Raw genomic sequence first — 243793 nt, 5'->3', positions numbered from 1 at the left:
TGAACATATATGAAAAATATATGAACAATTTTATATCAACATGTTATTTTCATATTAGATTTAGATCATAGTAATAAATGTTATTTTTAGAGTTAACTTTTTTTTTTAATATAATTCAGCATCTTTTTAAAAATGAATGAACCAGGGGCACCTGGGTGGTTCAGTAGTTAAGCATTCAACTTTGGCTCAGGTCATGATTTCACGGTTTATGGGTTCGAGCCCTGCATCAGGTTCTGTGCTGACAGCTCAGAGCCTGGAGCCTGCTTTGGATTCTGTGTCTCCCTCTCTCTCTCTGTCCCTCCCTTGCTTGTGCTCTCTCTCTCTCAAAAATAAATAAACATTAAAAATAAAATAAAATGAATGAACCACAGTTTTGTGATTAAGAATGGTTTTCTACTCCTTGCTTTGCTATTTTACCAACATTTAATATTAATTTTTTTATTTCCAGATACTGAAATTTGTATGACTTTCAGAGAAAGAAGATATGTTTTCAACATTCAAATATTGTGCAATAGACTATTTATATGAGGTAGAGTGTTACTGGATCACTGACTACTAAGAATTATGATATAAAAAGTGCATTTATTACATGATTATGATAATTTTATAGTAGTCCTTAGATTAATCCTTATTCTAATTACTTTGAGATTTAAAATTTCTTCCCACTTTTTAAAAAAAAAATTTTTTTAATGTTTATTTATTTTTGAGAGAGACAGAGACAGAATGCGAGTGGGTTAGGGGCAAAGAGAGAGGGAGACACAGAAGCAGAAGCAGGCTCCAGGCTCTGAGCTGTCAGCACAGAGCCTGATGCGGGGCTTGAACTCACAAACCGTGAGATCATGACCTGAGCCGAAGTCGGACGCTCAACCAACTGAGCCACCCAGGTGCCCCGCTTCCCACTTTTAATATACCTTTAAAATACCACTTTTGGAAAGAAATTATTGACAATGTAACTGAATTTGAAGCTGTCAGCAGAAGAAAATAGAAACTCTTGGCAAATTTGGTTTCCTTTTATGAACGTTCTTGAGTGATCTTTCTTGAAAAGAATGGAGGGAAAGCAGCCCTAGTTATCTTTATGAGAAAATAACAGTAACAGCGTGTGTTGACCACTTAACTGTGGGACAGATACTTTGCTCTTTTCTTGGATTATGTCATTTGACCATCTAACTAGTCAAAGAGCTAGATGCCAGGATTACATAGGTTTTAGAATTTTACAGGTTAAGAAATTGATGCCTAGAGAACTTAAATAGCTTATACAAAGCTGAGATTTAAGTCCAGCGCATTGTTAAGAAACTAAATGGAATAGTCATCATACGACAATTCATTGTTCTTATGATCTTAATTGACTAGCGATATTTTGATTTTCTTTATAATCTTGACCTCATTACCAGGAAAAGAAATTACTCCAATGTAATTAAAACTGTTAACGTTTTATAGGAAAAAAGAGATATTTGGACATTTTCAAGTTTTATTTTTTTGATAACTGAGGGAGGTAAATGTGTTGTTATAACATATACATGGTAGGGAATCAGAAGTCATTGTTAAACAAATATATTTATAAATATATTGGCCACTTCAAAATTAGTCTGTATTCAAACATCCTCAGAATTTATCCTTGTTTATGGTATCTTAGTTTCTTCCTGGTGGATCGCACTCCATGGTATAGTACAAATATGATACTAATCAATGGCAAATCTTGAAAAAGTTGTAGGATTTTGTAAAGTTCATGAAAACAGTGTTGAGGCACCACTTAAATAACAGGTAAAGCTATTGTCAAATGAAGATCTTGCAATATTAGATTAGTTACAGATAAGAGGAAGACAATCGTTTGAATATTAAAGGAGTCAGAGATGCCTTGGGAATATTTTGCTTAAATATTTTTAAAAAATATCTTCTTTATGATCAAAGGTAAAGTAATGACTAATATCATGCATGTCATATAATATAGCTTATGGGAAAATTCTGACAAAAAAGCAATTATGATTATAAGCTAATTATAAACAACATTTTGTTTAGATATAAAATTTAATTTTTATAACTTTATTTCATTTTTTTTGGACAAAGTATAAATCAAGCTTTTTGGTTTTTTTACAATGCATCTTTGGTCTGCATTTTATTTATTTATTTATTTATTTATTTATTTTTATTTTTTTTTTTATGAAATTTATTGACAAATTGGTTTCCATACAACACCCAGTGCTCATCCCAAAAGGTGCCCTCCTCAATACCCATCACCCACCCTCTCCTCCCTCCCACCCCCCATCAACCCTCAGTTTGTTCTCAGTTTTTAACAGTCTCTTATGCTTTGGCTCTCTCCCATTCTAACCTCTTTTTTTTTTTCCTTCCCCTCCCCCATGGGTTCCTGTTAAGTTTCTCAGGATCCACATAAGAGTGAAACCATATGGTATCTGTCTTTCTCTGTATGGCTTATTTCACTTAGCATCACACTCTCCAGTTCCATCCACGTTGCTACAAAAGGCCATATTTCATTTTTTCTCATTGCCACGTAATATTCCATTGTGTATATAAACCACATCTTCTTTATCCATTCATCAGTTGATGGACATTTAGGCTCTTTCCATAATTTGGCTATTGTTGAGAGTGCTGCTATGAACATTGGGGTACAAGTGGCCCTATGCATCAGTACTCCTGTATCCCTTGGATAAATTCCTAGCAGTGCTATTGCTGGGTCATAGGGTAGGTCTATTTTTAATTTTCTGAGGAACCTCCACACTGCTTTCCAGAGCGGCTGCACCAATTTGCATTCCCACCAACAGTGCAAGAGGGTTCCCGTTTCTCCACATCCTCTCCAGCATCTATAGTCTCCTGATTTGTTCATTTTGGCCACTCTGACTGGCGTGAGGTGATACCTGAGTGTGGTTTTGATTTGTATTTCCCTGATAAGGAGCGACGCTGAACATCTTTTCATGTGCCTGTTGGCCATCCGGATGTCTTCTTTAGAGAAGTGTCTATTCATGTTTTCTGCCCATTTCTTCACTGGGTTATTTGTTTTTCGGGTGTGGAGTTTGGTGAGCTCTTTATAGATTTTGGATACTAGCCCTTTGTTCGATATGTCATTTGCGAATATCTTTTCCCATTCCGTTGGTTGCCTTTTAGTTTTGTTGGCTGTTTCCTTTGCTGTGCAGAAGCTTTTTATCTTCATAAGGTCCCAGTAATTCACTTTTGCTTTTAATTCCCTTGCCTTTGGGGATGTGTCGAGTAAGAGATTGCTACGGCTGAGGTCAGAGAGGTCTTTTCCTGCTTTCTCCTCTAAGGTTTTGATGGTTTTCTGTCTCACATTTAGGTCCTTTATCCATTTTGAGTTTATTTTTGTGAATGGTGTGAGAAAGTGGTCTAGTTTCAACCTTCTGCATGTCGCTGTCCAGTTCTCCCAGCACCATTTGTTAAAGAGGCTGTCTTTTTTCCATTGGATGTTCTTTCCTGCTTTGTCAAAGATGAGTTGGCCATACGTTTGTGGGTCTAGTTCTGGGGTTTCTATTCTATTCCATTGGTCTATGTGTCTGTTTTTGTGCCATGGTCTGCATTTTATTTAAATTACTTTAACTCATCTTTCCATTTAGTTTTGGGTGATCAAGGCCTCTTATTTAATATGTATAACACCTTCAGCAAACTCTTGGGAAGTGATGCAAAAAACTATCATTTGTCCTAATTAAAAGAATAATGAATTCTGTGGGAGGTTGAGAGTCACTGAGGAAAAGCTTCATAGAGGAGATATTGCTTTAGATGGGCCTTGAAAGATAAATAGAATTTTGATAACCTGAGAATAGCAGGGCATTTTTCCAAGGCACACTGTAGACCACAGGGTTGAAGAAATACTTTTTGTTTATTGATATTTTTTTTAAAGATAGAGACATATTTGCTGGTTGTCACAAGTTTAATAATTTGTAGACATAGAAAATCAAATTAAGACAGCTATATTGTACTGCTAAGTGAGAAAAAAGCACATTGCTAAGTGGCATACTGTATAAATGATGTGGTCTCATTTTTGTCCAACATACCACACACACACACACACACACACACACACACTCACACACAAATTTTAGCCTAACCTACTAAGAGAATTTTGTGGAAAATATGCCAAAGTATAACTGATATTGCTAGGGACCTTGACTGTCTCAGTTATGTGTTTCTGTGTTATTTGATATTTTATAATGAGCAGGTATTGCTTTTAAATAAAAATAATATAAATTGAAAAGAATAGAGAATTTTAATATTCTGAACACTGATAGTTAAATCTGATAAACATATTAAAAGATTTTATAATCTTTCTTACATAGAATATAGTTAGAAAGAAGTTTTGCAGAGATGCTTTGTTGCTTCGAGTCCCTTCATGTTTATATCAAGATGGAAATTATTATGCAGGAGTTATTGATAATAAGTATAGGAGGCCATGGATGAGAGGTATGTTTTATTTTTATTTCTCAAAAATCTATTTTAAAAATGATTTTAGAGTTTAGCACAGTAAATTATTAAGAAAATACAGTGCTTTCCTTATAAAATAAAAATGCATTGCATTTATTCATATCAGAATTCCAAGAAGGTTACAAATTAACATTTTTATGACAATTTAGGTGACAAAGTAGGGAATTGGGAAGCTTATACTAGATATGAATAGAACAAATAAAAAATATGTAAGTGATGAAATCTTTAAATATTCTAGCCTTATAAACACTTATTGTATTATATAATAAGGTCTTGCTTAACTGTAGGAGGGCTACTTTAAAATGTAATGATACATTGAATATAAAACTATTTTTTTCTATTTTTTTTAAATTTAATTTACATTCAAGTTAGTTAGCTTATAGTGCAACAGTGATTTTAGGGATAGATTCCTTAATGCCCCTTACCCATTTAGCCCATCCCCCCTCCCAGAACCCCTCCAGTAACCCTCTGTTTGTTCTCCATATATAAGAGTCTCTTATGTATAAACCTACTTTTAAATGTTTGTGTACAAAATGTTATTTTTTGCTCTTATCATGTCATGGATTTAAGAAAGAGGAAGCCTTCCATAGAGGAGTCAAGTCAGTTAACAACATTTATTCAGCATGTATTATGGACCAGGCACTGTTTTTTGGGTGCTAAGGACAGTGGCTAATAAGACAAAAATAATTCCTTCCTTTCGTGGGTTTTCAGACTGGTAAGAAGGATGCAGCAATAAAACAATTAAATATATACACTAATGTCTGGTATTAATAAATGTGTAGAGAAGACACAATAGTGTAATGTGATACGAAATTTGGTAGGGAGCACTATTTCCTAGGATAGTTAGGGAAGGGGGCAAACAGTTGAGTGGAGTTCTGAATGATGAGAGGGCAACAACCATAAAAAGATATGGGAGAGAAGGCTTTCAAGCAAAGGCAAAGTTCCTGACTCAGGAATAAACTTGATGTGTGTAATAACCAGAAAATTAGGCCATTGTGACAAGTTAATTAAAAGGGATATCTGAGAGGTAGGCAGCTTTTGAAAGATGTAAGATGTTGTAGGCTATAATATGGAGTTTATTTGTTTATATTATGGCTAATGTGGTAAATCATTTCCAGTTTTTAAAAAGGGAGTGACATAACCTGATTTATGCTTTAGAAAGATCATTCTGGTTGTTTGGAGTATGGAAAGGCAAGAATAGGGATGGTAGAATCAATCAGAAAGCTGTCATATTGGTTCAGAATCTAGACTGCTTAGTAAATCTACCCTCTATGTAAAAGATGATAGTGTCTTGAACTAGGCTTATAGTAATGGAGGTGCGAGAAGTGTTTGAATTGAGACTATTTTAGAAGTCTAACCAACAGTGAGAGGATTAAAGAAAAAAATAGAACAATAAAGAGTTTCCTCTAGGTTTTTGACCTGAGCAAGTGGGTGGATGGTAGTACTGTTTCCTAAGATAAGGAAAGGCTCGTGGGGAAGCCAAAATGTGGCTGGAGTTAATAGCTCTGCTTTGGCTGGGTCAAAATGCCTATTTAGGCATCTCAGTGAAGGCATCAAGAAGGCAATTGGTTATATTAATCTTGAGCACAGCTAGAGTTTCAGGTTGGAGTAATCATAAATCATATATAGATTATACATAAATTTATGGAACTGGATGAAGTCACTGAAAGCATGAGTATATATAGCGCAGAGAGCCTAGGACAGAGCCTCAGAACATTCCAACAGTTAAAAGGCAAAACTAGATTAGATGACAAGTGAGATAGAAAAGCCAGCTATTGTGGAATTCTAAAAAAAAAAAAAAAAAAGTTTCAAGCAAAATTAAGTGGTCAAAAGTACTGGTTCCTGTTAAAGTATCAAGTAAGATGAAGATAGTGACCATTAGTTTGACTAAATGTAGGTCATCAATGACCTTGGTAAGAGTAGTTTAACTGGAATATTGGTATGGAGGCCTGATTGGAATATGCTGAGCAAGAATGAGAAGTGGGATGTGAGGTGGTAAATATAGGCAAATCTTTTGAAGAATTTTGCTATGAAGTAAAATAGAAAACTGAGGCACTAGCTGAAGGAGAAGTGCAATAAAAAGAGGGTTTTTTTCTTCTCTTTTTTTTTTTTAGATGTGTGATTAAAAAAAATATGTGTCATAAGGAAAGAGACGATAAAATGTTTGTTTGCCAGTGGAAATGATCTTGGTAAAAAGAGAGAAACTAATGATGTAGGAAAGAAAAAGGGTAGCTTAGTAAAGGGGGATAGTATCAAGAGCACAGTTGGAGGAGTTGGTATTATATAGAAGCCAGAATATTTCTTCCATTATGATAGATAGGAAGGCAGGGTTTGTAGGTACTTAGTCCAATGAGATGGTAGAATTGGTGGTAGAAGATGAGGTAGTTCTTCTCTGTATCAGTTTTCTATGTGAAGTCATGGCCATAGACTGAGACTAAGTAGGGGATGAGTATCAAAATTTTGAGAAATGAAAGTGTTACATAATTGTCTTAAAGAATGAGAAAGCCAGTTTGATTAGGAAGGCATACTTTTATCATCTGTTAATGATGGATGCCTATTTGAAATTTATGGTCATGGGTGGCACAGTCAGTTAAGCCTCTGACTCTTGATCTCAGCTCAGGTCATGATCTCACATTTTGTGGGTTTGAGCCCCACATCAGGATCTGTGCTGATGGCTGGGAGCCTGCTTGGGATTTTGTCTATCCTTCTCTCTGCCCCTCCCTTGCTTGTGCGTGCTCTCAATCTCTCTCTCCCTCAAAATAAATAAATGAAAACTTTAAAAACTTAAAAAAAAAGAAATTTTGGTCATAATCTGAAATGAGTTCATTCAGCATGACTGGATGACTTTTTTTCCAATAATTTTTAGCTGTCCTAGTGTGTGTACACAAGGTGGAGAGTGGGGGTTTTCCTGAGTGAATACAAGGGAAAAAGAGGCAAGGGAATCAAGAGTCTTTTAAAGGGAGTAGTTATGGGACTGGCTATCGAGACTAAAGTGTGTAAGAAAGGAAGTGAGGACATGAGGGAGGATGAATATTATAAAAATGGAATGAATCTCAATCAGACTGGAAATAAGAAGAAAAACAGTTTTCATGAAACTGCTTCTCTAAAAGTACAAAAGGAAAAAATTAGTTTATCATTTATTCCTATTTCTTTTCCTCTTTTTAAAAATATCAATAACATTAACAGCCAAAATTTAATGGATATTATTTATTGGATATTATTATTTATTTATTCGATATTATTGGTATGTCAGGAATTGTTCTGATACGTTTATATGTTTCATCCCATTTAATCAACAACACAATGAAAAGGCAATTATTATTATTTCTAATTTGTAGATAAGGACACTAAGATACAAAGCAGTTAAGAGATTTACCCAAGATCATACAGTTAATAAGTAGCAATACATGTATTGAAATCTAGGCAGGATAATTCCAGAATCTGTACTCTATTTTTTTTCTTTTTAAGTTTATTTTTATTTATTTTGAGAGAGAGAGAGCTGGGCAGAGGCAGAGAGAGAGAGGGAGAGAGAGAATCCCAAGCAGGCTGTGCACTGTCAGCACAGAGCCCAGTGGCGGGGCTTGATCCCACAAACTTTGAGATCATGACCTGAACTGAAATCAAGAGTCAGATGCTTAACCAACTGAACCACTCAGGTGCCTCCAGAACCTATACTCTTGACCACTACACTTTCATATATTTTTTTTAATGACATGCAAACTCAGACATTAAGTAATTTGTCTAAAATAATAACTAGTAAGAAGTAACATTGGTGGTAGAATGCAGCTCCTTTGACTCTTAACTTCACTCAGTCACTTCCTCTGACATTAGTATATGACATGATCCTTTTAGGAAACCAAGGGTCGAATTTGAGAGACAAGCTATAGACACCTAAAATTTCAAAATATGGCTGTTGTGATTATGTACCAGAGTGAGTGCTACTGACAATATTATGGCCCTTCGAGGGGAATATATCAGAGTGAGCTGAAATGGTTAATAATAAAAGCTTTATGAGGAATAATACAAGTTGTTGAACAGGAATATCTAGGATGGTAAGGCTGTATGAGCAAAAGAGAGATTGTAAAGATGAGGATGGTATGTGCAGGTGGTATTGTTCTGACTATAGTTGAGGGATTTTTTTGGGGGGTGAGTTGTAATAATGAGAATGATTATTTAAATATCTGGAATCTGGTATAATTTTGGGAAAAATTACATTTGTGAACAAAGAAAGATAACACCATGATATAAAAGATTCATATTTAGCTTCCTTGTATTAAGTGTAAAAGAAAATTCTAGAAGCTAATATTTACCATTCTGCTTTCTAGCTTCAGCTGTTTCAGTGCCGGGAGTGACAGATCTCTCAGTCTTGGATCAATGGAAAGCAAGTCTCTTTGTGGAGGATTTTCTTGAGAAGTATGTGTCCTTAACCTCAATCTCCCTTTACATCTAGGAGATAAACATTAAGTTCTCCAGACACCTGAAGAGAGAAGATCCTTTCCTTTGTACCCTAACAGATTTTATTCTTTTATCTGAAGAAAAAGCCCTAATCTGAACCACAAAGGGGGATTTATACCCTCTTTGAAAAATTTTTTTTTGTTTATTTATTTTGAGAGGGAGAGAGAGAGAGAAAGAGGGATCCCAAGCAGGCTCCTCACTGTGACAGCACAGAGCCCAATATGGGGCTTGAACTCACGAACCATGAGATCATGACTTGAGCCAAAATCAAGAGTCAGTTTCTTAACTGACTGAGCCACCCCTCCACCCTGACTTATACCTTCTTTTTATCTTCTCATTTCACATATTAACTGTTCTCTATGCATTTGTGTTACAAAAGACACATGAAAATAAAGCAAATATGTTATTATGCTTTTAATTAGTAAGGAAACTTCTTATAGAAAATGTCTATAGAACACCTTATATTAAAACCAGTTTTTGGGGGGCACCTGGGTGGCTTAGTTGGTTAAGTGACTGACTCTTGATTTTGGCTCAGGTCATGATCTCACAGTTCATGAGATTGAGCCCTGTGTTGGGCTCTGTGCTGACAGCATGGAGCCTGCTTGGGATTCTCTCTCTCCCTTTCTCTCTGCCCCAACCCTACTCATCCTCTCTCTCTCTCTCTCTTTCTCAAAAAAATAAATAAACTTTAAAAAATAATAAAATAAAGTAAGTCTTTTATCCTATAGTATAATGCAGATTTAAGGCTATTTTCTAACATACTTTGTCAAAACATTACTTAGTTCAGTCGTCAAATATTTATTATATATCATCCTATGTGATGCAAGTCTCTGCTCTCAAAGAACACAAGAAACTAGGGAGTAGAGATTTATAAACTAATTACAATACAATATGGGAAGTATAATGACAGAGGTAGGAACACAGAACATAATATACGGAAGAACATCTAACCCAGTCTACATTATTAATATAGACATAAATTAGAGATTCCAGTGCAAAGGTAAAGAGTTTGTTGCTTTACTTTGTACAAAGAGTGCTGATCAGGGGCACCTGGGTGGCTCAGTTGGTTAAACATTTTTGTTGTTGTTGTTAAGTTAGCAAATATACAGTGTAGTCTTAGCTTCAGGAGCAGATTCCTGTGATTCATCACTTACGTACAACACCCAGTGCTCATCCCAGCATCTGACTCTTGACTTTGGCTCAGGTCACGATCTAATGATTCATGAAATGGAACTCCACATCAGGCTCATTGCTGACAGCGCAAAGCCTGTCTGGGATTCTCTTCCTCTGTCTCTGTCCCTCCCCTGCTCATGTACGTGCATGCATGTGTTTTCTCTCTCTCTCTTTCTCAAAATAAACAAATAAACTTAAAAAAAAAAGAGTGCTGACCTAGGAAGGATATAGTTATTATTCATGTTTTCAGGTTTTTAATAATTTAAGTTGTCCTTAGTTGTGCTGGAAAGAAACAAATTACCTGTTTAAATGTGTCCAGACTCAAAATCCTGAGAAGCCCATTTTTTTTTGAGAGAGAGAGAGAAAGAGTGTGTGAGCTGGGGAAAGAGGCAGAGAGAGAGACAGAGAGAATCCCAAGCAAGCTCCATGCCTAGCATAGAGCCAGACATGGGGTTTGATCCCACAACTCTGGAATCATGACCTGAGCTGAAATCAAGAGTTGGATGTTCAACTGACAGAGCCACCAGGTGCCCCCCAAATACCATTTCTATCATCTAGGAATTTAAAAGTCAGATTAGGAAGATAATATATAAACATTATTTATAATTAAAAATTATAAATTAATTATAACAAAAATTAACCTTGTAAGGATTAAATGATAATATGACTATCATATAGTCTATCACAAGGCCTAAGGCCAACACAAGGTATGTATTGCATGACTAAACTGAGCTGTGAGGAAGCAGGAAGATGTAGTTAAAAGAGCTCTGCTCCATGAAATCCAAAAGATGTGGATTTCAAGTCTTGATTTGAAACGTCAAAGTCAAGTACTACTTACTTTGACAAGTTCTTGTCTCTCTGTGACCCTCATTCTCTTTGTCATTATAATGATGCTGGAGCAGTGCTTCTCAAACTTTAATGTGCATATGAATCACCTGAGGATCTTATTAAAAATGGAGATCCTGATTCAATTGGTCTGTGTTGGGGCCTGAGATTCTGCACTTCTAATGTGCTCCTAGGTGTGCTAATGCTGCTGGCCCAAGAACCTACTTTAAGTAACAAGAAACAAGATGATCTCTAAGATCTCTTCACCCTATGAGTTAGATTGGTAGGGCTGTGCATTTATAAGCAGGAGAGATCAGCTTCACAAAGAAGTAGGAACTGGGCTTGAGCTGGACATTGAAGGAGAAAATAACTAGAGAGAAAGTATTTCAACCAAAGGAAACAGCATATTTGAAAGCATATCAAGAATATACAGTAAGTTCCAATAAAGGCAGTGATCTGGCTACTTTGATTCAAACAAGATTCATGTATGAGAGAAATGGGAGGCCCTGAAAGAATGGACACCTCACCATACCTGACCTTACATTCATTTTGCAGCACCAAGATAGAGTCCATGACAAAGAAGGTGGACCTGTGGCACCACCTAGAATCACATTTACATTTCTTGGCTTCTCTGTAGCTAAACATAGCCATGTGACTAAGTTCTTCCCAATGGAATATTAAGCAAAAGAGGCTTATTCAAGCTCTGGGGAATGTCCTTGAAAGGAAGCAGCCATGTTTTTCTCCTTCACTTTTCTCCTTCCCAATGCTGGAATAGAGATGTAATGACTGCCTACAGCAACCAGCTTGGATTATACTGACAAGAACTAAACGTAGGAGTCAATGAGTGGAACAAAAGGATACTGCATCCCCTCTACCACCACACCACTCTCCCAGCATTTCCATGTGGTCGCTAATCCAGAAGCTCTTTGAACCCCATCTTTTTGGTTTCCTATGAAGGCTTCATTACACACACGTTTGATTAAATTGTAGATCATTGGCGATTGATTCAACCTCCAACCCTTGTCTCCTCCCTGGAGAGCAGAGGGATGGGTCTGAAATTCTAGCCCTCTGATCACATGATTGGTTCTCTGGGCAACAGGCAGTTTTCCAAAAGTCACCTCATTAACATAACCAAATATACCTTTATCACTTTCAATACTTAGGAAATTCCAAAGGCCTTAGGAGTTCCTTGCCATAAATAGAGATGAAGACAAAATACACATTTCTTATTATAAAACACAATATGGGGCACCTGGATGGCTCAGTCGGTTAGGCATCTGACTTCGGCTCAGGTCATGATCTCATGGCTTGTGGGTTCGAACCCCACATCAGGCTCTGTGCTGACAGCTCAGAGCCTGGAGCCTGCTTTGGATTCTGTGTCTCCCTCTCTCTCTGCCCCTCCTCCACTTGTGCTCTGTCTCTCTCTGTCTCTCAAAAATGAATAAATGTAAAAAAAATTTTTTTTAAATAAAACACAATATGACACATACAATATGGGATCTTTTGTGCTGGCTTCTTTCACATAGCAAAATGTTTTCAAGGTTCATCTGTGTTGTAGCATGTATTGACACTTCATTTTTTGGGGGGCCAAATAATATTCCATTGTGTGGACATAGCACATTTTATTTATCCATTTTTAGTTGATAGACATTTAGGTTGTTTTCAGTTTTGGGCAAGTATGAGTAATGCTGCTATCAAGATCTGTGGATGAGTTTTTGTGCATACATATCATTTAATTTCTCTAATAGTGGAATTGCTAGATCACATGGTAACTCAGTGTTTAACTGTTTGAAGAATTGCCAAATTTTTCAAGCAACTGTACCATTTTGCATGTCTACCCACAGTGTATAAAGGTCACAATTTGTTTACATCCTTGCCAACACTTATTGTTTGCTGTCTTTCTGATTATAGCCATCCTAATGGGTGGCTCATTGTATGTCATTGTACTTTGATTTGCATTTCCCTCATGGCTAATGATGTTTAGCATCTTTTTATGTAATTATTGGGCTTTATCTTCTTTGAGAAAATGTTTATTCAAGTTCTTTGCACATTTTTTAGTCGGTTTATATGTCTTTTTATAATTGAATTTTAAGGGTTTGTTATATATTCTAGATACAAGTCTCTTATCAGATACATGATTTATAAATATTTTCTTCTGTGGATTGTCTTTTTGCTTTCTTGATGGTATCCTTTGGAGCGCATTTTTTTTTTATTTTGATGAAGTCCAATCTATCCATTTTTTCTTTTGTCACTTGGGCTTTTGGCATCATATCTGAGAAGGCTTTGCTTAATCCAAATCATGAGGATTTACTCCTCTTTTCTTCTAGGACTTTGCCTGGAATTTTTTTTTTTAAGACACAAATCAGATCATGTTATAACTTACTGACCATATGCCATTGCATGTAGAGTAAAATCCAAAGTTCTTGCCAGATGTTATAATGTCCAACATGATCTTGTCCCTGCCTATGTATCTAACCTTATTCTGTTCCAGTCACCCTGTTCTTTCTGCTTTTCTTAGAATATGCCAACCTTGTTCCCCAGAGTACCCTACGATTATCCAGGTAGCTGTGGAATTATCAGCTCCTCAGCTGGCTGTTCATTAACTACCCTCTCTAAAATATACCTCTTACCAACCCTCTGGCTGTTACTTGAAGTCCTAATATTTTATTCATAACAGTTTTCCCCCACCTGACATTATGTTATTTGTTTGTTTGTTTGTTTATCATCCTACTAATAGGTAAACTTCATGAGGGTAAGAACACTGTTTTGTTTTACCACTCCATTCTCAGTGCCTAAAATGGTGTTAGCACATTATAGACACTCAGTAAATATTTCTTTTAGATTAAGGAATTAGTGAATTGGAGTGGATGAATTTACCCAAGTACCATGATATGGAAAGACAGCAAACACCATCTAGATTGGAAGCCTGGGAAATACCAGTATCTACAGGTTAGGCAGAGGAGGAGACACCAGTGAGCAAAGAATAGATAATATTGGACAAGGAGGTAGGAGGAGATCCAGGAAATACTTTTCTTCATAGAACATTTATATCTAGGGAAAGAGATTTCTCTGGGTTTTCTCAAAACGGTACTACCAAGGATTATTACAAAGTGCTCACCCTACCAGTAATATTTAAAACCAAAAGGATAACTGTGATATAAGTGCTAAACTTAAGTGTATAAAGATTCACATAGGAATCAATGGTCTTATGAGTAATATGGACCTGGGTGAGTTGAAAATTTTTTTCTTGTACCTTGCATTATCTTAAAGAGTAAAGGAGAAACTTTAGAGAATTTTCTGTATGTGATTTGAAGATATGGCATATTCATTTTTCTCCAGTTACATTGGGGAGTTATATTGATTTTGGTTCTCTCAGTCTGTGTAGGGAATCAGTGAGACTAAAATAGTTTAGGATATCAGGGAGAAAAAGGTATATTAGAATATATAGCTAAAAGGTGTATTAGACTGTGTAGCCAATAATATATTTATTTGTTAGAAAATTCATTAAAAAGACCTCTTATAAGGGGGCACCTGGGTGGCTCAGTTGGTTAAGTGTCCAGCTTCAGCTCAGGTCATGATCTCACAGCTTGTGAGTTCAAGCCCTGCATCAGGCTTGCTGCTGTCAGTGCAGATCCTGCTTTGGATCCTCTGTCTGCCCCCCCTCCTTCCTCCCCCAATCATGCTTTCTCTCTCTCTCTTTCTTTCTCTCTCTCTCAAAACTAAATAAACATTATTTTAAAAATCTCTCATAAGTCCAAATATCCCAATGTTACAGACAGTGACAGATATACCTGGATGAATCAGCAAACAGGCAAAGTATGGGCAAAGTCAAGGGAGACAAAAAATGTGCCCAGATTAAGCAACTGCAGGAAGTTGTTAACACTCTAAGCTTGAAGCAGCAAAAGGACTGAGCAGTAATCAACCCAGTAAGAACTGCAGCTAGTTATAGGAGAGGGGCTGTCTGACAAGAGATGTAACCATTGGTAGAAGAATGCAGCCACTTTGAAACTGGCCCAGAAGAGAAGGATTTGGGAAGAAGAATATCCAGACCTCTCTTCCCACCTTTGATCTCCTGCCAATGCTTCCTATTGGCTTCCTATTGGCTGAACCCAACCAGAAGCCAGAGGGCAAGAGAGTTTAGTTTGGTCATGGAGATCAGCTTCCTAGTTTGAAGAACAGAATATAAAATGTTGGATAGTGATATGGAAAAGCAGACATTGAATACCCAACACTATGGCAATTTGGCAATGCATGGCAAATCTGCATACCTTTAACCTCATCATTTCTGTTTTTAGGAAACATTTTGAGAAAACAATTAGGCAAGTGCATAAAGATATTCCTTGCATTATAATAGCAAATGATTACAACAAATTTAAATTGCCAATAATAGGGAACTGTTTGAGTCAATTATGGTTTACCAATACAATAGGATCCTGTTCATGTGTTCAAAAATAAAGTGAGTGTACATTGATTGATATGTAAATGTACTCATATTTTATTGTTTACCAGAAAAGGCAGGTTTCATATGTGCATGAATCCACTTTTGTGTAAAAATATTCAAAAGTAATTTAAAAAGTACACAATTTTTTAAATCTCTTGAGTATTGGGGCTATGGGTAATTTTTCTCTGTGTCTGTTGGAATTTTGTAATTTTACAATGAACATATACTATTTGTTAAATAAAGATGCTTTAAAATGACATACATAAAATCAGTAATTTTATACTGTCATAGAAAAACAATCACAGGAATGGTGACCCAGATTAACTGTGAATTTGAGGAAGTTGTTCCAAGTTCAAACCCAAACTCCCAAAGTGAAGTAGAGGAAACCAGTTTATACACCCATGAGGACTACACTGAAGTCTTTACACTTGTCAGCGGTTTAGAAAAATATCCAGCACTTCAAGCACAGAATGAAGGTAAAACATTTGTTATTTCTATCATTATAAAACATATCTTAGTAACATACAGTTGTTCATTTTGGTGAATTTTTTTAATTGGATTTTTAATTTTTCTATTTTATTAAAGGTATCCACCTGCAAAATTATAATTCCAAGCTTTGCCACATTATGGAAATACTTGTCTTTCATCTTCATCCCCTTTTTGTGAATTTGGTTGTTTTTGGAGTTTATGTGTGCTGGGCCTCAAAATAGCATCAGGGACTTGATCATAGTGTGTTCACATCATATTACTACAATGATATTAGCATCTGTGCAAGGATCTGATGACACAGCAACCTGGTATAACTTTAAAGTAGTAGATTATTAAATGATGGCTGTATTTTATTTTCCAAAATATACTAAAGATTTTCTGTCTCATCTAATTTATGTGAAACTATAATTCAAAGTAGAGATGGAATAGTTGCAGTATTAGATCAGGAAATTCACCTAGTTTTTACAAACTTACCATAAATAATAATTAAAGTACATTTTATCCAAATTATATTTCAAATTTTCATCTTCCTAAAAGGTGTTGAATTCTTCCAACTTGCTGAGAACTACTTTTCTTGTATGTGGAACAGCCTATTCCCTTTTAAAATAAAAAGACTTAAAGTTTAAGGTATGCTATAGCTTGAGCTACAATAACCTAACAGATAAATAATATATAATAATTTGGTCCTTTTACTACTGTTTTTATGCAAATACATAAATTGTGTATAAGATTTTTAATGTTGGCAAACAGGTGTGTGATGATATAGAGTTAAATCCCTCTTATAGTTTGAGATGAAAGAGAGTAAGAAATTTCATTAAAGACTAAACTTGAGAGAATGATGTATTAGGAATAATCTGAATTTGGAGTCAGAGGATTTGATCATAGTCTGAATCTACTCTTAAAAAGTGGTGCAATTTGGGGACGGTTATTAAAAATTATGGTTTTCAATTTTCTTCTATAATTTCTTTTAATTCTTCTAATTTTCTTATAAAAATGTGGGGATTCAGGGGTACCTGGGTGGCTCAGTCGACTGAACACCTTATTCTTGATTTCAGCTCAGGTCATGATTTCAGGGTTGTGAGATAGAGCTGTGTATTTGGCTTCACGCTGAGTGTGGATCCTGCGTAAGATTCTCTCTCTCCCTCTTCCCCTCCTTACTGCTTGTGCACTCTCTGTCTCTAAAAATAAAAAAATAAAATTAAAAAAAATAATAGAAATATAGGGATCAACTAATATATATGTACATGTAAAGAGATGGTGTATAAAAATAACAGATACACAAACATAGCTATTATTATTAATGTGGAAAACCAGAAGCTGTTATTGGCAAACTTCATAATATCTACCATCAACTAGAGTCAGAAGCTTCTTTAACTACTATTCACTGAATGAAAATATGCTTGGGTCGGGTGCCTGAGTGCCTCGGTTAAGTGTCCGACTTTGGCTCAGGTCATGCTCTCATGGTTCATGGGTTTGAGCCCAGTGTTGGGCTCTATGCCAGCTCAGAGTCTGGAGCTGGCTTCAGATTCTGTATCTCCCTCTCTGTCTCTGCCCCTCCCCTGTTTGGGCTGTCTCTCTCTCTCTCTCAAAAATAAGTAAACATTAAAAAAATTTTAAGAAATATGCTTGGGTTTCCTAAATATATATCCTATATTGCCTTTGGGGTCTTATGTCATTAGACATCATTTTATAAATTTACATTTGCAATTTTATTTATTTTCTTTGCAGCTATATTGATTGCTGCCAGATTTATAGATACTTTGGTCTCAATGTTTAAATCAAAAGGAATGCATTATGCTTTGAAATTCAGTTGCTACTGTAAATTCTCTTAAAAGTATGTCATTAATTACTAAATTATAAGTTGATTTCAAAACATATATTTCTTTAAGACAAAAACAGTGGGTAATTTTCTTTTATTGTTTGTTGGTTTGTTGATATGTAGTAATTTTGCTACAACATTCACATGTTATTTGTCAGTAAATGTAATAATTTTATGCATATCCTTTTAGACATCCCAGTAATATATAATCAAATGTAAATGTAGTTTTATTTTTAATTTAATGTAATATAATTTAATTTAAAAATTTCTACGTTTTTATTTAAATTCTAGTTTAATATTGGTTTCAGGAGTAGAATTTGGTGATTCATCATAACAAGTGTCCTCTTTAATACCCATCACCCATTTATCTCATCCCCCATCCACCTCCCTCCATCAACCTTCAGTTTGTTCTCTATTGTTAAGAGTCTCTTATGGTTTGCTTCCCTCTCTCTCTCTTTTCTTTTTCCCTACCCATATGTTCAGCAATTTTGTTTCCTAAATTCCACATGTGAGTGAAATCATATGGTAGCTTTCTCTCTCTGACTTATTTCGCTTAACATAATATCCTCTAGCACCATCCACATCATTGCAAATGGTGAAATTTCATTCTTTCTGATGGCTGAATGATATTCCACTGTATATATAAACCACATCTTCTTTGTCCATTCATCAGTTGATGGACATTTGGGCTCTTTCCATAATTTGTTTTTGATAATGCTGCTATAAACATCAGGGTGTGTGTACCCCTTTCAATCTGTATTTTTGTCTCCTTTAGGTAAATACCTAGTACTGCAATTGCTGAATTATAAGGTAGTTCTATTTTTAACTTTTTGAGGAACCTCCATACTGTTCTCCAGAGTGGCTGCACCTGTTTGCATTCCCACCAACAGTGTAAAAGGGTTCTCCTTTCTCTGCATCCTTGCCAGTATCTGTTGTTTTCTGTATTGTTAATTTTAACCATTTTGATAGGGTGTAAGGTGATATCTCATTGTGGTTTTGATTTGTATTTCCCTGATGATAAGTGATATTGAGCATCTTTTCATGTGTCTGTTAGCCATCTGGATGTCTTCTTTGGAAAAATGTCTATTCATGTCTTCTGCCCATTTCTTAATTGGATTATTTGTTTTTCAGGTGTTGAGTTTGATAAGTTCTCTATAGATTTTGGAGACTCATCCTTTATCAGATATGTCATTTGAAAATATGTTCTCCCATTCTGTAGGCTGGCTTTTAGTTTTGTTGTTTCCTTTGCTGTGCAGAAGATTTTTATCTTGATGAAGTCCCAATAGTTCATTCTTGCTTTTGTTTCCTTTGCCTCTGGTGGCATGTCTAAGAAGAAGTTGCTCCAACCGAGGTCAAAGAGGTTGTTGCCTGTGTTCTCCTCTAGGATTTTGATGATTTCCTGTCTCACATTTAGGTCTTTCATCCATTTGAATTTATTTTTGTGTGTAGTGTAAGAAAGTGGCCCAGTTTCATTCTTCTGCATGTTGCTATCCAGTTTTCCCAACACCATTTTGAAGAGACTGTCTTTTTTCCATTGGATATTCTTTCCTGCTTTGTCAAAGATGAGTTGACCGTATAGTTGTGGGTCTATTTCTGAGTTTTCTATTTTGTTCCATTGATCTATGTGTCTGTTTTTGTGCTGATACCCTACTGTCTTGATTACTGCAGCTTTGTAATATAGCTTGAAGTCTGGAACTGCGATGCCTCCAGGTTTGCTTTTCTTTTTCAGAATTGCTTTGGCATTTGGGGTCTTTGATGGTTCCATACAAATTTTAGGATTGTTTGTTCTAGCACTGTGAAAAATGCTGGTGGTATTTTGATAGAGATTGCATTAAGTGTGTAGATTGCTTTGGGTAGTATAGATATTTTAACAATGTTTTTTCTTCCAGTCCACGAGCATGGAATTCTTTCCCATTTCTTTGTGTCCTCTTCAGTTTCATTCATAAATGTTCTATAGTTTTCAGAGTAAAGATCACTTTATTTTTAATTTTTTAAGAAAGTTGCACATGCATTTAGTTTAGAGAGGCAAATAGTTATTCAAAGTTTATAATAAAAAGCATCAGTCTCTGGCTTCATCAACCACCCATATATTTTTCCAGCTTTATTGAAGTATAATTAATAAATAAAAATTGTAATATATTTAAAGTGTACAATGTGGTAACTTAACATACATATACATTGTGAAAGATTCCCATTCATTGAATTAACACATCCATCACTTCACATATTCACTTTCTTCTTCTTCTTCTTCTTCTTCTTCTTCTTCTTCTTCTTCTTCTTCTTTTTTGGTAAGAACACACTTAGGTTCTATTCTTTTAGCGAATTTCAGTTATACACTACAGTATTATCAATGATAGTTACCATGTTATACATCAGATCCTCACACCTTATTCTGGAAGTTTGTCTGTTTTACCAGTCTCTCCCTATTTCCCCACAGCCCAGCCCCATGGCAACCACCATTCTACTCTCTGTTTTCATGAGTCCTACTTTTTTTTTAGATTCAACATATAAGTCATACCATGCAGTATTTGTTGTTCTCTGCCTTGTTTATTTCACTTAGCAAAATGTCCTTTAATGTTCATTCATATTGCAAATAGCAGGATTTCCTTATTTTTTAAGGTTGAACAATATTTGTGTGTGTGTGTGTGTGTGTGTATAAAACATATTTTCTTTAAAGCACATTTTCTTTATCCATTCATCTATGAACAGACACTTACATGGTTTCCATGCCTTGGCTATCGTGAATAATGCTACAGTGAGAGTGTCTACAGGTATCTCTTTATGACATTGATTTTGTTGGCTGTCTGTTTCTGACTTTACATTTATGTCTTTTTTTTTTTGTCTTATTATGCTGACTAGGACCTCCAGTACATTGTTCAATTCAAGCAGTGATGGTTGCCGTCTTTGTCTTGTTCTTGACAGTAAAGAAGATACTCTAATGTTTCACCATTAAGAATGATGTAAATACCATTTCAGTGGTGAATCATTTACAGTGTTTACATCAGTTTCAATGGTGAAATGTTGACAGAATTTATTGGGCTGAGGAAGCTCTTTCTGTTCTGAGTTTGCTAAGAGCTTTTGATCATGAATGAGGACTGAACTGCGTTTTCTACGTCTATTAAAAAATATCTACATTCTAAATATATAGAATATCCCTTTATTAAAAACTTCCAAATCTATAATCTAAACATAAATCATTTTACTCTTGAGATCATATTTTGTCTGTATTATATTATTTTTAAATATTAACATTGGGAACATTTCAGCACATAGTTATCTTCAAAAGCATGGCTTTTCAAAATAAGTCAGTCAAAGACAAATATCATATGATTTCATTCATATGTGGAATTTAAGATACAAAACAGATGAGCATAAAGGAAGGGAAGCAAAAATGAGATAAAAACAGGGAAGCAAACCATAAAGAGACTCTTAAATACAGAGAACAAACAGGGTTGCTGGAGGGGTGTTAGGTGGGGGGATGAGCTAAATAGGTGATGGGCTTTAAGTGGAGCACTTGTTGGGATGAACACTGGGTGTTCTATGTAAGTGAGAAATCCCTAAATTCTACTCCTGAAATCATTATTGCCCTCTATGTTAACCAACTTGGATTTAAATAATAAAAAAAAGCATGGCTTTTAATGACCCCAGTTTTAAATCTTATGTATGTATCATACATCTCCCAATTTGAGGACACTAATGTTTTTTTTAGTTAAAAAAATTTTTAATGTTTATTTATTTTTGGGAGACTGTGCATGAGCAGGGGAAGGGCAGAGAGAGAGGGAGATGCAGAACCTGAAGCAGGCTCCAGGTTCTGAGCTGTCGGCATACGAGTTGTGAGATCATGACCTGATCTCACTGACCTGAACCAAAGTTGGACACTTAACCGACTGAGCCACCCAGGCACCCCACTAATGTTGTTTTTAATTTCAAATATGTACATGAACGTATGCTTCCATTTCCAATTCTTTCCTTGGAGTGAATTTGTGGAAGTGGAATTATCTGATATATGTATTTCTTTTAGCTATTTGTCCACTAGCATGATATGAGGATACCCTGTTCACAGCAACCTTATCATCATTAGGTATATTACTACTAATATTATGTTAATATATTTTAACCAATGTGATGGACAAAAATTATGTTTTTACTTGTATTTTAAAAATTATTCATGTTTACTGGCCATTTATATATTTTTATTTTGTGAAATGATTCTCACTTTTATCTATTTAAAAAAATTTTTTTTACATTTATTTATTTTTGATAGAGACAGAGCACAAGTGGGGGAGGGGCAGAGAGAGAAGGAGACACAGAATCTGAAGCAGGCTCCAGGCTCCAAGCTGTCAGCACAGAGTCTGATGCGGGGCTCGAACTCACAAACTGCAAGATCATGACCTGAGCTGAAGTCAGACGCTCAACTGACTGAGCCACCCAGGCGCCCCTATCTATTTTTCTATTATATATATTAAATATAAGAATAGAAGATATATTTGTTGAAAGATATATTTAATATATTTAAAATTAACTAGTTTCATTAGTGTTTACTTTTAAGGTTTCTTTCATTGCTTTTATACTTAGAAAATTCTTCCTTAAATTAGATAAATATTTATTCATATTTTCTTTAAGGTTTTCCTTAAGACTTTGGTATATCTTTAAAAGTACAGATATCAGGGTGCCTGATAGTGCAGTTGGTTAAGCATCCAACTTTGGCTTAGGTCATGATCTCATGTCTTGTGGGTTCGGGCCCGTGTTGGGCTCTGTGCTGACAGCTCAGAACCTGGAGCCTGCTTTGGATTCTGTGTCTGCCTCTCTCTCTGCTCCTCCCCCACTCATGCTCTCTTTCTCTCTCACTCAAAAAATGAATAAACATTAAAAATATAAATAAATAAAAGTAAGAATAAAAAATATTTTTTCCAAATGTGTTGGCAGTTGTCTCAGTTTCATTTATGGAATAGTCTTTCCTTTCTCTACTGTTTAGAAATGCCACTTACAAAATATGCTAAATCCTTGCCCACATTAGAATGTTTCTGGATTTTCTATTATATTCTATTGATTTATCTGTAATTGTATCATACAGTTTTAACTATTTAATATATAATTATAACATGTATTAATAGTATATATGTTTTTGCTTTTAAAATTTTTTTCCCTACTCTCATGTCCTTATTCTTCCAGATTTACTTTCAGTAAATCGGTTTTCCACATTCCAAAATAGATCTCTTGACAAATTGAAATGTCATTGGGATTTTTACTTTTTTTTTTTTTTTTTTTACCATAGTTAGTCTTACTAGCCAGGAAAATGGTTTATCTGGGCTTTTATTCAGTTTTTAATGGTCTTCATTAAAGTTTTAGTTTCCTGCATATACTTTCTTGCTCATTTTTGTTATGTTGCTTCTTCAATGTTTGTATACTTGTCACCATTATGAATGAATTTTTCCATTAATTTTTGAGGTTTTTATATGTTTGAAAACCATAGATTTTATTTTTTTTTTTATCAGACACCTAGTGAACTCCTTTATTTGTTTTCATTTAGTTATCTTGGGTTTCCTAGGAAGACACAAGAATCTTCTGCCAAGAATAAACTTGTCTTTCGTGTCAGTAGACCTCTATTTTCTGTTGCTTTTCATAGTTAACTAGCTAAAATTTTGTTTCTTTATAACAATTTAACATTCTTTTACAATAGAAGAAAACAGTCTCCTCATATCCATGTTGGTACATAGAAGAGCTGTAAGAAAGTAAGAACTCCAGGAAATGTTGTATAACCTTAAGACTATAGGAAGTAGTACCCTTCCTAAAACAATTACTGTGTGGTTACAAAGAACATTGGTTATGGTGTGATGCTGCCCTCAAGTGGCTCTTTCAAAAAAGGGTGCTTGGAAAACAGGACTTCATAACTGATAGATGTTTCCATGCACTCACAGAAATACTAGGATGAGCCGTTGGAAGGGAAGATGGCTAGAGGGCCTGTGTTTGGAAGTGCAAGGTGGAGACAGGGATATAAACAAATGCTGTTTGTGGTTTTGCTATGAATATGACTTTGTTAATACTTACAGAATGGATGTATGAATGAACAATCTTAAATGGTCTCACATAGGCCCTATTTAGACATTGAATTGATTGGCTGGCTTTCTTTGGTATATAAAAGAACTATGCCATGAAATTGAGAACTCTTGGCCATGAAATTATTAGGAACTTAACAGGTTCAGTAAGTAATCTCTTAGGAGGCCAGTTTATAGAACAAGTTTTCTTGGCATTTCAAGGTAGCACCAGGCAAAGGGATGTTTCCTGGCTGCCTTCTTAACACCACATATTTATTAAACATATGCATACCAATGATGTAATTGGTTATGGGAGACATCACTCCATGCTATTTGTCTCTCATGCCATTCTAAAAGTACCTAACTGAAAGGCCACTACCCAGAACAAGAGACTGTTGCTCCTCCCTCAGTGGGGCTTTTGCTTTTGAAATTTGGCTTTCTGAGCAGTTTTTCATCTGAACTTAGATTTTCCTTTTCCTCTTTCCACTCAGGATCTCACTGAAGAACAGGAGCAAGTTTTATGTTCTCTCCCTTGTCTCAGAAACTGTTTAAAGTGCTGACACAGTTGGCTAAGATTTTAAAATAACTTGAACATCGTAGGGTGGGGATAGGAGAAATTTATTCCAGCAATTAACTGTTAGCTATAGTATTTCCTAATATATAATATATATAACACTTCTCAAGTAGATCTTGCCATATAACTTTCGTTGTAAAATTGACTATAATTTTCTACTTCTAATTTACAATAGAAACAATTTTTTTTTTTTTTTTATCATTGCAATGATAGGATCTGAGTTGATCTCATTCGTAGGTTTTGTAGACCATCTCCATTCCCTACATCTCAGAATCTCTGGGGATGAATTAGAGACTTTAAGAGGTAAAATGATTCAGGGCACCTGGGTGGCTCAGTTGGTTAAGCTTCCGGCTCTTCATTTCGGCTCAGGTTGTGATTTCTACGGTTTGTGAGATTGAACCCCTCATCAGGCTCTGCGCTGACAGTGTGGAGCCTGCTTGGGATTTCTCTCTCCCTCTCTTTCTGCCCTTCCCCCACTTGCTCTCTATCTCTCCAAGTAAATAAAAAACTAAAAAACAAACAAACAAAAAAGAGGTAAAATGATGCAAAGAAAAGACTAGGTTCAGAAAAAGTCAAATGCTTTTATTTCTTTACAACTTTGCTTAGGCTACCCTGGTTGTTTTGAAGCATAAGGCCGTAAGATATTTTCCTCCCTTGATTAAACTAATCTCTGTTGAAAAATAAAAAATGAAGCATTACAACTCTTTCAGGATGTTTGGTTACTACTCAGTGTGCTAAGTAATACTAAAATCTATTGAGCTTTTACCTATATGCTAATCCTATGCAGCATGCTTTATATGCACAATACAATGAAGAACTAAGGACTTTAAAGTATGTTTGAAAATCCCACCTATATCTAATGGCTGACTGCAGTAACTATCTAGATCCCGTTGTGTAACTTTTAGATTTTTTTCTTATTCCTTTACATTTCTTTTTTTTTTCCAGATTTTTCTATTGATGAAGAAATAATTTTTGTAAATAGCGTGATGTCCTATAAAAGTCAGCTACCAACTTTGCATACTCTGTTGAGTAGGCTAAAACTATATTTGATAAATGACCCCATTTTAGATTTCAAAGGACAGATCTTCACAGAAGCTAATTTCTTCAGGTACTTAATTGTCCAATGTTGATTTTATATATATATATATAATTTTATATATATATAAAATAAAATATATATTTATATTATATTTGGCATTTAAAAGAATTTAAGTTTATTGATTTAATTAAGATAGACCTGTCTTTAAAATTATCAACATTAAATATAAAACTTTTTCTACTTAAGTTTACCGAAATCAAAGAAGTTCATATTATCTCTGTTGCAATTTGTTAACAAAAATACAACTTAAAATGATTGTTGATACTGTCTCAAAAGATTTTATGGGTAATTGTTTTTGTTTTTGTTTTTGTTTTTGTTTTTAATTTACATCCAAGTTAGTTAGCATATAGTGCAACAATGATTTCAGGAGTAGATTCCTTAATGCTCCTTACCCATTTAGCCCATCCTGCCTCCCTCAACCCCTCCAGTAACCCTCAGTTTGTTCTCCATATTTATGAAGCTCTTCTGTTTTGTCTCCCTCCGTGCTTTTATATTATTTTTGTTTCCCTTTCCTTATGTTCATCTGTTCTGTGCCTTAAAGTCCTCATATGAGTGAAGTCATATGATATTTGTCTTTCTCTAATTTTGCTTGGCATAATACCCTCTAGTTCCATCCATGTAGTTGCAAATGGAAAAATTTCAGTCTTTTTGATTGCCAAGTAATACTCCATTGTATATCTATATACCACATCTTCTTTATTCATTCATCCATCGATGGACATTTGGGCTCTTCCCATACTTCGGCTATTGTTGATAGTGCTGCTATAAACATTGGGGTGCATGTGCCCCTTCAAAACAGCATTCTTGTATCCCTTGGATAAATACCTAGTAGTGCAGTTGCTGGGTCACAGGGTAGTTCTATTTTTAATTTTTTGAGGAACCTCCATACTGTTTTCCAGAGTGGCTGCACCAGTTTGCATTCCCACCAGCAATGCCAAAGAGATACTCTCTTTCCACATCCTCGCTAACATCTGTTGCCTGAGTTGTTAATGTTAGCCATTCTGACAGGTGTGAGGTGGTATCTCACTGTGGTTTTGATTTGTATTTCCCTGATGATTTGTATTTGATTTGTATTTCCCTGATGATGAGTGATGTTGAGCATTTTTTCATGTGTCAGTTGGCCATCTGGATGTCTTCTTTGGAGAAGTATCTATTCTTGTCTTTTGCCCATTTCTTCACTGGATTATTTGTTTTTTTGGATGTTGAGTTTGATGAGTTCTTTATAGATTTTGGATACTAACCCTTTATCTGATATGTCGTTTGCAAATATCTTCTCCCATTCCGTCAGCTGCCTTTTAGTTTTGCTGATTGTTTCCTTCGCTGTGCAAAAGCTTTTTATGTATGTGTGTATGTGTGTGTGTATATTTATGTATTTTTGAGAGAAAAAGAGTGTGAGAGGGGGAGAGGCAGAGAGAGAGGGAGACACAGAATCTGAAGCAGGCTCCAGGCTCTGAGCTGTCAGCACAGAGCCTGACGAGGGGCTCGAACCGTGAACCATGAGATCATGACCTGAGCCAAAGTCAGATGCTTAATCTACTGAGCCACTCAGGCGCCCCTGTTTTTTATAATTTTTATTTTTTTAAGGTTTATTCATTTTTCAGAGATAGAGAGACAGAGCATGAGCAGGGGAGGGGCAGAGAGAGAGGGAGACACAGAATCCGAAGCAGGCTCCAGGCTCTGAGCTGTCAGCACAGAGCCCGATGTGGGGCTTGAACTCATGAACCATCAGATCATGACCTGAGCCAAAGTCAGATGCTTAATCTACTGAGCCACTCAGGTGCCCCTATTTTTTATAATTTTTATTTTTTTAAGGTTTATTCATTTTTCAGAGATAGAGAGAGCATGAGCAGGGGAGGGGCAGAGAGAGAGGGAGGCACAGAATCTGAAACAGTCTCCACGCTCTGAGCTGCCAGCACAGAGCCCGATGCAGGGCCCGAACTCACGGACGGCGAGATCATGACCTGAGCTGAAGTGGGACACTCAACCAACTGAGCTACCCAGGCACCCCAGATGTTTTTTTATTTTGATGAGGTCTCAATAGTTCTTTTGCTTTTGTTTCCCTGGCCTCTGAAGAGGTGTTGAGTAAGAAGTTGCTGCAGACAAGGTCAAAGAGATTTTTGCCTGCTTTCTCCTTGAGGATTTTGATGGCTTCCTGTCTTACATTTATGTCTTTCATCCATTTTGAGTTTATTTTTGTGTATGGTGTAAGAAAGTGGCCCAGGTTCATTTTTCTGCATGTCGCTGTCCAGTTTTCCCAGCATCACTTGCTGAAGAGACTGTCTTTATTCCATTCGATATATCTTTCCTCCTTTGTCAAAAATTAGTTGGCCATTCGTTTGTGGGTCCATTTCTGGGTTCTCTATTCTGTCCCATTGATCTGAGTGTCTGTTTTTGTGTCAGTACCATACTGTCTTGATTACAGCTATGTAATACAGTTTGAAGTCCAGGATTGTGATGCCTCGTGCTTTTCTCCTGGTTTTCTTTTTCAAGATTGCTTTGGCTATTCAGGGTCTTTTCTGGTTCCATACAAATTTTAGGATTGGTTGATCTGGCTGTGAAGAATGCTGGTGTTATTTTGATAAGTATTGCATTGAATATGTAGATTGCTTTGGGTGGTATTGACATTTTAACAATATTTGTTCTTCCTATCCAGGAGCATGGAATGTTTTTCCATTTTTTTGTGTCGTCTTCAGTTTCTTTCATAAGCTTTCTATAGTTTTCAGTATATAGATTTTTCACCTCTTTGGTTAGATTTATTCCTAGGTATTTTATGGTTGTAAATATTTTTTTTAATTTTTTAATGTTCATTTATTTTTGAGAGAGAGAGAGAGAGAGAGAGAGAGAGAATGAACACCTGAAGTAGGAAGGAGCAGAGAGAGGGAGACACAGAATCTGAAGTAGGCTCCAGGATCTGAGCTGTCAGCACAGAGCCCGATGCGAGGCTTGAACCCACAGAATGGCGAGATCATGACCTGAACTGAAGTCAGACGCCCAACCGCTGAGCCACCCAGGTGCCCCAAGTTGTAAATATTTTTTAAAGGAGAAAATATTCTGGGCACCTGGGTGGCTCAGTCAGTTAAGCACCCAACTCTTGATTTTTAGCTTAGATCATGATCCCAGGGTCATGGGAACAAGCCCCAAGTTGGGCTCTGTGCTGAGCGTGGAGCCTGGGTAACATTCTCTCTCTCTCTTCCTCTGCCCCTCCCCCACTTGTGTGAGCTTTCTCCCTCTAAAAAAGAAAAATAAAGGTAAAAATATTCTTCATGTGCTCACAAGTCTAGTTGTTATCAATATCTTATCATTGCTTTACCTCAACTCCAGTTTTAATCATTGTGTAGTTGGATTGGCTACATTTAGTATGTACCTTGCTTTTAGTAAACACTAACTTAATGTTTCATTTTTTGTTAAGGGAATCTTTCTCTTTTCAAGGAGATTTGAAAAATTTTGTGAAAGAAGATTTTTACATGGATAAAGAAAACTTTTGTCAGGAAAAACTAGAAGATACAGTAGGTTTAAATGAAACTGTAATACTTGCTTTCAGTAGTATTTTTGTAAAAGTTAGTAAAGCACACTTTTATAAATTTTAATACATTGACCATCTACTACTGTCAAGTTTAAAAAGATTTGGTAATGAGTTGAATATATTAATAGTGGAGTCAAATTTAAGATAATGGTTCTAATCTTTAGCCACACATTGGAATTACTTGGATAGTTTTAATAAAATACTGAAGCCTAGGTCCTACTCAGATATATTCTGATTAAACTCATCTGTTTTGCAGCCCAGGTATAATGAATTTAAAAACCTTCTTAATGATTTTAATAAATATACCTGGTATAAGACATTAGGTGGCCATGTTCTAATTTACAAAATGGAGACAAGCTATAATTGTTGATTTTGATTTATGAGTTAAACACAAAACAGCACACACTATGTAAGAGAAGTGATCTCACTGAAATAATAAGAATAAATATAGTCTGAGACTTCATTTCAGGTGCTGCCAATGGTTAATAAGGAAGATAGCATCTTTCATATTAAAGATCAAGTTTTGGGGCACCTGGGTGGCTGAGTCGGTTAAGTGCCTGACTCTTGATTTCGGCTCAAGTCATGATCTCATGGTTCCTGAGTCTGAGCTCCATAGCAGGCTCTATGCTGACAGCATGGAGTCTGCTTGGGATTCTCACTCCCTCTCTCTCTGCCCCTCCCCTGCTCACTCTCTCTTTCTCTTTCATTCTCAAAATAACTTAAAAAAAAAAAGATCAAATTTCTCAAAAGCACCCCCTCTTTTTTAGTATACAGTTCCAATAGCACACAAAATTGTTATTATGATATTAGTACAAAGAATTTTAGCAATTGAGAGTAAAAACAACTTTTTGCAGCATAGCAAACTCAAAAAACTAGGCCCACATAGATTAGATGCATTTATAAAATTACTTTAAACATTTTTTTGAGACAACTAAAAATATTGTATATTTGGGGCTTAAGACATTCAAAGGAGATAGATATATCCATATCTTAAGGCATTTAAAGGGTTTCCTTACAATTAAAAATTTTAACACACATGGTGAAAATATTAATTCACTTATTATCCCCTTTCTCTAGTCCCCCTCTTCCTCACCCATTAGCTCTGAGAATTATGCACATAGGATCCAGTTCTGTAGGAATGAAAGAGAAGTGTATTTAATGAAGTGCAGTGAAGATCCATTCCATTTCATTTACCCCTTTTACTTCTCCCCAATCACCATCTCTGATCTGCTGCAGTTACTGCTTTTAACGTAGAATTTTTAAAATTTGTTATTAACCCAAAAGAAGATATTTCTGCATCTGGGGATATTGTATATCACTAGTGTGATCAGTAGCCATAAAAGACATTACTCAGAACATTGCTTATAATACATTTTTGGCTAGTATACCTCTGTTTTGTTAAAGTGTTTGCATAACATTAAAATTTTTGAATGTTTAGTTTAAAATTTGGTATACCAATTAGGGGTGCCTGGGTGGCTCAGTTGGTTAAGTGTCCAACTCTTGATTTTGGCTCAGGTCATGATGTCACTGTGAGGTTGAGCCCTGCATTGGGCTCTGAACTGACAGTGCAGAGCCTGCTTGGGATTCTCTCTCTCCCTCTCTCTCTGCCCCTCCTCCACTTATGTGAAGATGCTGTCTCTCAAAATAAATAAATAAACTTTATAAGTAAATAAATAAATCAAATTTGGTACACCAGTTAAAGTTATACAATTATATAAATTTAATATAAATTATATATATCTGTTTATGAATCCAGAAATATTTATCTGGAAAATCTCCCTAAAAACTTGTTTTACATATTATTTCAGCCATCAATTTTGCTCGAGTGTGAATTCTTAATACCTACAAGCCTCAAACAAGAAGTTGATATTCCATCACTCACCAAACTAAAGGAATCGTTAAACTTAATGCCAGAAATAATAAATTATGTAGATGAAAATGAAAAGCTTTTCAAAAGAGGTGAGAATAAATTTAAAAGTATATTACTTGTAAAACTACTTAATAATGTTTGTTGTAAAAAATGTGTTGATTAAACTGTTTTCTGAACCTCCAGATTTTTGAAGTGTCTATAGTTTACATGGTGAAATCTTAGAATTATTGTTGATGAGATTCTTTTCTCATTGTCTTTCTCTTTATATACTTGCAAACTTAAAACCTATCTGAAATTAACCATGTCAAGATAATTACACAAATAAAGCTAAATCACCTATGACTTATTCTAATTTTTTAAAATTGTTTTCTTATAAACAATGACAAAGTACTAACAACTCTTGAGTTGTTGAGTTTAGTTATATAAGGAGAAGCACAGAGTGAGGTTATGACTCATGGAATCAGATGACTGGGAGAATCATAACCTAAAATGTAGATGTTTTTATCCCAGTTAGATTTAGTAAATATTGTTGAATTCTTTCTAATGACAATTTAAGCCCAAATATTTACCTTTTTATTTAATTCCAGTTGAAATCATCAAAGATGTATAATATTACAAAGGAGGAAAGGGAGATTTATGATGTCCATTAAGGACAGGGATGCTTGCCATTAATGGATCACAGACTTAAAGGAATCCTTGCAGACAAGGCTAAATCAAGTGAATTACTGATCAATCTATAAATCAAAGCAAAGGAATGAAAAGTCAGTCTAAGAAAGTTGATCAAATTCATACCAGAACGTGAAAACATAGTAGAGCTTAAAACTGCAGAGTGGCCCGCTGGCTTGTTAGGAGGACAAAATCTATGAATGCTAATGTAAAGGACAAGTGACTTTACTGAAGTGTTACACTCCCAGCCTTCAGTTGGCTCTGATGGTATACTAAGTAAAACAGAGTCATTGCCACAGCGGAATGAGAAAGATTACCAAAAAACTGATGTAATAGTTATGCTGATAGTAAACTTTCTTCCTTTTCAGATCTTACTACCAAGCATGGAATTGGCATTGAGGATATAAAATGTAGCTCCACAGAGATTTTGGCCATTCAAAGCTATGGTGAACCGGAGTACAATCAACCAGGTAGAAATTTTGAATAAATCATTGAGTTTATCAGAGATTACCTCTATGTGATGTAAAAGTACAATACATTCACATATAAGGTCTACTATGAGACAGTTTTCACATTTAAAACTTGATTATTGCAATCCAAGTTGTCATTTTTTTTCTCTTATCTATCCATTTACATTTGTTATGATAATTAACTCTATCCTTCTGGCATCAAAACTGAATAATATAGGGGCTCCTGGGTGGCGCAGTCGGTTAAGCATCCGACTTCAGCCAGGTCACGATCTCGCGGTCTGTGAGTTCGAGCCCCGCGTCAGGCTCTGGGCGGATGGCTCGGAGCCTGGAGCCTGCTTCGGATTCTGTGTCTCCCTCTCTCTCTGGCCTTCCCCCATTCATGCTCTGTCTCTCTCTGTCTCAAAAATAAATAAATTAAAAACAAAAACAAAAAAACAAAAAAAACTGAATAATATACAGAGAGAATTAAAAGATTGAGGAAGAATGGAGGAAATAGCATTAATATTAAGATCAGAAATCTTATAATATTATAGTTCAGTAAATAAAATTTTATATTTTATCTCAGTGTTAGTAATCTTGCTGACCCTTGTTACACTTTTGTAAATTTGACTTTTTAATCACCCAAAACAATCCTATCATTTTTATTATTATTATCCTACCAGATTTGGACTCTGAATCATCTTTTGTTCCACTGTAATGCCAAATTGTGTTGCTTCTTAACTATGTTGATGGTACTGTTATTTAGTTACATTTTGGAAGTTTTATTTATGAAAGTGATAGAAACACACCGACTACTTATGAATAAATGAGTTTCAGTTTCTCAAGCCCACCCTATAAATCTATAACTCTGTGTTGGGCCACCTAGACTCTAGTTTTATTAAGGTAAAGTATTAGTCGCCATTAATACTATTTACTTAACTTCACCAATATTTCGTATGGAGATAAAAGTAGTACTGTCTCTGTAGTACTGACAACATAAGTTTCAGAATTAAAAGCATTATTACATATAAGACTCTTAGAGTTTATTTCATACTATAAACTCAATATAGTTGTCAGTGTATTTTTTTTAAATCACCACTATCACAGTTGAGATACCATGAGATAAATGTGTAAGTCCTTATATGGAAATTTAAAACTATCATTTTGTATTTCAAGTAACCCAAATGTCTTTTTACTAAAAAATTATTTTTGAAAATTTTTATTGTAACAGAATGATCAACATAATAGTTATTTATAAAAAAAGTTCTAAATTATACTTAATTTTATTTAAGGTTAATATAATTTGTTATTTTTTAAACTTTTATGTATTCTAGTCGAGTTAGAAATGCCACTAACTCATCTATGTCAAACAAACCAACATTCTTCCATGACTTCATTAACAGGACTTCAGACATTTCCATTTTCTCCTAGTGAAAAAATGTAAGTAAAGAACTTACTACATTTTACCTATTAAAATGTAAGTAAAGAACTCAAATTGTGGGACACCTGGGTGGCTCAGCTGGTTAAACACCGGATTCTTGATTTCCATTCAGGTCATGGTCTCAAGGTCATGGGACTGAGCTCTGTGTTGGGCTCTGTGCTGAGTGTACAGAGCCCGCTTGGGATTCTCTCTCTCCCTTTCTCTCTGCCTCTCTGCCTCTCTCTCTCTCTCTCTCTCTCTCTCTCTCTCTCTCTCAAACTAAAAATAAATAAACATTAAAAAATATACACGATCTCGCGGTCCGTGAGTTCGAGCCCCGCATCGGGCTCTGGGCTGATGGCTCAGAGCCTGGAGCCTGTTTCCGATTCTGTGTCTCCCTCTCTCTCTGCCCCTCCCCCGTTCATGCTCTGTCTCTCTCTGTCCCAAAAATAAATAAACGTTGGAAAAAAAAATTAAAAAAAAAATATATATATATATATTAGCAGGGTTGGATTCATTCTAAGATGTCTTTCCTTGGCTTCTAGATAACTTCTCTTCTTACGGTCTTTCCTCCATTTGTGTCTGTCCTAATTTCCTAATCTTATAAGGACATCAGTCATATTGGATTAGTAGCCATCTTAACCACCCACCTCATTTTAACTTAATTACCTCTTTAAAGTCCCTGTCTCCAAATACAATCACATTCTGAGGTACTGAGAGTTAAGGCTTCAGTATATGAATTTTGGTCACAATTCAGCCCATAATAAGCAACCAAGAGCCCTGAACTAGAGTCTGATTGCCTGACTGTATTACTTATTAGCTCTGTGACCTTAATTGCTCTGTGCCTCAGTTTCCTTATCTGTAACATTGGGATATTTATAGTATATACCTTTCAGGGTTGTTATGAGGCCTTTTAAGAGATTTTCAAAGCTTTCTGACCAGGAATAGCCAAGGACCACAGGGCAGTGTGGACAGGGGTCCCTCGATAGATTTGGCTGTCAAATTACTCCTCTAGGAGTACTAGGGGTCACATCCCATCTCTAATAGATGACATCCACTGACCTTGTTTACCTGCCAATGTACTATTGGTGTTGGGGGAAGTAGACATGTAGAACCAAGTATTGATCCACAAATCTGTTCAATTCCCCATTGTTTCTGCACAGTATAGTCTGTAATCTCAGAATTGACATTGTAGGGCTGGATCATTGTATTCTAGTTTGAGCCAAAATTGTATAGATAGCTTAATAGCCAGCATTTTTGCCCTCCAGGGGAGCCTTAGATACCTTTGGTTGTTATCTTCTACCATGTGGCATATATGTAACTTATTTTCTAAATTAGATTAATCTGCTATCCTGGAATTGTTGATCCATTCCCCTGCTCTGAGGCTAGTTACAAAACTAGGAGCATAACCAGTAGAGTCCCTTTGTTCCCCACTGTAATCCTGAAACTTAATGAGTGACGAGTCCAAAATAATATATTTTCAGGAAAATTACAAGAAAGTATAAAAATATCTGATGAATTGTTCCCAGAATGGACACTTTGGGAGCTGAGTATTGAGTTTTGAGTTCTTACACTGAGTTTTGAGTTCTTAGCTATGATTGACTGATATATCAGAGAACACTGCTGTTGGGTTACTTGGGAGTAACTCATCCCTAGCTACTCAAGATTTCTATTAATGGTCTCAGGAAGGTGTCACAGCACAAGATGGAGGCGTCTGGTATTGAGGATCCCAATTACCTTGTTTTGGCAAAGAATTGTGTCATTTGGGGGATAAATTGGTGATATACAGAACTCTACAATGAACCAGAACTGCCCATATCAGCTCTAAAAAATAGCATCGAACAAGTACAGAAACTACATATAATTTGTTTAAATACTTTCAGTCCCTTTGCTGAGGTGCAGATATTTATTTGTAGGATGTAAACTGTCTTTTTTAGTGCTCTTTTACTCCATATACCCTAATCCGTCTGTTAAGGCAGATTGGCAATCAGAAACAGAAACTAGCAGAAATTAGTACAATCTTGAATTTCAATCTGATATTAAAAGTATTTACTTGGGGCGCCTGGGTGGCGCAGTCGGTTAAGCGTCCGACTTCAGCCAGGTCACGATCTCGTGGTCCGTGAGTTCGAGCCCCGCGTCAGGCTCTGGGCTGATGGCTCAGAGCCTGGAGCCTGTTTACGATTCTGTGTCTCCCTCTCTCTCTGCCCCTCCCCCGTTCATGCTCTGTCTCTCTCTGTCCCAAAAATAAATAAACGTTGAAAAAAAAAAATTTTAAAGTATTTACTTAACTATAATAAACTCCTTTTAATTACACAAGTTATATATCTAATTGTTATAACTCAAATGTCTAATTAGAATTTATGAAACTTAAGTCTTTCCTATGTTTTATGCTTTCCCTAAAGTTAGAACAAAGAAGGCTTTTTTAAATTAGCCAAATGTTTCCAGTTTTCAAAGAGTTTGTAAGGAGAACATGAACCCACCTAGTCTAGAGAAAATGCAAACAAACTTGGAATGCTTCAAGCTGAGCTCTGTTGTGTTTGGGAGAAAAAAATTTAACCAGAAATATATTTTACTTTTATGTTGTTAAGCTACAGATATCTTTTCTTGTCAGTATTTTTGACTACCTTATCCTCTCCTTTTTAGCTGCTCAAACATAATTCACACACCATGCATGTTATCCATTTAAAGTATAAAATTCAATGGCTTTTACTATATTCACAGTTGTCCAACCATCTAATTCCAGACTTTATCACCTCAAAAAGAAACCCGTATCAATCAGCAGTCATTTCACATTTCCCAGACCTTTACCCTCACCATTAGGCAAGCGCTAATCCACTTTCTGTCTCTACAGACTTGTCTATTCTGGACATTCAATAATTTTTTGTAGTTTACAAAATATAAGTTTTACAATTCTTTTGTTAAATTTACTCCTATTTTGTTGTATTGTAGGTTAAATAGTTTTCTAAATTTCATTGTCAGATTGTTCATTGCAAGTATATAAAAATACAAGTGGTTTTAGTATATTGCTCATGTACTATACCTGCCATCCTGCAGAACTCATTTATTAGTTGTAATAGTTTTATAGTGGACTCTTCAGGATTTTCAACATATAAGATCATGACATCTTGCAAATAAAGTTTTACCACTTCTTCCTTTAAATAAATAAATAAATAAATAAATAAATAAATAAATAGCCTAAAGTTTCTAGGGCCATTTGAAACAACTTAAAGAAGTTGTCTCACCACTGCTACATTCATTAGCAAGAGATAAATCACTTTCATTTGGTTTATGAATATAAAAATCTTAAAATTCCTATATTCAAAAGAGATTTATACCTCAACTGTGAATCTAAAAACAAAGAAAAAAGTTAAAATTAAAAAAACAACAGAAGTAAAAAATAATATGTAATGTTATTGTGCTCTTAACTTGCTTTTATGTCCCCAATTACTTTTATTTCAGAACACATTTTTGCGGAAATAAGCCCAGTTAATAAATATTTTGAGTGATTACCACATGTCAAGCTCTATGCTAGATTTTTAAAAAATTTTTTTCAATGTTTATTTATTTTTGAGAGGTAGAGAGTACGAGCGGGAGAGGGCCAGAGAGAGAGAGATACACACACAGAATCCGAAGCAGGATCCAGGTTCCGAGCTGTCAGCACAGAGTCCGATGTGGGGCTTGAACCCACAAACCGCAAGATCATGAACCTGAGCCAAAGTTGGACACTTATCCAACTAGCCATCCAAGCGCCCTTCTATGCTAGATTTTATGGAGCTAGAAAGAAAAGTCTGTGTAGCATCAGACTTTATTTCCACACTGATTACTGAATTGTGAACATATTTTTATATATGACCAAACAATATATCAAATGCAGACATGTCTTCAGAAAGTTCCATTAAGAGTGAGAATATTTGTTTATATTATGGTCTCCTGATGGACTTAACTTGCTTTCCTTTTGCTTTAAAGTAATTGCTTTACTTTACTTGGCTCAGTTGGTTAAGCGTTCAACTTCAGCTCGGGTCATGATCTCATGGTTTGTGAGTTTGAGCCCTGCATCGATTGGGCTCTGTGCTGATAGCCCAGAGCCCAGAGCCCGAAGCCTGCTTCGGATTCTGTCTCCCTCTCTCTGTCCCTCCTCCACTCATTCTCTCTCTCTCTCAAAAATAAATAAACATTAAAAAATTTTAAATTAATTGCCAATAATCTGAGGTGTCTGGTTTTCAAAGAGATCTTGGTAAGGTTCGAGAATTACCTAGAATCTCACATTTTGCCACCACATGCTAAATTTTTGGATTATGTGGGTAAATTGGATAGCTTGGACATAAAACCTAGCTTTCTACTGCACAGGACTGTCAACTAGCAATACTTATAATTAGCATACTCACATATGTTTTGTATGAACAGAGAAACAGAATACCATCAATCTTTGCCTTGGAGTAAGAGATTTGCAGCCATAGATTAAGGGGTTTATGGATTAATGGTATCTTCCCTATCAAGGCTAGTAACTTCATAGCTACTGATAAACTGTGATATACACTAATTGTCATGCATATTTCTTCCTTTCTCCTCTTAGCACCCTGTAACATGCAAACAGACATAAATCATTCACTCACACACACACCAAGAATGAAGGACCTGAACTAAACTTTAGGACTAAACTTTTACCTTCCTGAGAAGGTAGAAAAGACAGAACTGTTCTTTCATTTCGTAATTCTGACTCTCAGCCAGCAGAGGCTCCAGAATTTGTTTAAAATGGACTTGGGGACAAGCCCATTTTGTAAAAACTTGTGTTAAAGCTACTGTTTTGTATGGAAAACACAGTAATTTTACCTAAATTGTATTTTTATTTGGGGTGGTTTATAAGGTTGGTGATGGCACACTTCATAGTTGGAAGTGTTCCACTGAGGGAGCTAGAGGAAGGAGTAAGTTATAGGCAAGCAGGAGCAATTCAGGTAACACACTGCCACACCTTCCCAGGGGGAGGAAAACCAAGTATTTGAAATTTGGCTTATGGAACTCTCTACTTAGCTTTACACACTTACAGAGTTAATTTTTCACTGCTTTCGAATGTAAAAAATACTTAGAAAAAGAACTTTCTTAAACTTTTCTTATGCAAAAAGCCTCAATATTATCAATGTATTAAGCTTTAACTCTTCTTTTTCAGTAGTTTGCTTACTGCTGAAGAATCGGCTACCAAATACCATATGGTGTGGCAGTTAGAAAGCTCTTTGAAACCATTTTTGCTTACAGGTAAAGATTAATTGACTTTGAATGCTAAACGAAAAGTAAAGGTGAAACCGTATAATCAGTAGAAATGTATTGTCAGTTTTGTTATTTCTTTATTATTGTTACTGTCATTATAAAAATCACAGTTCTAAATTAAGGTTTTGAAATTTTTCATTTTAATTTTGGGTAGATGCTTATAATGCAGATAATAATATTAAGTAGTTGTGCTACTTTGATTCCTCCCTACATTATGATTTGCACTATTTAGTTTAAAGTAATGAGGGAGAAATCTCTGTGCCACAATATATAAGATGATACCCATCATGAAATCTGATCAAATATATCTTCTTGTTTAGGTTCATTATAATAAATTAGAATCTCAAATTTAATTTAATTAATTAAATTCTTCAAAATTAATTTAATTCTTCAAAATTTTATTAAATATATTAATTTAGTAATTACTAAAATGGTCAAAATAATGGTTCTATCTCCTACTAAATATTAGAATAATTTTAACTTCATGATATTTCCATAGATTGAAAAACATCCCTTATGTAACTTCAACTGCTAGAGTATTACAAATATTAGCATCTTGAAGACAAAATACTAGCTATAACTTCAATTTTCACTTTTTTCCCCAATGTGTGAAAATCTATTTCATAAGCAATTTTCAGTGTGGTTCTATTTATTGTGTTTTTCATCTCTTTTTCTCTGTGGACTGTCTCTTTTTGTTGTTTGGTTTGTTATTGTTTTGTAAGTGCCAAGAGCTGAAGAGCCCAATAGTCAATATTCAGTTACAGATTTGAAAAAGATATTTTCTATTGAAGAAGAAAGCCTTGTAGTTGATCCTGTAAACCCAGAGTGGTGGGAAAAAGAAGGACTAAATCTAATGGAGACAGAAACTTTGGAACATCTGAATACATATTTGTGTCATGATGATCTATCTGCTGATGATACTAAAATGGAGATATTTTTGCCTACAAAAATACTTCAATTTGAGTGTAAGTACATAATAGTAAATATCACTTGTATGAATTATTCAGAATGAGAAAATGTTTGATACTGGCTTTCCATTAGGTGATTGGGAAGATATAACTAAAATTCCAGCATTCAGTATTAGTTCTGGCTCTGCCAGAATTTATAACTTTGAGCTTCACAAAGCCCCACTTTCTTCCTTGAAAAAAAATGAAGTTTGACTAGCTCATCCTAAAATCATTTACTGTCCTAAAATTCTGTAGTCTCAGTTTTTAAATTTCTAGCCATTTTCAATTAAAGTGACTTTGTTTCTTTTTATAAGTGATTAATTGCCAGCTCAATGTTTGTCTACATCAGCTTAGACACAAACCAGCACTGTTATTTTTTGATCTGACAGGGGAACTCTGGGTATTCAATAATATGTAGTAACCTGTGTTCAACAATATATAAGCTTCCTTTGTTACCAAAGAGTTTACTCAACATTTTAAGTTACTTATACAATTATACAATTTAAGACAGCAAAAAATGTCTTGTAAGTACCTATCTTTCAAGTATTTTGGTTGCTATATGTGCCACTATAGTAAATGGAGTATTCTTAGTCTGAATTATACTTTTTTGAAGTATTTATGAATTATTTTTAAATCTTTGTGCAATAGTTACTAAATTTAGATCTTAAAGAAGTTGGTAAAGCTCACTTTTAGTTTATTATAGAGTAAATAATATATTTAAAAGTGAATTTTAGAAATTGTGTATATTAGGAGACTGCTCTAAGGAGATAGGAATTGGGGCAAGAATTGTTATCAGCAAAGAGATGTTTCAAAGACAGAAGACAGAGGGCTTTGGTAGAAGGGAGGATAGATAGACTATGTTAAAGAAATGCACACCAGTCTATCCTAAGGCCTAGATGATTACTCAGGGTGGAAGAATAATTTTAAAAGAGATTAAGTCAGATTGCTAGACAAAGAAAAAGGAGAGGAAGATTTTATGGGGTCTTCAAATTTCCAGAATAATGTATTAAATCTATAAGACTAGTAAAGTCTTTATTATGATATGTAACTATTTTGAGGTTAAAATAAAACATATGATTCACCTTGATATCCAATAGAATTATGATGATAGTTTAATTCTGAAGTCTAAAAAGCAGTAATAGTATCAAGAACTCATTACCAAGTTGTCAGGATAGGGCTGGTTAAATAGTAGAGGAAAATATTCAGAAAAGTGAAATGATAAACAGTTCATATTTGCCTACTAAACATACCAGGATATCTCTAGAAAATATCTCAGAGGTTGCAAACTGGTAGCACTCAGGTCCTGGTATTTTATTTAGTTACCAACATTTACAATTTGGAGGGTTACACATAAATGACATGTATTTTGAGATTGTCTTTAAAATTTCAAAGACCAGACCCTTATTCTTATATGGCAACAACTGCCTGGAGCCAATAGCAGCTCATCACTTTAGACAGGCCTATAGCAGCTCACCCACCTCCAATTTGCCACAGTTCCCAGCACTCATAAATTGAGGCCAGGTGTTAATTGGCATTTAGCATTACTTTTGCACTTTTATCTTACATTTAGTGTAATTAAGAGGAAAGTAAAATGTTTCTGATACCAGTATCTCTAATAAAAACAAAAACAAAAATAATTATTGCAAGAAAAAAGTTCTACATTTTGGAAGAAAAGAGTTCAAAATTTAACATCCTAAAGATTATGATTTAGGGGCTCCTGGGTGGCTCAGTCATTTAAGTGGCCAACTTTGGCTCAGGTCATGATCTTGCGGTTTGTGGATTCCAGACTCATATCCGGCTGTGTGCTGACAGCTCAGAGCCTGGAGCCTGCTTCAGATTCTGTGTCTCCCTCTCTCTCTGCCCTGCCCCTGCTTGCTCTCTCTCTCTCTCTCTCTCAAAAATGAGTAAACATTTAAAAAAATTTCAAACATTTAAACACTAAAAAAAGATTATGATTTAAGCATATACTTCCCTCAGTAACATACCTCATTTATCTGGGCCTATAGGCATTTAAGCTTTTTTGCAAATAAATTTTACAAGATATAATATACATATAATAAAATGTACCCATTCTAACTGTACAGTCTTATGGATTTTGACAAATGTGCATACCAATGAAACTACCACCACAATGAAGATATAGACTATTTCTATCACCCAAAAAGTTCCCCGTGCTCCTTTGCATTCTGTAGTTCCCACCCCTCTCTTCTTCTAACCTTCACCCCTGACCCCAGGTAACCACTGGTCTACCTTCTGTCACTATGTATTAGTTTTCTGTATTCTAGAATTTCATTTATGGAATCATATAGTAACTCCCTTGTGTTTGGCTTCTTCCACTCAGCATAACATTTTTGAGATTCATTTACAATGCTGTGTGTATTGCTATTCACTTCTTGTTACTGAAGAATTTTTCATATGGATGTACCCCAGTTTGTTTATCCACTCTCCTCGATTTATTTCCCAGGTTTTTATAGGGAAAGTTAGGAATAAAACTTCTATGAATCTTCTTATTGAAGTCTTTTTGTGAATATATGTTATCATTTCTCTTGAATGAATACCTATGAGTACAATTACTGGGTCTTATGGTAGGTGTATATTTAACTTCATAAGAAACTAGTAAATTGTTTTCCACCGTGTTTGCAAGATTGTGCATTCACATTAGCAATGTGTGAGAGTTCTAGTTATTCTATATCCTTGCCAACAGTTGGTATTGACAGTCTTTAATTTCAGCCATTCTAATGGGTGTGTTGTAGTATCTCATTGTGCTTTTAATTTGTATTTTCCTGATGACTAATGATGATGAACATCAGTTAACATGGTCATTGATCATTTGTATATCTTGCTTTAAAAAATATATTATAGGGGCTTCTAGGTGGCTCAGTCAGTTGGGTATTCAACTCTTGGTTTTGGCTCAGGTCATGATCTCGTGGTTCATGGGTTCGATCCCTGCATTGGACTCTGCTGACAATGCAAACCCTGCTTGGGATTCTCTCTCTCTCCCTCTCTCTGCACCTCCCCTGCTCACTCGCTCGCTCTCTCTCTCTCTTTCAAAATAAGTAAGTAAACATTAAAAAATATATTATAGCTTTACTGAAATATAATTCAAATGCCATACAACTCTAAAGTACACCATACAGTGGTTTTTAGTATAGTCACAAAATTGTGTAATCATCACCACGATCAATTTTAGAACATTTTTGTCATCGCTCAAAAGAAATCTTGTACCCATTAGCAGTCACTCCCCATTTTCTTTCTTTTTTTTTTTTTCAACGTTTATTTATTTTTGGGACAGAGAGAGACAGAGCATGAACGGGGGAGGGGCAGAGAGAGAGGGAGACACAGAATTGGAAACAGGCTCCAGGCTCTGAGCCATCAGCCCAGAGCCTGACGCGGGGCTCGAACTCCCGGACCGCGAGATCGTGACCTGGCTGAAGTCGGACGCTCAACCGACTGTACCACCCAGGCGCCCCACTCCCCATTTTCTACAGCTGTGGAACCACTAATCTATTCTCTGCCTGTATAGATTGCCTATTCTGGATGTTTCATATAAATGGAATCATACAATATGTGGTCTTTTGTGACTGGCTTCTTTCATTTAGTATGTTTTCAAGATTCATCCATGTTGTAGCATGTACATATCTTATATGAAGTATTGTTCAAATATTTTATCAAATTTTAAATTGGCTTTGCTTTTTAAATATTAAACTAGGAGAGTTTTTTATATATATTGGATACAGTTCTTTTCAAGTATATGTATTATAAGTATATTCTTCTGATCTGTCAATTGCTTGATACCTAAGTTTTTGACCTTTAGACTTAATTCTAAGCCTATTGGCAATAGGACTTTTCTGGAATTCTTTACCTGGTAACCTAACTCCAGTAGTAAGAAAAAAGGTGCAGAAATTTTGCCCTTTTAAAAAATTTATTTTATTCAGGTCAAAATTGATTTTCAAAGCAATAAACAAAGTATTTTTAAGGATCAAATTATATTAATAAGAACCTATAAATAAAAGTTATCCTAATACCCTAGCAGAGCACCCATTTATTCATGGATGTAATTTGGATATTTTTATTTTCTGTTTTCAGCATGGCTAGAATATAAAAGTTGTTCCTCACCTATTGCACTTATTAATGAGAAATCTACAAATGATCGTTTATTGCTCCCACAAAAGATTTCATCTCTGGCAAAAGAAATACCAGACCTGTGTTTTTCTGATGACTATATATCTGTTAAAAGACCAACAAAAGAAGAAAAACCAAAGAATGATCTAGAATTAGTTTATAGAATAAGCCAAAATAAAGAAAATGAAGATTACTTGGAACTTAACTGCACAGTACCATCTATTGAATCATCTTCCTCTCCAAAAATTGAAAAATCATCTTTTAAACAGGGTAGAAAATGGAAGAATGATTTGGACCTTTTGAATGACTTTATTGTACTGCGAAATAAACATAGAACTTGCACCTCAAAGACTGAACTCACGGGCAGTAAAGAAAATGATGGTGGGTAACTTAGTAATAGTTTGACATAAATATGATAGCTTTAAGGACTAAATATATAATTTACTACAGAAGGTAAGGAAATAAAGCTCTTTCAAATAGAATATATTATTTTTCAAAGCCAAAGAAAACATCTTTCATTCATGATACTCATTGAGTATGGAGATCGATGTGGATATTTGTATATGTATTTAGACATAGATGTAGATACGTATTTTCCAAAAAATTTAAAAGTGCATTTGAACTTGTAAAAAAGTCACTATTTGTAAAACTTGATTCCTACAACTTGGCCATACAGATTCATGGTATTTCTAACTTTTGTTGATTGTTCTGCCATTGTTTTTTTCTCTTTTAGCTGACAGTTCTCAGTATTATAACTTATAATGTGTACTTGAGAACATTTTGCCCATTTGATTGCTTATTACTCTTTTTAACTTTAACAAAGAGTTTCTGTCTGAGTTGTAACTGTTTTACATTCACTGCTTAAAAGCATATCAAATGTAGTATGTGTCATATCATTTCACTTCCGGTAAAAAAGGAAAAATAGGTATTCTAGAATATGTTTGACATAAGTTACTCAGAAGAATTAAGTACAAGAATATATATGCGTGAGAGTCACAGCATACTTAGGTCTTACCATCTTATATATTGTTAATGTGGAATTCTGCTGTCCACAGCCAGCCCATTTGATTCTCAAACTAAGCTCCTTTTTCCAACTTAGCCTTTGTTAGTAATAAAGGTAGTGTTTTGGTATATATATTTTACTTCTTCCCTTATTTTATAATTAATTCAGGGGCAACAAAGAATGTTACAACTTATTAGGCCCCCTCAAAAACTCTAGTAATTAGTATGATTTAATCATAACTATTCCAATTATTTATAGTTAATGAAAAATATACTTGAAAATAATAACATAATCTAGTTTAGGATATTTTATTCCATTGTTTTCACCATATATTTAAAGTTCATATTTTAAAATGTTTCAAGGTGGTATTATGTTTCTAAAATTATCTGGTAATCATATTATTAATAGATAACTTTGCTATCTAGTTAAAATAAGTAACTATAAATAATTAGTTATATATATTTTGTAATCCTCCACACTACTTAGAAAAGAAGGAAGACAACTGAACTGTATGCCAGGCACTAAATTACATATTAGAGATAAATATGATACTGTTGCTGACCTTGAGAAGCTTATAGGCTCAGAGAAAATGCCTGAGACCTAAAGGGTGAGTGGTAAGAATTGACCTAATTAAAAAAGGTTGGAGATAGGGAGGGCTTGGGGCATAGGAAAGAATTAATAGCAGAAGGAAGGGTATATGGAAAGTCACAGAGAAATGAAGTTGAGCTGTATGTGCCTTTTAGGTGTCAGGAACTGTACTTGGTATTTATTCCTTATAACAGTATTCACAATAGGTATATTTATCTGTATTTTACATATGAGGACACTGAAGCTAGTGTCAGAATTGACACTGAAACAGTGATTTGATGCCAAGATTCTTTCTGTTATGGTCATTCAGCTTCCTACCCAGCACTGTCGTTACGTCCATTGACCTGAATAGTTGTTCACTTTAATACTGACATATTTCAAGGAAGAACTTTAACAATTATGATCATATTATATCAAAGCATTTTAAGTAAAGTGACATTAAGTTTCCCTGAATAATGCAAATTAATATTTTTTATTAGAATTTCAAGATAAAGAAGAACATTCCTTGACTCTTCAAGAAGAAAGTCCCATTGTTTGTACTAATAAAGTCATAGAGAAAATAAGTCAGGAAAGGAAAGTAGACAAGGTCATTGAAATTCAAGCATCAGGTATGCTGTATGCTTTTAAAGTGCATTCAAATTAAGTGAACTTGAAGCCTTTTCTGAGTATCTAGGACATACCTGATTTTCCATGTTATTTTCTTCACTTGTTTCAGATGTTTCATCATGCCATTCCTACTTTCAAGTTATTCCTGGGCCTGGAACACCCCCATTCACTGCCTCTGCCCCTTTCCATTGCCCTACTCCAGTCCACTCAGTGTTATTTCTCCCTTCATTTAAACTCCTGCTTCTCTATATTCATCAGACAACAGCAGACTACAGCTGCTCACACCGTTCTGCCCAGTCTGGAAAAATGAACTGATGTTGCTTACTCCCTCTATTCTTTTACCCATTGTCAGCATGATGTTAAAAAAGCTACCACCGTTGGGGCACCTGGGTGGCTCAGTTGGTTAAGCATCCAACTTTGGATCAGGTCATGATCTTGCAATCCGTGGGTTTTAGCCCTGCACTGGGCTCTGTCCTGACAGCTCAGAGCCTGGAGCCTGCTTCAGATTCTGTCTCCCTTATCCTCTGCCCCTCCCATGCTTGTGCATACCTCTCTTTCTCTCTCTCTCTCAAAAATAAATAAACGCTTAAAAAAAATTTTTTTAAAGCTATTGTTTAAATGATTAAACAATACTGATTAAAATGTTTGCTTCTTCTGAGAAGAATATTCTTCGACTCCTAAAGAACAGCCTGCTTAAGAATATCATGCTCAGTCTCCTGCTCCCAGCAAAGTCACCCAGACTCTCCCCTCCCTGGAGTCTCTGCAGAGGCTGTTTGACCAGCAGCTCTCCCCTGGCCTCCCTCCATGGCCTCAGGTGCCTGGTGAGGCCAATCCAATCAACATGGTGGCCAAGGTTAGCCAACTGACGAGTATCTTGACCTCCATTGAAGACAAGGTCAAGGCCTTGCTGCATGAAGGCACCAAGTCTCCCCATCAACGTTCCCTCATCCTTCCTGTCACCTTTGAGGTAAAGTCAGAATCCCTGGGGATTCCTCAGAAGCTGTAGCTCAAAGTTGATGTTGAGTCTGGGAAACTGATAATTAAGAAGTTCAAGGATGGTTCTGAGGACAAGTTCTACAGCCACAATAAGATCCTGCAGCTCATCAAGTCTCAGACGTTTCTGAACAAGTTGGTGATTTTGGTGGAAACTGAGAAGGATAAGACCTTGTGGAAGGAATATGTTTTTGCTGATTCCAAAAAGAGAGGTTTCTGCCAGCTTCTCCATCAGATGAAGAATAAGTACTTGGAGCAAGCAGAGCCAGACATGATCACCATCTTCATCAGCACCTGGAACATGGGTAACACCCCCCCCCCAAGAAGATCATGTTCTGGTTTCTCTCCAAGGGGCAGGGAAAGACTCAGGATGACTCTGCCGATTACATCCCTCATGACATCTATGTGATCAGCACCCAGGAAGACCCCCTGGGAGAGAAGGAGTGGCTGGAGATACTCAGACACTCCCTGCAAGAAATCACCAGCATGACTTTTAAAACAGTTGCCATCCACACCCTCTGGAATATCCAAATCGTAGTGCTGGCCAAGCCGGAGCATGAGAACCACATCAGTCACATCTGCACCAACAATGTGAAGACAGGCATCGCCAACACGCTGAGAAACAAGGGAGCCGTGGGGGTGTCATTTATGTTCAACAGAACCTCCTAGGGCTTTGTTAACAGCCATTTGACTTCTGGAAGTGAAAAGAAACTCAGGCAAAACCAAAACTATATGAACATTCTCTGGCTTCTGCTCTGGGAGACAAGAAACTGAGTCCTTTTAACACCACTCACCACTTTACCCACCTCTTCTGGCTTGGTGATCTGAACTACTGTGTGGACCTTCCCACCTGGGAGGCAGAAACCATTGTCCAGAAGATCAAGCAGCAGCAGTACGCAGACCTTCTGTCCCATGACCAGCTGGTGATGGAGAGGAAGGAGCAGAAGGTCTTCTTACACTTTGAGGAGGAAGAAATCACGTTCGTGCCCACCTACCATTTTGAAAGACTGACTCGGGACTAATACGCCTACACTAAGCAGAAAGCCACAGGGATGAAATACAACCTGCCTTCCTGGTGTGACCGAGTCCTCTGGAAGTCTTACCCGCCGGTGCATGTGGTGTGTCAGTCCTATGGTCATGATCTCATGGTTTCATGAATTCAAGCCCATGTTTGTGCTGACAGCTCAGAGCCTGGAGCCTGCTTCAGATTTTGTGTCTCCCTCTCTCTCTCTGCCCCTCCCTCGCTCACTCTGTCTCTGTCTCTCAGAATAAATGAAAAATAAATTTTAAAAATTCAGAGCAAAAACAAGAATATGCTCATTATTAACATCAATAAGAAAATATGACACTGTTTTTTAATATCTTTTCATTCTCTTCAGTTTTATTTACAACCTTTAGATGGTAATGCAAATCTTTATTGACATTCTAGTGTAAACTAGAAACAATTTGTCATTGTTATAAATTTGTTTGGCTTAAGGTTGTAAGCTAATTTCAGTGGGGGGAGAAGAAAAAAAATTATGTGGTTCTCTTTATATGGCTCTTCATACTTGCCATGCCAAATTAGTTAAAGAATAAATATTTTCTAATAAGCAGGATAGTCATAAAATTATACTAATTCTACAGAGGGTTTTTGGTTTTGTTGTTATTAGTTTATTTAGAATAAATATTCTAAAATGAGCCTCTGTATAATCTCTTGATCTTTACTCAGAAAAGAATTAGGATGGAGTTCAGTTTTCCAAGAAGTGACATGTTTAATTGGTTTGTCAAAAAGAGCAAGCATACCATCCTTATAAAACACTATCTTTAATGCTTTTATTTTCACAGATAGCCAGTGCCAAGCATTCTGTCTCCTAGAAGCAGCAGCTACTCCTATCTTAAAAAAACTTGTATGCCTCTGTACTCTCCCTGCTGCTAATTGGACATTTGCCACTGTCATTTTTGATGAAACAAGATTCCTCTTAAAGGAACAAGAAAAAGTAATAAGTGATGCTATTCAGCAAGGTGAGTACAAATAAAAATCATACTATTTAAAAGGATATAAAGTTATGGATTATTGTATCAAATGAGTAAAAATTGAATATAGAAGGTATAGTAATTAGTCATGGATGAAGGCATAACTGTAATTCAGCATATGACAACCATAAACCAATATTGGAGGATCAGCTAAGTGAGGAGAAATAGGTAATGAATATCATCTGGCTTTGCTTCTCAGTGATACTCCTAATTGACATATATTACTTGACAGTTTCCTATTGCCCCCAAACCAAATTAACCCTATTATTGTTAACATCTGAACCACCTAATTCCCTCCCAAAAGTGGGATGGGGGCGAGGTAAAAAAATAGATTAAGTAAAGTCACTCCTTAACTTTTGCTTCTGGACAAAATGGAGAAACAGGGATTGGATTTACCCTCCTTCAAGGAGGAAAAAAAAACCAAAAACAAAGATGAAATACATGAAACCAGTTTTTAAGACCCTACACATCAGGCAGTGAAGCACAGTGATTCGTGAGAGATGGGAAACAAGGTGAGCCCTACCATTGCCCTAGCTTACTGCCTTGAAAGAGTTGCCAGGCCATAGCACAGGGAGAGGTACCGGGGCAGAGTCAAGTGGACAGTCTGCACTGAGGAAACAGAACTGAGTGTCCAGGGAGACCAAGGCCATCTAGCCTCTTGGCTAGAGGTCAAAGGATAGAATATTAGAGAACAGAGAGCTTCACACAGAGTATTCGGCAGAGTACTGATCAAAGAGTGTATATGAGGAAACCACTTGAGGTTGGGGAAGGAAACCATCTGATGGGATTAGAGGGAATAGCATCCTGCATTCACACAGGGCAGGGAATAATGCCTGCTACCACCAGCCAGGCTAGAAAAACTCATAATTCATGGGGCACCCAACAAGATAGAATTCACAGTGTCTGACATCCAATCAAAGATTATCAGGCATAACAAGAGACAGGAAAACACAACCCATAATGAGAATAATCAATCGAAGCAAACTCAGTACTGACAAAGATGTTAGTATTATTAGAGAAGGACACTAAAACTTTTTATAACTGTGTCCCATATGTTCAGTAAGTTAGGGACATATAAAGGACACAGATCAAGCTTCCAGAAATGAAACTACAATGCATGAGATGAAAAAATGCACTAGATGGGATTAATGGCAGATTAAATATTGCAGAAGAAAAGATTAGTTAACTTGAAGACATAGCACTAGAAACTAAAATAAAACACGGGTAGGTAAAAAAAAATCTAAAAATAGAAAGAAAAGAGCATCAGCGAGCTATGAAACAACTTCAGATAGCTAGACATAATAGCAACCAGAATTCTCAAAGAGAGGTAAAAAGAGGGTAAAGAGAAAAATATTTGAAAAAATAATGACTGAAAGCTTTCCAAACTTAGTAAGAACTAAAACCCATAGATCCAAGAAACTCAGTGAACAGCAAGCACAAGAAACGTAATAAAGCCACACCGAGGCATATCATAATCAAATCGCTCAAAACTCGCAGTAAAGAGAAAATTGTAGGAGCAGCCAGAGGGAAAAGAAAAAGTATGTTACATAAGGAAAGCAAAGATAAGGATGACATAATTTCTTGTCAGAAATAATTCAGGTGAAAAGACAGTGGAGTAAAATCTTTAAAATACTGAAAGAAAAAAACCTTAGTTGTCTACACTAGGCAAAAACATATTATGAAAGCAAAGGTAAAATGAAGATGTTTTCAGACACATGAAAGCTGAAAATTCATCAGCTGCAGATTGGCATGATAAGAGATGTTCAAGAAATGTTCTCCTAAAGACAGAAGAAAAATGATACCAAATCTTGTTTCTCTGCCCTGTTCTTATCCATTCCAGGTCATGATTGACTTGTTTCCACAAGTCCTTAGAAGGGCTGAATATACTAACCCATAAATGGTTCTCCTGTTGCCCCTTGTTCCCAGTGACTACTTCTTATTTGCCTTGATCTTCACTAATTGATTAGATGAGCAATTTTCAAATTTTTCAGCAGAACGTTTTGTACAAATAAATATTTCATGGGATCCCATTATATAAAACATGGAAAAGTAGAGCTTCTCTGGTTGAATTGGGGCAGTGGGCCTAGACTCCTATCTTCTTGGTTTCACTTTTGCACATAGTAAAATCCAATCTATCATCTTCAGAAAGCTCTGGAACTACATGGAACACATTAAGTAGCCAATACATCTCTTGTATTGTAAATACACCTCTTGTTTGAGTCATATCTTTGGAGAAATATTCCCAGGTGCCTACCTCCATTTCAAGGTATTGCTTTATGTTATGATCCCCATCTTTCTCTTCACCAGTTGGAAAGTTATGAGTTGAATTTGCTTTTTGTTTCATAACTGGGAATCACTGGCCTTTTTTCCTACCAAGAGTAGAAATAATTGAATATCCTTTGTAAGCAACAAGAATGTGAACACTAAGGTTAGCTGTCTGGGTTTGAATGCCAGCTCCACCACTTATTTATTCACAAATTGACCTTAGAGGGGTGCCTGGGTGGCTCAGTTGGTTAAGCATCTGACTGTAGATTTCTGGTCACATCATGATCTCACAATTTCGTGAGATCATGCACTGGTAGCACAGAGACTACTTGGGATTCTCTCTCTCTCTCTCTCTCTCTCTCTCTCTCTCTCAACCCCTCCCCCACTCATGCTGTCTCTGTCTCTCTCAAAATAAATAAATAAACTTAAAACAAAAACAAAAACAAAGTGACCTTGGACAGTTACTTAACCTTGTTCAGACTATTTCCTCATCCATAAAATGAGGATCATAATAAACTTGTCTGATAGGGTTATTATTATAGATTCAATGAAATAACCAGCTTACCTACAGCCTGGCATATAGTAAGCACCTGATAATGAATGTTAGCTATTATTGTTAAGCATTCTGACACATGTTCTAAAATTCTGATGTGTATCTTATGTTTTTAAATATATTTCTGCTTGCTTAGGTATGAATGATGAAAGAGAAATGACATACAAGCATGCTGCTCTCTTACATCTTCTGGTAACAATTAGAGATGTCCTTTTAACATGCTGCTTGGACACAGCATTGGGTTAGTGGGATAAATTTTTATTTCCCCTTTTAGTCCTATTGAAATATTTTTATTTCCTCTTTTACTTGCACATTAAGCACTATATACATTTTGACATAATTCTAATAGAATGTATATTTTATGCTGCCTATATTCATTGAAAGAAATCATTTGTAAAAAATGATTTAAAAAAATAGGTTTAGGATTCTCTAATCTAGGCCTGAATTGTAGACTCATAATGGCCTCAAGCAGGTTTGATTATATAATCATTTTCATGCACTACTTTTTAATGTAAGATGATATTTTGGCATGTACATTTTAGGTCCTCATTGAATGTCGTGGCTTTGAATCTTTGCTAGGTGAATATAACTAATATAACCAAATTATTAGTAGTAAGATATTTTACAATTTTTTTAGTTTTACATGTAAATTAGGATATGAATTACTTGAGAAATAAAAATCAAACTATTTGAATATATTACAAAATGTTAAGATTTTGGAAATTATTTCCAAACTATCAAAATCATTAAAATATCTGTCTCAATACATTACTACTGCTTTAGGCCTCTTATTGCAGGATTATTTAGATTTGTTTAGTAATGGTATACTTATAGAATTGTTTTATAATTTAGAATTTCTAGAACCTATTTAAAATATAAAGTGAAAATAATTTTTCTCTGATCTGTGACCCAGAGGTTTTGTCTAATCTATGACCCAGACAACTATTTCTCTAATCCACGGTTTTGGTAAATACTGAGCAGCAATGAGTTACAGCTGTCCTCCCTCTAAGCACTGGAAATAATAATATTTGGCCAAGTATTGTATTAGCATTATCTGGTCAAGTATTATAACTATGTTACAGGTACCTTTAGAAATCCTAACATGTTGCTTTTCCTTTCTTCTCCAATTAAACCACTTGGGTATTGATGCTGGATCAGGTTGTTTTACCTCCATCCCAAGAAAACTATGGATTAGGGACTCCAGCCCTAGTTTACAGAACCTGCAATTGGTATAAGGGTGTAATATCACTTGTCCTTCTATTTAGTCATCTGTTTTCATTATACTTATCAGCTTCCATGAAAGGTCACCAGTCCTACCAAAAGCAAGGCTGATTATTAAAGCATAATAATAAGGCAGAATATCAGAATCTAAAACATCTGAGCTCTCCGTGCTATAGAGAGAGTGCAATTGTGACTCACTGCTGCTCAAACTTACTAGTATTAGAGAATTAGAATTAGAGAAGTAATATTTATGGAGGATTATTTGAAGTATATTCACCTTTAAGTACTCTTACGATCTACACAAGGATTAAGTGAGACCATTAAGAACTATGTACTTGGGCTGAATGATTTTTGCTCCTCAAAGAAATACTTTTGCTCAGTCAAACTTGGTCATTGCTATTTGGCTACCTTGAGGAATACTCTAGAAGTAAAATTAAAATTCTTGTTGGCAAGCAAACTTCTTAAGCCCTAGGTCCCAAGCCATAAGGAATAACCAAGACACTTTGGACATTTTTAGTGGAGAGTTTTCTCACTCTAAACCTCTCAAAGTCAAAGAGTGAATTAGGTTGTCCTCTTTTCTTTTTTTCTTTGCATAGTGGCAGAGAAAGAAAGGTCCATGGGGGTCTGGCTGCCTGCCCTGTACCCTTCTAGAATTCTGTTTTTTTCTCCCAGCTGCCAATTTGTTACCTCTCCCAAGCTAGCAAGGTAATGACTTTCAAGATTAAAGGTATAGTCTCACTTCTGGGCTTTAACCCATAAATAAATTCAGTATTGTGTAATGGGTACTGTAGTAAAGATAGGTACTAATGATACAAAGGATGGAGACTGTTACCTTTAAGCTGAATGTTTATTTAAAAATAAATAAACTCCTGGGTGGCTCAGTCTGTTAAACTTCTGACTTCAGCTCAGGTCATGATCTCATGGTTTGTGAGTACCAGCCCCACTTCAGACTCTGTGCTGACAGCTCGGAGCCTGGAGCCTGCTTTGGATTCTGTGTCTCCTCTCTCTCTGCCCCTCCCCTGTTCACGCTGTGTCTCTTTCAAAAATAAATAAACGTTAAAAAACTAAAAAATAATAATAATAAGTACGAGTTTGCTAAGTAAATAAAGTATGAAAGAGTACTATAGGCAGAATTAAGAGCCCATAAGAATGACCCAGTGGGTGTGCTGCATATAGTTCCATGTAGTTAAAGTGAAGAGTACAAGGTAGAAAGCGGTAAGAACTAAGCATGAAGACATAAAAAAGAGCCAAATCATGAATAGCCTTGTAAGCTGCACCAAAGAGCTCAGACCTTATTCTGTAGATGATAGGGTGCCATTGAAATAGGGATGGTACTGGATTAGGCTTCTCATTCAGAAAGTTAGATCTAGAGAATCAGCAAGAGGTTTAGAGATTAGAAGGTAGAGAGAACATGGGGCGCCTGGGTGGCTCAGTTGGTTAAGCGTCGGACTTCGGCTTAGGTCATGATCTCACAGTTCTTGAGTTCGAGCCCCGCGATGGGCTCTGCACTGACAGCTCAGAGGCTACTTGGGATTCTCTCTCTCTCCCCTCTCTCTCTATGCCCCTTCCCCACTTTCTTGCTTTCTCAAAAATAAACTTAAAAAAAAAGATAGAACATAAGTCAGTCTAAATTGCCCATCAGTCAAGCTGTACTAATGTAAAATTTGAATATGCACATAAATATAAAAATGTGAACATAAACATAATTTTAAAATATATTATTTATTGCCAAAATATTCAGTGAACACCTGACCTACATAAGTTACTATGCTAGGTGCTTTTCAGTAATTCACAGAACTCACTGTGTTGTGGAATTACCAGGAGAGCTTTTAGGCAAAAAACCCCGGGATACAATCTAAATTTACTGAAGATGAACTTGCAAGGATAGGTCGCAGGATTCTGTGTTTGGAAACTGCTTGTAGTGGGTCTGAATTTAGGCTCTGCTGTTTTTGCAGTTATACAAATAAATTATGCATAAATATCATGGATTTATCCCAAGAGCTTATAGGCTGAGATTGTCATATACATAAAGAACCAAAAATCAAGTACAATCTATTTATTCTACAGATAAAATACTAAGAAAATTCCAATGGGGTGGCATTTCCATAGGACTTGCATGTAAGTGTAGATCAAGCCAGAAGGCAGGAAAAGATGGGATATATTCGAGTATGTTGTGGTAGCTTAAAAGGAGACATTTGGTACATAATTTTAAGCTTTACTCAACTTTAAGGTTTCTATTAATCAATATCTTTGATCAAAATCATAAAAGGATTAAAGTAAATTTTAATTGTTATGACTCTTGTTTCCTTTTAATTTTTACCATGGAGTTTCTCAAAGAATGAAAAGATATGCCTTTTCCCCCTACTTTTATTTTTAACAGGATATTTGTCAAATGCAAAAGATATCTACAGAAGCATCTTAGGCTCCTATCTGGACAACATTTGGAGACAGCTGGAGATTGTACAGTTTGTTAGGGAAAAAAAGCCTGAAACCAATTACAAGATACAAGAACTGCGATGCCAGATACTAAATTGGATGCAGAGTGAACAGCAGATTAATGTAAGTACTGGAATAAAGCAGATAACGGTAATCAGCTTAAGTAAGAATTGGATTGGTGATGGGCATGAAGGAGGGCACTTGTTGGGATGAACACTGGGTGTTATACGTAAGTGTTAAATCACTGGATTCTACTCATGAAACCAATACTACACAACACATTAACTAACTTGAATTTAAATAAATTAATTTTTAAAAAGGAATTGGATATAAGATAGATTTTTGCATTTAACTCTGAAATTATGAAGTAGTCTAGACTATTTGGTCCCTTGACAGTTTTCTCCTTAAGTAAGTTAACAAAACAGAATCAGACCAAGAGAAAGGATGATTTTGCATCATTGTTCATATGTCTTGAATTTAAAAATACTTTAATTTTTATTATACAGAGTTCTCTATGGATTGACTCTCCAAATCTCAAAATTGTTGTCTGGTACTTTTAAGTTCATGGGCATATACCAGATAACAAAACTACAATAATTTACTTTTAGATATTGAGCCAGAATCTCATCTCATATGATTCTACAAAAAAAGCTCTTAGTTTATGCCTTGGATTATATTGGGGATTTTTGCCCAAGCTACTTCAAGCATATGAAGCTTGCATTACTAAAGACTTAAGAGGGGAAGCCTGAGTGGTTCAGTTGGTTAAGCACCTGGCTTGGGTCATGATCTCACAGTTCATGAGTTCGAGCTCTGCGTCAGGCTCTATTCTGACAGCCTGGAGCCTGCTTTGTATTCTGTGTCTCCCTCTCTCTCTGCCCCTTCCCTGCTCATGCTCTGTCTGTCTGTCTGTCTCTCTCTCTCTCTCTCAAAGGTAAATAAACATTTAAAAAAAAGACTTAAGAAGAAATACTTTCTTAAATGTTTTCAAGCTGAAAAATGTTTCAAATACTTTACACAAAATCTGGATGTAAATGTGGCCTTCTTCTTCTTCCTCTTTGCCCCTCCTATATCTTTATCCCCAACTCTGTGGTTACTTGGATAACTTGCCTAAGTCATTAAAATAAAGTAAAATAATCAGTAAGAAATTTAAAAAATTGAAATTGATTTATTGTCCTCCCCCCAACCCCGTGCCAAAAAAAGAGCTGTGATGGTAAGTAGGAAAGTATAGCAGCAAATCGTTGGTTTTCTCTAACAAATTCAAACTTGTCTGAGTCGAATTTAACACTAACAATGCAGGCAGAGACAACTTATATATACAATCACCTTTATGGAAGTACATGAATGCTAAGAATGCCCTACCCTAGAATATTTTCCTCATTGATATTTGATCTTACCAGAATTTATTCCTCTGTGTTTAAGCACTGACATCTTTTATAACACATATTTACTTGGTAATCTTATTGTCATTATTTTCATGTAACCAGTGAACCTTGGTTTTTTTGTTATAGTAGCATAACTATGAAAAGAATAATTATTCAGAGATATATGAAATTCTTATTTTTGACCAGGTGCTGATTATAATAAGAATGGACTCAGATGGTGAGAAACATTTACTCATTAAAATCCTTAACAAAATGGAAGGTAGGGAGATTTATTTATTTGTTTGTTTGTTTATTTATTTATTTATGGCAGTTGGGAGTCTTAAATTATGCTTCATTTGATAACAAATGTTTGAACATATACAAATGTAGTGATCTAAGTGTTTAAATTAAGATATAATAACATACCATAAAATTCATCCTTTAAAAGTATATAACTCAGTGGGATATAACCAGTTTTGAAATAAATCTGGACTTTAAGTCTGCAATATAAATATACTGTAATGTACTTATACATACATTATATATCATATGTATTTATTATTATCAATTAACACCTTTTATTAATTATCTACTAGTTGCTACATAATACTGTATACTTACAACTCTATAAATCAGTTTTAGTAAATCAGTTTTACAAATAAAGAAACTAAAATTCATAAAGGTGATGTAGCATGCCACATCTCATAGGTCGCAAGTAAGGGAATCAGGATTTCATCTAAGGTCTGTCTTGTTCTAGTGTCATTCTTCAACTCTTCTACCCATTATTGCCCCCTCTGCCAATTCTTTCCACCTTGTGCTATGGTTTACATATTGCTTATATTTAAACTCTTCTCCTTTTTCATCTCCTTGTCTTTTTAAATGTTTATTCATTTTTCAGAGAGAGACAGACAGAGTGTGAGTAGGTGAGGGGCAGAGAGAGGGAGATGCAGAATCAAAGCAAGCTCCAGGCTCTGAGCTGTCAGCACAGAGCCCGACATGGGGCTTGAACTCATGAACTGTAAGATCATGACCTGAGCCTAAGTAGAACGCTTAACCAACTGAGCCACCCAAGTGCCCCAATTTCATCTCCTTGTCTTAAGTGAAACCCTGCTTTCCCCAGATGATATGGCTTCCCCTGTATCCCTCTCATAAAAAAGCTGATAATTCTCTCATATATATGTGTGTGTGTATATATATATATATATGTATATTATAGCCTTTCTTTCTAATATATATATACACACACATATATATACATATGTATATGTACACATATGTATGTATACATATATATGTATGTACACATACGTATATATATGAGATACATGAGATATATGAGATATATAAGATATGTATATATCACAGGGATGAGAAGGTTAGTTTCTTGTTTTATCCTTTCCAAAACATTATTCCTCTATCTCTGAGGTTATGCCATATTGCCACAGCATTTTCTGCCATTCCAACTGCCATCCTCTAGTTACCACCTGAACATTCCCTGTCATCTGTGGACAGTTCTGCACCTGGTTCAGGGTATTCTTTTCACTCCTAGTCCTGCCATTATCCTAGGTGTCTTTAACATGAATGATGATTCAACACTCTGACCTTTTAGTTTTGTTGACCCCCACAGCAAAAATGATATTCATTCCTTGGCTATGCCATCAACCTTGTAATAATGCAGAACTGTGCTACTTCTGAACTTTAAACTCTGATATATTGCTCTCTGTCTACAGCTACATTAACTCTTTCACGATGTTCAGCATCTTAGAGATCTGTAATCTGTCGACTCCTTTTTTGTTTCACTTTCTTCTCTTTCCAGACTTGGTGATGTGCCCATGACTCTAATCAGTCTTGTCCTTCTAATGTACCTTCCATTTAAACCTTAGCTCTGAATCCATCAAGACATTTAACTTCTCTGTTTCTATACCTGAGCTCCTGAGCATTATTAGAAAAAATAAAATAGTTTGGTACCACTACAAACTTATCTTCTCTGAACTTATATGGGCTGTTAATACCTCTTAACAACCATTCTATATGTTCTTAGTTCCCATTCTTATCCATGTAATGGCTATACCACAAACCCCCACTATGCTACTCATCCTCTTATTATTTCTTCTTTTTACTTGAGAGAGAGAGAGAAAGAAAGTGTGAGTCAGGGAAAGGGGCAGAGGGAGAGAGAGAGAATCTCAAGCAGGCTCTGTGCTATTAATGTGGAGCCCCATGTGGGGCTCTATCCCACAACCCAGGTTTCATGACTCCTCATCCCCTCATTTTTAAGAGAATTATTCAGGGTACCTGTGTGGCTCAGTTGGTTAAGTGTCTGACTCTTGATTTTGGCTCAGGACATGATCTCACAGTTCGTGAGTTCAAGCCCCATGTCATTCTCTGTGTGGACAGTGCAGAGCCTGCTTGGGATTTTCCCTCTCTCTCTCTCTGCCCCTCCCCTGCTCATGTGCGTGTGTCTCCCCCTCCCCAAAATAAGTAAATAAACATTAAAAAAAGAGAATTATGCTTTTTAATGTCCATTAATGGGGTAAGAATCTTCAGTTTTCTTCCCTACCATCTACAAACTTACCTAATTTCTTCTTTTACCTTTTCCTCCTTTCTTTATAAAGGAGGTGAACCTCCTCCTTTTGAAAACCAATTTTTCATTTCTGCTTTGGATCCTATCTCTTCCTGCATCAGTGTGTTCCTTAAGTTATTCCATAGCCCAGCCTTCCTTTCTAATGACTCTCCCTTAATCTTTAAGCCCTCTGGTCTTCTTTTTTTTTTTTTTTTTTAAGTTTATTTATTTATTTTGAGAGAGACAGAGACAACCCAGGTGGGGGAGGGGCAGAGAGAGAGGGAGAGAGAATCCCAAGCAGGGTCCATACTGTCAGTACAGAGCCCAACTCAGGGTTTGAACTCATGAAACTGTGAGATCATGGCCTGAGCCAAAACCAAGAGTCAGACACTTAACCGACTGAGCCACCCAGGCACCCCAAGCCCTTTGGTCTCAAAAATAAAATAAAATACCACACTCAACCTATGTCATTCTTTTTTTACTATTTATTTTCCCTCTATAAATTGCATCTTTGACCATCTCCCAATATATTTCTTTGCTGTAACCCTACCAAACTTTATCATGCTGTTTCTTTTCCCCATGCCCTTATGCCTTCTGTTCTGCTATAATGGTGCTCTTCTCCCTTCTTTAACAGCTAACTCCTACACATCCTTTAAAAATCAGTTAAAACATTTGTTCAGGAAGCCTTGATTTAAATGCTTTCCTTTGTGATTTCAGGGTATTATGTGCATACTTCTAAGGCGCTACGTACCATCCTGGACTGTACCAACTGATTCTCTTGTCTGCTTTCCTCACTAGTATGTCAGCTTCTGGAGGATAAGCACTATGCCCTAATTTGTTTTCCCAGCACCCACAAAAATGCCTGGAATATAGAAGGAACTTAATAAAAATTAATAACTGGATGAGCTAATGAATGCCTCTCTATATACCTAGTAGACTGGGACTAGTGAAAAAGATTAAACTGAACCATATACACATATTACAAATGTCTGCTTATCAGTGCAGTTAGCAAAATTAACTATTAAATTATAGTAATGTGAGAATGGAAGATTCTTTCAAGCAGAACTGTATTAGGTGCTATTTCTTTTTTTTTTTTTTTAAGTTATTTATTTTGAGAGACAGCGAGTAGGGAGAGTCAGAGAAAGAGGGAGAGAGAGTGAATCCCAAGCAGACTCCTCACTGACAGCATAGCGCCTGATTCAGGGCTCAAACTCACAAACTGTGAGATCATGACCTGAACCAAAACCAAGAGTCCGATGCTTAACTGACCGAGCTTCCCAGGCGCCCCTATAAGTGCTACTTCTTGATGACATTATCATGTGTCTAGAGTCCAAATTTGCAAACTTGGATCTTATTATTTGTTCAGTTTTCCAGTCCTGGGCAGATGAGGTCTTATCTACTAAATTCACAAGATATTTCTAGTATGAAATTGGTAAAGCATTAGTTAACAATTGTGAAGCTGAACCTGCTACAACTGTCTGGAATCAGGCTAGTTGAAAACATTTTTTTAAGTTAGGAAAGTGATGAGCAATGTTAGCATTATAAAACCAAGGGATCTGGGTAACTGAAGGACTATTTTTGTGAAGAAGCTGAGGAAATATTTCTGATATTTCTGTCCCACAGAGAAGAATACTTAAACCTACTTAATGGGGCAACTTTCCCTTTAATACACCTAAGACACATGGACAAATTATTAGTGTATATGTCACTTCTTATCTAGGCTTCATGCTGAACATGCCTATTTCTTTGGCTTTTGGGATTATATCATCACTACTCTTCCAATTTCTTTCAACAAGGTCTACTAACACAAAAATATTAACTCTCTAAGCTGAAAAAATGTTTTTACTCCTTCTAACTAGCAGCTGTCCTCTCTGTCTAGGAGTAAGACCTTTTTTTTTCTGTCTAGTGTTAGAAAATAGAAATGTGGTTTCATCGTCTATTTTTTTGGAAGATCCTAGCAGTTCACTTAGTAAGTAATCTGCTTTGGGATCATAGCTAAGACAAATCAGGTAAGGAGATTAGACTTTATTTTATTTTATTTTATTTTATTTTATTTTATTTTATTTTATTTTTAAATGTTTATTTATTTATTTTGAGAGAGAAAGCTGGAGTGGCGTAAGGGCAGAGAGAGAATTCCAAGCAGGCTCCATGCTGTCAGTGCAGAGCCTGATGCAGGGTTTGATCTCATAAACTGGGAGATCATGACTTGAGCTGAAATCAAGAGTTGGATGCTTAATCGACTGAGCCACCCAGGTGCCCCTGGAGATTAGATTTTAAATAATATGATCTTGGGGTGCCTGGCTGGCTCAGCCGGTAGAGCATGTGACTCTTGATCTCAAGGTTGTGAGTTCAAGACCCACATTGAGTGTAGAGGTTACTAAAAATAAAAATTTTTAAATAATAATAATACCTTGTAAATTTATATACAGAAGACAAATAGTACCCATCCTCTTCTTATTTCTACTAAAACTATTGTCATATTAAGCCAAGTAAACATGAGTAAGTAAGCATTACTTTGTTATTATTACATCATGCCTTTGTGAACTTTACAACTGATGAAAGTATACCAATAGAGTGTAAGTTTTATTTTAACTGGAACTAGCTATTCCTAAACCAGTTATGCCTACCAAAAATAAACTGTATGTGTGGGTACAGAATTTTTGAAATTAATTTTTTGTTAAGAAATTAGTAACATAGAAATTTAAGTTATAGTTGAGAAGCAGAAGTGAATCTAATGAGCAGGTGGCATCCAATAGATCTTCTGTTTCTTACACAACCAATAAAAAGGAAAAAACGGGGGCACCTGGGTGACTCAGTAGGTTGAGCATCTGACTCTTGATTTCAGCTCAGGTCATGCTCCCAGGGTCATGAGATCGAGCCTTGAGTTGGGCTCCGCAGTGAGTGTGGAGCCTGCTTAAGATTCTCTCTCTCTCTCTCTCTCTCTCTTTCTCTCTCCCCATCTGCTCCTCTCCCCTGCTTGTGCCCTCTCTTTCTCTAAACAAACAAACAAACAAACAAAACAACAACAACAACAAAAACCAAAAAGTTAAGGTGGTAATTTTTAAAAAAGGCAAAAATGACATCAAAATGTAGTCTCTTGCTGTTTCATTATGTACTTAAATTTTTGAGTAGAGAAAAAAAGGTGAAATCAACCACGATTTTTTACAAATAAAATTAAATGTACAGAATTGATGAGTATCTTATTTGGTTACTTTAAAATTAAGGTTTTGATCCACTCTATTATTTTACATCATAAATTCAGACTTTCCATGCTTATACACACAAAACATACACACATACCGGACATATTGCCCATGCGTCAAACTTTGATACCACAGACAGAAAAATAATCCAGAAAATTGTATTTTAAGCAGTTTCCTTGTTTACAGATCTTTAATTCATTGTTATGGTAGTAAAATATATGAACACCTAAAACTTATATATAAACAGAACACTGAAAAAAACCTTTTTTGTATTACTCTTCTTTTCTAACAGGTTTAACACTGACTGTCTTACAAAACAAAAGAAATGATTTTCTGGAATCTGAAGGTGTTTTAAATGGGTAAAAATGTATTTATTCATCTATGGGAAATAAACATACCAGTTTCACAGATTTCTTCACAATTTCTCCTGGAATTTAACTTTTTAAAAAGGCTTAATAAAACCTGAAATTAATCAATATCTCTCTCCTCTTCCTGAAAAATGTATTATATTAGAACACTTGAACTCAGGTCGTTGCCTTATGTATTATATATTATTGTTGTCCAGAATTTTAGTTCAGTCTTGTTTCAATATCCCTAAATTATCATTGTTATTTTTAGTACAGGAAGTACCCATTTAGACTTACCCTTGTTTAACCAGTTTTGGGTTTTTTTGCTCAGCATTGTTTCTTATATCTCCTTCCTTTCTTTGGAGTTCTCTTTCTTCCTGAAGTATATCCTTTAGAAATTCGTTCAGTGAGAGCATGCTAATAATAAAATTCAGTGTTGACATGTCTAAAAATGTTTTTATTTTGCCTTATTTTATGTAGAAATTATTTATTTCCAATACTGAGATCCAAATTATAAAAAGAGGTGTAAATCAAGTAGAAGCTCATAAAAGCACTTATGTCTATTATCTATCTGGATTGCTCTATATAGAAAATATCAGTAGAGATTTTTCATTATAGCAAGTGCTATTATGTGGAATCTGAAGATGGAAAAGATAAACTTATGATATTTAAGTATCCATCTTTGGTTGTTGCTAAAGCATCTGTGAAGCTCACTGAGAAAAAGAAAAACCATTTCAAAGTTGTCAGATAATATTCTATTATATAGATCCTCAAAGATGAAAACCTCACATGTATAAGAGAATGAGATTGATTTCTCATGGTGATTTGTCTGTTATTGATAGGACTCAGTTAATAGTCCTTTGCATTTGGGGATGTGAAGTAGTCCTGTTTTTTTAAAAAAATGTATGACCATCAGGGTGCTTGGCTGGCTCGGTCAGAAGAGTATGTGACTCTTGATCTTGGGATCATGGGTTTGAGCCCTACATTGGGTGCAGAGACTACTTAAAAATAAAATCCTTAAAAAATAAAAAAAAAATGTATGACCATCAAAAGGAAAGATAAAGAGAGATTAGCACAACTGGAGAACAAATCAACAGAAAATACACCAGTGCCTTTCCAAGAGAAGCAGGCACAGACTAGAGAAGAATAAACTAGCCAAAAACAGTCATCTTTTTAGCCTTCAAAGTAAATAATGACACAAATATAATTCCATTTTCTTGGCTTTCCTTTGTCTTCAGTACAAGTTCCTGTGTAGTTGCACATAATCAATATATTGGAGCAGATTTCCCCTGGAGTAACTTCTCATTTGTGGTGGAATACAATTTTGTAGAAAACTCTTGTTGGACTAAACACTGCGAGAAATTGAATATTCCTCACATGGCCTTTAAAGTGATTCTTCCAGACACAGTATTAAAGAGTAAGGATATAAACTAAAGTCCTTTTGTTGCTGAAGTAGAATGGAAATTGTCTGTTTTCTGTTTCTGATCTGTGGAGATGAGAATGAGCTATGGCATTAGAGGACTTGAGTTCAAGCTCTAACCTCACCACTCGGGTGTGACGTTGGGCAGGTTCTTTCCCTCTTACCTCATATTCATTTGTAAAGTAAGCTTTACTGATGATACCTGTCTTCATCTCTTTACCTTCTAAGTTTTATTTATAATAGCCCAATTTAATTATGATTATATCGCATTTTTTTGTATTTATATCACATTTTGTATTTCGTATCTCATTTGTATCATATTTTTAATTGAATTTTAGGGGAAGTTTTGTTGTAGTATGTTGACTGATTCAGAAGACTTAATATGCAACAAAAAGTTACACACAGACACTTAGAGAAGACTCTAAAACCACTTTGTATATCATTTGGCTTCTCTGTATTTCTCAGCAACCCTTCACATGACTCAGATTGTGAATTCTCACATCCATTAAGCTTCACATGACTCAGATTGTGAATTCTCACATCCATTAAGTAAAAAAAGCCTGTACATTTTTAGTCCCAGGGCATTCCTTTCAATACTTGCCATAAATTACTTTCTATCCACCTCAAATCTGAGTGGGAAGTTTGAATTCTGAGACATTCTAGTTCAATTCTAAAATACAGTCACCATAATGGTTACTTTGGAATTTTTGATAAACAGAATTAAATGTTAAATTGATTAAATAATTGAAACATGGGCCCAAGAAAAGATAAAAGCATCCTAGTTTATAGGTAGAGGCTTCTTCCAGTCTCTTGAAGATGAACTTAATTTGTTCAACCATTCCTTATTTGGAGCATTTACAACACTTCAGTTTTCCACTACTGTACTACAAGATTTATAGTAGTTTATTATATAATTTTATATACTGTTCTAAGAAGTGAAATGAATTGCTGGGTCAAAAGTATATACACATTTACATATTGTCAAATATCCTTCCAGAAATGCTATCTCAATTCATATTTGTGCAGAAAGTGTAAGAGAATCCTTTTCCCAATAAATATCTTTATAGTAAGTAGGTATTATTATTCTAAGTCTTTGACAGAATTATAGGCAGAAAATATTTTATACTTATAGTTAATTAATTATAGATAATTAATGTCTTGATTATCCATATCTTTTCATACATGAATTGATCTTATATAGCCATTCTTTTGTAAATTGCCTGTTAATGTTCTTTGTCCATTTATCTATTGAGGTATTTATTATTTTCCTATTGATCTGTATCATATAGTAGTTTTAGTAAATTCTGTTAACTGTGTTTTATTTCTAGGTAATAGGATAACATATGCTTTTTATTTTATTCTTCAGACCTTTCTTTATTCTGATTTCTGATTTTTTACAGTGAATATGTTTTATTTTTATACTGCTCCTTGAACATACACTTGTTATTCTCATGTTTAGTAAAAAAGAGAAAGAGCTGAAAGATGAGAAACAAATATTTATAAGCTTTCTCTCATTTAGGAAGAAACTTGCTGGATAGTTTTGGGGGCTTTCTTTTGGAAATTCAGGTTCCATATGTGTTTTTGCATCTGAAGGACTTCTTAATACTCCAGAAATTCTTCAGTTGCTAGAATCCAAGTAAGTTATTGATTTCATAACTTTTAGCAAGGGTATATATATTCTAAATGACTAACCATTATGCTATATATGCAGTATTATTATTTCTCTCTGATTCAAGCCTGCAATTATATCATATGAATAGTTTTCCAAAGAGTTTATGTCAAGTTACACTTCTCTCCCTGTAGTACACCATCATAATTACTGAATGTTATCTTTTTTGGCAATATACATCAATCTTGTGGAGAAAAAAATGTTTCATTATTGTTTAAATTTATATTTTAATTTCATTTCTTTTGTTACCAGCAAGTACGAACACTTTATGTGTCTTTTTTTTCTGTGAATTATATGGTCATATCTTTGGGTCATTGATAATATGGACAATGAGTGTTCTTATTTAGAGGGCCTTAAATACTGCCTGGGAAATAGGACTATGAAGTTCTAAATAAATTCTCAAATTTTTAGACTTTAAGTACTGAGGTCAGACCAGCACTGAACATTTTAAAATCATATAAAACACTTTATCACAGCATACAAGTTGTCACAGAAATATTAGACATTGGGCTATATATCAAGGAGGAATAACTGAGCTGTGACCTTAATTAAAATACAGATCTAAAAATAAATAAATAAATAATACAGATCTATTTTCCATGCTTTTGTTTTTAAATCTTAAGGCTATGGGGCATTCACAGAAAACTATGAGCTTACAAAAGGTAGTTAAAATCTAGGCCAGTTTTAAGGAAAGAGAAAAGAAAATTCTGATAAATGCAGAATGTTTTAGTCTATTACAAAGTGTTTTGATTTCATGAATTATTATTTAAAAAGCTGGAAGAAATTGGTCAATACATTTATAATAGTATTATGTGCAGTAATATTTAGTAAAATACCTACAGCAATGCACATCTTAACGAATTTTTCATATATACTGAATAAATCATAATTTAATTCCTCAAATTTATAAAGTAGAATAAATTGATATATGAAAGAAAAAGTGCAGTCGTTAAAATAATTTAATATGCAAAAGGACAATACAGACTTTCTTAAAGAATTTTTCTGGGACGCCTGGGTGGCTCAGTCGGTTGGGCGGCCGACTTCAGCTTAGGTCATGATCTCAGGGTTCGTGGGTTTGAACCCTGTGTTGGGCTCTGTGCTAACAGCTCAGAGCCCAGAGCCTGGAGCCTGCTTCGGATTCTGTGTCTCCCCTCTCTCTCTGCCCCTCCCCTGCTCACGTGTCTCTCTGTCTCTCAAAACTGAATAAACATTAAAAAAATAATAAAACAAAAGAATTTTTCTTAGTCATTTCATGATGTCACCTAAAAATATGGTATTTTACAGCTATAATATCACACTAGTGGAGAGAAGCTGCAGTGAGTCACTGAAACTCTTTGGAAGTACAGAGTGTTATGTAGTGGTGACAGTTGATGAACACACCGCCATAGTTTTGCAGGTAAAACTAGACAGTAAGAAATACAAGCCAAATATCTGTGTAATTTATTATTAGCTCTACTATAGAGAGCTTAACTATAATATTAGTGATTTCTTCCAAAACTTTGCAAATGGACCACAAGTACTAAAATCATCACTATACAAAATTACTATTACCAAACTTCTTCAATGCCTTATAATTTTTAACATACTTTAAGAGGACAAAGCAAATACGGAATCTTTAATGTTATATATTGACTATTTTAAAATATATTTATAGAATAATTATAGTGTTGAAAACCTGAAAAATCAAATCCTAGCTACTATGCTTCTTAACAGGTGGTAGTATATTAATCCATGATTAGTGATATGAGATTTCCTCTCAAGTAAGTGGGGGTTACCTATAAGTAAGCTGATTAAAAAAAAAAAGATTCTCGTTAAAAAATCCCTATAGTTTGGAATTTAAGATTTACAAATTCTTGACTGAATCTCCTTGATATGTTTGCTTGATTGGAGTACAAAGAAATTAATTCAGTAGGGTGGGAGTGGGGAGCAGAAACCAAGTTTGATGGTATGGAGTATAAATTAATGGCAGAGATTATGATAACATAAGTCTGATTTAATGAGCAAATGTTAACAATATGGAATTATATGATGGAAACACCAGGCTCTATTAGAGGGTTTCTTGAGAGATACCATGTCTTACATATTTGAAGTTTTTAAAAAACAATTATTTGGGGTAAATACTGTTTAGGAAAACTTTTAATTCAGTTACATAACTTACTGTCAGAGTAAGACATTTCCTGAATCATTCACTCTATAGAATTTAATTGTGTTAAAGGAAAAAGGGAATGATGGGCCATTAGAGAGCAATTCCTGGAAGTCCATTGACTGCTTCCTTCCTTAAGTAATAAGCAATCAGTGCAGATTATCCCATGGGCTTTTAAATGTATTTTATTTTGCCCTTATGAGTAGCCAGATCTCTATCTATAAAGGACCTTGCCTGAATAGGGACGCTCTGTAGGTGGCTTTCTTCGTATCTAGGACTTTGGGAGATTCATGAGCTGTCCTTGCTTAAGCTGTCATTCGCTGTTTGACATCTACTACATAATTTTCCCCCTACTACTTCCAGTGTGATTTTAATTTCTCCATAAAATTTTAGGGAGCCCATACTCATGTTTCTTCTCAAGTTATAATTTATATATCATGGATTCTTAAAATAGGGTAACAATAACTTCAAAACAACTGTTCAACCTAGTGAACCTTTTTATTTTATTTATTTTCTGGTAGGACCTAAAAGAATTGAATTGTGAGAAGGCATCGGACAATATCATTATGAGACTGATGGCATTATCATTCCAGTACAGCTATTGTTGGATAATTTTATATACCAAAAAAACATTAAACTCAGAGTAAGTAAACATTTCTTTATCCAAAGTTACATTTATATTTAAGTTATTTGATCCTCTTCTTTGAATAAAAATCGTTATGCAAATTTTCCACTTGCTCATCTAGTTCGCTTTAAGTCAGGGATCCTCCAGGTGGAGGAGCCATGCCCATAGGAATTTGGGATGCCCATAGGAATTAGGATTTGGGAGATGATGTATTTCCCCTAGACGTTCTGTGCAAATCACCCTCCCCTCCTCTACTTCACTAAGAATTGCAGCTTTAAGTGTCATGTTTTATTACTTTTTATTTCTGAACTTGTATGTTAAAAGATGTCATTAAGTCACTCTCTCTAAAATCTTATTAAATATACCAACAAAATAGCATCTTTTGGGGCAGCTGGATGGCTTGGTTGGTTAAGCGTCCGACTCTTGGTTTCAGCTCAGGTCATGAACCCGCGGTTTGTGAGTTTGAGCCCCACATCGGGCTTTGTGCAGACAGTGTGGAACCTGCTTGGAATTCTCTCTGCCCCTCCCCTGCTTGCTCTCTCTGTCTCTCTGTCAAAATAAATAAATTAATTAAAAAAAATTTTAAATAGCATCTTTCTATACTTTCTGTCATTGATGTGCTTAACTTAAAAATTACAAAAAAAATCCATGCTGAGACACTGGCTTAATTTGTCATTATGTGTCTCTCCTTTCCCTCATCTCTACATTTTATGAACCCACTGCTTCCACTTCCTTTTTTTCTCTGCAGTCTGGCACTTCTTCCTACATCTGTACTCATCTCTGTCTCTCAGGGCAACTCATCATTCATGGCTCTCTCATGATCAGCTCCAAAAATATTTTCATCTTCCACTGCTCTAAAGCGTTTAAGCCTGTTGTCAGTGCCTTCTTACTCGAAGCCCTTCAGTCCTATGATGAGTCAATGTTTTGATCTTCCATCTCTCTAACTACTCTTTCTCTGTCTGTACCTCTTCTTCCTTGTCCCAGTCTTCAGATACATCTGAATTGTCTTCTTTCTTCTATTTGATCCACTGGAAATCTTCCCCACTCCCATGGATTCAGTTACCATCATTCTGCATATAAATTATGATATATACATCTGCAGCTGCAGTCTCTCTTTGAAATTGCTGACATGTATCTCTAATTTTCTGTTAAATATTTCCACCCTCATATTTTATAGGCTCTCAAACTTAACATGTTCCACGGTGAATTTATTATATTCTCTATCCTCTTCAAAACAATATCTCCTCTTTTCTGCCCTTTACTTATTTATGACCATTGCCTTTCTTTTAGTCACCAAGTTTAGAAAACAAATCCTATAGATTTAACCACTGTCTCTTTTTTTTTTTATTAATCCCCTCTCTCCATTTATGTTACCAGCATCTTAGTTCAGATTCTTATTATTTTATGTGGACTGTTACAATAGACTACCAACTGCTTTCCCACCTCCAGATGGCTCTCAGTGTTACTCTCCATAATCTGTCAGACATCCAATTAATATTCCTAAAACCAGGCTGTTACTGTTTCACTCCGATAAAAAGCCTTCACTGACTTTCCCATTATCTACCGTATACATACATACTATTCACCCAAATATTCAAATTCTTCAGAGTATAATCTCAACTTATATTTTCAGCTTAGTTTTCACTGCTTTCCATTTCAGCTAGAAGGATTTCTCATTGGCTTGCAAATATGGTCCTGGTTTTCCTACTTCTACTTTTGCCAATACATTTCTGTCTTTCTACGATACTCTCTACTTCCTCTAACTATTTCATCTGGTGAAATTGTGCCTATTTTTCAGAAACTATCCCCAAATACCACTTTTTCTATTCAGTCTTTCCTTAATACCCGCCCCCCAACTCACACGTACAAATAGATATTTAGTTGTGACCTCTCCATCCTTTGAACTCCTTAGCTCTTTGTCTTTTCCTCATCTTTGATATTTATCACATTTTGTTTTGTATTATCATTTTAGAGTACTTGCTTTATGGTACCTCATATTGTTTCATATGATAGATGCTTAGAAAATATTCCTTGACTGAATGAATGCATCTTTCCTACTAAATTGAAAACTAGTCTCATTCATTTTTTAAATCTCTACAGTTATCATGCAACACATACCACATCACTCACAGTAGAAGTTTTAAAAATATTTAATTTAGTTATTAGAGAAGGTAGAGACATCTTACCTTATTTGACATGGCCTGTGTGACTTTTTTCTTTATTGACTTTTTGCTTGACTCCATTTTTGTTTATCTACTGTTCTGAGCTCTTTGTATATGATTATTATTAAGTGGAAATAAGTTTAAGTTAGAATATAAGAGTCCAAACTCCCTGGTTCTTATTCCTTTTTCTATTAACAATAACCTTTGGCAAGTCATTTAACCTTGCTTTTCCTTTCTACCAGAATTGAAAAAGAAAAATAATAATTTAGATCTAAAATCTTCATTTTGAATATTAGTAAAGTCTCTGAAGCATTTTAAGCTTGGAACTTGCTTATAAAGCATTAAAGCTTTATCAAGATCTTGGAAGTATTATAGAGATAAAACTGCTTTGAAAAAATTTTTAAGTTGTTTCTAGATTGCTTTCCACATATGTTCTAGAGGTGCAATTGAAGTATAAGCAAAAAAGAGGAGATTCACACTTATTCTTACCCAGATTTTCAGGGAAACAAACCCCACTAATTATGTAATAGCCTGAGATAGTTTTATGTTCGGGATGTGATGAGCTATTTATTCACAATAAGATGTTATTATAAAATGTAATTATTTTCAGACTTCTAGGTATCTCAGCTCTATATTTTTAGATTTATAAAAACATTTAAGAAGTATCTTAATCAACTGACCAAATGAGGAAAATTCAACATACAAAATAAAATTGCTTGAGTTACCTTAGTAGTTCGTATCATTAGTTCCTGCTTGAAAAATGTGTTAGGACTCCTGAGGACTACTCCCAGGTTTGATGATTTGATAAGAAGATTCACAGGACTTGGCGTAGACTTGGACTCATGGCTATGATTTATTATAGTAAATGGTTATAAGGCAAAATCAACGAAGGTAAAAAGTGCATGGAGCAAAATCCAGAAGAAGCTAGAAGGAAGCTTCCAAGAATCCTAGCCTAGTGGAGTCACACAGAATGTGCCTAATTTCCGCAGCAAAGAGTTGTGACAACACTTATAAAATATCATCTGCCAGGGAAACTCACTAGAGACTCAGTGCCCAGGGCTTTTACTAAGGACTGGTCGAGTAGGCACTGTCTGCCTAGCACATACCAAAATTCTAGACTCCAAGAAGGAAAGCAGGTGTTCAGCAGAAACCACATTGTTTGTACTGTTTAGGCACAGTGAGTGACTCTTATTGGTCACTCTTATGAAGTAGCTCACCTGAGAAAGAAACTAGCTGGGGAAACAAGAGCCAAGAAATTAAGAGAGCCCTTATCTCAATGATATTGAGACCCTGGATCCGACAGTGTCTTCCCTGGACTTCTTAGTAATATAAGCCAATAAATTTCCTTTTTGCTTCTTAGGGTATTTAAAGTGGATAAAGGTAGTAGAAATATCTATCCAAAGCTTAAGACTCACATCTGATCTGCTTAATAACCATAGAAGAAGAAAAAAAGTAGTTTTTTAAAAAATTGAGATATAATTGACATACCACATTGTGTAAGTTTAAGGTCTACGACATGCTGACTTTATGTATTTATATACTGCAATATGATTACCCATGTAGGGTAATGATCTTTTTAAAAAGCGTTTTTTTTTCTAACAGTTCAGGAAAAAAGAGCCAGGGAGGATTCTAGTGAGCCTGGCTCTGGTCACATATTCATATCTGAACCTGGTACTTTGGCCAGGGAGATAGAATATTTTAGTTTGTGTCAGTCAGCTAGCCATCCCTGAGTCAGTAAGGGTATGAGTTAAACTCTCCTCAGACACACTCTCAGCATCCCCTAGATTTAACTGGATTGTTAAAGAATGGAGGTGGAGCCATCTTTTCAAAAGAATGCTGAGCCTACCACACTAGCATTACTTTAGCCAGATTATTCTAATAATATGAAATGTCAAAAGGAAATGAACTTCTAATAAGTAGAATCAGACATCAAATGAGTACAAGAATAGTAATATAATCTTTTTTAGGTACCATCTTACAGAAAAGGCACTTCATCATCTAGCACTGATTTATGCAGCTTTGGTTTCATTTGGGCTAAAATCAGAAGAACTGGATGTAAAGGTATTCTTTTCTTACATGTTTGTTTTAATAAACCAAAATTATACTCAAACTCAAGTGCCCAGCTAGTAAACTAAAAAATTCTTAAAAGCCTTTTAACAGTTATTCAAATTAATAAATATTCTTTCCACTTAAACTTCTGTTCTAAAAGCCTTTAATGAATTTAAAGTCATATTTTATCTCTTAATTACTATTTGGCAGGATATGAATAAAAAATATTTGTTGATCAAAAATGTTTTCTTATGAAAGATACACTCTTTTTATCTGCTGTAATCATCTCTAACCAGTGTCTTTTCTTTGTTTTCAATGTCCCACTCTGAAATTTAGACACTTCCCCCAATTCAGGGCTCAGTCCTCTTCAGTTATCACTTTATACTCTTTCCTTAATAAACTCAGACATTCCCACAAATTTAGCTTTCATTTCTGAGTATAATCCTTAAAAATTTCCTGACTTTTCTTTAGATCTGTACCTGTATTCTAGCATTCTACTGGAAATCTTCACATGAATATCCCACAAGTGCCTCAAACTCTGCATTTCCAAAACAAAACTTCTCATTCTCCCCAAACTTAGTTTATGGCATTACTATTGTAACCTACTCAGTAGTAGGTTACTATTGTAACATAATCAGTCTTTAGAACATGTCCCTCTATCCTACTCCTGCTATTTCCCAAATTCAGGCCTTTGGAGTTTTAAGCAACTTCCTGACTAATGTCCTTATTTCTAGTTCTACTCCAGTGTATCATATATATTGACATCACTTATATTTCTGAAATACAGCTGTGAATATTTCACTTCCTGGGCTGTAAGCTCCTGAAGGAAAGGAAACATGTTTACTTGTTTTCATATTCCTGGCACCCAGCACAGTGCCAAGTACGTAGTAGACTCTTAATAAATAGTTGTTGTTACGTTGAATTTTCTTGCTCACAAGACCTTCCATAGCTTCCTACTTTATTGAAAGAGAGATCAAACTCAGCTGGTTTCAAATTTCACAATTTGGCCCCTAGTAATCCTTCCTTTAGCATCATTCTACTCACCATTTCCTGAATATGACCACACTATCACCTTTAAGCCATTGCACTAACATATCATCCCAGCCTGTCTCTTCCTTCCCCCTAACCACCAGCCTTCATAGTTCTGTCTGTTTTTGCCTGGCTCAAACACTACCTCGTTTAAGAAATGTGCCCAGTTACACGGCTCAGGTTATGATCTCATGGTTTGAGGGTTTGTGCCCGTCAGGCTTTGCATTGACAGTGCAGAGCCTGCTTGAGATTCTCTCTCTCCATTCTCTCTGCCCCTCCCCCGCTCGTGCTGTCTCTGTCTCTCTTAAAATAAATAAATAAACTTTAAAAAAATGTTCCCCAGTTATACCCTCTCAGGATAAATCTCTCCTCCCATTCTCCCAGGAGCACTTTATGCCTTTATTATAGTATAAGGTATTCATTCATGTACCTTCCACCCTGGAGGGTAAAAACTAGGCCCTTTTTCTTTGTAAAATGTATAGCATCTAGCACATTACTTTATAAACAGTAAAAATATTCAACAAACATCTACTAAATAAAATTAAATCAAAACACATTAAAATATGTCACCAATACTCAAGTCTCCCATTCTTCTGACTTAATAACATTATTACATAAAAGGGGCTCCCTAGACTCATATTATTTTAGAATATATTGTTGCTTTACCTCACTGTATTTAGTAGTATAGTTTTTGGCTTTTTAGAGCACATCAGTTATGGGTTTAAAAAATTTTTTTTCAGGCATCTGAAGAGCCTAGCCATAAAAGAAACATGAGGAAGTTTAAGTACATTTTCTTAAACTAAAAGAATATACTGCTATTAGTGTTAGGCTATGTTTTATTCTAATGTCAAAAAAAGGTCTATGTCTTTTTGAACTCATTTTGCAGAAAAATGCATAGATAAACACATATGCAAAATTTTGAAAACAGTGTTAGGGGGTTTCTGAATCTCTCAAAGCCTAGCCATGAACTCCAGAATCCTTGCTCTAATAAATTAAGGTAATATTCATTATCATCACCATAAAATTGTGCCTTTATACATTTATATAAATGTGTCAAATCTTCTCAAAACATCCAAAACTGAAATAAAATTAATTTGGAATCAAACAGTGTTGTTTCTATACACTCTATATGTACTTAATACAGTTTAAAGAAAATCCTTCTTTAGAATACATGTATCCCTACAGGTATGTATTAACAGTCTTGTATTTGTTACTCTTCTTGTGAAATAAATTGTCATAATGATTTTATAAGGTTTCTACAGTCTCTATTTCTTGAATTTTCACTACAGGACAGGGTGTTTATATTTCTAAGATATGACTGTTTAGGGCAGTATTCTCTATCCACATTAAACTGCTAACCCATGGACTATACTTCCTTCAACTGAATCTAAAAGATGAAGGTAAAAATAGAACTGAAAGCAGAAGAAAAAGGCTGGCATTTCGAAAGAGAAGGGCCTGGAGGAAAACACAACTGAAAGACAGGAAGTAGGAAATATTAAGAAACTTTTTTTAAAGTTTAGTACACAGAGCATAGTATCAAATAAGCCAATATTGGGTGAACAATTCCCCAAATACTCTAAATCAAAACTTTTTTTCTTTTCAAATACACATCAACTTCATCTATAAATATCCTTTTTTAAAAAAGTATTTGAAAAAGCTTGCAGTATATTTTTAAAATTCTTATTTTTGGTAACTATTAGAGTTAACTTGGAAAAGCAAAATATTAAATATTATTAATGATAATCTAAATTGCTTTGCTTCTAACATAGGTGAAATATAAAACCAAATATGTTATTTTAACAAATTATTAATAAATGCCAAATGGAAGTAAAGAAATTTAGTTCCAAAAATTGGAAAACTATAAAGATACCACATTTAAAGAAGGGAAGAAAATTGCTTAGACTCACAAAATATGCTGGATTTCACATAGATACTTTAATAAGTTATATCTAAAATTATATTCAAAGGTTAAAATCAGGGCTTTTTTCTTCTAATTACAAACAGTTTTTGCAAGATATATTTTGCTCCCTAATATTTCCTATAATCTAACATATAGAAAATATATTTTAGCTTGTACTTGCCCCAGGAGTGGAAGAGGCTGCACTGATAGTTCGACAAATTGCTGATCACAGTTTAATGACCTCGAAGAGAGATCCTTATGAATGGTTGGATAAATCCTGGCTTGAAGTTTCACCATCTAAGGTTCATCCCCTAAATGTGTAAATTAGATATTTGCAAAGCAAGTATAGATACATATACTTGAATTCTCTTTTTGGTTGCATATTTTTGTCCTATAATGTTTGCATAAGCATATAGAACAGTAACCATAATGTACAGTATTTATTTAGATCATTTTCCAGAATCATGGGTATTTTGCAACTTGACAGAAGTATTTTAATGAACTTTTAATGCCTAATATTTTTAAAACATAACTTTTTCTAATTCATAAATTTATACATTTAAGAGTGGTAAATATGATAATAGCAAAATTCCATCATTGCCTTTGTCAGTAATTAAGTTACATAATCAAAACTGAAAGTAGAGTTGTAAAATATTCATAAGATTGAATAGTAACTTTTTAGAAATTCCTTCAGGTTAAGCATAATATGTCTAAGTTCTCATACCAACCTTATATCTCAGTTTCCTTTATTTTTTTAATATATTCAAATCATGAAACCATAAAAAAAGAATAATAGAGCTTTTTATTTACTAACATGGAATGACCTTTAAGCTATATTAAATGAAAAATGAAGTTGTGGCATACAGTTTGTATCCTACCACTTGAACAAGGGGAAATTAATATTTATATGTGTTTGTAAGTAAATAAAATATCTCTGGAAGAGATCATGATAATGCTATCAAGAAATGATAACATTAGTTATCTCCAGACAGGAAAACTGGGGTAATGGGGGGCAGGAAGATGAGAGTTTTTACTGCACACCTTTTTTGATAAGTTTATTTATATATTTTTCGAGAGAGACAGAGGGCACAAGTGAGGGAGGGGCAGAGAGAGAGAGGGAGACACAGAATCTGAAGCAGGCTTCAGGCTCTGAACTGACAGCAGAGAGTTGGACATGGGGCTCGAACCCACAAACCATGAGATCATGATTTGAGCCACAGTCAGACGCTTAACTGATTGAGCCACCCAGGCACCCCTACTGCACATCTTTTAGTACCCTTTGAATTTTGAACCATGTGCCTATTTTGCCTATTCAAAAATAAAATTATAAAGCAAATAAATATTCGTGTATTCATATACATTAAAAAATATTCATGTATATTAAATCACAGAATTTTTATATGCCTAAGCAAAACATAGTACTATTGGCAAGTATGGGTATAATTAATTATGGGATGTATATGTCTGCAGTTTCCCTATTACCAAGGCATGTCTAATCTACTCACATGTCTGTCATTTGATTTTATCAAAGAGGGTGCAAAAAGCCAGTATATCCCAGAAAGAAGAGGGAATATGACAATAATAAAAGATGGCTGCTATATTTCTAGATTATTATGAGATCTCTCTGGAACACATTTTTAGGCCATCAAGGTCAGTTCTGGTTGATAGAAGTTCTTCCTCTATTCTTCACAGCAAGGCTTTCCTGAAACTACAACATCTGTTAGATATCATAAACATGGTTCATCTTAAATCAAATAGTGATAGTAACATATGGCCTACAAAGGATGAGCTAAAGAAATCTTGAGGTACTAAAGTCCCTGAAAACGTTTTCATTAGACAATTTACCATTAGAGGGGTGCCAGGGTGGCTCAGTCAGTTAAGCACTGGACTCTTTGGCTTAGGTCATGATCTCACGGTTCATGCTTGAGAATCTCTCTCCTTTCTTTCTGCCCTTCCCCAGCTCGTGCTCTCACTCTCAAGATAAACAAACATTTTTTGAAAAAAGAAAAGAAAATCTACCATTATATAATACAATTGTCATTTGAAGGAGATGAACTGTAACAAGTTTTTTGGATGAATGATTGACATGAATGAACTTTAAGATCTTTCCCAATTCTGAGAGCATATGAATCTTTTTTTCAAATATTTTCATTTATTTTTGAGGGGGAGGGGAAGGGCAGAGAGAGAGGGAGACAGTGGATCCAAAGTGGGCTCCATGCACAAAGCAGGCATCATGCTGTCTCCATCAGCAGAGAGCCTGATGCTAGGCTCGAACTCATGAACCACGAGATCATGACCTGAGCTGAAGTCAGATGCTCAACCTACTGAGCCACCCAAGTGCCCCTGAGAGCATATGAACTCTAACTGACAAAGAAGTTTCTTTTCCTACTAGCCATATTTTTTCCCCAGCATCTCAAATTGAGTGGTAGGTGCAATGACAAAAATTTTAATCTTCTAGATTGAGCAGAATAAAATGGGTTATTTTCAAAGGACCAGTGGCTGATTTTTCCTTTAAACTCTTTTCTAGGAAGAAATGTACTTACTTGACTTTCCATGTATTAACCCATTGGTGGCTCAGCTCATGTTAAATAAAGGACCATCACTGCACTGGATATTATTAGCAACTCTTTGTCAGCTTCAGGAACTTTTACCTGAAGTTCCAGGAAAAGTCTTAAAGGTTAGTTATTTGAATTCCATATTCTTATATGAATGTATTTCCTTTCCATTTGAGTATTGATTTTTGCCATAAACATTTTCAAAATGGAGGTATCCAAGTTTAATTGTTTTGGACTTCACATATTGACAAAGAAATTATGTACTTGAGGGGCACCTGGGTGGCCCAGTCAGTTAAGCCTCTGACTTAGGCTCAGGTCATAATCTCGTGGTTCACGAGTTTGAGCCCTTCATCTGTGCTGGCAGCTCAGAGCCTGGCGCCTGCTTCAGATTCTGTGTCTCCCTCTCTCTCTGCCTCTCCCCCACTTGCACACACTCTCTCCCTCTCAAAAATAAATTTAAAAAACTTAAAAAAAATAATTTACTTGAACTAAATTTCTTAGAATTCTCATTGACTGTCAATCACATTATACATTTAAACCTATCTTATATAGATAATTCAGTACAGTCCATTTATCACACTTTAAATTATTTTGAAATGTTATTGTGCCCACTAATATGCAGTCACATACTCTATTCATATGTGTTTACATGATCTCTTCCAAACAATCCTGATGCCCTTCATTATAGTAGTAAAGAGAACTTTAACTTTAGCCTTATTGTAAAAACTCTAATTTTTTATCAAGCAAATGACATTCATGTATAATTTGTGTAACTAAAAATTCTATTACAAGTGATTAGAAAAGAAATACAAATCATAAGTTTTTCTTTTAATGGAGCCTAATTATGTTATGTTCTTATTACATGGATCACTGTAATACCCTACTTATTTATATTTTGCTTTCTTTCCATATAGATAAGTGCTATTATTTATATTTACTTGACTGATGTGTATATTGTATTTGTATTACATTAATTTAAAAAATTTTTTTAGCATTTTTGTAGCATCACTTCCTTATTCAAGATTAGTTCTTCTTCCATAACAAAATCACCTCAAATTCCATCACCTCGGGAAAACAGGAATCAGGCTAGTACCATTACCTCCCAGAGTTCAGCTTCTGGCTCTTCAAACTCTGTCTTTCAAGAATATAATGAATACCAGAAATCAGACATAGGAGCCACAGTGCACAAAGACACAAACATCACTTCAAACTATAACTCTTCCCTTACGCAACTCAGAGAAATGCCATGCATTTTATCACCTGTGACTTCTTATAATCAGGCCAGCTACCAGAAAGACTCCAGTTGTAATCCTAATATAGTACATAATCCTTTCCTAATTAATATAGGATCAAGGAACATGGCTGGTAACTCCTTTCAAAACTGGAATGATTCAGAGTCAGATGTTTTTTCTTTGGATCTAACACAAATGAACTGTGAAAATATAATATCACCAATTGACACTCAGAAGAGAGTTGCCCCTAATTTTATAAATAATCAGAAAAAGGGAACACATGTTGCAAAAGGACCTATAAATAAAGAAGTATGTACCCCTAACTTTTCACTGGAAGGCTCTCAATCTCCTCTTCCCTGGAACTTCAAGAAGAATGTATGGGAACAACAGAATCACTCATTCAACTTAGAATATGGTGAAAAGCAGACTACATGTGACAAATGGTACTCTCAGAAAGATAATCTATTCACTACTCAGCAGAAATGTCTTTCGGATGAGGTAGAAAGCTTCCTTCATCAAAGTTCAAATGCTGGGACTAAAAAGACTTTCTGGAGAGAATTACCATCTGTCCCCAGTATGGATTTATTTTGCACTTCTGATCCTAATGTAAATCAAAAAGAATTCAGCAGTCTTTATTTCCACCAAAGAGCTGGGAAATGTTTAGGACAGAAAAGGCACTCTGAATCTTCATCTAACTCAGGAGACAAAAAATCATTACCAGGTAACACTATCTAAAATTAATAAAACTACTGGCAGACGCAATTTTAAAAGATAGAACCATCTCTAAACTAAAAAAAGAATTTTTGTTTGTTTGAATTACTATATTTAAAAATCTTCACTAGGGGCACCTGGGTGGCTCAGTTGGTTGGGCGTCTGACTTTGGCTCGGGTCATGATCTTGCAGTTCGTGGGTTTGAGCCCCACATCGGGCTCTGTGCTGGCAGCTCGGAGCCTGAAGCCTGCTTCGGATTCTGTCTCTCTCTCTCTCTCTCTCTCTCTCTCTCTCTCTCTCTTTCTCTGCCCCTCCCCTGCTCATGCTCTGTTTCTCTCTCTCTCTCTCAAAAATGAATAAACTTAAAAAAAAATTTTTTTAAATCTTCACTAACTTTGGGGTCAAAAAGAAAATCAAAAGTCTAATTATAGACATCTAAGAAAATAAATGTAAACAAAATATGTCAAATTCTTGTAGCTTTAGATGAACTAAGCATTAAGGGCGCCTGGGTGGCTCAGCTCATTAAGCGTCTGACTTCGGCTCAGGTCATGATCTCATGGTTTGTGAGTTCAAGCCCTGTGTGGCACTGTCACTACAGAGCCTGCATAGGTTTCTCTCTCTCTCCCTGTCTCTGCCCCTCCCCCAATCACTCATTCTTTCAAAATAAATAAATAAATTTGAAAAAAAAAAGTTAAAATAAATTGCAGTGATGACTTGAGGCTATCAATCCTGAGTGCAATCACTGATAGAAAATAATAAAAGAGTACCTCCCAACTTGTATAGTGGACCCTTGAACAACACAGGTTTGAACTGCATGGGTCCACTTACACATGGATTTTTTTGATAAATACAGTATGGTACTGTAAATGTAGTTTTTCTTCCTTTGATTTTCTTAACATTTTCTTTTCTCTAGCTTATTTGATTTTAAGAATACAGTATATAATACATATAACTTACAAAATGTGTGTTAATTGACTGTTATCAGTAAGGCTTCTGGTCAACAGTAGATTATTAGTAGTTAAGTTTTGGGGGAGTCAAAAGTTATAGATTTTGGGGGCACCTGGCTGATTCAGTCAGTAGAGCATGTGACTCTTGATCTCACAGTCATGAGTTTGGGCCCCACATCAGGTACAGAGATTAGGTTTTTTAAAAAGTTACAGGGACTCCTGGGTGGTTGAGCATCAGTCAGTTGAGCATCTGACTCTTGATTTCAGCTCAGGTCATGATCCCAGGGTTGTAGAAGCGAGTATGGAGCCTGCTTAAGATTCTCTCTCTCCCCCTCTGCTCTGCCCCTCTCCCCTGCTTATGCTCTCTCTCTCTCTCTCTGAAATAAATTGAAAAAATAAAGTATTTAAAAAGTTATGTATAGAATTTGGGGGAGGGGTCTGGGAGCAGTCAGCCTCCCTAACACCCACATTGTTCAAGGGTCAACTGTATAAGCCTCAGGATTCACAAAACTTGGAGTTGGTCCTGTTTAATAGTCATAATTTGTTTTGTTCCTGATTTTATTTTATTTTTTTTTTAATTTTTTTTTCAACGTTTTATTTTATTTTTGGGACAGAGAGAGACAGAGCATGAACGGGGGAGGGGCAGAGAGAGAGGGAGACACAGAATCGCAAACAGGCTCCAGGCTCTGAGTCATCAGCCCAGAGCCCGACGCGGGGCTCGAACCCCCGGACCGCGAGCTCGTGACCTGGCTGAAGTCGGACGCTTAACCGACTGCGCCACCCAGGCGCCCCTGTTCCTGATTTTAATGAGAAGTATTATCTCCCAAATTTTGTAAGAACTTTTGTGAGGAACAGATGCTGAATTTTATCCAAACATTTTTGGCACCTAGTGGGGAAAATCACACATGTTTTCTCCATTGACCCATTAATGTCAATGATTATATTAACAGGTTTACTAATATTAAATAATAATTGTCATTCTGTGATAAACTTAATTGGCTTTTGAAGAGTGATTCTTTTAATATGCTGTTGAATATGGTTGCTAATATTTATTTTTTTCATTATCTACATTCAAAATGCAATTAACCTGTTGTGTTCTTTATTTGTGCTGTCACATTCTGACATGAACTTTATTCCAGCTTCATAAATGAACTGAATGAAAATTCCATTTTTTTTTCCATCCTGGACCAAATCAAGTATGTGAATTACTATATGTTCTTAAACATAGGGTATCCCAGTGTATAAGATAATCCTCCCATTTTCTCAGTGAGATCTTAGAAATTATTTCTAATAACTTTTTTTAATGTTTTAAATGTTTTAATGAGAGAGAGAGAGAGAGAGAGAGAGAGAAATAGCAGGGGGGCAGAGAGAGAGGGAAACACAGAATCTGAAGCAGGCTCCAGGCTCTGAGCTGTCAGCACAGAGCCTGATGCTGGGCTTGAACTGGTGAACTGTGAGATCATGACCTCAACCTAAGCTGGATGCTTAACTGACTGAGGCACCCAGGCACCCCTCTAATAACTTTAATATTTAAACTTTTAGGGATATGGATGGAATAGTAAAATGTCTACCTACATTTTAATTCCTTAACTTAGTTATAAATATATTTTCCAATCATATATTAAATAAATAATGGCTTAAAAATATTTTTTTCCACTTTCAAATTTCTTCCAAAAAATAATTTTATTCAAACAGGTCACATGAATCTTTGATACTAGTATCATTAACACTATGGAAACTTTTGACTTTTTACTGTGGTTTCCCATAGCACATCATTACCTTCCACTGTTTAAGATGCAACACTTTTAGAATTGATGTTAATGCAGCCCTAGACAATTTATCCAAAGCCATTGGCATAACCTCAAGATAATGTTCTATTTGTCTTATATTACAGATGTGTATTTGTGACCTCTATGATACAATTACCTACTACATTGCTTTTTAAATATGCTTATAATGGCATCCAAATCTTGTAATTATGAGATTATATCCCCAGGAATAATTACCAAAACAGTTTTAAATATTTTAGCCTACTTTTTTACTGATTTAATCAATCAGCCTCTGTAAGTATCCAAATCTAGGATATTTCAGGCTAATGTGTCATATTTAATACAGTCATAGAAGGTGAGTCCATACATGATCACCACCTATCACATATCAGACCTCAGGATAAATTCTACAACATTACAGATTTGAGTTAAAGAACAGGCTTATGCTTCAGATTCTGTGTCTCCCTCTCTCTCTGACCCTCCCTCGTTCATGCTCTGTCTCTCCCTGTCTCAAAAATAAATAAACATTAAAAAATTAAAAAAAAAAAAAAAAGAACAGGCTTAATGAGTGAAAACTTAAATGAAGGAGTCTTAAATCCAGGGAGATTTAATGATTTGTGCAAAGCATGAGTATACAATATGTATACATGGCACTAATCAGTATTGGGCCATTAGGTACAGGTGCAGTTATGCTAAAAATGTAATTTTTATAGTCATTTTATCTCAGTTTGGAAATTTTAACACTTTGTAGATAGATGAAGAGATAGGATGCACTTGAATAACTGGAAAAAATAGCTATGTCAGAAATAAAATGGTTTTCCTTTTTCTCCTTTTAACAGATCTCATGTGTTCACAACTACCACAATTCAAAAAACGACGTCTAGTGTATGAAAAAGTCCCTGGTAGAGTTGATGGACAAACTCGTCTGAGGTTTTTTTGAAAGAAAGGACAGTGTTCTGTGCCACATTCCTTTGTTTTTGATGAAAATCCAGTAACAAAATGATAGATTTGCTCATTTATTAAAGAAAATTCTGTCGTTAGATGTTCTTGGTGTTATCCATATTAAAATTTCAAAATATATATTCTGCCCTATAGTTTACATCTTTGTAAGTAAAATATTCTAATTAGCATAATTGTCATAACATCCAAATATCTTCCAGATTCACCCGAACATTGCAAAGCTTTTTTTTAGAGCAATAGTTACAACATATATTTTTAGAACAATAGCAATATATACATTTCAGTATATATATATATATAAAAGGGATATTTAGTTGTCTTCTGAAAGCCATGCTGCTTCCCACCTTTCTTCCAGCAAGCCTTTTTAATTTTTTTTTATTTTTTATTTTTTTTTATTTTTTTTTTTTTTAATTTTTTTTTTTCAACGTTTATTTATTTTTGGGACAGAGAGAGACAGAGCATGAACAGGGGAGGGGCAGAGAGAGAGGGAGACAAGATCGGAAACAGGCTCCAGGCTCTGAGCCATCAGCCCAGAGCCCGACGCGGGGCTCGAACTCACGGACCGTGAGATCGTGACCTGGCTGAAGTCGGACGCTTAACCGACTGCGCCACCCAGGCGCCCCTAATTTTTTTTTATTTTTTAATGTTCATTTATTTTTTTGAGATAGAGACAGAGTGTGAGCGGGGGAGGGGCAGAGAGAGGGAGACACAGAATCCGAAGCAGGCTCCAGGCTCTGAGCTGTTAGCACAGAGCCCGACGCGGGGCTCGAACCCACAAACCATGAGATCATGACACCGGCTAAGCCACCCAGGCGCCCTTCTTCCAGCAAGCCTTTTTTAAATGAGCCTCCATCTCAGTCTGACCCTTTAGGTCAAGAAGTTAAGATCACCAGAGTTGACCCTACATCACCAAGAAAGGGCAAAGTTAATGTTAGAGAACTTCCTATTTAAAGTGTTACCTTCAGGGGCACCTGGATCACTGGGTGGGTTAAGTGGCCAACTTCAGCTCAGGTCATGATCTCATGTGAGTTGGAGCCCCGAATTGTGCTCTCTGCTGTCATCACAGAGCCCACTTCAGATCCTCTGTCCCTCTTTCTCTCTGCTCCCTCCCTGCTCATGCTCACTCTCCTTCTCAAAAATAAACATTAAAACAAATTTTTTAAAATAAATAAATGGTTGCCTTCATAAACAAAAATTTAAAACAAATTACTAAGAAAATATTTGCTACCTACATAATAAAAAAAAGATTTACATTCCTAATATTCAAAGAATCCTACAAATTAATAGGAAAAAAGACAACCTAATAGAAGTGTGGGTAAAATATATGAATAGATATTACACAGAAGAAACAAAAATAACCAATAAACATTTGAAACAATATGTAGCTTCATTACTGATTAGGCAAATGCAAAGGAAAACAGAACACCTATCAGATTGGCAAAATAATATTCAGTGTCAGCATACTGGAGAAAGAATATTTTCCTACATTGTTAGTACAGTATTTTTGGAATACAGTTTGTAAATATATACTTAAGTTTACTTATTTATTTTGAGAAGAGTGTGTGTGTGTGCACACAAGCCAGGGAGGGGCAGAGACAGAGGGATAGAGAATCCCAAGCAGGCTCAGCGCTGTCAGCACAGAGCCCTACGTGGAGCTCAGTTTCACAAACCATGAGATCATGACCTGAGCTAAAATCAAGAATGGGACACTTAACTGACTGAGCCACCGAGGTGTCCTTGTGTATTTTTTAATGGACAGTTGTAGCTTTCTAATTACTATGGTATTAAAAAAATTTTTTTTTTCAACGTTTATTTATTTTTGGGACAGAGAGAGACAGAGCATGAACGGGGGAGGGGCAGAGAGAGAGGGAGACACAGAATCGGAAACAGGCTCCAGGCTCTGAGCCATCAGCCCAGAGCCTGACGCGGGGCTCGAACTCCCGGACCGCGAGATCGTGACCTGGCTGAAGTCGGACGCTTAACCGACTGTGCCACCCAGGCGCCCCAATTACTATGGTATTTATACTACATTGAATACTTTTTTAAAAGATGTAATAATTTTATTCTAAAATGTCAGAATTTCTAATAAAATTATATTCTTTGCAACTATTCAAAGTTACAATAAAACTTTTATATGTCAACTCTAAAAGAGATATAATGGGTTTTGACATTATTACAGGTGGTACACCAGCAAAAATGTTTGAAGACCATACGCATACTCTCAGTCCTGCCTTCTGAAACTCACCCTATTACTCCCAAAATTGACCTCTATCTTTTTAGATCCAAGAGACACTCAATATCACCTTACTTGGCCTCTCTTCCATATTTGATACTGTTAATCACGTCCTCATTTTTTTCCCTAATGTTTATTTATTTTTGAGAGAGAGAAACAGAACATGCACCAGAGAGGGGCAGAGAGAGAGGAAGACACAGAATCCGAGGCAGGTTCCGGGCTCCAAGCTGTCAGCAGAGTCCCATGCAGGGCTCTAACTCAGGAACCATGAAATCAGGACCTGAGCTGAAGTCGGCCGCTTAACTGATTGAGCCACCCAGGTGCCCCATCACGTCCTCATTTTTGAAACAGGCTTAACTTAACACCACCTCTTACTTTCCTCCCACTACTCTCCTCTTTGTTATACTTTTTTTGCTTTGGGTTTTTGCTTCGGTATGTAGGGAGTGGAGACTTTAAAGAGAAACTATTTCTGGAAATCTAATTGGAACTTCTGTTCTACTTTCTTAAAGTTTTGGAAGGATTGCTTCTAAGGTAAGGCCAAGGTTTCTCAGCTTGCAGATCTCCTTTATCCTACTTTTAATCAGCTTCCAAAGGAGAGGAATTTCTTCATAGGCCATAGACTGTGGCAAACCTTGAGGTTAGGCTATCAACACCTACTTCCCTGCTTCCCTACCAAATGGAGTGGAAGTATGAGTCTTCCTGTGGGCATTTCTCAATGACGCTTGCTGTTTAAGGACATATTCTGCCTGGGCCTTGGAACAGCCTCTGTCAGAGTTATTGGGAAGGAAGTTTTGTGTTAGGAGTCAGGGAACAGTGATAAAGTGAGCTCTGCTCCATCAGAGCAGTCCCTGGGAGCCACTGTCACATAACAGGTTGGGCTAATCCATGGAAGCCTGAAGGGTCTTCTTAGGCCCTTGTTAGGGGACCAAAAGTGTTAGTCCAGCCTCCCAAATACCCTGTTACATGGAATTGTTTGGAACAGCCCCACCTTCTCAGGTTGGCTCTTGCAATGGAAACTTCGATTTTTTTCTCTGAGAGCATTTCCCAGTGAGGTTTTTCATGTTCTAAAGAGACTTACTTGCTCTTAGATCCATTGCTGGTGATAGTGCTGCTCACTTTTGAGGGCTTTTGAACCACCTTACTTCAGGTTTCTAGGTCCAGCCCTAACTGTATAGGCCTCACCAGAATATCAGCTGTCCCTTCCAACTGTGTATGGACATAGATACTCCTTCCCTTGCCACTGAGACTCAGGGTACAAATGGAAATCAACACCAGGGTGATCCATGCCTTGCCTCTCACAGTCATAGCTTGATTATCCTCCCCAAATAATAAGCCAGTCCTCAAACAAGGGATACAACAATTTCAATAAATAGAGCAGCCTCGGTTGGTGAGCTGGGGTGGGGTGGGAGGTAGTGCAAATGAGCAATCCAAAATGAAGACTGAAAAAGTACATGTTTTTCTGATTTTTGCTTTTTTATTGTTTCTTATGATTTTATCATACAAGATTTTTAAACTTAATACTTAAATTGAATTGCTTGTTTATTTAAGCTCATTATTTAAATTTTATATAGTCAAGTGTACACACTTTCCCCCTCCTGGGTTTCCTGCCTTGCTTAGGAAGACCTCTTTTACCCTAGTTATATAACTATTCCCCTAATTTTTCTTCTAATGTTTTTGTATTATCCTTCTTTAACCTATGTGGATTTTTTTTTTTTACATATTACAGGCCAATTTTATTTCCTTCCAAATGGACAGCCAATAATGCCAGCACCATTTAAGTAAATGATACTTTCCTACTGAATAGACAAAAAATCTATTACTAAGCTGTTGCCTATTCCTATCCCACAATATTATTTTCTTTTTAATTTTTTAAAAATCATAGTTTTGATTCAGCATCTTGAAGTAAGTTTTAATACCCATTAAGGCATGTTTCACCCTCCCAGTTTTATACATACATACACACACAGAGTTTTAAAAACTATTCTTGGACACTTCATTTTCCATATGAACCTTCTGATATTTTAACTAATTTCCCTTTAAAAAATAGGAATTCCATTAATTTTATATATGAGTTTTAGTAAGATTGCATTTTAATGGAATTGTTTTAATATCCCCAAATTTTAGACCCTGTTAATAAAACATTTTATTAATCTTGCACTTTGTTAAGTGTATTCTTAAGTATTTTTATAGTTTTGTCCTTAAAGTCAAAATGGGATATAATGCCCATTTCCAACTAGCTATTGCCAGTGTAGAAAATGCTTTTAATTCTTCTACATAAACTTTGTATGCAGCCAGCCCCTCACACTCTATCACAAATTCAAGTATTTATTTTCCTATATCCTCATCAGTTTTCAAAATGTACAATTGTATATAATCCATAAATAGATATTTCTTCTCAAATGTTTACCCCATTTCATTTTTTCATCTCACTGCATTAGGTAAGACCTCTAAAGCAATGCTGAACAATAGTAGTGATAGAACGTATCCTTGTCTTGGGTGCCTGGGTGGCTCAGTTGGTTAAACGTCTGACTCTTGATTTCAGCTCAGGTCATGATTTCACTGTTTGTGAGATCACGCCCCATGTTGAGCTCTGCACTGACAGCACAGAGCCTGCTTGGCATTTTCTCTCTCCCTCTCTCTCTGCCCCTTCCCTGCTCTCAAAATAAATAAACGTTTTAAAAAAAAAGTATCCTTGTTTTGTTAACATGCTGCTGAATGCTTCCACATTTCAACATGTAGTATGAAATTTGCCACTGCTGCTGATAAACTCTTTATCATCTTTCTTCTTCTTCCTATTTCACTAAGCCACGTAGTTCTTATCCAGAACAGCTACTGAATTTTGTCAAATGACTTGTTGGCATTGATGCTCTTCTTTAAACCACTTATGTAATGAATTATAACGACAGATTTCCATATATTGAACTAGCTTTGTCAGATTGTATCTTCTCTTGAATTTGATTTGCTAATATTTAGGACAAAGCTATATTCCTAAGTGAGACATCTATGGTTTCTTGTACTGTCTTATCAAGTTCTTGCTAAAGGAGAAACTGGAACCAAGAAAATATGTATGTATATGTGTGTGTGTGTGTGTGTGTGTATTACATATCAACGGCTGTACATAATAATGTGTACAACTTAATGAGTTTGGGGGTAAGTGTACATTTCTGAAACCATTATCACAATCTATGCCATAAACTTACCCATCACCTCCAAAAGTTTCCTTCCACCCTCTTTTTATTTTTTAATTTTCTTTATTTTATTTATTATTTTTATTTGTTACTTTTACTTTTTGTGGTAAAAACACCTATCATAAGATCTACCCTCTAGGGGAGCCTGGGTGGCCCAGGTGGTTGAGCATCTGACTCCTGATTTCAGCTCAGGTCATGGTCCCAGGATCCTGGGATCAAGCCCAGCGCTGGGCTCCACACAGAGCATGGGGCCTGCTTGAGATTCTCTCTCTCTCTCTCTCTCTCTCTCTCTCTCTCTTTCAGTCTCTCTCTCCCTCTGCCCCTCTCCACCACTCATGCTCTTGCTCTCTTTCTAAAAAATTTAAAAAATTTTCCTTTAAAGATCTCTCTTAGTAAATTTTAAGTATATAATGCAATATTTTTTATTAAAAAATTTTTTAATGTTCATTTTTTGAGAGAGAGAGAGAGAAAGAGTGTGTGCAAGCAGGGGAGGGGCAGAGAGAGAAGGTCACACAGAATCCAGAACAGGCTTCAGGCTCTAAGCTATCAGCACAGAGCCTGATGCCGGGCTGGAACCCACAAATCATGAAATCATGACCAGAGCTAAAGTCGGACACTTAAGTGACTGAGCCACCCAGATGCCCCTATAATGCAATACAGTTAACTACTGGCACTGTGCTGTACAGTAATCTCTAGGACTGACTTATCTTGTATAACTGAAAATTTGTTTTTTAATGGAGATTTTTTATTTATATTTATGTATTTATGAAATTTATTGTCAAATTGGTTTCCATACAACACCCAGTGCTCCTCCCAACAGGTGCCCTCCTTAATGCCCATCACCTACTTTCCCCTCCCTCCCACCCCCTATCAACCCTCAGTTTATTCTCAGTTTTTAAGAGTCTCTTATGGTTTGCCTCCTTCCCTCTCTGTAACTTTTTTCCCCCTCCCCCTCCCCCATGGTCTTCTGTTAAGTTTCTCAGGATCCACGTAAGAGTGAAAACATATGGTATCTGTCTTTCTCTGTATGGCTTATTTCACTTAGCATAACACTCTCCAGTTCCATCCACCTTGCTACAAAGGGCCATATCTCATTCTTTCTCATTGCCAAGTAGTATTCCATTGTATATATAAACCACACTTCTTTAGCCATTCATCAGTTGATGGACATGTAGGCTCTTTCCATAATTTGGCTATTGTTGAAAGTGCTGCTATAAACATTGGAGTACAAGTGCCCCTATGCATCAGCACTCCTGTATCCCTTGGGTAAATTCCTAGCAGTGCCATTGCTGGGTCATAGGGTAGATCTATTTTTAATTTTTTGAGGAACCTCCACACTGTTTTCCAGAGCAGCTGCACTAGTTTGCATTCCTACCAACAGTGCAAGAGGGTTCCCGTTTCTAATGGGAGATTTTTTAAATGCTTGTTGTTAAGACAAAGAATGAAACATGTTTAAATGTTGGCAGAAAGGATCCAATAGAGGAGTTGAAGATAAAAGAGAAAGGATAATTGACAGTGTAATGTCAGAGAACGTGAAACAGATCCAGAGAATAAATAGGATTAGAAGAGGGACACCTGAATTTTGATCAAATAGAAGAGACTCAGATCACTTAGATTTCGAAGTTTAGTGGCCGAAGTTAAGGAAGTTTCCATACGATAGCTTCTATTTTTTCTATAGTAACACTAATTATGCTAAAAGATATTTTCATGTATTTATTTATGGATTTATACATAACTATTTCAAAGTGCAGGGGTGCCTGGGTGGTTCAGTCAGTTAAGTGTCTGACTCTCGATTTCAGCTGAGGTCATGGTCTCCCGGTCCTGAGATTGAGCCCTACATCAGGCTCCATGTTATAGGCTGAGCATGAAGCCTGCTGGAGATTCTCTTTCCCTCTCCCTCTCCTCTGCTTGTGCTCTCTCCAAAAAAAAAAAAAATTAAATATAAGTGTAAATGTTGCCAGAAATTGAGATTTCTCAGCAAGTTATACATACATCTTTTTTTTTAAACAAAGTTCTACAAGCACTTATAAACAAAAATTTCACTTCCCGCTTCCAGCACTCAATTTCACAAGGCAACAAAAGTCCATGAAGCCTTAAAACAAACAAAATCAGACACAAAATGTTGCTGCCATAGAAAACGATGAATTAAGCAAAAAATTTTATTTCCAAGCTCATCAAAGATAATTACAAACACAAATCAAGTATCCTTTTAAAAGTGTCCCAAATTAAATCAAAGGCACATCATCAAAGTAAAACCTACTTGTGACAGTAAGAATTCATTTAGGCTGTAATATTTTCACATTATTTTGTTTTTAATCATTTGCAATGTTCTGAAGATCACATTTAAACATTTTTTTAAAAGGCCTAATGTATTTTTGTTTTGTTTTTTAAAATACAACCACAACTATAAAATAGAGGAACTTAAGAAGACAAAGACGAAATCTGGTTCATACACAGGATGGGGCAATCTCATACACAACACAACATGAATCTTTCCAAACAAGTTTGCTAAGAAATAGCTCCCATGTTTAGTGTTACAAATAAAACAATCTTCTCATTTAGGAAAATCAAGACATGATTTGATTGATAAAGCCTATTCTTCCCCCAGTTTTACACTTGCTTGTCTTTATTTAGAAACTGTAAATTCACAAGAAAAGAACAAGTTTTGTGGTATAAAAAATCTTAGGAACAACAAATTACAAATATTCATTTTTTTAACAAACAAAAATGTTTTCCTTCCCAAAATGTAAACATCCAGTAAATAAAACAAACATAATTTCCAGGTATAGAAACACCAGTAATTCGCTTATTAAAGAGGTGTATTTGGTGGTAACATTTTTGTTTGTCTTAAATATAAAAGAACTTTACCAAAAGAATCAGGCCATTATTATTTAAAGTCTACTCTTTCACCCAGTTTCCTTATCTGAGTAGAAATTCATCAATTTCTATAGAATTTTGGCTATAGGACCAGGCCATAGGAAAGGTATGAAATATCTAAAAGTCATTTGGCTGGAGAAAAGTGTTTTCTTGAGACTTGGAGGCAGTTATTCATCACTTTGCGCTTAAAAGCATTCCTCAGTGAACTTCTTCCCTACTGGAAACAGAATTGGGTAGGTTTTCACTTTAGTAAGATTTATACATAAAATTAACTAGTCATCATTTCAGGTCACTTTAGTGTTCTCAAAGTACAAAGTAACAATATAAAAAACATCCAAGCCACACCATTGAATGAGTAACATCCATTAAAGTGCTTTATAAAAAGGAAAATGCTATGTCAGCATAAGACTATTATTTTAATACCATAAATGTGAACATTTTCCATCAGGAGGTACAATAGTATCCGATAGTATGATTACTTCCTTCTTGTTAATATGAATAATTTCCTTTTGCAAATATATGAAAAAAGACCTAAGATGATTACTCACTGAATGAAAACCCTCAGAACACATAATTTGAAATGTGTTGGCCCCAAAAGACTCTAGTAATCTATACCTTGACCTCTTCCAAAAAAAGGAAAAAAAAACAAGTGAAAATGTGAATGAAACCCCATACAACACATTAGAACCTATGAAATTTCTAATATGCCACCAAAGAGAGGTGTTTTCATTTCAGTAATCAATTTTTAAAGTTCTTTTAACTCTACCCACACTTTTCCCTAATAGCTACATTTCTTCTTCCATTAAAACAGATCTATTGTGAAAGCCTCCAGGAAAGAAATCACAGCTGGTGGTAGGAACAAGACTCCACTGCAGAGTCCTTAGTCCCCAGAGCAGCAAGTCAGCTGATAGCACCGAGCAGCAAATCACAACTCTGGGATGGTGTCAGGACAGAGATGGTGGGATTAAGGTCATGAAATTACTATCAGCCAACTCGGTTAAAGAGCTCAAGTACAGAAGGATATTAACATCTCAGGAGTTAGTACCAAAGAGGATTGAGACTCTCTTAATGAGATGTATTCCACAGGCAGCCACCTAGACTCACCTTCAGGGAAAGTTGTGCATTTTGCTATTCTTACTTTAATTCCCCCAACAATAGTAGATATTGAAAACTCTGTTGCCCAAGCCCTTGGGGAGCCCTGGGATAATGCCACAGCCCCTAGACAGCATGGTGGTGTATCATTACTCACCAGCCTTTAGAATAAAGCACAGGATCTGGGCTCCCGGAAGGGGTTGCTTCCAGCTGGAACACCTACCAGCAGGGCGTCCTTGCAGGCATTCTGCATGCAGTACTGTTGAAGCTCTGCAGCTGCCTGCGAGACCTGAAACAAAGGGACCACAGCTTGACATGCTGCTCACAGCCAGAGCCATCTGACAGCCATTTGATAGTCTGAGAAATGATCCCACAACTTGATAAAGGCCACACATCCTGTGATCTCCACAAGTCTCTTTTTTGATGAAAGTTCTAATACCTGAACTCGAAAGGGAAATGTTACCATTTCTATGATTTAGGGTTGCTTCTTCAATAAAGATAAAGCTGCATCTTTGATCCATTTAGAATCCTAGTTTTGAGACTGAGTTTGAGTTTTGGTAAAGAAAATAGCTCATTCTAGCACATCTGTTACAAATTTTCACTTATATAAAAAAGCATGCATTGATATATTCAGGTTTGCCATGTGAGCAAACTGTTTTAATGTTTACAAGGCTGGCGCCTTATCCAGTCTGCCCAAAACAAGTGACAAGTTTTCTCTACCATGCTTTTGAAGCAGGATGGCTTATTGGTTATGAGCACAGCCTCTGGAACCAGACTGCCTGGACTCAAATTCAGCTCCATCACTACCTGTAGGATCTTGGGCAAGTTAACTTAATTTCTCAGTTTTTGTTTTCTCATCTGTGAAATGTATTTTGTAACAGTACCTGACACAGTGAGTTGAGACAATTAAATGAGCTAAATGCATGTAAAACACTTAGAATAGTGCTGACACACAGTCAGCAATACATTGTGGTAGACTGCAAGAACAGTCACAATATTTTGCAGTTCCTCTCACCAAAAGGTAGAGTCTGTACCCAACCCTTGAATCTGGGCTGGCCTTGTGACTTGCTTTGACCAGGAAAATGTGGCAGAAATAATGGGCAAGTTCCAAGCCTAGGCTTCAAGAGCCTTTCCAACTACTCTTGCTGTGGTTTGAACTCTAAGACCACCATCCAATGAGCCCAGGCTAGCCTACTGGAGATCGTGTGGAGAAGAATCAGTGAGCCAGCTCCCACCACCTGCCTACCAACCTCCAGACATGTAAGTGAAACCATCCTGGATCATCCAGCTACCAACCAACCCTCCATTTGATTGCAGATCCACGGAAGAGCCCAGCAAAGAGCAAGCAGCAGAACTATACAGCTGAACCCAGCTCAAACTGTAGACCTAAGAATTGTGAGTTAATAAATGTTGCTTTAAATCACTAAGTTTTAGAGAAGTTTATTAGCTTGCTTTTTTCCCTCAAAAGAAGTTCTGACATTTTCATGTTAATTATAATTGGAATTAATGGTTATAAAATAAGTTATTTATTCAAAAGGAATTTAGAACCAATTATGCTCATGCTTACTAACTCTATATCAGAGGGAAAACAGATGAACTCCACACATGATGGGTAGGAGGAGACTACCTTCCTGGATCCCTGGAGAAATGGGACTAACTGGACCCCATCCTACAGAACATGGTCAAAAAGTTGAGGGGATATGCAGAGAAAAATAAGAGAAAATTAAAGGGTGCAGCATTTCTCTAGCACTTTTATAGAAGAGACTCTGGAGGGGGTGGAATACAAGCCCAAACACTTAGAAGTTGTCACTGCCATTGGAGGTGGGATACCCAAAGTATATGACTTTCCTTCATTTGAGTCCATGCTTACACAGCAACTTCTGAGAGAATTCTCCAAAACAGAGAAGGGGTCCTTAGAAGGATATGGAACAGTCCAATCACTGGGAAGGGATGCCTTCCATTATATGCTAGAAAACTGATGTCCTGGTTTATTTACCAGTTAGCAAGTCTGCTCAAGAGAAGACATCTCTGGGTGTGCTGAGGGCATCCATTCATTACTGAGCCCTGAAATGAGGCAAACTAGACCTGGAATGTTGTGACTCCCAAAGGTGCTGCCTGAAAGAAGCCCACCAAACACCTGAAACCATACTACCGTGAGAACACCCCACAAATAAGCTTATTATCTGTGTGACCTTGAGCAATTGACTTGAATTCTCTCAGTCTGTTTCATCACCTATAATTATTTTTTAAATGTAGAAAGTATCTTCCCTGTCTAGTCCACAGGGTAGGCAGGCATCTGGCTCACAGGTCTCCTTTCCATCTCAGAGGCCAACATCATCTTGAACATTTTTCGACAATCCTAGTTTCAGTTCCCTGACCTCCTTTCCTCAAACAACCTTCTCCCCAATGCCAAGTTACAGCTAAACCTGTGACTGCTCCACATCTGAAATTTTACACTTCAACATCCTACTTTCTGATCACAATCTCTCCTACCCATCCAGAATGCCGCTTCCTTTCTTCTTACTATTCAAAGGGTTTTACATGCATTTAGCTCATTTAATTGTCTCATCAACTCGCTGAGTCAGGTATTATTACAAAAATACATTTCACAGATAAGAAAACAAAGACTGAGAAATTAAGTTAACTTGTCCAAGATCCTACAGGTAGTGATGGGGCTGAATCTGAGTCCAGGCAGTCTTTGACCTCAGGGAGAACACCTCCTCCCCTTGTGCCCTCCCCATCACCAGCAGGCTGACTCAGTTTCTTCTCTAACCAGCCTAGGTTCAGCCTCTTCCTGGCTAACCCCTCAAACTCCTTGCCCTACATCCCCACTTCCATCTTTCCAGCATACTTCCCCTGATAACCCACTACTTGGATCAACCACTATTCACCTTGAGTACTCCGAATCCCCAAGCAGGACAATCAGTCTCCAATCTCAAAGTAGCTGGGTCTTTAGAGTCATAAGGTGTCTACGGATGTGCCTGGTTGGGGATCCTCTTCCATTCCCACCAGCACTTTCCCCACCCTCACTCTTGTGATTCCATTAGCTCCCTCCCCTCTGCCCTGGAGGTAAACTTCACAGAGAAAATCGTCATCCTACAAGTCCTTAAGTCCGTATGTCTAGAAACATCTATCTTCATACATGTCCGGATTTCCTTTCTTCCCATCTCAGAAGGTGTGCCTCCAATCCCATACCCCCACAGAGTGTCTCCTCTACCTCCAATTCTCCTTCTCTGTTTGTTCCTCCTCAACCTAAAAATCGTTTGTTCCCTTCCCTCAGCCTCGAAATAAGGCTTTTCATTTTCTAAATTAAAAAAATAAAAGTTGTTTCCTCTTTAAAACCAGATTTCTTTTTTTTTAAAAAAGTCTGTCTACCCTATTACGATCTAGATTCTGCTTCTACTACCTATGTTATTAAAACCTCTTCTGTGGTCCGTAATTCTTTACCTTGTTTTATAATCTTCACTTATGGTCTGAAATTATTTTACTTGTTGGTTAATGTGTTTATTGATGATCTTTGCCACAATTATCAGCATATTCTCAGCACCTAATACAGTGCCAAATACAGACAAAAGGCACTATGGAGGTACTTGGAATATCACAGCAGGTGTATTCATACATACGGACATACATTCTACATATGAACATAGGCTGAATACGTGTTCACGCATACGAACATACAGACCCTCGTTGCTCAACACAATTACACAACAGATGTTTTCCAATCAACTGACTAAACACTGGCCACAGTGACTAAGATTCCAATTTTTGAAAATCCCTCTTTCCTCACTTCCTCTTGGTTCTCTCTCGGTCACATTTTGGCTGGTCCTGGGCTCCACACTCTGATTTCTTCGTTAATACACTGTTTTCACCCCCATACATTCTAATGACCTCTTGCAGCCTCTTGTTCTCTGAGCTTTGAGCTTCAAGCCCATGCGGCCCAACACATGGAAATCTCCGCAGAGTCCACAAGTCCAACACTGAACTCCATATTCCCCGATCCCGCTCTCCCTCCTGTCTGCCGTGGTGCAGGGCAGGGCCCTACACCCTGTCACCACGCCGAAAACCTGAGCCCCGTCTTCACGCTCTCGCTCTCGTCCCCTCAACCCATCAGCGAGGCCGGTCCTCGTCGCCCCGCAGGCCGGCACCAGCCCAGCCAGGCGAGCCGCGCGGCGCGGGCATCCCGGGTCTGCGCGCGTGCGCCCCGCGCCGCACCGCCTCCCACACCCCGAGTCACCGTCTGCGCCGCCAACAGGGAGACGCCCCCAGGGCACTCGACCCCGAGGGCGCGCCCGTCTCCCCCGACCCACCAGGCCCTGCCTCCTCCCTCGGGCCCGCGTCCCCGCCGAGCCGCGGCATCTAGCCGGGGCCGGGCCGCCGTCCTCACGGCCGCCATCGCGACCGAGCCGCGGCGAGAGGCAACCGGCCTCTTCTCTCACGGCTCCCGGGCGGCGGCGGCCGCCGCAGGGAGGGAGGGAGGTCCCCGCGCCCTGACCAAAGGGCGCCGCCGCCCGCCTCACCTTGATTCTCTCCACGCCAGCCTCCAGCTTGAGCTGCTCCACCAGGCGCTGCAGGGCGTTCACGCTGGCCCCGGAAGACATGGCGGCGGCGCTGGGCTCCGAGGGCAGGCGAGCCGGGCTGCGGGAGCCGCCAGGCCCCTAGCGCGAGCACCGCCCCGGGGCGGAGAAGCCGCTGCGCCCGCCCCACCGCCCGCTGCCCCGCCTCTCCCGGCGGTCGCCCCCCGCTCGACCGGAGCTGCAGGTAAGCGGCAGTGTGGGGTTCCCGAATCACCTGACACTTAACTCTCTCTGCTCTCTAAACATGCAGAGTACCCGCTCTGAGCCTGGAAGCAGAGCCGCTCTGCGGGCGCACGCGGGGCTTCTGGAGGAGCGAGCGCGACCTGAAGGGGGGTGGCAGGGCGGTGGGGACCGGGAACGCCGAGGCGCACCCCTGAGAAACCGGAGCCGTGACTCCGTGTGGCTGCAGCTAAGGTGGCAGAGGAGTTGAAGTAAGCTCACGAAGGCTCCCATGCCACGCTGAGATATTAGCTGGGAGAGACCAAGGACGGTTGGTAGGCGCCCCATGAAGCGGTAACAGGTCTGGAAATCACCTGGTACCGTTTCACGGGAATCCCGCCAGTTGACTGGATAGGAAGTAAGGTCAGCAGGGCAAAAATCCCAGGCCCTGACATCTTTGCGGAACGTGTGGAAGAAAATTAAATTCTGCCCCACCCCACCCCCACCCCCGTCCCGTCTCACCATTTAGTTATAACCATTGTTTCTGTTGTGCTGCATTCTTTTTATTTTTTTCATTGTGTACCTGGGTTTGTTTTACAAAACTGGCATCATTCCTATGTGTAAAATATATGTTTTGTGCTAGTCTTTTCACTTATTGTATCATGAATACTGCCTTTATTGTTATTATACATCATTGTACAGTGGTAGATCTGTGAGCAACACGGATTTGAACTGTGCGGTTGCACTTATTCGTGAATTGTTTTCAGTGCAGTACTGAAAAATATTTTCTCTTCCTTATGATTTCCTTAATGTTTTATTTAGCTTTGTTGGAAGAATGCAATATATATTACATACAGCATACAAAATACGTGTTAATCAACTTTGTGTTATTGATAAGGCTACCAGTCAACAGGCTATTAGTAGTTAAGTTTGGGGGGAGTCAAAAGTTATATGTGGATTTTTGACCGCATGGGATCAGTGCCCCTGCCCGCCTTTGATACAGTTGTTCAAAGGAACTGTATTTGTCAGAACCCACATAAACTGAGTAATGCAAAAACATAATATATTGGCTTGTGTACCTGAAGAGCCCAGGCACTTTAAAGTAGTGGATTTAACTGCCCAAATAGTAGCTTTGGGACTCTCTCTCTTGGCTCTGCTGTTTCTGAGTGTTGGCCTCATTTTCTTCAATGGTAAATAGACTCTATAAGAGGTGCTGTGAAGAAAGTTGTGTGTGTTTTTATTGTCCCAGCCTAGCAGACTCAGGAGCAAGAGCGCCTCTTTTCTCGTTGTTCCAACAAAAACCCCATACTGGATCTCATCAACCTTATGCAGTCATGTGCCCACCCTGAACCAGTTATTATTTGAAAGCAAGCATTGTGTAGTCAGAATGCTCAGATTAGCTGTGCCTGGCCAGGAGGAGGAGGAGAGATGCACCACCCGACTTCCCCATTTAGGACTGAGCCACTCATTCCCCCAGCCGCTGGGAGTAGCCACAGCTGATACCTCAGCTAAGTCCCTCTCTGGGAACTGCCCTTAGCTGAGAACCATCCCTCCCAGTGTCAGCTCTCATCCACATTGACATGGGATGTATAAAACCCGAACCCCAACCCCATTGCCTCAAGTTGGAACAACACTGAAAGATGATCCACAGCTCCTTGCTGGGATCATCTGAGGCCTTTATGGCAACTACTTCACAGTTCAATTCCTCCCTTTGCCCAATCCCCACTCCCTAGACTTTCCCACAGGTGTTGATTTTCACACTCCCCAGTAAACTTTCTGCATGAATATCTCCATCTTAGAGTCTATTTCTCTGAAAAACCCAAGCTAACCTACCCAGACTACATGAACTGAGAGGGGTAGGGGAAGAGTGGTTGCTCAAAGAAAAACCAGGGTGCTGATACCAGAAGGGGGCCAGGAACAGTGAGAAAAGATATACCCTACATCCATTATTTTTAATGAGTGCATGGTATTCCATTGTACAACTGGATCATAATTTACCTACTGCCCTATTAACACTATGATGACCACCTTAAACATACAGCTTTGTGCATGTTTTTTTTTTTTTGGTTGCGTTCCTAAAAGTGAAATTGGTGGATTAAGAATATAAACAGTTTCTTAAACTTTTCCCTCCTGTATCCTCCAGAAAGTGGTAGTATGTGCTATTCCCACCAGAAGACTGCTTATTTCTCTGCACAGGTGCAATTCTACATTGTGGTTCTTTATCTTTATCAACCTAATAGATTGGTATGGCATCTCAAATCTTTTAAATATCTTGAGTGTTGAGACTGAACATTTCTTTGTGTGTGTGTGAACTATGTGTTTAGTTTTTCAGGTGTTAAAGTTTTTCTTATGATGAGCAGATTTGCAAATTTTGAAGCCCTCTCTAGTGACAAGTTCCCTCACCACAAAGAACTTAAAATACATGCTAGTCAAAAGATGAAAGTACATGTTAAAAACATTACTAGATTGGTGAGCAATACAGAATAGAATGGTCATGGGTCAAAAAGATGTGGCAAAGAACTCAGAGCAAAGGTATAGACCGGAAGGATTAGAGAAAACTCCTCATAAATGGCAGGACCTAGACTTTGAAAATATGTGTCCTGCACAGGGCACAGGGGAAGGGGAAAGCATTTCAACAATGGGAGAGCAGACTATGTACAAATGGAATGAATGAATGAATGAATGAATGAATGAAGGCTCTAGGTGGTAATAGAAGATACACAGCTGTTAAGATTCAAAGTCACAGAAAACCTCAAAAGAAACAAAAGTTTGTGGCAAACAGTGGGATAGCCACAGGGTAATAACACATTTTAGAAGTATTAATCCAGGATGAGGATACAAAATGAACTGAAGTTGAGGAAACAAAATGACTTCAATAATGGCTTTTTGTTTTGTCTTTTTGGTGGAGAAAGTGGCTGGGATGAGGCCTTAGACAGGACTATGAAGGAAGGATGGAGAACAAATTCAAAAGACTAAATCAGGAGTACTGTATGGTGCTTATAAAATGCAAAGGAAAGGGAGGAAAGGGTTCTGAAGCAGAGTGGGCTAGAATTGGTGCCTGTAACAGATGTCAGGAAACAGGCCTAGGTTTGAAGAGAGGAGTAAAAAAGAGGAGTTTGGTTTAGGAGAAGCCAAGTCTTCAGCTGTAATGCTACATGCCTCTAGGCTGTTGGAAATGTTGTGGCAAGATGGTGATGTGGGAGACATCTCACAATGAAAGCTGAAGCAGTGAGATTATCTCTAATTAGAAAAGGCAGCTTTGGGGCTGCCCACACTGAGGGAACACATAGTACTTGTGTATCAGCCATAGGTAGATGTGTCCCACCTCCTTCCTTCATGCTATATACACCCACCATCTCTGCCCACCTCGGTATGACTGATTGTGCTACTCTTGGAGAGTGGTCGAATGTAGAAAGAAACACCAAAGTTTTAGCATACAGCCTCCCACAGTGATCCACAGACAAGCAAGCTTGGTGCCACTTGTAATTGAGGAGGGCAGACCATCTGTGTTTTGCTTTGTACTTTACCAAAATGTCTTCTCGTCCATTATTTTTGCATCATGGAACTTCAGAGTGAAGAGACTCAGATAACGTAGTCTATCCCAATTATACTTATTTATTTTTTAATGTTTATTTATTTTTGAGAGTGCGCGCGTGTGGCCAGCACAAGCCAGGCAGGGGCAGAGAGAGAGAGGGAGGCAGGGTATTGGAAGCGGGCTCCTCGCTGACAGCAGAGAGCCCAATGCAGGGCTCGAATCATGACCTGAGCAGAAGTCAGACGCTTAACTGACTGAGCCTCTCAGGCCCCTCATCCCAATTTTAGAGGTGAGGAAAACTAAGAGCCACTAAGGAAAGTGACTTAACTAGTATCTCACAAAGTGGGAGTAGGGAAAATAACTTTCATTTCAGCTTTCAAGAGAAGTCACTGCTCATCTGGAGGAGTAGAATCTGTTCCCACAGATGTAGTTATTTCTAGAGCTCTGAAAGGAGCTGAGGCCTGGGGACAAAGAATCCTTTCCCTCAGCTGAAATGAACAGATCACCAATATATTATTTTAATTTTTTTAAGTCTTTGTTTATCTTTTGAGAGAGAGAGCACGCAAGCAGGGGAGGGACAGAGAGAGAAGGAGAGACACAATATGAAGCATGCTCCTGCACAGAGCTTAACGCAGGGCTCGAACTCACGAACTGTGAGATTGTGACCTAAGCCGAAGTTGGACATCTAACCAAATGAGCCACTCAGGCACCCCACCAATGTATTATTTTAAAGAATTTGTTACACATTTTTTTTTTTTTTTGGTTAAAATAAGAATGTATAATACAAATCAAAACCACAATGAGATACCACCTCCCATTTGTCAGAATGGCTAAAATTAACACAGGAAACAACAGATGTTGGCAAGGATGTGGAGAAAGGGGAACCCTTCCACTATTGGTGGGAATGCAAACTGGTGCAGCCACTCTGAAAAACAGTATGGAGTTTCCTCAAAAAGTTAAAAATAGACTTACCCTACAACCCAGCAGTTGCACTAAGTATTTACCCAAAGGATACAAAAATAGTGATTCAGAGGGGCACATGTACCCCAATGTTTATAGCAGCATTATCAACAATAGGCAAATTATGGAAAAAGCCCAGATGTCCATCAACTGATGAATGGATAAAGATGTGGTGAGTGTATACACACACACACACACACACACACACACACACACACACAATGGAATATTAGCCATGAAAAATAACGAAATCTTGCCATTTGCAATGCCATGGATGGAGCTAGAGTGTATTATGCTAAGCAAAATAAGTCAGAGAAAGACAAATACCATATGATTGCACTCATGTGGAATTTAAGAAAAAAACAAATGGATATAAGGAAGGGAAGAAAATAAAAAAAGAGGGAGGGAAGCAAACTATAAGAAACTTAATTATGGAGAACAAACAGGGTTGGTGGAGGGACATGGGTGGGGGACAGGCTAAATGGGTGATGGGGATTAAGACACCTGTTGTGATGAGCACTGGGTGTTATATGTAAGTGATGAATCACTAAACTGTACACCTGAAACCAATTTTACCATATATGGTAACAACTTAGAATTTAGTTGAAAACTTGAAATAAAATAAGAATTTAAAAATTTCCACTGTTTCTAAGAATCTCAGTACTTTTTAGAAGTGTCAGTGTTCTGGGGCTCCTGGGTTGGTTAAGTGTCCAACTCTTAGCCAGTTGGTTAACTGTCCAACTCTTGATTTCAGCTCAGGTCAAGTTGGGCTCTGCACGGACACCGTGGAGCCTGCTTGTGATTCTCTCTCTCCCTCTCTTTATGCCCCTCTCCTGCTTGCACTCACTCTCTCTCTCAAAATAAATAAACATTTTTTTAAAAAAGTGTCCTTGTAGAGGCAAATGTTTTGTTTCCCTTTTATGATCTACACAATTCTTCACCCTCTGACATGTGTTTTGTCACTTTTTTTTTTTTAACTAACAGTGGGTTATTTTTCCAGAAAAGGGGCTTCAAATAACTCTTCTCCATAAAAATAATAAAATGGGAAGGTATGTCTTTCTGCCAATGTTATGTCAAAATGACAATACTATATGCCTTCGGTTTTCTAAAATAATTTAAAAGAAACAGGAAAACACATCAACAACTGTATTTCGTGTGACATAGTGTAATGTACCATAAAAGTTATTTCACTTCCTTATACCCATTGCATTATTTTTAGAACTTAGAACCATGAATCAGGAGCTAAACACTCACCAGCAGGTTTGTAGATTCAGCTTCTCCCAAGAAGATTTTCACAGGCATTTTTGAGACTTTGGGAGGCAGTGGAACTTAAGGATACTTGTCCTTTTGAACAGACATTCCAAGCATGCCTCTATATCTCATTGATAGTGTCCCTGTAGTAAAGGTAGGCCTTAAACCCCAAGTGGCTGATCACTGTTTGTTGTCTCTGAAAGTTTGGTTTTCTTTGAGTTGTCCTCTCAGCTGATTCACCCTCTATTCCAAAGGCAACAGGGGCAGGTAGCTGCCTCTCAAATCTACAGTTCCAGCCCTGAGGAGCACTTTTTCACTCTAGCACAGTACCTTGCCCAAGGTAAGGGATTCAGATACCCATTAAAGGAATAAAGAAACAAGGGGTTTGTAGTCATCACTAAATACTCTTCTGTTAACATATATTTTGACAAATGAAAATGATTTCCCTGTTTCCTCTAAAGGCAAGAAAAAACTCATTTATTGAACACTTAATATATGCCAGCACTTTATCCCTATCTTGTTTAATTCTCACAAGAGTCCTGTGAAGTAGTTAGTAACCCTAGTATTAAAAATAAGAAAATGAAGTTCGGAGCTTACCCTGCCCAAAGTCAAGCTACTGGTCAGTTGCAGAGCCAGAAAACAAATTTTGGTCTATCCAGCTACAAAGCCTGAGCCCTGCTACTGCATCTGGCTCACTCTTCCTGAGGTTATAAAAGAAATGTCAAATGAGAGGGAGTTTCTCTATCCCCTAATGACACCCAAGAGGAGTCTGTAAAAAAACCCCTAAGTCACTGACTTAAGACCATGTGATCCATTCCATACATAATTGTCAAAGATACTCTGAATCCTTTAAGTACTAAGAATCTGATAAAAGTTTACAACTAATTATGTACCCTTTTTAAAATACCCATAACATTTCTCAATTGCAGGCAATCTAATCTATGTCAGACCCTAAACCTGTATGAATTTGCAGGCTGATAGTATTTTAAATCCTAATTATCTAAAAGATCCCCTCATTTCACAGATGAGGAAACCAGAAAGGTTAAATAGTTTAACAAATTTTATTTAGTTATTAGGTTCTAGATTTGGCCTTTCCCATACTTAAATATGAAGAGTATCACATTTTGGAAATAAAATACACTTTATCCATACACTAGTTTGTGTCAGTACTGATATTTATCTCCCTCAAATGTACAATTACAACTGAACAGAGATCATGTCTAATTTAATGTCTTAAAGTAGCTATATCTATTTTAATAATGTCTAATAAAAGCCATTTCTCTTTACTTTCCACAAAACCTTCAGTTTAGGGCCAGCAGACTGGTTCATAATACTTACTTGAATGTTAGCTTAGCTTAGCAATGGCTTCCTTCCACTCAAGCAAAATATCTCCAAGGTTTTGGTGTTAAAAGGTTTACTGCACTGTCCAAAAGGGAAAAAAAAAAAAAAAAAAAAAGAATCTCAAAGTAAATGAACTATGATTTTCTAAACATAAACTCAATAGTACTAAAATACTTGTTAATTCTCTCAACTATTTTTTCATGTGACACTTAAAAATCCTACCTAACAATCATAGTTTTTAAGATAATACACATGGTACCTACCTAATAGATGTGCTCTGAAACAGCAACTTATGATTGGTAGAACTTGGAGAATTCATAAAGAAATAAGACCACTGAGGAAAGAGTTAGTAGTGGAATCTGTTATGAAGATATTTGACATGAATATAATCCTAAGAATAATTTTAGCACAGACCTCAAAAGTATATGAAGTGATAGCAATGAATAGCTATGCACTATAGACACGTAAACGTCCATCAAAAAGAAATGGCTATAGCCTTTAAATGAAGCATAAGAAAAATTTCTAACTACTGAGGTGGGATCCTCTACCCAGGATTCTTCTCCAGATGGTTCTAAAATTCAGAAGCTTTTGTGGGTTTTTTGGTGGGGGTGGGCAGAGTATGGAGACAATAAAGATACCCAGAGTACTTGAATAACTCTTGTAAAACAACTAATGGCTCTTTCTTCACTTTAGGATTTTGAAGCATAGTTCTTTTGTTGAGAGAGGAAAAGAGAAAAATCACAGTCCTTCTGTTAAGGAGAGTCCATTTATCTTCACCCATGCAATGATCCTGATTCCAAAAGAGCAACCAAACTTTTACCATGTGAGCAGGCTGGTGGGGGCAATTCCAGAAATAGCTTTCTAGAAAGCCATGGAAAATACAACAGTCTAGCAGATATGCAAAATAATGTCCAGGGGTGCCTGGGTGGGTCAGACAGTTAAGCGTCCCTTCGGCTCAGGTTCTCATGGTTCTTGAGCTCAAGCCCTGCATCAGGTTCTGTGCTGACAGCTCGGAGCCTGGAGCCTGGAGCCTGGAGCCTGGAGCCTGGAGCCTGTCTCAGATTCTGTCTCCCTCTCTGCCCTTCCCCCACTCACACCGTCTCTCTCTCTCTCTCTCAAAAACAAATAAGCATTAAAAAAATAATAAAAAAAATAATATCCAACAGTTTGTATCAGGCAACCTTTATGAATGCTAACATTTCCAGTCCTTTTATTATTCCTTACTACTAGGTAAGAAGTACCTAGAATACCATATGTTTCTTTGAAACTTTAACACAGGGGCAAGTACCTATATTTCTTTTTGGTTCCTACAACCTATGGCACATATTTCTGTTCTTAGATGATAAACACTATTGTGTGTTAAATATAATAATGAATTCTAAGACAGGAGGTCGCTAACTGCAGATAACCTCAGCATCTCTGAAAGACATTTATCTATGGTTGGGCATTTTTGAGGTTTGAAACATAGTTACCTATAATTTAGCTCTGTAATTTCTCCACCCTCCTAAAAATGAATACATGTATGAACCACTTTTATCTGAACACTTTTATCTAAAGTTTACAAAAATATAAATATTTCAGAATTTTAGAACTGTAAAAGGATCCTACTGATAGCTAGTTAAGCTCCTCCCCCAATTTTCCATTTAATGAGGCAACTGAGGCCCTCACTCATAGGTTAAACGACTGACAAGGATAAAACTCTTCCCTCCTTGCCTCTTTGTATATGTCACATTTAGGCTGAGCTCCTGAAAGCACTAGTTTACTTTTGCTAGAAACAGAGACTCTGCATCTCTATTATCTACACTATTCTTTTAAAACTATATGATACGGGGCGCCTGGGTGGCGCAGTCGGTTAAGCGTCCGGCTTCAGCCAGGTCACGATCTCGCCGTCCGTGAGTTCGAGCCCCGCGTCAGGCTCTGGGCTGATGGCTCAGAGCCTGGAGCCTGTTTCCGATTCTGTGACTCCCTCTCTCTCTGCCCCTCCCCCGTTCATGCTCTGTCTCTCTCTGTCCCAAAAATAAATAAACGTTGAAAAAAAAAATTTTTTTTTAAACTATATGATACAAAAGCGGTTACCTTAATCTTTGATTTAAAATGTCATACCTTGGGCACCTGGGTGGCTCAGTCAGTTGATTTCGGCTCAGATCATGATCTCACACTCCATGGGTTCAATCAACCCCCATGTTGGGCTCTGCGCGGACAGTGCAGAGTCAGCTTGGGATTCTGTCTCCTCTCTCTCTGCCTTCCCCTTGCTCATGCTCTCTCTCTCACTCTCTCAAAAACAAATAAACTTAAAAAAAATATATATATATATAAATTAAATGTCATACCCACAAACTTGTGACGTATTGCAACCATTTTATTAATATGAAGCACTGAGATACATCCTTTAACAGGAGTATTGATTCACTACCATGATTGTGTATCGATACTCTGATGCAGTATCATACTTGCTTCAGTCAAATTATGTGTGAATTGCTTTCACTTCCACATGTATAAAACATATATATTTCATTGTTTGAAAGAACAGCACACAGCCATGCACCTCCTCTTTCTGGTTTAAATGCATGTAAATACACTGATGTACACTGGATTTTTCATGGCTCAAAGACTTCATAATACATGAACAACTTTTCAGTACACTATTTCTGCTCCATCTTTTTTTTTTCTTTAACTGAAGGGGTGGGGGAAGCAATACTGTGGTACAAAAGACCTTTTTACAAGGTCTCTTCTGGAAAAATGTTTGAGAATAGTTTTAGTCCTATAATGACTGTAATCAAGATCATCCTACAAGGACATGAAGGTAGATTCACTCTCCTGGAGAGTTTCTGATCTTATTAAGAATAGCACGACAGGGGGAAAATAGTATAAACACATTCTGGCAGAAGACTCTCCTAGAGAGATATTTTGAACATATTTCAATCCTAGAATGACTGTAATGAAAATGACATGACAGTTGAAATCATTTTGCTGAAGTTCGTGTCTAAAGACACAGTGTATTTAAATGCTGTTGTAATTTTTTATGTTTTGTGAAAATATGAGGCCATGGAAGCAGAAAAAGGTAGCACTAGAACAAAGAATAAGGAAACACTTTTAAAGAATAAACACTTAACACATAAAAATTTTAAATGGTATCTAATAAATTTTCATGTCAAATATTTTAACTAAAGATACAAATTTTAAATGGCAACTAATAAATCTTCATGTCAGATCATTTAACAAAATCCACAAATAGATTATAAAAATTGAACAATCATAAATGTCTTATATATAAAGTTTTAAGGGAAAGTTTAAATTTCTATATTATTCTGTTTAATCAGATATTTGAGGAATTTTAAGTACTGCTGAGGAGCAGTTTTTACAATTCTAAAATAATTCAGCTATGAAAATAATATCACAATTAAGGTTTGGCACAGTAGCATTCCAGCAATCCTCAGTCATCCACAAATGTTAACCGTCCAGGCCCTTCATTCTTCATCCATCTCCTGTATCGCTTCCATCTAGGGTCATTTGCCAATTTTTTCTTTAGTTCTTCCTCTTGTTCTTGTTTATAAACCTGTAAGTATAAATAACCCTAAATGACTTTACTATCCAAAGGGAAACATGTGTCATTACTTTTACAGCATATTAATATTTTTCAAATATAACTCCAGGTAAAAGTTTCCTGTGAATGTACACAGTCTTCTGAAGACCATGCATCTAAAAATACTAAGCAATTAAGCACCTTAACATTCAGGGTTAAATTAAAAAAATTTGTACAACAACTTAGTAATTTTTGTCACTGATTTCTGTAACCTGAGAATACATTCGTTTCCTTACTGAAATCATACATCAGCTGAGTTTAAAGGGTGTAAACATTTCCTCTCCACAATTAATATCCAATATTAGAGAATCACACTATTACTTTAATACAATACTCTGAAAATTTAACTGATGACTTTCAGTTTTTGTTAATGCTAACGAAGGGAAAAAATGACCTTTTATATACACTTGTCTCCAAATTGAACTTACATCTACTTTTATCTTTGAAGAGAAGTTTTGGTTTTTCAAAATATTTTACTAAGGTTCCCAAAGAGGGCTAAATAAACCACAAAGGTATAGAACAAAGAAGATCTTCATGGATGTCAGCTGAAGCTAAATGGACAAGTTTTCATAACCAGTTTCATCAAATTGTAGAAAGAAATGATTTTACTACCAAATTTTAGGAGGTAATGACTAAGATCACCTCATATAATTAACATATGATAATTCAGCCCAGGATAGTACTCCATGGAAAATATAGTTTTGTAAACTGGGCTGCTTACCCTACTTAAAAGAGAAAACTTTTCAAATAATTCAGGAACAAAACAGTATGTTACCTTCCGTTTTTATGTTATTTACAAGCAGGCTAACTACATCTACTTGCGAAAACATTCTGGCAATTCATAGTAAGTTAAATATAATTCAGACTGGAACCCTGCCTTCAGTAAAATCTATTTAGGACACCACCTATAAAAAGGAATGTTGGGGTGCCTGGGTGGTTCAGTCAGTTGAGCATCTGACTTTGGTTCAGGTCATCATCTCATGGTTCCTGAGTTCAAGCCCCAGTCTCATGGTTCATGAGTTCGAGCCCTGCATCGGGCTCTCTGCTGTCAGCGCAAAGCCTGCTTCGGATCCTCTGTCTCCCTCTCTCCCTGCCCCTCCTCCACTCACGTGTGTGTAAGCATATGTTCTCTCTCAAATAAATAAATAAACTTAAAAAAAAAAAAGGGAATATTTATGAAACTAAAAAAAAACAAACACACTTCAGATTTCTTAAGAAGGTCTCACTGTATTATTTTTTTGTTTTGTTTTAAGTAAACTCTATCCAATGTGGGACTCAAACTCACAACCCTGAGATCAAGAGTCACATTGGGGCACCGGGGTGGCTCAGTCAGTTAAGCTTCAGACTTCACCCAGGTCATGATCTCGTGGTTCGTGGGTTCTAGCTCCATGTCGGGCTCTGTGCTGACAGCTCAGAGGCTGGAGCCTGCTTCGGATTCTGTGTCTCCCTCTCTCTGTGCCCTCCCCCACTTGTGCTCTGTCTCTCAAAAATAAACATTTAAAAAAAATAGGAAGAAAAAGAGTCACATGCTCCACTGTGGTGCCTGGATGGCTCAGTCAGTTAAGTGTCTGACTTTGGCTCAGGTCACAATCTCAAGTACATGTTCTACCAACTGAGCCAGCCAGGCACCCCATCACTGTACTTTATTCTTATATTTAATAACATCAGTCAATTAATTTTACCCCAAACCTAATATAATATCATTATGATGAGATTACTAGTTCCTCTAGGACTTTAGCTAAGCAGCTGCTCACTTCAAGGTAACTAGTATAGATGACAATTATGTAGCATTTATTAAACTGCCCAAAATTTAGAGACATTTTTTTAAATAAAAGTTAACTTTTCATAATATGTTATTTATTATGCAGAAGATTCTGTGCTCATTTATTTTGAAATGAAGTTATTTCAACAAAATTTCCATCTCTTATTCCTTCTCTGTTTTGTTTTTTTTTAATCTCTGGCTAAGTTTACATGACTGAAAGAAAATTTGGGGAAGAACAAATTTCAATTAGAGCAATTAACAGAAAGTTGTTGTGACACCCTTGCAAACATAAATATTATCCCACTGCAGTTTAACACAACAAATTAGACCCTTCTTAAGATTTTCAGCATGAGTCAATTAAACTATTTGAAGTTCATCTTTTAAGACAAATTACAGGTTAAAAACCCATTGTCCCACTACCAAATATAGTCACACTTCCAATAAAAATTGAATCTTTATTATTTAAATCTTGGATTTCAGAAATTGGAGTGCATTTCTGTGATCCGTTCTCATACACCAAATTTTAACTTCAAAAGTAAGATAACACTAAAATCCCAGCAGAGTAATTACTCACCTCATAATTCTCTTTTATCCAGAGCTCCCGTTTAAGAAAAGTTTCTTTCTGATGATCTTCTAGACTATCAAACTGAGACTTTGACATCTTCATGGATTTACGTATGATATACAGTCTTTCTTCTTCCCCATATTCTTTGCCTTTGATGTTAAAGTTATAGATCCACCGGCAATACCAGACTATATATGAGCACAGGTGAAAAGGTGCTAAGAGAATCTGAAACAGGAGAAGATCACATATCTGTGGTTTCTGATAGCCTCCCTTTATATCTATTTTACTTTTTATAATGTTTTTTATGATGCTCTCCTCCTTGTCACGAATTTCCTCTTTGGACTTTTTGTTTCTGCCCTTCTCTTTGGCTTTTCCAAGCAACCCCTGCTGCTTGGCAATCTCCATGGCTTGGATACGGTATTTGGGCACTGTGGCTAGGTAGCTGATTGCCTTGTCGTAGCTGTTCCACCAGCTGAAAAACTGGAATATTTAACAAAGAAAAATGGGTCATTTTTACTACCAAAATGCATCTTGGTGAACACCTCCCCCCTCCCAAAAGCCATTCTGATTAAAAATAGGGATCTCAAGGGGCGCCTGCCTGGCTGGCTTAGTCTGTAGAGCATGCAACTCTTGATCTCAGGGTCATGAGCTTGGCATAGAGCTTAACTTAATTAAAAAAAAAATCGGGACCACAATCATGTTTCTCTGTAAGTAAAAGATAAAATTGAATAATACCCCCATGTACATGGGATCTCAGGCTAGATAAATCAAGTAAGCCCTGAGCTGGGCCAAAACAGCCATTAATTCAGACAGGAGATAACCAAGATCAGAAGATAAATCCATGGAATCACACCATACCTTTCATTTCACATCTTTACGAAATGACTTTCCCTAGATCACTATTAAACAATCTCTCTCGGGGCGCCTGGGTGGCGCAGTCGGTTAAGCATCCGACATCAGCCAGGTCACGATCTCGCGGTCCGTGAGTTCGAGCCCTGCGTCAGGCTCTGGGCTGATGGCTCGGAGCCTGGAGCCTGTTTCCGATTCTGTGTCTCCCTCTCTCTCTGCCCCTCCCCCGTTCATGCTCTGTCTCTCTCTGTCCCAAAAATAAATTTAAAAAAAAAAAAAAAATCTCTCTCTCTCTCTCTTTTTAAGACTGTGAGACTGTGATCTACATTCTGGAGGACGAGTTAACTGGCAAAACTAGCCAGTGATGAACTTGTTTAAAAAAGAGATCACAGGATATAGACTCAGGCAACTATATTCATTCCCATCTCTTTCCTAAACCATCTAGATATATCACAGCAATACTCATTATATTCTGAAGTAAAAGATTCAAATATGTTTGAACTCGTATTTGACTGGAAAACATCTGGGACACCTGGGTAGTTCAGTTGGTTGAGCATCTGACTTCGGCTCAGGTCATGATCTCTCTCTCTTTCTCTCAAAACTAAATAAACATTTGGGGCGCTTGGGTGCCGCAGTCGGTTGAGCGTCCGACTTCAGCCAGGTCACGATCTCGCGGTCCGTGAGTTCGAGCCCCGCATCGGGCTCTGGGCTGATGGCTCGGAGCCTGGAGCCTGTTTCCGATTCTGTGTCTCCCTCTCTCTCTGCCCCTCCCCCGTTCATGCTCTGTCTCTCTCTGCCCCAAAAATAAATGGAAAACGTTGGAAAAAAAAAAATTTTTTTTTTAAACTAAATCAACATTAAACACACACACACACACACACACACACACACACACACACACACACGGACTGTGACTGTAAAACATCTAACTTATTTCATAAATATATACAAAGCGTTTTGTTAATTGTCAGAAGAAGCCCTACTGCTCACTATTCCACACATTTCATTTGCTGTTTTACTGAATGAATATTGCAGTTACACCAATAATATCTTGAAATATTATAGTAGCAATCTATTAGGACTAAGGAAAAGAAATGTTACTAGGATATCACATTATCTAAAACACAAAGGTAAAATTATCCCTGCTTTCCCCTTTGAAGGGAAAATACTTCTGCAAAAGCAGATACATTTAAAATACACGTTAGTTTTCAACAGGATTTCTATTTGTCATATAAAGTGACTCTCACTTCTGGGAATTAAGCTGGAGCAGCAGTTTTCAGACTAGCAAATTGCTTCATTCTAATCATTTGACATGTTCTTTTCCTCTAGAGAACATAACAGGTGTGGTTAGTTTAAGAATAGTAGGAAAAACTCACTTCAAGCTGAAGTTAAATTTTTGTGACATTTAGAAGAACATGAAAAGTTACTACAGCTCTTTTAATCTGTTTCAGTAGTTTTCAGCCTAAGCAAGAGTGCCCTTAGCAGGCAGTGGAAATGTGTGGGACATTTTTGGTTGTTATAGTAATGGCAAGCACTTCTGGCATTTTGTGGATAGCCAACAAGACTTATTAGTTCATATTAAGAAGTTCAGGTTTGGGGGGCACCTGGGTGGTTCAGCTGGTTAAGTGTCCGACTCTGGATTTTAACCCAGGTCACGATCTCACAGTTCCTGGGTTCGAGCCCCATGTTGGGCTCTCTGCTGACAGTGTGGAGCCTGCTTGCGATTCTCTGTCTCCCGCTCTCTCAAAAATAAATAAATATTTTTTAAAAAATAAAGAAAAAGTTCAGGCTTTCCCTAAATTTAATGAGAAATCATTGAAAAGTCCTACAGAAATAATGATATGATCAGGTTAACATTCACTCTGGCTGTTGGGGGGGGGAATACTCTAAATGGAACAATGAGAAAAAGATCTACTGTTGAGTTTTTTATAGTTAAATTATGACATTCATCATTAATTTCTTGGATTTCCCATTTACAATAATTCCAATGTTATCGATTGGTTGAACAAATGAATATTTTTCTAGTCTAAAAAAATTAGTCTCAACTGCAAGTAAAATTTTATAAGAATTTATAAGTATAAATTTTATAAGAAGGTACTTCTAGGGGATGCTGGATGGCTTAGTCAGTTGACTGTTTGAATTTGGCTCAGGTCACGATCTTGCAGTTCATGAGTTTGAGCCCCGTGGCCGGCTCTGTGCTGACAGCTCAGAGCCTGGAGCCTGCTTTGGATTCTGTGTCTCCCTCTCTCTCTGCTATCCACTGCTTACACACACACACTCTCTCTCTCACAAATAAACATTAAAAAAAAATTTTTTTTTTAAAAAGGTACTTCTAATTCAGTTTTAATGCCCAGTACTAGGCAATGTGCACTCAAGCACACACACGAAGACATACCCTCCATTAATACCAACCTGAAACACTGAAATAGCACATACACTGACCAAAATCACAACTCTAACATCCACTTTGGGGGCTAAGCGCCTGCTGTAGTAATGATAGTAATGGCTATAGTACTCTTCTGGGTGATCCAGCATGTAGTCATAATCTTTTCGTGTTTCTTCATCCTGTAAAATAACAAGATACTCAATTTCATAGGACATTTCATTAAATGGACTTAGTTTATAATCTGTTAAGTCAAACAGAATTTTATAATCATGTAAGATTAATCTGAATAAAAGAACTGAAACTATCAAAATAAAAAAATTTCCCACCACTCTTCAGAGGCACACATAAATTTGTTTCTAGAACTTTAATATTAGGTATAAAGCATAAAAAAAGTAATCTCTCCAAATTCGTAAGTGTTGTTAGTCCTCCTGAAAAAATAAAAACATTTTAATAGCAATTAACCATGATGTTTTAGGCAGCGTTATGATGCTAATAAGGATGTTGTCACGTTCTTTTAACTTCAGAACATGTTGATACCTACTTTCAATAATTATTTATAGGAACAAATGTTTATCTCTATTATAGATATTCACCATCATTTTCCAGCCTTGTGTAGAAAGTTTTCTGTTGAAAGTAATGATTAAGACAACAAAAAGCAGACAAAGCCAGTCTGTGCCTTATAAAACTGAATTATGCTCATCTCCAAGAAACACTGATACAGTATAATGGTAAAAAGTTTAACTTTGTGACTTCAAGTGGAATCTTTAGCCTCTCTGAGCCTCACTCTTCCTCATCTGTAAAACACAGATAATATCTACCCTTCTAATTTTACAGGGTTATTTCAACATCAAGTGATACAACATTATAAAAAAAAATGTTACAAATACAGAGTATTTTACTATTATATTGTCACAGCCCAGTTCATAAATAAGGTAACATATAGATCTTTCTTAATTACACAAACACGTTGAAAAAAAAAAATCACAGCATTCTGAAATGCTGCTCTGAATGTTCACAAATAAAACATTTCTTAAAACCTCTAATTTTAATCAATTCCAAATAGAGATAAATGCCAATCTCTTACTGAGCTACATAGGTTGAAGAACTCTACACGGGGTTATAATTTGCTTCTTTATCACACAGGAAACCTATTTTGTCTTTCTTTTTTTTTTAAAGTAAACTCAGGGTGCCTGGGTGGCTCAGTCAATTAAGCATCCGACTTCAGGTCATGATTTCATGGTTGGTGGGTTTGAGCCCCACGTCAGGCTCTGTGCTGACAGCTCAGAGCCTGGAGCCTGCTTCGATTTCTGTGTCTCCCTCTCTCTCTGCCCCTCCCCCTCTCATGCTCTGTCTCTCTCTCTCAAAAATAAACATTAAAAAAAAAAAAAAAATTAAACTCTTCCCCCAATGTGGGGCTCAAACCCATGACCAGAGATCAAAAGTCGCTTGCTCTACCAACTGAGCTAGCCAAGCACCCCCTATTTTGTCTTATGTCCAAAGAGTGTTAAAGAGTAAAACCACAACAAATTCTTTACTCTCTGTAAGGGAGGGAGTACAACAGAAACCATTATGAAAATTAAAAATCTTATTTAACCTAGAGGCTGTCTTTCTAGCATGAATTATGTAATATTCATAAAATTGTAAATTCTTAACTAAAGGCATTTCAAAATCTACACCCAGTGCTCTACTACCACAGATGAAGGCTCTGGGGTCTATTCAGGACCTCCTGACTCTTCCAACGTATAGTTTCTGAGATTTGAAATGAGTTTGCTAATGACAATATCTCCTCTGTACCCATTAAAATCATTATATGTTTTCTAATAAGAATTGTGAGTTTGAGCACATTTTCAGTGACAATTCTCTTAAATTCAGTACATTCAAACTATTTTTTACCTCTGACTAGAATTTGAAACCAAATAAACTAGTATCTAGTATAATGAAATTTAAATATATTTAAAGTCTACTCTACAGCACTATTTGGAGGGCCAGTATGAGAACTGTCTGTTATTTAGAGAGGGCTGAGTTCAGGCTGTTTTTATTTTCAAATTCACTCTTTGAATGTTCTTTTCTGTTAAAAAAAAAGATTTTCTTGTGGCAATTGGCACATGCCTCAACTGTCAATCCATTATTCTTTCTATAAGGCATATTTTATAGCTTCTAACCTAAAAAGGGCAAAACTTTATAGGTCATACAGATAGCTCTGAAGACTAAAACCCACATATCTTGATGTATCTCATTTTGAGTACTTTAAGGCATCTTTTAAGAATTTTTCCATTCTCCCTCTAGTTTTTGCTTTTTGGACTAATTTTATAGAAATGTTCTGCTTTTGGCCTGAAATCTTTGACTTTTCATTCAGCCTCCCAATCTTGGTAGATGCCTTTTGAAATGTGTTTCTTCAAACACAATTCTTCTTGCTCCAACTCGATTACATGTAGTAGTTTTGAAACTAACTGCCACACTGATCAGATTCCTAAAGAACTCCAGCCAGCATCATTATCTACACAGAGCCCTTTGCCCAGCCTGACTGTACACCTCCTGGTTAAAGTATACAGCACTGTCTTTGAGTGTGACTGAAATCTGCTATGTGAATGTCATGGGTCCAACAGTTATCCTCTCGTCTTTGTTCTCTTAGTGAAGGTCACAATCCATAGAATGCAGGTATCCCTATTCAAACATTTCACCCAGATCTTCTACCACGGTCACCATCTTCTCACTGGTCCCTAAATTTGTGACTTACTTCATTGAGTCCTGAGCTCTTCTAATAGGATGGTCAACTAATGTTCCAGCAACCAGCCACTCCAAAATCTGAACCTTGTGTCTGGCCTCTCTGCTGCAACCAGAGCCTGTGAAGTCTATTCAGAGCCCTCTAATGAGGCCTCAAATTAATTCCTGCAAAAGGTTTCAGGATCAAGTCTGACTTCACAGGATGGTTTTCTTTTCTTTGGGGTCACTATAAATTTATGACCCCGTTTTTGTCACGATTAAAGACAAGAAAGGTTTGCCACCTCCTTGTTATAGGATTTAATCAGCCAGAATCTTTACTCTTGGGTTTATAGCTTTCTCTCCAGATTGAAGAAAATTATCTTAGGCTGAGGTATGCATAATACACCTTGGAAGGTATTCAAGGTTGGCACAAATTGGAGAGTTAGTTTTCAACAGTCTAAGTCAAAATTCTACTCTCTAGTAGCCTACAAAGTTTAGAATCAACCTAGTAAGAATACTAGGTTACCAACGATACCAGGAATACTAGCAAAAAAGGATACCAGGAATACTAGCAAAAAAGGATACCAGGAATACTAGCAAGGATACCTGGAATACTAGCAAAAAAGAAAAGACAAGAGGCTGAGACCCAATTGAAAGCTACAGGTACATACATATTTTAAAACCATTATATTTATTTTTTCTCCCACCCATCCTGGAACTCAGTCCTCAATCTCCAGTGATTCCCTGTGGCTAGTAAGTTAAAATTTCTTGACATGCAACAAGGCCTCCATAACTAGTGCGCTCTTACCTAGCAACATCTCATCACTTGCCCCTCTTTTGCCCATAGCAAACATCAGATAGTAATTTCTGAAATTTGGTGTGTTCTTCCAGTACAGCATGCCCTTTCATACCTATGTCTTCGAACATATAATTCTTTCTACCTCAAATGCCCATCCCTTTCTTCCAACCTCATGAGCTCCTATTAATCCTTTAGGACACTCTTATTACATATGTGACCTATTTATTATAGCACTTATCACATTGTAATCATTCGTTTTTTCTTTTGCTTGAGTGAGAACTTCTGGAAGATAGGTAGGGTGACACATTAATCTCTGTATATCCAAGACCTACCATAGTGCCTGGCATTCAGTAAGTGTCATTTAAAAAATGAGTAAAATTTTGTAAAGGCTCTCCCTCACTATACACAGGTCTTCATCTCACCAGGAAGGCCGGTGATTATTTCACAAAAACTTGGGCTTAGCAGAAATGACTGCTTGATTTCATAGCTTATGAAAATATGCTACTGTAGCTAAAACAGCTTAAACCTTAAAACAGTTTAATGTCTTACCTTTCAATAAGGTAGTATTTTTTCTTTCAGCAATTTTGTGGATCTTAAGGTCCCAGGGTCAGGAGATTCCAACTTCTTTCCAAAACCAAAACCTTTATACTTGTTTCTTCCTCCTCTCTGTCCTGAGCCTTGACCAGCAGGGCAATAAGCTCCTTGTTTCTAATCTCTACAGGAAAAAATGGTGCTTCTGCTGGTGTCCACTCCACTCCCAATCCTCTTGGGCATATGCAGGAGGACTGGAACAGAACCACCAATATCTAGATCAAAAGTGAACAAGAGGAAACCCACAAGCAAAGAAAGCACTGAATCCTTCCTTCTCTTATGAAAATGATCATTCCCCCCCACCTCCCCAGAGGCAAAAATATATTATGTTCTTGCCCTTGAAGAAATAATGAATTGTTTGGTCTCAATATACATAAATTGCAATAATTTGTATTGCAGCCACTTATACATTAAAATTTTTCTGTTACACAGATAGTAGAAACCATTTTAGGTTGGATGTTAAAGGCCAGGAATCAATAGTATATTTAAAAAAACGTAGTAATATTTTTGTTCATTCTTAAAAATATATATTAATCCCATTTGAAAAGAAATACACACACACAAATGATCCTTTTAGAAAAATAACATCTGTTCCTACATTTTTATCCAGGCCATTACATCCTACTACAGAGGAAGGAAATTTACTGCTGTCAGTTTCATTTCTCTCCCTGCTTCCTGACCCCAGTCACTATGCCACTGTCTTCCCACGTCTTCTCTTCTTTCCACATGTGACCTCAACAACTTCCACAATTTGCAGTATCACCTACATACTAGTGATACTCGGATTTGCTTTTCCTGTGTCCTCCTATTTTCAAATGTCTCCTAAGCATTTCCTAAATATAACATAACTATCTCAAAACAAACATGCAAATCTGTCCCTCCGTGTCAGTTAATAGTATAGTATCACCATCTACTTGGTAACCTGAGCTTTTAAAAACCTTGGTTATTTTCAAATCAGGGGCATAATTACACGGGGCATTAAGCCTGTGCAAAATTCAAAGGAGGATAAAAAGACAAATAAGATAACGTCCTGGTCTCAAGAACTCTTCCATTTAGAACAATCTAGCAAGAAAAATGCAATTTGATGTGCTAAGGAAGAAAAGACTAACTCTGCCTGAGACTACTGGTAACAGAAACCACAGCAGAGAAGAAATAAGTACTGGATCTTGAAAAGCAAGTACAGTGTAAAATCTGTTCCAGGCACAGGTAACATCAAGTGTTGAAGTACAGAAGCATCAATGAATTTAATGGATTCAGTGAAGGTTGCACAGTAGGGAAATTTAGGAAGAAAGTGTAGTAAATGTGCCCAGGAAGACAGATTTGGATAAGAACCATGGAGAGAACCTTGTATGCCATGCTGAAGTGCTAGAGTAGTATTGTCTGTGCTATTCAAAAACAAAATGTTTTAAAGCATGAGAACAATACCACTAAGTAGAAGTGTTTATTTTTGAAAGCTAACTCTGACAATATCGTGCTTAATGGAATGAGGGTGCCTGGCTGGCTCAGTCCGCTAAGCATCAGACTCTTGATTTCAGCTCAGGTCGTGATCTCATGGTTCAAGAGTTCGAGCCCCATATGGGGCTCCACGCTGATGGTGCAGAGCCTGCTTGGGATTTTTTCCCTCTCTCTCTGCCCCTCTCCTACTCATGTACTCTTGCTCTCTCTCTCTCTCTCTCTCTCTCTCTCTCTCTCTCTCTCTCAAAATAAATAAGCTTAAAAAAAAAAAAAGAACAGGATATCAAGTTTAGAGAAGATGCTAGAGAAAATAGTGGAAGATTCTGAAAAAGGAAGAAAAAAATTACTGGAATCTTTTCAATTCTTGGAGCCTCCTGGGATTATCTATTCCTGAAGGAGGGTTGCACCTTTATAGGGACAGAAGTAACATGTAGAAAACTGGAAGTAATGCAGATAATTCTTCTTCACAGAAAGATAAATTGTGTCCAATGGAATACAACTGACTATTGCCTTGTCATACTGGCCAGTTTTACAGGCACTTTAGTGTTCCCTGTTCGTGAATGTGTGGCAATTTTTCTCTTTTGAACTGATTTTAATATCTTAGTGGTTCCTTCATTAATTAATTAAATAAAATCTGACAATGTTCATTTTGTGTTTATATGAGTCATAATTACATCCTCTTTTAAAATGTATGCTTTAGGGGCGCCTGGGTGGCACAGTCGGTTAAGCGTCTGACTTCAGCCAGGTCACGATCTCGCAGTCCGTGAGTTCGAGCCCCACGTCAGGCTCTGGGCTGATGGCTCAGAGCCTGGAGCCTGTTTCCGATTCTGTGTCTCCCTCTCTCTCTGCCCCTCCCCCGTTCATGCTCTGTCTCTCTCTGTCCAAAAAAAAAAAAAAAAAAAAAAAGTTGAAAAAAATTAAAAAAATAAAATAAAATAAAATGTATGCTTTAACAAACATAACAAGATTGACTTCTCAAATGTTTAATTTTGGGTAACTATGCTACAAAATGAGACACAACTGAAAATATGAACCTAGAGAACACAGATTTTAGAGTTGTCACAGATGTAGTTGAGTTTCACCAGGAAGAGATTAGAAAGCAAAAATAAAAAAAGAGTACCCAAAGGATAGAACTCTAAGGAAAAGCAATGTTTAAGGTGTTGGCAGAAGAAAAGGTTATAAAGACTGAAAAGAAATGACTAGAAAGACAGGTGAAAGGGGAGAGAATAACACTGAGGGTGTTTAGGGAGAACAGCTTAAAGAACTATATGATCAGCAACATCAAATGCCACAGATCACACCAGGAGGGAGAAAGGAAGAGCAGCTCTCAGATCTGACACCTAGAGCACCACTGTTCACCTGAAGAACAATTCCAGTATGTGTGCTGATACACGTCAGTCTACAGCAGCTGGAAGGAAAAGGAGGTGAGGAAGTAAAGATAGCCAACAGTGAAAAAAGAAGAAAGATGTGACAGTAGCTTTGAAAGAAGCAAAATTAAGTGAAAGGAATGTGAAATGAACCAACTAAGAGATTTTCAAGTTACCAAAGAAGAATGACAAAATTCCAGAAAATGGTGGAAATGAATTCAGTCAAAAACCTCTCCGTCTTCCCTAACCCATTCTCAATATTGTTCTCAGAATTTTCTTCCTGAGAGAAACATCAGGTTGTGTTATTTCTCCTCTTTAAAACCTCTGGTAACTATTCGATACATAAAGTTCGAATTCCTGAACACAGATTAAAAGGTTGTTCATTATCTGATCCCAAACTATGTTCCAGTCTCCTGAAACATCTCCTTACCATATGCCTGACAGGCTTCTAACCTAAAAGTAGTGGATCCTCTAAAATCTGTGAAAAATGCTATAAGGGTCTCTGTGCTGTGAATATCTCAAAATGTTCTTTTTACCCATGATAAATCTGCACAGGCTAAATTAAAATCTCAAGTGCTCAGTTTCTGGCCAGAATTCTATCAACTCAGTCGTTTTTGTGTTAATCAAAAGCTCTGATTGGGTGTTGATAACATCATGTGTCAGGTAGTCACAGAACTAAAATTAAATACATCTGGTATACAATCAGTCTTTGCCATAAGTAGGGAATAACAGTTGAAATTAAGGGATCAGTAAAAAATAAACACTTATGGACTCACAGCAGAAATAGTGTGTGTGGTGCATAAGGTACCACACCCTTCTTCTGGGCCCATGGGAGAAATCACTATCGAACATGTCCTCCTTCCTTCTCACTAAACCCAGACAAGATCTCAAAACCTTTACAAGTGTTTCAGGGAGTCATAACCAATCAGAGTTGACATGTAAAATGAAAACTATCTGCCATCAAGCTTAATTAAGTTGGCTGTTTATCAGCATCACAACTGTATTCAAAATTTACATGTTTTTTATTATTTTTATGAATACCCAATTATTATGAATGATTGATTAATCTGGATAGATGCTAGGAAAGAAAAACAATAATTCTAAGAAATGCAGTTAATTGTTCCTCAAAACAAAGAGTACTTCAGAGAAATATAATAAAAGTGATCATTGGTGGAGAAAATACTATTATAATACCTTACCAAACTAGATCTCATTCCTGGAATGAGTCTTACATACTCATGACTGCATGTTGTTGTTGATCAGGTTTTCCCTCTACCAAAAATATCCCTTCACTGTCAACTGTTGGTGACTGCTCTAGATCCAGATCAAAGAGTACATTCTTCTCCAATCCCCAAAGAAGAAATAATTGTGTCCTCTCAGTGCTGCAATATAACCTACACATTTTATTATATAACTTAAATAAATAATAACCACACAATAAGTACCTGTCTCCTTGTTATGTTAAAAGATTAAAGGCAAGAACTGTGCCTTCTTCATTGTTATTGTCTCCTCCCTCAGCGCCTCCCTCAGTACCAGTTACAGAAAGGACTGAATAAGAGAATAAACTAAGGAAGAATAAACAGTCACATAAAAGGGTAGGGTGTTCAGAATCCCCCCCCCCCTTATGCCCAATTCTTCATAAGTGCTAAAGCTCTGCTACACCAACTAGACTGATAGAAAACTAAAGTGTTCTTGTGACTTCCCTGCCAAGACAAGGCTAAAGTAGTAAAAGGCTCTCACTACAGATCTCCTACCTTATCAGATAACATTCATGCCAAGATCTTTTGGCAATACTGCCAAGATCTTTTCTGTTCTTTTGTGATTTTGCAAAATGGTGTCAAATTCTATTTTCCCATTTTCTAAGTGCATTCTTTCCACCTGTTCCCTCATCTGCTTACTTCTATGCCTTCCGTATTCCATCTACTTCATCCAATTGTTATCTATATTCAAAAAGGGTTAATGTTTTCACTCAAAAAAACAGAATTTATCCTTAAAAATAGATGTGCATTTTCTCTCATGCAGGAACTTTTCATTCATAGCCATCCAATCTACTTTATCTATACCACTCTTTAAAACTACAGTTAATTTAGGGTAAAATACCAAAGTAGGCTTCACATAACAAGGTCACAATGTCAGAAATCCACTTTCAATTTCCATTCAATCTGAATCTATCTCCAAATATGAGTTTTCATTTAACAAACATTCATTATCTGATGTGCCAGACACTGAGCTAGGTTCCATGGATATACATACAAAAAGGCAAGGAGATGGTTTAGTGAAGAAAGGAGGGCTACTCCATATTTACAGTGCAGTGTGATAAGTGCTATATCCACATAAAAAGATTCAATGTTGACACAGCAAGTGAGAGTCCATTTACTTAACTTCCAAAGTCCACAAATTCCCTGAATCCCAGTAGTCAAATACACTACTATTTCATTGTCTTAACTTTGCTTATATGATGAAGCAAATATAACACAGTGTGTAAAATCATAATGGTTTGACGTCCTGCTGCGAACTGCATTTTTAAGTTATTTGAAAATCTGAACTAAGCATGACTTGATGAAAGCATCTGACCAGTGCCTTCGCCTTCCACAATTACCCATCCTTCTTTTTCTGGTTTTCCTCAGTATCTCTGTGCACAGGTAGAATCCGTGTTGCTAAAATAACAATGACCACGTGTGATATCTCCTGTCTTTCCAACTGTATTTAAATCCCGTTAGTGTACTTATTTTTTTAACAACCGCCATCTTAAAAAGCCTCTCTCTCTCAAAGAGGTATTTATTTGACCAAGACAACTTCAGGCATAAATCCACAAGAATTCACAAATATAAGTTCCCATTTTGGTGATGTATTTTATTATCAACATTCAGAGATCCTTGGTTATTAGAAGTTTTGATGGAAAACCACTATAAGCTTATAATGAAGATATAATGTAGCTTCTTATATCACATATAATAAAAATATTAAGAGACTTCAACAGACTAATAATAAGAGAAATCAAAAGGTTATCAAAAAATTATGGGGGAAGAAAAAAGACTCCTAGCTCCAATGAATTTATAAGTAATCATTTCAGATTTCAAGAAAGGAAAAATTTCTTTTAGATACACTGTTTCAAGATGGAATCTACCTGTGCATTTTACAAAGCAAATATAAAATCAACTTCTTCCATATGCCAGGAATAACTGCACATGCCTATGAAGGAGGACACAGTCTTCCCAAGTCCCTTCCTCTTTCTGGCTGGCTTTGTACATAGTACACCTCTCACAGGGTTTACTGTTATTCTTTATGGAGAAAGATACAGCGCATACCAAAACTAGCAAACAGAAAAGAAGTGGTCCCAGGTAGGCATCTGCTACCTCCATGAGATGATATGTGGAATTCTAGATAGGCTTCTGCATCTCCTTATTCCAGAGCCACTGGAACCTACCAACTCCTCCCACTATTCTATCTGATCTGCTCTTAGCAAAGGCCATGTGAACCTCTTATCCCTCACAAGCCCTGATTCCAGCCTGCAGATATAACTCAAGTAGTAGTTACATCCCCATTGCCTCAAAGGGATAATTTGAAGGCTGAGGCTGTCCAAATTGGATGACCCCAGTTCACTAGATCTTTGCATTACCCAGAAATGAATTCTCTGGCCGCTTACTCACAGTTTTTCATTATGACAGAAATAAAACCTGACCACCCTGTTTGTTTTTAATAACTTCCACATACAGCAAATCAAAGTCCTTTTCTTTATTCCAGGAGAGGGAATCTGCAATGAAGTTTGAAAAAGAAAAGTTTCTGGAAGTGTTCCACTTAGAAGTCCATCTCTATAACTGTAAAACTGTTTTCATAGAGCTGAGCTAGGTCTGATTTTCAGGGTCCAAACCATCCCTAGACATCCCTTTCCTCTGACAGTAACTCTGAATGGGGCTGGGGAAACTACTGCACATTCTCTCACTCCCTCCTCCATCAGCACAACTCCAATTGTTTCCTGTTTGGAGACATTTGTAGTACTGCAAACCTCTTGTTGGAATCAAGATTAAAAGTGTTACTTTTGGGGTGCCTGGGTCACTCAGTCAGTTAAGCGTCCAACTCTTGATTTCGGCTCAGGTCACAATCTCATGGTTCATGAGTTCCAGCCCCATGTCAGGTTCCACACTGACAGTGCGGGAGCCTGCTTGGGATTCTCTCTCTCCCTCTTTCTCTCCACCTCTCCCCAACTTGCTCTTTCTCTCTAAATAAATAAATAAACTTGAAAAAAATTAAGTGTTACTTTCTCCAGACATACCAGTTTTTTTTTCTTAATTTTTTTTTCAACGTTTTTTATTTATTTTGGGGACAGAGAGAGACAGAGCATGAACGGGGGAGGGGCAGAGAGAGAGGGAGACACAGAATCAGAAACAGGCTCCAGGCTCCGAGCCATCAGCCCAGAGCCTGACGCGGGGCTCGAACTCACGGACCGCGAGATAGTGACCTGGCTGAAGTCGGACGCTTAACCAACTGTGCCACCCAGGCGCCCCATAGACATACCAGTTTTTAACTGCCAAAAAGTGCACAAATTATTTCATTGAGCTTTCATTAGCTAACCAATCAACCCTAAACTTTAGGGGTAAAACCTTTTAGAGGCAATCAATGCAGATCTGCCAAATCAGCCTCCAAATATGTGTCTTCAAGAAAATGGCAAGAATAGTTAAGAATCTTGGGGTTCCTCCCAGCAAGAATTTATCTACCATCTCTCATTCTTGGTTCTCGTTTACTAACATGCTCACCACTCTCATGCCAAACCATCTCCAACCCCAGCAGAAGGCAACAGTTGCCAGTGTTTCTGCTGCCCTCTCTTCTGGAAGTTCTCCATCCCTCCAGTGCTTCCTTATATGCCACCAGGTCCTTCTGCCTGTTTGTCTGGACCACTAGATTTCCTCACTGCAGAAAAACACAGATTGGGGCTTTAGATGCTGGGTTGTCCTGGATGGAGAAGTTCTTTCCCATTTTTGGGAAGTCTTTCTTCAATCACTCTATATCCTAAATAATAAGCAACTAAACCCTCTGATATCTGCACTTTCCCCATGCCCCACTCATTTCTTCAGTTAATTGCCAGTAAGAATTACAATCTAAACAATGCTAGTCATAATTTAGCAAACTCTGCACACTCATTAATATGACTCCGTAGTATATAAACTGCTCTGGAAAGCATGAATGAAAAGCCTTTAACTCCTTGTTTCAGTATTTTCAGCTCTGGGAAGCTAATCTATAAAAATAATCCATGGTTAAATTACAGTATACCCAAAGTAGTCATTAAAAGCAGACAACATAGCAACATGGAAAACTTTGACTCCAAAAAAAAAAAAAAAAAAAAGGAGGGGGCGCCTGGGTGACTCAGTCAGTTGATCACTCCACTCTTGATTTCGGCTCAGGTCATGATCGCAGGGTTGCGGGGCAGCTCAGAGCTGAGTGTGTGTGGAGCCTGCTTGAGATTCTTTCTCTCTCTCCCCCTCTACCCCACCCCCACCCACCGCAAACACACTGGTGATCTCCCTCTCAAATTAAAAAAAATATATATATATATATAAATATATATAAAAAAATATATGTATATATACATAGATATATATTTATATATATATTTTTTTTTTAAGGCTGGAAAGAAGTACCTTACAATTGCTGTAAATTGCTGGTACATTTGCATGATGGGGCCCTTGAAGCAGTAACATTTCCATCCAATAGGAGTTATACTTGTGATTCCTTATATGGTTTGATTTTTGCAGTAGGAGAAGAGAACAGGATCAGGCTAAATCTCCCCATCCCCAAAGGACTCCATAAAGCCTTTGTCAAATGACTACACACATATTCACAAACTTTTCCTGTCAAAAATTCTCAGAGTCTTGAATCCCAAGTCATTAAGCACCTATTTACAGGTCCTATACAGTGGATTTCTCACACTTATTCAAACCTCATAATAACCCTCTGAGGAGGAATCACGGCTTTAATTTTGCATATGAAGAAACAGCTACTGTGACATATTGAGTCACTATCCAAGGTCATACTTGGGGTGTAGGAGCCAAGAGTCAAATATCCGGTCTTCTGACTGCTTGTTCATTGTTTTCTTTTTCTAGATCCGTAAACCCATGCTAAATGGCACATTTATTTTTATTTTTTTTAGCATATTTTATTTTATTTTATTTTTTTTATATATATGAAATTTATTGACCAATTGGTTTCCATACAACACCCAGTGCTCATCCCAAAAGGCTAAATGGCACATTTAATACCATGCCCAGAAATCAAGTTTCTGTCATGTCAAATTGGCGCCATCACAGTCATTCAATATTGGAGACCTTTCCTGTGTTCTATCACAGATCCTGGTAATAACAACTACCTTGCTTTACAAGTGTAAGCTACACGTTTTTAAAGCGCTTTCACTAAATCCTTAGATGCCCAAAGCTTTGCAAAACTGTAACAAAAAAGGAGAGGGCTGTCCCCCAAGGCCCGAGGGGGCTCCCATCTTTGTCAATGAGCCGTATGGGTTCTTTCGCGGGGCCACGTAGGAAATCGCGAACATCCTAGATAGGAGTCGTGGCGGTGGCCGCGCCCGGAGCCGGGGTCACCGAGAACCCTGCTCCGCAGGCCAGGAGTCTTCGCAACCCATCTGCTCCCCCAGACCTCACCTTAAGAGTCTCGTAGGCGGTCGCCACCAACAGGAAGGCCTCTTCGGCGCTCTGCGGCGTCAGTCCCGGGCCCTCATCGCCAGGCTCAGGCCGGTAGCGGTCGGGGTGGTAGCGCCGGGCCAGCTGGCGGTAGGCCCGCGCTATCTCCGCCTTGCCTGCCGTGCGGCTCACGCCCAGCACCTCGTAGCAGTCGCGCGTGCCGCAGTAGAGCCCCTCCACCAGGGCCCCCGCGGGCCGCACCAGCAGCAGCACCAGCAGCAGGGGCGGCAGCAGCACCAACCAGCGCCGGCCGGCAGCTCCGGCTCCCCGGCGCGGAGCGAGCGGCGCCGCCATCCCGGCCTCGGCCGCTGCTCCACCACCCCAGCACCTCTGCCGCACACCGCCGTGCGCCGGGCTCCGCCTCCCCGACCTAACTCCACATCAGCAGGCGCCGCCTCCGCGCAGGCGCACTGGGCACTGCTGCGACAAGCGCTTGTTTCGCGACCGTTGCTAGGGGAGAAGGACGCCTAATCCGCCGGGCCGCTTCCGGTATGCAGCTGACCTCTTTCCTAGCCTCAGCTGCTGGAGGATTTGTTGTTAGACTTAAAGGATGTCTCAGTGTCGCACGTAACCAGTGTGCGCAGAGCGCTTTACGTAACGTCCACGGTACCCTTCACACGCGATCTTTTGTACAGCCTTACTTCACCTGCGTCAGTTGGTAGTCTGGCTCTCTTACCGTCTGGTTATCGCCGTGAAGATGTGTGCACAGGGTTTTAAAGCGAGTCCCGAGCCCCAGACGCCTTCCTTTAGTCCCGTGCTGTCTTTCCCAAAGGAAGATGAACTTAGAGATTCTATTCACTCTCTGCCTGCTGGGGACCCTTAAATGGTTTCTAAGCCTCCACACTGGTAACATTTTGGACAAGATAATTATTTGCCAAGTAAAGGGCTGGCCTATGTATTGTAAAATGGTTAGCAGCCCCGACCTCTACACGCTAGTACTACCACCTATCTGAGCGTGACAGTCAAAAATGTCTCCAGATATTGCCAAATGTGTTCTGGGTGTAGAAAAACAATACAGGCGGCTCACTTAAATTTGAATCTCTGACACAACAAATAATTTCTTAGTGTAATTGTATCCCAAATATTTCATGGGACTATACAACAATATGAAGAACTTTGCCTCAAAAAATGTGTTTCTGTCATTCGCTTAGTACATATTTATTGAGTCTCTAATAGGAGCTAGGCACTGTTGGAGGCTCTGGGGACATAGTGGTGAGTAAGGTAGACAAAAGTTCTTGATCTCAGGGAACATATATTCTGGTGGAGGATGACAGACAATAAACAAGAAAATAAGTAAACTTTAAGATATAATAATGTCCTTTAAGAAAATGAAACAAAGAAAAGATACACATATATGTATGATATATAGCATACATACATAGAAGAGAGAGAGAGAGAATTAATGAAACACATAGGAAAGTCACCTAAGCTGAAATTATTAGAGCCAGGGTCAATTGTTAGGGTCAATTCCAGGACATCTAAACTGACTTTGAAGGACAAATAGAGGATGACTTGAGGAATGGGAGTTAGGGAGTTTTGGGATAAGGGAGTTGTGAAGGAAGTACCAAGAAGGGGAAAGAGGCAGGCAAGAAGAGAACATGAAGCTTTTCAAGAAATAAAATATAGTCCATAGGACTGGGATGGGAATGAGGAGTGAAGGGGATGAAACCAGAAGCAGCCAGATTGTGAGGGGACATTTTATTCCATGTCGAAGAAGTTACTTTTTATCCTAAGAGCAATGGAGAGCCAGAGTGGAATTTTAAGTAGTAAAATGACACCTTCAAATTTGCACTTCAGAAAAATTACTCTGCTGAGAAAATAAGTTGGGAGATGTCAGGACGACCATTATGAGACAGTTTTAAGAGTCCAAGTAAGAGATGCTACAGGCCCATTTCAAGGTAGTACACTGAGAATAGAGAAAGCATAGTGAAAAGTTGAGGCACTTTCGTGAAACAAAATGGGCAGTTTAGGATCATTGGTTCTGGAGAAGCTAAGGAGAGGAATAAGTCATGATAATGCTCACATTTCTGGATTGGACAGCCAGGTGCCATCTCTAAAATAAGGAACACAGAAGGAAAGTGGGTTTATGATGTAAGATGATGCATCCATTTGGGACATACTGTGTTTGAAATTCCATCCATGTCCACATCAGAGCATGGCATGTCCATATTTGAAACATTTGATGATTCTCATTGAACCTCACATCCCATGAGGCTCTCAGATATTCAGATTTCCCAGTCCACTTCCTCCATGCAAGCTCTTCTTATAGAAGCTCATTGCTACCTGTTCAGGCTCTCCTTCCCAACTGGAAGAACTTGCTGTTCTACCTTGAGTTAAAGGAAATTTTCTACATTACAAATGTGATAGTGTTACTCTCACTCGACTTTGCCCTCAGATTAGAGTTCAAATACTTTAGCAGGCTCTCAAGATTCTGTGACAATCTAGGGCCTCACGCACTCTGCTTTTGCTCACACTGGTCTGTCTGTGTAAAATATCATCCCTCCCCTGCTGCAGTCCCCTCCAACCCCCTATATCCTGCAGGACTTAGAGATAGTTCTCTTCTATTTGAACTCTCCCCTTGTCGTGTCATAGTCCCACAGCTGATTTGGAGCTTTGTACTCAAGATCAAACTAGCAGAGGGAAAGCTCACTTCAGAGCAGACAGAACTGTGGTGGATATTAATTTAGTGCCTCTGAGTTGCAATCTCACAATTCCTTGCCCTGGGGAACAGGACTCTGCAGACTGCATTTCCCCCATGGCCACCTGACTGTTTAAACTCTACCTACAGAGGGTGCTGGGGCACACTGCAAGGCTGGAAAAGAAAAAGAGCATTGCATTTTTTTTCTCAAACAGATCAATATGCAAAATTCCCTGTTCAGCACCACTTTCTTTGCCACCATGTTGGTGATGGCTCCTACTATGGGTTGATTCATGTCTCCCCCCAAAAGACATGTTCAAGTCCTAACCTCTTGTACCTGTTAATGTGAACTTTTTGTTGGAAATAAAGGCTTTGCAGATGTAATTAGTTAAAATGGAGTCATGTTAGGGGCGCCTGGGTGGCGCAGTCAGTTAAGCGTCCGACTTCAGCCAGGTCAGGATCTCGCGGTCCGTGAGTTCGAGCCCCGCGTCAGGCTCTGGGCTGATGGCTCAGAGCCTGGAGCCTGTTTCCGATTCTGTGTCTCCCTCTCTCTCTGCCCCTCCCCCGTTCATGCTCTGTCTCTCTCTGTCCCAAAAATAAAAATAAACGTTGAAAAAAAAAATAAAATGGAGTCATGTTGGAGGTGCCTGGGTGGCAGTTAAGTCAGTTAAGCATCTGACTTGACTTTGGCTCAGGTCATGATCTCATGGCCATGGGATGGAGTCCAGAGGCTGACTCTGTGCTGATAACACAGAGCCTGCTTGGGATTCTCTCTCTCTCTCTCTCTCTCTCTCTCTCTCTCTCTCTCTCTCTGTCCCTCCACCTCACGTGCTTTCCCTGTCTCTCTTTAAATAAACTTTTTTTAAAAAATGAAAAAGGGGCGCCTGGGTGGCTCAGTCAGTTAAGCGGCCGACTTCGGCTCAGGTCATGATCTCGCGGTCCGTGAGTTTGAGCCCCACGTCGGGCTCTGTGCTGACAGCTCAGAACCTGGAGCCTGTTTCGGATTCTGTGTCTCCCTCTCTCTGACCCTCCCCTGTTCATGCTCTCTCTCTGTCTCAAAAATAAAAATAAACGTTAAAAAAAAATGAAAAAAAGAAAATGAAGTCATTCTGGATACAAGTGGGTTCTAATCCAACAACTCTTGTCCCCTTAATAAGAAAGCGGCCAGACACACAGGGAAAATGACCATGTGAAAACAGAGGCAGAGATTGGAGTTATGCTACCCCAACCCAGGGAATGCCAAGGATTGTCAGCAGCTACCAGAAGCTAGGAGAGAGGCATGGAAAAGTTTGCTCTCAGAGGCCCCAGGAGGAACCAACTCTGCCAACAGCTTGATTTCAGAATTATAACCTCAAGAACTGTGAGAGAGTAAGGGTCTGTAGTTTTAAGCCAGCCAGCTCATGGTGATTTGTTACAGCAGTCCTAGGAAATGGATAAATCTCCAGTCAGGGTCTTAGTCACCACACGGGCGGCAGCTGTTAGCTTTCAGCAGTTTCTTCGCCACAGCAGCAGGCAGCCTGCTTCGGTGATAACCACACTCTCTCCTCAGAGCCAAAGGAATTACAGTAATATATAATAAATGCATGCTTAATGGATGATGAAAAGTTCTGGAACTAGATCATGGTGATGGCTGCACAAAATGGCTAAGATGGTAAATTTTATTAAAAAGAAATAGTAAATACGGGGTGCCTGGGTGGCTCAGCCGGTTAAGCAACCGACTTCAGCTCAGGTCATGATCTCATGTTTTGTGAGTTCAAGCCCCACGTCAGGCTCTGTGCTGACAGCTCAGTAGGCCTGGAGTCTGCTTCAGATTCTGTCTCCCTCTGTTTCTGCTCCTCCCCCTCTCACACTCTGTCTCTGTCTCTCTCTCAAAAATAAACATAAGAAAGAAAGAAAGAAAGAAAGAAAGAAAGAAAGAAAGAAAGAGTAAATGCAAAGGGTAACAGCTACCCCTGAGGCTAAGGGGAAAAGGAAACAAGGAACTCAGAAACTCAGAGGAGTGTCTTGCCCCACATCTGAGATTAATTCTTTTTATTGAGGTAAAATACACATAAAATTTACCATCTGGACCATTTTTAAAATGTACAGTTCAGGGGCACCTGGCTGGCTCAGTTGGAAGAGCATTCGACTCTTGATCTCAGGGCCATGAGTTTGAACACCAAGTTGAGTGTAGAGATTACTTAAAATGAATTAATTAAATTAAAAAATAAAATTAAAATAGGGCACCTGGGTGGCTCAGTTGGTTAAGCATCTGACTTTGGCTCATGTCATGATCTCACATTCGTGGGTTCAAGCCCGGTATCAGGCTCTGCACTGACAGCACAGAGCCTGCTTTGGATCCTCTGTCTCCATCTCTCTCTCTCTGTGCCTCCCCTGCTTGCTTACCTGCTCTCTATTTCAAAAATAAATAAACAAATTTAAATAAATAAATAAATAAATAAAATGTACAATTCAATGGCATTAAGTACCTTAACAGTGGCCTACAGCCATTTCCATGATCTAGTTCCAGAACTTTTCATCACCCCAAAAAGAAATGCTGTATCTGTTAAAGCATGCAATGCATTTACTACTTCTTTTGCTCTGTACCCGTTAGAGCTCTCTTTAGCTCCCTTTTAGTCACTATGGCTGGCACCATGAAGGAGTATCCCTAATCCAGGGTTAGAACTCCGAGGGAAGGTAAGGCAAACCAGAGGGCAGCCAAGGAGGGTCACAAAAACCCAGGCCAGACAAGGGTCAGGGGGCTACATCCTGGTAAGAATTACCCTACTCAGAGAGGTGAAAAAGGTGCTCTAAAAGTGTTGACCCAACTATGTCTCACTTCTTCTCTTTCACTATAGGAAACTCCATGAATCAGAATCTGGAATAAAATATCAGGAAAACTCCTATATGGGTAGTAAATTGGAAAATTTGGATGAGATGCAAAAGTTCGTAGAAATATATAAAACGCCAAGATTGGTGTTTATGTAAATATGAAGGAAACTGAAAAGTCATCAAATTTTTGGGGTTTGAGGCTGTTATTACCTGTGACTCAACTGCTTAGGTAAAAACATGTTCAATAAATCAGAAAAATCATCTGGGTAGGTTTGGTTGACCACTATAACCTATCTGAGTAATAATATCTTAAGCCAAAATATCCTTATTACTTAAACTCTGGCCTTTGGTTCCACTTATTATAGTCCAAAGTTCAATATTAGATGATCACAGATGGAATTTTGAGATGTAGTTTCTACAGACCAATTATCTGTACCTTGAATTTCTTCCTAAGGTATATGAAAGGAGAAATAATAAGCATGGTAAATAGTGATTTCTTCACAGATAACCCTTTGCCAAATGACTTCAATGAGTTAGTAGGTTCATAGGCTAACCAAGTTTGTGATTAGCAACTTGATGACAACTGTATTTAGGATTCTGGTAATTGAGACTGAACTCTACATCATTTCTAGGTTTTGATAAACCATAGTGGAAAGTCATATGGAACACAATTGATTTTATAGCATCAGCATGGTCTTGAGACTTCCATAAACTTTATTTCACTTGATGTTAACTTGTTACATTTGGAATAAGCACACAAACTTGTTCCAAAATGTAAGTCTCTATTAAAAGTAACATTTGAGGGACGCCTTGGTGGCTCAGTTGGTTAAGCCTCCAACTCTTGATCTCAGCTCAGGTAATGATCTCACGGTTCATGGGTTTGAGCCCCACATTGGGCTCTGCACTTACAGCATGGAGCCTACTTGGAATTCTCTTTCCCTCTCTCTGCCCCTACCCCACTTGTGCTCTCACTCTCACTCTGTCTCTCAAAATAAATAAATTAACTTAAAAAAAAATAAAAGTAACGTTTGAAATTTTATAAGTACAAGCATAATTAATTTACACACATAGCAGAAAGTCTCAAAATTTAAATCACTCCCTTCAAAGTGGAGGAAGAAATGCCTTAATTCACATATATTTAAAAAATGAAATTATGGTTTAAAAAGCTAAGTCAACTGGAGTATGGTGGTGACTTAAAAAATACGACACTGGGGCGCCTGGGTGGCGCAGTCGGTTAAGCGTCCGACTTCAGCCAGGTCACGATCTCGCGGTCTGTGAGTTCGAGCCCCGCGTCAGGCTCTGGGCTGATGGCTCAGAGCCTGGAGCCTGTTTCCGATTCTGTGTCTCCCTCTCTCTCTGCCCCTCCCCCGTTCATGCTCTGTCTCTCTCTGTCCCCAAAATAAATAAACGTTGAAAAAAAAAATACGACACCAAAGATGCGATCCATGAAAGAGATAATTGATAAGCTACACTTCATTAAAATTAAAAACTTATGCTCTGTGAAAGGCAAGCTCAAGAGAATGGATGAGCCACAAACTGAGAGAAAATATTTGCAAAAAACACATCTGATGAAGGACTGTTATCCAAAATATACAAAGAACTCTTAAAACTAAACAAAGAGAGGGGTGCCTGGCTGGCTCAGTCAGAGGAGCATGCAACTCTTGATCTCGGGGTTGTGAATTTGAGCCCCACGTTGGGTGTAGAGATTGATTAAAAATAAAAATCTTAAAAAAATAAAACACTCAACAATGAGAGAACAGATAACCTGATTAAAAGGTGGGCCAAAGATCTTGACATCTCACCAAAGAAAGTATATCAATGTAAAATTAGTATATGAAAAGATGCTCTGCATCATATGTCATCAAGGAAATACAAAACAAAACAACAATGAGATATCACTACATACCAATTAGAATGGCCAGAATCTGAAACACTGCCAACACCAAACGCTAGCAAGGATGTGGAGCAACAGGAGCTCTCATTGAATGCTGGTGGAAATGTAAAATGGTACAGATGCTTTGGAAGACAGTTTGATGTTTTCTTATAAAGCTAAACATACTCTGGGACACTGGCTGGCTCAGTTGGTAGGGCATGCCACCCTGGACCTCACGCTCATGAGTTTGAACCCCATATTGGGCATAGAGATTACTTTAAAAAAAAAAAACCAGGCGCCTGGGTGGCTCAGTCAGCTAAGTGTCCAACTTGGGCTCAGGTCATGATCTCACTGCCCATGGGTTCAAGCCCCACTTTGGGCTCTGTGCTGACAGCTCAGAGCCTGGAACCTGCTTCAGATTCTGTGTCTCCCTCTCTCTCTGCCCTTCCCCCACTTGCGCTGTCTCTCTCTCTCTCTCTCTCTCTCTCTCTCTCTCTCTCTCTCTCTCAAAAATAAATAAACATTAAAAAAAAACACTGCACTAAGTATACTCTTACCATATAATCCAGCAATTGCACTCCTTGGTATTTACCCAAAGGAAGTGGAAATTTATGTCCACCTGCACATAGATGTTTATAGAAGCTTTATTCATACTTGCCCAAACCTGGAAGTACCAAGCTGTCCTTCCACAGGTGAAATGGATAAACTGAAGTACCTCCAGACAATGGAACATTATTTAGTATTACAAAGAAATGAGCTGTCAAGCCATGAAAAGTCATAGAGGAAGCTTAGATGCCTATCACTAAGTGAAAAAAGCCAATCTTAAAAGGCTACATATTGTATGATTCCAGCTATATGACATTCTGGAAAAGGCAAAACTATATATGGAGACAGTAAAAAGATCAGTGGTTGCCAGGCAAGAGGGAGGGATGAAAAGGCAGAACACAGAAAATTTTTAGGGCAGTGAAAATGTTCTGTATGACACTGTAATGACAAGTACATGTCATACATTTGTCCAAACAAATAGAATGTACAACACCAAGAATGAACACTAGTATAAACTATGCATTTGGGGCGATTATGATGCGTCAATGTAGGCTCCTTAATTGTAACCAATGTACCACTCTGGTAGAAGACGTTAATAATAAGGGAGGCTATGCATATGTGGGGGCAAGGGCCATATGGGAAATCTCTGTACCTTCTTCTCAGTCTTGCTGTGAACCTAAAATCGCTCTTTGAAAACATCTATTAGGGGCGCCTGGGTGGCTCTGTCGGTTAAGCGTCTGACTTCAGCTCGGGTCATGATCTCGCGGTTTGTGAGTTTGAGCCCCATGTCAGGCTCTGTGCTGACAGCTCAGAGCCTGGAGCCTGCTTCAGATTCTGTGTCTCTCCATCTCTCGGCCCCTCCCCTGCACATGCTCTGTGTCTCTCTGTCTCTCAATAATAAATAAATGTTAAAAAAAATTTTTTTTAAGTCCATTAAAGGGGACACCTGGGTGACTCAGTCACTTAAGCGTCTGACTTTGGCTCAGGTCATGATCTCATGGTTCATGAGATCAGTCAGTGCAGAGCCTGCCTGGGATTCTTTCTCTCTCCCTCTCTCTCTGCCCCTCCCCTCCTCAAAATAAAAATTAACTTTATAAAGAAGCCACTAAGGCCATGCCTTCTAATTCTTTGTATTCTTTTAGTGTCTTTATGTAATTAGCATTCAATAAATACATTTCAACTGATGCACAAATTGATTCATCTACCAGGTGAATAATCTTGGTAAAATAATTTAGAGTCGATTGGCTTTTTCTGTGTCTCCAATGGTGAAACAGTAAAGATAAGAAACTGCTCTAACCATGGATTTTAGCCTAGTGGATCTACACTGTCCAACTAGAGCAGTGGGGTGTTGTAATTCACACTCCCAGATAGATGACATTTGTACCACTATGCTAGATGACTACTGGTCAGTCTGGCCAAAAGTCACCTGAAGTGAGAGAAAACCTTGTTATAATTTCTGGTATAAGACTTTTAAAAGGTCTTCCCATTCAAATTGAGCATACTTTTTTTCACACTTACATTGAATGGCTTGGCCCAAAAGTTGACTTGAATTAAGTGAACAAAAGTTACACCTACATACCCCCAAATCAACAAATGGTTGAAAAACAACCATTCTATATACAACTTGGGATATTATAGTGTTTTAAAGTTCTCTATACTTCTAAGGCAAGGAATTGGTACTATAAGATCTTTTTAAAAGATTTTTAAGAATGTTCTAAAACTAGGAAGGCAAAAAAAAAAAAAAAAGGCTAACTAAAACCCAGCATTGCTCTTGAACTTCATTTTGGTCATATCTGTTAGCCCAGAGGTCTGGTCATGTGAGTGAGGTGATTTATGGAGTCAGAACACCACCAATTTCATTGCCAAACCCATTTTTAAATTTTGTCAGACTCGTATGAATATACCCTCTCTCTTGTTTTCTTTACATATGCCTATCTTTTTAAAAATTAATATCTGTTTCTTCCTTATCTCTTCTACCAGCCACCCACTTGAAGAATGGGAGAGTGTTAGTATCTGACTGTATTAATTCTTGCTTTTTTAAACACCCATTTGCCTTTTAACTATTTAGCCCATTCAGTCACTAATGTGGAGAAACTCATTTTACAATTCTCCCCTCCTCTCTTATTCTTATTGAAGGCAAGGACAAAAATTACACAACACACACAAGGCACTCTTACTGGGCTTATGTCCTGGACCTGCTAGGTCATCAGGAAGACAGAAGCCAGTTGTGTATTTGCTGACCACCAGGAAACCACAGATAAAATCTCATTGAGCAGAAATTCTGGAGAGAACTCAGCCTGGCCCTGTACCTCTAACTGGTTCCAAAGCACCCAACAGAGACTGATGCCAGTTCCAAATTGTCCACTAGCGGATGCTACCCATTCCTGCACAGTCTGTTATAAATGTCTGATGGATAAACCCCATAATTTACAATGGTTTCTGTTTTTCTTAGCCTTCCCTCAGAATTCTTGAATGAAGCACCTTTTAAAAACAAGCATCTAAGAAGGGAAACGAAACCTGATTGGTTGCATAGACAAGAGGGGAAAGCTAAACACAGTTCCAGCACCCACTCCCTGGCATGCTTCATAACAGGATGGTGGTCACAAGGATTTTGCACCAAACATATAATTTAAACACTGGCATTGGCTCTGTTTTTAAAGGGAGGAAAAACATTTCCGATGTACAAACATATATCTATTTACTTTTTGTCGAAATAATGTGTAAACTTAGGTAAACAGTCACTTCAGAAATATTCTCCGTGGTAAGGTTTTACATAGGAAGTTTAAGGACATAGGAATTTACTAATTAGCATAATACCCACTCAGATATGGATGGCTCCTGAGTGGAAGCAGGGGATATAAATTTGAGAACCTTTAGTCTACAAGGGGTTTTTGCCTTTTTATTTGTTGTCGAAAGTACTCTAGTTGATACAAGAGGTTGATTATGCAGGAGAAAAGAAATAACCTAAGTAGCCTAAGAAGTTAGAAGGGATGCAATCCAAGTTCATGAACCTTCAGTAGGAGGGGATGGCTTCCCCCATCATCAGAGGAAGAAAAGGGAAGATGTGTGCACATGCAGAGAAATTTGTAACTTTGACCATGAAAAGTCAAGGTCTCTGATCTAATGGTTTCTATTTTCTTAATGAAACCTAAGGTAAGATTGTCTCTTAAGGGATAAGACTTGAGAACAGAAGTGAAAATATGAAATTGTTATCACACTGTGTGAGAAAGCAAATTTACTGGAGAATGACTGGGATTGTTGGGTGGGGTTGAGCAAAACCAGTGGTTGTGTGTTTTTCTCCAGTAATGTTTAGCTGCTCATGAGCAGATGTGAAAAAGGCAATCATTTTTACTCAGGGTTAGTATTATGCCAAGGTGACTGATAAAGGAAGAGAAAAGCAAGGAAGCTGAAGGCATTTGCTAGGCAGTAATTATAGTGAAGAACCTTGGAATTTTACCTGAACTAAGTTGGACTAAAATTCATACCCACTATGATAATGGTAATTAAAAGTCAGAATGTCAAAACCAGGGAAAGAAAAGCACATAAATAAAAGAACCCATAGGTTATTAAATTTGAGCTTTATGCCCTGCCGACTCTGCCAACGCCTCATTCCTTGTTCCTTTCCTGTCAAGAGGGTTTTCACGAAGCCTGACAAGTGTAGTGAAGGCAGTAGCAAACACCAGCATTGCATTTCAGCCTCAGCCAAAACAAACATGCCCAGAAGTGTCTAGCCAGAGCCCTTAGCCTCTGCTATGGGACCCAGCCATGAGATGTTTCTTCTCCCAAGCCTTCCAGAAAGATCAAAGACCACAGACAGTTTGTTTGTTTTTAATTTTAGAGAGCAAACACAAGCAGGAGAGAGGGGTAGAGGGAGGGAAGGAGAGAGAGAGAGAGAGATTGAGTCCCAAGTAGGCTCCACGCTCTAGCCTAATGTGGGGCTCAATCCCACGATCCTGGAATCATGACCTGAGCCGAAATCAAGAGTCAGATACTCAACTGACTGAGCTGCCAGGTGCTCCTATAGACCACTTTCTTACTGATTCACTTTTTCCTGGCCAAAGGCTTCTAGCTGGGCGTGTAGAACTCTAGCAGGGAGGTGGGTGTGTGTCATTAAACCCCACTCCCACACAAGCAGAATTTGGGAGGGCTAACATGGAGCTTGTGGGATGCAGGCAGGATGAGATTGTCCCATGGCCATGTGGAGGTGAGGATGAAAGGTGGAATTGGGTGGAGCAGACAGCTAAGCATCAGGGAGATGATACCCAGTACAAGATAAGGAGATAGCAATCAGAGACCCCAGAACAGATTACATGGCTTCAGAATGCCAGACAGGATTGGGAGACATTTCCTGGGATGATGGAGCAAAACCCACAATGATGTGTGAAGAGTATTAGGGGCTACAAGGCCATTTAGATTACACACACTCTGTCTCACACCCAGGTCATCATTAACAAAGCAGAACTTGTATTTCTGTGGGTTTCCCACATAGAAAGCTTTAACGCAATACTTCTCAGTCTGTAAAATATGCATCTGAATCATCCAAGAATCTTGTTGAAAATGTAGTTTCTGAATCAGTAAGTCTGAAGTGGGACCTGAAATTCTGCATTTCTAACAAGCTCACAGCTGGTGCTGATGCTGCTGATCAAGGGATCACATTAGGAGGGGCAAGGCTCTGGTGATCCATCCCCACAGCCATCCTCTGTGTACTGGGACTTACCAGGAGTCCAGCCTCTCCGGAACAACATTCTCTTGTTATCTATTCTGTGCCCTCGTTAAACTTGGCGTGACAAAGAATGGTAAAAGACAGAGTAAATACACTGGGATCCAAAGGGCTTTGGTCTGACAACTTTCATCATTTAAAGAAAATGTTTATTCATTTTGAGAGACAGAAAGAGAGTGCAAGCAGGGGAGGGGCAGAGAGGGAGGAAGGGAGAGAATCCCAAGCAGGCTCCGCACTGTCAGCACAGAGCCTGCCATGGGGCTGAATTTACCAACTGTGAGATCATGACCTGAGCCACAATCAAGAGTCAGACACTTAACTGACTGAGCCACCCAGGTGCCCCCAACTTCCATCATGTTGAGAGAACTCAAGTAACTGTGCTCCTCCTTCAGGCTTGAAGATATGTAAATCATGATGGAAGAACCAGGCAGTGTCCACCACTTAGGTTTTCTGTCTGGAGCTAGTACCACTAATCATTGTTCTAATAGTGTTTGACACACACACACACACACACACACACACACACACACGCACATAGTCACACACTCAGGGTTTCCTAGATGTCCTTCTTGGTGACTTGTATTTCTTTTAGGCCTGGGTCAGCCATCAGGATGTCAGTGATACTGAGTGGACTGAGAAGTAACAGGGACAAAACTATATAGTTGCTCTGAAGTTGGGTGTTTGGGAAGAAGATGCTAGGAATTGTGCATCACACACCAGAATCAACGAGGAAGGGGTCAGTCGAGATATTGGAGGGAGTTCAGAAATGCCAGTTCTCTTAAAACACTCTTTACCCCTTGGCCACCGATCAGTGATTTTGGATAATGGCCAGATAGATTTAGATTCCATGGGTCATTTGGAGTATCCTTCAAATCAGGAGATAAGATGGGGACCATAATTGTATGTGGAAGAAGCTGGATGGTGCCATGGTTGTACAGTAAGATAATTATGAATTGAATCCTTTAAATATTCATTTAGAGATAGGAGTGAAAAATGAAATTACTTTTTATAATCACTTTTGTTTGCCAAATTGTGCTTCCTTATATATGACTGCATGCTTTTGTACTTTGTAATTGTCAGGAACCGTGAAGGGGTTGAGATTTTTACCTTCCTTTGCAAGCTAGCAAGTTAGCCTGCCACAGTTTCACAGATGATGGCAGAAGACACAGACTCCTTGGTCAGAGAAAAAGGACTTTATTATTTATAGCCCAGCAAGCAGCATGAAGTTCATGTTCACATTGGCTCCCCACCTGCACCCCACCCTAGCCCACAGGGGCAACATAGGCTACCCCAGGTGAATACTGCACGTACAGTGCAGTATATCACAGCAGAGGAACTCTGAGCTTAGGAAACCCAGCTCCGTGCTGGATGTGGAGACTGCTTGGGATTCTCTCTCTCTCTCTCTCTCTCTCTCTCTCTCTCTCTCTCTCTCTCTCTCTCCCTCTGCCCTTCCCATGCTCACTCTCTTTCTCAAAATAAATACATAAGAACTTTAAAAAGTTTTTTAAAAGATGGAGCACCTGGGTGGCTCAGTCGGCTAAGCTCGGGTCATGATCTTGCGGTTTGTGGGTTTGGGCCCCGCATCGGGCTGTGTGCTGACAGCCTGGAGCCTGCTTCGGATTCTGTGTCTCCCTCTCTCTGCCCCTCCTCCACTCATGCTCTGTCTCTATCTCAAAAATAAATAAAACAGGGGCGCCTGGGTGGCGCAGTCGGTTAAGCGTCCGACTTCAGCCAGGTCACGATCTCGCGGTCTGTGGGTTCGAGCCCCGCGTCAGGCTCTGGGCTGATGGCTCGGAGCCTGGAGCCTGTTTCCGATTCTGTGTCTCCCTCTCTCTCTGCCCCTCCCCCGTTCATGCTCTGTCTCTCTCTGTCCCAAAAAATAAATAAACGTTGAAAAAAAAATTAAAAATAAATAAATAAATAAATAAATAAATAAATAAAACAAAACATTAAAAAACATTTTTTTAAGTTTTTAAAAAGAAAATTATGCTACGTGAAATAAGCACATCACAAAAAGACAAAAGCTATATGACTTCACTCATAGAAGACATCTGAAGAGGTCAAATTTGTAGACATAAAAAATAGACTTGTGGGTACCAAGGGCTAGGGGGAGATGGCAATGGGCTGTTGTCATTTGGAGGGTATGGAGTTTTAGTTTTCCAAAAATAGTTCTAGCGATCTGTTGCACAAGAACGTGAATATAGTTAACACTATGGAACTTAAAAATGACTTAGATGATAAACTTTATGTTTTGTGGTTCTTTTCCATAATTTTTAAAAATGTTAAAACCATTTTTTGCTTGCCAGCTATATAGAAATTGTAGGCTGGATTTGACCAGAGGGTCATACACAGTTTGCCAGCTCCTGTTCTAACCAATAGTACATATTCAGATCTCACTGGCTGTTTCTATCATGCAGTTAGAGCTGTCTTGCAATCCCCATTCCAACCCAGTTTCCTGCACTGCATCTAAGTGTCATGTCTCTTAGTCTTTAATCTAGAAAGTCAGGCTTTCAGGCTTTCCTTGACTTCCATGACCTGGACACTTTTGAAGATCATAAGCTAATTATTTTGTAGCAGGTCTTCTTTCAATTTGAGTTTTCTGTTTCCTCATAATTAACTCCACGTATGCATTTCTGTCAGGATACCACAGAACCGATGCAAGGTCCTTCTCAATGGATAATATCAGAAAGAACAAGATAACATCTGTCTCATTATTGTTAATGTTAACTTTGGCCACTTATCTGCCAGGTTTTTATACTGTAAAGTTACCTTTTCCCCCTTTAATAAATAATGTGTGAAGAGAAACTTTTAGGTGTATTCTTTTCTGAAACAAACTTTCACCTATTTGTTTTAGCTTCCATGATTTTTGCCTGAACCAATGATTAATACGATGGTTGCAGAATGGTGACATTCTTTTTTTTTTTTTTTTTAACGTTTTATTCATTTTTGGGACAGAGAGAGACAAAGCATGAATGGGGGAGTGGCAGAGAGAGAGGGAGACACAGAATCGGAAGCAGGCTCCAGGCTCTGAGCCATCAGCCCAGAGCCGGACGCGGGGCTCGAACTCACGGACCGCGAGATCGTGACCTGGGCTGAAGTCGGACGCTTAACTGACTGAGCCACCCAGGCGCCCCAGAATGGTGACGTTCTAATTTTGTCATTCCAACCACATTTATTTAAAAAAATTTTTAATGTTATTTATTTTTGAGAGAGAGAGAGACAGACAGACCATGAGTGGGAGAAGGGCAGAGAGAGAGAGAGGGAGACACAGAATCTGAAGCAGGCAGGCTCCAGGCTCTGAGCTGTGAGCACAGAGTCTGATGCAGGGCTCAAATCTGCAAGCAGTGAGATCATGACCTGAGCCAAAGTGGAACGCTCAACTGACTGAACCACCAAGGTGCCCCCCAACCACATTTACATTCTTACTATAAAGAATATTTTTCTCTCTCTCTTTTTTTAAGTTTATTTATTTATTTTGAGAGAGAGGGGGAGAGAAAGAATCCCAAGCAGGCTCCATGCCGTCAGCACAGAGCCCAAGCCAGGTCTCAATTCCACAAACCTCGAGATCATGACCTGAGTAGAAATCGAGAGTCAGATGCTTAACTGACTGAGCCACCCAGGTGCTCCAACGAAAACCTTTCTTTGCTTCTACATTTATAAACTCATGGAAACTTATTTTATGGGCAATAAAATATGTTAATTCCACTAATGTATTAATTGTTATTGTTAATCATATGGGTGCTAATCTGTCAATTTCATTACTTGTTTTGATGCTCAAATTGTCTTAGAATCGGCCAAGGGAAGCTCCTTTAAGATGGTTCTGTATCCTTTTAACATGTTCCATGTCCTTTTTTGTTCCCATCATATTTTATGTGTTTTCTTACTTACTGGTACCAAAAGGTATTTCAGGTTCATTTTGTATTTTCTCTGTCCCAGTCCCAGCCACAGCCTTCATGCGACAGAAAGGAGCTCTGCCACGGAATTACATCAGACACCAGCCAAGTGGAGAGGAAGGTGGGAAGAGGGACTAAGAGAGGAAACCAAGATGAGAGAGTGACATTCCAAGACAAGTATATTTGTATGTACAAAATAACATTACTAATAGTTGTTTACAGAGATCCCATAAGTGTGATCTTTCCCACGTTTGTTCTTGCCTACAAGAGGAATCCGTCTCACTTATATTGGTAGGTAACATGAAACAGTGAAAAGTGCAGGGCTTTGGAGCATGTTAACTCGGATTCAAATCTCAGCCCTCGTACTGACTAGCTCTGTGAGCTTGTCTAACTGATTTCACCTCTTAGAACTTCAGGTTCTTTAAGCTTCTGAGGAAGATAATAATAATATTTGCTTCTCTGGACTGTTATAATCCTCATAACAGTATACTAGAACCTCATACTAGATACTGGGGTGCCTGTGTGGCTCAGTCAGTTGAATATCTGACTCTTGATTTCAGCTCAGGTCAAGATCCCAGGGTTGTGGAAAATAAACTCAAAATGGATGAAAGATCTAAATGTGAGACAGGAAACCATCAAAACCCTAGAGGAGAAAACAGGCCATAACCTCTTTGACCTCAGCTGCAACAACTTCTTACTCGACACATCTCCAAAGGCAAGGAAAATAAAAGCAAAAATGAACTATTGAGATCTCATCAAGATAAAAAGCTTCTGCACAGCAAAGGAAACAATCAACAAAACTAAAAGGCGACCGACAGAATGGGAGAAGATATTTTTAAATGACATATCGGATAAAGGGTTAGTATCCAAAATCTATAAAGAACTTAACAAATAATAAAATAAATAATAAAAACAAATAATCCAATGAAGAAATGGGCAGAACACATGAATAGACACTTCTCCAAAGAAGACATCCAGATGGCCAACAGATACATGAAAAGATGCTCAACATTGCTCATCATCAGGGAAATACAAATGAAAACCACACTGAGATACCACCTCACTCCAGTCAAAGTGGCTAAAATGAACAACTCAGGAAACAAGAGCTCTTGACGAGGATGTGGAGAAATGGAAACCCTCTTGCACTGTTGGTGGGAATGCAAACTGGTGCAGTCACTCTGGAAAACAGTGTGGACGTTCCACAAAAAATTAAAAATAGAAGACCAATGGAATAAAATATAGACTCCAGAATTGGACCCAAAGATTTATGGCCAACTAATCTTTGACAAAGCAGGAAAGAATATCCAATGGAAAAAAGATAGTCTCTTTAACAAATGGTGCTGGGAGAACTGGACAGCAACATGCAGAAGAATGAAACTAGACCACTTTCTTACACCATTCACAAAAATTAACTCAAAATGGACGAAGGACCTGAATGTGAGACAGGAAACCATCAAAACCCTAGAGGAGAAAGCAGGAAAAAAACCTCTCTGACCTCAGCCACAGCAATTTCTTACTTGACACATCCCCAAAGGCAAGGGAATTAAAAGCAAAAATGAACTATTGGTATCTCATGAAGATAAAAAGCTTCTGCACTGCAAAGGAAATAATCAACAAAACTAAAAGGCAACTGATGGAATGGGAAAAGATATTTGACATTTGGCAAATGACATATCAGACAAAGGGCTAGTATCCAAAATCTATAAAGAGCTCACCAAACTCCACACCCGAAAAACAAATAATCCAGTGAAGAAATGGGCAGAAAATATGAATAGACACTTCTCTAAAGAAGACATCCAGATGGCCAACAGGCACATGAAAAGATGCTCAACGTCGCTCTTCATCAGGAAAATACAAATCAAAACCACACTCAGATATCACCTCAAGCCAGTCAGAGTGGCCAAAATGAACAAATCAGGAGACTATAGATGCTGGAGAGGATGTGGAGAAACAAGAACCCTCTTGCATTGTTGGTGGGAATGCAAAGTGGTGCAGCCACTCTGGAAAACAGTGTGGAGGTTCCTCAAAAAATTAAAAATAGACCTACCCTATGACCCAGCAGTAGCACTGCTAGGAATTTACCCAAGGGATACAGGAGTACTGATGCATAGGGGCACTTGTACCCCAATGTTTATAGCAGCACTCTCAAGAATAGCCAAATTGTGGAAAAAGCCTAAATGTCCATCAACTGATGAATGGATAAAGAAATTGTGGTTTATATACATAATGGAGTACTATGTGGCAATGAGAAAGAATGAAATATGGCCCTTTGTAGCAAGGTGGATGGAACTGGAGAGTGGTATGCTAAGTGAAATAAGCCATACAGAGAAAGACAGATAGCGTATGTTTTCACTCTTATGTGGATCCTGAGAAACTTAACAGAAACCCATGGGGGAGGGGAAGGAAAAAAAAGAGAAAAAAAAAGAGGTTAGAGTGGGAGAGAGAGCCAAAGCATAAGAGACTCTTAAAAACTGAGAACAAACTGAGGGTTGATGGGGGGTGGGAGGAAGGGGAGGGTAGGTGATGGGCATTGAAGAGGGCATCTTTTGGGATGAGCACTGGGTGTTGTATGGAAAGTAATTTGACAATAAATTTCATATAATAAAAAATAAAAAAAAAAGAAGATGTGGTTTATATATACAATGGAATACTACTCGGCAATGAGAAAGAATGAACTCTTGCCATTTGCAACAACGTATTTGGAACTGGAGGGTATTATTTCTAAGTGAAATGTCAGAGAAAAGACAGATATCCTATGTTTTACTCATATGTGGAATTTGAGAAACTTAACAGAAGACCGTGGGGGAAGGAAAGGGGAAGAAATAGTTTCAAACAGAGAGGCAAACTATAAGAGACTCTTAAATACAGAGAACAAGCTGGGGGCTAACTTTGGGGGGGGGTGATAGGCATTGAAGAGGGCACTTGTTGGGATGAGCACTGGATGTTTATTTTATGTAAGTGATGAATCGTGGAAATCTACTCCTGAAGCCAAGAGCACACTGTTTATGCTGTATGTTAGCTAACTTGAAAATAAATTATATTAAAAAAAAAAGATCCCAGGGTTATGTGATTGAACCCCACATTGGGCTCCCCACTGAGTGTGGAGTCTGCTTAAGATTCTTTGTCTCTCTGCCCCTCTCCTCCTCTTGTGCTCTCAATCTATCTCTTTCTCTAAAATAATTTTTTTTTAATTTAAAAAGAAGAAAGAAATACTAGATGCCAAAGGCTCCTAGTTGGTGCTGCACCAGCCACACGTCATAGTTCTGTGTGGGAAGAGGCATAATTGTTATCTCTCCAAACATAGTGTCTTATTTATTAAGGGATTCTTTCACTTATGAGACTAATATTACTATCCAGTTTTCTAATAATTTCACAAGCCTTATCTCACTGGACCAATGCAATGGAAGTTGTAGAAAAGAAAGGGAAGACAGGTCTGTCTGTTTTTAAAGTGCATTGCCATAGAAAGCCATCAAGTAATTTCCACGAAACAGATAACGACTTTTGCTTTTTATGCTCTACACATCTGTATTATCTGAATTATTTGCCCAGATACATACTCTTATTATTTGTGTGATTGTATTGTTTTAAGTGGAGTGTTCCCTCAGCTCGCTAGATCAGAGCTCTTTGAAACCTAACATCAGAGCACTGAATTGAGTAAGATTTTGTCCTAAAGCAAAGTAGGGGAAAATCTTCCTTAATCCTTTAAGACATATTCTAACTAACTCTGTGTGATGATGTAACAGCCTTGATTGAGCTTAGTCATCATGACACTCACTTCATTCATAAGCCTGAGCCACAATGACTGACTGAGAAAGAGATTCTGGTTGGCCCAGAGTGGTCACATCTTATCCATACCTTCCATTTAATGTCAAGAAAGTAAGTGTTCAAGGCAGACTTTGTTCCTGGCACTTTCTTTCTATAACTCTTATTTGCTTTACAAAGACTTTTCATACCTGTGATTTTATCAGCTTTTCCAATATTCAATATCAGAGAGTGTCTTTCTCATTTTTGAACTCTGATGTACCTTACCTGAAACATGCTTTGTTCACAATAGGTACTCAAGAAGTAATTTTTTTTTTAGTATATGTGCTGCCGAAGCGAGCACAGTAATTTTTTTTTAATTTGAGTATACTTGACATACTGTGTTACATTGGTTTCATGTGTACAACTTAGTGATTTGACACACTTATACATTATGCTGTGTTCACTACAGGTATAGCTACCTCTGTCCCATTACATCACTATTACAATATGATTGACTCTATTCCTTATGCTGTGCTTTTTATTCCCATGACTTATTCATTCCATAACTGGAGGCTTATATCTCCCACTCTCCTTCACCCATTTTGCCCAATCCTCGCCTCCCTCCCTTCTAGCAACCATTGATTTGTTCTCTGTATTTATAGTTCTGATTCTGCTTTTTGTTTGTTTATTCAATTTTTTTAGATTCCATTTGTGAGTGGAAGGAATCATATGGTATTTGTCTTTCTCGGTCTGACTTATTTCACTTAGCATAATACCCTCTAGGTCTATCCTTGCTGTCTCAAATGACACAATCACATCCCTTTTTATGGCTGTGTAATATTCTGGTGTGTGTGTGTGTGTGTGTGTGTGTGTGTGTGTGTGCGCATGTGTGCTGTTTTCCTTGTACATTCATCTATTGATGGACACTTAGGTTGCTTTTATGTCTTGGTTATAAATAATGCTGCAGTAATGTAGGGTGCATCTGTCTTTTCAAGTTTGTGTTTTTATTTTCATTAATGCCCAATAGTGGAATCATTGGGTCATATAATATTGCTATTTTTAATTTTTTGAGGAACCTCCATACTGTTTTCCACAGTGGCTGCACCAGTTTACATTCTTACCAACAGTGCATGAGGGTTCCTTTTTCACCACGTCCTCATCAACACTTGTTGTTTCTTGTTTTTTTTCCTTGTCTTTTATTTTATCCATTCTAAAAGGTGTCAATAAGTATTTTTTAATGGCTTAAAAAAAAACAAGATTGAGAAGAGGGGAGGGAAATGAAGGTGTTTTGGAGGCTTGCCACTTGCCGGTACTTTATATCCCATGTCACAATCTTTTCAACAATCTTGTTTAATAATGTAGTGAGCACTGCAGATATTTCCCCAAAATCTAGTCCATGCATGCCGGGTAAGCTTTGGAAATTCTCACCCCACAGGCAGAAGGGGCTTCTTGACCAACAGTCATGATTGTCCTCTCTTTATCTAGAAGAAAGATAGCCTTGATAAATTCTCACGACAGGAGCATGGTGGTACAGGCTTATCTTGTTCCATTCCCCAGATGTAGGGCTGCATTCAGTGGTTCCAGAAACCAAAATCACAATGGCTTGAAAACCTTTTTATTTATTTTTTTTTTCATATAACAAGGAGTCCAAAGTAGAAAGTCCAGAGCTTCTGCAACTGCTCAGGAAAACAGACACCTTTTCTCTTCTTCTACTGCTGTCTGTAGTGAAAGGCTTTCTTCCATAGTCACAAAATGTTTGTTGTACCACTGGGCAGTATCTCCACATCCCAAGCAGGAAGAAAGACCATGGACAAAAGATGCATATCTGGGGGCACCTGGCTGGCTCAGCTGGTAGAGCATGTGACTCGTGATCTCAGGGTTGTGAGTTCAAGCCCCACATTGGGCTTAGAGCTTACTTCAAAAAAAATCATGTCTATTAAGTTTGTCCCTTTTCATCTTAATCAGGAAAACAGTAACTTTCCTAAAAGCCCTACCCATTAGGTATTAGAGTTCTGTTTCTCTCTTACTGACTAGAACTGTGTCAAAACCCCAGCTGCAGGGGAATCTGGAAAGCAGAGTTCTTTAACTGGGCACACTGCTACCCTGAACAAAATTAGGATATGTTTGTAGGAAAAATGAGGGGTAAGTGGATATTGGACAGGCAATACCAAGCATGAAATATTTTTCTAAGTGTTTATATCTGGCTCTTTGCCATTAATTGTACATGCTTGCCACTTTGGTTACTTTGCAATGTTTCTGTTGGATAATAGAGAAAACCATAAACTCTCTGCATCCCAAATCAGAAAGGATATGTTGCAATTGGATGTCACCATATGGGCCAAATATTTTAGAGGAAAAAGAGGGACATAGGTTGTCTTGTGTCTGTGTAGCTGGACTGTGGCAAAAGCTTTCTGTGACCCTGGTAAGAAGAGAGGTATCCTAATTTCTTCACCGTTCATATTTGATTTTGGACCTCAGGGCCAGAGGGTTGAGTTCTTCATACTCATCATAATTTACAGTGTATCATCACCACTGGTCTGTCCAAAATTCTGTCTCTCTCATTAATTTATGTACTTAAAAAAAGACCCATCCTCTACTCTTCTCCTCCTTCTACTATAGACAATTAGAGTGGTGTGTTTAATGTATAGTTTGTCTTTTTTTGTAAACGTTCTTGCATAATGCATATTGGAGGTTATACTTGTATTTATTTTTTATTTTTTTAAGATTTTGTTTTTAAGTAATCTCCACACTCAATGTGGGACTCAAATTCATAACCCCAAGATCAAGAGTTGCATGTTCCATAGACTGAGCCAACCAGGCACCCCTCTGGGCATATACTTTTAATTTGTAGAAATGATATTGAGTTATATGCCCCACTGTGTTGGGGCATATGATGTTCTTTTCTTAGGCAGCATTGGGTTTTTAGGATCCATCCAAGTTGCTTTATGTACATCTAACCCAGTGTTTCTGATTGCTGCATTATACCTCACAGTGTGCATCCATCTACTTTTCATACATACATTTTGTTATGAGCTGAACTGTGTTCCCCCCAAATTCATATATTGAAGCCCAACCCCAGTACCTGAGAATAAATCATATTTGGAGATAGAACCTTTAAAGAGGTAATTAAAGTTCAATGAAGTCATAAATGAGTGAGCTTTAGTCTACATGATTGTATTTGGAGACAGGACCTTCAAAGAGATGAGTAAATTCAACTGAGACTCTTAGGTGGGGCTCTACTCCAATATGACCTGTGTTCTTAAAGAAGAGAGACACAGCAGGGATGTGTGTACACAGAGAAAAACTATGTGAGGACACAGAAAGAAGGTGGCCATCAGCAAGCCACGAAGCATGGGCTCAGGAGAAACCAAACTTGCCAACACTTTGATCTTGGACTTTCAGCCTCCATAACCATGAAAAACTAAATTTCTGTTGTTTGAGCCACCCAACCTATGGTATTTTGTTATGGCAGTTCTAGAAATCCAACATACTTTCTCAGAGACACCCAGATTTCTTTCAATTCTTCTGTTGAAAGCCTTCGAAGCCAACAAACAAGGTTTCCTACAAAACTGACAATACTGTACCGCTAACGTCTGATTATTACTTAATGCCATTTTATGTTGAAAACTGAGAAGTCTTTCTCTTGGAGTTCTGAATCTTTCAGTGCCTTGTTAATTGAAAGCCTGGCAAAAGGAAAAGAGGAATCCTATCCCTGATGACATATGATAGGTTTGGGTAACCCAGGCCCAAGCTTTTCAGGCTTTAATTGGCCAGAGATTGGTTTAGAGACATTTCAGTCAATGAGAGGTAGAGGACTCTGGCTAGGAATTTTGTGACATGGGTATTTTTCTTTCCTTTAGGTTAGTGGAGCTGCTGCAGCCATTCTGTTACCATAAGGGAAGCAAGCTTTAGGATTATGCTGATGCCACATAAAGCTGTAGGTAAGGATGAAATATGCCAGGTCTTGATTCAGACCAACCCTGAAGCCCATTCTACTTCTGCACTTTTCAGTCGCATGAGCCATATTTTTTAAGCCAATGTGAGTCCTCTGTAACTTGGAAGAAAAAATATTCTAAATGATACTACAGGTAGGTACAAGGGTACAAATGTGAATAAAATCAGATCTCAGCCATTTGTGGGCATAAATTCATTTGCACTGATCAGTTTGGCAAAAAGTGAATACAACAATAACACCAGTCCTGATTATTGGCTTTAGTTAACAGAAGCTCACATACATTGATGGTAGGAATGTAAATTGCTGGGGCATCTCGGTGGCGACTCTTGATTTTGGCTGAGGTCATGATCTCACAGTCATGAGATCAAAGTCTCATGATCTCACAGTCATGCAGATCAGCCCGAGTTGGGCTCTGCACTGAGGGCATGGGGCCTGCTTGGGATTTTCTCTCTCCTGGCTCTCTGCCCCTCCCCCAAGCTCATGCGCACATGCTCTCTCAAAAATAAATAAATAAACATTTTTTTTTTTAAAGAGAGGAATGTAAATTGCTATTTATTTTTGGAAAACAAGGTTATTAGGCTTAACCTTTTGAAATTGTGATTTCTTTAGGTCACAGTGGTCGAGTATCAATAGTTTCATGTGATTCAACTCAATATATTAAAAACACATATTCTTTGGAGTGCCTGGGTGGCTCAGTTGGTTAAGCTTCTGACTTCACCTCAGGTCATGATCTCATGGTTCATGAGTTCGAGCCCCGCGTCTGGCTGTGTGCTGACAGCTCAGAGCCTGGAGCCTGCTTCAGATTCTGTCTCCCTCTCTCTCTGCCCCTCCTCTGCTTGTGCTCTGTCTCTCTCTCAAAAATAAATAAACACATTTTTAAAAAATTTAAAAACACATATTCTTTGACCTAACAATCTCAGTTTTGGGAAACTAGCCTATAAGAATAAAATCATTATAATATAAAGCTCTTCCTAGATAGGCATTTATTGCAACACTGTTGATAGTGACAAAGCAAAGCAAGATTAGAAAGCATCTCAAAAAAAAAAAATCTCAACATTGAGGAATAAAGTATCATACACCCAAAGTATGAAATATTATCTAAGAACTATTTCAGTAATGAGTTATATCTGTATCTCTTTACTTGGAGACAAGTCCCTGATGTTAAATCAGAAAAAAAAGAAAAAAAGATGCAGAAGGAAAAAAAAGAAAAAGGAAAAAAGATAGAGTTCCATGTTGACAATGATCCCAGTGATGTCAAAACAGGGGGAAAAGTCTTCTCTATGTATATGTCTGCCTGGCTACAGAGAAGGGAGTGAAAGGTAAATACTGCACTGGTAACATGAGTTAGCTTAGTGAGAGGGTAATGGAGGAAATTAAGGGGTAGTTTTAAAATTCCTTAAACATCTTTACATTGTTTCACTATTTACATGACATGGCTGGCAAGAATTGGGCTAGAAGATGGGGATACATGATTGAATCAGACACAATGTGGGGGCTCCTGGGACTGACTTAGGGTCAACGGGGAAGTCCAAAGATTTTGTTACTGGGAGCTAGGTTTATTGAGTTTACCACACACCTGTGTGGTAATCTCTAAGCACTTGAGCTTTATGAACTCATTTTGTTCTTTAAAAAGACACGTAAGGGGTGCGTGGGTGGCTCCATCTGTTGAGCTCTGGACCCTTGATTTCCCCTTAGGTAAGAGCCCAGGATCACGTGATCCAGCCCCTGCTCAGCACGGAGCCTGCTTGGGATCCTTTCCCCCACTGGTGAGCTCTCTCTCTAGAAGAAAAAAGAAACGGGGGAAAGAAGATATTTAATGTTCATAAAGCACTATTTTTCTTTTAATGTCTTATTTATTTTTTTAAACACCCAACATGGGGCTGGAACTCAGACCCAAGATCAAGAGTCGCAGGCTTTGCGGAGTGGGCCGCTAGGGGGAGCCCCCATAAAGCACTGTCTTATCCCCATTTTGCAGAGGGGTGAATTTAGGCAGGAAGAGGCTGAGGAACTCCCTCAAAGCTGCACCACTAGGAAAAGGGAGACACACCAGCTTCGAATCAGGGTAGCCCAAACCAGCACTTTGGCTTTGTGTACATTCCCTCCCTTAGACCACCTCTCCTCTCCTCCCCGAGTCCCAGAAAGGCCCTGTGAAGGGCTAGATGTTCTGACTCGGAGGTCGCCTCAGTGAAGAGCACTCACTCCTGCCTGGGGGAATCTGACCACAGCTCACAGACGTTGGGACCTTTGTATCTACTTGTGAAAGGTAAACAGGTGTTCATTAGGGAGACTTGGGGACTGGGCATGGGGTGGAGGTGTGGACACCAGGCAAGCTGTGATCTGAGGAGGATCCTGCGGATCGAAAGCAGCACTGGGCCAGACCTGGGCTGCGGCCGCCGGGGGACCCTGCGTTTGGCTCTTTCCTTCCTGAACGGTGGACGCCAAGGCTCGTTCTTCTAAGCGGCGTCTTTCCACCGGATTGCCACTTAGGACGCTAGTGGAAGCACAGTTCCACCTGGGCAGGGCTCCAATAGAGGCCATTATCATTGGAATCACGCCCTGCACACACACTTGTGGGTAATCCTGGCTTTCCCTTCCGAAGCCCTCTGCGGGCCCGGGCTCCACCACTCTTGCAGGAGCAGCTCCGCCCCTGCGGGAAGCCCCACCCTCTCCCGGGACCCGCCTGGATTTAAGGGGGAAGGTCCGCTGCACAACCTCAAACACGTTCTGTGTCTAGCTAGTGGAGCCCGCGTATTCTTGTAAGTAAACATCCTCACCGTTTTTTCCTGCTGATTTTCTAGAATTCCCTATTGTGGAGCGTTTGCGCGTTGCTCTCCCTCACCTCTTGCTGCATAACCTCTGAGTCTTGGGCTAGGAGGAAACTAGAAAGCCAGATGTCCGGATCGGTTCCTCCCAGTCCCAGCACGTTCTTGGAGAAATCAGAGACCTACTGGAGGGAAGGGCACGGCCTGCATTCCGGGTTCTCAGCATAGCTGCCCAACCCCGGCGGCGGCTGGCCAAGTAACTTGCGGAACCGCGGAACTGGGACAAGTGTGGAAGGACAATTAAGATAGGGGTCGGAATTCGGTTAGTGGGCACGGGTGTGTGCAGGCCGACGAGGTGGGAAGCTAGGAGCAAGCGCGCCTGCGGACTCTGCACCTGGACATCTCCCTCTGGTGGGTGGGACTCCGTGAACTCTGCGGCCTCTTCGGCTACGCTCTTTCCCGGGTGGGGGGGCTTCTGGACTGGCAGCGAGTTCAGAATTCGCTCTCAGCTGCCTTTTCGGGAAAAGAAGTAGAAGAGCAGGACTACGGATCCGCCCGCCGGGATCGCTCCCCTGGCAATGCAGAAATGTCCAGGGCCCTGCTGTTACCCTAAACTGGGGTCTACTCTTCGTGGGTGTTCAGTGAAAAGACACAACCGAGCCAAAGAATAGGAAAAGTAGGGGGTATAGCTCAGGGGTAGAGCATTTGACTGCAAAGAATAGGAAAAGGAAGGACTTTATTTGTGAGTAAAGGAGAACACCAGGGGTGTTTCCCTAAAGTAGTGTCTCCCCGAACAAGAAAAGTGAGGAGGTTTTAAGCTAATGATACATGCATATTCATGAAGGGGTTCTGCAAAGGCAAATTCATTATGAATTGGGGCAAAGGTCGTCCTAGTTGATCGAAGTCTTGAGGGTCAGCAAGGGTGGGCATCGTCAGTTCTCTGGCTCCAATTAGCCCGGAATTTGAGTGCTCAAAGGGTTTCAATCTAGCAAAGAACAGCCCAACCATGTGCATGAGGTCAGTCTTTGCTTTTGAAACAGCGCTGGGAGCTTTGGGATTGATTTATTGTCTCTGATAAGGTTAGGCTATTCTCTGGCTCGGCAAAGACGATTTGTTTCCATAAAATCCTTAACTTCTGAGGTTTTTGCATTCCTTTGTAATTCTAACACCTCCTAGGAAATTCTGAAGGAGGTGCACTTGGGTAAGTAGTGTCAGGAGGGCCTAAAATGACTTCTGTGTCGGCAAAGCTCTATTTCAGCTTTTTATATCCGTCAACCCCTCTTTCTGCTTCCATTGCTGGGGGACAGGCCTGTCAGCTGGCAGTACACACGTGAGGAAGGAGAGGCTCCCACATGATGCGGGGTAGATCGGTCCAAGCAAAATGTCCTGATCCCAAAGCTCAGGGCAGCCTGGATCATCTCTCTTGGTTCCCTGTGAAGGCAAGTTTAAACCCTGGATTTCCCTTTTGGTGCCAGAGTAAATTCACCACTGAGCAGAGCAGCAGCGCCACGCCGTGGTGTTCAGCAGGATGAGACTGTTTGCCTTAGAACGTTTCTTTATCCGGCTGAAAGATTTGAGCGTTCCTCCCTTCGGTTCTTTGTGTTTGACACTCTTTCTCAGGATTCGCTCTATGTGAGGTGAGAAACAGAATATTTGCACATGAGGTGGCTGTTGAGTGTCCTGGTGAAACCCTAGCGGTAGCTGAGAAGAATTTCTGTGTTGGTTTACATTTTCCCTTGCCTTGGAGAGTTCTGAGGAAGCCTCAGTTTCCTCATTGGTACTGGCAGTGATAATGCCTATCTAATAGGGAACTTAGGAGGATAAAATGAGATAATGCATTTGAAGTGTTTTGCACAGCAATAGAAATATAATAAATAATAAATGTGGTTGGTATTAAATGATAATGAAGAGAAGTAGATGATGAGTAGACCCTCCTGTCTGTCTTCATTGCAATGGCTAGGAAGTCTTAATAATCCAGTCACTTCGTGGTAGCTGACTACATCTTTACTGTGTTCCAGGAACTTCAGGATGGCTTATGCTAAGAGCTGGACCCTGAAGAAGCACTTCGAAGGCAGCCCCACTCATGGTAACTTTGAGTTGAAAACAGTTGAACTCCCACCCTTAAACAATGGAGGTAAGTCCTAAGATTTGAGTTGGAAAAGACTGTATCAGTTAGCCTTTGCTTCATAACAAAAGTACCTCAAAGTTTAGTGATGTCAAACAACAATCATTATTTGTTCACAAGTCTGTGAGTTGGCAATTTGGGCTGGGTTAAGTTGGTGGTAACTCTTCACGTCTCATCTGGGCTGACTGTTTAATGTAGGATGGGCCCCCCTCATATCTGGTGGTTAGCAAGCTTTCTGCTGAGGTGTGTGTCTCAGTTCTTCTAGTAGGCTGACTTGAGCTCTTTGTTTTCACAGTGGCCTCATTGATCTAGAACAGTAGGAGTTGGCAGGCTCCAATGTGCAAGTACTTTCATGCCTCAAGTTATATCATGTTTGCTAATATGCAAAGCAAGTCACATTAGCCAAGTCCAGATTCAAGGATTGAGAAATAGACTTCTTGTTGGGAGGAGTGGCAAAGAGGCCCCACACAAAGAGATGGGAGGCATTTGTGACAATTTTGCAATCTGCCACAGAGACTTTTTCAGGGTGTTCTTGTGTGAAGCCTTCATGTCATGTGGGATCCCTCTGATTTCCTGCATAATTGAAACTCACGGTTGGGTACATTGTTCATGACTTTGACCAGACTCTGGGGAGGATTTCCTCTCTGTCCTGGCAAGCCTGATGATGGGGTAAGCAAGTGGGGAAAGCAATACCTAGCAGCTGTGTGCAAAGCTCAGATTATCCTATACACAGACAGGAGGGACAAACCCTCTTCCTTCATTGAAGAGTCTCCCATCCCCTTAGGGAAAGTGAAAGGACAAGGTAAACCTAAAGAAATCTAGGGGAGAGAAATGGCAGCACATGCCATAACATGTTTGGAGATTAGCTTTGTAGAACAGGCAATAAAAAGTGTTTACAGGTAGGTAGGCAGGCTTTGAGAAAAGGACATGCAATCAAATAGCATGGCAAAGTTCAGTCCCATCTAAATTGGGGTAGCCAGGACTCCAATTCAAAATTCCAGAGAATGTGTGCATGAGGTCACTGCAACAAAATATAGATTCTTTAATACTGATGGGGGCTGTTAGTGAAACCTTATATGATCATTGTAACATAGTGATTACAAATGTGGCCCTGATCAAGTTCCTTAACCTAGGCCTAAATAAAATGAAAACAGTAATCGTTGAGAATATCATCTAGAATAATCCATGTAAAGCATGGAGTGCTGAATAAATAACGTGATGATGATGATGATCTGGGCTGGACCAAATGTGAGAGCCCCTTTTGTCTCTTCCATAGAAAGTACTGATGGAAGGGCAACCTTGAAGCAGAAAGGTTATCTGTGTTTATTTAGAGTGCCAAAGTCAAGGAAGGCATCGAGTGTTGAGTATCTAATTGCCTATGGAATGCTTTATTTTGTAGAGGTCCTGCTGGAAGCTTTGTTCCTCACTGTGGATCCTTACATGAGGTATTATTTTCCTCCTAAAAATTCATGTATTGTGTTTGGGACCTTGTTTTGAAATAGTCCATCTTTTATTTAATTAATTAATTGATTGATTAATTTTTTAAATTTAAAAATGTATAATGTTTTTTTAATGTTGATTTATTTTTGAGAGAGAGAGAGAGTGTGAGCAGGGGAGGGGCAGAGAGAGAGGGAGACACAGAATCTGAAGCAGGCTGCAGGCTCCAAGCTGTCAGCACAGAGCCTGATGCGGGGCTCAAACTCACAAATCATGAGATCATGACTTGAGCTGAAGTCAGATGTTCAACTGACTAAGCTACCCAGGCGCCCCTGAAATAGTCCATCTTTTCAAATATCCAACTGATTGTCATTTCCCCCTGTTGTCCCAGTATAATATCAGCGATAAGATTCATGGATGCTCATTCTGCCAGCGAAGGTGTGAGAAGGTTGACGAGGGATTACCCTGCCCCTGTATTTTACCATCATCTCCTATCTTAATGTACACAATTTGCCTCAAATTGCTTATCAGAATTGCTTCCCAAAAAATTAAGACAAATCCAATTTGTCCATTTTACTACTGGCACTTATTTGTGTAGAGGAAGATGGTAAGACTAAAATAAGGTTTTCTTGACTTCCATTTACCTGTATTCCTGTAATCAAATGTGTGTACTCAGGAAACAATTTGAGGGGGGGAGGGAATAAAAGGCCTTTATGGGGCACTAACTTCTCAGTGGTTTTTGCCTAGGTAAATAATGTAGTCATCATTCTTTAAAATGATTGTTTTCAGAGCTGATCAATAGAGATTCAAATTTAATGTAAAAAATGTTTCAAAATGTTAACTAGCATCCCTTTATGTGTGGCGAGTATGATTCTGCAATAATAATTCTAATTTGTAGGTTTTCCCCCCACAATACCAACCAATTCTCTGATAACCCCTGGGTGTCCTACAATTCGACTCAATTCTAACAGTATCTACAGTTAGATAGTGTCAGATCCCACACGTGAAGGAGTCAGTCCTACAAGACTGCCCCCACACACTTCAGATGCCAGACTCAAGTCCACATTGTTACCTGTACTTTGGAGTTTCCAACGACACCTTCCTTGCTAGAGTGGCTCATAGAACTCATGAAGCTAGTTTACTCACTAGATTACTGGCTTATTATAAAAGGATATATAACTCAGGAACAGTCCCATGGAAGAGATGCATAGGGCAAAGTATGTGGGGAGGGGTAAGGAGCATCCATGCCCTCTCCAAGGGCACTACTCTCCCCAGATCTCCTTGTGTTCACCAGCCCAGAAGCTCTCTGAATGTATTTTATGAAGGCTCATTACATAGGCACAGTTGATTAAATCATTAACCATTGGCAACTGATTTGACTTCTAGTCCCTCTCCCCTTCCCGAGATCTGGATAAGGGAAATGAAAGTTACAGCCCTCTAATCACATGGTTGGTTCTGGCAACCAGCTCCCATCCTTAGGTGCTTTCCAAAAGTCACTTCATTAACATAACAAAAGATACCTTTATCAGTCTCATTAATTAGGAAATCCCAGGGGTTTAGGTGCTCTGCCAGAAACAGGATATAGACAGAATATAATAATTCTAATTCTAAATCACAATATCACAGCTTGTGATTTGAGTAACAAGTACCCAGTGGTGTCTTTGTCATCTTTTAAGTCATTGGTAGAAACTCAACCCCAGTGGAATATGATGGTAAGATTCTCCTGTTCATTTCCCAGAAAAATACTATCAGAATGCTTCTTTGGGGTCACAGAGCAGAACTACTTACTTCTAGCAGCTCTCCCGCATTTCACCCAGTTATATTACCTTCATGTATCAGCACATACTTTCCCACTGATTTTCCATTTGGCTTGAAACTCAAGATGGTTTTCCCTTGATGCTCTTATGTATTAAGAATTTTTTTTTTTTTTTTCCAGAGTGGCAGCCAAAAGATTGAAGGAGGGTGATACGATGATGGGGCAGCAAGTGGCCAGGTATTTCTATTTGTCCCAGGACTTGAAAAATACATCTCTCTTTTACCTTCTGTTGGGTCCTGAGTCTGTCCATTGCCCCTACAGTTTCTTCAGCCTGTATGGTTCACTCACTGACCTTGGAAGCAACTTGGGACATGTTGCCCCTTTCCTGTGAGGGAGGGACGACTGTGAGATTGTCATCACTGCAATTTCACTTTGCTAGTCTTGCTTTTAATTAGTTAAAAAATTGCATTTGTCCAGTTTATGACTATAGTAAAAATTCCAATGAACCACAATTTTTTATTTTGGAAACTGAAAGTTCCTCCATCATCTGAGCCTTAGAGATGACTATTGTTAATGTATTCTTATTTCAAAAATTGTTCAGTACACAAACCAATGTCTATAATTTTTCTTAACTAGCAGTATTGCCCTTCAGCAAATTTATTTTTCTCACTTAATATGGATATCTTTTGTTGATAGTATATAAATATACTACCTACCTTTTAATGGCTGCAAATTATTCCACTGTTATCTGTCATTTAAGTAATCTATTCCTGATAGCAAATGTTTCCTATTTTTTATTAGTGATGTTGACATTCTTTTTGTAAATTAATTATCAAATTTTTTCTGTGAATTATGTTTATGTCCTTTCCTTTCCTCCTTTAGGTCTTTTTATCTTTTATTAGTGATTTGTACAAGCCTTTTTATATGTTAGGAATAGGAGTGTTGCAAATATCTGTGTCTTTATCTTTATCTTTCCCCTGTATCCAGTCATAATTTAAAATTTTTATGTGATACATTATTAATATTTGTAATTGTGGCTTCTGGGTTTCATTTCATCATTAGAAAGGCATCCTCCCCTCCAAAATAACTAAAATACTTATTCATGTTTTCTTCTGGTATTTTATTTTATTTTAAGTGGACTGGCACTGACAGCAAAGAGCCCAATTCCAGGCTCAAACTCATGAACCATGAGATCGTGACCTGAGCCAAAGTTGGATGCTTAACCAACTGGGCCACCCAGGTGCCTCTCTTCTGGTATTTTATATGCTAATTTTTTATAGTTAAATCTTCAGATCCTTTAATTTTTATTTTGGAATATGGGTGAAGTATTTACTTTATGTCCAAGTGACAAGCCAGTTATAACACCATTTATTGAAATTATATTTGGATTTTTGGGATTTCAATGACTTTATAGATTCATTTAGAGGAAATGTGTTATCTTTAGTACATTTTTCTCCAGGCACAAAGTATACCTCTCCATTTATCCATCTTTGTCTTATGGCCCATTAACAGTTTTCTTCATATAGGTCGTATACATTTCTTGCTGATGATTAAAGATATGAACAACATATGTCTGTGTTTGCTGAATTGGCAAAGTTGTCTGGTTTTTTTTTTTTTTGTAAGACAGTACTGAGGGATGGAAATGTTGTTATGATACACTTATACCCTGAAGGTGGAAGCAAAAGTTGGCATAACCTTCTGGAAAAGAATTTGGCAATATGCATGCAACAAGAGTTAACAAATGTTTTAATAGTCTCTGACCTAGTAATTCCATTTATAGAAATATTGCCTAGGAAAATTATAAATTCATATTTACGAATATTAATTGAAGTATAATTTAGAAAATACTGGAAATAACCTAAGTGTCTAATACTGGTATAATAAATTCATTTCAGGTTTTTTTTAGATTTTATTATTAAAATTTTTTCTTTTTAACGTTTATTTATTATTGAGAGACAGAGAGACACAGAGCGTGAGCAGGGGAGGGGTAGAGAGAGGGGGAGACACAGAATCCTAAGCAGGCTCCAGGCTCTGAGCTGTCAGCACAGAGCCCAACATGGGGCTGAAACTCACAAACTATGAGATCATGGCCTGAGCCAAGTTGGTCACCTAAGCAACTGAGCCACCCAGGCGCCCCTAGATTTTATTATTAAGTAATCTCTACACCTAGCGTGGCATTCCAACTCCCACCTCCAAGATCAAGAATTGCTCACTCTGCTGACTGAGCCAGAAGGGCGCCCTGAAATTCATTTCAATTTTTAAAGGATTCTTACTAACATGAGAAAAACTATAAGTCATATATGCTAGTGTAGAGAGAGAAACCTGGCTTGCAAAACATAAGGTGATTTCAATTATGTAAATATATATAATAAACATTTTTAAAATGCACTTACTTTCTTTTCAAGTATAATTAACATACAGTGTTATATTAGTTACGATATAGTGATTCAACAACTTTATACATTACTCATTGCTCATCCCAATAAGTATACTCCTTTAAAAAAATTTTTTTTAATTTTATTTATTTTGGGGGGCCTGGGTGACTCAGTCGGTTGGGCACCTGACTTTGGTTCAGGTCATGATCCCACAGTTTGTGGGTTTGAGCCCCGTGTCAGGTTCTGTGCTGACAGCTCGGAGCCTGGAGCCTGCTTCAAATTCTGTGTCTCCCTCTCTCTCTGTCCCTCCCCTGCTTGTGCTCTGTCTCTCTCTCTCTCTCTCAAAAATATTAAAAATTAAAAAAAATTTTTTTTCTTTATTTTGAGAGAGAGAGCAAGCAGGGAAGGGCAGAGAGAGGGAGAGAGAGAATCCTAAGCAGGCTCTGCACTGTTAGCATGGAGCCTAATGCGGGGCTGAATCCAATGAACCAGGAGATCATGACCTGAGCCAAAATCAAGTCAGATGCTTAACCGACTGAGCCACCCAGCCACCCCAATAAGTGTACTCTTAACCCCCTTCACCTATTTTACCCATCTCCTCACCCACCTCCCTTCTGGTACCATCAGTTTGTTCTCTATATTTAAGGATCTATTTTTTTGTTTGTATCTTTTTTTTCTTTGTTCATTTGCTTTGTTTCTTAAATTCCACACATGAGTGAAATCATATGGTATTTGTCTTTCTGACTGACTTATTATTTCACTTAGCATTATACCCTGTAGATCCATCCATGTTGTTGCAATTGTAAGATTTCATTCTTTTTTTATGGCTGAGGAGTATTCCATTGTGTGTGTGTGTGTGTGTGTGTGTGTGTGTGTGCGCGCGCGTATCTTATTCCATTCATCTATGGAAGGACACTTGGGTTGCTTCCATAGTTTGGCTATTGTAAATAGTACAGCAGTAAACATAGAGGTTCATATATCTTTTTCAATTAGTGTTTTCCCATTCTTTTGGTAAATACCTAGTAGTGGAATTACTGAATCATATGGTAATTATATTTTTAATTTTTTGAAATTCTATACTGCTGTCCACAGTGGCTGTACCAGTTTGCATTCTTATAATACACATTTTTAAATATATCATTAAGATTGCCATAACATATCCCAAAATATTAGCAGTTATCTTTGTATTATGGGATTAGAACTGATTTTTTATTTTATATATTATAACTTTTCTAAAATAAATGTGTTACATAATTTTATGATCAAGGGAAAGACAGTAAAAAAAAATGGTAACAGTGGGAGAAGATGGGAGAATAAGAATCAGCAAATGAGACAGGAAAGGAGCAGCTTAGAGGGAGAGGCAAAAAGCCCAGTGAAGGCAGTATTGTGGGAACCAATGAAGAAGAGTTTGGGTAGCCCAGAGTGCTGAATACAGTTGAAAGGTGAAATCAGATGATGAGTAAAGAGTGTGCACTAGATTTTGCAATCAGAAATTGTGACTTTAGTGGAGTAACAGGGGTGGAGGCCATGTTGCATTGGGTTGTCAAGTGATTGGGCAGTGAAGAAGTTTGAATATAAAAGGGAAAGGGGGCAGTGGAGAGGACAATGTTAAATATTCAGGAGAGAGGAGGGGCTAGGAGATGGAGGGTGGCCCCTGAAGAACAGAACAGAACACCTTGAACCAGAGGATGTACACCTCTTGCTTAAAGAGAAGTGGGTGAGGACAGAGACAGATGTTGAACCAGTTCAGAGAGTTCCTCCCTAATGGCCCATATTTTTTTCTCAAGGAGGAGGAGAAACCAATGGCTAGGAATAAGATGGAGAGATGTGGTGGGGTATTCAATCATGGAATATTAACTTCCATGCCCTTTTAGGAATACTAACCATGCAACATCCTAACTCCCTTGAAAGAAAAGAGGCTTCCCACATCTTAATGTGCTTTATCTTTCAGAGTTGTGGAAAGTAAAAACTCAGCCTTCCCAACAGGAACTATGGTCGTGGCTTCTTCAGGCTGGACAACTCACTCCATTTCTGATGGGAAAGATCTGGAAAAACTGCCTGCAGAGTGGCCAGACACATTACCAGTGTCTTTGGCTCTGGGAACAGTTGGCATGACAGGGTGAGTTTCATGGGTATGTTTCATTTATTTGAATATCTGACATTCTGGTTTTCCAAAATAGTTTGTCTAGAATGTGGTCAACAAGAAGAGACCCAAGACATTCTAGGCTCAGGGGCTGGTTAGAGTAAATGGTGGGACTGAGAAGGGAATAAGATGAGTTAGAGTTGGCCTTGGAATAAAGGAAAGAAAGGGAAAAATCCAGCCAGAGACCCTCAGAACCAGAGAGCGGCAGTGAGAAGCAGCATGGGGCATGATCCCTCTTTAGCAGCTGGCAAATGGTAACACAAAGGGACCAGCTCCTTTTGTCCCTGGAAGGGTCTTGACTTCAGGGTCTCTGTCTCCATTTCAGAGTTTGAAAAGGGGAAGAGAATTCAATATACCTTGGCTTTTCTGTGCTGTCTCTCATTCCTCACCTTTCCCTATGCACATCTGAATCTCCTGAGGTATAAAGAGATCTGAAGTTTACATGAGATGAATCACAAGTATGGTTGCACAGTCACTCAGCTGACACAGACTTAAACTCCACAAGAGTCCTTTGGCCTTGTCCCTCAGGAAGACTCCTGGTCAGTTCATCCTATCTCAGCTGTACTTTAGGCTCCAAATTTCCTTTTGTGGCCTGGAGAAGCAAGGTCAATTGAATTCCTTTTGGAATCCCCCAAAACTTTTTTAGCCTGAAATTCATGTATTTCCTTTCTTTCTCTAAGTTATTTGATCTCTTCCTCCCTCCCTCCCTCCTTCTTTTTCATACTTTGAAGGACTTCTGAAGAATGAACTGGATATGTATACCTCAAATGATCAGCTTCTAGCAAAAACCAGTCCCATACACCCCAACTTCATATTGCATTCAGATTACGAACTCCTTAGTATTGCTGTGACCAAGAGGCAATGTTGAAATTAATGTGAAATTAGAGGGTGCTTAATACCTTTTTGCTTTTTTTTTTTTTTTTAGTCTTCTTTTAAAGTTTATTTTTTGAGAGAGAGAGAGAGCATGAGCAGAGGAGGGGCAGAGAGAGAGAGGGAGAGAGAGAATCCCAACACAGGGCTTGATCTCCCGAACCTTGAGATATGACCTGAGCCAAGATCAAGAGCGGGACACTTAACTGAGCCCCCCCAGGCGCCCCCTTCTTACTTTCAAATAAGCACTAAATAGAATTATAGCACTTCCAGGTCCTGCCTACCTGCCCCATAACCTCTACGAGGGAGAGCTTCTCCTCCCACCTTGTTATCCCACCTGTCGTTCTAAGTTGTGAGCCAGGTGTAGGAATACAGGGGTGAAGGCAGACATGAGGAAACCTTGGAGCAAGTCTCCCATGACTTAGATGGGGAGAAAGTAATCTGTAAAATATTAGGAGATTTGAATCCTAAGACAGAGGATAACTTACTCATTTGTGTGTACTTCTCATTCACCCTGTTCCAAACCCCCAAGGAGTGCATTTTTACTCCATAAACAATCAACTTCATACCATTGGTTCTCACTGATTGAGGGAGAGGCATTATCCCATGCTTCTAACCTTCTCTAGTGACACACTGCCCATTCTTTGAGCAATTCCTGCCTTCTGGACTACTTACCAGTGGGATGGGTCGGCCCTTCAAGAGTGCTAGAACTTCTGCTATAGACCATAAAAGAAGTTGAACTTTAGGGTGCCTCAGTGGCTTAATGGGTTGAGCGTCCAACTCTTGATTTTGGCTCAGGTCGTGATCTCATAATTTGTGAGACTGTGGGGCTCTCTGCTGACAGTGTGGAGCCTGCTTGGGATTCTCTGCCTCTCTCCCTGTCTCTTCCCCACTCCTCCCCCTCTCGCTCGCTCTCTCAAAACAAATAAATAAACATTATAAAAAAAAGAAGTTGTGGGGCGCCTGGGTGGCGCAGTCGGTTAAGCGTCTGACTTCAGCCAGGTCAGGATCTCGCGGTCCGTGAGTTCGAGCCCCGCGTCAGGCTCTGGGCTGATGGCTCAGAGCCTGGAGCCTGTTTCCGATTCTGTGTCTCCCTCTCTCTCTGCCCCTCCCCCATTCATGCTCTGTCTCTCTCTGTCCCAAAAATAAATAAACGTTCAAAAAAAAAAAAAAGAAAATTAAAAAAAAAAAAAAAAGAAGTTGAACTTTGAAACCTAGGGTGCCTTTCAGCTGTCCAGGCTCCAGAGATTTAGCATTCCCTCCAGGTTTGCATTATTTCCTTCAGTGGACCTCTGTTTTCTCAGTTAAGCTGGAGGAGTTCATGTGTTTTGCTCTCCAAACTGTTATATGTTAAGTCCCCCCTTAGTCCCAAGGGTACCTTTAATTTTTCCTCTAGGATTGCTTTACTGTTGGCTTCTCCATTTTACTTCTAAAAGGATATGATGTTTGGGAGAGGCCTTGTGTCTTCTAGGGCAGTATGTCTAATTGAGAGGTGATTTTAGGGTTTCTAGAAGGGAGATCGGGGTTGGGGGGTGGTAACGATTGTCATGAGTGGAATGATATAATCAGAAAATGCACCTTCTGCTTCTCTTTTGAGGTTATGCTAGCTCACCCAGTGTGCTTTGGTTTTGGCATTCATTAAGGTGGTGATTCTCAGTTGCTTAAATTCCTAAGAATCACCTACTCTTATGAAATTCAGATGTTCATGTCCCAGTATTTCTGGACCAGTGGGTCTGAGGTGGGGACTGGGAATCTAAATTTTTAATAAAACTCCAGGCGATTCTGAGGTAGATGGTGCTCCATTCATCTTTTGAAAATTACTGGGAATATTAGCTTTTGGGTCCTCAGAAAATGTGTAGATTTCTATGCCTTTCACTGCCTTGCCTTTAATGTCCAACTCTAATGGGTCCCCAGATATAGGCAAAGGCTAATGTATAGTTTGTTTCTTATAGAAACAACTTTACATGAATTTGTCTGAAATTTTGCAAGTGGCTTAGCAATTGCCACAGTGGATATAGATTTCTTTGACTCAGACTCAGGGGTGTGATTATAAAACTCAAAATTTTTCTATTGCTGTACTTCATCTCTATCCCAAGCCTGCATCTTGGCTTGTGTAGTAAAACAGAGCCTCAGTTTAATTTAGTGATTTCTCACATTGTTCAGGTTCAAAACTCAGAATTTTCTTTTTCTTCTCCCCAAGATTGATGCAGAGCTTCCAGGGCTAACAGATTCCATGTCAGCAGGGGGGCGACAGCAACTTCTTGATCTTTTTTTTTTTTTTAACTTATAAAAAATGTTTATTTTTGAGAGAGAGCGAGTGCAAGCGAGGGGCAGAGAGAGAGGGAGACAGAAGATTTGAAGTGGGCTCTGTGCTGACAGCAAAGAGCCCAACGTGGGGCTCGAACTCATGAGCTGTGAGATCATGACCTGAGCCGAAGTTGGACGCTTAACCAACTGAGCCACCCAGGTGCCCCAATAACTTCTTGGTCTTGATCTATCTTAGTCTTATGCTGTTCTCCTGCTTCAAAGTGTGACTTTTCCCACTGAGTCCTCAGTGACATCCCCTTCCAAACTGGCCATCCAAGCTGGTGGTTTCTTCACTCAGTTCTTGTCAGTACTCTCTGAGCTGCATCTTTGTAGACCCCATAGTTTTTTCCCTGCAAGCTAACTTCAACATCTCACTTAGGATGGGATGGGGAAATTTCAGAAGCTCTTCCATACCACTTAGGAGCCATGGAAAACTCAAGGTGTTTCTCTTGGATCCTCTCATCTGCTCTATGGTTATGGCACCATGATGACATGGAGGCTTTCCCCATGAAGTTCACCATCTCCCCAGGGCGTATATAGGAATGAGGCACAAGCTCTCTATTCTAGGACCCCCAGAGTCCTAGAATCTTCTTTTGCTCTTGAGACTTGGCCTAGGGATAGACAGGGTGCAGCGCCTTTCCAACCAACTCTCCATTTCTTCTCTGGTTCCCATCATATTTATTCCTATCTAGGAGCGAGGAAGGAGGAGGTGGACCATTAGTGGCTGGTAATATTCAATTCATATATTTTCTGTCTTTTATTGGACCCATGGCACTGGGCTGTTGAGAAGGCCTTCAGGATATATCTGAACAACTTATAATTCTCTTATAAGCCACAAATCAACCCACATATCTTTAATTTTCTTCCCTCAGGCTAACAGCCTACTTTGGCCTACTTGACATCTGTGGTGTGAAGGGTGGAGAAACAGTGATGGTTAATGCAGCAGCAGGAGCAGTGGGCTCTGCTGTGGGCCAGATAGCTAAGCTCAAGGTAAGTGTCTTCTTCCATTACCCAACATTTACTCAATACCCACAGTGTACACTGAGAATACAACAGTGAACAGAGTAGACCTTCTCTGATCTCAGGGAGTTTTGTTTAGTGGGTCTTGCTTGGAAGTTGAAGATACATTGAGAATGCAAGAGAGATTTCTGAAGTGCTACTCTCTGTGTACCAATACAATCTCTAGCTCATCCTGAAAGTGCTTTTCAGAATGCTCTCCAGTTCCTCTATGATTCTATGATTAGACAGGTTCTATCTAGTCCAATGCTTGAGCCCAAATCAAAGAATAAAGGGGCAGTCACCAGGAGAAGTGACCAGATGGCTGAGAGTTCCAGAGCTGAGCCCAAATTATAGTCTAAAGCACCACTGTTCCAAAAGATAGCATGCAAGTCACTGCAAGAGAAGACCCAAAATAAAGAAATGAGAGTCAGATGAATAGGTTGTCGAGTCAGTAAGTTGAAACGAGCTGTAAACCATATAAACATAGACCAGAATCTGTTGGTTGGTCAGAGACAAGCTAAAGTTAACGTTGGGTTGTAGGCTGATTCAGGGACCAATTTCACCTATGGGTCTGTTGGCCCATTATGGTATCTTCATGTATGTGCTTCAGCACCTAAGAGGGTGTTCTTGGGGAACCTGACCATACTAGGCTAGGAAGGTGAGTTAGTCCATGCTTTTGGCTTATAAATGGTCTCCATTTTTTTCTCCCCATTTAGGGCTGCAAAGTTGTTGGAGCAGCAGGGTCTGATGAAAAAGTTGCCTACCTTAAAAAGCTTGGATATGATGTTGCCTTTAACTACAAAACAGTAGAGTCTTTGGAAGAAACTTTGAAAAAAGCCTCTCCTGATGGTTACGATTGTTATTTTGATAACGTAAGCACAAAATGGACTTAATATCTTATTTACTAACAAAGTACTATACAAGGGAATAGCCTTCTAGAGTTCCATCTAAAATATATAAAGTACATATGCCTTTAATAAACAGCTTTATTGAGATATAATTCACCCATTTTGAAGTGTTGAATTCAGTGGTTTTTAGCATATTCACAGAATTGTACAACCATCACCACAATGAATGTTAGGGCATTTTCATTATCCCAAAAAGAAATGCTGTACTCAGTAATTACTCCCCATTTCCCCCCCAAAGTGCCTTTTGTGACTGGCTTCTTACACTGTACATTATTAGCATGTTTTCAAGGTTCATCCATGTTGTGGTATGTATCAGTACTTCATTCCTTTTTTATGGCTGAAAAATAATATTCCATTGTATGGATATACCACATTTTATTTATCCATCAATTGATTGATGAGCATCTGCGTAATTTTCACCTTTTGGCTATTACGTATAATGCTGTGAACATTCATGATCTTGGGTATATGCCTATAAGTAGAATTGTTGTGTCATGTGATGACTCCATATTTAACATTTTGAGGAACTGACAAACTATTTTGCAAAATGGCTGCACTATTTTACATTCCCACCAGCAGCGTATGAGGGTTCCAATTTCCCTACATCCTCACCAGCACTTACTAACTATCATTTTGATTATGGCTATACTAGTTGGTTTGAAGTCGTATTTCACTGTGGTTTTGATTTGCATTTCCCTAATTGCTAATGGTATTGGGCATCTTTTCATGTGCTTATGAGCCATTTATATATCTTCTTTAGAGAAATGTCTACTCAGATATTTTGCCCATTTTTCAATTTGTTGAGTTTTAAGAGTTTTTAAAATTTGTTTTAATGTTTATTTATTCTTAGAGACAGAGCATGAGTGGGGGAGGGGCAGAGAGCGAGGGAGACCTAGAATCTCTGAATCTCTGAAGCAGGCTCCAGACTCTGAGCTGTCAGCACAGAGCCCGATGTGGGGCTTGAACTCACGGACCATGAGATCATGACCTGAGCCGAAGTCAGTCACTCAACCAACTGAGCCACCCAGGAACCCCAAGAGTTCTTTTTTTTTTAATATATGAAATTTATTGTCAAATTGGTTTCCATACAACACTCAGTGCTCATCCCAAAAGATGCCCTCTTCAATACCCATTACCCACTCTCCCCTCCCTCCCACTCCCCATCAACCCTCAGTTTGTTCTCAGTTTTTAAGAGTCTCTTATGCTTTGGCTCTCTCCCACCCAAGAGTTCTTTATAAGAGTTATGATAGGTTCCTCATCAGATACAGTCAATTCTCAGTATTCCTGGTAGTTATGTTCTATCAAGTCACCACGAACAACGAGCATTGCTTCTAGGGCAAGTATGTACATACATGTATATATTTTACCTCCATTGCAATCTTAAATCCTAGAAACAACTCTTCCTATAGCTTTTATTTTCTTCATTTTTTAAAAGAGAAAAGGAGGTTCAGAAGTGTTAAGAAGTTTGCCTATGGCTGCCCCACCAACTGATCCTCCCAGAGTTGGGATTCAGACCCCATCCAACCAACCCCAGAGCTGGAGCTTTTTGAACTACTCTGTACTGTGCCCTTCTGCCTTCCCTCCTTGGTAATCTCTGGGAGAGGTGAAAAAAGGAGAGAGAACCTCGACTTTTTTTTTTTTACTTTAGCTGGGAACTTTGTGCATCTTTCACTGCTTTAGGCACGTCTGCAAATGAGCAGGAAAGCCCTGTGGGTGTTGATTTGAGGGATATAAATAAATGTTAGCAAGTAGTCTCTTTCTCAACTACGGAATATACCAATAATGAGGATTGACTGAATATGGTTTGCAATAATTTTTCTCCTATTCTGTGAGTTGTTTTTCACCTTCTCTTTTCTTTTCATTCACTTTCTTGATGGTGTCCTTTGAAGCACAAAAGTTTAAATTTTTTAAAAATGTTTATTTATTTTTGAGAGAGAGAGAGAGAGAGAGAGAGAGAGAGAGAGAGGAGGGGAGGGGCAGAGACAGAGGGAGACACAGAGTCCAAAGCAGACTCCAGACACGGAGCTGTCAGCACAGAGCCTGATGCAGGACTCGAACTCACAGACCACGAGATCATGATCTGAGCCAAAGTCGGGCACTTAACCAACTGAGCCACTCAGGAGCCCTGTAGAAGTTTTAAATTTTGATGAAGGCTGATTTATGTCTCCTTCTGTTGTTTGGGCTTTTGATGTCATGTCTAAGAAGGCTTTACCTTATCCAAGGTCACAAAGATTTACTCCTATGTTTTCTTGTAAGAGTTTTATGACTTTAGCTTATACATTTAGGCCCATGATACATTTTAAGTTAATTTTTATGTATTGTGTAAGGAGGGGTCCAATTTCATTCTTTACCATAGCCAGTAATTGTGTACCAGTTGTTGAAAAGACTGTTTTGTTCCCCTATTTCATTGTGTTGGGACTTTTTAAAAAATCAATTGACCATAAAGTAAGAGTTTATTTCTGGACTCACAACTTAGCTCTGTTGATCTATATTTCTGCTCCCATGCTGTCTTGATTGATACAGTTTTGTAGTAAGTTTTGAAATTGTCAAATATGAGTCTTCCAGCTTTGTTTTTGATGTGCCTTCTGACTATTTTTTTCCATGGTTTTAGATAGGGGCAAAGAGATTATTGAACTGGTCAGAAAACCCCAAAATATAATAAAGTAAAATGTATAAGTTATATATGGTATGTTCCTACAGTAAAACAGAAATGTCCAACCTCACATGTCCCTTTCAAGTGCAATTTTCTGCACTGTTGTGCTAATTCAGCCTGATTTTTTTCCTTCTAAAATAAATGTTATGAAATGGTAATTGTGACTTAATGATTCTCCTGAATCTTCTAGTGTTTAGATTAAAGTGGATTGGTTGTTTTTGTTTTTGTTTTTTTTTTCATCCTGTTTAGGTAGGTGGAGAGTTTTCAAACATTGTTATCCCCCAGATGAAGAAGTTTGGAAGGATTGCTATTTGTGGGGCCATCTCTGTGTATAATACTACTCGCCCACTTCCCCCAGGTAATGAGCTCATGCACACGATCACAGATGTAGAAAGACTGGGCAAGGAGAAAATTCACGGATATGGTATATAGGCCAGTGACTATCAAAATATTAAAAAGACTTCCTGATAATAATTTTCTCCTTTTTAAAAAATAATTAAAAAATAATTTTCTCCTTTTTCCTCTTTTTAAAAAATTTGTTTAATGTTTATTTGTTTTTGAGAGAGAGAGAGAGAGAGAGAGAGAGAGAGAGAGAGAGAGAGAACGAGCAGGGGAGGGGCAGAGAGAAAGGGAAACACAAAATCCGAAGCAAGCTCCAGGCTCTGAGCTGTCAGCATAGAGCCCAACCTGGGGCTTGAACTCACGAACTGCGAGATCATAACCTGAGCCAAAGTTGGACACTTAACTGGCTGAGCCACACAGGCTCCCCAGACTTCCTGATATTCTTGATGAAGTAGTGTTTATTAAACTAAAACTATGTATTTTTATATGTTTGTGCTAAATAGCTTATGTTAGATTTTAATATAGAGAAATAACAGAATCTGAAAATAGGGAAGAAATGTTGATAATTGTTAAAAGTTTTAATTGTTTACCTTTTGTTTTGGTCAAAGTTGTGAAAAGACAACCATGCTTTGATTTAGAGACAGAACACCTTGGTCTGGCTCATGCAATATCAGGGTTCTTTAGGATATTCAGAACGTTGCTGGAGGAATGGGGATCGGAGAGGATGACTCAATGTGGTTGAAGCAAACAACAGGCCGCCATTTCCTTCCGACAGTGGAGGGCAGTGCCTCCTAGAGCTTCAGGACACACTGGCTCCCCCAGACTGACAATTTCCATGGAAAGGGAGAGGAGCATGCATTTCCCCTCTGTTCCTGGACTGTCCTTATTTTGTTTCTTTTGTGCATCCATCTCCACTTCTCCACTCTTCCTATGCTGAGACTGCCCTCTGCCCTCTTCATACCCACAGAGGTCCAAAAGCAGTATCAACTAGAGAACTCTATTTGTGAAATCCTAACTCTCTGAGAGATGTTGTGCAGGCCTCTTGTTTTATGAATGGGGAGATGAATGGGCAAGAAGGCCAGAGGCTCTTTAAATCCTATTAGCAAGAGACTCAAAGACAGGCCTTCTGCACTCCTCCTACAGAGTCCTTTCCTACTACAACGATTTTGTGCTGTTGGTGAGATTATAGATTGACCTGTGGTCCAAAAAAAGAAAAAAGCAAAAGGAATCTTAGAGATTATCATCAAGATCTGGGATGATAACCATAAATAAATTGGGCTTCTATGATGGGCTTCACTCATGGGAATGAAACCCTACAGCCCTGCTAGTTAACAATCCCACAACTGCACTGAGACAGGTGAGCGAGAGTGGAAGGGACTGAGAAAGGACAGCTTGCAGACTCCCTCTTGGGCTGGGAAAAATCAAAGATACTACCATCTCCAAAAAGACTCCAGGTGCACTTGGCAGTCTTATTGCTATGGAATTTTCCCCCCTCTATTTTTCTAATTGAAGCTAAGCTAGAATCCTGGGAAATCTTCTGCCTGTCCATTGAGCAAAGCACCAGGATGCATTTTCTTGACCCTAGTCCAATAAGGTACAGCCAAATATTTGGGTCCAGTAACTTGATCTCGTCTTGTTAGCAATTAGAGTTTGGAAGTTGAAGGTCTTTGAGACGTCAGCTGGCCTTGTCCGTTCATTTTAGATGAGATCCTGCCCTGCCTCTGAGCTCCAGAAATTCTAACATATATCACTGTTAGGATAGCTCAGAGGTAATTATTTGCCCCAGCATTAATGCCACGTTCAAATGCCACATTCTTCTTGCTCCCAATAAAGAAACTATATTCCCATCAGGGTGGATAAGCCCAAAAATGGTATTTCATCCTCTTCCAAGATGAGGAAATGAGGATTCCAGTTCTTAACCTAAAGAGAAATATGGTTGGTGTGCATCTCCTAAAGAAGCACCCTCTCTGCAAGGGCAACCTGACATTTGGACGTGCTGCTGTCTTGTGTCACCCTCGTATCTCACTCCTCTTGCACCAGTTTCTTTTGGTTCAGGACAAGGCCTTATTTTTCTGACTGCTAATGTGACTTTCTCCAAAGTAGGGAGTAGGAACTTTCAGCTTGAGCGATGCCAGTTATCAAGGATGCCGCAAATAAATTCTGCCAGTCACCTCGGCTCATCTGGTGCTGAGGTTTCAGGGGCATGTTCACCTGACTTCCTGAAACTTTTAAGACTATGTTCAGGTGTCATTCCCTCAGTTTCTGGTCACTCAGGATCCTTGGGAAAATAAGCCAGGAACCAACACAACCTTTTCTCTCTCACACAGAAAAGTACTACCTTTTTTTTTTTTTTTAATGTTTATTTCCTTTTGAGAGAGAGAGAGAGCGAGAGATAGCGTGTGAGTGGGGGAGGGGCAGAGAGAGAGGGAGACAGAATCCAAAGCAGGCTCCAGGCTCTGAGCTGTCAGCACAGAGCCCGACATGGGGCTTGAACCCATGAACCATGAGATCACGACCGGAGCCGAAGTTGGATGCCCAACTGACTGAGCAACCCAGGGGCCCTGAATACTACCTTCTTGATAGGCTGCAGAGTAGGCTGGTACTTTTTCTAGGCTGGTGGTTCTCAAAGTGTGGGCCCAGGACTAACAGCATCACCATCTCCTGAGAATTTGTTAGAAATATAGATTCTTGGGACCCATTCCATACCCACAATCAGAAACTGGGGGAGGGGCCAGCAATCTCTTTTCATAAGCCTTCCATGTGATTCTGAAAAAGAACATTCTACATGTCAGGAATATCAGGGTATTTATGGTTGATTAGCACAGGAACATTTTCACGTTATCTTCAGGACCCACTTCTGTTCCATAGAACAGTGTTCTATGGACTGCCATTGGGCAGTGTTTGGTGGGCCTTGCTTCTGGCATGTGCAGGCTGAACATTCCCTGGCTTCCTGGCCTGTGCAAGGACTGAGTGTGTATTAGTTTCCTATTGCTGCTGTAACAAATTACCACAAATTTAGTGGCTTAAAACAACACAGATTTATTGCCTTATAGTTCTGGAGATCAAAAGTCTAACATGGATCAGCAGGGCTGAATTCTTTCTGAAGGCTCAAGAGGAGAGTCTGTTTCCTTGCCTCTTCCAGCTTCTAGAGGCTGCCTGTATTCTGTGGCTCATGGTCCCTACCTCCATCTTCAAAGCCAGCAGCACAGAATCTTCCAAAGTTTCTCTTTCTCTCTCTTTCACTCTAATCTATACTTCCATCATCACATATTTTTTCCTGACTCTGACTTTTCCGCATCCCTTCCAAGGACCCTTGTGATTATATTGCGCCCACAGAATAATCTCTTCATCTAAAGGCCCTTAACTTAATCATGTCTGCCAAGTCCTTTTTGCCATGTAAGGAAGCACATTCATAGGTTCTGGGAGTTAAGATATGGCCACCTGTGGAGACCATTATTCTGTCTACCACAGAGGACATGTTGATTTTTGGACAACCTCGTGAATCAGAAAAGAGTGGAGAAATCTAGAACAGTGATGTGACTTATACTGTTTGTGTTTTCACCACGGCCACCTCCCTGGACCCTGTCACCTAAATGTGTCCTCCTCTTTCACAGGCCCACCCCCAGAGAATATCATCTATCAGCAACTCCGCATGGAAGGGTTCATTGTCACCCGCTGGCAAGGAGATGTCCGTCAGAAGGCTCTGAAAGACTTGCTGACATGGGTCTTAGAGGTGAGGAGCTCCAGAGCCACTCCCCCAGTTGTACACTGGATCCCATTCTCTTCTGACACGATAGGCTTCATTTCCACTGCAGATACAGGTCCATCTCACTGCTCCCCCTTTTAGAACAAAATATCAGGAAGTGTTTGTTTTTTAATGTGATTTTTTTTTGAGAAAGAGAAAGAGACAGACAGACAGGCAGAGTGTGAAGAGGGGAGGGGCAGAGAGAAAGGGAGACACAGAATCTGAAGCAGGCTCCAGGCTCTGAGCTGTCAGCACAGAGCCCCATGTAGGTCTTGAACTCAGGAACCATGAGATCATGACCTGAGCCCAAGTGGGACACTTAACCAGCTGAGCCCCCCAGATGCCCCAGGAAGTGTTGACACTCAATGTCTGCAGTTCCTCTCTTTCCATTCTCTTGTGAACCCACATATTAGGCTTTTGTACTCTTGCCGCTCCACCATAATTGCTTTGGTCAAGGTTGATGATGTCCTGATTGTGAACTGCAGTGGTCAGTTCTTAGTATCACTTGGCTCTGGGGGGTGTTTGACAGAGGTGATCACATTGTCCTTGGTACACTTTCTTCCCTTGCCTTCCCTTGGCTCTTGGTTTTCCTCACAGATTTGTCCTTCTCAGAGGACCTCCTCCTCTGCTAACTTCTTTTTTCCTCTGCAGATCAATAATAGAGTGTCCCAAGGTATGGTCACTGGACTTCTTTTCTTCTCTGCCCACAGTCTGTCTATCCCTTACTTAGCTCATCCAGGGTCTTGGCTTTAAATATCATTGGTATGCTGACAGCTCCTGAATGTCTGTCTCCAGCCTGGATCTCTCCCCAGGGCTCTGGGCTGCTCAACAGCTGCACTTAGATGTGTAATACACATCTTCGACTCAACACGTCAAAAACTAAATATGTCTTGATCTTTCCTGCCAAATCCATTCCATATACAGACCTCACCATTTCAGTGACGGCAATTCTATCCCCACCCCCACCCCCCAGTTGCTCAATCCAAAAACCTTGAAATCATCTTTGATTCCTTTCTTTCTCTCAGACCCACATTTAATCTGTTGGGAAATTCTGGTGGCTCAGCCTTCAAAATATACACAGAATCTGTCCAGCTCTCCCACCTCTACTGCCACCACCCTGGTCCAGGCCACCTTCTTATCTAGCCTAGTAGCCTCTGTCTGGCCTCCCAACTTTGTGCCCCAACAGACAATTCCCAACACAGCTGCCAGTGTGATCTTTTAAGGCATAAATCAAACCATGTCATTCTTATGCTCAAAACTCTGCAAAGCTCCCCATTTCACTTACAATAAAACCTACGAGGGGCGCCTGGGTGGCTCAGTCGGTTGAGCGACCGACTTCGGCTCAGGTCTTGATCTCACGGTTTGTGAGTTCGGGCCCGCATTGGGCTCTATGCTGACAGCTCAGAGCCGGAGCCTGCTTCTGATTCTGTGTCTCCCTGTCTCTCTGCCCCTCCCCCACAGGCACTCTGATTCTCTCTGCCTCTCAAAAATAAACTAATAAAAAAAAAAAACAACCTACAAGATTGTACATGATCTGGCCTCCATTACCTAATTTCATTTCTTAGTGTTCACCCCTTGCTTTCTTTGCCCAATCCCTCCCCACTTCCCTCTGCCCTCTGTAACTGCTTCCTTAATTCACTCATCTCCTTCAAGTCATAACTACATTCTGAATGAGGCAACTTTTAAAATGGCCCTATTTCAGGGGCGCCTGGGTGGCGCAGTCGGTTAAGCGTCTGACTTCAGCCAGGTCACGATCTCACGGTCTGTGAGTTCGAGCCCTGCGTCGGGCTCTGGGCTGATGGCTCAGAGCCTGGAGCCTGCTTCCGATTCTGTGTCTCCCTCTCTCTCTGCCCCTCCCCCGTTCATGCTCTCTCTCTCTCTGTCCCAAAAATAAATAAAAGTTGAAAAAAAAAATTAAAAATAAATAAATAAATAAAATGGCCCTATTTTATTTTATTTTTTTATTATTTTTTAAATATTTGTTTATTAAATATTAATAAGAGAAAGGGACAGAGTGTGAGCAGGTAAGAGGTTAGAGTGAGAGGGAGACACAGAATCCGAAGCTGGCCCCAGGCTCTGAGCTGTCAGCACAAAGCTGGATGCAGGGCTCAAACTCATGAACCACCAGATCATGACCTGCGCCAAAGTTGGACGCTTAACTTGACTAAGCCACCCAGGTGCCCCATAATGCCCCTATTTTAAATTGCAGTCCCCCTCCATTCTTGATCCTCCTTATCTTACTTTTACCCATAGCAATTATTATCTTTTAACATGATGTATACTATAATTCATGTATATTTATTGCCCATCGCCCTCCTGTGAGAATGTAACCTCCATGAAGGCAGCAACATTCATGCGTTTTTTTCTGATGTATCCCCACCACCTAGAATAGTGTCTGAATCAATGTAAACTCTAGATGAATATTGTTGGATAAATGTTGGAGAGGCATATATTTGGGGCTGTGGCTCTTCCAGGTCCCAAATTGGCATCTTCCTATAGCCATGGCTTTCAATCCACAGGAAGAAGCCAATCCTGTCCTATGTTGTGATACTTCTCCCGTCTTTCACAATTTGCAGTTTTAGTCAACAGAATTCTGAATAACCAAGGGGCATTATTTTAGTTTTGGAGGGGAAAAGTGATATCACACTTCTAAACTCTTGGCTTTATCATCCTTTCCCAATTCAAACAGATTGCTCCTCTGGCAGCCACTGGAGCTTGGTGTTTTTCCCAGTCCAACGCTTGGAGTGCTGAGCTGGGCTCTTTCCAGGAAGCTGGGAAGAGCTGAATGATTTTCAAGCTCCCAGTGTGGAGCCTCTTTGTCCCTGTTGGTGAAATCTGATCTAGCCCTCCCATGATGGCAACTGACAACAAGAAACCACTGTGCTGGTCTCCCTAATGCCTCCTTCTAACAGAGTGGACCTAATTACAGTTTTGTTTTCAGTAACTAGTGAATTGGCCTAATTTCTCTCTCAACTACTTATTTTTTTTTTCTCATCTCTTTTTCTTTTTGAAAATATACTTTTCTTTTAGAATAGTTTTAGATTTATAGAAAAATCACAAAGATGGTACAAAGGGTTTCAATATGCCCTGTATTCTGCACCTTAATTTACCATATTATTATCACCTATATATTAGTATTCATCCTCTACTTTTAACTTATAAACTTTGGATTACAGCATTTGCCCCTTTACAGGTTCTTTGCCTCCTTTAAGAACAGAAAAGAGCTGGGGCTTCCTAGTCAAGGCCTCCTCAAATCCCAGCCTCCGTACTTATCAATTAGTTGAGTGACCCCAAGCAAATTGTCCCTCCATAAATTCATAAAGGGTACTAAGCCATCACTGGAATATGTTAAGAAAATAAATGGTATCCGGTAACACCAGTTTCCACAGAAGACCCTTTATAAAAACCTTGAAAATGTAAATTAGTTCCACTTAGTAGACTGCCTTGTAGCAGAGAAATGAAAAACCCTCACTAAATAAACCCTTCCCTCCCACATTCCTAAGTGAATGTTCAACACATATTGAGAGAATCTGGGCTTGAAGGGAGGACGAATTATTAGATTGCCATGGTATTTACAATTCCTGAACAGGCTCTGCCGCTTCAGGGGTCAAAGAGAGGTAATGATGCTACATCATGAAGCTACTGGAAGGATTAAAGTAGATAATACTCTGGAAGGGGGCCCCTTTTTCCATCTTCTTCCACCTCTTCTGAGATCATTACATTATTAAACTTTTCCAAGTGATTTACTTATAAATTGCTTAATCACTGTCCTGTAACATTTCTTCTATTGTTATACTGTGACCTAACACCTGTTACCAAACTTTTATGTGTACTTTGTGGCTCATGCCACTAGATTGACTATACGCTCATGGTGGATTGGGCCTCCCTCTTAGATGTCCAAGATAATGATGTTCCTGATAAATTTGTTGCTATGGTGAGAAAAGTATATCATTCAGAATATGAAATTAATCTGTTATATTTGTTGTCATTTTGATACAGGGTAAAATCCAGTACCGTGAATACATCACTGAAGGGTTTGAAAACATGCCAGCTGCGTTTATGGGAATGCTGAAAGGTGAAAATTTGGGGAAAACAATAGTGAAAGCATGAAAAAAAAAAGACACATGGAATCTAGAATTCATTTGGATGATTACCACGTCTTTTTAACCATTTAGTAAAAATACATACTGCCTTCATTATCTAAAAATTGTAATGAGTTTGATCTATCTAATAAAGCACATTTAAGTGGTATGTAATTAGCAACAGAGAGTGAAAATTTCATAGTGAACAATGGCCAGCCATGTCACTGCCTACTACAGCTCCTTCTAGGTTAAGGGAGAAAATAATGGCTTAGAGGCCAAAAGTTTACTGCCTCTGTGACTTTGGAGTTCTTTTTTTTTTTTTTTTTTTCCGACCTGTAAAGTGAGGATAGTAACATCTGCGTTATGTACATATTATAAATTTATTTAAAATACCAGCATAATTCCTGGCCTATATTAGGTACCCAGTAAGTGTTAGTTATCTCCCTGCAGAAATCAGTGAATTTGAAGTCATAAAATTATCACTCTTATTGCTTATGATTACATGAGCAGAAATAATCATTGCTCATGGGGGTCTCAGGGCAGCCCAAACTGGTTCTCTGCAGCTGAGTCTAATAATATGACAGACCAAGGAAGGGATTTATCATTCCCAACAGCTACAAAAAGATAGCACATGGGTATATAAGCCTCCAAAGTGTTTGAGAGTTAAATGAAGACCACTTTCAAGCTCTCTCTTTTTTTTTAAATATACTGTCTACACCCAACGTGGGGCTTGAACGCATGACCCTGAGATCAGGAGTCAGAAGCTCTATTGACTGAACCAGCCAGGTGCCCACCCACGAACACTTTAGAGTTTTAAAGCATTACTGAGGAACACAAAGACTTAAAATTTGGAAAGGTACCATGCTTTTGGATAGGAAGATTCAGAATTATGAAGATGTCAATTCTGCCTCCAAATAGGGTAAGGGGTAAATTAGACCACAGTGAAAAATGGAAGGGAAAAAATGGAAGAAGAAAATGTGTGTGTGTGTGTGTGTGTGTGTGTGTATGAGAGAGAGAGAGAGAGAGAGAGAGAGAGAGAGAGAGAGAGAGAGAGAAACCTCAAGAAGGATGTAATAAACAATTGATAATATGACTTGTCTCCAGAGAAGAGAACTGGGGAGTGCCTGAAGGCAAGAAACTTTACACTGTATAACCTTTCGTACTTTTTGAATTCTAGGTCTTACAAATTATCCACTATTTAAAATACAATTAAAAAATAAAAATCTTCACCCTTCTGGGTCTCCCATACAGGGATGAGATAAAACTCAGGCAAGTGTGGAGGTATCCCCAAGATGGGCACCCCTGCTTTTTTTGTTTGTTTGTTTTTTTTAACTCTCAAAGATATCCAGACTGAGCCTCCAATAATTCCTCAATTATAGTTTAAGTTTTCCTGCCATGGGACTACTGGTTCCCATGGAGATTTCTGCTCTTGGGCTTTGACTCCAATCACATGATTCTCTGTGTCTGTCTGACTTTCTAAATTTGGGGGCAGCAGTTTGTGACCTCAGTTCTCTGCTGTATCTAAAGAGAGTTGATTTTTCAGTTTCCTCAACTTCTTTCTTGTTAGGACAGAGTGATGACTTCCAAACCCAACATGGGCTGGCCCAGAAATTGGAAGCCAAGAGCATTTGTTTTTAATTTTGATAATACTTATCTTTTTTTCCTTTATGGTTACTGATTTTATTTTTTTTATTTTATTTTGAAGATTATTTATTTTGAGAGAGACAGAGACAGGGTGAGTAGGGGAGGGGCGGAGAGAGAGAGGACCCCAACCAGCTCCACACTGCCAGCAGAGCAATGCAGGGCTCGAACCCATGAACCATGAGATCATGACCTGACCTGAAACCAAGAGTTGGACGCTTAACAGACTGAGCCACCCAGGTGCCCTGATGGTTACTGATTTTAGTTTCTCACCTAAGAAATCTTTGCCTAGCTCAAGGTCATGAAATTTTTCTCCCATGTTTTATTCTGTAAGTTTTACAGTGTTAGCTGTTATTTTAGATCTGTGACAGCAGAGAATAGGGGATTGAGACTGACTGCAAAGAAGCAAGAGAGAATTATCTGGGGGCGATTTCAGTGTCCTGTTGGGGGTGGGTATTACATAAGGGGAGACATTTGTCAAAACTCATGAAGTGGTATTTAAATGTGCATCATATTGTATGTAAATTATACTTTACTACAGTTAATTTTTAAAAAGAAGAAAATATGTCCAGTACGAAAGGTAGGCTCCAAGACAGGAGCTTGCTTGCTACCAAACCACTGCAGACTCCTGACTTACGTGCAGAGAGAAAGAAATATGATAAACAGCCAGCCTAAGGCCAAAGTCTGTAAGATCTACAACCACAAGGTATGTACTTTGTGGAAAAGCCTCCTAAATGGGAATTAATATTTTCAACTTGAGACAGGATGAACACAGGTCTTCATGTTTCCCCCACTCCCATCTACTTCTCTGTCTGGAATTTATCTTGGTCCCCACTGTAAGATACATATTCCTCTTTATTTTTTCCAAGTTAGGAGCCAGTTTTTCCTACATCATTTATGGAATACTCCCATCTACCCTTCACTGATTTCAAACACATCTTTCACTGTGTTTTCTATTCATAGGTACTTGGTTCATAGCTAGACTAACCCGCTCAACTGATCTTTGTGTTTCATTATTTTGTCACTACTGGGAATAGGATTTTTTCCTATTACACTTTTTATTAGTTATTCCTATAGCTTGGGAAAGTTTTTCTTTTTTTAATGTTTATTAATTTTGAGAGAGAGTGTGTGCATGTGCACAAGCAGTGGAGGGAGAGAGAGAGGGGGAGAGAGAATCTCCAATAATGTGGGGCTCAGTCTCACCGTGAGATCATCACCTGAGCCAAAATCAAGAATCGGACGCTTAATCGACTGGGCCATTCAGATGCCCCAGGGCTTGGGAAAGTTTTTAAATAATCTGTCAATCTATGCACAATTATGCATTTTTGTAATAGGGTATTACAAGAGTGCTCCTTTTTAAAATATTTTTTAAAGTTTATTCATTTATTTGAGAGAGACAGAGACATGGTGAGCAGGGAAGGGGCAGAGAGAGAGGGTGAGAGAATCCCAAGCAAACTCCATGCTGCCAGTGCAGAGCCCGATGCAGGGCTCGAACCCACAAAACCATGAGATCATGACCTGAGCTGAAACCAAGAGTCAGATGCTTTGACCAACTGAGCCACCAGGTGTCCCGAAAAGAGTGCTCTTTTAAATACAGTATTTCGGATTAACTCATTTAAAATCATCACTGCAGTGGTTTAGCCTGATGCTAACAGCATAATCCAGAACTGCTTCCAGGTAGCTAATTGGACTTGATATGATACAACTGATTGCACCAAAAATGTGCTTTTTTCCAGCATGTAATATGTTCTGTGAACTTGTGCATATCCCAGGAATATAATTTTTTTCAGTGAAATTTCAATAGTAAAGTGACAGACATTTCCAGATGAAGAACCAGGTAGGACATTACCACTGACAGCATATTATTAGCCCAACTGAAAAATTTTAAGATCTATAGGGCTTCTGGTTTTAAGGGAGTAAAGAATTCTGCTTTGTCCTCCGGAAAATGATCCAAAATAACATAAGGCATAACAAAAATACAAACTCCAGTGGCACCCGGGTGGCTCATTTGGTTAAGCATTCAATTCTTGATCTCAGCTCAGGCCTTGATCTCTTGAGTTTTGAGTTCAGGCCCCACATTGGGCACTGCACTGGGCATGAAGCCTACTTAAAAAAAAAAAAAAATGCAAACTCCATTTAAGAAAAATAAAGAGGAACCAGTAGGATTTTTGTAACCAATTGTTACAAAAAAGGTTAGTAACAAGTGATGGCAAAGAGGTAAAAAATTGATTCTAGCAGTATTCATACATTGCTGGTAGGGATGTAAAATGGGGTGGCTGCTTTGGGAAATAGTTGAGCAGTTCTTCAAAATGCTAAACAGAATTGCCCCATGAACCATCAATGTCACTCCCAGGTATGCACCAAAGAGAACTGAAAACATATGTCAACCCAAAAACTTGTACACAAATGTTCATAGCAGCATTATTCATAACAGCCCGAAGAAGAACCAAGCCAATGCCCAATATGCTATAATGTGGCATATTTATAATGGAATATTATTCAGCCATAAAAAGGAATGAAGTACTGATACATGTTACAACAGAAGATCTTGAAAACCTTAGGCTAAAGTGAAAGAAGACAGAAACAAAAGGCCATTCATTGTAGGATTCTGTTTATATGAAATGTCCAGAACAAACGGGCACATTTAGAGACAGAAAGTAGATTTCGTAGTTGTACAGATGGGACTGGGAGGAGTAGAAAGTGATGACTAATAGGTATGGAATTTATTTGGGGGGAAATAAAATATTCTTGAATTATATAGTGGTGATAGTTGCACATCTTTGTGACTATACTAAAAACCCCTAAATTGTACACTTCAAAGAAATGAATTTTTGCAGCATTATTCGCGATAGCCAAGGTATGCAAACAACTTAAGTGTTTGTATCCATATGAACGGATAAACACACACACATGCACACGCACACTAATATCCTTCAGCCATAGAAAAGGAAATTCTGTCATTTGCAACAGTATGCATGAGCTGGAGGGCATTATACTAAGTGAAATACAGACAAAATCTGAACAAGTCAAACAAGACAAGTCAGAACAAGACAAAATACTGTGTGGCATTACTTATATGTGAGGTCTAAAAAAAAGAAAGAAAAAAGTCAAACAATTTTAAGTGTGTTTATTTATTTTGATAGAGAAAGCACAAGTCAGGGAGGGGCAAAGAGAGAGGGAGAGAGAATCCCAAGCAGCTTCCACACTGTCAGCACAGAGCCTGATGCGGGGCTTGAAGTCACGAACCGTAAGATCATGACCTGAGCCAAAGTTGGACATTTAACTGACTCAGCCCCCCAGGAGCCCCGTAAGTTCTGAGAACCCAGTGTATAACATGATGAGTATAGTTAATAACACTGTTATTATATAATTGAAATTTGCTAGGAGAGTACAACCTAACTGTTCCCATCAAAAACTGGTGAATATGCAAAGTGATGGATGTGCTAATTAACTCGGTGGTGGTGGGAGGAATAACTTCACAATGTATATGTACACCAAATCATCACTTTGTATGCTTTAAATATCTTACAATTTTGCTGATTTTTACTTCTATAAAGCTGAAAAAGTGAAATTTTGATGTGAATTATATCTCATTAGAGCTGTTGTAAAAAATTACACACATGTAACTGCAAACAATATTACATGAAGACACATGTTGTTTACAGGAACTTTTGTTGTCAGCACAGAAAATAAGGCACACCTGCATTTTTTTAAAAATGTTTTTATTAAAAATTTTTTAATGTTTATTTTTGAGAGATAGTGTGAATGGGTAAGGGGCAGAGAGAGAGGGAGACACAGAATCTGAAGCAGGCTCCAGGCTCTGAGCTGTCAGCACAGAGCCTGACGCAGGGCCCGGACTGATGAACTGTGAGATCATGCTGGGGAGGGGCAGAGAGAGGAAGAGAATCCCAAGCAGGCTCCATGCTGTCAGCACAGAGCCCAATGTGGAGTGGATCTCACCAGCTGTGAATGACCTGAGCTGAAATCAAGAGTCTGATGCTTAACTGACTGAGCCACCCAGGCGCCCCAATGCCTGCATTCTTTCAAAGGGTACTGATGAAACCTATAAAGATTTGGGAGGCGAAGGCATCAGGTTCTCTGGAAGTGGGGAGGCAATTGGGGGCTAAAATGAAAGCTAGTGCTGGGGCGCCTGGGTGGTGCAGTCGGTTAAGCGTCCAACTTCAGCCAGGTCACGATCTCGCGGTCCGGGAGTTTGAGCCCCGCGTCGGGCTCTGGGCTGATGGCTCAGAGCCTGGAGCCTGTTTCCGATTCTGTGTCTCCCTCCCTCTCTGCCTCTCCCCCGTTCATGCTCTGTCTCTCTCTGTCCCAAAAATAAAAATAAACGTTGAAAAAAAAAAATTAAAAAAAAAATGAAAGCTAGTGCTTAAAAATATGTGTAAGGAGCAGTTCAAGCTCACAATGCCACTCCTCCCTTACATGGTAAATGATTATCCATCCCTCCATAAACCCCCCCAGAAAACCAGTATGATCTCTCACCAAGTGGAACTTGAGAGGCTCTTAAGTTGGATCCCCTGGCCCTGGAGGAAGGTGGAAATGAAATGTCAGGCTGCAAACAGATTAAGTGGAAGTCTATATAAAGGGAGTGAACTCTCAACTCCCATCCCACAATGCAGCATTTCTTCTGCCTATTCCACAATAGCCAGGTGTGTAGCCCCTGGCAGAATAGCTCCTTCTCTGGAAAAACTAGGTCCTTCTGGAGAAATTACACTGCTCCAAGGATGACTGACAGACACTGACATTTGGGCAATTTCCCTGAGGCGAAACCTAAGTGAACACCCAATCATCTTTCTGTGAAGCCCATAAATTGACCTGCTGCTCCCAGGTACTCAGTTTGTAACCCAGAGACCCTGGACTTCAAGGTGTAAACACTCATCAACAGACTTTGGATTATCTCCCTGGGTGAAAGAAGGTATGTACTGGGGGGGCGGGGAGCAGGAGGGTGGGCGGGGAGAATGAAAGGGTATAGTGATCAGGACAAATAGTGGCAGAAGCAATCTATGTGCTCACAATGAGGGCAAGACAACTTCCCAGCCTCCTTTGCAGTTAGTGCCATGTGACTGATTTCTGGCCAATGGGAGAGCAAGGAAGTGATTTCTAAGCTACATGTTCCCAAAGTTTCTTGGTTAGAGCATTCTTCGCACCACAATCGTCTTTTCACAAGAAAAGAAATACCAAACCGTTCCATGTGCTAAATAAGTTCCAAATAATAAGACAGTAGTATCTGGTACTATGCCCAATAGTTGTATCTGTGTTTCCCTAAAATTTAAAATATCCTGGAATCCCCTAAGAATTCTCTACAGTGACCTGGGACACCGTGGCACCCATTTGGGACCCATGTATATAATGCTCCCCACTCTGGCTTTCTCTGCTTCTGGGACCTCCAGATGGTACAGCTACAAAACAGTAGAATGCAACACAATGTAGGATGCCTGCCTGGGAAATGAATGGTTATCAGTTAAGCACTTTGATCTGCTGGGCTCTCTGTGGCTAGTGCTGCTTACTCTGACTCTGTAGTGTCCAATATGGTAGCTGCTGAAGGCTTCTTAGGACTGCAAGTACAGACAGTGCCACATTCTGAGGCTTAAAAAACTGAAGCAGAGTCAATGTTTTTCCATTAAACACAACTTTATTGTTTTTGTAGAACTACAATTCACTTTAACTGTTGCATCGCATAGGATGTTGTACTGTAATGCTTGTAGAGGGACGTGCATTATTTCTAGTATTACAGATAAACACTTCAATCTACACAGTTATCAACGGATTGATTCAGTTCAGATGATTTTCTTCTATGCACTGAAAGAACATCACAATGTGTTTACTTGGGGATGTTATGTAGCTAGCACAAGTTAAAGCATACCTATGCAGACAGCACAGTTACAGTGACATCTATGCAAATCCTAACCACCAACTGAGATACTATTTTAATTATAACTTTTTTCTAGATAAAAAAATAAGGGAAAATATTTAAATTTCAAAATGAAGGCATGTTACTGAGGCAGAATTCAGTGCAATACAGAAGCTAGTACTACAACTAGTACAGGAAAGACAAAAGGGGGAGAGGATATAGTGCACAATCGATGAATGGCCATTGCAACTTACTGCAGGCACAGCAAAATGAAGAAGCTGTTTGTTGTATACAAATGTGTTAGATACAGTAGACAATATTTAAGACAATAGCTAATATTTGTCATTTTCAGCAACAATCTAGTGAGTTTAAGTATTCTAACAGCAAAAAAAAAAAAATTCCACAAAATTAGTTATATGAAATGAGCAATTTCCATCAAAAAAATTTAAACAGTTTTTAACAGGATTTTGAACTTGTCAACTTGGCCAGCTATACAATAGTTGAATTCTTCAACACATACACAAGAAATCTTAGATGGAGAGACGATAAAAAGAAATTATGTTAGTTATGGTAATTTAGTTAGAAATTATGAAAGACTTAAAAAGACATTTACAAAAATTGAAATTTTCAATTAACTCTCTAAACAAAGTTGTTCATAGAATACAAGAAGTTTCTAATACTATCAAAGATCAATTGATTTAAAATTCAGAAAGTATTTACTTTTAGCTTTGGATGAGTCATGTACTAAGACAGTGCCCATTGAAAATCTGGTACATTCTGTCTCAAAGAACATCCAAATTTACAAAGAAATGTCAATTCATTGCCTAAAAACTCAAACTCATGACAGGTATTTTTGACATTTTTCCATCTGTCAAAGAAGAATTTCAGCTAGAGACAGAAAAACGAGTTTCTATCATAAGAATGAGACTCCAGCTATGTTAAGTCAAAAGACCAGCTGTATTAGAATTTTAAAGCAAGAGAATGATGTTTCCCTCACTGCTTTGTTCCAGTGTCTGGTAACTCTTGAAAATATTTGTGTTCAGTTTTCTCAAGGAGACTCTTAAAGAGAGTCAAGCACACAGATGTTAAAATTCTTCAGTATATAATGTGCAAATGCTATAAAATTATCATTGCCAGGTTATGGAACTGGTGAGGATAATGTTTTTAATGATCTTGTGTTCTCTACCAATGTTCCTTGGTTGAGTTAGAAAAGAATTTTTACAAAGATTTCCTGTACTAAGAATTTCAATTTAAGGTTTTCTTAAAATGAAAAGAATGCTTTCCATATATTCAATAATCATGGACAAAAAGTGGCAGTGTGATTCATATTTCTCCTTAACTGAACGCTGCATGTGAATGAGCTAAATATGAAACTCCTTAGAACAGGAAAAACTTGTACCTACTTAGGTAAAATAATTTAGTTAAAATTGAAACACTTCATAATACAAATAAAAAATGACAACTGTACACATTTTTCTAACATTGGTCAATATGTAAATTTTAAATGTAATCAATAGTATTCTGTGTAAGTTGGATGCCAATAAAGAAAAAAGCAAATGTGAAGAATGGTTTGTTGATTGGATAAACTTAGTTTTATTTCCATTTCATGCAATTATTTTGCCAAATTTGATGTTCACAATACTGAGTGGACACAAGAGTTAGTGAATTTACTTAAATAATTTTCAAAGTGATTGCTTTTGCTTCAAAATCAAATCAATTCTTCCAGTAAAACAATGAGTTTTGTCAATGTGGATGCAAATATCAAAGTAATGTTTTTGATATTTGATCCAGTTATTGGAAAACTTTAAGTACATTTACATTAACATCAAGATATGTTTGGAAGAACTAGGTGAATCTACTTTTCAATGCTAAGTTTTGTAAATCTAAATATAGATCAAGTACTTCAAAGGAAAAATTTAGTGTATGAATTAAGATGTGCTGCAACTTTTATACAATATACACTGGGTTTTGGAGACAATGCAAAAAATATGTCTCGTCAATTTTTACACTGGTTGTATGTTGAAATAATATGTCTCTAAAATATATTGTTCACCTCATCTGCTTTGCTTTTTAAAAGCAGCTACTAGAAAATTTGAAATTACATGTGTGGCTCACATTATGCTATCGGGACAGTGCTGCATGCACTAAATGAAATACCTTCCAGTCAGCTCTTTAGAGCCCTCTTCTTAAATGCGAATAGTCAAAGCTCTCCAGACATTTGAGGAAAGCCTCCAATGTGAAAGAGAGAAAACAGATTAAAAGCAACTCAGAGCAAAGACAGATAATGCAGGGAGTAGAAGAACATGGAATAAAGACACTATATTAGCATCCTCAGAGAAAAGAAATTCACCCATGAAACAAAAAAGGAAAAGAGAATCAGAAAATGCACTTAGAATTATAAATGTGACAACACAAATAAAACATGCAAAACATTTAGCAGTAGAGTTGCAAGATAAAGCTAAAGAAAATTTCCAGAAAGCAAGATAAAGATCAAAGACATGAAGGAAGTGATGACAGGGAAGATGGCGGAGAAGGAAGAGCCAGGAACCCATCTGTCCACGTAGACAACAACTGTACTGGAAAAAGGTAGCTAGTGATAATTCTGGAATAGAGGAAGTCTATTTTAAAACTTACAGCTCCCAGGGGAACTCTTGACTGGTACACTGCAATGATTAGTGGTGGATTCTAGCCTTCAGGACAGTAGGAGCCACTCATTCTCTACTGGCCAGCCCAGGGGGAGGCAGCTGTGGAGACGAAACCCACATCTGTAGTTGGGCTTGCTGGTGCCAGAGGAAGTAATAAAAACCTCTGTCTCTAAATGTCGGAGTTCTGGGTTCGGACTGTGGGTGGCCGCTTCTGATCATGAAGGAAGAGCACAGAAGCCAACTACCATTCTTCCAACCCCCACTGGCTCAAGTAGCTTCCAGAGGATTAAGGGACAGGACCTGGGTTTTTTTTAGACATTGAGAAAAAATTTGATATATGGGAGAATTTAGAATACCATGGACTCCTCCCAGGGAAATACAGAGTCAGAAGAGAGCTGAGAAAAGTTTAAGCATTCACAGACTGATCCCCAGCACAGAGACATGCTAAAACAATAAAAAAGACAACTCTGAAAAGAGGGAAAGCCTGATTTCCAGAGCTACCGTACTGTAAGATTCAAATGTTGAGTTTTCAACAACAACCAAAAAAATCACAAGGCATACAAAGAGACAAAAAGGTATGACCCATTCAAAGGAATAAAATAAATCAACAGAAAATGTACTTTGGAAAGCCCAGAGGTCACACTTGCCAGACAAGACCTTTAAAACAATGGTCTTAAAAGATGCTTTGAGAGCTAAAGGAAGGTTCTGATGAGGTTGGCAAATCCAGTGAGAAAAATGAATATTCTTCAAAGAGAAACAACTAGGGATTATGCATCCATTAATTACTACTTTAGAGGAATGCTCTCCTTGGTCTCATTTTATATGGGACATCTTGACAAACATCTTGAATACCAATGGCAAAAAAACCCAGAAGAGCTGCAGATATTTAGCAAAGCTTGTAGATTATCAGGACCACTCTATAGGGGTAGAGACCTGAAGACTCTAATCTGGAAGGACCTCTCAACCTTAGAACCTATGAGAGAGAGAGCCCAGCAGAGAGATCTCTCCAATGTTCTCAGGGTAGGAAATATTTTGCTAGTAATTTGCAACTTACTAAGCATCAGATTAACTCAGGAGAGACATTTCACAAGTGCCCTGGTTTGGGGAAAAGATCCCTTACATCAGATCATAGAGACATCCATATTTCCACAGAAAGGAGAGACCCTATGTATGTGCTATCCTGTATAGACAACAATTTGACAGTGTATTTCCAGAATCTTAAAATTTTTGTTTCTCTCTTTGCATCAAGCTGTTCCACAACGGAGAAACAATTCTGAGGAAAACACAAAACAACAACAACAAAAAAAAAAACAGCAAAAACAGAAGTTCTCTATCAGCAAACACATGTACACATGAAGAACCTCTACTGGTTCCCCACTGCCCTGGTAACAAAACACAAACTCCTCACCAGGGCTGGAAAGAAAGGTCTTTACAATGCAGGGCCTGCACCGTGGCAGCAAGGAACACAACGGACTCCTATCCCCAAGCATCAGAGCCACCTTTCCTGGGTGTTCCCACGTGCTATGTTTTACATTTCATTTTTAGCAATGAACACAGTTCATTTTCGCTGTTAAATGCAACCATACTGTGACCTGCATCCTACCTGCCCTCCAACACACATCAGTCTTACACATAAGACTGGATTTCTGCAGGAATATTCTGGGGAATATTCATTCATCTCATCTCTTAAAGTGCACTGTATATATGAAGCATTAATAAACGTAGCATTTGTGAAAATGAACCTAGGCATATCTCATTTAATTGTGCTTCACAGATTGTGGTGTTTTTTGTTTTCACAGACTGAAGATCTGTGGCAACCTGTGTTGAGCACGTCTACCAGCACCATTTTTCAAACAGCATTTGCTCGTTTTGTGTGTCTCATTTTGGGAATTCTCACAAAATTTTAAACCTTCCCATTATTATTATAGCTGTTATGGTAAACTATGATCAGTGATCTTCAATGTTACTCATGTAATGGTCTTGGGGTGCCAAGAACCACACCCACGTAAGACAACGAACACCAATGATAAACGCTGTGCATGTTTCTGACTGCTCCATCGACCCTCTGTCCCCATCTCCCTGTCTTCTGGCCTCATTATTCCCTGAGACATGATACTCAAATTAGGCCAATTAATAACCCTCCAGTGGTCTCGAAGTGCTCAAGTGAAAGAGTCACACATTTCTCACTTTCCATCAAAAGCTAGAAATGATTAAGCTTAATAAGGCAGGCATGTTGAAAGCTGATAGGCCAAAAGCTAGGCCTCTTGCCCCAGTTAGCCAAGTTATGAACGCAAAGGAAACGTTTTTTGAAGGAAATTAAAAGCAGCGCTCCCATAAGTACATGAATAAGAAAGCAAGGCAGCCTTACTGCTGATATGAAGATCAAACCAATAACATTCCTTTAAGCCTAAGCCTAATCCAGAGCAAGACTCTAACTCCCCTCAATTCTCTGAAAGCTGAGAGAGGCGAGGAAGCTGCAGAAAGAAAAGTTTGAAGCTAGCAGGGACTGGTTCATGAGGTTTAAGGAAAGAAGCTGTCTCCTTAACAGCAAGCGAAGCAGCACATACTGATATGGAACCTGCAGGAAGTTATCCAGGAGATCTAGCAAGACAATTAATGAAGGTGGCTACATTAAACAAACGATTTTCAATACAGACCAAACAGTCTTATAAGAAAACGCCACCTAGGATTTTCATAACTAGAGAGAAGTCAGTGCCTGGATCAAGGGAAAGGCTAACTCTCATTTGGTGACTAATGCAGCTGGTGACTGCAAGTTGAAACCAATGCTCATTTACCATTCCGAAAATCCTAGGGCCCTTCAGAATCACACTAAATCTTCTCTGCCTGTGCTCTACACATGAAACAACAAAACCTGGATGACAACACAACTGTTTACAAGATGGTTTTGTTTTGTTTTTTAAGAGCGAGACAGCATGCACGTGCAAGCGGGGGCAGGGCCATGGGAGAGGGAGAGAGAATTCCAAACAGGCTCCCTACTGTCTGCACAGAGCCCCATGTGAGGCTCAATCCCATAACCTTAAGATCATGACCTGAGCTGAAATCAAGAGTCGGATGCGTAACCGACTGAGCCACCCAGGCACCCCTACCACATGGTTTTTACTCAATTTTTAAGTCCACTATTGAGATCTGCTCAGAAAAAAAAAAAATTCCTTCAAAGTATTACTGCTCAAAGACAATTTACCTGGTCACCCAAGAGCTCTCACGAAGATGTATGACTTGTTTTTATCACTGCTAACACAGTATCTACTCTGCAGCCCCTGGATCAAGGACTAATTTCAACTTCCAGGTCTTATTATTTATTTAACAAACATGTTTTGTAAGGCTATAGCTGGCACAGATAGTGATTCCTCTGATGGACCTCAGCAAAGTAAATGGAAAACCTTCTGGAATGGATCACCATTCTAGATGCCATTAAGAACATCTGCTTAGGGGCGCCTGGGTGGCTCAGTCGGTTAAGCTTCCGACTTCAGCCAGGTCACGATCTCGCGGTCTGGGAGTTCGAGCCCCACGTCAGGCTCTGGGCTGATGGCTCAGAGCCTGGAGCCAGTTTCCGATTCTGTGTCTCCCTCTCTCTCTGCCCCTCCCCCGTTCATGCTCTGTCTCTCTCTGTCCCAAAAATAAATAAACGTTGAAAAAAAAATTTAAAAAAAAAAAAAAAAAGAACATCTGCTTAGAACTAGGGACTCTATTTTATACCACTAACGATAGCCAAAATGGTGGAAACAACACAAATGTCCGTGGATGGATGAATGAACAAAATATGGTACATCCATACAATGGAACATCATTCAGCCTTGAGAAGTAATGAAATTTTGACACATGCTGTATCATGAACCTTAAAAACATTATGCTAAGTGTAAAAAATCAGACACAAAAAGACAAATATTCAAATTCAGAGAGACAGCAAGTAAAATAGTGGTCACCAGGGGCTGTGGGCAGGACAGAATGAGGAGTAACTGTTTAATAAGTGTCCACGTAGGATGACAGAAAAGTTCTGGAGATAGACAGTCATGAAGATTACACAACAATGTGAATGCACTTCATGCCACCGAATTGTACTCCCAAGAAGGGCTAAAAGGCTCAACTTTATGTTCTGTGTATTTTACCACACTAAAAACTAACTCAAAAATAAGTAAATAAAAGTAGACTCACTGACAGGAGAAGCTTTTATCTTGTCCTGTGAGCTGAAAGAAGTTTCTTCAACAGAAACTCCGTAAGAAGAAACATTTTTAAGAGCAAGATCTGCATTTTAAATTAGAATGTGTTAAAGGGCTGATTTTAATACCCGTCAATGTATATAAAAAGCATAAAGTCAAATACTGGTTAATAAAAACAAATCTATAAGGAATCAAAAAAAGTTTAAAATCTCTTGATGAGCTGATAGGGCATAAAAATGAATTTAAGTACTTGGATGATGGCCCAGATCAAATATCCTTTAGGCAATTACACAGAAGTAGTTACTGAAAGCAAGCTTTTGATAAATACTATGCAGCAGGGTTTGAGGTCACTCTCTGTGGCTAGTACCTGGTATTTAGAGAGTTCATACTGGAGAGAAGACTGTTACGTAGACTAAAAACCATGACTACTCAATAAGGCAATTTTTTAAATGGAAAAAAAAAACACTTGAATAAATATTTTCCCAAAGATTTATAAATAGTTAAAGAGCGCATGACAAGACTCTCACCATCATTAGCCACCAGGGAAATGCAAATTAAAACCACAAAGAGATACCATTTCAAATACCTAGGAGGGCTCTCATAAAAACAGATAATATAACCAGGGTTAGTGAGGATGTAGAGACACCTGACAGACTAAAGGCTTCAGCTGCCTCATCAGTTAGAAATTATTATTCAGACTCTGTCAATGAAATTCTTAAGAAATAATCCACTAATATCTACACACTCTATTCCTTTGAGGTGTAATTTTACAATGAAAACTTAACTGAAGAGTCACTCTGTATGATTTTTACATTCTTTTCCTGAATTTTTCTGTCAATGGAATCTCTTTAGATTTTAGGATCTGTATTTCCCAGATTGTATGGGACCATACAGTGCTGCTCAGAAAGCAACATGATGTACTCGCTTGAGAAGACAATTTGGCAATTTCTTAAAAAGTTAAACAAAAATTTACCAGATGAGTCAGCCACTCAGGCATCTACCTAAGAAAAATGAAGACATGTCTACACAAAGACTTACACATCAATGTTCAAAGCAGCATTCTTTTTAACAGCCAAAAATTGTAAACAACCCAAATGTCCTTCAACTGGTGAATGGACAAAATAGGGTATACCCATAAAATAGGGTATTATTTAACAATAAAAATAACGGACTGATACACTATAATATGAAATTAGAAACATGTTAATGAAAAACAAAAGACCACATATGACCCCATTTGTATAAAATGTCCAGAAAAGGCAACTCTACGGACAGCGTAAACTGATTAGTGGTTGCCTGGGACTAAGAGTAGGCATAGGGATTAACTGTAAACAGGCACGAGGGATCTGAGGTTATAAAATGTTCTAAAAATGGATTACGGTGATGATTGCACAACTCAGTGTATCTGCCAAAACTCAATTATACCCTTGAAATGACTTTCATATGTAACTTACACCCCAAAAAACTTGTTAAAAAAAACTATGTTCCAGATTCCCAACAATGGTATAAAACATCCTCTTATGAATGTTGGAGAATGTTGGTAAACATCCTGGAACAAGCCTCTTCTCAAGAATTTTAAATACTTCCCTTCACATACTCTATCTTTTCAGAAAAAAAAAACCAAACCAGGGTTTATATATGTTCACAAAAAACACTGAGACCAGATTGAATGATTCTCATAAACCATATTCCTTTCATGGCTAGAATGTCTCTGGTTGGTCCACTGAGCAATTAACTATGCGGATCAATTTACCACTCAGCAGTATCTGAACTACAAACTTTGGGGTGGGGAGAGTTGGGGTACAAGGAAGAAACCAACAGTATAATCCAGAGGTAGCACTGCAAACCCACACCTATTAAATCACAGCAAATATTGCTGAGTCTCCAGTAAGCATGAAAGATCTTCTTCCATAAGCCAAAAGTTTTCTGGTTTCATTCTCTTTCATATAACAGCTGCCTCAAACTTCAACTTGAGGAACTTTTTAGTACCACTGTTGAATCAGTAGGGCACCTCCAGAACCCTATCACCTGAGACGTAACCCAAATGGACTCAGGGCTCTAGTTCCTTTTTCAGTTAGAAATTGTTATTCACACTCCACCAATGAGATTTCTAAGTAACAATCCACTAGTATCTGCACACTCTATTCCTTTCAGGTCCAGTTTCAACAAGAAAATGTAACTGAAAAGTTTTTTTTTTTTGATTTCTACATTCTTTTCCTGAATATCCGTATCAATAGAGTCTCTTTAGTTTTTAGGATCTGCATTCTCCAGATGGTAGAGGATCACAGTATCAAGTTCCTATAGTGGGCAAGTCAGGTCCTATAAACAAGAGAACTTAGCAAGTAGAAGAGTGGATTCCCCATGTAAAGGCAGCAGGCACCACACCAAACCAGCTGACTACTCCACTGAAATATGGGCCAGTGTGGTCACCCCTTGCAATTTTTCAAGGCAAGCCTTTATTTTTTTAAATATGAAATCTAATTTTTAAATGGTGACAACTCCACCAACACACATACACACACCCCTTATCGTGCAGACCAATGAAACCATATCAAATGGCCCATTCTTAGCTCGTGACCTTTGCCATACACAATGTTTGCACTCCAATTACAAGGAGCTATACTTACTATAAGCAAACTTTTAAAAAAATATAATTCTATTTTGCAAAAGACAATCCATCCAGAATAGCTCTGCTTTCAGCACCCATTTCTTCCCCTACCACCCCTCTCCCCAGCCCCCAACCTATTTTCCGAGGACTGGTACTCTCATGGCTGAGATGGCTCCCATGCATGCCCTCTAGATTCCTAAGCCCCTTACTCAAAGTCCAGAGGAAAAAACAGGTTGGGATACTTTGTCCAATTAAAACGCTCCCTGAAAACACACCTGTGTGAGCTTCACCGACTTGTTCCTGCTGACAGTCTAGGGATTTGGCATCAAGTATTCCAAGAGTATACTTCATTCTCACTATGCTAGAAGCTCAGGCTCTTGAGTAATTTCCTACCACAGAAACTTGAAAATTCCAACGAGCCAAGTGTTTAGCTTATTCCCACAGCTTCAGAGAGGATCAGAGGTAAACTCAGAAATCATGAGCCTCAGCCACTTCATTGTACCAGTAAAGAAACTCAAATTTAGAAAGGGCAAATGACATGCCCCAAGGTGATATAGCGAGGTGGTTGGCAAACTGGAACAGAATTCGATCAGTTCTTGCTAGAAGCTAAGAGAAACCTCTTGAAGAGAAATGGTTAAGTGGGTCTTGTGCACCGCTTCTTGCTTTTTAAATCTGTCTTTGGCCTTTTAGAATCATTGCCCATCTCGCCTGCATTCTTCACTTTCAATGTGACTTTGCCAACCCAAATTAGGATTTGCCAAAGAAGTGTGCATGGGAGAAAGTGTTTTTCCTAGCTGCCAACCCATCAAAGTTGTGGCTGCAGATCAAGGCTGTGGTAGTTTACACCCCAGGTTTTTAATAAGGGACAATTTGGTGAGATTCCACCACCCCCACCCCCCACCCGCACCCCCTTACAGCATTTCAAGAACTACTCTCCAGAGTGAAATCCCCGATGTCTGATGAGGCCTGAGTTACTCTTAAATGTCTTTTCACATTCGTTACATTCATATTCTCTCCTTCCGGTATGAATTTTTAGGTGTTCTACCAGGATTGAGCTGCGGCTGAAGGTTGCTCCACAGTAGTTACATTCATAGGGCTTCTCTCCAGTATGAATTCGATGATGTTCATTGAGAGATGAACTCTGACTGAATGATTTTCCACACTCTTTACATTTATAAGGTTTTACACCAGTATGAATTCTCTGATGACGACTGAGGAGCGAATGGGTAGGGAAGGCTTTCTCACACTGGGTACACTTGTAGGGTTTTTCTCCCGAATGAAGCCTCTGGTGATAAATGACAGATGTAAAATGGCTGAAAGTCATCCCACAGTCATTACACAAATAGGGTTTCTCTCCAGTGTGGATTCTCTGATGTCGAGTAAGGCAAGAATTCTGTCTAAAGGCTTTTCCACATTCACCACATTTATAGGGTTTCTCTCCAGTATGAATTCTCTGATGTTTGGAAAGGGATGAGCTGTGACTGAAGGACTTTCCACAATTGTTACACGTGTAGGGTTTTTCTCCAGTATGAATTCGCTGATGTTGAATAAGAGATGAACTGTCACTGAAGGGTCTCCCACATTCTTTACATTTGTAGGGTTTTTCTCCAGTATGAACTCTCTGATGTTTAATGAGGTGGGCACTCAGGGTGAAAGCTTTTCCACAATCATCACATTTGTAGGGTTTCTCTCCACTATGAGTTCTGTGATGTGGCGTGAGGGATGAACTGTCACTGAAAGCTTTTCCACATTCATTGCACATATAGGGTTTTTCCCCTGTGTGAATTCTCCTATGTTTGGTCAGGGAGGCACTATAGCCGAAGGCTTTTCCACATTTGCTACATTTGTGGGTCTTCTCTCCCATCTCAGCTCCCTCATCTTTATCTGAGGATGCATCTTGATGTAGATTTTTCCAACATTTTTCACATATAGTGCAGTTTCTTCTCTTAGTAAGGGACAAGCTTCGTGTAAAGGCTATCCCACAGTTACTGCATTTCTGGGCCTTCCTCCCCAAATTCCTCCCCATTTTCTGATGCTTCTGATGTTCAGTAAGAGATGAAGAGTGACCTAGGGCTTTCCTGCCTTCGTTACATTTCCGTGGCTTTTCTCCAGTGTGTTCTTTGCGGTTCATAAGGTCTGAATGAAAACTGAAGGGTTTCTTGCATTCATTATACTTCCGAGATTTCTTCCTTAAGTAGACTCTCAGATGTTTAATTATGTCCGAGGTTTGTTTGAAATTACTTCCAAAGGGGCTCTTTTCTGGGTCAAATTCCTCACCCTTACTGCCTCTCCCATGAGTTTTCTTTTGTGTGACTGCGCCTTGTGAATATTCCTTACTGCTACGCTTCCGGGATTCTCCCATTAAGCCATGATCCCCACCCATTAGGCATCTTTCTATTATTTTATTTAAAGTTGATTCATCCAGGAGAGCATCTTGATTTCGAAAGGATTCCTTCAATTCACCTCTAGGTTCACACTCTAAAAGAAATAATAAATAGGGTATGTCCTGTTGCAGAAAAGGGAGCTATCATATTTGGGACTGAAATAGGAATACAGATAAATAGTAAGGACTATGAACAGTAGGTGCATGGCTTGGACAGTTCTCAGAATCTTACAAAACAGAGAAGGAAAAGTAATATAGGAAAACTAGGTAAATATAGGGATTAGGAAAAATATTGAGGAAAATGAAGAATTTATGCTTTATAGTTAAAATAAAGATGCATGTTCTCACCCTCATTTCAAATTTCTGTAATATGTTCAAACTCACTCTCTCTACAATCTACCCTTTTTCCCAATAATGATGACAGTGCAAACATTTATTGAATACTTAGTAAATGCCAGGTCCCACATCCGGCACTTGTATTTCACTTAATCTACACAGCAACCCTATAAAGTAGGTCCTGTCATTATCCCTATTTTGTGGATATGACAACCTAGGCACATGGACTGTAAGGAGCTTACCCAAAGTCACATGTAAGTGGCAGATTTTAATCTAGTCTGGCACCAAAGCCCATAATTTATTTTTAATCATTTTATTTTTTTTTTAACGTTTATCAAAGCCCATACTTTTGATCCCTATACTACACTGCTTCTCAAAGCAGCCAAATAGCACTAAGTTTATAGAAAATGTTAATCACATCACAGACATGTAACATCAACTACGCTAGACTTTCACACGTTACCCCAGTCTGGCCCTATCAATCTTATGGATACACTCTACTCAGGCATCCATTCGCTGTCCCTACACACTATGGTGGCGTTCTCAATCCTATTCTCTCAGTCTTTGTACTACCTCAAGTGCAATCCCAAGCATTCACTATTCACTATTCAACTATTCACTATTACAAACACATAAATTTGACCGGGCCTAGGGTTCAAGTCCCACAATCTCCACAGCCTTCTCTAATACCATATTCTATTTACACCCTTCTCAGAACTTCGAATTCATTTACTAGCCATCATCATTCAACTTGGCTCTTAATCATAAGATCACACTGTCACTTTCGTAAAACTATTATTATTTTAATGTTTATTTATTTTGAGAGAGAGGGTGAGCACGAGTGGGGGAGGGGCAGAGAGAGAGAGAGAGAGAGAGGATTCCCAAGCCGGACACAGGGCTCAAATTCAAAAACCATGAGATCACGACCTAAGCCAAAACCAAGTCAGACACTTAACCAATGGAGCCACCCACATACCCCTCATGAAACTATTTTTCAAAGCACTAACTATAAAATACAAAAATTCTATTACCCAGAAGCTAACCATTGTTAAAAATTCTGTGTATTTTTTAAAGATACTTTTCTCTATATTTTAGAATAAATCTTTTGTATACATTTAAAAGTAAAACCATGTATAACGTGGCGTTACTTTTTTCATTCATTAATTCCTTCCCATCTCATGGATAATGCTTCGTAAGAGTAATTTGAATCAGTAGTAATTCATCATTTAGATGCATTACAGTTGAGACATTCCCATACTGAATGTTTATCAAATGATTAATATATATTCAGAAAACAGTCATAAAAGTGGAGTTATGGAACCAAGGGTAGAAAAGTTTTACCACCATATGAAAGATGATGAACACAAGTATTTGAGTCCTCCTCTCTGGTCAAATGATCTTTCTTTAAATCTTTACAAATTTGATGGATAATAAGTAGATCTGCTGCTTTAAATGTATATTTCATTGTTGACCAGTGACTGGGAAAATTTTTTCAAATTTGCAGGTATTTAAATTTTAGTTTTGTCAGTTATTTTTAATTTTGTCAGCTATCTGCTCAAGTTCTTCACCCATTTTTCGAACAGACTCAGCATTAGAAAAATCAGTTCCTTGCTGATTTACTTAAGTATTTTATAAATTATAAGTACTGACTCTGCTTTGTCCGTCATCTCCAGTCTGTTGTAAATAACTTTTTAAACAAGGTGTACATCTACATGATGATTCTGGGGTGGAGAGGTACATATTTATATCATTTATATTAAACATAATATTCTTTATTTGTGTATCTATACTGAAAAGAGCCAACAGGTTGACTTTGGTTAAGATGGAATAGAGATGGGACGCCTGGGTGATTTAGTTGGCTAAGCGTAGGACTTCGGCTCAGGTCATGATCTCATAGTTCATGGGTTTGAGCCCCGTGTCAGGCTCTGTGCTAACAGCTTGGAGCCTGGAGCCTCCTTTGGATTCTGTGTCTCCCTCTCTCTCTGTCCCTCCCATGCTCACGCTCTGTCTCTCTCAAAATTAAATAAAAATATTAAAAATAAAATAAAATTTAAGAAGATGGAATAGAGCTAAGGGGCACCCGGGTAGCTCAGTCAGTTAAGCATCCAATTCTTGATTTTGGCTCAGGTCACTATCTCATGGTTTTGTGAGTCCAAGCCTGTCAGGCTCTGTGCTGACCCTGCAGAGCCTCCTTGGGATTCTCTCTCTCTCTGCCCCTCCCCACCTTTCTCTGTCTCTCTCAAAATAAATGAACTTAAATTATATAAAATAAAAGGTGGAACAGAGCTAAGTGAAATTATTTAATATAAAAAAGTATTGTAATAAATTATTTTTAAATGTAAATTTAGGGGCGCCTGGGTGGCGCAGTCGGTTAAGCGTCCGACTTCAGCCAGGTCACGATCTCGCGGTCCGTGAGTTCGAGCCCCGCGTCGGGCTCTGGGCTGATGGCTCAGAGCCTGGAGCCTGTTTCCGATTCTGTGTCTCCCTCTCTCTCTGCCCCTCCCCCGTTCATGCTCTGTCTCTCTCTGTCCCAAAAATAAATAAATGTTGAAAAAAAAAATTAAATGTGAATTTAATACATTTATTGTTAAATATAAAGGAAGGATAAAGAAAAAAAATGTAATCCCTCAAAGATAACCAGGGTGAACATGAAAGCTCTCCAGACATTAAAAAAATCTATCTATAGCTATATATTTAATACCTGTACATGTAACATTTTTTTGCTTTTAACAAAGATGAGATTATACTCTACATGTTGTCCACTGGATGAATTCCTACTTTTCCTTCAAGATTCAACTTAAACGTGAAAAAAGCTGTCACTCCTGTATTTCCCACTGTTCCTTACACATGCATTATTATAGTACACATCCCGTTACTAACACCTTTTGTTCTGATACCCATATTATATAGCACTTCGCAGATCTCCAACTCTGGGACACTTACTTACCAGTCCCTGCAGCTGCCCTGAATATCCACCACCACATTCATGCCAAGGCCACTTTCCCATAAGCTGCTCCCAGTCCATGGCAAGTACAGCAGGGACACTTGGGCAAGTCCATTTTTTGTGAGACTCAGGAATCTGACAGGCAGGTGATTCCAGTTTTTGGCCTTGCCAGAGCTTTTTTAAGTTTATTTGTTTGTTTATTAATTTATTTATTTTGAGGGAGAGCACAAGTGGGGCAAGAGCAGAGAGAGAGAGGGAGAGAGAGTCCCAAGCAGGCTCCGTGCTGTCAGCACAGAGTCCAATGCGGGACTCGAAATCACAGTGAAATCAGGACCTGCGCCAAAATCAAGAGGTGGACGCTTAACCAAGTGAGCCACCCAGGCGCCCCCTTGCCAAAACTTTCTTAAGCAGCACTGCAGTCTAAGATACTTCCTACCCAACCTTTCTCCCTTCCCTCTCTCACTCACAGACGTTACAGTCACACTATGCTCTTGAAAGCTCCTCTAGCCTCTTCCAATAATCCCCATTTTCCTTCACTGAAATTCTCCCCAGTAAGTCTCTGGCATAGCTAATCGTCTCTTGGCATCCACTTCTCAGAGGACCTACACCAACAGTCTCCTCACTAAAATGAATATTCCAGGAAGGCAAGGGGTATATTCTAATCACCTTTCCATTTTAGCATCTAGCCCACCCAACATTTCAAAAGCTCTTCACAAATGACTTGGCTAAACAACCGTTTTAATTTCTTTATCTGCTTTTCACCAACTCACCTGGTCTGGAGCCTTTTGAGACTTCTTTTTCCAGCAGCCATGGCAGTTCAACCCACTTAAGCTGGGAAATCAAATCTAATTTGGAAACTGCAAAGCCTGCTCATAGAGAAAAGAATACCAAATGACTGTTTTCTGCATAGAACAAAAATGTTCCAACATTCACACACAGCCTCTGGTTCTCTAGGGAAGAGAAGCTTTCACATACAGACATCAACACTGGAATATGAGGAGGAAACCAAGGAAGGTATGCCCCTTGATGACAGCACAGTGATACTCAACATTTCCAGTTCAATAAAGCAGAACTCTTTTTTTTGGAGAAAACACTGCAGAAAAGTACATTTTCAGAACACACTTTTAGGATCAGTCATGGTCAACCCTGCATGCCCAGCCAAAACAGTTAATAGCATTTACCTTTCAATAATAGTGAACAAAGAGATACACAGCTTGTATGTTAGATCAAGAAGAGATATCTTTACCCAAAAATTCTAGGTTCCTAAAGTTCTCCAGTAGCACTTCCTTAAAGAGCTCCTTTTGAAAAGGCTCCAGTTTTCTCCACTCTCCTCTGGAAAAGTTCACAGCCACATCCTTGAATGTTATGGACTCCTAATGAACACACAAAACATAGTCTTTTTGCATTGGCTTAACATTCACAGGTTCTGGGGATTAAGAACTGGGTATACTTTTGGGAGCCATTATCAGTCTATTTTAGCGGTATTATTTACTATTGTGAATAAGAATTTTTTTCTAACCGATAATTATTGGTCTATAGAAAGCTTATCGACTTGTAACCAGCCACTTTTCTCAACTATTACGAGTTTTAGTACTTATTCAGTTGATACTCAGAGGTTTACAAATAGACCATGTCATCTGCAAATAATACACGTTTGTCTCTTTCACACCAAAACTTACCTCATTTCCTTTTTACCTTACTGCATTGGCTAGAATATTCAAGAAATACTCATTAACAGCAGCATGATTAGACAGCCATATCTTTTTACAGGAGAGTTGTTTTTTGTTTTCCAACACTGTTCAGCTAGAGTTTTACTGTGTTAAGAAAATATAACCCTATTTCCACTTGACTAATTTTACCAAGAATAATTTAAGAATTTTAGTAAAAATATTTTGTTGGGTTTTTTTTATAATTTTTTTAAATGTTTATTTATTTTTGAGAGACACAGAGTGTGAGCAGGGATGGGCAGAGAGAGAGACACACACAGAATCTGAAGCAGGCTCTAGGCTCTGAGCTGTCAGCACAGAGCCCAAGGTGGGGCTCAGACTCATCAACCATGAGATCATGACCTGAGCTGAGGTCCGATGCTTAACCAAATGAGCCACCCAGGAGCTCCACAGAGCTGTTATTTTCATTAGAGTCAGACTTGTGACAAATTCTGGTAACTGAAATAAAATAGCATCTGAAGAATGAGCTCGAAGAATATGAAGAAAAGGGAGACTGTCTTCTTTACTCTAATATTTTTATACCACTCTGTAGGAGCTCAGTAAGTATTCACTAAAGAATGAAAACCAGCGAAGGGAAGCTTACCCGGGACTCAGCACTTGGAAGGACAGAAACCATTTTATTTTCTTCAGGGTTCTCCTCTTCAGAAATAACAGACTCTTGAGAGGCTGGACCTAAGAAGGGGAGAGTCTTTCAAATGTGTTCCTCAGACTAGAATTTCTTACAGGTCTCTCTGGATAAAAACGTCAGAAGAAACAGTTTTTCCCTACTTTTTAAAACACAGATAAAAGCCACAGATACACTCTTTTAAAATCCAAGCTCTTTCCCCTACCCCATAAAAAAGCCTTTCGATTCCTAAGCTCACAATAACTGATTTCATTCAATCCATACACCTACAGTTTTATGAATTTAAATGGCATACTAATTATTCTTTTAAAATATTCAAAGGATGTTTTAAGGTAAAAAAGCATTTTGTTTTATGTGTTAATTTGTTTTCTTCACAGTCCTAGCACAATGCCTTGTAGAGTCATTTATTGAATGAGAGAACCAAGATGGTCTCAGGAACAGACCCTTCTTCTGGGGTCACCAGCAGATTCCTAAAGACTGAAATCAGGAAGCCAAACTATCAACTGAATATATTACATACCTGGCAATGTCAACAGCTCTCCTAATAAGAGAAAAGTATTTTTTAAATCATGCTTCACTTTCTTATGAAAAGAATTTTAGGCAGCTTATTGATTAGACAATCAACAGAAATTAAGAATCAGAATTATATAATCAAAGAGACAGAAGGGACGATTTTAAGGAAACTGTTCTTACAGAAGGCTAAAGCAATCAATTCATGAACTTCTTTACTGCAGGGGCTTCCATATAGAGGCCCTAATTTTGGAGAAGCACCACACTGCAATGACAGACAAGTGAGAGGAAAGTCAGGAAACCCAAATGTTGAATATACCTTTAGCTGTGCAAGCACAATTCAAGTCTGTGGTGGTAAATGCCACTTCTGTGGAACTCTGGGTAGAATACAAACTTGTACATATGTATCGGGAGTCTTATGGTAACTCATATGTTACACACATTTGGAACATTGTAGGATATTAGAGGGATTTTATAAAAGTTGAACCACATGCCCTCAAAGGGCTATCCACCCTAGAAGTCTTTTTATCCATATCTTACAATGATAAGTTATAATTCATAGTTTATACATGTATAATAATGTAGGCATAAAAGTAAAAGTCAGCTGTTCCTCCCTTAAGGCTGTGAACTGCACTATCCAATAGGGTAGCTGCTCACCACGTAAGGCTATTTAAATTTAAGATTCAATTCCTTATTTGCCTTCGCCACATCTCATATGTTCAATTTGAAGAGCAAAACCGTGCAGAACACATTTCCATCATTGCAGCTATCGGGCAGCCCCGTTCTGGAAACATGCTCCTGTACCCGCTGGAGGCAGAAGTTGAGGCCTGGGCAGGATGATATGCTTGTGACTCCAAACACATTCAGATAATTTCCTTCTCTCCCATGTTCTAAGAGTCCCTCTTACTCAAAGGGAAGAGGAAAGAAATTAGTATTATGCCTTGACCTGTTTAACCCTCACAAAAGACTTAGACAGGAACCCCTTTTTTACAGATTAAAAAAAAAATGAAAGTTCAGAGAGGTTACATAGCTTGCCCAAGATTCTACAGTAAAAGGTGAGGCTGATCCAAACCCAGTCCCAACCCCAAACCTGGGCTCCTATTTTAGCAATCAACTGCTTTCTTTGGAGGAGTTTACTTTCACACCTTGAGGAAATTACTCCCTCTTCCTCCCACCATCTATGATTCTCACCTTCCTTTTCTTCAAGTGTTTGGGTCAAATCCTCTATGAGGGTCACTACTTCCTCACTACTCTCAGGACGTTGTGACTTTACCCATATCCTGATCTCCCCAGGCAAAATGGTCAGGAATTGCTCAAACACCAAAAGCTCTAAAATCTGTTCTTTCGTGTGGATGTCTGGTCTCAGCCACTGAATGCAGAGCTCCCAGAGCTGATTCAGGGCTTTTCTGGGTCCAGCCACTTCTGAGTAACAAAACCACCTGAACCTCTGTCTAAAAGTCTCTGGGTCAGTTGCGTCTCCTCTCCGGATAGCTTCTTGATCCCCAGGAGTATCCATTCTTAGGACCTTGTTTGGTTCACTTGAGGCCAGAGTTTGAGGGTCCGGGGAGATGGCTGTCATCTCGTCCAAGGTACTACAGCTTGCAAAATGTATCACCAGCAGGAACACAGTCCCCTTCAGACTCTAGGTGAATTAACAGTACAGTCCACCGACAGGCACTAGGGACAGCAAAATATCAAGGGTTCCAAGCATTCAGCTTATGGTCTTGCAGAAACTGTCAAGAAATAAAAGATATTAAACAGGTAAAACAATTACTTCTAAAAACATTGTTCTTGGTTTGGTTCACAGACATAAACATACACAGAGGCCAGCAACAGCCCTGCCCAACTGCTACATTAAAGAGCAATTTTCTTTGTGGGGGAAAGGCTGGGGAGTTAATTTAAGGGTAATTAAAGATACCCACCAAGAAAACGGTTTCTTCAGACTAAAGACTCTTCATAAGCAAAACACATCAGAAAAGGCACACTGCTAGAAGAGAATCCAGTCACAAATTTATTCTATTCCTCCTGTCCTGTTGCAGTGAATGGCCACATATTCCCAACAGGTGTTCAACTCAGAAGCCCGATTTCGTATTTGCCTCTCAAACTTCTCACGTAATCAACAACCAAGTTCTGGCAGTTTTATTTCTTAAAAACCTCCCCATTCTACCTTTTTTTTTTTAATGTTTATTTATTGTTGAGACAGAACATGAATGCGGGCAGAGCAGAGAGAGAGAGGGAGACACAGAATCTGAAGCAGGCTCCAGGCTTCAGCTGTCAGCACAGAGCCTGATGTGGGGCTGGAACTCACCAACAGCAAGATCATGACTGGAGCAGAAGTCAAACGCTTAACCGACTGAGCCACCCAGGTGCCCCGATCCTACTTAAACTACAAATGTACGGGTACCTTCAATCCAGTCTCATGCTGCAGCCTAAGGATCCCTTCTAATTTGCAAAATAGGGACCTATTACTCCCCAGCTGTCTCAGGGTGAAATTCAAATGCAGAGGCCATGTATTGATGATCTAGAGACCCTGCCCTGAGAACCTCACCTCTTGAGCTCTAGCTGCCCCTGATGGATGCTGCAGCCATAAAAAAACCAAAAACAAAACAAAACAAAAACTATATCCCCTTTCATCCTTTGCACTAGTGCTGTTCCCTCTCCTAGGAATGCTGTCTTCTTTCTCTCCTACCAAACTTTTACTCATCCTTCAAAACGACTCCTTTCAACTGTCACCTCTTGCACAAAGGTTTCTCTGATGCCCGAGTGCTCTTTTGCACAGAGCCTATCGTGTGTTACACGCATGCTTTCATTCTGCAAATAACTGAAGATCAGGAAACTATGACAAGCGTGGAGAGATCTGGTGGGGTCCTCACCCTCAGAGAGCACCCAGGAGATGAAAACACAGTCTGAGATGTACTACATTGCGGCAAGTGAAAGCCCTCTCCTCCTATTGCAAGTATACCAATAATTCCCCCACCTCTGAGCACAGAGCCCGGCACACACGAATGCATGACGTCATTTATTCCTTCGCCAAATATTAGGCACCCACCACGTACCTGACGCCGCTCTGAGCACCTGGGGCTCTGTGGTGACTAAGACACTCGTCTAGGTCTCCAGGGAGCCTACAATAGAGGCTCCGCGAAAATGTGACGCAGGCAGGCAGAAGTTCTCAAAGGGGGTGGGGGGCGGCTGAAGACGTGGTTATCACGACTGGAGGAGTGCTAGTGGTACCTACCTAGCGAGTAGACCTAGGGATGCTGCTAAACATCCTGCAGTCACCGCGATGCTCCCTTCCCCCACGCACACACATAAAGGAATTTTCCCGCCGAAAAAGTCCGCGTACCCAAGTTAAGGGAGAATGGAAGCAGGGAGGGGATGGAGGAAAGCTCCGCAATTCAGGACAGTGCCCACCTCCCCCAGAAGCTGCAGCATCGGGAGTGCACTGGGAGATCGCTCGGCTCCCCACCCACCCACCCACCCCACCAAGAATGCACCCAGCCCGGGTGCATCCTTGCAGCCGGCGACCTGGCCGCGGCCGCCAAATCAGGGGCCCGGGACAACCACTACCTGCATCAGCACCCGCAGTCAGGACCAACGCCACCGCAATGAGCTTCTAGAAGCTGGTCCTGCAGGAGCTGCGCGCGCAAGCCCGCGAAGAGCCAAAGCGCCTGCGCAAGGGCGCAGAACTACGATTCCCGGAATGCGTTTGTCCTGCTTCGCGAAAGTCCTGTGTTTTCCATAGGCTCCCACCTGGCCTGTTGCGCATGGTCATTGGGAAACGGCTGGTGGGCTCGGCCACAGAATTATTGCTGCGCCAGAGGCCTAAAGGCCTAGAACCATCTCAGGTTTTCAGATTTATGACGCTCGGTCTCCTAGGTAACCTCAAACCATCCCTCCTCTTTCCTCTCCCTACCCTTCCCTTAAATCCAGGCTGGAAAAACCCACTGCAGAATGCATATTAGTGATGCATTCTATGTAAGCCATAATTAATGCCGCAACTCGAATTTAACAAATATTAATTTTATGACTTTCACACCTGCCACCATGGTGCAAACCACCATCATGCCTCCCCTGGATTATTGCAATAGCCGATTGAATGCACTTTTCTTCCCTTGTCTATTCTTTACACGGCAGTGGGAGAGATGGTTTAAAAACGTGAAACAGATTATGTCCCTCCTCTGCTTAAAACCCTGAAAAGGTTTCCCATTTCACTCAGAGTAAAAACCCAAATTTTAACTGGCCTACAAAGCTGGATAGAATCTGATCGATCACCCATAACCTCCCTGACCTCTTCCTGGACTTCCCTGCTCCAGTCACAATGACCTCCTTGCTCTCTCCTTCCAACCTGCCTGGCATTTCTGGCTGCATGCTCTTGCTGTAGGCAGCTATATGGCTCACTCTCCTACCCTTTCATATCATATCTTCTTGGTGAAGCTCTCCCACCACCACAATGCTTAAATTGGAACCCATCCATCTCCACTCCTGTTTCCCTTCCTAACATATAATTTTCTAATTTGTTTACTACTTACTGTCTTGTTTTGTTTTTTGTCTGCCTTCTTCACTAGAATACCAATTCCACAAGAGTAAGGATTTTTATCTTTTATCTTGTTCCATGAGAAACAATCTCCAGGCCTTATAAAACAGTACCTGGTGCTTAGTAGGTGGTCAGTAGATTTGTTGAATTTAGAAATGGGCGCTTGCACAGATTACTGGGGACCTTGCAAAAAGGGCTGAGGAACTCAGGAAGGATTGTTTGGAAGGTTCTAATGACTAGATGGCTTTTGGAAGGGTGGAGTGAGTTAGGAGAGAAAAACATTCTAGACTGAGAGAGCAGGGTGAGTCAGGGCCCTGAGACTTTAAAAGAGAGCAGGCTCAACTAATTGAACCACTGGGTTCATCTCACAGGCAGCAAGGCAAGCTGAAGAAACTGCCCACAGTCAAAACGAAGCTATCCCAGTCCCAGGTCTGAGTACATGCTCTTCTCCTCTACCCACCTCTCCTTGTCAGGCTGAAAATGGGACATCAAGGAGAAGCTGGAGAAAACAGAGGGACATGATATAAAATTGGCTTGAAAGTTTAACTGGGCAAGTCAGAGGAACTTTAATTAGTGGTTCTCAAACAATGTGTACCTTAGACACACATGATATTCTTCATTTGAGTACAAATTTTGGGACCTTCCCCTCCACAGCTGTTGTAGGTGATCCTTGGACTATACTTTGAGAAACACTACACAAGTTGAAATGTTCTGTAATTAAGTGACATGCTGCGTATGAATAAATTACCAGGAAAAAATGATTCCTTGGAACTGGTGACCAAACTAACTTTTGATTAAAAGCAACCATCGCGGTAAAGAGTGATGGGTTGTGCATCAGTAAAGAAAGAGAAAGAGAAAAAACACATATCAATGAGTTTCACTTATAAGCAATCTGGTGGGATCTCTAGTCAGGATAAGCACACTAGGGAACACTTAATCAAATAAGTGGGCTTTTTGTTTGCTTGTTTTTTAGCTGTTTTAGCTTCAGGATGGAGAAGAGATTGGAAAGAGGTAAAGCTGGAGGCAAAAAGCCTAGTTTTGTCAGGATGTTGTGCAATAATCCAGGTGGGACGATGAAGGTGGTCTAATTGGTGGTGAACTAAAAAAGGCCCAGGACATAGTAGTAGTAGGTTTTGGTGAGTTATTGCAAATGTGGATAGGTAGGAACAAAGAAATGATCAAAATGATGCACTATATGGTAGATAATATTTTGTAAAGATGGTTGCAATGATATCTAGCCCATCTAGAAATATATTATTACAATGTGATGTTGATGTTGAAAGGAAATACCTGTTTCTATCCCTTCAGCCTTGAGTGTTGCCACAAGCTGACAAAATAGTGGCCTTCCTTTTGGCAATTCCTTCACATGTATTCACTTTTAATAAACGTCAGAGGATACAAATGAATATGGTATGAGAGCTGAATGCAATTGGATAATAACGGTCAGGACAAAAAAATGGATCACAGTGGGTTACTTAATGCTTATCGTCTCATAAAAGACAGCATAGAAGTTTCCCTGAGAGCCAAACATTTTTCTGGTACTAAATTCCAGGAAAAGGTATTCCTTGGGTATAGGAAATTGGAAAACATAATGGTCAATTTCTTCAAATGGGTTTTTAGAAATGTGAAAAATGTTACTAATGAAGTAAAATAGCTCTGTTAGCCTGAGTAAAATCTTAAGGGAAAGCATTACCTCTGAAGGCCAGTGGAGCTAGCTGAGCTGAAGGAAACGCATTGTGGAAAGTAGGAAAAAATTGAACAGTACCTTTGAAATTATGAGGAGCGGTTTTTCCAACCTGGAATTCTATTCTAGCCATCCTGAGTACTTAAGTTGGAGATTAGAGACATTTTTAGACATGCAAGTCCCCAACATTCATTTCCTAGTCTCCCTTTCTCAAGAGGCTCCTAAATGAGACATCAGCAAACTACGGTCCCTAATCCAAATCAGCCCACTGTTTTAAGTAAAGTTTTGTTGGAACATGGGCAAGCTCCTTTATTTATTTAGTGTTTATGACTGCTCTCATGTTATAATGGCAGAGTTGAGTAGTTGTGAAGGAAACTCTATGGCGCACATAGCCTAAACTATGTATTAGCAAGCCCTTTACAGGAAAAGTTTGCCAATAAGGTGTATTTAAAGGAGTAGGAAGGGGAAATGATGGAAACAAACAAACTTTAGACAGGTGGAAGAAAAATGAATAACGGGTGACAAGAAAGGGTGGAATTGCAAGAAATGTTTAATGTTTGATGTTTGAGAGATGTTAATGAGGCTAAGCTGTCTTGAAAAACCACTAAATATACTATAAGATGGAGGAGTATGCAAAGTGGGTGAATATGGCCAAAAGGTGCAAACTTCCAGTTACAAATTAATAAAGTCCTAGGGATATAATATACAGCATGGTGACTATAGTTAAACTGTAGGGGCGCCTGGGTGGCTCAGTCAGTTAAGCATCCGACTTTGGCTCAGTTCATGATCTCATGGCTCTTGAGTTCCAGCCCTGTGTTGGGCTCTCTGCTAACAGCTCAGAGCCTGGAGCCTGCTTCCGATTCTCTGTCTCCCTCTTTCTCTGCCCCTCCCCTGCTCTGTCTCTCTTTCCTTCAAAAATAAATGAACATTTAAAAACCCCAAAACTGTATGGTATGTTTGAAAGTTGCTAAGAGAGTAGATCTTAAATATTCTCATCACAAGAAAACTTTTAAACTGTGTGTGGTGATGGATGTTAACTGAACTTATTATGGTGATCATATAGTAATACACATATATTAAATTATGTTGTACACCTAGAAAGAATATGATCTTATATGTCAATTATATCTAAGTTATAAAATATATATGCATTAATAAATTCTTTGTATTTATAATAAAATACATACAATATAAAAATGTATAAAGCATATGTGTATATACATATTAAATTTTAAGAATTGAAACATAGAGGGGCGCCTGGGTGGCTCAGTCGGTTAAGCGGCCGACTTCGGCTCAGGTCATGATCTCACGGTCTGTGGGTTCGAGCCCCGCATCGGGCTCTGTGCTGACGGCTCAGATCCTGGACCCTGTTTCAGATTCTGTGTCTCCCTCTTTCTCTGACCCTCCTCTGTTCATGCTCTCTCTCTCTTTGTCTCAAAAGTAAATAAACATTAAAAAAATTTAAAAAAAGAATTAAAACATAGAGAAGGGACGCCTGAGTGGCTCAGTCAGTTAAGCAGCAGACTCTTGGTTTTGGCTCAGATTTTGATCTCATGTTTCATAGGATTGAGCCCCGTGTCAGGCTCTGCGCTGACAGCACAGAGCCTGCTTGAGATTCTGTCTTTTTTCTCTCTCTGCCTCTCCCCCTACTTGAACGTGCACGCATGCACTCTCTCTCAAAATAAGTAAACATTAAAAAAATTAAGGGGTGCCTGGGTCGCTCAGTCAGTTAAGCATTTGACTTGGGCTGGGATCATGATATCACAGTGAGTGTGAGCCCCTCCTCGATCTTCTGGCCCGTCTGCCCCTGTCCTGCCCATCACATGCACGTGTGTGCATGTCCGCTAGCTCGTGCGCGCGCTCTCTCTCTCTCTCTCTCTCTCTCTCTCTCAAAAATAAATAAAACATTTTTTAAAAATTAAAAAAAAAAAACTTAGAGAAATCATGGTAAACCTCCAGAGTAACAGTGATCTTTATTAGGGTAAAGTGAAGAAGACACAAGCTGGAATGCAAAGGATTAAAGGCTGAAGACTTTTTACCAAGAGATGCCTTGGAGAAAGTAGACTAAAGCAAGTAATAGAGAGGAAGTGGCAGATTAGAACCATTTTAAGGAGACTGAATATTTGCTATTTAGATTAGTGGGAGGTGGTTACTATTGTTTGTCTTATTGTTCAACTTTCCCTTTGTCCTTCTATTAATATCCCAGGGGCACCTGGGTGGCTCGATCTGTTAAGTGTCCGGTTCAGGTCATGATCTCACGGTTCATGGGCTTGATCCCCTCTTTGGGCTCTGTGCTGACAGCTCAGAGCCTGGACCCTGCTTCGGATTCCATGTCTTCCCCTTTCTCTGCTCCTCCCTGGCTGGCACTCTGTCTCTGTCTCTGTCTCTCTCTCTCAAAAATAAATAAACATTAAAAAAAATTTTTTTTAAATAGTCCCAAGTCTCCATCAGTGGGGACAAGTGATCCAAACTAAATCAATCAACTCTCCCATACCAGGATTTTAAACTTGACACTGTCAAAGGAATCAGACTTTTTTGTGTTTGGATCAGCTATATCTTACTTTCTCCAGGTATGAGAGAGAGTCATTCGAAATACTCTTGATTTGACAAAAGAACCCACACAATATATATAGTATACCTAAGATTAGTTAATTCATTTATAGCATGAATGAGATAATTGGATTACATAAGATGGTAGTCTCTTGTTTTTTATGAAATATTAAAGAAGCAATAATCATAAAAACAAGAAACAGAGCAGATCTAGATCTGAAACTTAAACATGACCTCTGCCACTCACGAGTTGGTCTCTTATTTAGTATGCTCCTCTAGGCATCAGAATGTGTGTGTGTGTGTGTGTGTGTTAATCATCTCTTTTGTTGTTGAGAAACAACAACAGAATAGACCAACACACTACTTTGGGTTCCCAAAGAATTTATGTCAATAAAGTTATTTACCTTTCATCTACTATCATTTGCCCCTATGGTTTCTTTTATTTTTAATCAAGGTTGAATCAAAGTTTGGAGCTTATAATTCTTATTCCACAACATCCAGAAATGAAAGGCTGTGCTGTTGCTGAATCATCTGGTTGCAATTCCCTGAGGGATGATCTTCAAGTTCCTGGTCCAGAGATCCTGGTTGCTGCCCAGTTCTTATCTTTTTGGAACATATTTGTTTCATTATTCCTTGTTTCTGTGAACTACTCCAGTACTCTTCTTCAAATATTGTTCTACTTACATGAGTTGGGTTCTGTGGTGGGGACCAGAGAAACCCTAACTGATACTACTCAGTGACAATCTGCAGATAGTGAATAAAAGTGAGGGAGAAAGTAGAATTATGGGTTACTCTCAGGTCTCTGTTTTGGTCAACTGAATGCTGGTTTCACACACTTTGAGGGATACAAGAAGTTGGTTTGAGAAGGAAAATATGTTCAGTTGCGGATATATTGAGTTTGAAGTGGATGTAGCACATTTAGGTGGACATGTCCAAGAGAACTTAACTGGAGAGAGAAAGTAGTTATTTAGTAATTGAAGATGAGGGAGTGGGGAATGCAAAGAAAGAGCGGGTAGAATGTCAAATGGTCTGAGTTTAAAACTGAAGTGAAGTCCCAACTTCAAAGGGGTGGCAGAGAATGAGAGGACAATGAAGGCAACTGATAAGTGGAAAAGAATCAGGAGGAAATTGTGTAGGGAAAACCTAGCAGAGGAGAGTTTTGAAAGGGAGGCTGAATCCATAGTTCAAACAAGATCAGGATGAAAGTGTCCATCAGAGTTTGCTATTGATTAGTTTCAGGGAGGTCCAGTGGGTTGAGGACAGAATACAGGAGCGGCTTGAATATGAGAATGGATAGAGAAGGGTGGGGTAGGTTATTTTTCTAAGGAGAAACTAGGGACAGAGTAGGATAAGAAGAAAGAACACTCAAGATGAACTATGCTGAAGCTATGGTCCCCTGGGAGTAGGGAGGGATCTCTTGGAATACAAGGACATGGATAACGTTAAGAGAATCAATCTGTAGATCATATACATTTTTCATTTAATTTGTTTTGCCTAAGAATGCTGTAAAGTCAAGGTGTCCATGGGGTGCCTAACTGGCCCAGTCAGGAGAGCATGTGACTTTTGATCTTAGGGTCATGAGTTTGAGTCCCACACTGGACATAGAGATTACTTAAAAATAAAATCTTAAAAAAAAAATAGAGGGGCGCCTGGGTGGCGCAGTCGGTTAAGCGTCTGACTTCAGCCAGGTCACGATCTCGCGGTCCGTGAGTTCAAGCCCCGCGTCGGGCTCTGGGCTGATGGCTCAGAGCCTGGAGCCTGTTTCCGATTCTGTGTCTCCCTCTCTCTCTGCCCCTCCCCCGTTCATGCTCTGTCTCTCTCTGTCCCAAAAATAAATAAAAAACGTTGAAAAAAAATTAAAAAAAAAAATAGAGTCACGGTGTCCTATTTCACAATGGCCCTTCTCTGACTTTCCAAAACAAGCCACACCTCTCAGCTACCTCCAGTCTAAGTATGGTTGATTACCCCCAGGGAAGAGCTTCAAGTGACATCAAAGGGACAATTTGATATACTAAATTAGGTAATGAGGAAGTGAATAGCTATACCTACATATTTTTTTTCTTTCCAAAAGCCCCTACCCCTACAACTCTCAGAAGTTGTAACATAAAAATATGCCAATCACTAAGAGTTGAAACCTCTAAAAAATTGTAATATATTTATGTTGTTTTGACAAGTTGTGTACTACTATTAATTATGGTTATTCAATCATCATAATTCTTTAGATGGCCACAGAAAAAATTTAAATACTTTTATGTTACATATCATTTTTGTTGAAGAAAAGGGTACTTTCAAGGACTTTCAAGGTTAAAACTATATTGCATTAGTATAAATTATCATGGGAGGTGTACCTCAGTGGCTCAGTTGGTAAAGCATCTGACTCTTGATTTTGGTTCCAGTCATGATCTCAGGGTTTGTGAGATGGAGCCCCACATCCGGCTCTGTACTGAGCATGGAGCCTGCTTGGGATTCTCTCTCTGTCTCTCTCACTCTCTCCCTTTCTCCCTCTGTTCCTCCCCTGCTCGTGTGCATGCCTGTGCACGCACACACACACACTCTCTCTCTCTGAAAATAAATACATAAACTTAAAAAAATAAATTATTGTGTGGGAAGAAACATGTTGGTGTAGAAGTTCAAGGAGCAAATGTAATTATGTAAAATTTCTAATTATTAAGAGCTTGTTCATGTATTTTCTTAATGTTTATTTATTTTTGAGAGAGAGCGAGTGCACAAGCAGGGGAAGGGCAAAGAGAGAGGGAGACACAGAATCCAAAGCAGGCTCCAAGCTGTTAGCACAGAGCCTGATTCAGGACTTGAACCCACGAACCTTGAGATCGTGACCTGAAGTCAGAGGTTTAACTGAGCCACCCAGGCACCCTATTCATGTATTTTTAAATAGAAGATAGTAGGCATCAAATCAATATCTTAATTAGATCCTATATATATGTACTTTTAAATAACGGAAGGGTTTTTATTTTAAGATGCTAATATTGGGGTGCCTGGGTGGCTTAGGCAGTTGAGCCTCAGAATCTTGATTTCAGCTCAGGTCATGATCTCAGGGTCATGGGATGGAGCCCCACTCAGTGTGGAGCCTGCTTAAGATTCTATCTCTCACCTTCTGCCCCTCTGCCTCTCTCCCCCTGTTCTTGAGTGTGCTCTCTCTTAAAAAAACAAAACAAAACTAATATTTACAATAGAATTTGTTGTCAAAGTTTCTCCTTTTCAACTATTTATAAGGGAAAATTTGAGATGTCAATCTAAAAATGTGTAAATGGATTACCCAAATTTCATAAATTTGGGGCAGGAGGAAGAATGTGAATCAAAAGGTTTGAAACCACCATCTAAAGAAAATCAGAGGATCTTCTGGTATAGGGATAAGTTTTATCCGTAGAGAAAATGTTGCCTTATCTTCTAAGATGCAAGGTGTAGTACTGTATTGAACCAGGTCAGCTTTTTGCCTTTTTCCAGAGATATTTGGGAGGGAAAAATAAAGTGAATGATAAGATTTGCCAAAGGTTGGGGATTGATTGGCACTGTACTTTTAAGATAGAAACCAAGGGAAGAAACACTTGAATTCATTACCATCTTCGGGGTTCGGACTGAGAGTGGAGCACATGATACTTAGAGGAAACAGAGACCAGAGAGTAGTGGAAATGTTTGAGGCAATGGGGAGGATCCAAAATGTACTTTAAATCCACAGGAAGTGGGGAGTACAACAGTGGAAGGATTCTACATGGCGGTTAGGACTGATGTTTTGGAGTTTGATTTTTAGAAAACAGAATTTTTTGAGCCATGACATGGTTTTATGTGTAGTGAAACATGTTTTTAATAACTGAAAAGAGCAGAGATGAAGATCATTAGCGTTGTGGATTCTGTTGGCAGACTGGACCCAGTACCCGACTTCTTCGGCAACCAAAATGAATACTGTATGAGACACATCTCTGCAGAACTTTGGCTTCTCTAGAGATCCTTGGGAATGGATCATTGAATCATTTGGGATAACTAGATTTTCTAGATAGTTTAGAATCAATCCTTTTAGGCATCTAAAATTGCTTATTAGAATCATTTTGGATGAACAGCTTTTTAAGATATACTCTGTACTTCCTTGATTTTTGATGCTGATATAGTAGACATCATTTTACTGTTTCTTGATGTCAGGATGATCACCATGAACATCAGTTATTCAGGTGAAATGACGTCAGGGCCTCTTGGGGGTGGTGCTTTTTGTACTTAACAAATAACACCAGCATGTTTTGCTTTTTGAGCTCTTATAGCTTCTGTTTATAGTTTTCCTCCTTTTTCTCTTGTTTTTAGGGTGTCTAGTAGCTCTTCTGTCTTCCTAGTACTTGCCCAGAAGAATGCTCTCTCATACTCTGTTTCTAACTTGCTTTGACTACGGAAACAAGACTATTTACTTTGTTAGAACTATGCTTGCATTTAGTGTGATTAGGGCCTAACAGAGGGAGAGGGGACTTCTAAATCTACAAGATGTAAGTTTTTAGTTCTTGGATTTTGTGATACATTATTTTGGCTTCCCAGTGGCCTCTTCTCTGCCCCCCCCTTCACCCCCTTCCACAATTCCTTCTTGTCTGTTTTGGAAATTGAAGTAAATTCTAGATAGGAAGTACCTCAAGGCCACTATTCTTTTTTTTTATAAATTCTTTTTTTTTTTTTAATTTTTTTTTTAACGTTTATTTATTTTTGGGACAGAGAGAGACAGAGCATGAACAGGGGAGGGGCAGAGAGAGAGGGAGACACAGAATCGGAAACAGGCTCCAGGCTCTGAGCCATCAGCCCAGAGCCCGACGTGGGGCTTGAACTCACGGAGCGCGAGATCGTGACCTGAGCTGAGGTCGGACGCTTAACCGACTGCGCCACCCAGGCGCCCCTCCAGGCCACTATTCAAAACCAAAGTGTGTAGTAAGAATATGAAGCTATTTAGTGGGGAAAAGAAACTACAACTAGTATGAAGGGGGAAAGCAACTATGAAAAAGCTTAGAGACTTTTTATTTATTTATTTATTTATTTATTTATTTATTTATTTATTTATTTATTTATTTATTTATGGGAAAAGCTTATAGCTTTAAACTCTAGTGATTAGAAGCAGCATTGTAAATTGCTATAAAGTACTGTATATAATGAGATGTTAAAGGTGTCTTTTTTTGCCTAACAATCCTATCTCTACATATTTCTGTCTCTCTATATAACATGTGACTTAGCTTATACATGTATAAGAATTTTTTATGGTAGTATTTGCTTGCAATAGTAACAAAAATTGTTGACAACCTAAATGCTCGTCAGTAGGGGAATGATTAAATATTGTCATGTACTCATCATGCAGCCGTTTAAAAGAATGAAGTAGGGGCACCTGGGTGGCTCAGTCGGTTAAGCATCTGACTTCACTCAGGTCGTGGTCTCGCAGTTTGTGAGTTTGAGCCCTGCATCTGGCTCCCACTGCTTGGGATTCTCTCTCTCTCCCTCTCTCTCTCTTCCACTCCCCTACTTGCACTCTTTCTCTCTCAAAATAAATAAATAAACTTAAAAAAATAAAAGAATGAGGTAGTTCTTTTTTAAAAAATTGTTTTAACATTTATTTTCAAGAGACAGGGAAAGACAGAGTGCAAGTGGGGGAGGGGTAGCGAGAGGGGGAGACACAGAATCCTAAGCAGGCTCCAGGCTCAGAGCTCAGAGCCCGATGTGGGGCTCAAACCCACCAACCATGAGATCATGACCTGAGCTAAAGTCAGACACCCAACCAACTGAGCTATCCAGGCACCCCAAGAAGAAGGCAGTTCTGAACAGACCATAGTGGTGAAGAATGATTCCCACTGCCTAGGTTCAAATTCCCACTCTACCCCTTTCTAGTTTGTGGCATTTTAGATTTGTTCCTCCATGATCTGGTGTCATTAAAAATCCCTACTTCATAAGATTGTTGTGAGAACTAAGTGAATTCAACCACGTAACCCCCCCATGTTTATTATTGAGAGAGTGAGGGGGGAAAGCAGGCTCCATACTGACAGCAGTGAGCCCCATGCAGGGCTCAAACTCACAAACCGTGAGATCGTGACCTGAGCTGAAGTTGGTTGTTCAACTGAATGAGCCACCCAGGCACCCCAACCATGTAAAACACTTTAAAACAGTGCCTGGCACAATTAGTATTAGCTATTATTGTCATTACTGGTATGGAAAAATACCTGTGATATCTTGTTTGGTGAAAAGAAAGTTACATAATAGTGTATGTAGTAGGATTCCATTTTTGTTAAAATAAACATAAATCTGTGATTTGCACGTGTGGACTTTAAAAATTTCTACATAGAACTTATGAGATGCTAGTTTTGTCTATAAGTTAAAATTGCCTAGCAAACTTTTTTTTAAAACTTATATTCTATGGGTTTTTTTTTTGTTGGTTTTAGAAGAATCTATTTGAAGTTATGAGACGTCAACATTTCTCCAAACCAATCCTTAGTGCAGCTACTTTATATATTCATAGTCGGAAAGTTTGGGTGCATCAAACAGGATTCTTTCCAGGGAGTAGGATGAGGGGATGGTGGACAGTGAGATGGGGGACAGCCTTTATTTTATACACTTCCATATTGTAGTCTTGGCAAATAGTTTGTTATGCAGTGACTTTGTGCCAACATCGAACTAAAGAGCCAAAATGTCCTCAAAAAAGGAATTGGTTAATTTAACGTGCTATGAGGTCATTAATAAAAAAAGAGTGGTGACGTAGACCTTTTTGAATTAACATGGAAGATTGTGTGTGTGTGGGGAAACTGATGCAGAACTTCATTGTTGAGTATGAGCCTATTTCTTTCCTAGTCGCTTTTGAGGGTGTAGATATGTGGCCCCAGAGCGCAACTGTACCTGTTAACCACATTTTTCTCTGGGGAGAAAATGGTGGGAGAGGAAGGGATGTGCAAGAGGAAGGCCCTTCACTTTTAATTTTGTGACATTCTGAATCATTTGAAATGTTCCCAAAGATCATGTATAATTTCCTTATTAAAGCAATAAAGGAAATAGATGTCTTTAATGTCGTGTAAGTACCTTGTACTTGCCTCAGTACAAGTACAAGATGTACTTGCCCACATCTGGAATGACATATAGTCATTTTTCAAGACAGTAACCAGGGCTTTATAGATTTCTTTTAGGAATAGACGCAATTTCAATCTATTTAGGGTCTTGATTTCTTCCTTTTATACAAAAAAAAAAAAAAAAAAAAAAAGGGATCTGATCTTGTACCTAATTTGTTGTGACAGTGCCACCACTTAAAGTACAGCAATTATGCAGTCCCTTAATTTGAATTGCATTTTGCGAGTGTTTTTCACGTACACGACCTCACGGACCAACTTAAGCCGTCAAGTTAAAATCGGCATATTGAAAATAAATCACTCGGGCTACCTAAAAGAACGTAGGTATTACAAATAAAAAAAAAAGTTCATGTAAGCATATATACTTGAATTTGAACTTTAAACATATAGGTTCATGTAACTTTCGGTAGGGCTTCGCGGCTTTCCTTCACTCGGCCGTCCTAGTTCTGAGAGGATCGAAAAAGTACACTTTCTCACTGCCTTTTAGTGAGAAGTGGAGCCGGGGGAGCCGGGTCCCGGGCGCTCCACGCGCCGGGGCCGAGAAGTTCGCGGGAGGCGCAGGGCGGGGCTTCCTCCCGCCGACTCGGAGCCCGGCTCTACTTCTCCGAGTCCACGTCTCTTCCTCTGGACAGACGTGTTTCTTCAGGTCGGGACCGGCCAACGTGACAGCCGCAGACCTTTCAAAAGGGAGCTTGGGCCCCGCCTCGAGGATCTCCCCCGGCCCCGTCAGCGCGGGCCAGCCGGTCAGGCCCCTCCCGGACTGCGGCGCGCGGCCCCTCGGGCCCGAGCCCGCCGCCGCCTCGCCTCCGGGCGCCCACCTCGCGGCGCCGCGCGCAGCATCCCCGGCATGGAGACCGGCTCGGATTCAGGTCAGAGGCCCGCGCGTCCGTGCCGAGCCACGGCCGCCGCAGGCTGCTACGGCGCGGCGGGGCGGCTAGGCCGGGCCGCCCGCGCAGGCCGCCGCGTGCCGGGTCCGCGCGGGGAGCGCTCGCGGGGCGGGCGGCGGCAGGTGGGCAGGACGAGCCGCGAGCGAGCGAGCGAGCGCGGGCGGGCGGGCGCGCGAGGGGCCCGGCGGGGGGGCCGCTGGGAGGATGGCTCAGCTCTTTCTAAATATAAAACCGGCGTGAGTTGGGCGAGCGCGGCGCGGAGCCGCAGAGCCGCCGGGCGGGCCGGGCGCACCGGGACTCGGCCGACAGACGGCGGCGGCTCCGCAGAGGCGCGAGGCGGTGGGAGCGCCCGAGTCGCGAGCTCGCGGGGGACCGCGAGATCGACGCGTGCTGCGAGGAGGACGCAGGAGGCGGCGGCAGGCGGGCCTCGTGGGCGCAGCGCGGCCCGCGCCGAGCGACCGGAGGCGGCTCCCGGCCCCTGCCGCACCGCGAGCGGCGAGCCCCCCGCGCCTCGCGTCCGCGCCCTCCCGCTCCGGCCCCTCCCTCCCTCCCTGGCGCAACATGGCTGCGGCCGCCGCCTCCGCCTCCCAGGACGAGCTGAGTAAGTGCCACCGCGAGCCCGCGGCCGCGAGTCGGAGCCGGCGCTGCTCAGGGCCGGGGGCGGCGGCCGGGGCCGGGCGGGCAGGCCGGGGCGCGCTGCCTCCCGCCGGGTGCCGGGTTGGGTGGGCGGGCGGCGGCCGCGGGGGGCTGGGGCGCTCGGGCCTGGCGGGCGGGCGGGGCGCCGGCCGCCGGCGCTTGTAGGCCTCAGGTTTGCACCGTCACGTTGCGAAATTGAAACCGGAGCCCCGGGCGGAGCCACCTCTGCCCGCGATCCGCCCCGGCCCGGGGGTGGGGGCAGCCCAGCCCCCTGCTCGCGACGCTCGGGCGGGCGGACAGGCTGGGGGCCCAGGGTGGCGGGCAGTGTCGGCCCGTCCCGTCTGACCCCGCCGTGGCCCCGAGTCCCAACTGTTTGGGGAGTTCTAGAAATGTAGGTTTGGCGGGGAGGAAGGGAAGAAGGTGCCTTTCTGTGACACCTTAGAAATCAGCGGAAAGGTCAAGAATAGGCGGTGACCCTCAGGTGGAGCAGGAAGGACGGGAGGGCGGAGAGAGGGTCGCCGTGCTAGACGCAGGAGGAACCGCGGGGTGACAGCCGTTTCAGAAAGGAGAGCCAGCGCACACTCGACCGTAAACGGTGCAATTTTTCAGGGGCCGGCGATCTAGGTTCGGGGAGAGCTGTGGCCACCCTGAATCCCAGGCCGCCCCGCCCGCCGCCCGGGTTCACCTCGATGCTTTGTGGGAAGTGTAGTTCCAAGGCGCCGCAGGCCCACGCTGGGGTCATAAAAATTGAATTTTCCTAGAACATGTAAGATGATTTCTGATTGCGTTTGGGGGTGGTTAGATGAAATGCTTACGTTGAGCGTTTGTTTGTTTCCTCAGCGCTGCCCTTCAGTTCATGACAAAAACAAGAACGGTGTTACTTAGGGATGATGCGAGTTTTAAATGGAATGTACCATGGGCGAGGTGTCGCAAGCCTTGTGAAGTTTTTGTTGTTATAGTCCCTTCGGAATTTCCATCCGAAAGTAGTTATAAACATAATAATTTCTGTTTCTTTGGTGCTTGGCAGTTTGAAGCTACTTTTATATGTACGTGATCTCACTCTTGCCCTCATAACAACCTTGTGAAGTAGGTAGGTAGGAATTATCCTTGTTTTAAAGAGGAGGCAGGTTTAGAGAGATTAAGTTGCTGCTTTGACATAAAACTGGTGTAGGCAGAGTAATGTTTGTTCATTTTGAAGTTGAAATACACAGTTGGTGTGACCCTGGGCGTGATGGAGAGTCTGAGTGGACAAGGTCTCCTGGTGTGTTCAGAGATAGACATGGTTTGAGTGACAGAGTTGATTGTTCCTCTGTCAATTCCAAGCTGGAGCACCCTTCCAGGCCTCCTGGGAAGATCAGGTCCCTGATTTTTTTTCTTCCATTTTTGTTGTTGTTGTTGTTATTGTGGTAAAATACACATAACATAAAGTTTACCATCATAACCACTTTTAAGTGTGCAGTTCAGTGGTGTTAAATACATTCATATTGTGCAACCATCACCACCGTCCATTTCCAGAATTCTTCTCAACTTGCATTACTGAAACTCTGTACCCACGGAACCTTAACTCCCTATCCCACCCCACCTTCCTCCAGCCCCTGGCAACCACCATCCTGCTGACTGTCTCTGTGATTTTGACCTCTCTAGGTATCTCATATAAGTGGAATCATACATGGTTTGTCTTTCTGTGACTGCCTTATTTCACTTGGCATAATGTTCTCAAAGTTCATCCATGTTGTAGTATGTGACAGTATTTTCTTCATTTTTAAGTTGAATGATACTCCATTGTGTACATATATCACATTCTCTCGTCCGTTCACCTGTTGTTGGACACTGGGGTTGCTTGTACATCTTATCTGTTGTGAATAATGCTGCTATGAACATGGGTGTACAAGTATTTCTTTGAGATTATGCTTCCAATTCTTTTGGGCATTATATGCAGAGGTGGGATTGTTTGATCCTCTGGTAATTCAATTTTTAAGTCTTTGAGGGACCACCATACTGTTTTCCACTGTGGTTGTATCATTTTACGTTCCTACCAACAGTGCGCAAGGGTTCCAGTTTTTCCACATCCTCACCAACGCTTGTTATTTTCTTCTGTATTTTTGAAAGTAGCCATTGCAATGGGTGTGAGGTGGTCTGTTTAAATTGTTATACTGCATGGTATCTGGGTTCCTGATGTACCACTAAACACTTAAAATCTGAATTACCATTTGGAATGGAGGACACAACTAGAAGAAGAATTGGGTATCATTCTGTATGGCTGATGTACATGTGTAGATGCACTGTGCTTCTGTATATTAGGTACCTGTTAAGGTGCTGGTAGTCCTTCTGGTTAAGGAACTTATGGTTTTAGCAGCTACTGGAAAAGTTAGGAGCAAATAATTCCAGTCCTTGCTTTTCCATTTTTGTGTTTGGTCACATCATCAATCATCAACCACAAATGTCTGTTGACTTGGTTTCTGTACTTCAGAAGAGATTAAATGCTTGGCAGCTGGTACCTTAGAATAATTTAACTTGAAATTAAATACATAAGTAAGTGGCTAAGAAGTTTCAAATAAGCCACTTTTAGTTTTAGAATGGCTATAATAAAAGAGATGGCTGATGGAAAGATGCTTTATAAGATTTTTTAAAAAGGAGCCAAGAATCTGAATATTTGCTGGTTATTATTTTTCAGTAGTAGATGAAAATAAAAGTGAACTATTGGATATCTGCATTATTTTTTCCCCTAATATTTTATTGTAAAAATCTTCAAAAATACAGAAAAGTTGAAAATAAGCATTTATATATTCACTACCTGGGTTCTGCATTTGATATTTTATTAGCTTTATCATGTATCTGTCCATCTTTCAATCCACCTTTACAATTTCACTTTATTTTATTTTTTATTAAAAAATTGTGGTAAAATACACATAACAAAACTTAATCATCTTTATACAGTTGAGTGGCATTAAGTACTCAATCCATCCTTTTTAGATGCATTTCAGAGTAAATTGGAGCTATTTGTAAACATCCCGTTCAGTATTTCAGGACTAGCATTAAGTGCTTTGTGTATATTCTTTTATTTGTCAAAGTAATCCTAAGGGGTAGGCAAACTTATTATTGCTGTTTTATGTAATGGAAAACAGACTTTTTAGGTTCCCCAGGTCCTGCAGCAAATGAGTTGGAATTGAATCCCAGGTGTCTCAGACTCCAGTGTGCACTCAACCAGGCTTTAGGCTGTCTTACCTCTGTGTACCATAGAGTGTTCATGTGGACAAAAAGATCTAGTCAGATGGGCTGCTAAAAATCTTAGCTGGATGTTACTATTACAATTATTTGACTACTGTTTAGCGTTGCTGTGGGGTGCAAAAGAAACACCACAGTCCACGAGTGGAATTATAATACTGCTGAGAAGAAGGAAGAATAACTGTAAACAACTATGTTAAGGACCAAAATGTATGCTTACATAATATAGATAATGCTAAAATAATGCTATCTGTGGTTCCTATGTCTGCTATTTAGAGATGTATGGCTGGTAACAGTGGGTTTCTATGGATTTCAAATCAGCATTTTCTGTTTTTGTATTTGAGGTGACATGCGTGCCATAAATTTAAATTAAATCTACAGGTGCTTTCAGTTGTATCTGCCACCGCACTTTGCAGGAGCTCCTGAGAAGCAGAACTGTTAGGTTTCTCTTTCATTTCATTTTTATTGATTGATTGGTTGATGAGTATCATTGACACATGAAAGGTAAGCAGGACAGTCTTGGGCTGGGATATCTTAGAATCTGTTATCCTTTCACAAATGTCATGTAATTGTCACTTTGAGTCAGGTGATTGTAAAGCTTAATGTTTACCAAAAGCTTACCATGTGTTCTAGTCACTTTGTACATATTAAATGAATCCTTGCAGCAACCCTGTGAGTTTAGTCCTATTATTGTCTCAGTGGTGGAACTTCCTTCATGTTACAGAGTTAGGACTTCAATTCAGATTCTCTGATTCCTGTTTATATGTTAATTCCGACTGACTGCTGTATTACCATCTCTGAAAGGGAGAATATACAGTTTATAACAAGAGCAACATGTCCCCCCCTCCCCCACATCTTAATAGTCTCTGGAAGAAATCTGCTGTAGTGTATAAAATGTGGTAGTATTCTGATGTTTATTGAATAGAAATAGTAGATTTTTGGGTGAGATGCAACCACGGAGAACAGTTAGTTCTGATTGTTAAAGAGAGTTCTGAAATCTAGATTGTAAATTACTTGAGATCATAGTCTGTAATTTTTTTCTTTATATTCAGGGTGCTATAACTGTTTGGAATGAAATGAAATTCAGTGCAGAGCATGTGGGCTAGTTTTTCTTCTAATATCCTCTGTCAGTTCATGGAAAAGTTGACATTGTAGTTATATTGCAGGAGTGGATAGGGAGACTTCTGATAGAAGGAAGGAAGCATTTGTGACTTTTCACCTGGTCAGCAGTTGAGGGGTTTCATATTCTGGGCTTCATAATTATAGGGCATCCTTAGAATCTGATCTTCATTGGGATAAAGACAACTCAAGGAGTAATGGCCTGTAATCTTAAGGCACACTGACACTATTCAATTTGACCATTTGACATAACCATGGGGCACTTCACTTGCAAAAGTTGGCCAGATAATCAACATGTCAGATACCTTCTGAGAGAAGCTCTGCCAGTGCCAGGAATCCTAGTGGCTTTTAGAGGATGAGATGTGGGAAGCTGTCTGTGTAGGTGAACGTGATTCTGTGGTCATACTGAAATAGCCCTAGAGACAGCCATCCATGCAGCTGAGCTGATCTTTGTAAATCAAACCTGTATGTTTTAAATTTTGGTTACTTAGTCACATATGAAAAGTTAAAGTGAAAATAATGATATTTCTATTTTTTATCAACTTCTAATTCTTAATTTTCACCCCATTCTGTTTTGAATTAAGCTTTCAATAAACTAATATTTAATAAAGGCCAGTGTCAGTGAGAATAGTTGGCACTGGGACATTCGAACTTGTTCAGAAGATAGATGTTAAAATTGTAGGCACTTCCAGGGTGCTCAGATGGTCTGATCCAAGTTTCTGGTCTCTGGTTTCAGGCCTGGCCAGTCTGTGCCTTGATGCTTGTCATCTTATGTGGCTTGTTTTCCCCACACATTTTCCAGTTAAATAAGACTTTAAAAATTGACCAACTTCTGGTCTTGTCCTCATAGGGCTTATAATTCAGTGTAGAGACAGGTTTATATATGAATATAAATAACTCATATGAGGCATAATATGAAAAATGCCTAACAGTTCTTTGGAAATTTCAAGTGAGAATAGCATTCCAAGTTAAGAGAAAAATAGATTAAGCTAAGACACAGAGGTTAGAAAATGTTGTGCATTTTCAGAGAAAGTGTGAGTGAGTCTGATGTACTGGAGTAGGCGTGCTATGGCTGTGTGAGGTGCTGGGAAAAGAGATAAAATTTGTAGTTTGATACTTGGCCCTTTTTTTGTTCTTCTTACAATTTGGGATCTTGGACAAATAATTTTACCTTTCTAGGTCTCAGTTTCCTTCTCATAAAATTGGGATAATAAGAAATACTCATAGTGTTATGATTAACGTATGTGAAAATGCACTGTCTAAACAATTAAGCTATATATAAATTATTATTATTCAGGGGGGGGTGCAGTAGGAGATGGAGCTGGGAAGATAGGTTGGGACCAGCTTGTGTGGGAATGCCAACATAACTAGTTTGGACTTTGTTCTGTAGACAGAAGAGGACCATCAAAGGCTTTTAAGCTGGAGTGTAACATGAGTAGATCTGTTTTATAAGGATAACAGGTGGCAGTGGCGTAACATTGATTGTAAGAATCCAGAGACCAAGAGCGCAAGACTAATTAGGAGGGTATCACCGTGGCCAAGTGAAGGAAACATAGGGTCTGAAGTGGGAGAGTGAAAGTGGATTTGGCAAGAAGGTGATATATCCTACAGTCCCTAACGTAGGCAGAAATTATTGGCCAAGTAGATGAGCATTATTTAAGAGAGGGAGGAGTTAGAGATGATTCTAAGAATCTACTGGAGAGATTGCGGTGGAGTGGAGATTGTAGTATTTAGACAGATGTAGGGAGGTGGAAGTGGAGAAGAGAGAACAGGTTTGTGTTCAACAGAGTATTTGTTGAGTGAGTAAGTTGAGTTACTGGGGCGCCCATGTTATGTTGTTTGGGGAGACAGTTTTCAACAGTAACAAAACATCTGGTGTTGGAGTCAGAGATGGTTTTGAATCCTGGCTCTCCTGCATTCGATTAATGTCCTTGAACAGAGGACCTAACTTCTGGGCTTTGGTTTTCTCATCTGTAAAATGGGTTAATAACAAAATCTATTTCACAGAGTTGTTATAAGAGGGGGAAGAGATAATACATGTTAAGAACTGGGCATAGTGCTAGGCATGTGGATTCCTGTGTATAGGAACTTAGGTTCTGAAGCTTGGTAGAGTGTGGGGGTGATGGTAGAGTCATGGGAATGGACACATTGTCCTGAGGACAGCTGTCTGGTGCTATATGCAGGGGTGAGAAGAAGACAAAGAAGAACCAGGGAAGGGGATCAGGAGTGCTGAGAGAGGGCAGAGGTTCCCAGGGTTATGAATATTAACCACTTACATCCTCAGTTGTAATGTACTAATAATGTGTACCTACTAATACTCATCTTGTAAAAATGTTATATAATTACACTTTCTTCTAATTTTAATGTAAGGCTTTGTATGCTGATGATTTATATGTATATGTACACATATACATATATAATAAAATAAATGTTGTATTGGTATTCCAGTTTTTTTAGTCTTCTGTGAATAATTACCAGTGTATTTTTTTTAAGTATTCGCCTATTACTTCTATACAATAAATTTTGTTTGTGGACATATTCCTTACTCCTTCTCCAATTTGATAATCACTGTAATTTTTTTCCTCCTCATTTTGAATTTACAAAGCAGGGCATCAAATTAGATCTTAGCATAGAAATGAAAAGTGCTTTTTTTGTTTTCTTAATGGTAGCTGTGAGTATAAATCTTTTAATTGTTTTCTTTCCTGGTGTTCTAAATAATAGATTCTTTATACAATTGCATGTGTACGAGTGGATGAACGTACCACTGGTGATCCAGAGGATTTTTGTCAAGACTGGATAAACCATGTATCACATTGATTGTAGAGGTTAGTAGTTCCTTAGTTCCTTAGGATGTGTGCATTTTTTTGTAGTAGCATTTAAAAATGCATAGGTTATCAAGTAGCATTTTCCTGCCAAGATCTTCATGGGTTTTTCTCCTTTTCTAGCTATCTTAAGAGAGTTGGTGAAGTTCATGTTAGTTTATATATTCCTGAAGCCTCTATTCTCTGTCATTGCACAAACATAAATTTAAAAAATCAGCAAGAGAGAGAAAAAAGATAAAACTTGAAGACATTGCTTAGCTGTGTGCACAAGGAAAAATCTATATGAGTGTTCGTTTACAAGTGGTATTGTCTGCCACAGCCACAAAAGATGATTTTACACGCTGCAGGAATATTATCCTGGAGTTAATTGTTTTATTTGTAAAAAAAAAAAAAAAAAAAAAAAAAAAAAAAAGGCGTTAAAAATGGCATCATGATAGTAATTGGATATTCCTAATTCTGCCTTTTTGACATCTACTGTGATAGAAAAGCCACTTAATTCTACTTCATTCTGAGGCTGAATCCGTACGGTGTCAGTGTCCTTCTTGGATGATATTGGATAGTCCTTTGATTGAAACTCTATATGTTCACATTGCAACTCTCTGATCTCATGAGCTCAATATCCAGTGAGTACCTGGGATTTTGTGGCTTCAACTCAAAGTTCATTTTGTTGCTGTCTTCTATTGCATTCCCCTTCCCCCAGTGCATTCTGTTTTTCAGTATGTATATTGCTGATGATGTGTATGATGCCTGAATTCATTTAGGTGGAATTTTGAGGGATAGAATGAATGGAATATTTTATAAATCAAAGTTCAACTTCAGAGTAAACTTTGGTTTATTTTTGCTATCTTCGTTCCATTTTAGAGAAATGGAAAATTGGGAGGTTGGAGGAATTGTAGAAGAGAAATGGGGACATTGTTCATTTGCTTCTAGATTCTTTCTCTGTCAGTGTTTTTGGGCCCATGACAGATGTGTTAATGAAATTAATGATCTACTGAAGGCAAGCAGTATACCACAAATGCTGGAATTTAAATAGTGACTTAAATAAGGAGTATTCTAGTGTTTACACATCCAAATGAGCATTATCCTAAGTAATTAGCTGCTTTGGGTGGATCTTCACTGTCACATATTTGACTTTTATGTAGTTTGACCTCTTGCATAGTATATTGTCTCCTCTAAGCTGGCTTTCATAAGCTGAACTAATCTTTCTGTTCATCAGTTTACTAACACTGATTTCTAAGTGGACACCTGCCAGCTGCTGTTTCTGGGGGAAAGGACTTCCTTGGGAGGTGGGAGTGGTTGTGGAACTTAGTGCATCTAGAATCTGACACTTATTCATTAAATCTAGGTAATAGATGAGGGCTTCTGTCTCATCACTTGGCCCAACCCTGCCAAGCTAACCTAGTCACTTCTTCCTTCCCTCCCTCTCTCCCTCCCTCCCTCTCTCTGTGTGTGTGTGTGTGTGTGTGTGTGTGTGTGTGTGTGTGTGTGTGTAGGGGGTAGTAGAATGTGTATGTGAGAGCAAGAGGGGGTGGCCTTGCTTTGGGCTATGCTGGGTTAAAGTAGCCTGACGTCATATGCAGGTGGCTAGGACTTCTGAAGTGGCAGGAGAAGGAAGACTCCTTTTCCCTTTCCTGCTCAGAATGTAGTCCATAGTGCATCCTGGTGCAAGGCTTTCAATATTGCACTATCTGCCTGGGCCCTGGGGGGTAAGATTGGTGGGCTAGGGGACAGGAAGATGGTCTGTCTGATTGCCTTAGTTTGGGGGTAAGGGGTACCAGCAGGGACTGTGTCAGCAGCAACCTTTTGCTCTGAACCTTGTTGCTTGCAGAGATTTACATCTGTCACCCCTTGGGGCTGCCCTGGCTGGAAGGAGGCAACTCTTGCAGCAGCCATGATGGAATGGGTCCTCTCCCCACCACCCGACCTTTATTGGTGTTTACTACTGGACTTCCTGACGTTCTGCTTTTAATTTAAAAAATTTTTAAGTTTATTTATTTATTTTGAGGCGGGGAGGGGCAGAGAGAGTGACAGAGAGGAATCCCAAGCAGGCTTCGCACTGCCCAACATGGAACTTGGACTCACCAACCATGAGAGCATGACCTGAGCCCAAATCAAGAGTCGGACACTTAACAGACTGAGTCACCCAGGTGCTCCCTGACATTCTCCTTTTAAGTACGTTTGCATTTAATATGTTTTTTTAAAGGTAGAGAATGAGGGCAAACATATTTTTAAAAACCTAGGAGTAGAGATCAAAATTGAAAGCATTACTTCTTGCTGGCCTCATTTGGATTTGGTCAAGTATTAGAGTGGCATTTAGTGAATCAAAATGGCATATAGAAATTAATAGATGATGTGGACTTTATCAGTTAGTATTTGGTTAGATTTATACTTCACAGGATTGATCTACCTGAAAAGATTATTACATATAAAATCTAGATGGCAGTTAGGCTTTCCTTCCTCATCATAGTTTTATTTTTTTATTTTTTATTTTTTTATTTTTTTCAATATATGAAGTTTATTGTCAAATTGGTTTCCATACAACACCCAGTGCTCATCCCAAAAGGTGCCCTCCTCAATACCCATCACCCACCCTCCCCTCCCTCCCACCCCCATCAACCCTCAGTTTGTTCTCAGTTTTTAAGAGTCTCTTATGTTGGACTCTCTCCCACTCTAACCTCCTTTTTTTTTCCCCCTTCCCCTCCCCCATGGGTTTCTGTTAAGTTTCTCAGGATCCACATAAGAGTGAAAACATATGGTATCTGTCTTTCTCTGTATGGCTTATTTCACTTAGCATAACACTTTCCAGTTCCATCCGTGTTGCTACAAAGGGCCGTATTTCATTCTTTCTCATTGCCACGTAGTACTCCATTGTGTATATAAACCACAATTTCTTTTTTTTTTTTTTAATTGTTTTTAACATTTTATTTATTTTTGAGACAGGGAGAGACAGAGCATGAACAAGGGAGGGTCAGAGAGAGGGAGACACAGAATCTGAAACAGGCTCCAGGCTCTGAGCTGTCAGCACAGAGCCCGATGCGGGGCTCGAACTCACGGACTGTGAGATCATGACCTGAGCTGAAGTCGGCCGCTTAACCCACTGAGCCACCCAGGCGCCCCAAACCACAATTTCTTTATCCATTCATCAGTTGATGGACATTTAGGCTCTTTCCATAATTTGGCTATTGTTGAGAGTGTTGCTATAAACATTGGGGTACAAGTGTCCCTATGCATCGGTACTCCTGTATCCCTTGGGTAAATTCCTAGCAGTGCTATTGCTGGGTCATAGGGTAGGTCTATTTTTAATGTTTTGAGGAACCTCCACACTGCTTTCCCAGAGTGGCTGCACCAATTTGCATTCCCACCAACAGTGCAAGAGGGTTCCCGTTTCTCCACATCCTCTCCAGCATCTATAGTCTCCTGATTTGTTCATTTTGGCCACTCTGACTGGCGTGAGATGATATCTGAGTGTGGTTTTGATTTGTATTTCCCTGTCCTCATCGTAGTTTTAGTCTCAGACTCCTAACTGCAGAAGCCGTCAAAGTCCAGAGGTGGTCATCCTTCCTTCACTACCGCATCCCCCTGCCCCATCACATCCTATTTTTGTACATGTCCTATACTTAAGGTTTTCTTAGCTGTTAGGGTCCCATTTCTGAAAATGATTATTTTGGTTCCACTCATGTAAGCTTGGACGTGAAAACTACCTGTTTTCACTGGTTTATATACACGCATGTGTGTGCACACGTACACACACACACACACACACCACACAATCCACTTTCGCAAGCATTTCAGTAATTTAAGTTAACTCTAGAAGATGTGAGTCATGGGGAAAGGCCTTGCTGTAGAGTGCTGGACTTCCTGTTCTTTCACTGGTCCTTCCTCCCTCTCCATCTTTTTCTCTTTTCCTCTCTTCCTCTCCTCTCTGTAGTAACTACTACATCATTCCTGATTTGGAGCAGACCAGTGCTGCCACACAATCAGACCTTCTGGAATTTACCCCACCTTTCTTTTTTTCTTTTTTCTTTTGTTGTATTAAAATACATATAGTCCCCTTTTCCAGAAATTCTGATGTCAGATACTATAAATTGCTGCCAATCCCCTCCTTTCTCTTGCTAGGCATTAAATGTATAAACTTCTAAATGACTTTTTTAATGCATGAGGAATTAATATTTCATGCATTCAACAGGTATTTGAGCAATTACTCTCTGCAAGGGCCTGAATTAAGTGCCGGTACACCAAGAAAGTTAGGTCACAGTTTCTCAACCTGAGGAGTTCTATAGAAGGACAGAGTGTATGAGTGGGTAGTCAGGTGGAATCAGATTGAAATCACACCTAGAAGAACTGCTTTGGTTTAGGGAAGAGAAGATTGGGCAGTTACATAATGTATAGCAAAAGACAGTGAGTGCCAGGAGAGATGTAGAAGAGGTCTGTGAGAGTTTGTAGGGCCCAAATGGTACGTACAAGTTGTGGAGCATGGAATATTTGAGCTGGACCTTGAATGGGAGGATTTGGCTGTGTGGAGATGGAGAGGTAGGAGAGGTTGGGAGAGTATTCCTGATTGGGGGACTTGGTTGACCAAATAATTGGGCAGGAAAACATGGCGCACTTAAACGATTGCAATTTGGGTGGCTGTTGGGGAGTAATGGGGTACATGGTTGAGAAGGTTCTTTTGGGGCTAGATTGGCCCACTCTTAGAAAGGACTCCCTCTCTGATCTAATTATTCACACTAGGCTTGTGCTAGCTGCTAATTTTTTTAATGTGCTTTTATGAAGGAAGTACTTCTTCCTTGTCCCCCATTGCCCCTTTGACAAAGACCTTCCATTTGTATTTGGACCCAGTTGTAAGCTGGCTTAAGCAAAAACAGGGTTCTTACTATAAGGAATCAGGGAGTTTTATGGAAGTAAGAGGAGCCTTCAAGAACTAGAAATCATCCACTTCTTCCAGCTGCTGTCTGTGCCTCTGTGACCATTCTTTCTTCAGACCAGACTTCTGATTTTGTGTTCCAAAGGATAGGCTAAAGATGCCCATGCCATATCCACTGGCTTATTCTCATAGGTCCAAGCACTCAAGGGTGGCTTGACTTTCTGGTGCCAATTCTGAATTGCTGCGGAAGGTATGAATTGAGCCAGACCCATGTCTAGTAAGCCTTTGTATCATTTCCATCCACTTTCTCTGCTTCATCAGTGCTGCAATTTAACATGCAGGCATGAGCATTGTGTTTGGAGTTGGACTGGCTTGGAGTTTGAGCCCTAGCCCTGCCACTTACTACAGTTCTGATCAACATTCTTTTTTTTTTTGTAAATATTTTAAAATATTTTAAAAAAAATTTATGTGTTTATTTTGAGAGAAAGAGAGCATGTGCATGCAAGGGGGGGGGGGGAGGGGGAGGGAGTGGGCAGAGAGAGAGAGGGAGAACTTGAGAATCCCAGGCAGACTTTGTGCTGAGTGTTGAGCTGGATGTGGGGCTCGAACTCACTGTGAGATCATGACCTGATCCGAAATCAAGAGTTGGACACTTAACTGACTGAGCGATTCAGGTGCTGCGATCAACATTCTTTTTTTTTAATTTTTTTTTTCAACGTTTATTTATTTTTGGGACAGAGAGAGATAGAGCATGAACGGGGGAGGGGCAGAGAGAGAGGGAGACACAGAATCAGAAGCAGGCTCCAGGCTCTGAGCCATCAGCCCAGAGCCCAACGCGGGGCTCGAACTCACGGACCGCGAGATCGTGACCTGGCTGAAGTCGGACGCTCAACCGACTGCGCCACCCAGGCGCCCCTGCGATCAACATTCTTAATAAATATTAGACTGTTTCTTCATTTGTAAGTTGGAACTAATACTCCCTTCACTAAATGGTATTTTAGAGGGAGGTACTGCATTCTAGTGTGTTCTTGCAGGGTAAAGATCTCTTGAGGTTCAGCTTACGATTCTTCGTCTTATTAGATTGATGATGATGACCTTTGGCAAATCAGATCCAGAGCCTGTTTTTTTAATTATAAATGCAGACAACTGTTGTCCACCTCACAGTGTTTTTTGAGGCTCAAAAGGCCATGTGAAACTGCTTTGTGACTGTGCGGATATATATGTATTAATCAGAAGAAAATAAATACTATTAAGAAGGATATTTCCTTGTGATATTATTCCATTATAGTTTAGTATATTTCTGTGGTAACTTGACAGCTCTTTCTCAAAATATCTTATAGCTGTAGAGTATTAATTGATTTTTGGTGCAGTAGGCAGTGGTCTAGGTATTTTCAGATTTCCATTTCAGTCACAGCTTCCGCTAACCCAATTTATGATTTATAATTTAAAATTTACTTTCACATTCAGAAAAAATAATGTTCTTTATAGAAAACGTAAGCAACTTTAAAAACATTCCTAAACCTGTTACCCTGAAATAACTGTTTTCTCTTTCTGGTTCATACAAGTAATTCATGCTCATGAAGTAAGATAGTAATGACATAAAATTAAGCCAAAAAAGAATCCTCTGAAATTCCACCACATGGAGATAACCATTACCTTAAATTTAGTAACTTTTCCTATTCTTTTTGATGGTATATGCTTGCTTTGCATACTTTGTAAGGAATGTTTTGACGTTCAAGTTGTTATGAAATTTGACGTTCAAGTTGTTATGAAAAGATGATACATCTGAGGAAACAGATGTATTGCTGGTTTTTTTTTTTTTTTTTTTTTTACTTTTTTTCTTTAACTGATGATGTAAGTGACAAACCAGTATTTACCTTTTCTAATCCGATGGAAAAGTTGCCTTTCTTCCTTAACTCAGAAGTTAAAGTTGCATTTTTTGGCGTAATCCAGAGAATGAGTGATTTGTGTAGATAGATTTGTCAGGAATAATTAACACGGTTTCAGAAATATCAGTGGCTACTGGTGGATAACATTGAAGTGAAGTCCTTGAACCTTTACTGGTTATTACTGTTTTGGGTGGGGGTAGAAGGAAGGAAGGGCCCTTTTCTTTGTCTTTACATAGAGAAATGAAAGGCAGGTGAATAATATGGATTAAAGAATTATTTAATGAAGAGTAAATCAGTATATTTAATTTTTCCTATGTGAATGGAATAGTAGACATAAACTAAGCTGGAAATTGTTTTTTGTTTTGGGATTGAAGAATTTCAGTGTTTTTGAAATTATTTTTTCAAAATAAGTTTTTTTTAGAAAGACTTTTTTTTATTTTTATTTTTAGCAGATTTAGGTTTAGGTTTCTCCTCCTCTGAGAAGAAAGCACAGAGATTTCCCACATAAGCCCTTGGCTCCCATCCCTCCCCCACAATTACGCAAATTACACGGCCTCCCCCATCACCATCACTCACCAGCATGGTGCATTTTTGAACCAAGGATAAACTACATTGATACATAATCACTTGAAGTCCATGGTTTATATTACAGTTCACTCTTGGTGTCCTATATTCTGTGTGTTTGGACATATAGCCATGATTTTAATACCATTTCTTTTTGGCACTGAAAAATATTGTTTGTACCAGTTTACTTATCCACTCACCTACTGAAGGACATCTTGGTTGGGGCTACTCACCTACTGAAGAGCTTTTAAGTGTTAGCAGTTATGAATAAAGCTGCTGTAAACATCCCTGTCCAGGTCTTTGTATGGACATAAGTTTGCAGCTCCTTTGGGTAAATACCAAGGAGTGCAATTGCTGGATCATATGGTAAGACTATGTTTAGTTTTTGTTGTTTATTTATTTATTTTGAGAGAGAATGCATGCATGCAGGTGGGGGAGGGGCAGAGAGAGAATCGTTAAGTGTGGTGCCTCACACCTGGCTCGATCTCACAACCTCTAGATTATGACCTGAGCTGATATCAAGAGTTAGATGCTTAACCAACTGAGCCACCAGGCACCCGGGACTGTTAGTTAGTTAGTTAGTTAGTTAGTTAGTTAGTTAGTTAGTTAAAAAAAATTTTTTTTAAGGTTTATTCATTTTTCAAAGACAGAGACAGAGTGTGAGCAGGGGAGGGGCAGAGAGAGAGGGAGACACAGAATCCGAAGCAAGCTCCAGGCTCTGAGCTGTCAGCACAGAGCTCGATGCAAGTCTTGAACTCATGGACAACGAGATCAGGACTTGAGCTGAAGTTGACCTTTAACCGATTGAGTCACCCAGGCGCCCTGGACTGTTATTTTTATAAGGAGCCTCCAAACTGTCTTCCAAAGTGACTGAGCCATTTTGCATTCCCACCAGTAAATGTTCTTATTTTCATTTTTCCATATTCTTTAAGGTGCATTTTAAGCTTTAAAATTCTGGTGTTCCTTGTGCTTATCTTTCCCCCAGAGAGTTTTTCTCCAGGGCGGTGATACACAAAGTATGGTCTGAGGGTGGGAGAATTATTTTTTGCAAATAGGGAACTGTGGAAGAATGTAAATTAATTATCATTGTTATTTTACTTAACATTTCTTATCCTAGTAAGATAGGATGAAGGAAGAATGTTCCTTATTTTTTTCTGACTGGTGACAGTTTGCAGCTGGCTTACTTTGAGCAGAACTTCCTTAGGGTTTGTTACCCTGGAGTAGAATTGCTAGAAATTTGTTTTCAGAGATTGTATGGGTGTACACCCCATCAACAGTGAACTCAAGTATCTCTTGGTTTGTTTCCAGGTTTTGCCAACAATTGGTAGTTAGATTGGTAGTTAGATTTGCAAAGTTTTCTGATGTGAAAAATACGATACTGTATCTTACTGTGTTAATTTTGCATACTTCTGACAAGTGTAATTGAACATCTTTATATGTGTTATTTAGTCTATGGGTCTCATCTCTGAATGGCTTGCTTATATCCTTTTTTATTTGAAAAATTTGGATTAATTTGCTTTTTCTTGATTTGCATGTTTCATTCTGTATTCAAGTCCTTTTCATTTAAAAACATCATTATTGGGGCGCCTGGGTGGCGCAGTCGGTTGGGCGTCCGACTTCAGCCAGGTCACGATCTCGCGGTCCATGAGTTCGAGCCCCGCGTCGGGCTCTGGGCTGATGGCACCGAGCCTGGAGCCTGTTTCCGATTCTGTGTCTCCCTCTCTCTCTGCCCCTCCCCCATTCATGCTCTATCTCTCTCTGTCCCAAAAATAAATAAATGTTGAAAAAAATAAAAATAAAAACATCATTATTTATAATGTATCTTTTTATTTTATGGTGTGTTTTCTGATATTTTAAAATCTTAACCGATTAGTCTTTTATGTTTTGTGTGTGAGTTTTAATTTTCCCTTCTCAGTTTTATTTTAAAATCTTTAAAATCCTGGGGCACCTGGGTGGCCCGGTCGGTTAAGTATCCGACGTTGGTTCAGGTCATGAGCTCATGGTTCAGGAGTTTGAGCCTCGAGTAGGGCTCTGTGCTGACAGCTCAGAGCCTGGAGCTTGCTTCGGATTCTGTGTCTCCCTGTCTCTCTGCCTCTCCCCCACTCATGCTCTGTCTGTCACTCTCTCACAAAAATAAACAAACATTAAAAAAAATTAAAAATCTTTAAGATCGTGCTTTGTACATATGTCATTAATCTACCTGCAAGGGATTTTTAGGTTATTTCTTTTCTGTATGGGTAGACAATTTTTTTCCAGTTTTCATTGACTAGTTTGCTTTTTCTTTCCCTAGTTCTTTAGATGCAATACTCAGTTTTCTCCTTATTTTTATATACTGCCTATCATTTCCTTTTTTGGATTCTCTTTCCTTTATCCTTAAATGCTATTGTCTTTTAAAAAATCTTTTTGTTTAAGGTTTATTTATTTTGAGAGAGTGTGAGCGAGAGGGACATGGGCAGAGGGAGAGGGAGACAGAGAATCCCAAGCAGGCTCCACAAGCGGGCTCCACACTGTAGGTGCAGAGCCTGATGTGGGGCTTGAACTTGTGAACTGTGAGATCATGACCTGAACCAAAGTTGGACATTTAACAGACTGAGCCACTCAGGTGCCCCTAAATGCTGTTTTCTTGAGCAATCTGTCTCTGACTTTCTATTATGTTCTTTCAGCATGCAACTAGCATATCCAAGTGTGGTAATCCTGTGCTACATCCTTGCCTTTTCCTTCTTAACTCTGTTTTTCCATGGCCACTAAGCTCTGACACAGACTGAGGTTTCAGTAAATATTTGAAAGGGTGCATGACTGATCTAGCCAGAGTAGTTAGTGCTTCACAGTGGAAATAGGAGGGTACTGGGCCTTGAAAGAGGAGAGAATTTAGATGAGCTGGGAGAAAGAGGAAGGGTGAATTGCACCTTGACACATTTGGTATTAGCTTTTGATTCATAGTGTTGAGCTTTCTCTAGTGTTTTTTTTCTTTCTTTTTTTTTTTTAGAGAGAAACAGGGCTCGTGTGTGAGTGGGGGAGGGAAAGAGGGAGAGACAATCTTAAGTAGGCTCCACACTTGCTGAGCATGGAGCCTGACGTGGAGCTTGACCCCATGACCTCAGGATTATGACCTGAATTGAAATCAAGAGTTGGTTGCTCAACCGAGGGAACCACTCAGGCGCCCCTTTCTCGTGTTGCTTTTTGACCTTTGAATTTGTACATTGTTCCATATTGTCTTGACTACCACTTGAATGAGACAAAGTCTCATGATCTTTTGGTGATGCTCTTAAACAGGGCTCCCTGTGTATGATGTAGTATATGTAGCATAGGTCCTTTTAGAAAATGGGACTATTGTTGCAGACAGTTGCACAGTATAGGCAAGGTTTTTTCGACTGAAGGTCAGAAGACCTCATTCTAGTTCTTGTGCTGCTGCTAATTACCTCTGTGAACTTGGGTGAGTCCCTAAAACCCACTGTTTTTTATGCTAGTCTTTCAGTCCTCTCCAGCTGTGAATTCAGTAGAAATCTTTCTTTGTAGTACACGTTTCAGGGTGATAGTTTCGTGGGTGTTTATAATAATTCATTAAACTGTACACTTACATTTTGTGCATTTTTGTAAGTGTTTAATTTACATTGAAAAAGATTTTAAAAACCCACAGAAAGGGGGCACCTGGGTGGCTCCGTTGGTTGAGCGTCCAACTTCGGCTCAGGTCATGATCTCATGGTTCCTGAGTCTGAGCTCCGCATCAGGCTTGCTGCTGTCAGCACAGAACCCGCTTGGGATCCTCTGTCCCCCGCTCTCTCTGCCCCTCCTCTGACTGTTCTCTTTCTCTCTCTCAAACATAAAACTAAAACCTTAAAAAAAACACACACAAAAAGACTAGGTTTCAAAAAAAAGAAAGACTAGATTTCTTACATCCATGTGCTACCCCCCGCCCCCCAAAAATTCAAGCTCGATTAAAGACTTGAATGAAAAAAGCAAAATCATAAGGCCAGGAAGAAAACATAGATAAATATATGTGTCAGAGGTCTCCAAGGCCACCCTAGCTTCAGTGATTTGTTAGGAAAATTCACAGGACTCAGCATATATTTGTATTCATGTTTAAGATTTATTACAGTGAAAGGACACAAAGCAAAATCAGCAAAGGGAAAAGGCGCATGGAGCAAAGTCCAGAGGAAACCAGGTACAGGCTTCCAACAGCCTTTTCTGGGGAGCCCCAAAGGATGTGCTTAAATGCCTCTAGCAATGAGTTGTGACAACATGTGTGACATGTTGTCCACCAGGGATGCTCTTTAGAGACTCTGTGCTGAGGGTTTGTATTTATTGTTTATGTATATATGTGTGTATGTAATGTATTTATGTATTTTTGTTTTATTTATTTTTATTTATTTATTTTTTCAACGTTTACTTATTTTTGGGACAGAGAGAGAGCATGAACGGGCGAGGGGCAGAGAGAGAGGGAGACACAGAATCAGAAACAGGCTCCAGGCTCTGAGCCATCAGCCCAGAGCCCGACGCGGGGCTCGAACTCACGGACCGTGAGATCGTGACCTGGCTGAAGTCGGACGCTTAACCGACTGTGCCACCCAGGCGCCCCTGTATTTTTGTTTTATATAAACTCCTTGCTACACATGGGGCTCGAACTCACAACCCCGAGATCCAGAGTTGTATGTTCTACTGACAGGCATCTAGGCACCCCTCAGTGCCGAGAACTTTTAATCAGTGCTGGGTCATGTTGGCATCTTCTGCCTAACACGTACCAAAATTCCAGATTTCAAGAAAGAAAGCAGGTGTTTGGCATAAACCATATTGTTTGTGTGAAGGGTTTAGGCACAGTGAACCACTCTTATCCATTCTAGGAATGGAGTGAACTGTCCTGAAACCCATTTCCAAATGCTCAGTCAAGGGCCAGCCTGGCAGGCAGGCATTACTAAGGATAGCAGTCTCAGGCCTGCTAACACTTTTCTGCAGAATATACTATTTTTTATAATCTTGGAGTAAAAAAGGCATTTCTAAGTATGACTAGAAGCTCCAAAGCCATAAAAGGAAGGAAAGGTAAATTTATATTTAAGAACCTAGATATGAAAAGCAAGTGCTATAGAGTCACAGGCATACTAGGAGAAAAGTATTTATGATGTGTGGGAGAATGGAGGAGATTTTTTCCCAATATATAAAAGCTTTTACAAGTCATCAACTCAAAAGAATAATGAGTAATTTGCTGAAGAAGATATTTCAAAAGACCAATAAATATTTGAAAAGATACTTTACCTTAGTGATAAAATAGGTATGAATTAAGACAACAGAGTGATCTTTTTTCATCTACCATATACAGCTAAGATTGACTACTTATAATCTTTGTAAAGTTGATTACTCAGTATAGGAGTGAGCATAGGGAAATTGCAACTTACATACGTTGCTGGTGGTATAAATTAGCACAAAATTTTCTTTTTAAATTGTTTTAAATTTTATTTCAAGTATACTTAATGTACAGTGTTATATTAATTTCAGGTGTACAATATAGCAATTCAACACTTCTTTTTTTAAAATTTTTTTTAATGTTTATTTATTTTTGAGACAGAGAGAGAGACAGAGTATGAACGGAGGAGGGTCAGAGAGAGAGGGAGACACAGAATCTGAAACAGGCTCCAGTCTCTGAGCTGTCAGCCCAGAGCCCGACGCGGGGCTCGAACTCACTGGCCGCGAGATCATGACCTGAGCCGAAGTCGGACACTCAACCAACTGAGCCACTCAGGCGCCCCGCAGTTCAACACTTCTATACATTAGTCAGTAGCACAGGGTATTTTTCCAAAATCTGTTAAACCTGACGACACTCCTACCCTTTGACTTAGCAGTTCTGTTGCTAATGTTTTAGCTTACCGAAACCTGTGCAAGTGCACAGATGTATGGATAG

General features: G+C 38.9%; 6 protein-coding genes and 1 non-coding gene across 14 annotated transcripts in view; 4 read left to right on the top strand and 3 right to left on the bottom strand.

The window, feature by feature from the left end:
* The first annotated feature begins 469 nt into the window (after positions 1 to 469).
* SHOC1 (shortage in chiasmata 1) lies at positions 470 to 84055 on the top strand. The gene is given in 28 exon segments (XM_043566687.1): positions 470 to 529; positions 4302 to 4425; positions 8772 to 8859; positions 15632 to 15816; positions 25203 to 25365; positions 28766 to 28862; positions 30688 to 30838; positions 31784 to 31885; positions 33199 to 33304; positions 38449 to 38534; positions 39269 to 39511; positions 43580 to 43996; positions 45686 to 45814; positions 48630 to 48806; positions 51773 to 51877; positions 55238 to 55416; positions 56862 to 56934; positions 62710 to 62776; positions 64003 to 64181; positions 65704 to 65760; positions 65763 to 65820; positions 67138 to 67249; positions 68518 to 68639; positions 72751 to 72844; positions 75932 to 76063; positions 78289 to 78438; positions 79309 to 80269; positions 83815 to 84055. Coding segments are annotated over 28 exon segments (4503 nt in total). The 5' UTR covers positions 470 to 484; the 3' UTR covers positions 83916 to 84055.
* Positions 84056 to 91501: 7446 nt separating this feature from the next.
* On the bottom strand, positions 91502 to 97980 carry GNG10 (G protein subunit gamma 10). The gene is made up of 3 exons (XM_043566686.1): positions 97846 to 97980; positions 93483 to 93614; positions 91502 to 92450 (listed from the first exon to the last, which is right to left on the bottom strand). The coding sequence occupies exons 1-2, from the start codon at positions 97924 to 97926 to the stop codon at positions 93489 to 93491; spliced, it is 207 nt and encodes a 68-aa protein (XP_043422621.1). The 5' UTR covers positions 97927 to 97980; the 3' UTR covers positions 91502 to 92450; positions 93483 to 93488.
* A 9509-nt stretch (positions 97981 to 107489) lies between these two features.
* Positions 107490 to 128282, bottom strand: LOC122475049 (dnaJ homolog subfamily C member 25). Its single transcript, XM_043566685.1, has 4 exons — positions 127859 to 128282; positions 114320 to 114472; positions 111068 to 111538; positions 107490 to 108704 (listed from the first exon to the last, which is right to left on the bottom strand). Exons 1-4 carry the CDS (start codon positions 128189 to 128191, stop codon positions 108582 to 108584), a joined length of 1080 nt encoding a protein of 359 aa, XP_043422620.1. The 5' UTR covers positions 128192 to 128282; the 3' UTR covers positions 107490 to 108581.
* A 21673-nt stretch (positions 128283 to 149955) lies between these two features.
* TRNAT-CGU lies at positions 149956 to 150028 on the top strand. The gene has a single exon. It is a non-coding gene; the product is annotated as a tRNA-Thr (tRNA).
* A 4682-nt stretch (positions 150029 to 154710) lies between these two features.
* On the top strand, positions 154711 to 180750 carry PTGR1 (prostaglandin reductase 1). Of its 3 annotated transcripts, none has more exons than XM_043566681.1 (10): positions 154711 to 154833; positions 156858 to 156973; positions 158364 to 158409; positions 160338 to 160394; positions 164484 to 164651; positions 168725 to 168842; positions 169568 to 169723; positions 172662 to 172770; positions 176369 to 176487; positions 180499 to 180750. In XM_043566681.1, exons 2-10 carry the CDS (start codon positions 156868 to 156870, stop codon positions 180607 to 180609), a joined length of 990 nt encoding a protein of 329 aa, XP_043422616.1. In that variant the 5' UTR covers positions 154711 to 154833; positions 156858 to 156867; the 3' UTR covers positions 180610 to 180750. The 3 variants fall into 3 exon arrangements, with proteins under 3 accessions (XP_043422616.1, XP_043422617.1, XP_043422619.1); XM_043566682.1 differs by lacking the exon at positions 154711 to 154833 and adding an exon at positions 155015 to 155250; XM_043566684.1 differs by lacking the exon at positions 154711 to 154833 and adding an exon at positions 155284 to 155469.
* Positions 180751 to 194732: 13982 nt separating this feature from the next.
* On the bottom strand, positions 194733 to 209739 carry ZNF483 (zinc finger protein 483). The gene is made up of 6 exons (XM_043566680.1): positions 209612 to 209739; positions 207236 to 207777; positions 205493 to 205581; positions 204429 to 204555; positions 203953 to 204048; positions 194733 to 199997 (listed from the first exon to the last, which is right to left on the bottom strand). The coding sequence occupies exons 2-6, from the start codon at positions 207621 to 207623 to the stop codon at positions 198448 to 198450; spliced, it is 2250 nt and encodes a 749-aa protein (XP_043422615.1). The 5' UTR covers positions 207624 to 207777; positions 209612 to 209739; the 3' UTR covers positions 194733 to 198447.
* A 12658-nt stretch (positions 209740 to 222397) lies between these two features.
* ECPAS (Ecm29 proteasome adaptor and scaffold) overlaps positions 222398 to 243793 on the top strand; it is a 108799-nt gene continuing 87403 nt past the window's right edge. Inside the window, exons 1-2 of one of the 6 annotated variants that reach the window (XM_043566677.1) lie at positions 222478 to 222766; positions 230486 to 230589. In XM_043566677.1, the coding sequence (XP_043422612.1) occupies positions 230568 to 230589 (22 nt within the window). In that variant the 5' untranslated portion in view covers positions 222478 to 222766; positions 230486 to 230567. Of the gene's footprint in view, positions 222767 to 223010; positions 223386 to 230485; positions 230590 to 243793 lie in introns of those variants that run through there. The other 5 variants (XM_043566676.1, XM_043566675.1, XM_043566674.1 and 2 more) reach the window with 5 other exon arrangements.

This window comes from Prionailurus bengalensis, chromosome D4 (genome assembly GCF_016509475.1).
Source record: "Prionailurus bengalensis isolate Pbe53 chromosome D4, Fcat_Pben_1.1_paternal_pri, whole genome shotgun sequence".
Classification (NCBI taxonomy): Eukaryota; Metazoa; Chordata; class Mammalia; order Carnivora; family Felidae; genus Prionailurus; species Prionailurus bengalensis.
This window is presented reverse-complemented; position numbering and strand designations above follow the sequence as displayed.

Bases quoted from the DNA above. Each gene is read 5' to 3' on its own strand.
- ZNF483 (XM_043566680.1), bottom strand. From the start codon at position 207,623: ATGACAGCCATCTCCCCGGACCCTCAAACTCTGGCCTCAAGTGAACCA. The intron at 204,556-205,492 runs GTAAGCTTCCCT...TGTGTTCATTAG, and splicing joins TTCCAAGTGCTGAGTCCCGG to GAGTCCATAACATTCAAGGA. The intron at 199,998-203,952 runs GTGAGTTGGTGA...TATTTCTTTTAG, and splicing joins CTCAAAAGGCTCCAGACCAG to AGTGTGAACCTAGAGGTGAA.
- PTGR1 (XM_043566681.1), top strand. From the start codon at position 156,868: ATGGCTTATGCTAAGAGCTGGACCCTGAAGAAGCACTTCGAAGGCAGC. The intron at 158,410-160,337 runs GTATTATTTTCC...TTTTTTTTCCAG, and splicing joins ACTGTGGATCCTTACATGAG to AGTGGCAGCCAAAAGATTGA. The intron at 164,652-168,724 runs GTGAGTTTCATG...TTCTTCCCTCAG, and splicing joins GGAACAGTTGGCATGACAGG to GCTAACAGCCTACTTTGGCC.
- LOC122475049 (XM_043566685.1), bottom strand. From the start codon at position 128,191: ATGGCGGCGCCGCTCGCTCCGCGCCGGGGAGCCGGAGCTGCCGGCCGG. The intron at 111,539-114,319 runs GTTGGTATTAAT...TAAATATTCCAG, and splicing joins GTGCTATTTCAGTGTTTCAG to TTTTTCAGCTGGTGGAACAG. The intron at 108,705-111,067 runs GTGAGTAATTAC...TTATACTTACAG, and splicing joins GGATAAAAGAGAATTATGAG to GTTTATAAACAAGAACAAGA.
- GNG10 (XM_043566686.1), bottom strand. From the start codon at position 97,926: ATGTCTTCCGGGGCCAGCGTGAACGCCCTGCAGCGCCTGGTGGAGCAG. The intron at 93,615-97,845 runs GTGAGGCGGGCG...CCTTTGTTTCAG, and splicing joins CTGGCGTGGAGAGAATCAAG to GTCTCGCAGGCAGCTGCAGA.